General features: G+C 37.6%; 6 protein-coding genes and 3 long non-coding RNA genes across 13 annotated transcripts in view; 2 read left to right on the top strand and 7 right to left on the bottom strand.

The window, feature by feature from the left end:
* The window catches only part of dnah6 (dynein, axonemal, heavy chain 6), a 102,743-nt gene extending 35,716 nt beyond the window's left edge, over positions 1–67,027 (bottom strand). Inside the window, exons 1-50 of the mRNA XM_065254676.2 lie at positions 66,748–67,027; positions 66,285–66,458; positions 65,888–66,168; positions 64,863–65,130; positions 64,060–64,194; positions 63,830–63,944; positions 63,605–63,716; positions 59,349–59,517; positions 59,130–59,237; positions 58,940–59,050; positions 58,745–58,834; positions 58,536–58,656; positions 58,295–58,446; positions 56,625–56,777; positions 56,240–56,491; positions 55,766–55,894; positions 55,409–55,522; positions 54,679–54,822; positions 53,154–53,309; positions 52,853–52,903; positions 52,682–52,774; positions 52,416–52,535; positions 52,121–52,301; positions 51,858–51,954; positions 51,546–51,753; positions 51,217–51,381; positions 51,032–51,142; positions 48,920–49,045; positions 48,665–48,820; positions 48,413–48,574; positions 47,847–47,984; positions 47,597–47,764; positions 37,841–37,989; positions 35,335–35,442; positions 34,533–35,088; positions 34,305–34,427; positions 33,894–34,076; positions 31,395–31,538; positions 29,250–29,471; positions 28,476–28,623; positions 28,216–28,373; positions 26,732–26,863; positions 19,646–19,817; positions 19,004–19,150; positions 13,959–14,032; positions 10,400–10,554; positions 10,012–10,243; positions 6,642–6,794; positions 6,332–6,472; positions 230–472 (exon numbers count right to left, since the gene is read on the bottom strand). Of these exons, the coding sequence (XP_065110748.1) occupies positions 230–472; positions 6,332–6,472; positions 6,642–6,794; positions 10,012–10,243; positions 10,400–10,554; positions 13,959–14,032; positions 19,004–19,150; positions 19,646–19,817; positions 26,732–26,863; positions 28,216–28,373; positions 28,476–28,623; positions 29,250–29,471; positions 31,395–31,538; positions 33,894–34,076; positions 34,305–34,427; positions 34,533–35,088; positions 35,335–35,442; positions 37,841–37,989; positions 47,597–47,764; positions 47,847–47,984; positions 48,413–48,574; positions 48,665–48,820; positions 48,920–49,045; positions 51,032–51,142; positions 51,217–51,381; positions 51,546–51,753; positions 51,858–51,954; positions 52,121–52,301; positions 52,416–52,535; positions 52,682–52,774; positions 52,853–52,903; positions 53,154–53,309; positions 54,679–54,822; positions 55,409–55,522; positions 55,766–55,894; positions 56,240–56,491; positions 56,625–56,777; positions 58,295–58,446; positions 58,536–58,656; positions 58,745–58,834; positions 58,940–59,050; positions 59,130–59,237; positions 59,349–59,517; positions 63,605–63,716; positions 63,830–63,944; positions 64,060–64,194; positions 64,863–65,130; positions 65,888–66,168; positions 66,285–66,458; positions 66,748–67,020 (8,073 nt within the window). The 5' untranslated portion in view covers positions 67,021–67,027. The remainder of the gene's footprint in view (positions 1–229; positions 473–6,331; positions 6,473–6,641; positions 6,795–10,011; positions 10,244–10,399; positions 10,555–13,958; positions 14,033–19,003; positions 19,151–19,645; positions 19,818–26,731; positions 26,864–28,215; positions 28,374–28,475; positions 28,624–29,249; positions 29,472–31,394; positions 31,539–33,893; positions 34,077–34,304; positions 34,428–34,532; positions 35,089–35,334; positions 35,443–37,840; positions 37,990–47,596; positions 47,765–47,846; positions 47,985–48,412; positions 48,575–48,664; positions 48,821–48,919; positions 49,046–51,031; positions 51,143–51,216; positions 51,382–51,545; positions 51,754–51,857; positions 51,955–52,120; positions 52,302–52,415; positions 52,536–52,681; positions 52,775–52,852; positions 52,904–53,153; positions 53,310–54,678; positions 54,823–55,408; positions 55,523–55,765; positions 55,895–56,239; positions 56,492–56,624; positions 56,778–58,294; positions 58,447–58,535; positions 58,657–58,744; positions 58,835–58,939; positions 59,051–59,129; positions 59,238–59,348; positions 59,518–63,604; positions 63,717–63,829; positions 63,945–64,059; positions 64,195–64,862; positions 65,131–65,887; positions 66,169–66,284; positions 66,459–66,747) is intronic.
* Positions 11,550–13,733, bottom strand: LOC135735967 (uncharacterized). Its single transcript, XR_010527733.2, has 3 exons — positions 13,371–13,733; positions 12,428–12,532; positions 11,550–12,120 (listed from the first exon to the last, which is right to left on the bottom strand). It is a non-coding gene; the product is annotated as an uncharacterized lncRNA (long non-coding RNA).
* Positions 67,028–69,529: 2,502 nt separating the features above from the next.
* ncapd3 (non-SMC condensin II complex, subunit D3) lies at positions 69,530–92,467 on the bottom strand. 2 transcript variants are annotated; one of them, XM_065254677.2, is made up of 35 exons: positions 92,392–92,467; positions 91,880–92,034; positions 91,572–91,734; positions 91,279–91,454; positions 90,136–90,303; positions 89,900–89,961; positions 89,696–89,783; positions 89,431–89,564; positions 87,991–88,063; positions 87,778–87,903; positions 87,319–87,571; positions 87,135–87,173; positions 86,923–87,042; positions 86,775–86,848; positions 85,076–85,210; positions 84,592–84,812; positions 82,864–83,055; positions 80,325–80,422; positions 79,852–79,961; positions 79,641–79,748; positions 78,077–78,185; positions 77,828–77,929; positions 76,929–77,167; positions 75,990–76,069; positions 75,742–75,879; positions 75,461–75,594; positions 74,423–74,619; positions 74,207–74,317; positions 73,516–73,686; positions 73,321–73,430; positions 72,619–72,686; positions 72,308–72,349; positions 71,665–71,727; positions 70,147–70,204; positions 69,530–69,989 (listed from the first exon to the last, which is right to left on the bottom strand). In XM_065254677.2, the coding sequence occupies exons 1-35, from the start codon at positions 92,444–92,446 to the stop codon at positions 69,917–69,919; spliced, it is 4,245 nt and encodes a 1,414-aa protein (XP_065110749.1). In that variant the 5' UTR covers positions 92,447–92,467; the 3' UTR covers positions 69,530–69,916. The 2 variants fall into 2 exon arrangements, with proteins under 2 accessions (XP_065110749.1, XP_065110750.1); XM_065254678.2 differs by having other exon boundaries at positions 87,135–87,170.
* A 424-nt stretch (positions 92,468–92,891) lies between these two features.
* On the top strand, positions 92,892–99,058 carry primpol (primase and polymerase (DNA-directed)). The gene is made up of 14 exons (XM_065254674.1): positions 92,892–93,053; positions 93,342–93,609; positions 93,691–93,785; positions 94,011–94,149; positions 94,680–94,827; positions 95,013–95,064; positions 95,168–95,319; positions 96,697–96,859; positions 97,004–97,098; positions 97,241–97,327; positions 97,451–97,559; positions 97,788–97,870; positions 98,234–98,280; positions 98,692–99,058. Exons 2-14 carry the CDS (start codon positions 93,424–93,426, stop codon positions 98,953–98,955), a joined length of 1,620 nt encoding a protein of 539 aa, XP_065110746.1. The 5' UTR covers positions 92,892–93,053; positions 93,342–93,423; the 3' UTR covers positions 98,956–99,058.
* Positions 99,059–99,427: 369 nt separating this feature from the next.
* On the bottom strand, positions 99,428–102,806 carry LOC135735964 (uncharacterized). 2 transcript variants are annotated; one of them, XR_010527732.2, is made up of 6 exons: positions 101,806–102,806; positions 100,963–101,108; positions 100,543–100,640; positions 100,317–100,402; positions 100,115–100,236; positions 99,428–99,988 (listed from the first exon to the last, which is right to left on the bottom strand). It is a non-coding gene; the product is annotated as an uncharacterized lncRNA (long non-coding RNA). The 2 variants fall into 2 exon arrangements; XR_010527731.2 differs by having other exon boundaries at positions 100,963–102,806.
* A 542-nt stretch (positions 102,807–103,348) lies between these two features.
* On the bottom strand, positions 103,349–123,604 carry adamtsl7 (ADAMTS-like 7). Its single transcript, XM_065254673.2, has 12 exons — positions 123,334–123,604; positions 119,084–119,267; positions 117,818–117,993; positions 117,579–117,690; positions 114,549–114,713; positions 113,959–114,088; positions 112,769–112,982; positions 109,321–109,494; positions 108,957–109,133; positions 108,422–108,601; positions 108,198–108,342; positions 103,349–106,902 (listed from the first exon to the last, which is right to left on the bottom strand). The coding sequence occupies exons 1-12, from the start codon at positions 123,481–123,483 to the stop codon at positions 106,763–106,765; spliced, it is 1,947 nt and encodes a 648-aa protein (XP_065110745.1). The 5' UTR covers positions 123,484–123,604; the 3' UTR covers positions 103,349–106,762.
* A 12,633-nt stretch (positions 123,605–136,237) lies between these two features.
* On the bottom strand, positions 136,238–204,437 carry zcchc7 (zinc finger, CCHC domain containing 7). The gene is made up of 9 exons (XM_065254672.1): positions 204,331–204,437; positions 199,071–199,687; positions 162,811–162,869; positions 162,552–162,677; positions 160,662–160,832; positions 158,087–158,122; positions 144,546–144,641; positions 141,456–141,573; positions 136,238–137,564 (listed from the first exon to the last, which is right to left on the bottom strand). Exons 2-9 carry the CDS (start codon positions 199,672–199,674, stop codon positions 136,987–136,989), a joined length of 1,788 nt encoding a protein of 595 aa, XP_065110744.1. The 5' UTR covers positions 199,675–199,687; positions 204,331–204,437; the 3' UTR covers positions 136,238–136,986.
* A 5,022-nt stretch (positions 204,438–209,459) lies between these two features.
* Positions 209,460–270,547, top strand: pax5 (paired box 5). 3 transcript variants are annotated; one of them, XM_065254669.2, is made up of 11 exons: positions 209,460–209,726; positions 217,950–218,115; positions 222,418–222,615; positions 223,375–223,439; positions 227,694–227,819; positions 238,395–238,576; positions 246,450–246,579; positions 253,804–253,905; positions 258,821–258,907; positions 262,578–262,664; positions 267,924–270,547. In XM_065254669.2, exons 1-11 carry the CDS (start codon positions 209,681–209,683, stop codon positions 268,004–268,006), a joined length of 1,272 nt encoding a protein of 423 aa, XP_065110741.1. In that variant the 5' UTR covers positions 209,460–209,680; the 3' UTR covers positions 268,007–270,547. The 3 variants fall into 3 exon arrangements, with proteins under 3 accessions (XP_065110741.1, XP_065110743.1, XP_065110742.1); XM_065254671.2 differs by having other exon boundaries at positions 238,395–238,495; positions 267,924–270,543; XM_065254670.2 differs by lacking the exon at positions 209,460–209,726 and adding an exon at positions 212,775–213,986 and having other exon boundaries at positions 267,924–270,546.
* Positions 270,548–272,502: 1,955 nt separating this feature from the next.
* LOC135769835 (uncharacterized) lies at positions 272,503–277,512 on the bottom strand. Its single transcript, XR_010542518.2, has 3 exons — positions 276,669–277,512; positions 275,664–275,728; positions 272,503–275,293 (listed from the first exon to the last, which is right to left on the bottom strand). It is a non-coding gene; the product is annotated as an uncharacterized lncRNA (long non-coding RNA).
* Positions 277,513–288,358: the final 10,846 nt, after the last annotated feature.

Raw genomic sequence — 288,358 nt, 5'->3', positions numbered from 1 at the left:
CAAACATCAATGCTTATCTTTGTGTGTCTGCCTTAGATTGGTCAATGATATTTTTATGATATCTCTCCTTTAAAAAAAAAATTCTTATGACATAAAAAGGCTAACAACCTTTTTTCTTTAAAATTTTATAAAGTGATCTGAATCCCCAAAAATGATTTGAATCTTTACAAAAAATGTAACAATGTCAAAAGGACATGCAACATATAGCCCCAGCTACAGTAGTACTCACCGCCTGAAGCTGTTGTCTCTTTTCTCCCAGCATGCTCAGGTACAGGTTAATGAGCTCTAAGTATGAGGTGGGCGTGGTATAGTAGTATCTGCGCAGTTCAGAGTAAAATTGCTCAGCCATGTCAGTGACGCTGACATGGATCTCAACGCACATCTCTGAAAAACACTGCTTCATCTGCTCGTTGCCAAACTCAACATTCTGGAAGAATGTCTGGGACACCGAGAGCAGAGCTTCACGAGGCCACTGAAAAAATAAAAACAAGAATTTCAAGTTATTCATTTATAAACATTTGCTGTCTAGTTTAAAGAAAAAATGGTAACACTTTATTTTACGACCCGCAAAGTACCGCGTAATTAAACCGAATTTACAGCGTACCTATTTGTAACAACAGAGTACCTCTACAGTACGTACTTGTAGTTATAAGGGAATAATATTTTAAGTTTGGGGTAATAAGGGGGTAAGAATATATGGAAAATTATTCTCTAAGTATTTCATAACTACAGGGTACATATTGTAATATTACGTGGTATGTATGACTTACGTCTATGGGTAATATGGTCTATGTGTAATATGTTTTTTTTTTTTCATATTTGCTACTTACCTGATGAAGTGTTTTGTATAGCCTACAGTTGATGTCTACAAGCCACGTCGGCAAATAAAATATAACACACAATAAAAATAATAGCAACTTGTACCTCTTTGATCTGTATATGTATACAGGAGTTACCAGGTAACTCTTATATTTGCGGGCTGTAAATTGAAGTGGGGCTTATTCCCCGATTGTTCGGTGTATGTACCAGGTAACTCACATATTTGCGGGCTGTAAACTAAAGTGGGGCTTATTCCCCGATTGTTCTGTGTATGTACCAGGTAACTCTCATATTTGCGGGCTGTAAACTAAAGTGGTGCTTTGTTCACCTCTTGTTATAGGGTAAATACCATAAACATACAGAATATTGTTATTTTTATTTTAAAACAACTTATTTCAAAACATCTTTAAAACACTATAATTAAGCCAACACTTAATGTTTATTATCACATAACTTTTATTTAAAATAAAAAGTCATGACAATTTTTCATTGTTTTTGCGGCTTGGCTTCCTCTGTTGGTGTTCTTGTCCACTCGGATGATGAGTTGATGTCGTCTCACAAATGCTGTTCTGCATTACATATAAAAAACATAAATGAAAGCCTTCAGTAAATGTTTCTTCACTGTGCCTTGACAGAAACAGAGTTTTCTAAGCCAGTTACGTTTATAAATTTTAGGCTTACTTATGTGCTAGCTAACCAGCTACCGTTAGCTAGCAACTTTCTTGAAAAACATTGTTTGAAATGCGTGAGTCATGTATTAACAAAACCAGTCACCTTATCCAGCATGCGGAACCTGCTAACATCACTCGCAGCCGTACTCCACAGTGTAGAACGTTTTTAAAACCTCTTAAAGAAATTTCACCTCAGGATCGCGTTCCAGCAAACCTCCTGCAGACGGCCGCGCGCTCTACACCTGCGCACTAACTTACGCATGTAGTCGTCTTTTGCTTTAGCGGGAGCTGATATCTGCTGTTGTTTCATTCTGGTTTGCCATTTCATAAATTATATTTGGCTAAAATACTTGTGTTTACAGTAAATAAATTGCAAAGCACCACTTCAAATATGTCCGCAAATATAGGAGTTTCCTGGTAAATAGGGAATAAGTTGCTATTTGTATTGTACTTACCTTAAAAAAAAGATAACCACATTAAATCAGCTGGACTTTTGTTATTAAAAGCAAGTAATATAGGCTACTAAAATAAAAGTGATATGCTGTTATATTTATTTGCCGATGTGGCTCGTAGTCAATATGAAAAATTCACAATAAAAAATAAATAAAACATAATTTCCCCATAGACTTGACTAAGTCATACATACCACGTAATATTACAATAGGTACCCTGTTGTTATAAAATACTTAGAGTATAAATAATTTAGAATTCTTCATATTCTTACCCCCTTATTACCCCAAACTTAAAATATTATTCCCTTATACCTACAGGTTACCTACCCTGTTGTTACAAATAGGTACGCTGTAAATTCGGTTTAATTACGCGGTACTTTGCGGGTCGTAAAATAAAGTGTTACCGAAAAAATTACACTGAACCTCAACCACAACATTTGAGTTACTACAGGGCTCAACATAAAGGTCTGCCCGGTTGCCCGGAGCCAGTGGGAGAGACATTTGGGCCAGTAAACATTATTGTCACTTGCCCGAGCGGGCCAGTGCTTCGCTCTCAGTCACTAAAATATATTTTCTGTCTGTGGTCGTTTTTCTGTATGTATTCTTATGTAATGTTACCATCAAGACACATTTTAAGCGTTGTGAACGTTAACTTCTCAACAAAGTCATGAGGTTTCTCCTACCTTATTGGTTGTGGACAGTGGCGGCCTCTAATAAGGCCAAACGAAATCGTAATTTTTTCAACATCTTGAAAGCACACATTTACTTGGGTAAAACACAACGAAAGAAATTATGAAAATGTTTTCCAGTTTGCCGTCAGTTTCCAGGTAAAGCAGACAAGTCGGGAGCCTTTGTCGTTGGAACAAGCAACCATCGTGAACAAAACCTCGAAGCTCATGAGAAAAGCTGTATGGTACTAAAAGGGTTGCGGATAATCCTTTATCTGGTCCACTAAACTTTATTGCCAATTGTCTTAACAAATAATGAATAAAATGTATATGTATACAATTATATTCGACTTTTGAATTATTATTTTAAATTTGTGACACTGAAATCTTTTTTTGGTGGGGCCAGTAAAAATTTTGGCAGGGCAAGTGAAATCCTGAACCACTGGCCCGACTGGGCCAGTATTAAAAATGATTTGCTATGAGCCCTGTACAGTACTTACACGAAGCTCTATCATTTGAGCTACAGGATTATCTTTTCTACGCAATTACTGTACAACAAACAAGAAATTAGGTAATTCTTCAAAATATTCACTTTGGTTCTCCTTGGTGTGTTAATGAACGTTTATGATGATTGTAGTGAAGTTTGATTTGTAAATAAATCTTTTGATCTGTTAAATGGTCAGTTAACCAGTTGACCCAGTTAACAAAACTGGACTCAATGATTTGTGCATGAAACATCGCAAAAAATCATATGACTTTGAATAATGAAGCAAAAATAATTGAAAAAAAACAATCCTTTCAAATCTCTTATTTTGTGCTTCACAGAAAGTAAGTTAGGGACTAGAAAAACATGAGGGTAAGTACAGTTAATAATGGCACAAAATTACTATTATTATACTATTACTATATTACTAGTGTTTTTTTACATAAAGCAATGGTGTCCACAAACAAAACGCAAACATATCATACAGACTGCCCTGTAAAACATTGTAATAGGTAATTCCTTCATTTCATTCATGAGAACCACAACGGTCACCTTGAAATATCTGGCACAGGCTGATGAAAACAAATAAGCAAATAAAAGCGGGTTGAAAAGATGTTCAGCCTTGTTGCTTTAAGCTAATGAGCAGTGTGGTTGGTCAGCACAGTGTCATTTATCACACCCAAAACACAACACTACAACAGACACACCAGAACTGAACATGCTGACCAACACACAGTTTAGTTTATTTAGTCATTTGTTTATTCTAAAAAAAAAATAAACTGATTATCTTTCTACATGTATTTAATTATAAATTTCATGGAGACCTTTAGTGCGAAGCTAGTTTTTTGTTTAAATGGTCAATTAAGTGCCTTTACATTTTTTGTATTATTTTTTTGTCAATTTTTGTCTTTTTATTTAACAGAGGGTAAGGAGAGGATGGGAAAGTACAGATAGTAGAGAGGGGTATGGGATCGGTTAAATGACCACGACTCAAGCCAGGAATTGAACTTGGGTCACCGAAAGTGTGAAAGCACCACATATTGGAGCGCTGCCCACTACACACCATCGGGTCTAACATGTGCCTGTAAATTTTGACAATTATTCAAAAAATAAATAAACAAAATATAATTTAGAGTTCATAATATCAGTTTGGTAGTTATGCTTTTATTAGTCATTTTATTATACATTTATAACTATTTATTTAATCTATTTTCCTAAATGCCACTGCCAAGCTCACCCTAGCCAGTGTGTAAATTCTGACCCTGAAGCAAGTTAATTAAATGTTTGTTTACAACAAGATCACAAATTTACATTTACTTGACGCTGAGGCGTTGATTGCATATGATATGAAATGAAAGCAAAATGTATGTATTTAATTGTCTCCATTGTTGGGTTAAAAGTGCAATGTGTACATTTTTGTGTAATCTGACGGTAAGGTTGCAAATTGCAACCAATGGCTCAGTCCACCGCTCATCGCTTTTCCTTTGAAGCACACAGGGAAGCTACGGTGGTAGACACAGGAGAATGTTGTAGTCTGAGACAGCAGATAGTAGCCAGTCAAGCAATGAAGTTTATATAGTGACAAAACCTTTCATTTCTGAGCACAGATGCCAGCAATGTGGGTTTGGGGGCAGTCCAAACATTCAACAAAGCTGGATGCAGATAATACGTAACCAGCACCTTGTTGCAGTGCTCTATTCAGTTTGGCACTTTAAGTATTTCCTCTGTGGGCTTCCTTCCACGGTGTGCACCAATCATTCAGCTCTTCAGTGGCTCATGTCATTAAAGGGCCAGTTGGCATGCTGGATTAAGGAGCTACAGTCATATGACATGGAAGTGGTATACAGAGCAGAGTCAAGTAACGCAAATGCTGATACTCTCTCTAAACAGCCATGTTTAGCCAACAAGTGTCGCTACTGCGACAACAGGGAGGCCTGAGATAGAGAGCTGAAGAACCTGGATGCCTAAGGTGCTTCCCTGGCTTGCAGCCATGACTGTGTGTTTATCATTGGAGACTGTAGTAGAGTGGATGCGGCTCCAAGACCTGCAGCAAGTGATACTGTGGGATCAGGCCCAGCAGCGGCCTCCTTGGGAGGAAGTGGATATTCAATCACTGTCTACAAAAAGCTTATGGGTCAAGTTTAGGGACTTGTGCTTCTCAAATGGTGTGTTAGAGCAGAAGTGGAAAAAATTCTGCTGGGGAAGGGAGGTGGCAGGTGGTGGTGCCCAGATTTTTGTGCGAGGGGGTTATTGGGGCTACCCATAGGACAGTAGGACTTCAAAAACTTTTAAACGGGTCATACAGGGCTTGTATTGGGGAATTGTGAGCCTGGCAAATCCATTGCCTTTCTACAGCAGTTTCCAGTAGGGGGCCCGATGGAGAGATTGAGATGGATGTAATGGGTCCCTTTCCACAGTTTGAGAGGGGTAATAGGTTTGTGTTGATGGCTATGGATTATTTCCCTAAATGGCCAGAAGCTTATGCTTTGCAGACCAAGAGGCCGAGACAGTGGTAAATGCTCTATGATGGCATGTTTCGCCGGGTTGGGGTGCAGAGTCTTTACACAGTGACCAAGGTCAAATTTTTGAGCCCAGTGTTTTCTCTGTAATGTGTGAAAAGCTGCGGATCCACAAGAAGAAAACCACCAGGTTAGCCTCGTATGAAGGTTAAAAATCGGACACTGGCAGAGCAGCTGGCCTCCAAGCACCAACAAGACTGGAATAAGCACTTGCCATTAATCCTAATGCCAATCCGCTGTGCAAGATTCAACTTTTTACACACCTGCCCTTCTTATGTTCAGGTGGGAGATTAGAACAGCTGGAGAAATGGTTTTTGGTAGGCCACCTGATGTGCCATCAGTACCCCAGGCCTTAAGTATTAAAAAAACTCCAGGATAAGCCAATTTATTACCTAAAAGCCAGGGGCAGACATTTCACAGCCGGAGAGCTTATGTTGGTGTACAGCCCTCAGAGAAAAAAGAGGCGTTGCCCTAAACTTGAATTGGGCCTTGTTCTCAAAGCTTTTCAGGTGATAAAGGTATATAGCAATTTTTTTTAAACATGGTATTGTATGAAGACACAAGGTATACATAAAGTTAAAATAAATTTTGTTCCAATTTATGGGATTCAATGCTTAGGGTTTTCGCTCCAATCATTGGTTTGAAGTGACAGAATGTTTCTGACAGAAAGAAAAGGCTAAAAGCAAACAAATTAAGAGAGAAGTATTAGGAGTCTGACCTGTATAAACCAGTCGATGGTACAACAGTTAACCAGCGAGGGAAACATGCGGCAACGCGAACGGAAGGCGTCACCCACAGGACTCATGCACAGCACTATGTGCAGCTTCTCACGCACGCGTGAAATGAAGAACTGGAAGACCTGGAGAGGGAAAGATATATGCACAGAAACGTCACCAGAGTAGCTGACAATGTATAGTAAAGTTCTGCGCTTACAGTTTTGTTATTGAATTGTTGCAAGAATGCATAGACAAATGTGTGAATAAAAAGAATAATGATGCTTGGTCAATTATGATGTTGACAATATTTACCTCATCCCTGTTTCCTTCTGAGATGCCAGCCTCTTTAGCCTTAGGGGTTACGGCAGCCAGCACCTGTTTCAGTTCATCCTTCTCAAACAGGTTTGGTACTTCACCAGAGTTTAACATGTTATTAATGTCCTCCAGGAACTCCTCCACCACAATCTAAGAAACACGAGGAAGACCATGATCCAAACTGTTGTCAAACAATCATAGAAAATGCTCAACCAGGGGTTAACTTATGACATTGGAGGTATGATAACCATCAAACCAGGTGTGACATTTTGTGGCACTGTTACATTTAACAAAACCAGCCCCAGCGCAGAAAACACCAAAAACATGAACCGAGTAGCACAGACAGACCTCAGTACACATACACAGGTGGGTGTATTCTAGTATATGAACTGAAAGGTCACACAGCCACACAGGGAACATTTGAGAAACAATGAGTTTGACATTGAGTGTCAGTCTGTCAAAAACACTGAAATGTATCCACTCCCTTTGGTCTAGCAAAACAGACACAAAAACACTCAAATAAATGATTTTTAAAATGGCCAAATTAAATCGATTTCCATTAGCGAAAGGCTTTCAGATGAACAAGTGCATATAAGCAGGTTTAGTCTATGCTTTCATAAGACAGTATTACAATACTGGCCAATGGCCAAGAGTCATAACTGTGGGTAAACTTTTCCAGATTCATATCTGCATATAAATAAATCATACCATGGCATTTTGAGGATGTTTTAAGGGTGACCCAGGCAAACTTTACAATTTACACAAACTGATTTTGACTGGCATCCTTCAAACAAAACAAACTCAGATCATTAAAAGACATTTGTTAGATGCCTTGGAATTAAAGGAACAGTATGTAGGATTGTGGCCAAAACTGGTATTGCAATCACAAAACTTGTGGCTAAAACTGGTACTGCAATCGCACAACTGGTGGCCAATACACAACATGACAACATAAACATCAGTTGAGGGCTGCAACTCCACTTTTTAAATGACAATATCCTGGCCAGACCACTGTTGTCAGTGATTTAAGTGTTTGAAATGAAAATGATTTCTTAATGTCTAGTGACATTTCAGGGACATTTTATTATTAATTGATATACATTTCTTACATACTGTTCCTTTAAAGAGGCCCTTCCACATAAAACCGTTTTTACTTTAATTTTTTTATATGTGTTGGGTCCATATGTGTTTGTGTTGTGTCGTGAATGTGAAAATTAACTTCCACCTCCTCTGTCAGCTCTCGCCACTGAAAAGAAATAAGCGGAGAAATCAGGTCAGTTAGAAAAGCTTATCAGTGTGACGTGGAACTGATCGAGGTCATTACTATTCATGAGCTCTCCAACTTGAGACCGCGCCCACATATTACGTGTAGTTTAGTGAGTTTTCATAACAAGTTCAGCAAGGATGGCTAAAGTCAACCGTACCGTATTCGGGTCATTGTTTTTCGTCGAGAGACATCATTCTTTTTAAACGAGGGAATCATAACAGCTGCTACATGTTTGGATGTTCAGAAGAACGCTGGATTTTAAGAGAGACTGCGATTAAAAAGCAATGCTCCTCCATCAATAGTGGATCTTGACAGAATGGCACAGCTTATGTGAGTAAAACACTTTAGTACTATGTGTCACAGTGGCGGCCGATGACTTCTCTTCCGAGGGACGCGAATTCATGCTGCACATGCGTCAAAAGGTTTATGATAAAAGACACTCGCGCGTGTCTGTGTGAGTAAAAAACTTTAGAACTATGTGTCACTATCATTGGCGGCCGGGACTTCTCTTCAGAGGGACGCGATTCACGTGAATTCATGCTACACGCGCGTCGAAAGGGTTTATGTAAAAGACACGTATGTGTGTGTGTGTGTGTGTGCGCGCGTGCTGCTACACGCGCATCGAAAGGGCTTACGATCAAAGACATGCATGTGTGTGTGCGCGCGCGTGGGTTTACGATAAAAGACACGTGTGTGTGTGTGTTTTTGTGCATGGGTTTATGATACACGCGTGTGTGTCAAAAGGGTTTATGATAAAATATGCGTGTGTAAGAAAGACACTGTGTCTTAAGACACTCACTTAACATTAAACTGATTACACATGAGATTAAATAAGTATTGAAAGTTAGTTTGACTACGAAAAACTGTTATCCAATCATAGCAGTGGGCGTTTACTTCCAAGTCGTCAATGCGGCACGCCCATCAAAACGGATCATTTCTCTAACCAGCCTCAAAACCAGGGTACAAATGGCCTATTACTTATTGCTTTTGATGTTTTTGGATGTAAAAACCATGCAAACGTCATGAGTAGACCTCAGACAACGGTATAAAACAATAAAAACGACAGAGGAAGGGCACCTTTAAGTCTGAAGGAAGAAAAAATAGAGAAGAACTTTTCATGGTTTCCACTGTAAACTCTGCATTGTACACCACACACACATAGAGATAATTACTCACTTATTCATTTAGCTGACGCTTTCATCCAAAGCCCAGCGGCACTACTTCCTGAACTTCATCCAGATCCTTGTTTCCTGTCTTCCATTATTGGACAAACTGATTAATCCAGGTGTGTATGATTATTGTTATTGTGACTACTGAGGTCAGGGACACCTAGATTAATCAGTTTGTCCAATAATGGAAGACAGGAAACAAGGAGCTGGCTGAAGTTCAGGAAGTACTGCAGCTGGGCATAAAGCCTATTGCTATATATGTCAGAGGTCGCAAGCCTCTGGAGCAACTAGGGGTTGAGTGTCTTGCACAGTGGTGTGTCACAGTGGATTCGAACCCGGGTCTCTCACACCAAAGGCGAGTGTCTTATCCACTGTGCCATCACCACCCCATGCCTTGAGTGTTTTGGTCTGTTGCTGTAATACGTTATTGTGCTTTTGGCAAAGAAAGCGCATCTCCTCCTTTTACTTGTATCTGTTTATGGGATGCTCATGCCCAGACCAATGTGGGGGCACTGTTGACATTTACGCATATGCGTCGTTGTCAGTGCCACGCACATGTCGTGATGCTCTCTTGAGGACACAAAGCGAAGAAACTGAATAAAGTCATCTTATTTTTGCACACAGAATACAGTATATACTCATTGCTTCATGAAGACTGAACTACAGGCACATGGGCCTTTTAACCTTTTCTCCACTGCCCATCTAGGCCTTAAAAGTGTTGGTTGTATTACTGTCTATGGGGGGGTCAGAAAGCTCTTAGATTTCATCAAAAATATTTTAAAGAGCCCCAATTACGTTGCTTAAAAGACTGTGTATCTGGGTGTATCTGAACATCTGTAGGTAGACAGAATCTTTATGATCATTTTAACTTACACCTTTCCCTACAAAAAGGCAAACAGTTGATTTAAAGCAAATATCTCTTTGCCTGTACCTGAGTATCTGTAAAAAGGAAGACCATGTCCTGGCCTTCTACTCCTGCCATTCTGTACAGTTTGCGCAGGTCTTCGTGGAAGCTGTCATAATTATAACCGCGGCTCAGCTCGATCTGAAAGCAGCGGTAGCCGCACATGTGAGCAGCCAGACGTGTCAGAGATTGTTTGCCCGTTCCGCCGACACCAACCAAGAGGGCATTGCCACGTTCTTGTCGAATCATACGGGCAATTCTGCAAGAGGGGAGAAAATTAAATAGAAAAATAGTAGTGCAGGTCATTTTGGTGGACAAACAAGACATTTCATTAGTACCGTGACCCAGATGGCACAAGTATGTCATCAGAACGCCTGCTTTTGTAGTTATTGCACAGTACAAACTGCTTGATTACCTTGACACGTGTTCAATGGCATCCTGGAAGAACACAAGCTTGGTTTCCTTGGAGAAGGTGGTGTTATAGTCATCCAAGTAATCTTGCATTACCTGTCGGATTTTCTCCATGTCTGTTAGATCCTCATAGACTCGGTCAGCCTTGTCTGCACCAACCTGCATGGTGTTACCAATATGCAATTGAAACATGTAAGCTATAAACAATGCACCACCATCGGCAATATGTTAACTCTTTCCCCGCCATTGATAAGTTATTTCGCCAATTTAAGGCAGGGTCCATGATCTCTGAAAGCCAATGTTGATATTTGAAATCACCTAAACAAACACGCCCTACCCCAATAGAATCTGGACCTTCTTTTGATAGACCCACCCCACACATACGCAACCCAGGCAACGATGTCGTTAGTAGACAAGCCCCTTACTATTTATTGGCTACAAGTGTGTTTTGGTAGTTGGCCCGGAGTCGCTTTTTCAAAGCGTTTTTCAGATATCGTGCCCTCTGCCTTTAAGAGGAAACATTTGAATAAAAACGTGTTCCTGATTCATTTTTATGTTAATCTACAATACCGCGATTATCCACTAGACTATCCAATTTATAAAAAAACTGAAGCCAAAGCGTTATTTACCAATTTCGAACTCTGTGTATGTTTTGCTAATCTTTCTCAATCTGATCTCTGACAAATTTTCTTTACAAAAATGCAATTATTTTAGCTTTTTGCTAAAAATATTTTTTTTTAAGAAAAATTTACCATATTTAAGAGTTTATAAGCAGAAAATATAAGATAGGATGAAAACATTTTCCCCCCGTTTTGTTTGTTTGTTTAGTGTTTGTTTGAAAGCAGAGGGTCTGTTCTTTCTTTTGATATAGACCAGTTCAAATGATGTAAACAACACTGGTCCAGAAACACTTCCTGTTACAGTTTGTGACAATAATATATGTGAAATAAAAAAATTACTACCTTTAAGATGTTTGTTTAACTTCAGTTAATTCAGGTTTATATGTTCTGTTGGTTTATTTTATTCCAACGTTTATCTAGTGTTAAAAAACAGAAACAGGAAGTGCTTCTGGACCAGTGTTGTTTACATCTTTTGAAATGGTCTATATTTGTACACTGTAAAAAATTTCACTGTTAAATAACAGTAATATACTGGCAGCTAGATTTGCCAGCATATAGTTGTAATTTTACAGATTACCTACTGTAATTTACAACAACAGTTTTTTACTGTACAAATATTACGAGACAGTACTGTAAAAAAAGGGAGCTGCACAGTATAATACTGTCAGATGTTTGGATGCATTATACTGTTATTTTAGGGTTCCTGCTGTTATTTATACTGTAGAATGTGATTTTTCTAGCATTGTTAAAATGTAATTTTAAAATAAACACTTAAAATTGCTTGCAAAAAAATTCTCAAACAAAGGATGATGATAAAACACTGTTTTTATTAAATATAACAAAATTCAGTGCATTCTTAAATGTCAGTTTCTGCCTCACTAATGAGACTGGGCTGAATAAAACATAATGCTGTGATGTCACATAAATATCACAACACTGCAGAATACAATGTGAAAGCCACTCAAAGTCCATGAAGTTTTTGATGAGGGTGGTCACGTGGGGATTAACAGTTGCTGCGTTTTTCTGGACAAGCTTTCCTGTCTTCTCGGACACCTTCACCTGCCTGGCTTTTGTTCACCTCTTAGGGTTCACACCAATTAAGCATCTACAAAGTACAATGAGAGAAGTAAAGATTAATTGCAATGAAGACAGATAAAACCAACTGCATTCACAGTATAAATATTCTGGTTGTTGCCATTCTGGCAGTAATGAGAGAGAAATACTTTATTCAAAAACATGTAGCATGACAACAAATTTGGCCAAAACCCAGTGTTATGTCTATATGCACATGCTAGCTTAAACTTCGACTTACTATTTAAAAGACCTAATGCAATCAAAGTCAATTTACAAAAAAGAAAGAGACACTAATTTAACGCAATGTGACATTCTTGAACAGCTAGTAGAGGATTTACCTTTGAACAAACTCCAGTGTCCTCGCAGCTTCATCTTGCCTTCACAGATGATGATGTTTTCACTGCTGATCATCCAACCTCCAAATGTTACTTCATCACCAGCAACTGATGCAGACAACAATTATAGTTAATGTCCCAAAAAACTATCAGATATTATACTGCTACAAATCCATTACTTACAAAAGCTAATGATATTAATTTCAGAAAGATATTTTTTAGACAGACTGACAGACTTTTCTATAGGCCTACTGTTTTATTGTTTTATACTCCATACCTTAGTGTTACACTTACCCAGCAGTATCAGCCTTGGACTAGCCGTTTTCAATATTTTACTATATTCTTACCTCAACTTAGACGAATTAATACAGCCCTATCTTTTTTCAATGCGTGCACTTCATCTTTTACAGTGCCTCGTGAATGTAGCGTTTAGCCTAGCCCCAATCATTCCAATGGCTCCAAACAAAAGTTTTATTTTGTGCCAAACTTACTTGTGTAACTACTCATGTAACAGTCTTTAAATAGGGAAAACATGGAAGTGTTTGGTGGCTTCTAAATTCATCCCTGTTTGGAGCCATAGGATTGAATGGGACTAGCCTAAATGTTAACACATTCACGAGGCGCTGTACAAAGATTAAAAGTGCACACATTGAAAAAAGATACAAACAAATGGTGAAACAGAGCCCAATCCCTCATGTAGATTTAAAAAAAATATCAATAGATAATCGCACATCAGTCAGACATTTGATTAGATTGCAAATTAACATTAGCATCTTTATTTGTATTTAACCTATATAGCTAGTTGCCAATTCGTTTAACAATCTGCCCTAAATATGTCAAAATCAAATAAATCGTTTATAGAAATATTTCAAAAATAAGCAAATATATATAACATTTTGTCAATTATTTCACTTAGAAACACAGACTCTGTTCAGTTTGTGCTTACCTTGATATACAGGCGAGGAGTAAAAAACAAGTGAATTCGTCGTCCGTCTCAGTGCTGGTAGGGTCACAATCGGAGTGAAAATGGATAGACAGTCTTTAATTCTGCTTCCTTCTCGTATAATAAAATGCAGAAAAACAGTGTAGTTAAATCAGTTTTACTCATGGTTGCAGATGAGCTCGTCACATGTCTGACATGCCTGACCAAACCAAAAAATACTGTATTATCCCGTAAGACTGAACAGGAGCTTGCTGTTATTATTTTGTTTGTCATATTAATGTTTATTTACAGTATTCAACTGTATTTATGAGAAACGGTAAATTACTGTCCAAAATTCCCCGTTTTTTTACAGCAATTTTTTACAGTGTATGTTTATATATTTTTAGGAGAAAAGCTAGCGAGCAACTTTTTTAAAAATGGCTGGCGGGGAATGTGTTAATATATATTACTTTTTGTATTATTTATTTTATTTTATATTATTTTATTTGATTAAAATTTAGTAATATAAGTACTCTATTAGAATGTAAACACATTAAAATAATCTACACAACATTAAAATATATAACTAAAATATGAACAAAATAATATTACCTTGATGAAATCTCCAAAAATGATAGGCTGGTTGACAAAATACATAGGCTCTATGTTTATGTTGAAATATTTACCTGTTGAGTAAAGGAAACGTTTCAGGATTAGTCAGCCACTGATCTTTACTGTAGCAACTGAGTGATAGAAAGAGGGCAAATTGATAATAAATTGATTATTTTGATAATGTCATTCAGTGTATTGAGGAGGATAACATTGCTTTAACATGTGTCTAGTTAAAACTTTTAAATAAACCTTTAAAAGACTTGGATTAAAATAACTAAGGGTGGGTTGCACCAACAAGGATTAGGCCTAAATCTGGTTTAAATCAAAGCTTATTTAATCATTCTTTTGCACCAAACTTTAAACCTGTGTAAAAATAATCAGGTTTTCATTTAAACTGCCATTTTGATCCAAGTTTACATTTTACAGTAAACCTAGATTATCTTTAATCCTGTTGCTCCATTACTTTAAACTTTGTTTTAAATCTCAGTGAGGAATTAACATTAAACTTGCATATGAGGAGGTTTAAATATGTTTTTTTTTCAATTAAATGTCTGGTTAAATGATTAGAAACACATACTGCGAGCGTGGTGGCGCTATTCAAAGATGCGTTTAATATAACGTCTCAACAAACTGAGTTTGGCGGTTCAAAATGATTATTAACAGCACCGGTGACAGCTATGCTCGTATGTGCTTCTCCTCTGTCACACGCGCTCCAGTCAAACGAAGGACAGTGATAAACAGACACATGGTGGCGCTTCATGACAAATGCGTCGACACATCTTGTTCATTATATCACAATATCGGAGCTTTGCGCAATATCACAATATTTCCTTATCTGTTAATTGTTTTAAAACTTGTCAAATGTTTTTATTTGAATCAGACCTTTAGATTAGCCTACCGGTGTATGTAGGTGATTTATAATACAAAAATTACATTACCTTTGCTTGCATAAACTGTTTATTTCCTTTTTGAATGACAACGTCAACATAGTTGCTGTTTAATAACACCGGAAAATTCAACATGGCGGACAAAATAAATCGCAGATGAAGGGTTTAATACAGTTTAAAGTTAAATCTAAGATTTGTTAATCTGTGTTTAAATTTAAGTGGTGCAACATAATTCGAATTAAAATTAAACTGAGATCAACAAACCCTAGATTAGCTCTAAACTCTGCTAAATTTAATCCTTGTTGGTGCAACCCACCCTAAATACTTAGGTATAAACTAAGGATGCACCGATACAAAATTTCTGTCCCGATACCGATATTCAATTACTTGGAATGGCGTCTAACGATAATGATAGATAGATAAAGATTGTTTTTAACTTTTTGTGTAAGTTTTTTTTATGTGAAAATCTAGAAGAGCTGAACATCCAACTTGCAAATCTGTTGTCATTGTCACCAAATTCAAAATAATCATACAACTTGATTATATTGCATTTTGTCCCTTTTGATAGCCAGGATATATCGATACTGGAGCCCGATCGATTTATTGTTTTGCCAATTTAATGGGACGATATGAGCCTGTCGCAGAAATTGTGAGTAAAAAAGGAATGGAATAATTTACAAATCTCAAAAACTTATATTTTGTTTACAATATAATATAAATAACATATCAAATGTTGAAAGTGAGAGATTTTGAAATGTCATGCCAAATATTAGCTCATTTTGGATTTCATGAGAGCTACACATTCCAAAAAAGTTGGGACAGGTAGCAATAAGAGGCCAGAAAATGTAAATGTACATATAAGGAACAGCTTAAGGACTAATTTGCAACTTATTTGGTCAATTGGCAACATGATTGGGTATAAAAAAGCCTGTCAGAGTGGCAGTGTCTCTCAAAAGTCAAGATGGGCAGATAATCACCAATTCCCCCAATGCTGCGGCGAAAAATAGTTTTCTGAGTTTCTCAGAGAAAGATTGCAAAGAGTTTGAAGTTAACATCATCTACAGTGCATAATATCATCCAAAGATTCTGAGAATCTGGAAAAATCTCTGTGCGTAAGGGTCAAGGCTGGAAAACCATACTGGATGCCGGCAGAGGCGTCATGCCCATTCAAACTGAGGGGGCACCTGCCCCCTTGGTTTTTTTGAGCCAATGGATTTTGCATCCAACCTCTAAATCAAATAAGCGTCCATTAATCTGTTATTTGACTTTTAATCTGTTAATATGCACAATAATATACATTCTGTGCTGCATCCTTGTCACTTTTCGGAGATTTTCGCCGTTTTGATCGTGTTTTGATCATGTTACATTACTTTTATTCTGGCGGCAGCTGGCGCTGCAGTCAGAGCGCAGCCGCAGACGTCATCAGTGTCTGGGCGCGCTCACGAGCTCTCTGCTGTTGCTGGCTTGCTGCTGCATTTGGCTATCTGAGGAATTAAAACGTGTTAGAAACGCTCACAACATTTCCAAACCCCAGTACGGTAATGTGCAGTTAACCTTCTCTGTGTAGAAAATGTATGGTTTTAAATGTGACCGTCTCAACGTTATATTAGTAGAGATTCATCTTCTTGGCACAACGCCAAAGTTCGCCAAAGTTCACGCGGGCGCGGAATCTCACATGCTCACATGAGGTAAAATTTAATGCAAAAATCCGTTCCTCTAATAATTGTATCTAAACATATTTTTTAAAATCATTATTGAACATTAAAATCAATCACGTGGCTATAGCTGATGTCATTTTCGTTGTTTATATACTTTATGGATTTAAAATTACATAAATTTTATATGATAATGTAGTTGTTGTGCAAAATGCATTAATGACACAATTAAACAAGCCATTAAGACTTAAATAAAACATGCCGTTTCAGATGTGAATATGATGCAAATGTGTCATTATTCCGATTGAATAGTATTTGATATGAAAGTTAGTCATCACTTTTATTTTGGAGGTTTTTGCATGAAAGCAGGGGTTTTCAGATTGTTACAAATGTAAGTGCCATGGAAAAGACTGAAAGCTCTATCATATTTCGTTTGATGTCTGTGTATACACAAATTTCTGGGAGCTGTTGACACTGTGCCCCCTTAAAAAAAATTGGTGCATGACGCCCCTGGATGCCGGTGATCTTCGGGCCCTTAGACGGCACTGCATCACATACAGGAATGCTACTGTAATAGAAATCATAACATGGGCTCTGGAATACGTCCAGAAAACATTGTCGGTGAACACAATCCACCGTGCCATTCGCCGTTGCCGGCTAAAACTCTATAGGTCAAAAAAGAAGCCATATCTAAACATGACCCAGAAGCGCAGAGGTTTTCGCCAGGCCAAGCCTCATTTAAAATGGACTTTGGCAAAGTGGAAAACTGTTCTGTGGTCAGACGAATCAAAATTTGAAGTTCTTTTTGGAAAACTGGGACGCCATTCCATCCGGACTAAAGAGGACAAGGACATCCCAAGTTGTTATTAGCGCTCATTTCAGAAACCTGCATCTCTGATGGTTTGGGGTGGCATGAGTGCGTGTGGCATGGGCAGCTTACACATCTGGAAAGGCACCATCAATGCTAAAAGGTTTATCCAAGTTTTAGAGCAACAAATGCTCCCATTCAGACGTCGTCTCTTTCAGGGAAGACCTTGCATTTTCCAACATGACAATGTCAGACCACATACTGCATCAATTACAACGTCAGGACTGCGTAGAAGAAGGATCTGTCACCCACAGAAAACATTCGGCGCATCATAAAGAGGAAGATGCGACAAAGAAGACCTAAGACAGTTGAGCAACTAGAAGCCTGTTTTAGAGAAGAATGGGACAACATTCTCATTCCTAAACAAAGGTCCTCCTCCAGCTGTTCCTTATATGTACATTTAACTTTTTTTGGAATGTGTAGCCCTCATGAAATCCAAAATGAGCCAATATTTGGCATGACATTTTAAAATGTCTAACTTTCTACATTTGATATGTTATAGATATTCTATTGTGAATAAAATATAAGTTTATGAGATTAGTAAATTATTCCATTCCTTTTTTACTCACAATTTCTACAGTGTCCCAACTTTTTCTGATTTGGGATTGTAAAATGTGTTTATTAATATACAGAATATTTTGTCATGAACAGGAGGCAGATCCCAAGCGCAGATGTTTTCGAGGGGAACAGGACGTGGGGAAGGAGTTCAGACACGCTTGATCGGCTGCGCTGGCTCCATCAACAGCACTAACTGCCTAGGCTGTGCATGCTTCGTCAGCTGCGCAGGCTGCATCTTCCTCAACTCTGCAAGCAGCTCATCTATCAGGGCTTCCGATGCCCTTACTTCCTGGCTTGCGGCCGGGTGGCCCCACATGCTGCTCGGTGGAGAAGGTGCCTTCAGAAGTGGGTCGGCCTTCGCCAAAGCAGACATCGTCTGCTGGGTTCTATTGTGGCTCGTTCGTTTTGTATTTTTCTTGTGGGTAGTCAACTCTAGTCTAGTGTCAAGTCAAGTTTATTGTCTAGTCTGGTCTGTTTAGTGTCGGTAATATATTGTTCGATGTTGTTTGCCCCCTCGTGGGTTTTGTTTTCTTGTTTTGCCTTTGTAAAATAAAGTATTTCTGTTATCCCCGAAATCGCCTGCAATTGGGTTCTGCCTCTTGTTCCTGACAATATTCTGTTTATGTATTTACTTATATACAGTACCAGTCAAAATTTTTGACACACTTTCCATTTGTGTCCAAACTTTTGAGTTGTACTGTAAATAGAATACAGTACCTTAGTATAATATACTGTAGAATGTGTGTACTGCACTATAATATACACAGAGAATATCTATTTTCTATGCCCTAATATCTGTATCTGCCCCAAAAAACCCATATCAGTCGAGCTCTAATCTGTAAATCCCTATTTTAAACAGTACCGTAGGAAATCTTTGCCAGTCAACCTGTTTATTATGTTATTGTTTTGTTAATTGAAGTATATTAGTATTTTGATTCACTCCTTGTTTCCATCGTCTTTCTCCAGTCACGTTACATGACAGGAAATGTGCTGCAATGACTTACATTTACTTTCAGGACTTCCAAATATACTGTATGGGGACTAGCAGCAATAAAAATTTGACAGGCAGGTGCTTACTGGCCATCTCAGAGACGATAGTGTTAAAATAAGTCTTGTCCTCGTTGTTGATGAGTCGATCATGAAAGACACGCTGACATTCGTGACAGAACAAACGGAAAATCTGCGTCTGATCTCTCACCGTAGTCGGCTCACACTGCAACATACCTGCACATACATATGAATAAGCCAAACATAAAAACAAAGTCATCCATATAGAAACTGAAACTTTGGCAAAGATTCGATTTGTTTTTATGTAAAACTGCGGGCATAAACAAATGTCTATAGAATAATAACCAGTGATGGATGACCTTTAAAGACAAATAAACATCATTACAGTTGTGCCCTTCAGATTTAGTTTATACTGACAGTAAACCTACAGAGAAATACAGCCTACAATTCTTCACCTTGAAGAGTCTTAAACCATAGCAGAGGATTTTAACTGCCCTAAAGGGCCTTTAAATTATAAAGGAGTGTTTTTATTGGTCACTTGAGAGCTCTGAAACAAATTAAGCTCTTTTGTGTATTTAGGCACAACAGATGCTCTGGATAAAATACAACTGTGAGATGTCTTTTGTATATTCGCTAATTCTTTACAAACATCATTACCTTTGTAATGTTTATAGATGTGTACCCTAGTGTGTGTGTGTGCATTTCTCCTACCCTGCACGCATTTGGAGAGGTCTCTAAGATTGAAAACATAGTGAGATTTGGCGGGTGATGGCAGCAGATCTACACTCATACGCCGGTAGATCTCAAGAGCAGCATCCACGATGCTGTCAGCTGCTTGTTTTACTGCTGTTGGAAATTCAGTGAGAAAACCACCCAAAATAGCCTACATAAACAAGCATAAAAGTAAACAAGTCAAAGTTTAGGATACCAATACTTCAAAGCATGAAGATTTAAACTCTCTAGGACTGAAGCCAGGTTTACACTTGACTTGTGTACCTGATTATAAGGGCAAGCTTAAAAAAATAATGTCATATCTCCTTAATGTCATGTCTCCTCATCAAAGGATGAGGTTCTGTTTCATTCCTCCTGACCGCCAGAGGCAGTACTAAACACTAGTGGATTATCGCTGCCAAGCTAGATAGGTCGAGAAAACATAAAACAAAGTCACGTCGTGACGCAAACCAAGATGCAAGGATAAGTACCGTAGCAGCTCGGTGCCCAGCCTCTTTCGCTTTCTCGCTGTGATAGGTCATCATTGTGCTGTCTGGTGCAGCTCACCTGAGTTGCGAAAATTCGCCCTCCCGAGCTGTGACAGCGCTCTCAATATCATCACCTTGGAAGTTTGGATTATTTTCTGCAGACGTGAGTCTTTTATTACTTTATAATAGTGTTGGCGATACCTCGTGCCTCACGGTCCTAACCGGTGGCTGGTTCCGACCACACTCAGATTGCGTGCCCTCGCAACGTGATATATTTCTTGATATTTTATTTTGCCGTGTATTGTTGTCGTGTTAGCGATACCCTGTGCTTCACGGTACTATCCGGTGGCGGATCTCGGCTGCAATTTGGCTGCGTTCTATCGCAACCATACATAACTTAACGTGACTTGGTTGGTTTTGTTGTTTTTTTTTTGTTGTTCGATAATTTGCGCCTACGGTACTATCCGGTGGCCGTCATAGTGACGTTGTATTTCCACGTATTTTGAGCCTTGCGGTGCTATCCGAGGGCAGCTGACTCATACTCTTGTGATTTTTCTTGTTGGACGCGGTGCAACCGAGGACATATTCGAACTATGTCCCATAACGCTCTTCTCTCCGGTTTTCCGCCGACGTGCAAATTGTGTCCGAACATCCTTCTTCCCGACGACGGACACGATCGATGCCCATCGTGCCTTGGAACTCAACATTTAAAGGAGGCTCTAACTGATCCGTGTTTACACTGCAGCTTACTACCGCTATCAGAGAGACAGCTCCGGCTTGCTGAATTAGATCCGAAGTCTTCTGTTAGCCCCGTTCTGCAACACTCGGCACCGAAACGGGCTAAGAAGCGTGACGCTCCGGCCGCAGCTGGCGCTCCGCCAAAAAAGATTAAATCTGTACCACCTACCGATACAGCGGAGCAAACGCTGTCGAACACGGTTGCTTCTCTCTCGTCAGAATTGGCGGAGATGAAACGTTTTCTTCTGTCTTTACAACCCTCTATCTCGACAGCACCATCTGAGGATACATCCAAGTCAGGACAACATTTGGAGGTGTGTAAATCCAGCCTCCTCTTACTATGGATGTGGATGCTCTTTCTACAAGTGCCTCTAATTCACATTTTTGTGAGGATGAATTCGGGGAACTCGCCAAGCTTCCCCCTCATCAGGACGCTCTCTCCAACCTGTCCGCGGCAGATGAATCGAGCGGCGGGTCTGTACATTCATCTGGTACAAATCCATCTTCTCCAGATTACATTTTGTCCACACTGCGCATGGCGGTGGCTCGTTTGGGTCTTGACACATCACCTGCTCAGCCTGCACAAGCTAATGTGTTTTTCAGACAACCTGCTAATGAGACTGCCTTTATGATGCCACAGTGTAAGGACTTTGTAACGGAGTTCTCTAATGCACTAACGGGCTCCAACATACCTAAAAGGAGATCCAAAACCGCTCGCACTCTTGCATCTATGGCCGAGGCTGATTCTGTTGGAGTGGGACGCGCTCCTGAGATTGAACAGCCGGTAGCAGCGCTGGTTGTGTCGCCTGATGAGGCACTGAGAGGCAATGTACGCTGCCCTAGTGCTCAATGTGGACGTACTGACACCTTGTTAAAGAGAGCATATGAGTCGGTAGCTTATGTTACTAGAGCAGAGAACACTATCTGCCAGCTGCTTCTTGCTTGCAGTACAACCCTACAGTCATCTAAGGTTGATGACTCTGTGCTTCAATTTCTACAGACTGCCTTGCTAACTATGGGTCATGTAACTCGTGAGCTTGGCACACTTTCGGCTACACTTCTGACAGCCCGGCGCCAGATATGGCTAGCGCAGGCGAGGTTGCCGGAAGATTGTAAAAAGACATTGAGAGAACTACCAATCGTACCAGGTCATCTTTTTGGTCCGAATGTCTCTGAGGTCTTGGACAGGAGAATGAAGCTGTCGGAAGCCTCGCGTCAGCTCACTCAGGTCCCTCGGGCGCCTGTTTTTCGGATGTCAGCGCCAGCGTCCCCCCATTGCAACTAAAAGCAAAAACCAGAAACCCTGAAGCTCTTGGGCCGGCGGCCGGAGGTTTTACCGTGCAACATCTGGATTACTGGGAAAGTTCAGTGTCCGACCCCTGGGTTCTGGCAACAATAAACCGGGTTTACGCCTTGCAGTTCCGACGCCGGCCTCCCAGGTTTTCCGGGGTTTTTCAGACGGTTGTCAAAGATCCGGCCAGATCGATGGCTCTTTCCCAAGAAATCGGTTCACTGTTATTGAAGGGAGCCATAGAGCCAGTTCCTCCCCTCAGTCAGAGGGACGGTTTTTACTCCACGTACTTCCTTGTTCCTAAGAAGGACGGGGGTTTTCGGCCCATTCTGGACCTACGCCGGTTAAATGTGTTCCTAAAGAAGCTCTCTTTTCGTATGTTACGGACAAGCGACGTTCTGCGTTCCGTAATGGAAAGGGACTGGTTTGTGACTGTGGATCTGAGGGATGCATATTTTCATATTCCCATTGCCCCTCACCACAGGAAGTTCCTTTGGTTCAGCTTTCAAGGGCAGGCCTACCAGTTCAGAGTTCTTCCTTTTGGCCTGTCCCTGGCTCCTCGCGTCTTCACAAGATGCATGGGTGCAGTTCTGTCCCCTCTTTGGTCCAGGGCATGAGGATCCTGCCCTATTTAGACGACTGGTTACTCTGTGCCCCAACAAGACAACATGCTCTGCAGAACACCAAGATTTTACTGGAACATGTCCAGCGGCTGGGTCTGACTGTGAACGAGTCAAAGAGTCACTTGGTTCCAACGCAGTCTGTAACCTTCATTGGCGTGACTCTCGACTCTCTTGCAATGTCCGCCACACTGTCACTCGCTCGGTCGGACAGTATTCACCAGTTACTGGCGCGATTCCAGCTGGGAAAGGAGATTCCTTATTGTGTTCAACTACAACTAATGGGGATGTTAGCTGCCGCCACCCCTGTGGTTCCCCTGGGCCTGCTTCATCTCAGACCTCTCCAGAGGTAGAGCAACAGCCTGAGACTAGACCCTGTGAGACATCTTCATCAAATGATTGTTGTTTCAGCCGCTTGTGTCCGTGCACTAAAGCCTTGGAAACGATTGGGGTTTCTGAGAACAGGTGTTCGATTGGGTGTGGTGACTTCTCGTCGACAAGTGATCACAACCGATGCTTCACTGACAGGATGGGGTGCAACGTGGAACCAGAGGGGAATTGGCGGCCACTGGTCGCAACAGGAGACCTTGGAACATATAAATGTTCTGGAACTAAAAGCAGTGTTTTTAGCTCTACAACATTTTCTGCCAAACGTGATTGGCCACCATGTACTCATCCGATCCGACAATACATCTACGGTTTTCCATTTGAATCACCAGGGCGGCACCAGGTCTCTCGCGTCTTTACAACTAACGCATCGGATCCTCAAATGGTCTCAGCATCGATTGGCTTCTCTGAAAGCGGTTCATCTTCCAGGATCAGCAAATCAGGTGGCAGATGCTCTGTCCAGGGACTTGTTGCTCCAGGGGGAATGGAGGCTCCACCCGGATGTGGTGCAGGAAATTTGGCGACGGTTTGGCAAAGCAGTAGTCGATCTATTTGCGTCAGAGCTGACCACCCACTGCCGTCTGTGGTTTGCAAGGACAGAGACATCCAGCCCATTGGGACAGGATGCGTTGGCTCACGAGTGGCCGAACTGCCTGTTGTATGCGTTTCCTCCATTTCCACTACTGTGGGAAACATTACACAGGGTGCTCCTGTGCAATCACAGGGTGCTGTTAGTTGCACCTCGATGGCCGGCCAGGCCATGGTTTCCCCTTCTTCTGAGTCTGGTACGGGGCGAAGCATGGCAACTTCTTGTCAGGAGGGATCTCCTTTCCCAACTACAAGGCCGTGTTTGGCACCCAGATCCGGCTCGTCTTCAACTTTGGATTTGGCCGCTGGGTCCAGCTCACTCTTAATGGGTTGTGAACCGGCTGTTATCAATACAATTGAAAATGCTAGAGCTCCTTCAACACGACAGCTTTATGCCGCTCGTTGGAGACTGTTTTCTTCTTGGTGTGAGTATCAGGACGTTGACCCAGTTCACTGTACAGTACCAAAAGTTTTAAGTTTCTTGCAGCACTTGTTGGATGGGAATAAAGCAGCTTCCATCTTAAAAGTTTATGTTGCTGCTATATCTGCTTTTCATGCACCAGTTGAGGGTTCTTCTTTAGGGTCTCATAACCTTGTATGTAGTTTTCTGAAGGGTGCAAAACGGTTTAAGCCGGTTCGTCTTGCCCCTTTCCCTGTGTGGGATTTGCCTCTTGTTCTTGAGTTTCTTTGTTCGCAACCATTCGAACCGTTGGCTGTTGCGGATATCAAGTGGTTATCTTTGAAGGCATCTTTTTTGTTAGCTATTACATCAGCTAAGCGTGTTGGAGAAATGCATGCGCTATCAGTGAGTGAATCGTGCTTGCATTGGCTACCTGAAGTTTCTGGGGTCATTCTTCGACCGAATCCAGCTTTCTTACCTAAGGTTTTGTCACCACAATTTGTGAATCAGTCTATTCATCTGCAGGCTTTTCAACCGCCTTCACCTGACTCCAGCGTTGATGGGAGAGCTCGTATCCTATGCCCGGTGAGAGCCTTGAAATACTATGTTGACGCTACCACTGCTTTCAGGCAGACTGACCAATTATTTGTCTGTTACGGGGGTGTGCGCAAAGGTGCACCCTTATCCAAGCAGAGATTGTCTCACTGGATTGTGGAGGTGATTAAGTTGGCATATGCAAAATCTGGTCAACCCTTGCCAAATGATGTTACTTGTCATTCTACCAGGGCCGTCTCGACATCCTGGGCCGCTCTAAGAGGGATCTCTTTGATGGATATCTGCACTGCTGCTACCTGGTCTTCACCATGTACCTTTGCTCGATTTTACAAAGTGAATGTGGCTGCTTCTTGTCGCATGAGTTCTGCGGTCCTTCAAGATCAGCTGTGATTCAGGTGGGTGACATTCCTCGTGACTATGTTGGTATGTGTCATCCACTTGTGTTTAGCACTGCCTCTGGCGGTCAGGAGGAATGAAACAGAACGCTAGTTACGTATGTAACTGTGGTTCTGTGAATTCCGGATGACCGCCAGAGTTTTTCTGTCACTCGGAATGCGCGAGAAAGCATTTCGAGGCTGGGCACCGAGCTGCTACGGTACTTATCCTTGCGTCTCGGTTTGCGTCACGACGTGACTTTGTTTTATGTTTTCTCGACCTATCTAGCTTGGCAGCGATAATCCACTAGTGCTTAGCACTGCCTCTGGTGGTCATCCGGAATTCACAGAACCACAGTTACATACGTAACTAGCGTGCTGCACTGTACTCATTTTTGTAAGTTCCTTGGGATAAAAGCATCAACTAAATCCTTAAATGTAAAAGTCACACAGAGGCTACAGATCTCAAACTAGTAGAACTACACTTAAAGGCGGGGTGCATGATTTCAAAAACACTTTGAAAAAAGGAGTTGTGCCGAGTACCAAAACACACTTGTAACCAATCAGCAAGGTGCGTGTCTACCAATGGACATAGTTGCCTGGGTTTTATTTAAAAAAATCAATACCATGATTTTTTTAAATACTTTGGCTTAAATAGTGACATTTTTGCATTTAAAATATCTGCTAATGATGAGGCCATGTTGATTATTATGTACAAATAGAAAATCAGCCAAACAGATTGGCCAATAAAATCGGCATCATATATTGGCCATTGTCTGCCCTGATTTCTAAATAACGGAATCGGCCAGAGAAAAAAACCATATCGACCTCTAGTTGCATATGTGTGGGGCGGGTCTATCAAAAGAAGGTCCAGATTATATTGGGGTAGGTGCGTGTTTGCTTAAGTGATTTTAAATGTCAACATTGGCTTTCAGAGATCATGCACCCCGTCTTTAAACTACATTTATATATATGGCATATGTTTTTCGCCAAAGTGACTTACATAGCATTCAAAATTATATTTTTTCACAAATTATGTTGAAAAGTCTAAGAAAATTCCCTGTTGCAAATGCAATGCAGCAGGTTGAAAGTAAGCTGCACACGCAATTTGGTATGGATCAAGCAATAGTGCCAAGCGAAGTTGTATAAAATGATTTGGCTGTCCATTCAGAACCCTGGACAGCTCCATGTCTCTAGCTGCAAGTTCAGAACCATGGACAGCTCAAACTCTGACTCCATATTTAAAGGGATAGTTCACCCAAAAATGAAAATTCTGTCATTATTTACTCACCCTCATGTTGTTTTAAACCTGCATGAATTTCTTTATTCTGTATGTTTTGATAAATAATGGTAAGTACACAGTTGATGGTACCCATTTTATTGGCTTCTATACTAGGAAAAACAAATACTATGGAAGTCAATGGGTACCATCAACTGTATGCTTATCATTACTCATCAAAATAACTTGTTTTGTGTTCAACAGTATAAAGAAACTTTTTTTTAGGTTTTAGAAAAGCATGAGGGTGAGCAAATTGTGACAGAACTTTCTTTTTTGGGTTTACTATCCCTTTAACACAAGCTGAATCCATGAAACAGTTTTAAATGCAGAACATTTATTCAAAATAACTACAAAATTACATCTGACCTTAAAGATCTGTTTGAGGCTGTGCTCAGAGGGTGTCGGAAGACAAAGCATGCTAAAATGGCGAATGAAACGAGGAGTTACTGGGTTACGACCTCCACCAGGGGGTGCACAGGCTGCAGCTATGGTCATGTCCTTTGAGGATGAGAAAAAGAAAGGTGGAGTGGAATTAATGCAAATGAAACATATCCACAGGATATAAATTAGATTTTTTGACACTTTCACCATTCTCATCAATCCTTTGCTGGAAGAAATTAATGTATTATTGAATAATACCCAAATTAAAAGAGAGCATTCATGACAGCTGGAAAACGTAATTACCAATTACTCTTCCAACGACTGAAAAATCATTCAGGAAAAGTTGCTGCCTCAAAGTCAAAGCTGTGTCATATTCAGCCACCGAAGTGCTGTACTAAACCTGATTAATTTCCTCAAGGGCAAAACTCACTTCAGAACCACAAATCCCTCAGCGGATTCTGCTCGCTTGTCACATTTTGTTTTTTATTTAATCGCAAATCATATTTGAGATTGATAAGTATTGACTGCAGAGAGTCATTTCCCTGTAACCTTGGAAAATTGTGTAATTATCCTTGTTTACATTACATATTTTTGGTCGGTATTTTTACAAACAAACAAGGAGTAGTACTGCGTAGTAATACATCATTTGCATTATTCAAATGTAATGATTCTGAATCCGAATCCAAGATAATATTCAAGATAAAGTTATTTAATGACTGTTAAAGGTTAAAGGGATAGTTCACGCAAAAATACAAAAATTCTGTCATCATAGACTCACCTTCGTTTTGTTACAAACATGTATACATTAATTGGTTTTGCTGAACAAAAAGGAAGATATTTGCAATGAAGTAAGAAACTAAAGCACCTTTGACTTAAAAATAACTAAAAATACTACTATGGAAATAAATTGTGCTCAAAAAAAGTTTGGTTACAAACATTTCTCAAAATATCTTACTTTGTGTTCAGCTGGATAAAGAAATTAATACAGGTCTGTAACAACATGAGGGTGAGTAATTGATTTCAGAGAATTTTTGGCTGAACTATCCCTTTAAAGCAACACTAAAGAGTTTTTGCTCTTTGCTCCCCCTACAGGTTGGAAGCGGAATTGTCTTGTCTGATTGGATTGTAGGTCTGCCGTAAAGCAAGTTTTTGTAGTTTTCACTCGAACTACAGGACCGCGACCCGATGGTTTGAAACTTCTTTAGTGCGGTTTTGGCCGATAGAGGGCTGCAAAGCGAATGTGAAATTCTGAAATGTGAAATTCATGTGAATGTGAATGTTCACGCTGTTTCGAGTGGATTAACGACTGAAACTTTTTTGGAAACGTTATTTTAAGGTAAAAAAAACCCTCTTTGGTGTTGCTTTAATCAAATGAACTGTTACCATTCAAAACCTGGACAATTTCTCCCAGGCTGTGTTTTTGGCAAGGAAAATGACATATTATGCATGTGTATATCTGTGATCCTTACATGTATCTCCTTCCAGAAAAACTTTTCTCTGTCGTAAAAGCCACGAAAGTCCTGGAACTGTCTCAGGAGCTCTATGGGTGGCTGAGAGCCATAACTGTCCAGCTTTGGCATGTTCAGATCATCCACAAACACCAAAATCTTTTTATTAGCAGGAGCACCTGAGGCACATAAACATACAGGTAATGATTTTCAGCATTGCACTTTACACGCCTAGCCTAATAATATCAAAACATGTTGAGTACAATAGACTTGTCCCTCACCCAGTACATTTTTTCTTTTCTTCTCCAATTTTGATTCAATGATCTCCTGGGTTCTGGCTGATGAGGTTTGGGCTGAGAAGTTGATGTAGACGGGCACATAACCTGCCTTTTCCTGCACACTGTTCAACAATGCTCGTGCCACAACAGACTAAAACACACAATAAGGTTATTTAAAAGGGCACATATTATGCTGATTTTTACAAAATGTAAAATAAGTCTCATGTGTGCCTAGAATGTGTTTGTGAAGTTTTGGCTTAAAATACCCCTCAGATCATTTGTTATAGCATATCCAATATGCCCCTATTTGAGTGGAAGCAATAGAGCGCTGTTTCATGTTTGTACCTTTAAATGCAAATGAGCTACTGCTTCTCACTCCCTTACCAGTAGACAGTGAGCGCTTTGGATAAAAAATAGATCTGATTCCTGTGAATACAGTCTGAGACAATAGTAAATTTAGCCGTACTGGTGCTACAATGTGCTAAGAAAAAATTAAGAAAAGCTTTTGGGTAAAATTTACCAGTCTTTCAGTGGCTGTGGGCGGGGCTTTGTGTTACGTCACATTAACATGTCTCATGTTTAATGGGGTTTAAAAAGAAGTAAAGGGTGGATAGAGTGGTTGTGTTCACACACTGCCAACACACATTTATGTCCAAATAAAAAAAGACTTTGTAAAAGTGGATTTGCATAATATGTGCCCTTTAAGCTATTTCTAGAGCCTATATTAACTTAGCTGTTGCACAAACATTTTGTCCCAGTAAACGCTGTCCAACTTACCTTCCCCACTCCAGTGATGCCAGTAAAGAGAACGGAGTGATTGACAGACAGCAGTTTTTCCATTAAGTATCCGTATCTCACAGTGTCTGTGGTGGGTACCAACATTTCAAAGAAGGGGATCTCACTGTTATATTGAAAGAAGGGAATAATCTTCTCCCATGGCTCCAAGCAACCAATATCAAAGTTCATATATACACTCCACAAATCACCTCCACTGGGCAACTATTAAAGAGTCAGAAAGTATAAGAGAGAGAAAAAATATATTTTTAGAACTTTCCTTCGTCAGTTACTAGCCTGTATTATATTTTAACCCTTTGAAGGTCTGCATAACCATTTGTGTAACCATTAACTCAAACTTTTGAGTCATCTGCATTACTAATATGAACCATGAAATATCCCAAATGACAACTGGATAATGCAGTGATTGACAAATACTACCAAAATTCTACCATGATAAGATAACATAAAATCAAAGTAACTGGTGCGAGAAGGGATCTCCCCCACCCCCATGTAGGGACTATTCACTGTCACCAGCTGGAGGCCCCCAATTTGAGAACCAATGTATTATAGTTAATGTGTAACTACTTTAGGAAGTATTTTTACATTATATTTGTATTTTTCACATTCCTTTTTAACTGTATGTGTATGGTAGTGTGTTTACAATGTGTATTAAGATTGTATTTCAGATAAGCTGTGTGTTTTGTTGTCTGATGATGTCAAGGTCAGACTATAATAGGAAAGGGAAAAAACAGCACAAATATAAATTTTAAAGCAAATCAACCCTTATAGTGTTCGAGGCACATAAATGGAGCAGAACACTTATCTATGCCTGCAGTTTTTCAATGACAGTTTGACAACTATATAAATAAAACAATCATAACACAGTCTGTAGAAAATGTGAGAGGTGTACATACGTGCAAGCTATGGTGTTAGGGGTGTTTGCTAGAGCATTTTAGGAGAGCTTTTAAAATATGTGTATGTGGTCTCTACGCCAAATAAACCAAATGGTTAAGGTGGCCCAATAAAGTACAAGTAAGCTAAGAAACAAACTAATTTAAGGTTAATGAAACTGAGTTGCATCATTAAAATATCATCATTTAATTAGCAAATAGGGATGCTTGCCTTAAAGAAAAGACAGCTACAAAATCACACAGTATCACTTACCATGTATTAAACCTTACATATTTAAAAATAGAAGAGAAACACATTTTAATCCCCTGACAATCTGCATTATCTTGGCATTTTCTTGCACGTCTTTTCACACCTCTTTCCATCTTATTTCTTCCCTCCACTCCTCCCATCCCTGGTTCATTCGAAATCGTTTTGTGGAATACTAATAATGATCCGCTCGCTGCATTTTGACCTTCTAAAATAAATATCACTCCTCCATCCTTACACAAATGCCTGAAACATATTGTTTTCCTTCAGTCTCGCTTTCATGAAATATTCCAGAAGATAAGTTTATGAATTTTAGTGAGAGAGTAGGCACTCAGATCTGCTAAAGAATAATGAAAAATATAACTATATTTATATACTGTATACACTAAAATGACCTCTTCTGTAAGTTAGGTTAATGTGCTTTACCAGCGGGTCAAACCCGCCTACTGTAGAGGGATGCAGTGTCTCTAATGTTTCATGTCAGCTTGACTTAGCCTTTTGACAGTTGTTTAAGAACACTAAAAATACATTATAATAGGACTAGAGAAATTATTTATGATCTTCAGATTACATTACATTTATCAGAATGGACCTTCCATGGTCAAAAAATCTATAGAGAACTAAAGATTCCTCTAAATAGTGAGACTTTATATTGTTATGCTGTTTAATTTTCTAATAAAAAATGCAGCATGAAGTTAAAACAACTTGGTATGTTAAGTCAATTCAATATACTATTTTAAGTTTTGACTAGTTGACATAATAAGTTGAAATTGTTAAAGTAACAAGTTTTGATTGGACAAACATTCTGCATTTTTTACAGTGTATCTACTGGAACAATGTCAACATAAACAAGCAGGGAGTTTCTTTGTGATGTTCATCTAGAAATACATTTATGAAAGTAATTAATTTCATTTGGTTTCTTTGACATAATCTGAGGTTATTTCAGTTGTATGAGGTCAAGGCTCTTGTTGAGTAAAGATTATGTACCTTTGCATCGTTGTTGTCTTCAAACTGCTGTCTGATAAAGGTGTCAAATGTGTCCCAGTGGCTGTCAATCAAATTTCCGCCCACTGCCCACAGGTAGCAGAACACAAATGTCTGACAAATAACACTGTTCAACTTACTGGACTCCTGCAAATGCAAATGCAAAAAGGTCAAAAGACATTCAAATCAAAATCTCAAGTGAAACAATGGCTGTTTCTCAATATGCATTCTTCAGCGATCTTGCGTCCTTGTGTCCTCGCTCTACGTCATCATTGACAGTCGAAGTTCAATTCCAATTCTCAAGAACGCAAGTACAGAGGAACATGAAAATACCCGGATGTGTTCTTGATATCGAGGACGCATCAAGTGCAGACTTGCGTGCTGAAATCTGGGGAGGTCAGGTGACCAACAGGAAGATCGCACACATCTCAATTCTCACAAGTGCGTTCTGTGTTCTCGCGACCTTCTGAGTTCGTTCTTCCAAGGTCGCAAGACCAGTCTCCAAGAGAACGCAAGTCCGTTCTTTACGTTCATAGAATTGAGAAACAGTCAGTCTGTGTTTTGAAATCCCTTAACCCAGTAATATCCCATGTCCTTGAGGGCCTTGATAAAACTGCAGCAACAGCAATATTTTGAAGTTACGAATAAACAGATATAAGTAATAAGTAATATAACTTTATTACTATAGGATTATTACTATACTGTATGTACGATTGATGTGTGCATTAGTGTTGTAGTCAACACCACCTAAACCGAGACCAAGTCATGACCAAGACCAAGACAGGCCGAGGCCGAGACAAGACCAAGACTTTGAAGGGTCAAGACCGAGTCTAGACCAAGACCAAGACAGGCCGAGACCAAGTCAAGACCAAGACCAGTGCAAGTCACTGCATTAAAACACTTATGATAAAATGTGGAATATGCATATGATTAGGCAAAAACACTAAAGAGCTGAAATCAACTTAACCATTTATTCTGAACTGTCTTTCCATGGCTTGCCATCCACCTAACACAATGCAGGTGTTTTAAGTAATAAAATTTGAAAAACTGTCATTGGGAGAAACTTAAACAATGCCAACATCATATGCCAAACCTGAATAAACTGCATAAAATTAATGATAAAACAATACATTTGTGAAGTGCACTGCAAAAAAATGATTTTCAAGAATAAATGTTCTTAGTATTTTTGTCTTGTTTTCAGTAAAAATATAAAAAAATTCTTAAATTAAGATGCTTTTTCTTGATGAGCAAAACTACCCAAGAAAATAAATCTAGTTTTTAGAGCAAAAATATCAAATTTAAGTGATTTTGTGAATAAAACAAGCAAAAAAATCTGCCAATGGGGTAAGAACCTTTTTCTTAACCACTAAATTCAAGAAAAATACAAGAAAAATTTGCTTACCCCATTGGCAGATTTTTTGCTTGTTTTATTCACAAAATCACTTAAATATGATATTTTTGCTCTAAAAACTAGACTAGAGCGTAGAGGGTACTTATTAGGGCTGGGCGATTTGGCAAAAAATCTAGAACATTTGACCGAATCACGATTCTAATTTAGTTTTTTTACTAGTCAACGTAAACATAACTACAACACAGTAACATTCTCTTTCCAATAACATTCTTTTTATAAGATGCAAGAACATCTGGTTAAAGAAACTACATTTTTTATCCAAGTGCACTAAAGAATACATAGAACTTAAACCTATATTTAGGCATTTTTAATGTTTGTTGCATCTGATTGTAGTTTAAGTATTGCACACAGTCATAACCTCATAGTTAAACAAGTTAAACAAAACGAAAAAGAATCTGTTCAAATAAGATATCATTATTAGTTTGCGAATCATCAATTTCTAGTCACGCTGTTCACCTTGCCAAACGAGGACATGGCAACCATTTTGTATAGGCTGTTTACTGTATTGTTTGCTCATTTTATTCAGACGAGCACTCAATGTGCAGACACTGCACTGAAATAGATGCAGTCAGCGCAGACATATTTCATATGCAGCTATAATTTAGAGGTTTAGGTCATGCTTTCAGTCATCTGAACTTTTGTTTGTTGCTTTTGAAGAATAGAGCTGAGGGACAAACCTGATCAACCTGAACAATTTATAATATAAATGCCACAGGAGAACACTATTACATCCAAATGGTAATTTCTTAAATTCTAAACCCCTTAATGGTTGTCTAGCTTCAAATGGACATTTTGATGGTATACTTGTCACGGAGTGTGTGTTTTTTTAAAGGTGGGTAGTTAGTAACATTATTTTATGTTGCTTCAAAACACATACTGTATGGCAAAGGTCTTGTTTCCATATTAAACACATTTTCCGTGACCCACAGCAAAAATTGCTCCAAACTATGTTGCACATTTTAGACGTGTTAAACAACCCTAATAAATTACAGCTGATGCGCTTTCCATTCTTTATTAAATTCGTACTAGTAAACATATAGTATGAAATATGTTCAGTGTATTTTGGTGAGTCAAGCTACATTATACTGTACCATTTTGAGGTTAGGTGCTCCGTCACTGAACAGTAGGGCTTCCAGTAGGCAGCAAAGGGTCGTGACTTTACTGATGTCCACCTGTGCGATGGCCTGCACACAGCGCTTCGATACAAACTGCAAGCCTTTCTCCACATATCGTTCAAACAGCTCCATAAGATATACATGTATGGGCTCTGTAATCTAAACACACACCAACAAGCACTTTTGTTAAAAGTTAACAATCATTAATGTCTGTACGGTAAGGAATCCTACAGCTAATTTCACTTAGTGTACTGGTGGTGTTTCTTTTTAATGTCCACCTATAAAACTTTTGATTAAGACTTCTTATTGCTTCAAGGGCAATGGAGCAGTGTTAACACTCTGCTTTAGTGAGTCCTATGGGAGCCCCGAGAGGTTTAAAGGCTTCACCTTCCCAGCGAGTCCCGTCAGCCACGTCTGAACGTAAGGCATCCACTTCAGCTCCTCTGGGTCAATGTACACCATCCCACAACGGCTTACCGTGGCAGGAGATGCCACAGCCAGGTCTTGCACCTGATTAAGAAAGACATGCGCAAGTGTGCATGACCAGCATTTAATTAAACAGGAAGCGCATGCAGAATTTAATTAAGAGAGAAAGAGCGTGAATGTGCCTCTCACTTCAAACACCATGTGAATGGAAGATGTGAGTTTAATCCTTTCACTGTTGGCCAAGCATAGCATCTTATTATCATCCAGCACCGTATTCATGTTCTCGATCCACAGCGCGTCCACCGGGCCATCACTGATTACCCATTTGTGGTTGTCACTGAAGTCCTGAACCGCCGAACGAACGCACAGTGCCATCAGACCATCCCGCCATTCCAGGGTCAGCGGGTTCACCTCCCCGTAAAGCTCGCCCATGCTCACCGACTTTGGGTTGAGCACGTAGGTTTTAACAGGGCGGTAGAAGGGGTTTTGCTCTCCGGCTTGATGTAGGGTATCCAATGCTTCTGCCAGTGTGCGGTAGACGACTGTCTTGCCACCCCCCGTAGGCCCCACAAGCATTACCCCATGACGAACCAGCATGGTCTCATAGAGTTGAATGACCTTGCTGATGATGCTTGGGAGGGGCTGGAGGGACTGCTGGCACAGGGAAGAGTAAATGGTGGACTGAAGGACGCCATAGTCATGCTCTGGAATGGTGACGCCAGGGAAGAGATCTGATAGTATGCCACTAAGGGAAGAAAAGACAAAGGAAGACGAGGATGAGGATAACACTGCTTAAATACATCGTTTAAAGTTGCATTTTTCAGTTTTACACATGAATAAATGAACAGTACTTTTGGCATAATATGGAAAATTATAAAAATACAATGACTCAGTAGACTCATATAGCAGGGTTTACTGTGTATGTATGCATATTCACATTTTACATACTAAAAATAGTGTTTATAGTATTGTAAATATAATTTTTGGTCACCTGAAAAGCACAGCATCATCTTTGAGGAACTTTGGCAGGTTTGAGTCTCGCAGAGCTCTGATCAGCACCACATCTTCGCTCAAGTTAGGGTTTTCTCTTTTTAATGAACTGAAAATACATTAACAGTTTATTAACAGGCATTTTTGTGGTTCTCAAACATAAACTTTTAAGGCTTAAACTTGACTCTCTTGAGTATTTTCCTGTTCATACGCATGCGTGTACACAATTACTGTACATAAAAGAGCTTTCAAAGATCAGATACTGTAATGGCCGTTTCACACGGTACGCGGTAAGCGGCAAAATCGCCGCGCGGCTTCAGCTTTTCTCTTGTATTGGAAGCGTTTTGTGCAGCATTTAGTGCAAATATGTTTATCTTCAACGGCGCCTGTCATGAAGTACCATGTCCGGAGAAGGAATAGGATTTTGGGTGCACGAGCAAGGCGTGTGTACCAATTCCGCTTCACCTCTGTAACCGCCCCCGTTTTGCCGCTTTCCGGACGTCTCCTATTGAAAAAGAACTAAACACTCGCGGTTGCCGCGTACCGTGTGAAACGGCCTTAACACATCTTTCACAAATCTAGAACTTGATTTTCACATCTAAATTATTTCTGTATTTGTTTTGTATTTCACAAATTTACTAAAAGCTTGCACCAGGGCAAATGCCTCTTTTGCCATTAAAAAACTACTAATAGGATTCATTAGACATGTGGTGAAAATTAGTTCTGAAAAGGCTTGGATAGTAGTTGTCTGACTGACCTTATTGCATATGCATTTGTAGGGGTTTCCGTTTCAGACACAAAATGTATGGGAGGAGAGTATTTAAATGATTCATGTAATGTAAATTAACAAAGTTTGCTCTCGTCAGTTATTAATGGTATTTGCACCATTATTTAATGCCCAAAAAACGCATGTCTTACGGCCGATTCACACCGGCAGCGTGGCGTGTGCGTCTCAGCTGCGTGGCGTGTCCGTTTTTATTTAGGCTCCCATGTTAGCAGGTTTGATAGTTCACACCGCCTGCATGACACGCACGTCTCAGGCGCGGCTTGAGCCGCGCCGAAAACGCGTGCATGCTAGGAATATGACCGACGCCTATTTTTCACGCTACACGCAAGCGTCTTGGAAGCGTTTCCAGGCAAAATATACGTCACCTATAGCAACAGCAGCGCGTCAGCACTACGTCAGGCATGCTTCTGGTATGTACAGACACAGAAAACGCGACGCAGCCGCCACGCAACTGACATGCAATAGATACGCCACGCAGCCGGTGTGAATCGGCCCTTCAAGGGGTCATAGCATGAAAACCTGACTTTTTCCATGCGTAAGTGCTATAATTGGGTCCCCAGTGCTTCTATCAACCTAGAAAACGTGAAAAATATCGACCCAGTAAATTTGTTTGTGTAAGGCATTTTCTAGTTCAAGAAATTTCCACTCTTATCGACACTTTTTTGAAAAACCACGACCTTGGCTTTGCTAGTACCATGCTCAACCAGCTGAGGCACTGGACAGTAAACATTCCCCCCCCCCTTTTACCAATACACAAACCTACACTGTTTCATGTATTCTTGCAGTGGCAGCCGGGTAACTTCTTTTTTGAGGGCGAACAACATACACACGCCCCCTTAACTGTTTAAGTAAATACAAGCACAGTCCAGCTACTGATCTGAGACCAGTGCTAATGAAGACTTTGACTGTTTTTGTTTGTAATTCGCTTTGGATAAAAGCATCTGTTATGTGCCTTAGTGTAAATGTAATTGTTTACTGTTGGTCACGATGCTTGCTTGTGCCAAATAGGCATATATCATCTGCTCAGAGGTTTCTTGCTGTTTACGCCACAGGCATTTCTATCTGCCTCAATCAAGTAAATGAGCATACTGTAAGCAAATTAAATCATGATCAAAGGCTGAGACAATGAAAGCGAAGCTAGACAGTGGCCTAGAAAAACCTATGCAACCTAACAAATATCTGTTAGAGTGCTGAAGTAGGTTGCCTGTCAGCATATTTTGTACATATTGTAATTGATTTTAGGGTACAATTAGACAGAAAGGGGCCATATGACTGTAATCGACCTCTTAGGCAACGTCTCTTTCAAAGACATTTAGGTGCCGGTAAATCTGTCACTTTCTGCTATATTGGACATCTATTTTTTTGTCCAGCAGGTTGACTTAACTATGAATATTTACTTGCTTTCCTTACATATCCCTCCAAAACCAAATCACATGAAGCACACAAACAGAACTCACAAACCCTGACATGTCCAGCGGCTGTTTCTTCCTCTGAAGTGCTCATTGTAGCTGCCTGGTAATTTGTAAACAAAATTTGATTTCCTTGCGGACTGATAAAAAACCGGTCCACCCCTGTAGCGGCCAGGCAAACATCCGTGGATAGTTCCACTAGCTTTTTTACTGTAATGTATTAGTCGCTATCATATACGACCAGTGTGTGTGCCATCAGAGACGGAAAAAAAACGAACAGAACGAGCAGAAATGAACCGCGAGTGTCTCACCCTGCCATGACCAGCACGGATTTGACAGCTCTCATGCCAAAGTCATAGTGATCCTGCTGGGAGAGCTGTTCGCTGCACAGCTTGTACATCTGAGTCATCTTCCTCGCCAAAGTCTTACTGGACTCAAAGCCCTCTGAGTACAGGATCACCTACAGCGAAAAAGGAGAAAGAATCTGCTTTAAAGTTGCATGGTTGTCAGATCCAATATACAGGAGGCCTACTTTTATTTATTTTTTTTACAGTTACTGCAACAGTTAGCGTACATCTTGGTAAATGCATATACCCAAATTTTCCTGAAAGATATAAGCACAGGTATGTTTCTTTGCTGCAATAAGCCATATTTATAAATGTACATATATTGGCCTACAGCTTATAATTTCTGAAAATCTATAAAACCAACAAACACAACAAAAGCAGGTCATATGTTTTTGAGAAACTATTTAAAACCCAAAGGGTCATGAAAACTGTCCAGTAGTTTGAGGTCATCGTGAAGTCACTTATTGTTAGTGATGTAATACTCGAGTCCGGTCTCGGAACCGATTTCAGCTTTCTCTGACTCGTTCCTTCAAAGACTCGTGTCTTGACTCGATCTCGGACCACAGTGGGAGGAGAAGGACTTGTAATTTCAGACCGAGTCCTTGAGACAAGCGCATTTTTTATGGTCATATAAAAAACACACAAAACATAACAATAATAATAAAATGCAATGTTGATGGGCATTATTTGAAAATGACATCCCATGGTGCAATGCAAAGATACTGCCAGCAGAGCCGTTTATTTTTCTCTAGAAAATTAGGCAGAAGATGATGCATGTGTTAGGGATTTTTTTATGATAGTAAAAGCATAGTCCATATTAAGACGTTAAGACTGCTCCTCTAAACAATTCCCAATCTAGCTTAGTCTGTAGGCCTAACTGATGATTATTAACTGGGGTGATATTAAATCATGAATATAAAACTTGACTCGGACTTGCTTCCTCAAGGACTCGGCCTTGACTCGGACTTGACTCTATTTGAAAACCAACGGACTCGGTCTCGACTCTTCAAAGACTCTGTCTTGACTCGGACTTGGCATAGGCGGTCTCGTCCCCATCACTACTTAAAATAGCACTTTATACAAAAGATTGCTTTAATGCAGCTTTACAATAATAAACAAAATTATGCAAATTTTTAAAGTACAGCAGTATGCATGATATAAAAGATCAGTTCTGGTTAGGTTTGGTCAATAATAGGTTCTTATATACTTAAAACAATTAACTTACACAATAGCAAGGCTAATTTGGTCTACATATAAGGAGCTCTGATGCAAAACCCTCTAAGGGGGTGTGTACACCAAAGCGTTAAATTTGGTTGAAAATAACAGGCAGACACTTACTGTGGGCGTTTGCCAGAGTTTTTCAGCTAAGTGCTTTGGATGCTATGTTACTTCTGCTTTGTTTATAAGTCGTTTAACGATGCAACATCTGGTTGTTGTGAATGTTATATTTGTCCCAGCCCTCCTCCACTGTGATTAGATGGGCGAGTGAAAAGTGACATTGACGAGCTTAACATTTCACCTGAAGTTTAAAATTTTTCAACTCTGGGCTAGGGCTGAAAGATACATCGAATTTTCATTGTCATCGCGATATGAACTCACACGATGAATACATCACAACAGACAGCCTTGACACGATGAATGAAGGGAAAACGGTAAGCGCTTGTAATAAACGTTTGACCTCTCACGTTTAGTCCTGAAGACATGCCTTGCGTCCCAAACCCCATACTTCCATACTATATAGTAGGCAAAAAGCACTACTTCTCGTACTCTTTGCATACAATATAGTCTGGAAGTAGGCTGTTTGGGACGCACGGATGGTTTGCACGTTCATGCTATTAGGCCAATCAAGGCCCCCCAAGTCAGCTACGCTCAGATTGATTTGTGAGGTGTCAGTTGCGACGCTGTGCCTGTTAGCAAAAACAATGGCGGAGAAAGGAGAGAAGAGTGAGGAAAATGTGTTGTCAGATGAAGACCTTGTGGTGAAAAGGAACAGCACTTCAGCTATATCATAGAATTATTTTGGATTTAGGAGAGATGACGCTGCAAACACAGGTACTGTGGAAGTGGTGATTCACATATTAAGTCTATTGCACGCTTTAACTTTTCAGAATGACAGCGCAGCGTGCAGATCATGTGACAATAACCTACGTGTCTAGCGTTTTCCATGCGTTTTTAGGCGCGAAATGTGAATGACCCCTAAAACATGAAAAAATATAAATATTTATCGCAACTCACATCATCATCGCAACATTAAACAATGTCACCGCACATCGCAACTTTTCCTCACATCGTGCAGCCCTACTCTGGGCACTCAGCGAGGAAAAAAACGCTGCCGTTTTTTAAAAGCGCTGCACTTCCATTAGAAACAATTGAAAACATATGCCGACCGCTGGCGTAAACGCCTTGGTGTGCACTAGGCATGGGCCGGTTACCAGTTTCAAGATATACCAAGGGTTTTAAGCAGTCGAGGTTTCAAAACCACTAACATTTTCTGTAATACCGTTTGCAAGGTATGAGCTAGGTTAACACACAATTAATTAAATCATAAGTCATGTAATTTACATTTAATAAATATTACAAAAATATATATTTAAAAAATATATATAATTTAAATGCTTTATTTTCACCCAGCATACATGCTTAAAAATAAAATGTATTTTGTCCAGTTAAAAAGTTGTTTGTATACGTCTGAAAATAACACATTTTAGTGTTGCAATGGCAAAACCACAATACTGTAAAACTGTGGTATTTTTGCTTAAGGTTATCATACTGCCAACATCTAATATGTCAAGATCACATATATCCCAGCACATAGAGCCTTTTTTACCAGAGTACCAACACATCTCGACTGTGTCTGTTCCTCGAACAAATAAATACAGAGCACCGTTTCCCTCGTCTCGTACAAATCTTATTAACATAAAATTAGAACACAATACATTAACAGATGAAACTGAAATGTTAAAATTCGGCCTTCTTAACATTAGATCGCTTACCAATAAAGAACCAATTATCAATGAAATAATTACTGATCTAGATTACTGACTTAGATGCACTCTGTTTAACAGAGACCTGGCTTAAAGCAGACGATTACACCAGTTTAAACGAATTCACCCCACAAGACTATTATTATAAACACGTTCCTCGTCTAAAAGGGAGAGGGGGTGGTGTAGCTACAATATACAATAAAATATTCAAAGTAAACCATAAATCCAACCTAAAATTTAATTCGTTTGAAATAATACTGCTAAATATGGAAATAACTGATCGTAACAACAAACGGCTTTCGTTCATTTTAGCTACCATATATAGGCCTCCGGGCCACCACACAGATTTTCTTAAAGAAATAGCGGACTTCCTATCTGACCTTACAGTCACTGTAGATAAAGCTCTTATCGTTGGTGATTTTAACATCCATGTGGATAATCCAAAAGATGCATTAGGACGTGCGTTTATGGATGTTCTAAATTCTCTCGGCATTAAACAAAACGTGGCAGGGCCCACGCATACTCGTAATCACACATTAGACTTAATTCTGTCACTCGGACTCAATATTAATGACATCGAAATATCAACCCAGAGCGATGCCGTTTCAGACCATTGCCTTGTGTCATACACAATACTTCTAGATAGGACCGCTCAGTCTACAACATGCTACAGATTAGCCAGAACAATAATTTCCACCACTAAAGATAGCTTAATTAGCACTCTTCCAGACCTGTCTCAAATGAAACAAGTAGCAGATAATCGTGAAGATCTGGATATTATAATAGGAAAACTTAACAACGTCTGCTCTAGCACGTTGGATGCCGTTGCTCCCATTCGAAAAAAGAGAATCAAAGAAAAACCGCCCGCCCCATGGTATGACCATCATACTGCAGCCCTTAAAAAAGTAGCTAGAAAAATGGAAAGAAACTACCGAAACACAAAGTTAGAGGTATGGCGTTCAGCATGGAAAGAGAGTGTTCAACACTACAGACAGGCTATTAAAACTGCCAGATCTACCTATCTCAGTACACTTATTAAAGAAAATCATAATAACCCTCGTTTCCTATTTAGCACAGTTGCGAAACTGACTAGAAACAAAGAACAAACAGAAACCAATAGTAAACTCCAACACAATAGTGATGACTTCATGAACTTCTTTACTAACAAAATTATGTTTATTAGGGAAAACTTAGACTCTACGCAAGCAGCCACCACTCTACCCAATAGTACATTTTCCACTAGATTACCAAACGAACATCTTGAGTCATTTAAACCTACTACAATAGAAGAGCTCTCTAAATTAGTAACGTCATCAAAATCATCGTCCTGTATACTAGACCCCGTTCCCACAAAATTGCTAAAAGAGGTATTTCATGTAGTGTCAGACACGGTTCTAAATATCTTTAACTCATCTCTAGAATTAGGATACGTTCCAACAGCTTTCAAACTAGCAGTTATTAGACCGCTTATTAAAAAACCAAACTTTGACCAGGGAGATCTTAATAACTTTAGACCAATCTCAAATCTACCTTTTCTTTCTAAAATTTTAGAAAAAGTAGTGGCCAGCCAGCTACGCACATTCGTAGAGAATAATAATACATATGAAAAGTTCCAATCAGGTTTCAGGCCCCACCACAGCACAGAGACAGCGCTGCTTAGAGTTACAAATGACCTCCTATTTGTGAGGGTTAGCAGGACAAATGAACCCAAGAGCAGATGGTGTCAGGGAAGAAACAGAAAACACTTTTATTTAAAGTACACAAAAACAAAAACCCACGAGGGGGTACACAACATGAAGACATGAACTTGACAAATAACACTAAGACTTGATATCTTGACTAGATACAGACACGAAAACACGGCAACAGAACACAGCACATTGATCCTGCACAGAACTAAAGAAACACTGACATTAAATAGAATAAACCAAACAAGATAACGAGCGGGGAACAGGTGATGGGAATAAGTAATAATTAACAATAAGCAGGAGGACGAGGGGGCGGGGACAAATGACAAGACACCGGAGGCACATGCCCAAACACAAAAACAAGGCATGAACCTCCACACAAGGCCAGGGACTGCCAGAACTCTGCCACCATGACAAAACACAAATAAAACAAAACTTCAAGGCAGAGTCCTGACAGTAGCCCTCCCTCAAAGGGAAAAGGGAACACACACAAGACAAGAGAACATAACATTATAACATGACAAGACTAGAACACATCAGACTTAAACTTAACAAGAGGTGCCAAAAACAAGATAAAACAAAACTAAATCAAACACACATAAGTCCACCAGACACTAAAACAGGACAGTCCATGGGGGTTTGGGGCGAGGACGCAGCTGGGACTGCGCGGGCTGAATCGACCGCGCGGGATGCGCGGGACGGGTCGGCGGCACAGGCTCTGTCGCCGGCACCGGCAGTGGCTGCGCGGAAAGCGCGAGCTCAGTCTGTGGCTGCGCGGACTGCGCGGGCTCCGGCTCTGGCTGCGCGGACTGCGCGGGCTCCGGCTCTGGTTGCGCGGACTGCGCGGGCTCCGGCTCTGGCTGCGCGGACTGCGCGGGCTCCGGCTCTGGCTGCGCGGACTGCGCGGGCTCCGGCTCTGGCTGCGCGGACTGCGCGGGCTCCGGCTCTGGCTGCGAGGACTGCGCGGGCTCCGGCTCTGGCTGCGCGGACTCCGGCTGCGCGGGCTGGGTCGGTTGCGTGGACTCGGTGGGTGGCGCGGACTGCGCGGACTCGGTCATCCCGTAGGCCGAGGCAAACTGGACAGCGGCCAGTCCAAGGATCGGCCCAGACAAGCCAGCCAACCCCTCAAGGTCCGGATCGGACTCCACGGCGGCCTGCCATAGATCGGCAAAGAGCCGCACTCGAGCCCGCCTGGTCAGCCAATCCGAGACAGGGCGCACCGCGACGGGCAGCAGGACAAACATTGTAGCAGACCCCGACACCGTCGCTGGGTTCAATCTTGGCAGGTTCATCTGTGAGGAATTGTAGGACAAATGAACCCAAGAGCAGACGATGTCGGGGAAAAACAGTTCTGTCAGGATATGAGACGGGGAACAAGAGAACCCAAGCGCAGGCGATGTCAGGGAGTGAACAAAGAACATTTATTGACACGACAAGAAAACAAAAGCCCACGAGGGGGCAAAACTCAACATTAAACATGAAATATCAAATACATACACAACTTGATTAACAAGACTAGACTAAACTGAAGAACAACATGGCAAACAGCAACAAGGCACGAATGAACAATGATCCAGCACTAGACAAGAGACAAGAGGAGCTTAAATAGGGAAACTTAACGAGGGTAACACAGGTGCACAGGATGAACTAATAATGAATAATTAACAGGTAGAACAAGGGGGCGGGGACTAGAGACGAGACACCAGAGGCACATGCCACAATAAACAAGGCATGGCCTCCACATGAAACAAGAGACTGTCAGAACTCTGCCATCACAATAAAACATAAATATAAAACCAAACTCTCGTGGCAGAGTCCTGACACTATTAACATCCGATCGTGGTCAAATCTCAATCCTTATATTACTAGACCTTAGTGCAGCCTTTGACACAATAGATCACAAAATCTTACTCAATAGACTAGAAAACTATGTTGGCATCAGTGGTCAGGCGTTAGCCTGGTTTAGATCATATCTAACCAATCGATATCACTTTGTTTATGTAAATGAGGAAGAGTCATATCACTCCCCCGTTAAATATGGCGTACCTCAGGGATCAGTTCTAGGCCCTATCCTATTCTCGTTATATATGTTACCTCTAGGAGACATTATAAGGAAACATAACATAAGTTTTCACTGCTATGCGGATGATACCCAGCTTTACATCTCGTCGCATCCTAGCGAAACCCACCAGTTTTCTAAGCTAACAGACAGCATTAGTGATATTAGGGACTGGATGGCACATAACTTTCTTATGCTAAACTCCAATAAGACAGAGATACTTATTATTGAACCGAATCGCTACAAACATATTATGTCAGATTACAAGTTGCCCATAGATGGCTGCCCGGTTGTGCCATCTTCCACGGTTAAGAATTTAGGCGTGATGTTCGACAGCAATCTAGCTTTTGATAGTCATATCTCTAACGTCTGCCGCACAGCATTCTTCCATCTTAGAAATATCTCAAAAATACGCCATATGCTGTCTGCATCAGATGCAGAAAAGCTTATCCATGCTTTTAGGACCTCTAGAATAGACTATTGTAACTCGTTACTCGGGGGATGCCATGTAAATCAGGTAAACAAGCTACAGCTGGTTCAAAACGCCGCCGCAAGAGTGCTTACTCAATCTAAAAAGTATGACCACATCAGTCCAATTCTGGCATCTTTACACTGGCTACCAGTTAAATATCGCATACAATTTAAAATATTACTAATCACCTACAAAGCCTTAAATGGCCTAGCGCCCTCGTATATTAAAGAACTACTATCAGAATACAATCCATCACGTAAACTGCGCTCACAAAATTCTGGTCACTTAAAGCAACACTATGTAGTTTTTTTACCTTTTAATAATGTCTCTAAAATTATTTCAGTGATGGAACAACTTTTAACTGGACAAATTGTACTGTTGCTGCAACTCCTAGCTGCTACAAGCACACTCTGAAAGTCGAGGTGGAGGGTAGGAAACACAGCCCCGCCCCTCCCCCTGCCTGCAGAAGAGTGTCTGATACCAGGCACTGTTGCGCTTTTCAACCACATGGGGGAGCTGTAAGTCATTTTTACATGGAAACTACATAGTGTTGCTTTAATTATCCCTAGAATATCAAAAGTGTCTAAAGGTGGTAGATCCTTTTCCTACTTAGCCCCTAAGCTCTGGAATGATTTACCAAATAATGTTCGAGTATCAGACACAGCCGATCAATTTGAATCTAAACTTAAGACATTCTTCTTTAACAAAGCATTCACATAAAATGTCAAGTAAATGTACTTTTCCCGCAGTAGTTATTCTTGTCTAGAGCAAAGCACTCACATACCTCATATGGGTAATATGCTATTGCCGCAATAGTTAGCCTGTCTGGAACCGAGCTGAATTAAATCACTATAATGTATGACACTTGCATTACATGTGAACGGCCCCTACGCTAATAGAACTCTGTGTTTGTTTCCCTGTCTCGTCCTCGACCCGAGGACAATGAGACAAACAGACCCAGTTCCTGTTGCTGTGAAGGTCATCGCACCACTGATCTACTGGCTGTCCTTCAACATGACGACCAGCCGATGCCCGACCAACGACCACCGGCTAAACCAGTTTAATCCGCTTACCCGCCTCCTATCCCTACCGTATCTATATATATATATATAAATATATATTAATTCCTCCCAAGGGTTTTTGTCCTTCTAGGAGTTTTTCCAATTGGGTTTTTTCCTAGCGGGTTTTTTCGTCCCAGGAGAGTCAGCCAACTTTGGCTTAACTTAGCACTTTACTGTATACGTTACATTATTAATATGCACGCTTGTACGGTTTTAACCTTAGCCGCTATATTCTACTTCTTATACTATCTATTGATTTTCTGTGTTCTCCTCTACATCTTCTCATGTAAAGCTGCTTTGCAACAATTAACACTTGTGAAAAGCGCTATATAAATAAATAAATTTAATTTAAATTAATACCGGCCCATGCCTAGTGTGCACACCCCCTAAGTGCATCTGACAAACCGGTATTTCTGAATGGCCTGAGGTTAGGATTAAGCAAATTTGAAGTGAAAGTATTTGATGAACATTCTGTTAATATCATTATTTCATTTTTGACAGGGATGGCGTTTATCGTCTTTTGCATCTGAGCTCCTCCTTTGTGGCCCTGCCTGTGAAAACCCAGCTAAAGTCATTTTTATGATTTACAGTTGTCTACTTTAATATACAAAAACAAATCTGACATCATTTACTCACTCTCATGTTGTTTCAAACCTGTATAAATTTCTTTGTTCCGATGAACCTGAAGGAAGATATTTTGAGGAATGTTTGTAACCAAACCAATCATGAGCCCCATTCACTTCCATAGTAGGAAAAAAGAATACTATGGAAGTGAATGGGGCTCGTGAACCGTTTGTTTACAAACATTCCTCAAAATATCTTCCTTCAGGTTAATCAGAACAAGGACATTTTATACAGGTTCGTTACAACATAACCGTGAGTAAATGATGAGAGAATTTTATATCTTTGGGTGAACTATCCCTTTAAAGTCTCTTTTATTATCTAACCTTAAACTTTTTTATAGAAACACCGAGATAAACAATGCAAATTCTGAACATGGTTGAACATGTCCAAAATTCATTGATTATGAAATAAAGTCAAATATAAGTCAGCTATAAAGAAGCTCTGCAGAGAACACTGCTGTCCAGATTAGTTAATAAAAAGAAAAATGATGGCAACTTTAAAGCACAGTGGTCAGGAATCTGTTATAAATATAAATGTTTTACAAATAGACATTTCACATTCTTACTTTCTATACTGTATATGACTGTACAGGATTTCTCCAACAGTAAAAGATTCAAAACTCCTCTATTTCACCTAAAAAATAACACCGCGGTAGCACAGCAGGTTCTCACAGCAGAGCACTCTGGTGAACACAGGTGAACAGACAAAAGCTTTTAATGAGATAACACATCAGGTGGGCAGCACCATCCCTCTCTGTGCTGACCTCTCCACCTCTCACCTGCTGTGGTTTATCATGATTACCGGGATCAGACGGAGCAGTTTAATCACACACCTCTGCGATAAGAGCGTAGTTGGGGACCATCATTGCTATGGGTCGGAATAGAGCTTTCAGGTTGTCTGGGAGTTCAGTTCTGCCTGCGTATCCGGGATTCATGGTGATAAAAGCGGCGCACGTCATCACCAATTTTATCTCTCTCCCCTCAAACATGAATCGAGGCAACTGCAGCAGGCAAACACAATACAGATACTTTGCACACAATGCCTGTAATTTGGTTGAGTGAATTATTTGTGACTGTGTTTACCTTGGCTGCTTTAGCGTTTCTGATGGTGATGAGTTGTTGAGCAATGACGGACAGCACCTCGATGTTAATGCGATTGAACTCGTCAAAGCAGCACCAGGCACCTGACTGAGCCAAACCGCTGAAGAAGGTCCCCATCATCTGAAATACAAAATATATACTTATATTCGTACTCATATTTATTTCCTTAGAGTAAATAATTTAAAAAAAGTTTTACAATTTAAAAGTGAGGCATAAGTATAAAATGTGAGAGAGGTTATTTAAGACCAGGCCTGGGCCGGTACAGTGTCCCACACAGCATAAATAGAAGACAGACTGTGTGCCTAGACAGCGTTTAGGAATTTAGCATTGACTCTTCTATATGATATATCACTTCTCCAGCAAACGCTGTACTTTGGCCATAAATAAGCACAGCGTGGTGGTAAAGCTCTGAGATTGTTTATGCTAGGACTTAAAATGGCACTCTGCTGCCTCCTAGTGTCAAATATCAGGTATTTTGCATCCTTATGTAACTCCTATAGTAAACACTTGCAAAGTACAGAGAAAACTGATCAGATTAGGATGTGCACCTTATAGTCGAGTCCATCTGAGCAGTTAAAAACCACACACTGGATGGCTAGAGCTTTGGCCAGGTCTTTCGTGGTTTCAGTCTTGCCTGTGCCCGCTGGACCAGCAGGAGCTCCCCCTAGATCCAGTTGCAGTGCTCCCATCAAACAAAGGTAACAGCGATCCTGCACATGAAAGAAGCGATCAGATACACATGATAAGAGGAGAGGTGAATGTTTTGAGGTAATGTAAAGCAGTAAGCCTGTTGACTGCACCGTCAGTGGCGTAATGACCAGACGAGGACAGGCCCCCAGATATTCATATCCATAAATATACTGGGATAAAGCCATCCGAGCCACACAGTTATCCAAATCTGCATCCCAGTAATAACGCAACTGCCTCTGCCATTCAAAATTGTCACTGGAGTCCACCTACAAATACAGATATAACATGTAAAACATGTGTGGTAACCATATTTGTAACAGACAGGTTGTGATGAGAAGTAATGAAAAAGACAGAAATTTACAAACTTTCTCTTTGACAAGCTCTGTTACGATGTCCCTGGCATGCACATCTATGGTGATCAAAGCTGTGATGATGTTCCGATGAAGACCGGGCAAATTCCCACGGACAAGAGCAGCAAGAGCATTGAGTCTCTGTTTACACACAGACCGATATTATGCTTAAAAGATACGGCTGGGTCTCGTTGATTAGTATAGGTTTGATGCTGGTATAGCTGGTGGAATTGCATTGCCAACAAAACTTGATGAAGGTCATCTTCGACCAGGAGTTCCAACCACAGAAATGCTGGTTAAGCTAGTTCTCACTGTATCATATTAATATACAGTTGTTTGCAGCCACCACCAGTTTTGTTTTTTAATCAAGTTTTAATGACCCTTCATATTTGAAGAGTTTGGTTTTTTATTAGTTACCGTCAAAATCAGTATTGTATCTGGTCAGTATTAAAAAGTAAATTCTTAATTTTACGCAAAATCCGATATCCGGCGTGTCATTCTGTCATCTTTTCTCCCTTTTTTCCCAAAATGCGATAAACACTAATCCTCCTCCTCTGCAGAATGCAATAAATCCGCTTAACCAATCACAGCGCACCATTCCACGCATTGTAAACAATAAGGGTGGCGCTTTAAATACACACAGAATCCTAGGTTTCCTGATCTACTTTGTACTTTGTGATCAACAAACAAACAAAAACAAAATAATACTTTGATGGCATTGATAATCCTGTGGTGGTTTTCTGTGGCAGGGAGGAAACGTAAGCCATCAAAATCAAATAATTAAAAGGGGACAGAGAATGAAAAACCATTTTTACCTTGTCTTTGTTGAATAATGGTAGTCTAGCCGCATTCACGAACATACAAAAAGTGCTAGACATGCTAAACATCTCGGTTTCATAGAAATTCCTCTTTTAGAAATGTCAGCCAGAAAACGGCCCAATCTGAAAAACTGATGCTTATGACATCACATGCATCTTACTGCCCCCTCCACTTTAAAATAATTAGCTAAATATTTTGCATTTAGCAAAGTCAGCCAATCAGTAATGAGATTGCAAGTTAAACCAGTAGGGGGAGCCAAATAGGTGCAAAACCACTTGTTTAAAATCCCCCACCCTAATAGAGCTATCTGAGAGAGGTTTTTAGGAAGCTTCTAAGGCATTACAGACCCAAACAAAAAAAAATTTTGTCTACTTGTCACATCACAGAACAAGGATAAATACCCCGTTCAATCATTCTATGTCACCTTTAAAGGCGCTCTAAGCGAATAATGTGCGACGTCACTTCCTGTTGATGTTTGAACTGTTTTCAAACAGACAGAGCGTAGCTAACTCCTCCCCCTCCCCCTCCCTTCCGTGCTTTCATGAACGTGCCCAACCCCCACCCCCAAATCCTTCTTGTCGTTTATTGGCTGGAATACTTTGTTTTGTTTTCTGAAGCTAGGTTTGGCCATTTGTTGATATTGCCGTTTGTGAAGCCTGGGCTGTCTACAGAGATCGCGTTTTTTTACAGTTTGATCAGCGGACAGGCAGCAAGCAGATAGTGAGGAGATGTTTCCGGTATGTAACAAAAAATGTTTTATGGTCTAAAATGCTTCAATTCGCTTAGAGCACCTTTAAGTGAGAGGGGGCTGTTGCTTGTTCTCCCGACAGCATCAAGCTTTTGTCATGCTAACATATTGACCCCAGGGGATCTTATGAAAAACTTTCCATTATTTTACTCAAAGTCAACGAAAATCGAGCAGGACCAAAACATTTTACAGCCGATCGCTGTCAAAAAAGTTTACCAACAACGTCCCAAGGATGACAGCAGCAATGACAGTGTTCTTAATATGACAAAGTTAGTGTTTTGATTAATCCCATTAATGTTTTTTTTTATCAGTGTATACCACTAGTCAACTAAATGAATATAACATGGCAAAGATGAATGGACATTACAGTATTGATTCAATAGATTTATAGAAATATTATTGCATTTTGCGGAAAAAATAATCAGTTTTTATAATAAATCTTAAAAAATCTAATTATGGTTTATTGTATTGATTTTCATCTTGTCACTTTCTTGGTATAGAAAACTCAGAAATAAAGGAAATATATAAGCTTAATAAGCTATTTAGTTGAAAAATGTCACCTCAAAGTTGGTAAGCTCAAATTCTTGTAGCGCCTGATGGTGGTCATGATCTCCCTCCAGGCAGTTGTCCATGTCCCTGCACCACATCAGCTGAGAGATGGTCAACACCACCTACAGAAAGGACAAAGTGAAGTTTGAGCAGGGTGCACATTCACAAACACGGTCTCAACCTGGCAGAGACACACCTGTGAGGGATGACAGGCCACTACCCACTCCACCCTGGGTTTGCTTTGATAGTCAGCAATCGCAGCCTTACTAAGTCTTCTGAGAGAGGAGAACATGGACTCCTCCACCTTCCCCAGCCAGTCCTCTACATTTCCACGAGCCTTTAGCCCTTTCCCCAGCTCTACCTATAGTGCACACAAAGTTTAGATGCTATAGGATAGATACACTGACACCATGTATGGCCTATGGCTACACACAAAATAAAAGGTTTTAGGGATTTAAACTGTTTTGCCATCTTATCAATTATCACAATTCAATTTTAAAGACCTAAGATTGAAAAAATTCAGACCTTTTCACCCTCAGGTGACACCATAGCTAAAATGTCATTACTGTACTGTTTCCCCGTCTCGCCCCCTCCGGGCGTAACAGGGGGCAGCTGACCGAACTCCAGCTGGGATATAGCATCAAAACACTTCCTCAGATGAGGCTGCACAGCCTGAGGGTTCCGCGTCTGAGCCAATATCTCCAACAGTTCATCGTTTGACAGGAAGTAGAACCTAAGCCACCCAAAGAACATGAAAGAGTCAAGCCACGGCACACCATCAATATAAATAAGCATTCCGATGAAAACCTGTGTCCGCGTGTGAGAGATTATAGGCACCTTGGGAAGACCACTCTCTTGGACTCTAAGTAAGCCTCCAGGCATTTCTGAACCTGCTCCAGTAACGCATTATTCTTCTGGAAAATCTCCAGAAGCCCTGAGGACACAAAGCCTTTGGTAACTTTTATTGTTGCATTCTATCTATAGCTTTTCTTGTTTGTGGTGCCAATACTCTTTTGGGGACTAAAATGCATTTTTAAGATTTTAAAAGTTTAAATTTAACCAATCAGGGTTGATGGGATTTCTGATGTATTCTGTCAGACCTGCTTGTGTGGCAGCACGTAGGGCGTTGGGCAGACAGTTGACCTTCCTCATGATCTCTTTCCAGGACTTGTCCACCTGTAAGAAAATCTTAGACTCAGCAGGCAACTGTCTCTGGATGTCAGGAGCACTGAAGATACTTTCCAAGTAAAGCCAGTTTCTCTGGCATGCCAACCACTCATCCTAGAAACAGAATAGAGGGAGGAAAAGAGAGTATATGACATGTACATGACATTTATAATGAAAAGCATAATACCTGACACATTAACCTAAATTAAGATTAATAATGAGGATCACCAAGGTTTGGCTGAACAGGGAGAGCTGTCTCTGCCACTTATCCACTCTGGCCTTGATGGGACCGGCATAACGTGAAGATGCAACAGTGGCCACATTGACTATGCTGTCATCGAGAAGCACCTACAGTCAGATTCAGACATTTAAAATAGACATTACAATGTGTGAATATATCTTAAGTATTAAATGTAAACACGTAAGGGTATTTAAATGTGCAATAGGTATAGTAGGCTAGGCAACACTAATACAACGCTTTCCAAACACTTCACCTGAATATCATCAGTGCCTCCTAGGATAAATACATCCTTGGATTCCCGATGAGGCAGCACCACAAACTCTGTTGTGTTCCACGATTCCTCAGTCTATCGAGATAATGTGTGTGCATGAATATACAGAAATGTATGCATGCTGTAAAATGTTAACTAATTTAAAAGTTTCACCTTTTTCAGAATGTTCTCCAGAGATGCCTCTCCTGAAGCTTGTCCTGACACCTAAGCATTTGAAAGGATTATGGGTATGAAGGAAGAAATTCTAGCAAACAGTAATCAGTAATTTTTTTCTTTTAAAAGGAGGCAACTCAAAACTGTAAATTGTCTATGTAGACTCTCAAAAAAAAAGATACAAAAGCCGTCAACGGTGTATAACACTTTTTGTACCTACTGTATAATGTAGGGTGCCAAATTTTGCACCTATGTCTACATATCTGTACCTAGTTATTGAGAAACAGTCTATTTCTCGTACCTCCTGTATTTGTGGGCCAAAGTTAAAGATGTTAAGTTCTTGTAGGAAGGCAAGAGTCAGAGGTTCCTCCAACAGTTTGGCCTCCACAATGACCTCCAGCATCTCCCAATGACGCGCTTTCAGACATGGGTTACGCAAGTCTGTGATTACCGGCAACTACAAAAAATAAAAAAAATAAAAATTCTGTTACTTTGCAACAACGCACTATAAGAATACATTTGAAATTAATTGAAAATGCATAAACACGCTTTTACAAGGTCTACCACACAGTTCCACAAACCAAGTGCAAAATATATCAGAAACCAACTCAAAGGCGGGTTGCACGATCTCTGAAAGCCAATAGGTGTGTTCGACATCGGCTGCGGCTGGATGTAACCGATCGGCGAGATTAGCCGCATGCAGGCGGGGACGAGCTGAAAACGGAGACGTGAAGTCGGACGCGCTGTGGTTCCCGTAGTTTGCGGCATTTACGTCAAGCATGGCTGATCACGTGCCGTTTGCTTGCTTAATCGCATTAAACATAATTTGTAAGATGTAAACTACATAAAAAGTGAATTATACTGTCCGTGGAACAGTGGAACTGAAGAGGCTTACAGCATCTGTTTTTACAAGAATAAAGTTCAACATAAGCATATATTATTTAAATACCAATGTAGTGGGGTTTACGTTTTTTATCCATTTTATTTTGATGAATATGACACAATATAACGTCGCGACTACATGAAAATAGCTTTAACTGTTATAAAAATACAGATTTGTGAGAATTCGTGGAACTGAGGGCGTGAAAATTAATATGAAATACACGTGATTGTTGTCATGTGGTGAATCCGACCAGCATCTGTTTTTACAAGAATAAAGTTCAACATAACCATATATTATTTAAATAGCAATGTAGTGGGGTTTACGTTTTTTATCCATTTTATTTTGATGAATATGACACAATATAACGTCGCGACTACATGAAAATAGCTTTAACTGTTATAAAAATACAGATTTGTGAGAATTCGTGGAACTGAGGGCGTGAAAATTAATATGAAATACACGTGATTGTTGTCATGTGGTGAATCCGACCAATCGTGAAACAGCTGTGTCGTCATTACAGCCCGTGCAGCTCCTCTTCGCGAACTGCGCTGGCTAACTCTGGCAGGTGATCTCGAATCGCTCTCGCGGTACTTAAAAACCATATGACACAGTCACGTGCCTGCAGCGCCAGCTTAAGTCGGACAAAATTACTAACCGGAATGCACTGCTTCAAGTCAGCCGCCGATCGGTCTGCGCAGCGCCGCATGAAGTCGAACACACCTAATGTTGACGTTTGAAATCACCTAAATAAACACGCCCCTACCACAATAGAATCTGGACCTATTTTTGATAGACCCACCCCACACACACGCAACCCAGGCAACGATGTCAGTTAGTAGACACGCACCATTTCCAAAGTGTTTTTTATAAATTGCAAACCCCGCCTTTAAGTTTTCAACGTAATTCCAACTGTATATTTAGAGAATGATGATACAATCAGTACCTTTTCTCGCATGCCCTCCACTTTCTGTTTGAGGCAGGGCACCACGTTATTTGGCGGAATTCCTTTCTCCAGCTGGCTGACACATTTAGCAAACTTGTTCACCTGCCTGCTCAGCAATTCTGGGTCCAACTCATCAAACTTACTCTGCACAAAGAGATCAATGACTTTTAAAGGAAACTTTAATTTCGAAATGGCCTCAGGTAGACAATTTAAAGGACCAATTTACGCTGAAGCTATCAAGCTTAAAATGCCTTTGTTTAAAACTGTAATTATGATAAGCATGGTATCTTCAACACTGTGAGATTTGACCTCAACCTTTGGGTAACAAAATCTTTAAGCGCTAGCCAAACCCCTAGTTAGATTGATAAAGTGTGGTAACAAATAAATAAATAATATTTTAGAATATTAGTTTTGAAAAAAAAAAATTCACATACCTTTGACCAGACCTTTTGTATATAGTTTGTATATTTTGTTTGCTTTTTTATTTACTATTTTATAGGGCTGCTACTATAATTTGGTAATTAATCAAATTGTAACTATTTTCTTTATTTAATCAGATAAAATCTAGATTTTGTAAGCTTTCTATTAAAATCGCATTAGGTTATATTTAACGTTTAATAAGAGTATGAAGAATGGTCACATAATACAAATTTGTGACTTTTTATGTGTGTGTTATTTAGGAAAAAATATAACAATTAAAACATATAAAATATTGCCCTTTTAATATGACCTGCTCCCAGCTGTTCTCTAAATTATCCCACTCTTCCAAAGAGTCCCAGAGTAACTGCTTCAACTTCACTTCAGCGCTCAGTTCCTCCAGAGCTTCATATTTAGTCACCTCCACCTGCCAACAAAACAAACGTATATAACTTACAATTATATAACACTCAAACAAATTATATAATTTATGATGACCATAAGTAATTCTAAACTTAGGAGCAAGTTTGCTATGCACACTACATGCGTTCACCAAAGCTTAACAAAAAAAACAGCCTACATAAGATGACATTTACTGTAATCCATGACTTTTGGTCATCCTATTTAAACGATCAGATACGCCCTCTAGCGGACAGAGAGCCACACTGACCTTGAAGTGCTTCTGGTAGGTTTTGTATTGGAGGGATTGAGTGTGAAGCTCATCAGTGGTGATCTGAATATCTCCCAGCAGCCTGCGTACATTTGAGCGATCTGAACTTATGTCAAGGAGCTGATGGTTCTGGAGAAACATAATCCATAATTAAACCGAATCAAAGCGGCCAAGTTTAGAAAACATTGAACTACTAACTGTAAAAAAAATATTAATGAATAAAATACTTCATCTCAAACAAATAGGTTGTTTTCAATAATTCACATTAAAGTTAAGTTGCCATATAATAAGCTGGATAATGTATGATCTGCAATTGTTATTGCAAAATAAACCTTTGCAAAAATTGATCACCCTATTTGGGATTATTTTGCACTAACAACTGACATGCTGTATATTATTCCTATTCTTATCCTTAATGCAACACAGCATATTCTCATATGAAGCTATTGTAATTTCTTTTCTTATTTCTTTTACCTCTGCTTGTGACTTGACTTCTTGCACTTTGTTGTTAAGTTCGTTGATGTCTTGCTGGAGGTGTTGACAAAATTTCTCCACATTAGAGTCCCACTCTGCCGCCGCCTTGTCAATGCTGTTCCTTATGGCACTGACACACGGAGGCAATGTGGCGTACACGGCAACATCTTCAGGAGGGGTGGGGACAGAGTAACACTCAATCAACTTGTACATCTGACAGACAGTCTCAGTCTCCTCTTCCATCATCTCAATCTGAGTGAATAAGAAGAGTAATGTCTATGAACAAACAGCTTTTAAATATTTGATACCAATAAACAGTAAATTAGAGAAATAATTCACAAAAATATTTATTTATGCACAAATTTGACTCTAGACTGATTCCTACCCTCTTCTGAATCTCTTCCAGGAAGTTGAGAGAGTTGACATATTCATTGGTTGTTGTTGGAACTAAATCCAGTTTGAACTGGGCATCCTGAACCTCTGAAATGATGTCGTCCATCTTTTTCTTTGCCAGACAAGGCAGGATGTCATTAATGACCTGGAGGACAACAATGGCTCAACGTTTTGCCAGAAGTATTGCCAACACACCACAGTCTTCATTAATTATCTGAGCTGTGCTATTGTATTTATCTATACTCATACTGATAATAAAAGTGTATCTTATATGTGCCTTTTTATAAGAATTTTAAGAATAGAATCTGAGAAAGATAATGCCTAAATAAAGCATAACATAATGACATTGCTGTAAATTTCTGTAGGAGAACAACTGAACAACACATTAGCTAATCCATTGTTAAGATTAGTAAATGCATTAGCAAACATTAACTAACAATTAGCAATACAGTTTTTAGCATTTATTAATCTTTTTAATGTTAGTTAATGCTAAAACAATTGTTCATGTTGGTTCACTGTGCATTAACTAATGTTAAGTTACAATTTTGATTTTAAAAATGGATTAGTAAATGCTGATATAAGCATGAACTAACATTAATTAAAATGTATTTGGGTTGTATTCAGATCCAAGTGCTCACAAGGGACACAAGGGGTCGTTTGTTGGCGCTGTCCTTCATCCAATTCGTCTTCCATGCACTTAGAGGACTTTGCTGAAAATTTAGCATATTCTGCCAATAAAGCAGTATTTCCGTATGGACTGAGGCCGGGATTAAGCAGATGAAGGTACTTCATGATAATATAATACATGCCGAGAGCATTTGGTTAATATAATTATCTCATTTTGACGGGCTCATGTTAGCTGGCTTTCTTACTTAGAGTTTGTGTCGTGTTTTCAGTAAAAATATCTAAAAATTCCTAAATTAAGATGTTTCTTGATGAGCAAAATGACCTAGGGAAATAAGTCTAGTTTTTAGATAAAAAATATAAAACTTAAGCAAATTTGTGCTTAAAACAAGCAAAAATATCTGCCAATGGAATAAGAAAAATATTCCAGTATTAAGTTTTTTTTATGAAAAAAGTAAACTTATTTTGCTTGTTTTCAGAACTAATTTACTTAAAAGTTTATATTTTTTGTCTAAAAACTAGACCTATTTTATTAGGTCATTTTGCTCATCAAGAAAATACATCATAATTTAAGAATTTTTAGTTATTTTTACTGAAAACAAGAAAAGTCATTTTTTTGCAGTAATGTTGACAAATACAACCTTATGGAAACTGTGCCTGAGGATGACACAAATAAAATATTTTTTTTACGTATATGCATTTGACAAATGCTTTTATCCAAAGACTCATAGACCTATAGGTGGTGTGCACACCAAAGCTTTTAAACGTGGCTGAAAACGTGAGGCAGAAGCCGACTGCCAGATTTTTTCAGCTGAGGGCTTTGGTTGCTGTGATACTTCTGTTTTGTTTATCAGTCATTGTACAATGCGTTGTGATGTTTATCCCGCCCGGCTTTCAGCGCTGAAAAACGCCACGCTTTCATTGGAAACAATTGAAAACATACGCCAGCCGTCGGCATAAAAACTGTGGTGTGCACACCCCCATAGTGCATTACAAAGCATACATTTTAATCGTATTTTATTTCTGTAAGTGTGTGACCTCTAGGCAGCGTAGTGGGGATGGTATGAGTTTCTGCTTCAGTTGTGTAGTATCCACCAGCAGAATTCCCAAAGGTTTTTTTGGTTTAATGGCTAAACTTTCCTTATGCTCTCGATGATGTTTATCCAGACTGCTTGCAAAAAACGCAACACCTGCATAATACACACACACACACACACAGCATGAAAGGTGTTCAGCGATCATGATTTTGATAATGTTAATCTTTATGATGATGATCTACCATGATCCTGTTTTTTGAGAACCTCCAGGTCCAACTCTTCATTCTCTTTGTAAAACAGTCTGAATGGCTCAAATGTAGAAGCAAACACATTTGCAGCATCAAACGCAACCTGGATAGATTGCTATAAGGGGGGGGATCATCAGCTGTTTTAAACAATATAAAGCTATTTTTGTATTTGTTATAAACGTTCACTGTTTAGTTTTTCTAACCTTAATATTGAGAATGACGCTTTGCAGATAGGTGTCAACCTTCAGGATATCTGTAAGACTAGGGCCATCCCCACATGTCTTCTTCTCTACCTGAAACATCACACACAAGCATGCACAAACAGAAATAAAGTAACCGTCTTTTGACTCAGACGAGAGTTAGATTATAAGGACGTGTGTATGTTTAGGCAGTTTAACCTTTCTGTTGATAATGGGTTGAGTGAAAGCATCAAAGTAGCTGTCAGGCACCAGGGTATCGAGAGACAAAACGGTGTCCTGAAACTGAGCAGTTATTTCTGCAACACGCTCCTGATGTGCACACAAATACATGCATTTCGCAGATACACTCACAAAGGTCATGCAAAAAAATGCACACAGAAACACAAACCTGGAAGTCATCAATAGATGGCTGGTATGATAAGGAGTGTGTGTCCAGCATTAGCTCAGTTATGAACATTGGCTTGTGAACAGCATCCACATTATGCTCTGCAGTGACCTGTAACAACATACACACTGTGATAAACTTCAATGTTTTAATTTTAGCAACAAACACTTCACACAAAATAACCCAACTCAAATGGTATTACGCAGCATCATGCAAACTCACCTTCCCGTCAAGATCTTGGCCTGTCTCAGTCCCTGTCCAGCTCTGGATGAGGGCGTGTGAAGGTGTGTGTGTTATGTGCTCCTGAAACACACTCAGCAGCTTACTAACCGAGTTGACTACAAGCATGTGTGTGGTGTTCACGATCAGATAATCAGCCAGCCTGATGAAACTATGGAGAGCAAAGCAGATATTCAACCTATGTAGAGTACATTACATAATTTACTCACCTTCATGCCATCCCAGATGTATATTCTTTCATCAGATATAGTTTTAGTCATTTCCATATGTAGGACCCAACATGTTGAAGTTTCAAAAAGTGCATACGTCTATTATAAAGACCGTCATTCAAGTGATATTTCGTCACGAGACACATAAGAACCAATGAGAGTTACTGAGGTGCCACAATATTTAAATTTAACACTAGAATATGTTTTTGTTGTTGTTGTTTTGCTAAATAAGTTTAAAATGTTTATAGTTTTCTCACACACATAGATAATTTCCTTCAGAAGACATTTATTAACTGTTGTTTGGATTACTTTAATGATGGGTGGATGTGCTTTTTGGAGCTTCAGCATGTTTGGGATCCTACACATACTGTAGACAAAAAGTGGCGGATAACTTTATGCAAACAAACTTTGTGTTCAGCTTAAGTAAGTTATATATACAGTGCTCAGCATAAATAATTACACCCCCTTTGAAAATTACGATTTTTCTCCATTTGTTACTAAAGATGAGACCAATTTGCTTTCTTTTTACAAAACTTTTATTTTATTAACAAAAGAGTGAAAGACCATCTTTAGAATATGAAAAATAACACATTTAAATCAAATGAGGTGATGCAAAAATGAGTACATCCCGATGAATAAAAATCTAATAAAGTGTAATTAACAGGAATTCACCAGGAAATTAATCGAATCAATCATTAGACAGGTGGCCACATGATAACTGGCAATTGAGAGGGATATTTAAGAAAGAAAATCCACTCTCAATGTAAAAATGGTGAAAGTTTCAAGATAATTGGTTAAGCATTGCTAATAAGTTTGAATTCTGTCACAAAAGGGATCAAAAAATAAAAAAGGATGGACTTCTGGGAAGCTCTCTGTGATGTCCAGGAAGTCCACTGAAGTTAACACCTCGTCAAGAGCGTTTTGTGATAAAAAACATCTTGCTTAATCATTAGAAAATCAAGCTGGGGTGTTTCCTGTGACACCACACGACGGACGTACAGTGCAAAGGAGAGGCATGCATGGCTGTCATTCATAGAGGAAGCCACTGGTAAAGCCAATGCACAAAAAAGCCTTTTTCAAAGAAAGACTATTTGAGAAAGGTAAAGAGTGCGTTTACATGCACAGAATAAGCGGATAACTATTAAAAATCTGCTTATTATAGAAAACTGTTTTCATGCGGTTACATGCAAATCAATAAGCCGGCTATGCAGTCAACTGCGTTTACATGGGACTTGGAGAATTATCAGTTTTCTCGCAGCAGTGACGTCACCATCTATAGTACATAATAGTCAATCAAAAAGCCGACAGCATATCTGTCTTAAGCTATATTGTTGTATCTCTTCTTGTGTGTGCAGAACCTGTAAATGTAACATGAGCTTCTATTTTAACAGTTTCTCTGCCAACTGCTTTAGTCGAGCGGAGACTTTTATGCATTACTTTGCACTTACTTCCGCGTGTGACGTTTATCTTTCATACGCGGAGACATGCACACATGGACAAAACCGTGAGAAAGCCAGTTAAGGTGTTTACATGCCACGCGAAATCGACGTAATGAGCAAAAAACTACCTGTGCCGATTGGTTTTTGCTTACGCTGTTTATGGGCTTTCCCCGATTAAAGAAAACCGTTTTACGCGTTTACATGACCCCACCTGTTATCAGTTTATTAAGCATAATCGGTGTAAGACTGTGCATGTAAACGCACTCAAAGACTATTGGGTATCTAGCTCTCTATACTTTGGAGTAATGAGACAAAGATTAATCTTTGTGGCTCTAAGGTGTTCCGAACTTTATACTGTGGCAAGGGTGAGGAATGGTACAAACAATAAAGCATGGTGGTGGCAGTGTTCTTCGTGGGCTTGCATGAGTGCTGCAGGTGTTGGAAAGTTTAATTTTATAGACGGCATCATGAATACACATATGTACTGTGAAATACCCAACTGAAAATTTTAGGGGTGCAACCAGAAAATTTAGGGGCACACACAGTAAATCAACATGCTAACCAAATGTTCACATTTCTACTAAGAAATACACTGTATTACTAATAAATACTTTAATGATAGATGCAGAAAGTACAATGTGCTGTTTTAAATTCAGTGTAACATCACAAAAAAAAGGTCAAATTTACTGGTCGCACATGTGCAACTGGATAAAAAATTTAGTGGCACACTCTTACGGTACATTCACACGGGGCGTAAGCGTTAACGCTTAACGGAAGGCTTGTCTGAAGCGGGACCAACAGCCAATCACTGTGGCCGCAACACAAGCTCCGGTCTTCCATAAACGAAATTGGCTGGCTCTGCCTAAGTTATTTGCATAAGGCAATATGATTGGCTGACGCACGCGATGCGGCTCAAAAGTTGAGAAATGTTCAACTTCTGCCGCGAGCAACGGCACTGACGTTGAATTGTGGATCAACTGACGTTGATCCACAATTCAGTTCGCCAACGCTTGACGTCACCCATTAAAAGTGAATGGGAAGCGTCAACGCTGACGCCCCGTGTGAATGCGCTATTAAAGCAACACCAAAGAGTTTTTTTTACCTTAAAATAATGCTTCCAAAACAGTTTCAGTCGTTCATCCACTCGAAACAAGGTGAACAGCCCTTTCACATTCGCTTTGCAGCCCTCTATCAGCCAAATCCGCACTAAAGAAGTTTCCAACCGTCGGGTCGCGGTCCTGTAGTTCGAGTGAAAACTACAAAAACTTGCTTAACTGCAGACCTACAATCCAATCAGAGCCAGCTATGCCTCAGTATTTATGACAGTGAGTAATGGACAATTACGCTTCTAACCTGTAGGGGGAGCAAAGAGCAAAAACTCTTTGGTGTTGCTTTAAATTTTGGTGTCAAAATGCCACCATTTGGTGGCAGTCTGGAGCCCTAGAGGTCATTGTTCAAGAATGGAGAATAAAAGTAACTGTATGTTGTCAACTTGTTATTCAATGTCTAGAAGAATTAGTGCTGTTTAAAAAAAATAATACTGGAGGCCATACAAAATATTAGATCGTTTTTTAAAGTGTAACTAAACCCCTGGTCAGAGCCTGACTCCACCCACTGGCAATATTTGAAAAATGCAAGAAAGTGGGCAGATCCCAACGGAGATAGAGGGGACGAACTAGTGTGTGGTGAGATCGTAACAAGGGCGTGGTGAGCTTGAATCTGCTTACGTCACAAGTAATTTTTTGGACCCAACATCCAATAGGAAAATTCAACTGCAGTAGCCACCGTTTAATCTGAAGAGGGCAGCACTCAGACGTTTTTACACCATATATTGTAGTATTGAAACACTTTATACCCAAATGTCAAAAAACGTACTAAAATCAATGAACAGCACTAATAAAGCATCATTCTTACAGATCATTAACTAAAAAAAGTTGGTTTAGGGTTTAGTTACTCTTTAAAGAATTTTTGTAGGGTGTACAAATTTTTGCATCACCTCATTTGATTCAAATGTGTTATTTTTTCGTATCCTAAAGATAGTAAGTGACTTTGCACTCTTATGTTAAGAAACATAAATGTTTAATAAAACTGTTTTGTAAAAACACAGCAAATTGGTCTCATATTTATGTAATGTAATTTTTAAAGGGGGTGTACTCATTTATGCTGAACACTGTATATCTGGGATGGCATGAAGATGAGTAAATTGTTTCATCCTATTGTCATTTGTTCTCTTAATATTACTTTTCAAATATGGGTAAATTCAAAATTTTTAACAAAAAGCTGAGATAATTGCATTTTTGTAAAGGACTTGTGTTAATACAAAAACAGTAAATACAAAAACAGTATTTTCTGCTTTTGGATCCGTATATGCTGTTGTGTTTTATAAGGTTGGTAAGAGCGGCATCTAGTGCATAATAGCGAAAATATGGATTGCCGTTAAAACTTGTCTTTGTCAGGGAAGCGTTTTCTCTTAATTTACGAGATAACTCGTGACCAACTTGTAACCAACAAATGAATCGTAGTGCTAATTCCCAATCAGGGCCTGTTTATTTATATACTGTATTGTAATCAAAGTTGTTGTTTCACTAACCAAGTAAGGCGTTTGCAATGGTATCTCTTGTTGGCTTGCTGAGTGTAAGTCATCTTTTCAGGTGCGTCTTCAAAGAAAAATCCAAAACTAGATGACGGTAGTGCTTCATTATCTGCAATTCAATATATAAAAACACACATATAAACTACATACTATAACTCATATAATAATAATCCAGCTTGCACACAAAACATATTTGTATCAACTTATACAGTATGTGATCACCAGTTTCCACATCTCCATAATCAGGTGTGTGTCCAGACTCTTTCAAAGCATTTCGACAGGCACTTTTGGCCACTTCCATCACCAGCTCCCTGAACTTCTCTAGACGAGAGGACACCTAGAGCACAGAGACATACTGTACTATGAATACAGCCAATCATCCTAGGATTAAGTACCAGCTAAATGACCAAAATTATTTAATACACAAACACGCATGCAGGTATCTCTCTCACCTCCTCAAGTTGTTTCTGTTGTGCACTCTGAAACTCCCTGAGTGTGTATGTGTGGTCTTTCTCTAGACGGCACAGGGGCATGTCACTAATGTGATGGCACATCTCCTTTATGTCAATCAGTGCTGGTCGCAGAGACTGTAATAGAGACATACCTGTACTTTAAAACAGTCTGCACGGGTTTCAAAGATGAACTTTGCAAGTGTATTTAAAAAAGAATTGACATTTAGGCCTCGTACACAGGTACATGGGTATTTTTAAAACCATAGCTTTTTCATTCCTCCGCGGCAAATGCAGTATCAGGTGACTGAAAACAATTTTTATGAAAACTCCTGCTAGGGTGAAGAAACTTTGGTTGCAGCATTGTCGTGTAGCCGATAAAACCAGAGCTTTGGCCTGTGATGTTGTTGGTTGTGCTGAGGCAAGACTCTGCAATGGCTTCTGACTGGCCAACATGGCTTTATGGTTAGGGACATATCGGCATCTGTTGGTCTGGCATTCTCTTGACAGTGCCCCATACCAGGATTTGCATGTTCGTGTGGAGGCAGAGTTTTTTAAAGAAAGATGGGAAAGCTCAGTTTATAAAAATACCTGTGTACGTGTGGACTAGGCCTCAGTATCTCTCTGAATGTCAACATTATGAATTTGCACATGGTTTGTTTTAAAGCATATTATAAAGACCACATAGACATATAGGCAACAATACAAGCTTGATTTTCACAATAGGGGGACTTTAAAAGAGACATACAAAATGTGGATTTGAAAATCACTGTTCTGTATCATTTAAATATATAAACACAACAAACCTCATTGAGAATAAAGAGTTGCTCTTGCAGGGAACGCCTGCATTTTCTGATATTTTTGAAACGCACATTGCCACGCCACACACGGAAAGCCTTCCACTTGCGGAAGAGGGTGAACACAGGGATTTGCAGAAGCTGCTGGTGATATCTGTATTCCTGTTCCCAGCGGTCTAAGGCCAAACAGTCCACCTCAGATCCACAACAGTGCTTTACTGCATGTGCGCTAATTGTGTAGTAGTCTGACTTGTTGATATTGTCATATGTAACAATCCTGTTAAAAGAATATTTGAAGTTTAGAGACAATGATTTGGTCCAACACAATTTGTCAGTATGGAACAATAACACCAATAGGACATTTTGTTTGTGGATCTGATATTTGAACCATACTGCATGCACAGATATATGTCTTTAGGGCCCCAGACTAACTTTTTTACTAGGAGCACAGTGGCCCCCAACTGAAAATTTTAGGGGCGCAACCAAAAAATTTAGGGGCACACACCGTAAATTAACATGCTAATAAAATAATGGCATTTCCACAAATTTCCACAGTATTACTAATAAATACTTTGATGATAGATGCAGAAAGTACAATGTGCTGGTTCAAATTCAGTGTCACATCACAAAAAAGGTCAAATTTACTGGTCGCACATGTGCGACTGGATGTAAAATTCAGTGGCACACTCTCAAATTTTGGTGGCAAAGTGACATAGTAGCACATGCCTTGTTTGTTGTTAGTATTACATTGTTGGAATCTTTATCTAGTACATAACTATTATTAACACAACAAAAAAGTTAATGTTTGGTCGAGATATAACTATTTGAAAATTTGAAATCTGAAGATGCAAATTAAATCCAAATATTGAGAAAATCAGCTTTAAAGTTGTCCAGATTAAGTCCTTGGAATAAAAAATGGACCCATACAATGTATTGTATTGCTATAAATATGCCAGTGCTACCTATGACTGGTTTTGTGGTCCAGGGTCACATATGGTTTCAAATATATGGTGTGCAAATACTTTATCGCTTACTTAAGGTTATATGGGTCATAACTGATGGACGATTTAGGCACTGCTGACATCATGTACAGGAATCCCAAGTGAGGGTTATTTCGCATGGTCTTCGCGATGTCAGGTGGCGTGCAAATTTTGGCACGAATTACTTCCTCTGCAGAACTGAACAGCAATGGTGTAGACAGGGGTGGAGAGGGGGTGTGGGTCCGAGGTGGCGCTGTTACAAGGCAACTTTTGGGTGAGCTCTTTCTTCTTTTAGGAGGGGCTGGGACACTGAATGTGCCCTGAGTCAACTGCACCTGATACTATCGAATACATTACAGAATTTTGATTTAATAAACAGACTGATATACCCTTGCTGTGTAACCTCATCAGTACATTAATGTGAATTCATCAATCAAACGCGTGATAAGACCTGTCTGTCTTTGGCATGGTCAGGAATTCTGGGAAGCTGCAGTGGAGAGGGTCCTCTCTCGGAGGAGGAGTGTATGAACTGGAGTCCGTCAGAGGAAAATGGCATCTTAGGGCTGAGGTTGAATTTCTGGGTGTTATCGGTTGTCTTGGATTCACTGCGTCTCTTTAGAATAGGCTACAGTTCAACAAATTCAATAGTTAAAACTTGCTATGTTGTTAATGCTTTTTCAACTGCATGTTAGCCTTATGAATTCACAAAATATTTTGATTGTATATTTTTCAAATATTTAAATTTTTTATTGGTTGTCTTTCAAAATTTTTTACATATTAAATAATAAAACATTAAATATAAATACACAATGGATTACTGGTGAGTCCCCTGTCTTTAAGAGGATATTTCTAAATTGGTCAATGAATACATTATCTGATGACTAAAAGTACACATAAGGAGTCATCACCCTTACCAACAACTCAACTTGTGCTGATCTCTGTACTGCCCATTGTCTCTCCTGAGCTTTGGTCCTGTGTGGGAACACCAGAGCATCTGGGTTCGGCCGGGGCCGTCTTGGGACTGAGATAAGTCTAGACCTCAAATGGTCCACGTCAACAGGTTTCAGAGAACCTGGTAGATTGATAGGCACAGGTAGAGACATAGCTGTCTCAAATAACTTCTGTTTGCCATGATCTTGCTCCGCCCCTGCCTGACTCCTGGCAGTTCCTTTCTCAAAAGAGTACATGACCAAGCCTTTCTCCTTCCCTCCTGTTTTGAGTCGTCTTTCCCGCTTCAGTTACACCTCCTTTTCTGTGAGTTAATTATGACTGAAAAGCAAACTTTATTAAACAGTGATGAAAACAAAGTATTAGTGGCAGAGCATTACAGTTATTGCAGATGGTCACCAAGCAACGTGCAGGAAGTATCGCGATGTTTAGACTATTAAGTTAAACGGTTCGTAATCAAAACATCGCGAGACTTCTACACGTTGTTAGACTAAACTTATATAAAACCTAATGTCATATTACAGCAACAGTTACCAAAATATGTTCATAATATTATCATATATATTCGTCTATAAGCAGTTTAACAAACTTTAATAGTCCACCGCTCATAGGTAAAACTGTTAGCAACTTAAGCTGCGGATTAACTGTGTTACAACATCATATACATCAATCATATACCTAAAAAATGTTCTTGAAAGGCCCACAGAATGACATGCTAGTCAGGTGCAGACTAAATTAACTCATAAAATAACTTACATCGGCATGTTTTGTCTAAACCGGACATCTAAATGACGGTTAAACTCTTCTTCTGGGCTGTTTATGGTTGCGTAGCAACGAAGTGTAGGCTACTTCCGCTCAAGCTGACAGCAGTTCGCGCTGATGTCTCTGAACCTACGATTTCAGGAACATTAAAGGTCTAAGAAAAAGCGAGTAGGTTGCCGAGTCCTTTTAACACTCATATTTGCATTGATCTATGTTTGCAACTCGTTCTTATAAAAAAAAGAAGTGGAGTAAACAAAACCCAAATCATCACAAAATAATTGACCCATAATCAATTAAACGGACAAGCCTGCCGATGACAGTGTACCGCAATCTGAATTGAAAAAATGCTAAATACTGCTAAATAAAATAAAGTCTGCTCTACACTTTTAAAAGTTACAAAAAACGTACTAAAGTTGTCAATGGGGCGGTTCCTTACCCTTGTAAAAAGTACATTAGTACCGAAAGGGGTTCATATTAATTCTTGGCCACAAACACATTAATGTACTACATTTCTTGCAATGATCTGTTAAAATTATATTTGAACAATTGAAAAAAAATAAAGAATTTGTATCTTTTCTACAAAGTATATTTTCTGTACAGATTTATTCACCCGGTTTACTTTAAAACTGTGGTGTCATTTAAATAGCTCCTGTGATTAAAGTTTTTTCACTCTTACTGAGTGGTTTCCCAGACAGGGTTTAGGTTAATCCAGGACTAGGCCTTAATAATATTATGTCATTTAAGAAGTTTTTTCAAACATACCTTACAAAAATATCTTTAGAAAAAAGAAGGTCAAATGAAATATGTTTAAATTTAACAGGACAAGGTGTTTTTAAGTTAAAGCAGCTTAAACGTGCATTTTAGTCTGGGACTAGGATAAGCCCTGTCCGGGAAACCGCCCCTACATGGTTCAAAACAAAGAGCAGTCCTGGATAATGTGCACATTTATATTATACACAAACTATATATACAAGGCTAGGCATCTTCTTGGGCAGAACTCTCAGAACCCTGGTTTTAGGCATCAGAACTTTTGGGCAGCCTCTTTTTTTTAACTGGCCATTGCTTTTGACCCGACTGAATATGATCAGCTCCTGCATCCTTCCACCACTTTCCCTGGAGTGGTACAATTAAGGTCAGACATCATTGAGCAGATGGTTGAGTGGATGGCACCACCTGGCAAAAAACTCAGGTTGTTTCACAGCAAATATAAAATCTCAGTCACTTTGGAGCATTTCTCAGATCAGAAATACATGTTTGAAAACCCTCTGTTCAACCTCCACATTATCAAGTCAGTTGTGCACAACATAAAACAAATTCTCATTGTTTTTAATAAACTGCAAATGCTTGATACAATCATGCAGATGATCAGGTACAATTGTCTGCCGTTTCCAGCATTTTCAATTGTTTCTATCAAGGTCATCAAAATACATTATATTGGTTTTCAGTTAAATAGTCTTACACCTCCAAACATTTAGGAATTAGTTCATCGTACAAGTCATGTCATGCAAAAAGATTCACCTTTGTGCCATTATCTGTTGCTGTAGGCACTTTTTTGGGAACTGAATCGATACATTTCTGTAAAGTGAATCTTGATTTTTTTTTATTTGTTTGCAGAAAAATCAGAAAATACTGACATATATAATTTTAAATTCTTGATATACTGACAACATGGCTATACATTTTAACCGTCATGTTCATAATCAATGACTAAATATTTTGATGAGACTGACATGTTCACTGACGATAAATGTAATTTTGATAGATGAACTAAGGATTTTGAACCAGTTACAGGCTTTTGCATGAAATCCATGATGTGCAGTTTGTACGAATTGAACGAGAAATGCCCGCATTATTTTGCAAATAGAATGATACATTTGAGAAATGCTCTAAAGAGGAGAAACTGTAAACCATTTTATTGGAAAACCTTTTCAATAATGTTCAACTTATGTATGTTCAACATATTACATAGTTTATAAAGGTGTCAGTCAATTACATTTTTCTGTTATTGATGAAAAAACACAAAATAAAACAACTATATTTTTTTAATGTCAATAGCATCATGCTTTAATAGTACATTTTTAATAAGCAAAGCTTACTGAGATTGGTAAACCATAAAGCAAAGCTTAAAACGACACATTTTCATTTAATATTTATGTTTCACTTATCAGAGATTTACAGCACATCATTGCGGTTTAAAAATATAGAGCAGGTAAATCCTACAAAGTATTACCCTTCACTAATAGTTAAGGTAGATGCTTTCCGACAATATAACACACTTTAGAGGAGAATCTGATGAGACATAAAAGGCATTGAAAGTAGTGTCCAACAATACTTCCAAAAAGGAATAGTCATATTACAATATGTGCACGTTTATTACAACCTCTTTCTAGTTCGCGTTTTTTGGACAAGAGGAGATTCCACATTCCACTGCCTAGGCACTGGTTTTCTGGAAAAGAAACAAATAAATGAAAAGGTGCCAAATACCAAGGAAAGCACTTCTTATATGCTGCTTTCATTTCAAGTTTTTTCCACAGATTTTACATAGATTGTTGTAAGTGGAGTTTAAGTAATGGGACATGGTAGTTTAATAGATGTAAACTTACTGTTGCTCAGGTGACATCAGATGTAAAATGCTCTCTTCTTCCTCCACATCCTTATTGCCTGTAACCCAGAGACAAATTTCAATGTTTCAGCTAACCAGTGGTGCAGTCCATGTGACACAGAGGAACTCTATAGCTACAAAATAAATTGTATGTTTCCAACATTTAACTAAAATTCACAGCGATGCCATTTAGAAGAATCACTTTTGGTTCCGCAAAGTTAATCAGACAAAGGCTTTTTCAAATCATTTCATTCTTGCATTTTTATAGTCTAAACAAACCTTTTTCCACTATAAAGAAACTTTTGTGAAACAAAAAGGTTCTTTGGATCAGGGGTTCACATACTTTTCATTTTGCCTCCCACTCAAATAGATTACACCTATCCCAGGACCCACCAACATAATTTTAAAAGAAATAATGAGGAAACACATTTTTTTTCTCTCTTTTATAATCGAGCAGTGTTTATTTAAGTTGCTAGTCATGAATTGAACTAAAGAGTTGACTGCAACACCCATGACCCATCTTATCCCACTATGTGACCCAAAATTAGGTCCCGACACACAGTTTGAAAACCCCTGCTTTGGATGTTAAAGTTTCTTAAAGGACAAGTTCGGTATTTTAGACTTAAAGCCCTGTTTTCAGATTGTTTATGGTGAAATAGAATGGTTTTGACTGAAATTTCGACATTTTCGGCTGCCCTGAGAATTTTCGCGTGTTTGTGTTCCAGCTCAGACCTCTACAATGGGTTTAATGGTGCACTGGAACAATCCTTCCTAAAATGCATTAAACTTTCGTTTACAAAGACGTGAAACTCAACGAGTGGTCAGGGGTGTTCACTGATATGCTCACACAAAAATCGCTGCAAAAGATGCTTTCCAACAGCTGTTTTAGCATTCGTTGTTAACTTGTGGACCTATTTTTCCAAACGCCTCACACCCGTACATTCTTCCGCTTAGAGCTTGAATAATAGACACTCCAGCCCAGGTGGTGGCGCTAATCCGCCTTTGCCAATTGCAAGAATAGAAACAAAGTTCCCGGCGCGGAGTAATACCGTACCTCACAGCACAACTAATACAAGTCAATGGAGTTGGTAAAAACTACGATAAAACCTGTTGGAATGCGTCTTTTGGAGCGATTTTTGTGTGAGCATACCAGTGAACACCCCTGACCACTCGGTGAGTTTCACGTCTTTGTAAACGAAAGTTTAATGCATTTTAGGAAGGATTGTTCCAGTGCACCATTAAACCCATTGTAGAGGTCTGAGCTGAAACACAAACACGCGAAAATTCTCAGGGCAGCCGCAAATGTCGAAATTTCAGTCAAAACCGTTCTATTTCACCATAAACAATCTGAAAACAGGGCTTTAAGTCTAAAATACCGAACTTGTCCTTTAATAGATGGTTCTTCTATGGCATCATGCAGCACTTTTATTTTTAAGAAAACATGACAACTTTCACCGTCCCACTGTAATGAGATTAACTGTAATATGGGATCAATCTCATATTTTATATATTAACATACCTTTTCCAGATTCACTGCAGATAGCACTGACTTGCTCTCCAAATGTCACTTCATTGATGCTCACTAACAAACGCATATAAAAAAATAGAGAAATTAAAAACAGCTAGAGTTTGGCCACAAGCATTTCAGCACAGGCACCTTAATCAACAACCCATTTACTTCTGTGCAAAACAGGATATTAACACTGAAGAAACATATAAGGCATGGCCTAATTTAATTAGCTGGTTTTTAATTGCATCCAAAAAAAAGGCAAACCAAATGGCAGAGCCAGATCTTATGGTGAAAATCTAGGATGAAGCTTTTGTTAATACAGTTTCTGTTTTTAATTTATTTCATAATTTCAATATACGTGAAAGTGACGTGATTATCAAGTATGGTAACCTATACTCGCAATGTGACCTCTGTAGTGATCGGCACCTAGCGATCAACTGGGGAAATGGTGACTTGCTCGCAGGCACATTGTTAATTTTTTGCCGACAGTGAGAATTTAATTGAAGTCCGACTTTCTAATCATTAGGTCACATAATTTATTTGTAAAAAAAGAATAAACACAGAATTATGGAGTAAACTTCATCTGCTAGTCTGAAGATCTTTAAGTCTAAAATATGACACAAAATGAAGGCAAATGGTCAATGAATCTTACCCTGTGGAGTACTAATGGCTCTCCCAGCCTGTTTTGCTCGTCCTGTAAGCATAGAGAAATGTCTTATAAGTCAATCAACTGATAATACGGAGTATTTCATATTAAAATAATAAAACGGTAACAAACAATACAGATACTGGTATTAACTCCGATACAGTTAATGATACTGTCATCCAACAATGTCATTTTAAACAAGCCATTTATATTTAACAGGACATCATAAAAATTTGATACTAATCAGACATAACAGATATATTTAAAAAGAAAACTTCTTATGTAAGAATGATATTAAATAGCTTTTATTAGTTCACCTGTTGAAATCACTGTAAGGGAAGGATGTCTTCTGATAGGAGTCACCATGCCTGCAAAAGTACGTCGCCTACGAGATAAAATTGAAATACAATATTAATATACAATGTTGATATGCACATTAATTTGCTTTATGTTTACACATAGGGCAGGGATGATCAATCATAAAAATGTTTTTAAAAATATATTTATTTGTTGGTTGTAGCAGCATTTTGGGTGGTACCTTGAGAGGTCTGATTGGTTAGCTTTGTAAGTATGTGCGTTCCAGAGTCAAGACGAGAGGAATTAGAGCATTTGTGACCCAGTGTGTGAAAACCCAGCTAAACTAATTTCATCTCATATTTAAACATCAAATGTCAGCTAGACATCATAAAACATCAGTCATATTCTACTATCAGAAATGCTAATAGCTAATTAATGAATGGATGCTTATGATGATTTTTAATATGTGGCCTATTAATGTTCCCACAATGGGAGTTACACTTTCTTTCTTTTCTTTCAAACGCTCTAAAAACTTTTTTAAAAATATCAATTTAAAAAAGGTTTCTCAAAGGGGCAGCAGAGGTGGTAAAATCTGTTAATACAAAACACTTTCTGCCATGCACATAATCATTTCAGGTTCACTTGCATTTGTGCAGAAGCAGATAGAAGCATGTTATATTATTGCCATTACGGAAACACCCTGCCCCTGCTCAGTTCTTTACCTTAAAGCATCAGCAGATTTAGGGGTTTGTGCAGGTCCCTTTGTAGCTTGAGTACGGGTGTCAAAACCTGACTGATTTGCTGCCTGGGCAGGAGAAGCCACAGTGTTACCCTAAAGAGTGAGATAAGGACAGCAATCAAAAGATGCAGTATATAAACCAATGATTGCTGACGTTAGACTGTTGTGTTAGACTGACGTTTCTATTGGGAGATAATGTGAAGCTGGCCAGTTGCTTCTCCATCTGCTGTTCTTCTTGCTGTTGTTTCTGCTTTTCAAAGTGCTTCAGGTTATACTCCACCTCTGCAGCCAACTGTTCATCACCAGCAAACAGCTCCTTAACTTCTGAACGAAAGTCCTGCATGGTAACCTGTCTCGCACAGATTGACACCAGGTTAGTTCCACACAGTACAGCACTGCTACTTGGGCGAAGTGATTAGCGCAACACTGAGCCCAAGTAGCAGTGCTTCGCCTTTTGGGAATATAGTTCCCAGTATGTATACGGTTAAAAGATGGCTGTGTCTCATATGACCTTGTTATTTGTACACGCTGTGACTATACAAATCACAACATATAAATAAGAAAATGTTGGTGTTATTTTGTCACTTATTGGGAGCAGTATGCTAGCCAGAGCCATTTACTTCAAGTCTTTGTGCTAAGCTAGGCTAGCGGTGGGTAAGTCAGATTTGGTATGCACGGAGATGATAAGGGTATGTATGCACTGGGGGATACGGTGAACAAGGTAAAATCCCAAAAAGTCGGCGTGTTCCTTTAATACATAGAACACACATGGAACACAAATCACATTGTATCTGTGATACTAGAAGGTGAAGTAAGGGTGACAGTGCTTCATCAACAACTAAATAAAGTCCCACAGACTTTTGAGTTACCTGTAGGTAGGCCATGAGGTGTTTGATAACAGGTGAGTGATGCTCTTCCAGCATATTCTTCAGACTAATGACGATAGGAATAACATTCTCCACAAAGTTCCTCTTCTGGACCTGCACATGGAATGGACACCAAGTTCAGTGATTTCATTCTTGTTTAGTTTTCACCATTTAAAGAGCCACAACCTTCTAGAGTTCACCAGCATTATGTTTTCTCACCTGTGAGACCAGCTTTTTCTGGGCCACCTGTAAAACAGCTTTAGCCATGGCCATCTCATCCTCCTGAGGTTCCTCTCCTGCTGCTGGGCCACTCATGGCTGTCAGCTTCATCTCCTTCAGGGAGAGGACATCAAATGTGTCGGCAAGCAACTCAGAGCCATCCGAGTCCAGCGGGAGGTCAGAATCAACAAAACTGGCTGGGGAGAGGAACAAATCTGTGAGTGTCACCTGGAGATAATTATATGGCTGTTTCCCACTCTGCTCCTAATCCTATAGCCCTAATTTGAAAAATATTGATCTGTACTTGGAGAACAGATGAAAACACAAGAATCTTGAGATAAAAAATACAGTAACTTAACAATGATGTCCCTGACTGGTTTGTATTGCCATCTGATGTACACTCACCTAAAGGATTATTAGGAACACCATACTAATACTGTGTTTGACCCCCTTTCGCCTTCAGAATTTCCTTAATTCTGGATGGCATTGATTCAACAATGTGCTGAAAGCATTCTTTAGAAATGTTGGCCCATATTGATAAGATAGCATCTTGCAGTTGATGGAGATTATTTGTGGGATGCACATCCAGGGCACGAAGCTCCCGTTCCACCACATCCCAAAGATGCTCTATTGGGTTGAAATCTGGTGACTGTGGGGGCCATTTTAGTACAGTGAACTCAATGTCATGTTTAAGAAATCAATTTGAAATGATTTAAGCTTTGTGACATGGTGCATTATCCTGCTGGAAGTAGACATCAGAGGATGGGTAAATGGTGGTCATAAAGGCATGGACATGGTCAAAAACAATGCTCAGGTAGGCCGTGGCATTTAAACAATTCCCAATTGGCACTAAGGGGCCTAAAGTGTGCCAAGAAAACATCCCCCACACCATTACATCATTGCATTGAGAATTGAACAGGTGTTCCTAATAATCCTTTAGGTTAGTGTATAATGCAAATTGTGTGTACTCTGGCAGTTGTACAGCATTCTGTAACCCTAAATAATCAGGGTATTATAAACGATGTATAAAGCTCTCACCCAGGATATCCTGGCAGAGTTTAGTTGTTATATTGAAGCGTTGCTCATCAGTAAAGTTTTTCAACAGGAACTTGTAAATCCTGAAACGCTTGCCTTGGTTCTGAGGACCTTTCAGAGAAAACCTGCTTTTCTCACTGACAGGAAAAACACAAACAATCGCACACTTAAAGAAACCTAAACATCACAACAGACAACATCTGTAGATCTTTTAGGAATGGAATGACTTTGTCCAAATCTAATCTAAAATCAGAGATTCTATGATGTGGAACTGAAGTACGTACCTCTCACTTTGAGGGAATTTATTATATTTCTTGTGTTTCTCATAGGAGTTGAAGTGAAAAATGCACTCAATGAAGTGCTGGGAAAACATGAGTGGACTCTTTTTAAGCAGGAGATCTACCAGGCAGTACTCACAGAGACTAAAGAACAAAAACAAATGCATTAATCACAATGATGTTCATATTCAAGACAGATGAAATGTGTAAAACAAATTGTGATGAGCTTTAGTGTGTGCTGTTATGCTTTTTACTCTGCAATGGTAGGATCAGGGTCCACGAGAACAACAGCGAAGCGGAAAAACAGTGCACCTTTCCATTTCACATACTCCTCCTGTTAAAGAGCAAAACATTGGTTATGCCACAGTTCATAACAGTAATAGGTAAAAAATGCATTACTTTTATCAGATTACTTTTGCTTTAAAGGAGACATTTCACTTTTTTTAAGATGTAAAAAAAACTTTTTTGTGTCCCCATAGTATATATATATATATATATATATGTGCAGTTCTAGCTCAAAATACCCCACACATCATTTATTAAAGCATGTTAAAAATGCCACTTTGTAGATTTTTGGGTGTGTCCTTTAAAATGCAAATGAGCTGATCTCTGCACTAAATAGCAGTCACGTGGTTGGATAGTGTAGATTAAAGGGTGGTATACCCCATTCTGACATCACAAGGGGAGCCAGATTTCAACAACCTATTTTTTCACATGCTTGCAGAGAATGGTTTACCAAAACTAAGTTACTGGGTTGATTTTTTTCATGTTTTTTAGGTTGATAGAAGCGCTGGGGACCCAATTATAGCATTTAAACATGGAAAAAGTCTGATATGTCCCCTTTAATAATGTAACCAATGATTTCAAGAAAATGAATGCAAATACTGCATTTTGACACATTTTTTATGACTTACTCATGCACACGCTTAAGTTTACAAGCTTACAAGAATAGTTTATTCCCTGTAATGGTGTATTTCATAGTAAGTGTTAAATTACGGAGTACAGGCAATTTTGCAATATGGAACAACTCATTATTTTGAAAGCTGTTATTTTCCATTTTTCTCTATATGCAACTATATGAAAGCCATTCATTGGTTTGTCATTGCAGAAGTGCATTTCTGTGTTTTTGCTAGTATTTATTACAAAATGATGGTCTATCCCTCTATTGTCTGATCACAGATCTATATGTGTACCTGCAGTAAGTTGGTGAGCATAATAAGGGTCTGCTCTCTGACGATGGGCTCTTTGTCTCTCAGGCAGGCTGATATATTGGGGATATATCGAGACACTGTGTTGGTGTAACGCACGCAGAGATCGCACATGACCACCACCACGTTGCTGCGGACAGCTAGCTCTGTGCCCACCTCCAGTTCCCGCGCAAACACCGGCAGATACTTCAACATCAGCTCCTCGTGCTGCAGACATAACTTACCTATAAGACACAAACAGAACAAAATTAAACCAAATTATATGCATTATTACAGACAGAAGACCATGTTTATTTTGAACACACTTACTAGACCAGTTTAAACACAAGTTGTCAATGCAAAATGATTTAGTGTCATCAGGTTGCTGCCAAGATTTTGAATCAAGTCAACAGCTGAATTTCTATGGAAACCCAGCTAAAGTAATATTTGTGATGTACTGTTTTCTAAATAAAATCATCCTATGTAATGTAAAGAACATTCTGTGAAAAATAGCCTTGATATCTTTAATATTGACTGAGTAAGACCATGTCAAAAGTTAAAATCAATGAGTAAAATATGACTGATACCCCAAATCTCATAATTAGACTTTGGCCTGAATTTCAAGTTATACTTGAGCAAATTTACTCATTCATTACTGGGTGAAGTTTACTAAAAAAAAAAGATTCTGCAACATGATGCTACACAAAAACATATCCAAAGAAAGTAACAAATAGGTAAGCGTTTATCATTTGCCTTATAAGCCAATAATAAACTGTATATATAAACCCAAGATTAAAAACAGTAATGAATCTGAGGAAGGGATAGAAAGGTGTCCAAGAGTGTTACAATACATGGTTGTATTGTGGATGGACATAAAATGCGTGTCAGTCTGTAACGTTTCATACCTAATGCAATAACAGCATGTGCTCGGACCACTGTGGGCATGGAATTGGGTTTGAACTGTGACAGAGGCTGACTAGCGGGCAGCTCATCACCTTCAGCATGACCTGAAAAGAAAGCAAGGACACGTGCAGCCTATAAGACAAAAGATTTTACACTAAAGAAAGCAGCATTACTGTAAAACAGATGCAACACTGCATCTCAGTCTGTGCAGATGAAAATGGCCAGACAAAGCTGAAAAATATTTGTCTCACCTTGCTGCTCAGAAGGAGTGAGAATGGACTGAACCAGAAGAAAAATTCTCTTCCCCACTTTAGAAGGGCAATGGAGAGAAGCGACACCGAGTGTAAAAAGATGTTTTACCTGTAATAACAGAATGGATAAGGGTAAAGCCATGTATTTTGTGATGGGAATGGTAATGTGAAGGGCAAACATCCTTCACTGTAACTAAAGCTTTTAAAGGGAACATTTCACAAGAATTAAAAAAAAAAGAGAACAAATAAATCTTTGGTGTCCTCAGAGTACGTATGTGAAGTTTTAGCTCAAAATACCATACAGCTAATTTATTATAGCATGTTAAAATTTCCACTTTGTAGGTTTGAGCAAAAATGTGCAATTTTGGATGTGTCCTGTTCAAATGAGCTGATCTTAGCACTAAATATCAGTGCTGTGATTGGATGGTGCAGATTAAGGGGCGGTATTATCCCCTTCTGACATCACAAGAGGAGCCAAATTTCAATGACCTATTTTTTCTCATGCTTGCAAAGAATGGTTGACCAATACTAAGTTACTGGGTTGATCTTTTTCACATTTTCTAGGTTGATAGAAGCACTGGGGACCCAATTATAGCCCTTAAACATGGAAAAAGTCAGATTTTCATGATATGCCCCCTTTAATAAGTTGTAGTCTCTATAGATTTTATTTGAATGTGTAAATAAATAAGGGTTTTGAAGGGCTAGAAACTACACCAATGGCACTCAATGACTGATCAAATGCAAAAACGGCTATCCAAACAATGTCACTCATCTGCTTTTTTGCCATTTATCAGATAGGTATATGTGACCCTGCCTTTGAAATCCATTGTAAAGTTTTATAATCTAATTATGAGATAAGGAGCATCAAAGTTTGATTTTAATCATTAAAATCACATTACTTTCAATTTTGACATGGTCTTACTCAATATTAAAGACATCAAGGTTATATTTTCACAGAATGCTCTCTATATTATCTAAGTTGATTTTACGTAGAAAACAGTAAAACACAAAAATGACTTTAGCTGGATTTTCACAGGCAATTTCATTTTAAGTGCCTAAAGCCCGAGATACACTGCACGATTTTTGGCTGTCCCAGACGAAAGTTTGCCAATGTGAAACAATCGTCATGATTTCTGTAATCGTGGCTCTTCATCAGTGGTCCTACGTCGTACAGTGAGAGAGGTTCAAAGACGTCCGTTTTTCCGGTCTTATAGCCTACGATAGTTTTCTGACAGTGTCATAAATTCAGCATGAGGAACGCACAGTGTGTTTGGTACTACTACCTGCGTACCAGTATTTGTTTAGCACTAGCACATACTGATGTCGTCACACTAACGTGAGTTGCGGCTATCACAGCCTCCGATTCAATAGGTGTCATCATCGTACAGTCTACATGCTTGTCGTACTAAAGTTTAAATGATCCATGTCGCACAGTGTGATAATGTAATGATCGTATAGGAGTGAAAAAATCCTGCAGTGTATCCCGGGCTTAGAGAAGGTGAAAAATCATAATAAAAACTTTAATTATGACTTGAAGGACATAAAGTAAATATGAGCTGTGTACCAGGAGATCTACATTGATGTTCTCAGCTCCGTTCTCATTTAGAATGACACTGGACAGATATGCCTCACAAATTGAGACCAGCTCTCCACAGAAACGATCCAGAAACCTCTGAAACACACACACAGAGAGAGAGAGCAAGCATGAGAGAAATAATTAAAATAGTGTAACTGTGACACAGCATGTTAAGACATTCCTGCTTATGTGATCTTACCAGTGTGTCCTGTGCATTCTCTGATTTTCCAAATCTGAGCAGAGTATCCACACAGGAACTTATAACCTCCAAAGGCAGGCTAAAAGTCTTCAACCAGCCTATCAGATCATCTACATATAAACAAGTATATGAAAAATACACAGATGTGTTATTTTTACGGTTTATTAAACATTGTAAACTGACCAAGATCTGTTTGTCAGGGACCGATCGACCAAAACGCTTTTTAAAACATATGGGCGGTTGCATAAAACTTTAAGACTAGTCTAAAAAGTTAGTCATGAATTTTTTTCTTCAACACCAATCATAACTGTTTTAAGTATGTTACATAGAAAGGAAGATTGGTCTAATTTAAATCCAAATAATAAGACTGATTAGCCCTAACTAATTGCTAGTTAGTAAGAATCATTCTTAAGACGCAGTCACAGCTATGTTTATGCAACTGGCCACAGGTGTAAACAGGGCTTAACACTCACCCACTACTCTGCTCTTGGTGTCTTCGTTGAGATTAGAAGAAATGTCACCCATAACGCTCAAGATATGGCAGGTCATTGAAACTGAAGTAACTGGTGAGCTGAAAACAATTCATAAAAAAAAATTAAATACACCAAGAAGGTACAGTACAGACACACCTCCAAAACAAAACAAGGAAACTAAACATATGCAAAGCAAGACACACTGTGCACTGTCAAAAGTACATCAGTAAAACCCTAAATTATTTTACATAAAACAAACATTTTAACTTTTATTTGTAGGCTTGCAGCACAATACGCTTGTTTTATGCTAAGCAAACCTACAGCTAAACATTGTGCTTAAACAAAAACAGTGTTTCTGCAACACAGAAATTTCTATGGAGACATCATTTCTTTCAATAGCAAAAAAATTGACAAAAACAGAAATTAGCAAATGAGAATAAACTACTGTTGTGAAAATCACATTTGCATCCAAATGATGTTTAACATACACAGACCATAACCCACAGACCATAAACCACTTAAAATGTCTGAAATCAGTCAGATTCACTGCTTCTACACACAGGGTTCCTACAGGTTTCTTCAAGTTAAATTCAAGTCTTTTTAAGACCTTTTTAAGACCATTTCACGTCCCTACCAGCAAAGAAAAACTAAAATACTTAAACTTGTGTTCATTTATTTTTCCGATGTGAAATGGGTTAAAAGATGATAAGCCATGCAAGTGTGAAAAAATTTTTTCAGTAGGCCACAAGAAAGTTTGCCAAACAATGTTAAGTTGTTAAGGAATTTCTGAGATTTTCTTTGATTTTTCCCACTTCTCCTTTGCCTGTTGCTGTGTTGTGTTGCAGTCTATGATTGTGGTGATCTTCATTTACTGAAGGTATCACGTGTTTGCAGTATTTTGTACTGTGACCCGGGACTGTGTTGCGTTCTCAATTATTGGATCCGCCACTCTTTATTTATACTACTTTATTAAACAAACAGAGATGCAAACACATGTATGTTCAAAAAAGAGAAAGGTAATCTAAGCCCTCACACCCAGGCAAATATCCAGATACTTAGGCTACATTGCCACAGACCCCTGCCATCAACCTAGGTATATACTGTAGAGAAAAATGAAATTCGAAAATCAAAAGACGCCGACATTAATTTGGAATATTCAATTTCATTTTTTATGTTAAACCAAAACTCTTATTGAACTATCTAGCACTTCTTCTTGCTTTACTCCTTCTTTCTCTTCTTCCTGGCCACCTCCTGCAACGTATCCAGGGCCTTCCATCTGGCTGCATTCATTTATATTAATTTCACATTATATTTCATAAATCCAACCATAAATGAACAAAGCTGACAATGTTTGTCAAAGCATCACAAAACACTTTACTGTTTTTGCACTGACATATGAAGCAATACTTGTGTAGATGACCCCTTTTATCAAACTCTTTTGAATACAATAATATGTATAGTATATTAATGATAGAAAGTGCAGGTCTAGAGATTATAAATGTAATCGGTGTGTTATGGTTTATGTAGTTTTCTTTCCTTTTTTAGATGGAGCAGAAGCAGTAAAAGTGCCTCTTTTAATTCCTCTCTTGCAGATTAAAAGAGCTTAATCCACTTATTATTTTAGATTCAAAAGTCTACTTGCTGTCCCAGTGACTGGTGACTTTATATTAGAGTTTTGCGTTTTTTATATCTAGAGTCAGCTTGAGCTTTGCTCGTGCAATGGGCTTAATTAACATTCACATTGCTTTTTTGCTACCATCTTTGTGATCTTTGAGCAAACTTTTTAGATATAAAAAGATGGTTCATTAATAATTACATTATTAAACAAAGGGACGGAGAAAGAAAGTGCAGCGCGTGGTCGTGACTTTCAAACCAAGCCAGTTGTTATCGCAATAGAAACGGAGGCACGCAGCTTGAAACTGCACGTGAACATTATATTAGCGCTGACTGACTCTGATCACGGCCGTTTTCCTATCGCCTCGGGTTTTACACATAATGTTAATCGGACCCGGTCCTCCGTGAAAACCTCTATGCATACAACTCTGCTCAAGTTCAGAAACATGTTACGCTGAACTCGCTTCATGTCGCACCCAATTCATCGAGAAACAGAGAGCATGTGAACGTACAGCAGACTCATCGGGAGAGACACGATGTGCTCGCAACCAAAATGCCATTAATAATAAAAAGGCGCAGGCGCTGAAAAGCGATGTGTTTGCATCCCTGATTTAATCAAAATGTGGTTGACAAAGAAACTTTAAGGAAAAATACAATATGGAGAAGTTACATACAGCACAATTTTTAAGACCCAGACATCAAAATTTAAGACTTTTTTTAAGTCTTTTTAAGGTATTATTTCCAAATTCATAAATTCAATGCTTTTAAGGCTTTTTAAGACCCCGCGGGAACCCTGTACACAACAGTACCGGTCTGATTCCACAGACATTGTAAGCCATGTAACATTTTTTTTATATTGGCAGCCAAATAAAATGCAGTGCATTGTGCAACAGGCCATTCCATAAAGTTGCAATGTATAACAAACCTGACTGTCTTCTCCCAGGTCTCTAACACGGTGCTGTAATTGAGTTTAGGAGAGCAGCTTGCAATTTTGGCTAAGAGCAGCCAGGCGGCAGCAGCCCTCTCTCCCTCTGTGTGCGAGAGCAGACCGTTCACAAAGGCAGGAGTAAACTTCTGCTGGGGAGACCACACGCTGAAAGCCTTGCTGAAATACCGGCTACAGAAGAGTCAAGAGAAAATATGGAAAAAACAGAATGAACAAACTTGTTTGTAAGATATGATGAGAACAGATATGACTCACACTATAGAACATGGTGTTCTCTATTTCAGACTAAAAGATTCACGCAATGTCCTAACCCCGAGAAAAGCGACAAGTATCATCAATTTTTCTATTTTTAAAAGAATAAGCAACAATTCAAGTTCTCAAGGAACACATACACTGGTAAAATGTATAAATACAAATAGAGGAAATGAAAATTAAGAAGTAAGGAAGAATAGTGTGCTCAGTCTAACCATTTTTATTGTGTATTGCACGTGTTTATTCTTAGTTTTTTTTTTTTAATAATGGTGTTTTTTTAAATGTAGTATTCTAGGCTACAGTCTTTCTACATTACTTTACTACTGTTTTTGCATTTAATAGTGTTCCAAAACTTTCCATAATTTAGATAATAGCGTTAAAGTTAATTCTGTTGCATATCACTTAATAAAAAATGCTTATTTATAGTAAAAATTTGTTTCAAAAAAAGTTTCATTATTTATTGGTTTGTAGTCAAACTCAAAATCTTAAAGGGATAGTTCGGCCAAAAATGATATTAAACCCATGATTTACTCACCCCCAAGCTGTCCGAGTTGCATATGTCCATCGTTTTTCAGACAAACACATTTTCGGATATTTTAGAAAGTGTTTTAGATCTTTCAGTTGATTAAATGTAATGTTACGAGGTCCACCCATAGTCCACGACCTTCAAGTCCAAAAAAAGTGCGTCCATCCTTCACAAAATAAATCCAAACGGCTCCAGGATGATAAACAAAGGTCTTCTGAGGGTAATCCGCGCTGTGTTGTTGTAAAAATATCCAGATTTAAAACTTTATTAACGAAAATAAATACCTTCCGGTAGCGCTGCCATCTTTGTCGCGTCCGCATTCAGGATGAGAGCTTACGCAGCTTACGGAGGCTACTCTGCTGCTGCCCTGTGCCCACGCCCTCCCAATTTGTCATACGTCACTAGGAAAAGTGCGTACACTACGCTAATACTCTCTCCTGAATACAGAGGAGTCTAAGATGGCGGCGCTACCGGAAGGTAGTTATTTTCGTTAATAAAGTTTTAAATATGGATATTTCTACAACAACACCGCGTGGATTACGCACTTTTTTTTTACTTGAAGGTCGTGGACTATGGGTGAACCCCGTAACATTACATTTAATCAACTGAAAGATCTAAAATATTTTCTAAAATATCCGAAAATGTGTTTGTCTGAAAAACAATGGACATATGCAACTCGGACAGCTTGGGGGTGAGTAAATCATGGGTTTAATATCGTTTTTGGCCGAACTATCCCTTTAAATTAATGAAACTAAAAAGTCTAATATTAAAACAATTATACAAAACTTTTCCATTTTCAGTTTTCATTCAGAATGCATACAGAATTTTCAAGATGCATTTCGGTTCAAAATTTTCCTTTTGGTGAATCACTGGAAGAAATGAAACTGACCATGTCACTCCTGACCTTAAAAAAAATATGTGTTACTGACCTGAGGTCTTCACACTTTTCACACATTAGACCCAGCAAGTCCCAGGCAAGCCTCTGTGAGGTGTCGTTATGATGATATTTGCCTTGACTTTTAATGTGTGTAAGGATGACAAGGTCCAGGCACTCTAGAGCCTTTTCCTGCACAGAGCTCTCAGAGTCAATGACAGCTGGCAACACTCCTCTCAGCCACGCCTCCTGCACATCCACATTGTCAGACAGAGCCTAGTTATAAGATGATTGAAAGAAATAAGTTTATTATGGGATGCTGGGGGGCACACAATTGCATTTCATATTATAAAACCTAGGGTTTTAGGGATAAAGCAACCACAGGCTATGTTTTATATAAATTGGATTTCATTTGTGTATTTGCTGATCATGGTACGCAATGGAACTACTACTATTAATCTCAAAGGGATAGCTCACCCAAAATTAAAAATTAAGAATTAGAAGCAGCATCTAATGTGGAGTGATGAGAAGGCACTCACAGCGAGGAGATCCATAAGGCACTGCATGGCTTTCTTCTTTACTGAGACAGCAGGATCCCTGCAACGATCTGACAGGATACTTAGGTTCTCTGCACTGCATGAGATCACCCCATGCTTCAGCAGACTCATGACAGTCTACACAAACACACAAAAGACAGACAATGCATTTTCAGTGTCTGTAAATTATGGACAACACAAACAGTTTAAAAGTTTTGATTTTAGGACACCGTAGGGCTGTGTGGAATGTGACATAGGGATGCACCGATAGGATTTTTTTGGGCCGATACCGATTTAAACAGACAACTTCTGGCCGATACCGATATTAAACACTTGTATACAATACTATACAGTTGGTCTATTTGCTAGTTTATTTCTGCATCAAATTATTTTTACTGAACATGGATTTGATCTAATTAACATTCAACTGACCAACATAATAAGAGAGACACAAATTAAGCTAAAACAAATATAATAAGACAGCATGACAACCTTCAAAGGTGGTTTTTGCTGTTCAGCATTTATTTTATTAACAACATTAACTCGGTTTTTTACATATAATGGATTTCTTTATGCAGTTAATTAATAGGCCGATACCGATTGTTTTTCTCGTGCTATTGCCGATATGCCGATGGTTTCAAATTCATCAAAAATCGGCCGATAAATATCGGCGGCCGATACATCGGTGCATCACTATTATGTGACATAATCTCAGACAACCACATGTTTGTCCTGTGACAGCTGAGCCAGCTGGTTGCAATTCGCAATTTCACCACTAGATGCCGCTAAAATCTACAAACAGTTGAACCTTTAAAGGCAGGGTATCTGATTTGATCCAGAAACATTTTTAGTTATACTGGTTAAAAGGCTATTCAGCAGTCACTATGTTAAGTTGTTTAAATGTGTTTTATAAATATATGTCATCTGTGAAAGGTGTAGGACCAAAAAATGTTCAACAAATCATTGAACTTGGACCGAACGCAATAATTGGACGCATGCAATTTTTGCCCCCCATTTGTGAACGTGTTTTGCATATGCCACTGCTTAACAGGTTTACGCAGACACCATACGTTATCAGTGCGTTAGCGTGAGCTCGCCTCCCGTCTGTAAACAACTGAATGGCAACTTTCCTGCTGAATTGACAACCTGAACAGAAATAGTTTTTTGGAAACAACAAGAGAAAATGTCTGAATCAGCAAAGAGCAAAAACCCAAATTAACATCGGTAACTTTACTGCTTTACCACGATATGCAAACAGCTGCGGGAGGCAAAGGGTCTGAAAGGGTCGTTGCACCGTTTATTTTGGTAAGGTAGGTACGTGATATGATTGTATTTAAATGGATTCAGATATTACTATGATGAAACATTGTGTTGTTTATGAAGTTTATGTTCCTTTAAAATTAGCGTAACGACATACTACTATGTCTACAGCACCGAAAACGTGCTTTAACCAATTCCAATTAAATTTTGTGTGCATTTTTTTGGCAATGATTTTCACCTTGTACTGCAAAGTTTTCTCACTGGTAAAGGATACATGGGATGGGGCGTGGCTTTGTATGCCGATTTGAATTGAGGGTGGGATCGTGATTTCAGTGCTAGTGTGCTACTGTTAGCATTTTTCAAAATCAGATACCCTGCCTTTAACATAGAACTGCTCGTATTTTCTATTTCTATTTACAGATCTAAATAGTGAGATTTTTACCTCCAATGCACTTTTCCTTGCATTTGTTTTTGGGTCACTGACATGCTTTTTAAAAAGAGTCACAGTGTCATCATCTAAAAAAAAAAATGAAATAAAGAGTCATACAAAAATACAAAATACATTTAAAACTGTTTGAGTTAAACCTTACTCTGTAAGGATGCACTGATGTCACTCCTACGGGTCGTGGTGATGCTTTTGTGTTTTGTGAGTTCAATGGTTCTGAAGGTCATGGCCGTTTTCTGACCCGTCTCCCCTCTCTTCAGAGTGTCTGAGAAACACAACAACATACAACACATTATACAACCACTGCCTTTCATAACGCTCCTCACTAATTGCATTTTAGACACTGAAATGTCTTACGTTCAGATCGACCTGTCTCCAGCATAGTCTGAGAACCTGCTGAGAAAACAATTAGCTCCGTAAGTACTCAAAACATATTGATTGGAAATCTAAAAAATAAGTATTGTACAAAGGATCAGTCGAATACAAAGAATCAGTCATATACAAAACATGCCATAAGTAGCTGTATAGTCATGAAACATACTGTTGGAGAAGAGCTCATGGACACATTTCGTGGCATTCTGGGAGCGTAGCTCCAGACACTGGGCAAGGCAGTGCAGCGCGTGACCTCTGACCGAGGGCGAGACGTCGTTACGATGACCGTAAACTATGTTGTGCACTAGGAACCTGTGAGACAAATACACAGCCAACCCGGGGTCCACAGTGTCATCCACGTCCCTTTCGTCCTGCTCCAGAAGAACCATGGCCACATCCAGCGCAAACATTCGGAAGGCAACCTAATTGTAGAGATTAATATTTTAAGTAAGGAGGGTAGTCGTGCATATTATAAAAATCATGGTCATGATATGAATAAACTACAAAGTACAGTTTTACAACGTTTTCCATTTTGGCAACAATGTCGCTAATTGATTTGAGTGATGCCTCAGCCACCCCCTAGGTGTCAGAAAAGACTGACTATACGAGGGTCAGTCATACACCTCACCTTGTTGTTTCGAGAGTAGTTATGAATCCACTTAACAAGAGCTGCATAGTCCTGACACGGCATCTTAGCCATCAGCTTCCCGACAGCCTGTGCTCCACTGGTTCGATATTCAGACTTCTCGACCATCTTAAACACACAAAAATCCAACAATAAATAAAAAAAATTAAAAAAGAGTTAATACGAGTGTGTAAGAAGACATATATAATTCCATACCTGATGACAGATGTGTTGCACAAGAATTCGTAAAAGTGGCAATGTGGCTTCCCTCTGCTCATCAACGATATGACTACAATGCAGAACACACACCACTGATTCTTGAAACTTTGGCAAAAACATGTCCCACTAAGAAAAGTGCTAATTCTGTTGGAAATTAATAACATTTTCATGAAGAAAAAGAATCAATGTTATAATCAGGGGGTCCTTTGCACATATGTAAGGTTCTTTTATAGGTTTATTTTAATTTATTAATTTAATGATTATATGCTGGCCCATTGCCTAATCAGCTGTCCTCGGTTAAGAGATAATCATTTCAACTTGATTAAAAAACCCAAAAGTAATAATTTAATTGAATAATATATTTACCACATGAAAGAGTACATTGTAATATGCATTAAAAACTACAAACAGTAAAATCAGTGAGTTTTGAACAATATTTACTATTATTTTGTGATTGTTAAAAATGTGTCCCACATATTTGTCACCACCGTCAGATATTTATAAAAAGCAATAAAATTAGACAACTACAGGGTCAACTGCATTCCTGAGGACACCCTTTTCAAACCTTTAGCTCTACTGCATGCTTCAAGATCACTCAAGCTCTTTGCTTTTTTCTCTTAAACTTGTTTTGGACACTGCTACGGTGACAACCATAACATGTCAACACCGTCATCTTTGTAAAATAAATATTAGATTAGATTATGAAATAAATTTATCATTTTTAAAAAGAGGTCTGAAGTAGCTAGCAACAGAGGGGAAACAAGATGGCGAATGTGAACAACTCATCTATTTTTTTATCTATTTTAGGTTTTTGTCACCACCGTCAGATGTCACCACCGTCAGGTTTTCTGTCTTTTCTGTCAGGTTTTATGTATTTTAGGAAGTTATGATTTGATATTTGTTCACCACAGTGCTCAGGATTGTTATTTTTTGGACCAAATATTTACATAAAGTTTAAGCAAGAAGCCCTTGACTTGAGTGGTATACATTTTGGAATAATGAGGCCAATGTCAGCACCATCAGATTAATGTCGCCACCGTCAGATGGAGTGCTTAAAATATGATTCTTCAGTGCTGTTGAGTTATTAAATTAATAGTCTCTATTAATACAAAAATATGTTTATTAAATAAAAAAACATTACTTTTTCTATTTAGGCTTAAAGTAAATTTTGTATGAGTAATAACTGGGAAAACACCTATTTTATGAAAAAAAAAAAAAAAAATACAAACAGCGGTAGTTGCACCAGTAAATTGCTGAACAGCCAAGACCTTGGTCTATAATGATATACCTTCAGATTTTGTAATTTAACTAACTTTTTTTCAAAATTTAAACCTGTTTTATCCAAATTCCCAAGAATCACTGACACAATTCACAGACTTTAAAAAAAATCCTTAATTACAAATTAAGAGACTTAACATAGGGAAAACAGTTACTTACCTAATAAAACGGATAGCCTGGTCTCTGGCACTGTGAACTGCCTGAGATGAGGCAAGAAGACACGGCTTTGACCGCTCTTGTGTTTTCATCATCAAAATCACATACAGAAGCTTTCGAAACACTCGACGACGGCACTGTAAAACACAATAGCCACAACAATATATTTAAGTGATGTACCGTAATATACATGCAACCATGTTTAAAAGTGGTCATCATACCAACATTTTACTTAAAAAGCATCATCAAAGCTTTACATAACTCCCACCTCATCTCCTTCACCATGAATGGCTGAGCAGAGAATTCCCAGTCCATGATAGGCCAGCTCAGGTAAGCTCTCTAACTGGTCAACATTTCTTTAAACAAAGAAAAACAAAAGTGGCATTGTTGATTTAAGTCATGTAATTATGAGAAAGCCGAGTGATACAACCATTTATCTTTTCTTTGTTTTACACATTTTGTTTGTTTATACCTTTCCTGAGAGAATGACAGATCTCCGATGACCGGTTCAAAGTTTGTAAGTTCAGTGAAAAGCTGTAAGCAAATAGATAATACATAGATATATATAAATTAGGATGATCTTAAATGGAATGAAAAGGAAAAAAGCTGTATTTTCGATTTATTATTAAACTATTTCATAGCCCACGATAACCCCAAAACTATTAAAAGAGGTCTGCATGTTGAAAGTTGCTTATACAGTTGACTGACCTGAACACAGCTGTCAGTACTCTGAGGTTTGTCTTTAAGAGAAAACTTCTCTAAAAGTCTCAGGAGTGCACGAACCAGCATCACAATATCTTCTCTTATTTTTAGCAAGTCCTGTGCAGAAAAGTACATCGCCTCCTCTTCATCATCTTCATCACCGTCAATTTCCATCTGTTGGGAAACAAAAACCACAATATATTAGATAACGTTGTTGTTTATCATTTACATTTTGCACACATTAGGGACACTCCACTTTTTTTTTAAATAGGCTTATTACCCCTATTCAGCCAATCTCTGGGTCTGGTGGTACCACTTTTAGCATAGCTTAGCATAATTCCTTAAATCTGAATAGACCATTAGCATCGCGCTCAAAAATAACCAAAGTTTTGATATTTTTCCTAGTGACCAGCTACAGTGAACTTTGGCACTATTACTAGTATCTGCAACGGAGGTTGAAATACATTAAAACCTATTTACATCAATTTTGGTTCCTTGTGCTATGGATTTGCTAAAGGTTTAGGCCCATGGTAACTTTTAATAGCTGGAGACTATTTTAGGGCACTGCTTAATAGCATTGTTCCGAAGATCGGCTGAATGAATCGCAAAAACGGTAAAACTCAATTATTTAACTCTAGGGGAGTTGGAAAATAAGTATATTTTTACAAAAGTGGAGTGTCCCTTTAATGCGAAAAAATGAATATGAAATATATTTAGAGTGATCGTTCACCCAAAAATGAAAATTATCTCATTATTTTCTCAATCTCATGTTGTTACAAACCTATATAAATGTCTTTGTTCTGATGAACATGAAGGAAGATATTTAAAAAAAAAAAATGTAACCAAACCAATCAGAGACCCCATTGACTACCATAATAAAAAAGAATACCATGGAAATTATTGGTGCTCATGATTGGTAGAGTACAAAAATCCCTCAAAATACCTTCTCATGTTCATCAGAACAAAGACATTTATACATGCTTGTAACAGCATGAGGGTAAGTAAATGATTTGGGGTGAACTATCCCTTTAACATGTTTATTTTTGACACCAGTAACAAATATTTTTTATACAAATTTCCTATGAAATTCCAATGTTCCTATGTAACAAATACTTACAATGCCACATTATAAAAAAAAGGAAAATGTACCTCCTCTGACACTTTTTTGGGAGGTTTGGATCGTTTGCCACTTTTTGGATCACCCTGGGAGCTTTTTACTGAATCTTTTTTTCGTTTCTTGCCAGAGTCTTGTGGCCAGCATTTCAGTGGCATGTTTAGACAGGTGTCAAAGAGGATTTGATGATACACTTTATTCGCAACACTCCCTAAAGATAAACAAAAAAGCAATTAAACAAATAAAACAGGGTGTCTATTGCCCACCTTAATAACAATTTTTTTTAATAATTTGCAAATTTGGCCTAATGTGGGGTTTAGAATCTGACCTGGTATTTTCAGCAGCAACAAATACAGAGAAGCTGCCTGTAGACCACACTGTCTCTGCTCAAGACTGGGACTTTTGACTTTAGCACTAAGAATGAAATAGGAAAGAACAGCCACCAAAGCTTTTGGAGAGACACCATTCTCACCAAACACCACCCAGATGCTCTAAAGAGTAAAAACACAATTAAGAAATCATAAACAGGAAACATGATCATTAGGTCTCAAACTAAGTCAGTTTAATACAGTAAAACACTTAGGTAGAGGTAGGAACATAATTGTATCGCAACATCATAACATGTTATAGTTATACCTGTGTGTTGTCATCATTATCATCAGTGGAGAAGGGCAGCAGTTGCATGTAAACAGTTTTGAAAACATCAGGATTTTCCTTTATCTCCTCCTCAAGAACAGGGTCAAGAGGGTCTGTGTGGGTAAACTCAAAATCCCACACTGCATCCACCCAGGCTGAAACATGTCCACAAATTATAAGCTTTAAACAGTGTATAATGATGATGCTTTAAAACTTGCTATCTGTTCTTTTCGAAAAAAACAACACGATAAAACTTGATCGATGTTTTAAAAAAGTCTCCGTTCTCTGTTTTAGTCAAACATAAAGTTAAATTTTTCGTTTAAGGAAACACAATAAACGGCACGTTTAACAATCCATGGGCTGAGCTAAGCAAAACAAACCGACCCCCGGAATGACAGCGGCAGATTTAGTTCAAAATATTTAGGGTTTACTAAAGCAATACACTCTGTACATTTAAAAACCGTTTAACAAATGCTCTTAGACCATATTTTGATAATAAAGTAAAGCAATACCTTTAGACACGCTGTTTAATTTTAATAACTGAAACGCGCGTATTAGCTCCATCATTCGTTCAAAATAACGCGCCAACGCTGCTCGCTGGACAGAACATGTCCCAGTATGCACTGCGGCTCAACCCGGAAAATAACTTTACAAATCCTACTACGACTAAGGCTATTTACAATGAATAAGAGCACACTGTTTGTGCCTCATAAACCATGCTCGACTTTTAATAGGAAATCAATTAAAACATATTTGTTGCAAAAAAAAGATAATTTCATTAATACATTTTACAGATTTTATTGAAATTTACTGAAAATAGAATTTACTGATTTTAACTGTGGATTATTATTATTAATAATAATAATTGCAAAATTTTGTTGAATGCGTTGGTCTAAAATTGGTTCATTTTGATATTTTGGTCTGAATGCCCTTATTATAGTAGGATCTGCGTCGGGTAGCACATGCGCAACATCCGTTTCTATGACGCGCAAATTCGCGCGTTCCTCAAAAATAGCGACTAGTGAGGTAATGAATGTAATGTTTATACCTAGTGGTGCAAAACTACTTGAAACCGTTAACGCGCTAGATATCAAAGGGATGTAAAAGTAAGCGAGTAAAAATAATTTAAGGCATCAATTCGTGACTGTACATTTGTCCGGCGAGTGTTTTTAAGGTAATATTCTACACAGTGAATGTTTTATTGTTTCCTTTGACAGTTCACATCTGCTGTTGTCACTCCTTGAAAATGTCAGTCTGCCTGTTTGTCTCTGTATAAATATTTGTACAGTATGTTTTTATAACTTACTGCACCCGTACCCTTAAGAGAATACGCGATGATTTCACTATAGTAATCATAGTTTTAACTATGGTATTTGTAAAAAATAAAACAATAATAACCAAAAATGTACCATTGTTTTCACTGTATGAACCATAGTATGAGTTGTACTCTGTTTGCTTACAGGTGACTCTTCTCTTAAGCTGTATACTGTTCTCTGCTGATCACAGAACATGAGTGGGAATTAATCCAAGTACAGTTGTGTAGTATGGCTGGGGTGAAGTGGCAGGACAGACTGAAGTCTCTGGAGCAAAGAGCCTTATCCTTCCAGTCCGCCCCTCTGTGCTGTCCATATAAGCCACGTCTGTCCCGCCCATGGCAGCCATCCTCTGTGTGGAGACTCTTCCCTCGCCAAAGCGCAGCCATTGTTTTCCTTCAGCAGCACATTAAACAAGTACAGACAACAGTTGTTTATCTGTTTAACAAAGTATAACCGGAGCTGTTTGTAAAGTTTTTGGTTCTCTTTATGTGGCAGGATGTGCATATATTTTCACTGGAGAAGGAAGGCAGTGATGCTGGACAAAGAATTTTCCTAGTGACCAGCTACAGTGAACTTTGGCACTATTACAGGTATCTGAGGATGAGGTTGAAATACATTAAAACCTGTTTACATCAATATTGGTTGCATACTTTACATTACCTGTGCTATGGATTTGCTAAATGTTAAGCCTTGTTAATATTCTCAGAACAGTGAATTTGTGTTTAGATGCATTATTCTATGAGTAATGCACTCTAGTAAGTTTGGATAAAAACATCTGCCAAATGCATAAATGTAAATGTCATGTGTCTCCTCAGGACTCACAGACAGTCTCTGATGCACTGCTATGAGGTCATTCTCGATGGGGCCGTCTGCAAACTCTATTTTGACTTGGAGTTTCACAAAGCCTCCAACCTACACCTGGATGGCAAGATGATGGTGGCCAAATTAATTCAGGTAAACGGATGTTGTTAACAATGTTTAAAGTAGACTGATTTATGCTTGTGATTGCTTGACTTGGGTTTAAACTTAATGAATTCAGCAATACATTTATTATGTTACATATTTGTTTTATTTCTACAACCATATGTGAATTTTTATGCTGAGATGTTAAATGAGACTCATTGGTGTGGCTTACATGGTAACATAAAGATTTAATTAATGAAATCTAATCTAATAGACGCAGATTAAAGCAGGGAAAAAGGTCTGGTGGATAGTGCATGTATGTCACTATGTCATGCTTCCTATGACATTTACATGCACGGGATCTATGGTCATTAAATTCCCACCCTGTTCTTTGTAGTTCTGTTCAAAAACAAATGGCTACATAATAAATAATAGAAATAGAAGTTTAGTTTTCCGAGAATTGTTATTCCAGAAAATAGGGAAAAGTGGCAGTTCTAACCTTAAGATGGAATGTTATGGTCATCATAATGGCAAGTGCCAGGCTATGAATAAAACTTTAAGAAAATTTTCTCCTACAACAGTATGTGTGTGAGAAGCTAGAAGAGGTATATGGTCTAAACTGTTCTGCAAAAGACGTCCTTAATCTGGACTCCAGCACCTCTGAGAAGTTCAGCCGCCATCTCATCTTCATGCTCCCCAATGCTGCATTTAAAGACAACTCCCATGCAGGTAAGTTTGTAGCTTGCATTACAGGAGCTGCGTTTTAGATCAAGTTTTCTGCTAGCTTTTTTAACTATTTAAAATATGCATGTTGATTCAAAAACGCATATTTTTGGTACTAAGGTCTGCCAGGTTGGCTGCCAAGACGCTTGTCATGCTTTAAAACACTAATACATGTGTGTGCATGATTACAGGTCAATTTATTCATGCTATCCTACATCCTGCTTTGAACAGCCTTCAGAAAAGGTGAGATGACAATTATCAAGACAGCTGTCATAAGATTGAACCATACAGTCTTGTGTTTATACAGTCATTTTGGTTTTTATTGTCAAACAAATGTTTAAAACAGCAAAGAGGCACTCACAGTTGCAGTCGATTCAGGAGAGAGCAGAGATGATGTGGAATGTTCTGAGGCCAAGAGGAGAAAGTTTGAAAAGAAGGATCTCAGCTTTCTAATAGTGAAGAGTAAAAATGGACCAGAACAACTTTTTGTTGACCTTGGTAAGATTTTATAATCTAATCTTTTGGCAATACATGGTGGTACGCAGCCCATCTTAAAAGAATATTCCTTTTTCTTAAAAGAAAAATCCAGATAATTTACTCATCACCATGTCATCCAAAATGCTGATGTCTTTCTTTGTTCAGTCGAGAAGAAATTGTTTTTTGAGAAAAACATTGCAGGATTTTTCTCATTTTAATGGACTTTAATAGACACCAACAATTAACACTTAAATCAACACGTAACAGTTTTTTTCAACTGAGTTTCAAAGGACTATAAACGATCCCAAACGAGGCATAAGAGTCTTATCTAGCAAAACGATTGTCATTTTTGACAATAAAAATAACAAATATACACTTTTAAAGCACAACTTCTTGTTTAGATCAGGTCGTGGTGCGCCAACGTGACCCTACGCAATACGTCATGACGTCAAGAGGTCACAGAGGACGAACGTGAAACTCCGCCCCAGTGTTTACAAGTGTTGAGAAACAGGACCGTTCCTACGTTGTTGGATGTCAACTGATACTAATTAATGTATTTGTGTCAGTTTATTGTTTAAAATGGTCTGCAAATGTCCGTTTTATATATGTAACACGTGACCTCCCTACGTCACTACGCATTTACGTTAGGTCGCGCTGGACCTGATCTAGACGAGAAGTTGTGCTTTAAAAGTGTATATTTGTTTTTTTTATTGTTAAAAATGACAATCGTTTTGCTAGATAAGACCCTTATGCCTCGTTTGGGATCGTTTAGAGTCCTTTGAAACTCCGTTGAAAAAAACTGTTACGTGTTGAGTTAAGTGTTAATTGTTGGTGTCTATTAAAGTCCATTAAAATTAGAAAAATCCTGCAATGTTTTCCTCAAAAACATAATTTCTTCTCGACTGAACAAAGAAAGACATCAACATTTTGGATGACATGGTGGTGAGTAAATTATCTGGATTTTTCTTTAAAAAAAATGGAATATTCATTTAACAAACAATACATTAATGAAAAGCATATTTATTCGTTCAGATAATGTATACATCTCATTTTAAAAAAGGACCCCTATGACTGGTTTTGTTGTGGTCCAGTGTCATAAATAGGTTAAAATATGTTATGTTGTGTTGTTGAAGTGAAAGACTACGGTTATTGACAATAATGTACAATAATACAATATTTGTTAATGTAAATCATCAATGTAAAATCTGGCTTGGAACAAAATTTATATTTTTTTCTCTCGTTGTTTTAAAAAAAGAATTTGCTTTAAAATAGCTTTTTGTATAGAAACATAGTAAATATTTAATATAAGGTGGGTGAATGTATTAAAACATTTAAAATAAGCGAAATTTAAGATAAAAAAAATTAAGTCCTTGATGTTATGACCATACTCCATTGAAGGTGTCTACACCAAGAACAGGAACTTTCGCCTCTACAAGTCTTCCAAACTGGGGAAGAATGCTGCCTTCACTGTTGCAGAGGATAACGAATATATCACAAAGTCTTCCGGGCAAAACACAGAAGAAGAAAGCATATTTCTAGCTTCTTTGATCACCAACATCAGGTGATGATAACAGTGACTGTCCTACTATTTATTTACACCTAGAATAATGTGTAAACTAGTCACACTGTGATTGAATCTATTATTGTGTTTTTGATCATTCTCTCTGTCTCACACACACTAAAACACTGGCTTTTTTGTCACCAGTTACACAGGACAGAGGATTTTGACGTACAATATGCTTGAGAAGAGTACAGCAGAATCTCCCCATTTGACCCCGCAGAGACAGTCACACAATTCTGGTAATATGAACATCTGTAATACCAAGTTAACATACAGCTAGGCTAGTACAATGTTTAGCAGTGCTGCCATACTGAAATTGCATGAAACACATTTAGCATCTTGAATATGTTGTGCTACTGTATCATTTCGTCCTCCATGTAGACCTGGTGGGTGAACAGCAGCCGTCTCCATTTAAAGATGTGGATGATTTCGTGTTGACGGTCATTTGCAAGGATGGAATTCAAGGACGTAAGCAACAGTAACAAAGAATTTTGCTGATGTTTTTTTTATGCACTGTGCTTTATTTCAAAATATATTGAGACACTAAATGTAAAACATCTAACCTAACAGACGTGTTTTAATATTTAACAGACATTCGACGATGGAACTACTTTGCGTCTGAGCAGCTGCTAGTTTATGATATTGGGAAATTTCGCTGGTGCCAAAATGTGAATCGTTTCCACAAGAGCAACAATATCATGTGAGTGTCCATATTCATAAGTCATTTACACAGTACACAGTGTTTCCCGCATACTTGCAGTTTATTTGTGGTAGCACATCCACTAGGGGGTAAATAATGTGGGTTCAGGTCAGTCATTTTCGGATGCGGAGCTGCATTGCAAAGCTAAAATTTAACATTTCCATACAAAACCCTGTCCGGGAAACCATCCCATTGTGTGTGTGTGGTCTTTTTATTGTTTTTTGTTAGGATTGTGGTGGATCTCAAAGAGGAAGTGTGGTATCAGAGATGCCATGACCCTGATTGCCGGAAACAGAATTACAGATCCTCAAGTATGCCAAATAGAGATAAATAACACCGTATCATACCTTCTTTATCTAAAACCTCATGTTATTCCAGCATCCACAAAGCAATTTATTAAATAAAATTGTCATTTTTCATTCAACATTATTATTTTTGTTTAATGTGTTAAAATTCTAAAAGGTAATTGATGTCCATGTTTATCTTAGATTGTAATCACAGATTTTAAAGTAAACTCAGACGTTCAGACTCAACTTTAGTTTTGTTTGGCATTAGATATGAAAAGTTTGTGGATAATAATATAACATTTTAAAGGGTTCAGATTATATGAAATTACTAGCTGTCAAATCAGATGACTGTACATCTAACCTGATGCAATTTCTCTGCATTTCAAGGCTACTCACTGCCGAAGGAAATCTGCATGAGTCATATACTGATGGAGGTCAGTCAGTCCTCATCTCACATGTCTAATATAAACATATGTACTCCGCTAGAGACACTTGAAATTTACATTAAAGTAATAAATCCGACAAAAATGAAAATTTTGTCATTATTTACTTACCCTCATGCTGTTCAAACCCCCAATGGCTTTCTTAGTTTTTGGAAACCAAAGGACAGATTTTTGTTTTGCCATGTAGAATGCACACTTGTAATTTATATAGCACGTGTCCTGTGGAGTTATTTAAAGACGCTTTGGCGTCTTTTCAAGGCTTAAAGTGGTGGTCACAATGGGGGTTTGACTCACATGTGAGTGAGTAAATAATAATGATATACATTTTTGCATGAACTCACCCTTGAACACGTTATTTTGACTTGACATGTAATGTACAGGTATAATTTTCTTTATCATAAGGATGAAGAGGATCAGGCATACTTAACAGATGAACTGGGCAACATTGAGCTTGCACAGAGCTCTGTAACTGTGACTGCTTCAGCAGCGCAGGTGACGGTGCAGGAGTCATCCCCAGCTGCCTGGGGTAAGGACCTTGAGGATTGGGACGACTCGACCGATGACACGGCTTACCTGGATGCCCTGCAGAAGGTAGAAGAGGCCGCTGAGCAGGAGGTCTCTGATGAACTTCTGCTCCAGGCAGAGACTGACTGTGAATGGTGGTAGTACAGTCTAAAGCAGGGGTGGGGAACCCTGGTCCTGGAGGGCCACTGTCCTGCAGAGTTTTGTTCCAACCCTAATTAAACACTCCTGAAAAATTAGTCTTCAGGTGCACAGCAAAATCACTGGTGTTAAAATAACACCCAGGGTGTCAAATTTAACACTGGAAAAGTGTGTATATGTGTCCACACTACACTGTGTTAATTTAGTCAAAAGTGTAGTGTTAATTTAACAACACTCATTATATGTTAATTTAACACTCAATATTGTTAAATTTTACACTTTGTTCAACACTATTCATTGTTGTTTCCACACTACACTGGTGTTGGCACAGAAATACAGTGTTAAAAATTAACACTCCTAATTTAAGGTCAACACCGGTGTAATGTGAATTCAACAATGTTAAGTGTTAAAAAACTGATTAATAGCCACTTTTGTTGCTAATGGGTTGTTTCTATAAAAGACAAATGACAAGAAATATTGCAAAACCTCTTTTTATTAAAGTACATCACATTTAATATTTACATTGATACACACAACACTTTGCATTTAATACTGCTTATTTAAATACCTCAGCTACAATTAGAAACAGAATACAGTATGGAATAATGAAAGTTATCTTATACCACAGCGCAGTGACATGAAAACCACTTATAAGGTCTTTAATAAATCAAATGAGAGTTAAAAAAAATTAACCACCCTACTCAAAACTTGAACATTAAAATACACTGCAATTACCTTACTGGCAGGCAGAAATGCTTATCCTTCACAATACTAAAGATTTTTCCATAACAAAACAGACATTTCAATTCAAAAGACATTTCATTTTTCTTAAATACGTTCCAACCTGGTATTTAGTTCTGTAGTTGTTTTACTCATGATGTAGTGGAAGGCTGCATCAGTGGTCTTCATCATGGAGGGAATGGCTTTTTGGTCCAGAATGATGCAAAAATTCTGGATGCAACTTCTGTTCCCAACGCAGTGCAGGCAGGGCTGTGCTGATTCATCCCCCCTCAAAGCATGGATTGATGCTCATCACCTAAGTGTTTTAAAAGAGTGTATTTGATGTGTATTTATGAACTTGTATGCATTTACATGGGGTGAACAATGCAAGCAAACTAACTGCTGAATAAATAACTAGAACAAAATACTAAAAAAAACTTACATAGCACAATCAGTAGCTTCAGTTGCACATTGACCCTCTCCAGTCTTTCTTCTTTCTTCCTTTCACAAATGAAGGCAAGAGGTGAATGAGCCAGGGAAGAGCTGCCACATCACTGTCCCGTCCTAGCAAAACAGAATTTAAACACCATGAGTATACAGTTAAACTTTAAAACCGTAAAAGTAGCAAACCCATGTACACTTACCATATTTAAACTCCTGTTGACCAGACAGAGGGTCATCCATATTGTTGTATGTTGGCTATTTTGCAATACATCACCTCAGCATATTTCTGCAGATTTTCAAAGACAAAAAGAGTCAAGAAAATACCAAAAAGGGTGCAGTTTTAACCGTTATTTGAATCAAAATCATCTCAGTATAATAAATCATGTTAGAGACAGTGTACAGTACTAATGTACTGTGTGTACTCACATAACTAGTTGGTAAGCTCTTATCCTCCAAACTGGGTTAAGGAATAACAGTTCCAGAATTCATGGGTATGCCGTATTCAAATATAGTCAGGTAGGGTCCTATCACAAAAATGACAATAAAGACTCTGAAAACTCAACATTCTTTTTATATTAAAAACAGCACTCAAGACAATATGAATCTTCATTTATACATTTTCAAAATAGTAATCAATTTGATTGCTATTTAATATGACATCAATAGCAAAACGATGTATGAGAAGATAATATATTTTTATTAAAGTTGGCAGCAGGTCATGTGAGTTTCTTTCCAGATTAATAATAATAATAATAATATGTACAAAACTACATATACTAAAAAGATTGGTTAACTGTTCATTTATGTCAAATAAAATGATTTATATGTATAAATATATAAACTTACCTTCTGTAATGAATTTATATAAGTATTAGCAGTCGTTTCTCATTGGAAGTCATCCATGTCAGGTCTTCTTTAATAAACTGCCCTAAAAACAGCATCTCGTCTGAATGATTTGAAGCACTGAGTGTGAACTTTCACCAAACTAGCATCTATAATGACAGAAAAAAACAAATGTTTGCCATACACGTTTTACACTATCGTATGTATTTGCCATTTGCATCTGTCTGACATCTAGCGCCACGAAAAGCTTACAACACACAATGCATCCAATCTGTGCATACAAATGATGATATATTTTGAGGTTTTGGTCAAATTAATTGTTGGTTTGGCGATATTTCCCCTGTTTGCATACATCTTAGAAAAACACATGACGATGCGGTTGCGGTTTTCTCCGTGTTTTTCAGTCATTTGAATAATTAACCGATATCCGTGCACTCACGTGCATGTAAACGACCTCGTTAACTCATGGTATCTAGCCTATATGATTACCTTATAACGAGCATCATATGGTGAATAAACGAGCTTTCATTTAACTTAATTTCATACCTTCAATTTGTAGTGCATGTCGCGTTTTATCTTGGTACAATTCTTTCGTTCATATCTCTGTTAATATTATCCTTCTTGGTTTTAAACTTTTAGCTAGCAGTTTAACTTTATACTAAACTAACAAGGGAACAACGTAACACAAGGTAGCTCTGATTAAACGGAACCAAATAACGAACAAAGGGGAAATAAAATGGGAAAAATATCTTATTTAGGTTTTTTGGCATATGGCTGCGTAGAGTCAGACAGAGAAATAACAGTTTAATTTAGCTAAACCATGTGAATATTATGAGACTGATTTACCTGATCTCTTCAGTTCTCCTCTGAAAGAAAATGGCGGTAAAATCCCTGACAGGATATGTTTAGTGGAGGCGTGGCTTGATTTACACCGCTCAGAGTGAAATCTGATAACACCCTTGTTTAACACTGACACTGTTGTGAATATAACACTGGCCTAGCAATGGCAGTGTTATTTTATTACCAGATAGTGTTAAAACAGCATCAACACTGTGTATTTAACACCATCCCTGAAAATTTAACACTGGTGATTTTGCTGTGTGTGTTTGATTAGGGTTGGAACTAAACTCTGCAGGACAGTGCCCCTCCAGGACCCAGGGTTCCCCACTCCTGGTCTAAAGGATGCTGGATAGAGATTTTATGATGAATTGTCACTAGTGCAATATCTAAGGTTTTCTATGAATATATTCATTAAAATATCAATTTCTTTACAAATTGTATGATCAGATAGCTTAAAACTAACTTATTTCGATATATTCTTTTGCTATATAAATTTGCAAGTGTGTATAACTGAACGATTTATATTATTTGAAATTTTTTAGAAAAAATGCAAATTTTAACAATAGATGAGTGAATAAATACCAGTATGACAAATTTCCATTGTATTCTCAAAATGTTCAAGTTCAAATACTTTAATGTTACAACTTTATTCAGATAATTTTTGCTTTATTATTTCTCATAATCTTAGATTTGCACTAAGAAATACAGTGCAGAAGGTTAAAAATGTGTTTCCTCTGATATTCCTGGAGGGGGCAGCATAAGTTTATTCCTCAACAGAGATATTGTTTTTGTAGATTTATATGTTTCAAATGACTTGTCAGGAGTATTTAATGGCAACTGCCACCAAACACGATAATACACTCTTAAGAAAATGTAAATGTGATGATACTGTGTGAAACTTGTCCATAAATATATCCATATCTCTTTGTTAGACTGGAAACACTATTAAAATTAAATGTTAAACATTGCCAATAATAACAATAAAGAAAACATCCATGTCATAAGGAGGCCTGCAGGGAGATGTCATTATTTGTTACAGTGCCAGAATATACAATACTGAAGTGATGTTTAAATCTGACTGTATGGGGACTGTGTAACTATGATGCATGGGTTTTTCAGGGAAGTAAATCTCCTTTAGGGAGCTGGAAAAAGGCAACAGAATAAATCGATCTATAAAAAAAACTAAAACAGCTATTAAGTCAGTTTGACTAAGTACTGGGTGCTGGGACTTGGCTGGAAAGTAATATACATTACACATCTCTCTAAATCTATTTTAGGAAACGAACATTGGATGAAAATTTACAGAAATATAGACTAAAGAAATAACACTGCTTTTGTCACTCGTTTTTAAAATACATACAATTACTGTATAGGGGGATTCATTCAATACCATTAAAACAGACCACCTAAACTAGATTTCTTTTACGATCCAAAGGTACTTTTTTTTTTAAAGATCCCCCACAAAAGTAGTTCATATGACACATGCATCATAATTCAATTATATTTGTCAAGCACCAATACACACTGATCTCAGTTCGAAACACTATAAATCACAAAACCGAGTGCATGTTTTCTTCTCTTTATTGCTTCAATCATTTTAAAATTCACTTTCTAATGAAGGAAACCCAGATTATGTCACACAAAGAGCTGATGTGAAAAAAAATTAAACATGCTTGTTTTTCTTGAGGTATAAACATTTAAAACTCACAATAATATTATGGAGTCAAAGCATGGCTTTGATTTTAATGTATTCAACACTTCGTATGCTGTTTCATGGGTTTTGTGTTTCAGAACTTAACCGTAGTCAATATAGGAAGTGCTGATACAAGGTCAGGCTAGTCTGTTCTGTTGAGATTAATATGGCCTCCTAATGGTCCATATCATTAAAGGGATAGTTCGGCCAAAAATGACATTAAACCCATGATTTACTCACCCCCAAGCTGTCCGAGTTGCATATGTCCAGCGTTTTTCAGACAAACATGAAAATAACTACCTTCCGGTAGCGCAGCCATCTTAGACTCCTCTGTATTCAGGAGAGAGTATTAGCGTAGTGTACGCACTTTTCTTAGTGACGTATGACAAATTCGGAGGGCAGGGGCACAGAGCAGCAACAGAGTAGCCTCCGTATAGGCTGCGTAAGCTCTCATCCTGAATGCGGACACGACTAAGATGGCGGCGCTACCGGAAGGTAGTTCCTTTGTTTATTATCCTGGATCATTTGGATTTATTTTGTGAAGGATGGACGCACTTTTTTGGACTTGAAGGTCGTGGACCCCGTAACATTACATTTAATCAACTGAAAGATCTAAAACATTTTCTAAAATATCCGAAAATGTGTTTGTCTGAAAACGATGGACATATGCAACTCGTACAGCTTGGGGGTGAGTAAATCATGGGTTTAATATCATTTTTGGCCGAACTATCCCTTTAAAAAATATATAAAATTGATACAATTTGATGTAGCATGTACAGTAAATATATTTTGATTTTCTAACATTCTAAAGAAACAAGACCAAGTTGCAAAAAATTGTCTCATTCCAAACACCTGTAACTTTTTGACAACGAGATCCGTTACCACAGTCGACCACATTTACATCAATGACACCTGTTGAGTGTTCAGAAACTTGGCCCACTCAGTCATAAAGAGGTAATATAAGAAAGTAGCATATATCCTGTTATCTAGATTGAATATAATAAAGTTGATAAGATATGTAGAAATATTTACTAAATGTTAAGCTGTTTTGGGCTCCCATCATCATTAATTTTTAACCATATCCCTGATCATTTCAATTTGCCCTTACACATTATACATTCATTTATAACTCTATTATTTATAATGCATTTAAAAACATTTATTTTTACAACTCACAACAGTAGTAAAACTATTGCTGATATCCTAGGTGAGAAAAAGTGCACTAAAATACATTTTAAGTACACTATTCACACACACAATTTTGTTCTTATTATTTACAAAAAACAGTCTTTAGTACTTCTTAAGATAAACGTAGGGTGTTTTCACACTTAGTTTGTTTAAGCCCTCCAATGTGAACAAACCAAAACCCCATTCACACAGACCTTTGTTCCCAGAAAATACCCGTAAAATTGCCAGACAAGCGTCTGTGTGAACACAAACACGTCCTGTATATCTTCTGGGATCGTTGCCGAATCATGTCAGTGTGAATGAACAAAAAAAATCGAACGATCCCGGACAAATCCAGGATGCATTTTCTGTGTATTTTCCGGAATGTCTGTGTGAAAAGGGCTCAAGTGATCTCAGACCCACCCAATCCGGAGGTGGTCTGAGTATGGTTTGCTTTTAGGTTCTTTTGTGGTCCAATTTCCGTTTGACATGTGAAAGTAATGAGGTCCACTTTGCGTGTCGTTAAGACATGTATATTAAAATCAACCACTCTACAGAAAGCTGGGGTCTGAGTTCATATGAAGTTGTGATGTGAATGTGAATCGCGCAAAAAATAACCAAAGAGTTTATATATTTTTCCTATTTAAAACTTAACTCTTCTGTAGTTACATTGCGTGCTAAGACTGACAGAAAATAAAAAGTTTAGATTTTCTAGGCAGATATGGCTGCGGCAGGCACAATAATATATTTAGCAGCGCCTGAAAATAGTCCCCTGTTATTAAAAGTAACCAAGGGAACTATTTTCAGGCAGTGCGTAATATCACTACGCCTGCTGCAGCTATGTTACAGCAGCAAATTCCTTGCTTATTACACCAGAATGAGAGTATAGCTCCAGAAAAGTCAAGTTTTAAATAGGAAAAATATTGAAACTCTTTGGTCATTTTTGAGCACGATGCTAATGGTCTAATCAGATTCAATGGATTAGGGCGCGTGCACACCAAAACTTTTATGCCCACGGCCATTGCATGTTTTCAATTGTTTCCAATGGAAGCTCTGCGTTTTTCAAATAAGCCAGCAGCTAGGGGTTTTCTTCCACGCTGAAAACCGGCGCCCGGATGAAAAGCTCTGCTCGTCATTGTCAGTTCTCACGCGGCCGTCCAATCACAGTAGAGAAGGGGCGGGACAAGTATCACAGCAACTAACCGTCTCACAGCTAACGTATCAGAGCTACCAAAGCGCTTAGCTGAAGAAAGCTGGCAATCAGCTTAAAAACAGCTGGCATTAGGCGTTGTCCAGGCGTTTTCAGCCGTGTTTAAAAGTTTTGGTGTGCACATCCCCTTATGCTAAGCTATGCTTAAAGTGGTAGCGCCAGACCTGGAGATCGACTGAATGGATTCCAAAACGGTAAAAATCAAATGCTTAATTCTAGGGAAGCTGGAAAATGAGTATATTTTTTAAAAAATTGGAGTGTCCCTTTAAAAAAAACTATATGTGAAAACACCCTTATGTACATCTAAGTGTACTCAGGTGTGCTATTTTGAGACACCATTTATTTCAATACATTAAAACTCTATTTAGGTAATACTGGTATTTAGTATACTTTTTTGGTGTACTAGTAGAATATAACTGTTAATTAGCATATTTGTAGTGTAACATGTACATGCTGGTATTTAAGTATATTTTAAGTACATTCAAGTATACTTTATTTTTACCTGGTGGGTGTACTATCTTTACTTTCCTTGCTTTATACATTTCTATTTAAACGTGAAGGTTAACAAATTGAAAAAAGTTTTTGTTACTTTTAGAGATTAGGCAACATGATGAAAAGTAAAAAAAAAAGTGGCTCAGTATTTTTATTTGCAATAAATACTAAATTGCTCATGGAGCATTCTCTTTGTATTGTATAAAAAGGGCAGTCTCTGCATATTTTGAGTTTTTTTTTTTTTTTTCAAATGAAAGACAGAAAGTGATTGGTGATGTCATCTCAGTGTCAGATCCAGCTGAAGGGGTGAGAGATGATGTCATGACTTCAAAGACTCAAGGACATCATAGTTCATTGAGAGGAGAGCAGTGATGTTATATCCCAAGGGTAAGGTGACTTGATCACCTGATTCTGTGAGGTGTGTCTTTCTGGGCGACCCGAGAACATGATGCGCAACATGTGGTGCGGTAGTATGAGTACACACACAAGCGAGCCTGGACCACCACTACACAGTTATAGTACATATCTCTGCAGGAATCATCTAGAGAGAGAGACAAAGACACATCTTAAACATTTCATTCTATTTTAATTATGTTTTCATCCTGACAACATTTCAAACCTAGCAGAATGAACACTTTTATGGTGCCTTGTGATGTTTAAAGGGGCAATGAATCTGTCTATTTTATTGTTTTATACTGTTGTCTGAGGTCTACTTATGATTTTCGCGTTTTTTTACATTCAAAAACATCAAAAGCAATAAGTAATAGGCTATTTTGTAACATGGATTAGTGGCTCTCTGGAGAAATGGTTCGTTTGAAGGGGCGGGCCGCATTGAAGACCCACTGCTATGATTGGATAGCTTAATTCCCCGTCGTTACATGTGGGGAAATGTTTTAAAAACATTAATTTGTAAAAATAGCAGCCGAACACGAATATGTTTGAGCCACAAAAGATTCTGGGTGCTAAAGATGATACACATAAATGACAATACGTATAGTAAAGTAGAAACAAAGCTTTAAACTTGACGTGACTAAAGTACCGTATACAACACAGTAAGCGCGCATCAGAATCTAAACCGCGGCTGATAAGTCCTTATCAATAACTTTGTATACCACAGTTATATGATAAAAAAGCTTTGTTGAGTGTTGGACCTTACAAACGCAACTTGCCTAAATTACCGTATACAACACAGTAAGCGAAATGAATCCGCGGTACACAAAGTAAACAAACACTCCCCACGCGAGCTGGAACTTCTTCAAAAACAAACTTTAACCACCCATTCCTAATGTTATGTTCCGAGTATCCGAGTTAAGGTTATACAGCTTCTGTGTTGTTTTCCAGATGGTTCTTCCACAACCGAAGACTCTGTTTCCATGGTTACTCATAACAGATCACCGTCTCTCAGGAAAAATGTATTTAAAAGTCATTTTGGTTACATTTGGCAATCTTTAAAGACATGTTTACTGATTGTTGAGACACTTGCATGGTTTGCTTTGCCCCTGGCCCACACGTGTGTCACGCAAAGCTGTGGGCGGGGCTACAAAAGTGGTCGTTGTATTTGGGTTTGGGGAGTTGTTTCAATTCTACTCTGACGTCATATTTCGGCACATTCCTGAATCGAATATTTTCCTGGCTTGGTGCCAAAAACTGTTATATTTCAGTAGCACGGACGTTTTCAATTTTGAAACTTGCAGGATGTTCATTTAAGTACGATGACCTCTTATATAACAAATTATTCACCGCTCCTTTAACAGTCCCATTTCCCTTTAACTTTCATTGTATGGAAAAGAGCAACTTGGACAAAGAAGCTAATAGGTGAAACCTTGAAAATCATACCAATTTGTGGTGTGCAGGTCTGTGTATTACACTCCTCTTGTTTTGCGGGTTCAAGTAGAGGGTCGCAGTCCTGGCTAAAGGTCAAGTCTTCTTGCAAACAACGTACCTCCCTCACTCGAAAGCCACCATCGCATGAGCGAGAACACTGTGACAGAAAAGGCATATTTCATTTCAACTATATTTTATTTGTGTGTTCCCTTGTTTGTGTGTTTGGAAGAACTTACCGAGCTCCAATCTGTCATATACCACTGGGCACTACAGCTTTTCAAATTGCAGATCTGTGCACTTGGAGGGCGGGGCAAATGAGAACAGCTGTCATCTGAGGTGACTTCTAATTGGTCGTTGTTTTGGAGAACACAGACCACACCTCGATCTTGTGTACCGTTACCGCATTCAGATGAACACTGTGGAACATATAGATACATTGTAGTGTATTTATTAAAAGCACATTTATGCGTGTCCACAGCAACCTTGAGGTTAGTTACAGTAGTTTAAATATGGAGGCATGGCAATAACGTTGAATTTCATTGGTTCTCGCAAGTTGTCATATGCATGTATTGTATATTTTTGGAGCTTCACCATGTTTACCCTCATAAGAAAAGATATCATGATATAATTTTTATGAATGATTTTTAAGATGATTCAGTGTTCAACTAAAGAAAGGAAGTCATTTGCATCTAGAATGGCATGAGGGTGAATCAAACTGTCATATTTGGATGAATAAAACAGCAGTAATTGAAGTGGCACGCATCCACAGACCTGTCCCCACGGTCCTGTGTACCATTCCACCCGCTGTGTGCAGGGTCCCAGGTCACACGGCATGAGCTTGTCTGGTTTATCCTCTTCTTTGCAGTTGTCTAATGGCAGAGAGTTAGTCTGACTCATCATACACACTACTAACCGACTGCGACTTCCTTCTCCACAATCTGCAGAACACTGAAAATAGACACAAACAGATGTTATAAAGCCCTGCTGAACAAGCCTAAGATGGGTTACTGGTCTTGGATGGATTAAGCTAGTCTAGCTAGTGTCTGAAACCCCTTTTAAACCAGAAAATCAAACCAGTATATCTAAGCTGCTTTTTTAGTTCCTGATTAAAACTAAATGCACACAGATTTCTTACCCTGTCACTCCAAAGAGAGTAAAACCAGCTGCTGGCACACACTCCTTTGTCACAGTTCTGCAGGTCCTGCGGGCGAAGGGCCATGTTGCATTCCTCATCTAAAACTACGTCGCCCAGGTTATCCACACACACAACTTCTCTACTGCGCTGACCTACTCCACATGGCACCGAGCACTGAGAAAAGAGAGGCACAGAAAGGAATTTAACTGGAAGCAGAGCTTTTCCAAACCGCAATTTAAGGGACTTTTTATACTGTATGACTAAACACTTAGTATTCACGGGTGTCTGCAGAATCTCTAAACACAGAATAAACAAGTAAATCTGGAAGCAATATATTGCACGAGTCTATAAATAAACACAATAATTAAATAAATAAATACATAAATAATACAAAACATCCTTTCTTATACCTCTTCTAAAAAAGAACCACCTTAAAATGTTGGTGTTGGGACCCTTTGTGTGGCCACAAAATGTATTTGGGGCATCAAATGAATGAATTTTACCACATTTGATAAAAACATAGTGGAAATTACTTTTTGGTAACACTTTACAATAAGGTTTTATTTATTACAATTAGTTAATGCATTGTCTAACATGTATTATCAATGAACAATACAGCATTTAGTTAGTTCTTGTTAATTTCAGCATTTACTCATACTTTATTAAAATCAAATGTTGAAATGGTTAAAATTTGTTAATGCACCATGAACTAAAATGAACAATTGTATTGACATTAACTAACATTAAAAAAGATTTATAAATGCTGATAACTACATAGTTAATTGTTAGTTCATATTAGTTAATGCATTTATTAATGTTTACTAATACAAACCTTAATGTAAAATGTTACCTACCTTTTTTATTTATTGCATCTGTTTTACTTTAAAGCTACACAGGCTCACTGGAATTAAATGGTAGCCGTGATTTCACCAAGTAAGATGTGATCCTGGATCAACATTTTAATCAAAGATACTCCAAACTACCCTTAACTCAAACCCTAACCATTTTTAAACCCTCAAATTAGTGTGAAATAATAGTTTAAGGAGTATTTCTAATAAGCCCCTAACCCAATCCTAAACCTAAATCTAACATAAACACTATATATAATCCTGCAATCTGATTGGTTAAAGCTCCACTGTGTAGGATCTGCTCCCATCTAGCGGTGAAATTCTATATGACAACCAACTGAATATTACTTTCTAGCCCCCCCATTCGGAACGCGTATTAACTCGTACGGTGGCCGTGTCATGCCAAGGTTAACCTGGCTGCCAGTAGCTACAAAGCAAAAGCAATGAAAAAATTGAACAATTTGCAATGTCCTTTGCCTGTGATCCATCGAAGCACACAGATATATGTTAAACATGGAAAAAGTCATTTTCATGATATGTCCGCTTAAAATCACATACAAAAAGCAACCATAAACGTAGCTTAGACACTCCTTTTTCATCGACGCGAGGAAAAATATCCCAGGGGCTGTTAAACTTGGTATTAAGATGTGTTTTCGTCGGTATTGGTATTGATTCAATGTGAAAGTCTACTGGAAGTTGCGTTAAGTCCACAAAAGTAGTTTGTTTATGTTGTTGCTTCTGAAACGTCCATATTACTAAAATAGGAAATATCCCAAAATGTCTCTTGGTTCACAGCACTGCAATGTATTTGCAACATATTGCATCGCTAACCATGTATCATGATACATATCGTCAAAGAAATGTAATATTAACAAGATGTGTCACTTTAGCTATGATCTTGAAGATAATTTACTTGTTTTTTATTTTGCTTGTTATCAGAAATAATCGAGTCTAAAGGGACTCTGATGTTATTGATTGTTTGCGGAAAGTTAACTGGAAAATACCCAGATGTCACGGGTGCGTATTGAAACTTGGGATAGCCAAGGCTGTGAAGAATACATCTATGGTTCCCAGTTCCGGCCCGAGCCTAGGGGCCCTAAGCAGAATTTGTTTGGGGGCCCCCCTCTCACCAATTTGTTATATGAAAAATAAAGAAATTATAAACATTTATAAAAAGAACAAAGTTGCACATTAAGTAAGGATTAAAATTAGCATTAGGTACAGAAATTAAATCAAATGAATCATAACACTGTCTTTATTATATGAATTAAATATAATTATTATATTTCAGAGCTACAGAAGTAATTTTTTCTTTGTCTTGGATTGTTTGATTAAGATTAATGACACAGACTTAAGTAGGTTCATTGAGGTTACTAACTGTCTCTTTAAGAGAAGCAGAAGCCATAAACCTAAGACATAAACAAATGTTTATATTGGAAAAAGAGTACTGTGGAGATCATTTTGTTTGTATGTGCCCTGTCAAGAACAGAAAGATTTTATGTCCGCTTGCTTTCTGAAATGCGTCTCTCCATGTTTGCACTACTGAGTGCACTTAAACGCACGTGTGCACACACACACAGATGGAGGACGAATTACAAACAGTGCAGCATAAAAACTTTACATTGTTTTTCAGTGCTCTATTTCTCAAATGTATTTTAATGGACTACAGTATGACACACAGTAGCGTAACTCTTTCTAAAGTTTAAACATCAAGTGTTCTGATCTCTGAAGTGCATAGTGAGGATCTATCTGATGGGTGCTGGACCGGACATATTTAATCGCATGTGCGTCCAGAAACCTGCTCACTTTAGCGCCTTTTTGGGGGTCAAATGGTTTAAAATCACTTGAAATGTTAACATTTGCAAGCCTTTGAAACGTGAAATGATAAATTTTCCCTATATAAATTTGCGTATTAATCCGCAAATCACATGGGAGCCGAACCGTGGGTTGATCACGGATCAACTGTGATCTGTCACTCCACAAGTTCCTTCTGCACAACTTACTGCAACATACTGTAAATGTAAACATACCTTTATCTTGCTCTTTTTTCTCCTCCTCTATCTTTTTCTAATTTCTCTTTTCGGCACCAGAGGGATACATACTTTTATTTTTTTGTGACATCATTTATTACAGTTACGCGCACTTGCACACCTGCGCGTATTGTCAATGCACTCGAGGTGTCTGTATTGCGCATGACTCAAACAGTAGCACTGCAGACATACAGCAGTTGTCTGCAAATCAGATTTTTTTGTCTTGAATTATTTATTTATTCATTTGTATTAATTCATTTATATTACTTGTTTAAGTTATTTAATTGTAAAAAAAAAACCACGGGGCCCCAAGCAGCCGCTTAGTTCGCTTATGCCTCGGGCTGGCCCTGATGGTTCCTTAGTTTCAGGGAAAATTTTGTGTTCAAATACTGCCTTGAAAGGCCGCAGCCCCTGAATTGGTATTAGGCTATAGGCGTTTAGTATGCTTTCATCCCAAATCCATTTTATATTTTTTCAAATGCACTATTAGGAGTACTTATTGAAGGAAAACATTGCTTTTTAAATTAAACTGGCTTATTTTACCCCAATCTCCTGAACCTTTTTACACACCTCTGTCCATTCTGAGCGAATCTGCCATTCACTACAAATCTTCAGCTGGCACACCGTGGTTGTCTCTGGCATGTCTGTAACATCACAGAAGCTGGTCGGCACGACGACTGTGCTATTGCCACGGTGTCCCTGTGTCTGCCGGCAAATCACCTGACGATGCTGATAACCTGGACCGCAAGTCTTACTGCACTCGGACCACTCCCCGACATCCCAGCTGACATAACACACACAAAAACAAACACAAACACATACATATTGAAGGAATGCCGAGATGTGATTTTGCGTTTTACTGTTGGCTAAATGCTTGCTATAAATCCCATGTGCTCCTCATCTGCACGATTTGGAAACAACCATCCTAGAAGTATCCAAATCTCTTCACGGACCATATGGAGAGTTGTTAAAACTCCATAGCCGTTGGACAGTTTGTCCTTTGTGGTGCCCAATGCTCTTCTTGAACTAAGGGGATGTTTACACTTGGTATTAAGATGTGTTTTCATCGATCGGATCACAAGTGGACGAGAGAGACACATTACGTTTACACCTGGTATTTAAATCCGTCTCTTTTGTCCACTTTCGACCCCTTCTGTCCTGAATACTGTGAGGGGGTGGTCTGTGAGACGGTGGGCGAGTCTCTCTGCTGTCATTCAAACCCGAGCGGGAGTAATTATGAGTTTATATGGACGCAAACTAATATTATGTCGGAGTCCACTGCTTGTTTAGCAAGTAAACACGCTGCACAGAGTTTTGTACGTGTGTATGTAAGAGCTTTCTCTGAATTTTCAGCGCAATTGATGAAATAGGATCGCGCAACTTTCACACGCTTTCAAAACGAAACTACGGAGATCCTCCGCTTTAGTTTTATCAATGAAATGCTAAAAATAGCGCTGTTCACGTATGTTCACGCCAGAAGTCAAAAAAGACGTAAAACTTGTGTTTAATACCTGAGATTAGATAAATGGGCGGAGAGAAGGCGGTCGCGTGTGGCTGTTCGAACACATTCAACCACATATGCGTTCCGCAACTCCAAAGCGATCCGATCGAAAGTGGTTTCGACTACCTCTGAATGTGGTTGAAAGTGGTCGAAAGTCCACTTGTGATCTGATCGACAAAAACGCATGTTAATGCCAAGTGTAAACATCCTCTAATTGTAGTAGATGCAAGTGTATAAATAGTTGTGCATGTTAACTCACAAGGCTGGGCAAGGCTGCAATTGACAGCCTTCTATCCGGGGACCAGGATGATGGGCATGGGTGCAGAGGTCATCCGGTACAGTAGTTTGTGTGGCCTTTTCTTCGCATCTAAACAGAACCTGACGAATGCCTGAGATACACACAAAACGAACAGAGACATAACAATGTATTGTGATGTCTAAAGCCTATTGCTCCTGGGAAAATACACAGTTTTGGTTTTATTTGTAGGCACAAACCTCTGCTTACTGTAAAGTTACTCTGGTTTTGATTTAGAAGCTAAACAGTGAGGACAAACTCCTGCGATGATCTGGACAGCGAATGTGCGATTGTGTGTGCGCATGTCACAATCGGGTAATACACAACATCATTTATCAGACACGACCATGTGTTTATATGCTTGATAGCCAAAATCATTGAGAATCTGTTATTTTTTCTGTTTATTTGATCTATCTCAGATCCCACTGCTTCATTAATTAAATTGTAAATATTATCTTTAGGAAACCACTTTACGCAGACTAAATTAAATAGCGGGCAAAGAAAAACAAACAACCACACATTTTGTTTTTTGACTATATAACTAAACTTTGTACCTGTTCCACAAGAGACGCTGCAGGATGTTGTTGTCATGGCAACCCAGCTGTACAATGGAAGTGGTTTAGAGGTCACAGGGTCTAATGGAACCTGGTTAGGGTGAGGACTGCTCATTGAGTTTTCATCAGTGCTAATCTCAGGTCCAGGAAACAGCTCATGACTCTCTAGTGGAGAATAAGAGAGATAGACAGGAGGATAAGAAAGATAAAAGAGAATTGTCACCTCAAAAACTAAACTTTCAACTGATGTGTGCATTTCTTAAACAACCATGCTGAAAGACCTTTCTATGGTCATGTTTAGCAAAATGGACGAATTACTGACCTGCATCAAACAAAAAAGCAACTAAGAAGATTTTGGCCATAAAAAATCATGAGTTAACCATTATGTGTTGTTAGGGCCATTTTGGCAAATTTTTTTTTTGTAGTCTTAATTTGGCCACAACTTTCTGTGTTTCAGCAAATTGAATTATTTTTGGTGATAAATCTTATATTTACACATATTTAAAGAAAATACTTTGAAATTTTTCAAAAACTCAACAATATACTTTGGGCAAATTCAGGCCAGTCGCCATGGGGGGGTGCTTTAGGGGGCCACGCCCCCCCAAACTCATGGTCAAACTTATTATTGAAGGTAAAAAAAACTATGTGAACTTGCTCACTTTCATTACGTATGAATGTTCTCGCTCTGTCTTGGTGAATAGGCACCCTCTTCAGTAGTATTTAACCACAGAAAATGTACTACTGATTTCTACAACGGTGGCTTAAAAAAACATCTTTATAATTTAAATCATATAATTTAACGCATTGTTACATTAAACGAAATAATATAAAACATAATTATAAGAAACAAAATAAAATTTAGAATAAAACATCACCAAAATAGCCCCTGTAATCCTTTCTTAGACTCACCTAATTGTTTATTCAAATACAACAGCCAATGGCAAGTCTCCAGCAGCATACCTTCAATACGTTTATATTTTGAATTAGACGTTCTGTTTATTAAAATAAGAGTTTGGTTGTCGAATGGTACATAGTACATATAAATGATAGAAGATGGTTATACATACAGTTTTGTAAGTTTATATGTGACTTGTTATTCCTTCAGCGTTTTTTGTTTTTGTTTTAACTGTAGGCCATGGTTTTAATCATGGTTTATTTTCGTAACATTAAGGAGCAGCTGGTTATTGCTGGGTATATTGCTATCATTATCTCATGTCTAAGAAAAACTCATGTGCAAAAATCAACATGAGAGGAAAGATTGAGTTCTTATGAGATTTTACTCCTGTGACCCGCTGCGATTATTTTAGGGTGAGTACACTTTTAAATGCTACAGATCACGTTTGTTTTATTGCAACCTGGTTTGTATTGTTGTTATTGCGTTGTTGGTGGAACTGAAGACTCGTTACATCGTGTATATGTGTGAGGTAACTTATGTGTTTTGTTGTCCTTGACTTTGTCTATTTCAAATAAGTTTGTTCAGTCTGTGACCGTTTATTTTAATCCGAAGGCTGCACCCTCCAAAGGTGGCATTTGTAGGCTGTAAACATCATGAAGACGGTCTTATTTCAGAACAATTATAAATTTGACTATTATTCTTAATTATTCGTAAATTGTTGTAATATGCTTATGACTTGCGAATGTAATGCTCAGTTAACTTAAATAAACCAGGCTTGTTTACCTATGCAGCTTGCATATGCGATTCCAGAGGCTGCCTTCGGATTGAGAAACGGCCATTGACTTTATGAAGTGTGCCCCCCCATGAAAACATAATACCCCCCCATTCTGTATGTTCTGGCGACGGCCCTGGGCAAATTTACTACCCTTTTGTATTGTTAGTGGAAAATTCCATGATTTTAACTCTTTAATTGCCAAGTTCATAAGTGGTGTCACTGATTTGGGAAAAAAACAAACAAAATTACACATTTTCATAAGAAGTGATTGTGGACTGGATTTTTAAGTGGACTGGAGTTGTGCACACCAAAACTTTTAAACGCGGCTGAAAACGCCTGGAGGACGCCAAATGCCAGCTGTTTTTCAGCTGAGCGCTTTGGTAACTGTGATACTTGAGCTGTGAGCCGGTTGGTTGTTGTGATACTTGTCCCATCCCTCCTCCACTGTGATTGGATGGGCTTGTGAGAACTGACATTGACGAGCGGAGCTTTTCACTCAAAGTTGAATCTCTTTTAACTCTTGACGCTCAGAGCTGAGAGCGGAAAAAATACGCTAGCTGCTGGCTTATTTGAAAAACGCCGAGCTTCCACTGGAAACAATTTAAAACATGCGCCGGCCAGGGGCATAAAAACTTTGATGTGCATGCCCCCTTAGGCATGTCAAAGATTAGTAAAAACATTGGCTTTGATGCTTTTTTTGTTCAGCATTAGATTTTATTTTTTTCTCCCTCATTTATGGTTTGTGGCCGTTTTTGCCTTATTGACTTCCATTATAACGACATTTTTTTGATTGCAGAGCCATGACACCTTATTATGCATTCTTGATTATTGGAGGTTTTTACTTTTGCAAAGAGGTAGCATTTGTCATTTTAAAGGTTGATCAACTTGTGCCTCCATTAACCCATTAGTAGGCCTATGCAAAAAAACAGAGCTTAATTTCTGGCTTGTACATTAAGTTAATCACTTTTTATATTGAAAATCAATCATTTTGTGTTCCTCACAAATCAGCCCAAATCAGTGACATCACTTATTAAGTTTTCATCAGTACTGAGGTTGAAAAATGTATCTAAAAACATGTTTAACAACTTGAAAGGGTAGTAAATTTGAACAATGCACAAGAGTTAAACCCTGTTCAAAGTTTTTGGGATGTGCTAGAGAAGACTTGGGCCAAAAACAGTAGGCCTGGAAATAAATCTTGTGATGCACCATTAGGTTACTGAAGCAATGCCATAACAAATATGCTTAGCAATGAACACTAAAGGCAGTTCAACAAAAGTGTGTAACTTTTTACCAAGGAAGTGTTTGATTATATCATTGTCAAACTAAAACACTATAAAACAAATGGATGTGTAATACTTACCCAGAGGAAGTTCACTGGAGTAAGAATATGTATCTGAATATACATCAATGATATGGACTCTGGGTAAAATGTATTCATAATATACCGTTGGATTGGGCTGTTGATATATCACCTGAAAAGGCAAAAAAACATTTATATGTTAAGTCAGAAGCCCATGTTATTATGACTTTCTAAACCCAAAGCTTGTCATCTATTCTCAAGGCGATATGTGATGTCATACAGTAGGAGTGGTCTCTCACAAAGAGATGCAGCTCCTGATTTGTCGGGCCAGGAGCAGTGATGGATTCTCCTGCTCTGCTGCTTATCTCATTGGGTCGTTTGTATGTGAGTTTAGTACCCGCGGCATAGAAATCCCCTGGCCTGTCAATCACCCAGTTACCATTTATCACGAATTCACCATTTGCTGTCTTGAGAGCTTGAAGAAAGAAAGAGAGAGAGAGAGAAAGAAAAATGTTTCATGCAAGGTGGTGAAACATTGTGGTTTTCATGTACTGTATTAAGGGATCAAGGTTTGACCCACAAGAGCAAATTTCCTGGGACCTCAAAGTGATTAGTCACATGGGATTTATGGATCACGTCATTGGCCCCAAAAAATTTTGTATTGTCTTTTGGCAAATATGGAAGATTTCAAATCAAATACTTTCATTGGGTCATGCAGGTAGCCATCATTAAGATGAACAAAAATGCTAAGAGATATCTTTGTCCAGACCAAAACATGGCACCTGTTATTCTGCTGGTTCATGTTGGTTTTAAAGCACAGTTCATAAACATAAACGTACAGTCTTGGATCAGTTAAGAATCAATCACCACCTTATGGTTGTAGCTGGATTTTTCAGCAGTGTATGTTTTACACACTCAGCTCAAATAGTAGATCACATTAATATATATTAAACATATTAAAAACAACATGATCTCACGGCAAGTCGTGTTATAGTCACAAAAAATGTGATTAATTTATTTGTGTCCATGGCATGAAATTCAGCTTTCATGTCTTTATCGTGTCACTCAGTAGGAATTTCTATAAATAGTTTTCAAATCTGTGGCACAACTTTCTTTTTCGTGGCATTTTATGTATTGTTTTCTTATTGTCGCTTGGGGTTAGATTTAGGATGTACTTTTATGTATTGGTTTCTACATGTTTTTCTTCCGCTTTTAAAACTATTCTTGCCTGGAGTTGGGGTTGAAGTTGGGGTTTGGATTAGGATGTCTAAAAATGTAACAGAAAGTGATTTTAACCCAACCGCAAGCAACATTGGTAAGAAAATAGGAAAAACCTATGAGAAAACAATACATAAAAAATGAAACGCAAAAAGAAAGTTATGTCACGGACACAACAAACTATTTATAGAAATGATAAGTGACATGAAAAGACATTTGTGCTCAAGGCATGAAAAAAGATGAAATTCATGCCATGGATACAAATAAATTAATAAAATTTTTCGTGACTATTTTCACGCAACTTTCCTTGAGATCAGTCATGTGCTAAGGAATTGAGTTTCCATTACCCAAGTAGTTGCTGGTCTTTTGTGTTTCTCGTATTTTGATTCGTTGAGCTCCAGATGGGATGTCCAGGAACTTGTGGTAGCCAACTGAGAGCCCGGATAGAAAGCGCGTCCCGCTAAACAGCTCACACGAGCTCCCATCGCCTGCACACACGCCACAAACATCTGCCCGCAAACCCCCACAGTCCTGCGCGAATCCAACAGGGCATCCAAGTTTTCATATTGTCCTCAACAATATTTGAAGCCCCCCACCCAATATAATGTATTATTCTAGACTAGATTGTTATTAACTAAAAAAAATATATATGTTTATTATAAAACTTAATTCTAAGAAACAGATTGGGCATACTTGAATATAAAAGAGTCATCTACCCACATAATTTAAAGTAAATTGATAAAAAAATTCTTATTTTATAGAAAACTTTGTGCTCCACAACTTTTTAAAAATATTTTATTAATAATTTTTTTTAATTAATAAAAATTGTATTAAAGGGAAACCAGGCAAGTCTGCGTATTATTTCTCTACGAGCTCCCCCTAGTGTCTGGAAGTAAATGCTTTCAAACACACTGGCCCTGTCCCAAATGGCACACTCCGGACTTGTGGTCCTCCTCAGAGTCCGCACTTTGATGACATCACGTAGTCCAGACTTTAGGGACCCTTGATGCGAGTCCACGTGGGTGCACCGGAGTTGTATTTTGGGACAGACTCGAGCATCACACCGGAAAATAGGTAGAGAAGTTGCCCGTCAGTGTGAACTCCTCCCTTCCGTCGTCTGATTGGTTCGATTGCCCTTTCGCAAGGACTTCTGGGTTGGCAAAGTGCGCGAAGCCTGCTGCAATGCGGGCTTCGCTGAAGACCGCATCAAGGGGGCAAAGGAGGCGCTGATGAGCACACTTCAAAGCGTAAAAATGACAGATGGGACACCCTACGGACTCGTAGACTACGCGAGAACGCGCAATTTAAGGCCACGACACCGAAAGTCCACATGAAGTGCGCCATTTGGGACAGGGCCACTGTCGTAAAAAACGAACTGTTGTCCCTCCCCCCTCGCAACCAAGTTTATCAGCTTATTTCCAATCCAGTTGTCGATCTAAGTTAGGTAAGTAATATTTACTTTCCAACTGATTTTTTATTTTTATTGTGTTTTCATGCATAATAGTAGTTTTACCGTGACGACCGCAACATGACGAGGCAAACTACTGCTTTCGTGTTTTGTTTTTTATTGGGAGAGTGGGCATGAGAATAATATAATTATAAATAAATAAATAAATAAATATAGACACAGTTGTCATGTGTTTTTTACGTCAGTAAAGGCGGTAACCAGGGGCGTCATGCACCAATTTTTTTTAAGGGGGCAGAGTGTGCACAGTTCACAGAAATTTGTGCATACACATACATCAAACGAATTATATTATAGAGCTTTCAGTCTTTTCCATGGCACTTACATTTCTAACAATATGAGCGCCCCTGCCTTCATGCAAAAACTCCAAAATAAAAGTGTTGACTCACTTTCATATCAAATACTATTCAATCGGAATAATGACATGATATTGGTATCATATTTAAAACAGAAACGACATGTTTTATTTATTTAAGTTTTGTTTAATGACTTGTTTAATTGTGTCATTGATGCATTTTGCACAACAACTGCATTATGAAATTAATGTCTTTTTAAATCCATAAAGTATATAAACAACGTAAATGACATAAGCTATAGCAACGTGATTGATTTTAATGTTCAATAATGATTTAAAAAAAAATATGTTTAGATAAAATGATTGGAGGAACGGATTTTTGCATTAAATTTGACCTCATATGTGAGCATGTGTGATCCCACGCCCACGTGAACTCTGGCGAACTTTGGCATTGTGCCAAGAAGATGAATCTAGAAATTTCTACTAATATAACGTCGAGACGGTCACATTTTAAACTATACATTTTCTACACAGAGGAGGTTAACTGCACATTACCGTACTGGGGTTTGAAAATGTTGTGAGTGTTTCTAGCACGTTTTAATTCCTAAGATAGCCAAATGCAGACGCAACATGAAAGCTCGTGAGCGCGCTCACACTGATGACGTCTGCGGCTGCTCTGACTGCAGCGCCTGCCGCCAGAAAGTAATGTAACATGTTCAAAACACTATCAAAACGGCAAAAATCTCTGAAAAGTGACAAGGATGCAGCACAGAATTAATAATATTGTGCATATTAAACAGATTTAAAGACAAGTTACCGATTGATGGACGCTTGTTTGATTTTCAGGTTGCATGCAAAATCCATTTGGCTCAAAAAACCAAGGGGGCACGTTCCCCCATCAGTTTGAATGGGCATGACGCCTCTGGGGGTAACAAAGGGTAACGTAGATATTAACGTCATTTACAGGCGACTGCACTGCCCTGTGTCACTGTTAGGGCAGCAATTTTCTCATAATTTACAAGTAGTTGAAAACATTATAGATATTGTTAGTAATCAGCTGGACAAAATATATAACACCGGACTAGTGGTTTTTGGATATTTTACTGCAAATATCTTACAAATTGTACCTTTAATAAAAAATATTATTTTTTTAAAACATTTTAATGATGCAGTTTTTGATCAGCCAGCAGGTCCGCAGTTTAATAATTTTAAGTCATCTTGAGGCCCCCTAGTGGGTTCGGGAGCCCTGGTTGGGAAACACTGGTATAAAGGCCTGTTCACAGCAAGGACATTAACTATAAAGTTTTATACATTTTTCAAAATTTAAGAGAATAGTGGAGTCCACAGCACATACTGTAATGAAAAACATACTGTGATAGGATGTCATTAGAATAACTTCCAGCTGATGTCAAATAAAACTTTTTTTTAAATGATTTAGATTTTAAAGGGCTTGCACATGTGCGCAAGCATAGAATGAACATTTTTGTACTGTCAACCGGTTAGGGCACTAATATAGTTATTGTTCCCGGTGTGAATGAGTTTATGCAGAGCAGATCCACTGTGAAGCTATCTGGTGCATTTCCTGGCAAACCGGTAGATGTGTTTGCATGACATTTTATTAATAAAAAGATTAGAATCAAACTGAATGACCCAGATGAATATATTTTTCGAAAAGTTAATAAAAATTGGCTTATTGTCGTACTGTTTTATCTGGCAGGAGCTAATCATAAAAGCAAACAGAGGCTATGGGACACACAGACCCTGCTGATTTTCACTAAAAATAATACTTTGGCTCATTTGGTCAGTCTCTATTCTTGTTTGTTATTCTTGCACATTTTAATAAAATATTAAAAAGCAAATGTGCAGTTAAATAGACATGTTACGATTAAAGCATACACTGGGTTATTTTGAACCCAGCATTGGGTCAGAAAGGCACAAAGTCAACACTGTATTAAAAATAACCCAATGGCTCGGATTCATCTCATTTTGACCCAATGCTGGGTTGAAAATAGCCCAACATTTGATGTGCTTTCTTACAGCACAAGAAAACACAGATTAACAGACCACCCAAATTTTGAGCGAATAAAACAGAATGTTAAAGATTTGGAAACAGATCTTTCCATTATTCCTCACTTACACACACAGGCTGACAGATCACATATTAATTCAAGTGTAATACGTGAGCATAATGTATTACAACTGCAATGATGAAGACTGAACGCCTCCTATGCTGTGGTCACATTTTGTTTTACTTTCATGGTGGGGACTTTACTTCCCTTACCACTAAACTGAACCCTTACATAAAACCATATGATTTTCATAGAGACCTTGAATGATTTATCTATGCAGGGACATTTAATTCCCATGATGTTGGCAAAACTGGCCTCACACAAAAAAAGCAAACATTCCCAGTGGATGGTTATTCAATGTTTTCCCCTCCAGTTAATCCTAACAGTAGTCATCTGTATTTCCTGCAGCTGACTCAACACTTTTAATGCACATCTACTTCAGATTTTAGAGTAATAAACAATTTAATCTCTAAAAATAAGAACAAATAGTGATTTTAAACGGTTAAAATATGTGACCCTGTCTGGGAAATCCAGGCTAAAGTCTTATAATGTAACAATGTGAATAGGGCATCAAAGATTGTTTTAAGTCAATATTATTTAAAGATATCAAGGATATATTTACAAGATGTTTATGCAGAAAACAGTAAATCACAAAAAATAAGTTTGACTGTCCTCTATATAATATAAAGTTATACTTTAAGAGAAATACTGTTGCCTGCATAGTGAATGTTGCTTTATATTCTCTTCACATTTCTCCATAATGCTTACCTCCACAGGACTGCCGCTTGAGTCATTGTCCCAGGAAACAGGCTCTGTAGGTGGGCACAGGAGGGAGAGCAGCAGGGTCATCTGGATGAAAAGCTGGCAGAATCCCCAGTCGAGGCCTCTCCAGGTTAACTGCTGCATCCCACAAGCCATAATGAGAATAAAAAAGGATTTATGTGTCTGTATGTGTGGAGAAGTAATGCAATGTTGCTGATGAATGCAGATATGAGAGAATGTTTTAGTGAACAAGGTTTCTCTCTCTCACTCTTTGGCATTTAAGTATGTTGCTCAACCACAATTCTCTCTCTCTTACTCTCTCAAACAGAGAGTCATATACGCATTGGCAAACATCTCCCTTCTCTCCTCCCATTTTTACTTTCTCCTCTTTCCACTCTCCCCATTTTTTGTGCTTTCATAAGCTGTAAAATGCTTCGAATTACAATCGCTTTCTGACGGACGGACACAGTCTGTCTCCTACTAACATTAAGAGAGGATTATTTTGACCTAACCAAAACTAAATCCGGTATTAGAGTAAAAAAAAAACTCAGAGGTGACAAACAAATGTAAAACAGGACTGATCTGTAGTCTAGTCCCATGCAGCCTTCTCTTCACATATTTCAGTTTGTGGTGTGTAATTAGGAAGTAATGAGGGTGTACGGTACTTGTGTCCAGGTGGTGTAAGTATTTTTCTTTGACCTGAAGGTTAACGTTTGAGAGTGTAATGAAACGTAGTGAAGAGTTACTGAGGAAGATATCAAGACGTATTAGACCAGAGGGTGAAAAAATAACATTCAAGAATTCTTGCAAGGAACCAAGGTCAGGTTATATTTTCATGAATGGACATAAACTTAAGAATTAAGACAGACGTCACAGAGTATGTTCTGTTTTTTTTTTTCAGTTTTCTTTTTAATGCTAAGTCAATAATGCATAAGTGCTAGTTGCAACAGGCAAAACTACATTATAAAAGTGAAAGTTGGATCTACCTAAAAATGACTTCAATTGGTTCCATTTAAAAAAAATGCTTTGTCAACTTAAATTTTCTCACTTTAAGTGACAAATTAAAGGTAAAAAAGTTTTAAAAATATGTTAATTAATAACACCTCAAAATGTAAGCTTTTTAAATTTTTTTTAAGTGTAACACTTCACATATGTGACAATGCCTGTGAAAACCCACCTACACTGAAAAAAAGAAAGCTGGATTTACTTAAAAATCTTAATTTTGCATACATTTTAAAGTATGTTTCACATTTTAAGCAACTTTTGCAATTGCTTAAAATGTATTAAATTTTTTTACTGAAAAATATTTAAGTAAAACTTACTTAAAAAAGTGGATGCAAAAATTATGAACTATATTTTTAAGTAAATCCAGCATATTATTTGTAACATTATAAAGTAATTATTTGTGTTTTCTAAAAGCATTGTATACAGTGTTGGATAAGTTACTCAAAAAAGTAATTATTTACTAGTTACTAATTACATCTTCAATCATGTAATTAGATTACTTTACAAATTACCCTCTCCAAAAAGTATTTAATTACTTATTACTAATTACTTTTTAAATCCTATTTAGTACATGATATAAGGATAGGCTTGAAATGGTTCGAAGAAATAATATATAAAAGAACATCAATTATTCTGGTTCCACTTTAGGGTCCAATTCTCTCTATTAACTAACTATTAACTACTTTTGCCTCAATATACTCCAACTACTGCTTATTAATACTAAAGAAGTTGTTAATTTTAAGTATTGGTAGAAATGGGGAGGGCGAAGGATGTAGAATAAGGTTTTGCAGAATCAGGCATTAATATGTGCTATTAAGTATTAATAAACAGCCAGCATCTCATTAATATTAATGCTAAGAATCAACCAGTTAATAGTGAGAATTGTAAACTTAAACCATATTAAATCCACTATTGTATTAAACATTTTATACAATATGTATACTTTGTATACAATTGTTTTAGAGTCCATACACAGTATTTAGTTACATCAGAAGTAACTGTAATTAGCTTACAAGAAAAATAAGAGTAATCCCTTACTTTACTTTTTCAAGGGAAAAGTAATTTAATTACAGTAACTAATTACTTCGTAAGTAGTTACACCCAACACTGATTGTACATAATGTAAAGAACATTCTATGAAAATATAACCTTGATATCTTTAAAGTGCACCTATTTCATTGTTAAAAATGACGTTATTTTGTGTATCTGGTACAATACAATGTGTTCTCGTGGTTTTTGGTTAAAAAAAACACATTATTTTCCACATACCGTACATTTTTGTAGCTCCAGATCTCACTCTCTTCCTGAAACCCACAGATTTGAAAAGCTCTGTGTCCCTGATTGGCCAGCTAATTTGTACGTTGTGATTGGCCTGAATACCTCTGACGTCATCTGGAAATGTGACGCTCCTTACCATGTTTGAAAGATTCGCTCACAATAATATGCAAACAGGAGTTAACTTACAGGCTGTGAGACCGAAGCGGGAGGAGTTATGATAATGTCGGTCTTGTTTACATCACCAATCCCAGAAAGTAAACCGTTGCCTACAATCCGTGTGTTTGTTAGTCGAAGAAAAGAGATTTACGTTGGAGACGATAACCCGCATCATCGTTTACTTTGGGGTTCGTACCTTTTGCATATCGTTAACATACACACTTAAGGAAATTTTAAATCGTGAATCGGACCATTGGTGCCCTTTAATACTGACTAAAAGGCCATGTCAACGATTGAAATCAAAGTGAAATCCTAATCTCATCATTAAATTATAAGACTTTAGACTGGATTTCACAGAAAGTATAACATCAAAACGATTCAAACTTTTTTTTTCCAGATACAATAATAAAAAAATACCCAAACATGGATTGTCTAGGTGTCTGATTTCGAATAAAAAATGTCCAAAATTCATGAAACACACATGCATGCATAAAAATATTCATTTTTGCCTAAAAAGCATGTCAACAATGCATACACCTGTGGAAATAAAAAGTAGAAAACATCAAAGTGTATAAGTTCCACTTCCCGATAGAGAAAGTGACTCAGTTCCCCTTTTATAGATCTGTTTAGAAGTGATCTGTTTTTGTTCTGTTGTCAAAATATTATCATGTTCTAAAATAAGAGCACTGGATGTGGAGTCTGTCAGGAAACTCGAATAGAGCCACAATATAAAGTTTTGAAGGGAAAAGAAGGTGGGGGTATACAGACGCTTTGATTTACAACCATAAAATGGACACATTCCCAGTCGGATACACACCTGTTGCAGCCCAGTGATTTAGACGACACGCATTTGTGCATGTGTGTGCGTGTGGAGGGTGTGTTGGGTTGCCAATTGACAGAATTTGCTCTGATGAATTTTACCATGGAAAGCTGTTCAACCACTGCATGAAGGAAAGACTGGAACTTCGCAAGCATTAATATCTGAGTGATTTGAATTAATGCATTCAGGCATACGACAGACAGTCTCATCCAAAAATACAGGGATTTGTGGAGGAATGTCTGTACTAAGTATACTTAATAACCGCTCTAAGCCCTTGCATTCTACATGCCCGCTGTGGATTAGTATGGACGGTAAATAACATAATAACAGTGGATCGCTCCCAAGTGTACTAAATCAAACAGACCTAAAATGTTTTCCTGAAGTACTAAAGGCACCCTAGAGGTTATATGAGTGTCTGCTGATACAAACTACAACTGTGTTGTCAATAGGGGTCAGAGAGTGTATTGTGACAGTAGTAGGAATTAGTGCAATTTTTTAAAAGGGTTCCCACACATTTGGCCAATGAATTTCATGACTTCTCTACAGATCTAAAAAGGATTTTGAAATTTTGCTGCTGTAGATTTGTATGGCAGGTTTATTCAAGTTTTGAAATGTGAAATATTCACTGTAATAAAAATTAAGGTAAAAACCTGTTAGTTTATTAACTCTTAAACTATACAGTTATAAACTGTAATTAACGAAACATTGAAATTAACATTTTACGGCAAATTAAAGTAAAAGGTCTCTTTTTACTATACTGTATATTTTATGGTGAATCTCTGTAATATTCAACAGGATTTTACATGTACCTTTACAATAAAATCTTGTTACAATTATGGTTTCTACAACTCACCAAAAAATGTATGGTGAAAAACAGTAAAAGGAAATTCTCTGCTTGACTTTTGACACACATTTGATGATATTTCATATAAAACATTACACAACAATATTTTTTACCAGTTACATACATAAGGGTGTTTTGTGTTACAATTGGTGGCGTTTAATTAATGTTTAAAGCATTATTTTCATGTCACGTGTTACCATCATGGTGTTCTGTATTTGTGTAATGGCACTGTGCACATCTCTTGTTGACCATTTACATTTATTGGCAATGATCTAAGGCCTCTTGTGATAAACTTTTGGCATTTAGCAATACATTTTTCCATCTGTGTTATGGACCTAAGCTGTTTGTTATTAAGTTCAAAGCAGATTTGTATTAGCAGACATAAAACATATTATTTAATAAAAGTACACGGTTACGAATAGTAAAGTTTACAAAATTTTACCATAAAAAATACATTAACAAAACTTTGCAATAATTAAAAAAACGGACATTGTATTTTTGTACAGTTTTCAGCTGAAAAAGCACTTTTTTCTGTAATTTTTACGAAAGTTTTCTGGCAACCACAGCTGCCAGTTTTTTCAGTAAAAACTACAGTTTTTATACAGTGAGTGTATAAGTATAGAAATATAATGTCATGCTTGCAACTGTATTATTATTTCAATCCATTTTAAATGGTCAAGCATGCAGTTAATAATGTGTCATTATTTTGAAAGATTTGCTTTAAACTCTGACCTGCATCAATTATTTGATCTGTGATTTACTGATCTGAAATCACAGTGCCCACATCAGTACAATCTATGGGAATTTCCGTGCATCTCCATCATCTTTTTATTATCTCATTATTTTTAATTCACATCATATTCCATCTTTGATACACTCTTTATAAACCTGGCCATGCTTAGCACTGAGTGACATTTTCTGGCAAGCAGTCAGCACCACATACACAAGCGGCATAAAAAAATCAGTAAAAATGCCAGAAAAACATCCATTTTAACCACAACCCTTCCAATTTTTCATTATTTTATGACGTTAGGTTTCGGGCTATTTTTATGGAAAATTTATATGCTTTCTCAGCCTGTGTGTTATGTATTTTATAAACCCCTGTGTGGGGTGGACTAATGAAAAAGATATGCCACATACAACTGAAACGGACCGCAGTTGTGGTGTTCATAACAGATGGAGACAAGATTCTGATCTGCAGGCGAATTTAGTTTTAATAACTTGACAGAAAGCACCAGAAAACGTAACTTATTTTGTAACACCATTCCAGTGATGTTCTCACTTGGTTCTTGCCCTAGATATAATTATGTCAAGAACCAGCGCTGAGCAAATTTGTGGGCCCAAATCCTTAAAGGAAAACATCACCGTTTTTCAATATTTTACTATTTTCTTACCTCAACTTAATACATTAATACATACCTATCTTTATTCAATGTGTGGGGTAGTCTTTGTACAGTGCGTCATGAATGTGTTAGCATTTAGCCTAGCCCCAATCATAAAATGCGGTGATTTTTAAGCAGATAAAAAATATCGTATGGCGGAAGAGCACTTAGTTTGCAGCACTTCGACATCGGCATGCAGTAACATCATCACTCCTGACTACTCCCCCTCTTGCTCAATCGTCCGCCAATATTACTGCGCCCAAGATCGAAGAGCTGCACACTAAGTGCTCTTCTGCCATACAATATAGTTCACATTTTTTGTCTGCTTAAATATCGCTATATTTTCTTTTGTGCCACCATACTTACTTGTGTACCTACTCATGTAACAGTCTTTAAAGCTCCACTGTGTAGGATCTACTCCCATCTAGCGGTGAAAGTCTATATGACAACCAACTGAATATTACTTTCTAGCCCCCCCCATTTGGAACCCATTTTAACTCATACGGTGGCCCGGCCGTGTCATGCCAAGGTTAACATGGCTTCCAGTAGCTACAAAGCAAAAGCAATGAGAAAAAAATGAACAATTTGCAATGTCCTTTGCCTGTGATCCATCAAAGCACACAGATTTATGTTTAACATGAAAAAAGTCTGATTGTCATGATATGTCCGCTTAAAATCACATACAAAAAGCAACCATGACGGGTTTAAATGGACGCGAACTAATATTATGTCAAAGTACAATGCTTATGTTTTAAGTAAACGTTACATGTCCGTGTATATGTAAGAGCTTTCTCTCATATTGGTGAAAAAAGATCGCGCAACTTTCACACGCATGTAAAATGAAACGAAAGACGCGCAGATCAGACGCTTTTATCAGAGTATTATGTCAGACATTATATCAGAGTACAATGCTTATGTTTTAAGTAAACGTTACATGTCCGTGTATATGTAAGAGCTTTCTCTCATATTGGTGAAAAAAGATCGCGCAACTTTCACACGCTTGTAAAATGAAATGAAAGACGCGCAGATCAGACACTTTTATCAGAGTATTATGTCAGACATTATGTCAGAGTACAATGCTTATGTTTTAAGTAAACGTTACATGTCCGTGTATATGTAAGAGCTTTCTCTCATATTAGTGAAAAAATATCGCGCAACTTTCACACGCTTGTAAAATAAAAACGAAAGACGCGCAGATCAGACGCTTTTATCAATGAAAGGCTAAAAATAGGGCTGTCACCATGTGTTTGTGCTAGAGGTCAGAAAAGATGAAAAACATTTATCTCAGTACCTCAGATTACATAAATGGGCGTAGAGACGGTGTGTGGCTGTTCGAACACATTAAACCACATGCATGTTTACACTAACAAGTGTTATGCATAATCATGCTAAAGTTAGCCAAGGAACTATAAAACTTCAAGTTTACAACATGGACTGTATAGATGTAAACGAATATGCTGAATTACCTGTGGAGAATATAGAAAGTGCAACTTCAGTGTCCCTTGAGCCCCATCTTGGAAAACTAACTCCAATAGTGACTTTGGTCTTGATGTTTTTCCTGTCACGTTGTCGTTTAAAATCCCCGTTTCGCTTCCTTGGCGATTTGTTTTAATGTCCTCGAGAATATGTCTTCAACAGGCTTTCAAATCAAAGCATTAGATCGCAGGTTCATCACGGTGTGCGGCTGTTGTAAATTCAGCTACGCAGGTCACAGGCTGGATACGATACGTCATCAAGCCTGGTTTATTGAAATCAACTGAGCATTACATTCGCAAGTCATACGCATATTACATCAATTTACAATTAACTAAGAATAATTGTCAGCTTTATAATTGTTAATATTCTGAAATAAGACTGTCTTGATGACGTATACCGCCTACACATGCAACCTCCGGAGGCTTCAGCTAGCGCCCAGCGTGAGTGTAGAGTGAAAGCGCGAAAGGCAGAGCTTGAATTTCAGGAATGTCCCTCGTCGGCGAATGTATTTCAAAGATGGAGGCACAACATGGATTCAGCCAGAGAGCGCTTCGACGGTATGCATTTTAAATAGCAGATTCTACACTTACGAGAATACTTTGATTAGTGGGGTGGAAGTAATTACACATGAATGAGCACATACTTTTGAAAGAAAACATGGGTTTTTGTTAAGAATTAACTCAATAAAGTACACAGTAGAGCTTTAAATAGGGAAAACATGGAAGTGTTTGGTGTCTTCCTTGTTTGGATCCTAATGAATGAATGGGGCTAGGCTAAATGCTAACACATTCGCGCTGTACAAAAATTAAGTGCACACATTGATAAAAGATAGATATGTATTCATTTGTCTAAATTGAGGTAAGAACATAGTAAAATATTGAAAAATTGTGGTGTTTTCCTTTAAATCCCAGTGCTGTTATACTAAGCATCCAATGCAATCTTATTTCGTATGTTTTTTACGAGGGTCTAATTCATATTTATTCATACAACCACATTTTTACGTTCTTGTACGATTTGCTTTCGCTGCTATGACATTGGTGTTAGGGGTGGAGTTTCATAAATTTTTTGTAGGTTAGGTTATGGGAACTCTTATGTCTTCTATATGGAAGGTATGAAATCTGACAGAGTAGCGGAAATCGCCAGAACCTGTCAATGCTCAATCTTATTGCAATTCGTATGTATTTTATGAGGTGGCTAATTCATATTAATTCGAACTACCACTTCCTACATTTTGGTACGATTTATCCTTTATGACGTTGGGGGGTTAGGGATGGGGTTTCGTTATGCTGTGTTCACACTAAACGCGAATAGTCTCTGGCGCAAATTATTTCAATGTTAAATCAATGTAAAGACGTGTTTACGTGTATCTGGAGGTCTCGCAGCGCGAACGAGGTGTTTAGCGTCGCACAGTAGACGTGAATTGGCGTCTGACACCCAAGTAGAAAAATGTTAACTTCAATTCGCACCGCGTTAACCCATCAGGAGCCTGCTTGCTGCTGTGGCGGCAGTCCGCCCGGAATCACTCCTTGCCCCTCCCACAAGAAGCGGTTTTTGAGTTGGATGCGCATCATTTTAGCTTCAAGCGTCTAGTGCAAATGCATTCAAAATGTTTAAGCGGCAAACTAGATGCAGCAGACGCAAATTTGCTCTATTCGGGTTTGGTGTGAACGCAGCATTATTGTTTTTTTAGGATTATTGTACGTTTTTCGTACAAATTGATACAATATGTACGAATTCTTGTGAGATCAGGCTGAAATCGGTGTAACATGTAATTCTGTGACCATCAAATTACACATGACAATAGTAGACACTATAGTGATGGTTGAGTTTAGGACTGGATTGGGATTAGCAATAATATGGTCACATAATTTGATGGTCACAATATTCAGTGTAATCCTGGAACTACTGTACGTTTAAAAATTATTAAAGGGGACATATCATGAAAATTTGACTTTTTCCATGTTTAAGTGCTATAATTGGGATCCAAGTGCTTCAACCTAGAAAATGTGAAAAAGAATAACCCAGTAACTTAGTTTTGGTAAACCACTATTTGCAAGTATGTGAAAAATTGGTCATTGAAATTTGGCTCCCCTTGTGATGTCAGAAGGGGATAATACCTCCCCTTTAACTCATTTGCATTTTAAAGGACACACCTAAAAACCGCACATTTTTGCTCACACATACAAAGTGGCAATTTTAACATGCTATAATAAATTATCTATATGATATTTTGAGCTAAAACTCTACATATGTACTCTGGGGACACCAAATATGTATTTGACATCTTAAAAAAAGTATTGTGAAATGTCAGCTTTAAATAAATATTACATTTCATTTACAATGTTTACATCTGAATATTCTTGAAAGTAAAACACCGTTAATAAAATAAAACAGCATTGAAGCAGTCACCAGACAGCAACAGCAAGCACACCAAGTACATTCATTACACAAGTAGATGTGGATCTATTTTGAAAGCTCCATGTTGAGTCGAGGGTTATGACACATTGCTGGGAATGTGTTGTGGCAGCTATGCCAGTAAAAATTCAGGAATAATCATTTCTAAGGAGTTAGTCAGAGAAAATCAGTGTGAATCATGATAAGTAAGATTCTTGCTCGACTCACAACAGAGCTCAGTGTCACTCGTGGCAGTACGCTCTTTCATCTCGGCCAAGCTCTGGGAGACCCTTGAGTTTACACTCCGTCTGCAAATCTTTAGAAAAAAAGTGCCGAAGATTTTTCTTTCTCTGTTTAAGCCCGACTGCCATGTTTGGTGTTTGGGGATTTAGATTTGGCTTCAGAAATCGTCTCCCCATGTTTCCTTTTAAAAAATATTGTTAGTGAAAGCACGATAGCAAACAATTTCCTGTAAATGTCCACGAATTGAAAGTCCTGTGGAGCAGTAAAAGGTGTACGGGGATATAGAATTAAAAAAGTAATAATGGTCCTAAAAAGTGATTAATAGATTCAAGGAAGGAAATGGAAATGGTTCATGCACTAACCAGCTGTTTGACACTTATGTCTTTACAGATGAACAACCTTAAACAGAACACCTGGTACTCAAGAAGATAATAATGGGAATGAGAAAGTAAAGAGGGTGGGGTTTTTAAAACACATTTTTGTCCGAAAGGCCGTGAACAACTATTATGATGTAAACAAGACAGTTTTTATGCGGTTTCACGAGTTTGCATTGTAACATGTAATCAATAGGGAATGAGATAAAGCATATTTGGCATGCTGTCCGAGGTTAGGGCTCCTAGCATGGAATTTCAGCCCGAACTCAGAGCACTCCCCCCTCTTTTACTGGGATGGATGAAACTACCTAAGCGTGAGGTGATGGGGTGGAGGAGGAATGCTACAAAAAACTGTCACGGGACGGAGGTGAGGGATGGCTCTTCGTGCTGATTGGTTGGATCACATGACCATGCTCCTCCCAAACTTAGTTAAATTAACATCATTTGACTGTACGTTTAGATGACAGTGGTGTTTTGGGGACCTTAAAACCCACAATTTTGAGACTGAATTTAAAGTGCAAGTTTTTTGATAATGCCACCTTGTCGTCACTGTGTAAACTATTTTAGACGATTCTTAAAGATAGCTACAGAATCGGCAGACGAATGCATTTATTGGTTCAACTTAAAAACGTGTTTGTGCTGCCTTAAAGGGGCCATGTCACAAGAATTTTTTAAGATGTCAAATAAATCTTTGGTGTCCACAGTGCACATACATGAAGTTTTAGCTCAAAATACTATATAGATAATTTATTATAGCATGTTAAAATTGCCACTTTGTAGGTGTATGCAAAAATGTGCCAAAAAAAATTTGACCTTTAAAATGCAAATGAGTGGATGAAGTGCAAACACCGATAAACATGACTCAATTGTGCTAGGAATTATTTTTTCTCTCTCGTTCTCTCTGCACTAAATGGCAGTGCTATGGTTGGATAATGCAGAATAAGGGGCGGTATTATGATAATAAGATCTCCTTATGACATCATAAGGAGAGCCAAATTTAAATTACCTAATTTTTCACATGCTTGCAAATAATGGTTTACCAAAACTAAGTTACTGGTTTTTCTTTTTCACATTTTCTAGTTTGATAGAAGCACTGGGGACCCAATCGTAGCACTTAAACATGGATAAAGTCAGATTTTCGTGATATGTCCCCTTTAAAAAAATATTAGTTAACTAAAAAAAAATGTTGAGTCAACTAATATTTTAATTTGAAATAACTAAAAAAATGTAGGCAGCACAGTTACTTTTTAAAGCTTACTTTTCTGTTTTTACAGAGATATGTGTACAGCCCTAACGAAAATTAACCATGGTTTTATTGTGGTAAAAGTGAAGTAACTTGCTGCCTTAAAATTTTTTGTTAAATCAACTCAGATTTACAAGTCATGTCAACAAAGATGAGTTGTCACAACGTATAAAATATAGTTGAGAAAAGTCTACTTAATTTTATAAGTTATAACAACTGATCGCTAGTCAAGATAAATAAAAGTAAGTTGAAATGACTTGTAATTCCGAGTTGATTCAACAAAACATTTTAAGGCAGCAAAGTATTTTTTATAGTGGCATGTTTTTTTGATGTATTGATTACTATCAGCAAAACCATGGTTTTACTACACTAACGATGGTTTAACCCTGGTTTTGGAAAACCATGTTTGTCAAAACCATGGTTATTTTGTGGTTATCATGGTTTTACTATAGTAACCATGTTTTTTTATTTAACTGTAGTAAAACCATGGTTAATTTTCATAAGGGAGGCTTGTGGTGCTTCTTTACAAAGTATCATCTGCAAATACTGGCCTGGCATATTAAAGCACGTAAACACAAATCTTTTTGACAGCATTGTCATGTGTGTGTGAAATTTTTATAAATGCAAAGAAAAAACGTTACTGTTTTTCACTACAGCGTCATGTAAACATAGCGTTAGTTTTTTATGATCTTCTATATCTTTGTATGTGTTGTTTGGGACACCAAACAACAGTAACAGGTGTTTACTAGAGCTGTGTATCAACAAGAATCTTGCGATACGCTATAAAAGTCCTTTTAAGGAAGTCACGTCACTTCACCGACAAATTTGCACACCTCAAGGTCATGTTAGATTAAGACAAACAAGACCTTACGATTCTGCCTCGACTCAATCTCCCAGAGGATTCAGATTGACGATTGGCTCTCTTTACTGGGAGGTTAGACTAGAGCGCCCATTTTGACCAATGCGTTCTCCCACATTCATATCAATTCCAGTGACGGATCTTGATAAAATTAAATACATTAGACGATACGCATCACGATACATGAGTTGCGATTCATTATGTTACAAATACATTGCGCTGCTGTAAACCGAGGCTATATTTTGGGATATTTCCTATTTTAGAAATATGGTTTCAGCAGCAACAACATAAAAAACGGCTTTTGTGGACTAAACGCAACTTCCGGTAGACTTCCACACAGAATCAATAAAAACAGAGTCTGTTTCTGATAACAAGGAAAATAATGGAGATACATTTGTTCATATATCATATCTAATGAGCATCAACTATTATATTGAGCTAATGTTACAGTGTTAAATTAATGTATACAATGTTAGCTACATGACCTTAAATTCTGGCTGCCAAACCTCTGTGCACATATGTGATCCATGCTTGTCGTGTCCCCTTGTCTTTTGCAAACCAAAACATTTCATTTTTTGACAAGGTATTTGTTTCAGAGATCATTTTAGCCACTAGCCAGGCCGATAAATAAATACAGATCGGAAGTTCACTTCGGTTCAGGCATGAAACCGTCTATAATAGGATATTATTTTAGTTAAGCTGTCTTTGAGGACACACCACTATATGCAAACCTTTGGAAAAAAATGTGTGGCATGCCCCATGCTAGTACTTTCTGTTAAGAGATAAGAATGATATCTAGTGGTCAAGATCTTAACTTTAAAGAAACAACTGCCATGAATCTTGCATGATTTTTATTTTAAAAAATCTCGATATTGCATTTTTTGGTTGTTGAGAATTGATACAGTTCTTTTAATGAGAATCACAATTATTAAGACAGATTTTGTAAATGAGAACGTCAAACATGACATCAAAACAAACCGGCTTTATTCACAATGTCACAGAAATCAGTATGTACACAAAAAAATTGAAAATCCGTACTGTACTCTTCATGTAAAAGCCAAACTTCATCCGCTACTAAAATACGAGAAATTTGTTAAATATTCAATTAAATAGCTTCAAAATTATGTATTGTTTTAGTAAGTTTGGTATATGCACACCATCAAATAAATCAGCCAGCCATGACATTAGATATAATTGATTCCCTCTTATAATCTTTACTATCAGCACCAAACTTTCAGACAGAGTGAGTTAAAAATGTGAACATGCAATTATTTGCAAAATCTGTGAAGTGGGTTTGTGTGCGCGTGCCTTCAAATCCTTTCAAATCCTCTAAAATCAGGGGTGGTCTGTTGCAATATTTCATAGCAGCACCTTGACATCTGTTTTGTTACAGTGTTTTCCAGAATTCCTGCAACTATAAATAAACAGGCCCTTAAACATGTGGATAGAGGAAGACGGATCAAAACAGACCTAAAGTAGCCAGTAGGTGGTGACACACATTTGAAAAATTCACCTTCTCACTGACTCACGCCAACACCAGCATGTGTCACACATACGGCCCCCTTACGCACATTTACGAGCATATTTATCTGCTTCGCCTTTGTTTGATCCGAAAAAGGTCGTCGGGCAGATGCGTGGCGGCATCTTTCGCAGCTTTTTTCTGCCTTTTTCTCCACATCCTTTCCTTCTTTTTCGTTTGGCTCTCTGGATTCTTGTTATTGTTCTTTCTCATTCCAAAGGGCATACCTTGGTTTTTATTGGCTGCCCAAGGTGATGTGACCTCTCCTTTAGCGTAAGGGCTGTTTCTGCAACCTCTCGGAAAGTCCGCGTCTTCGTCTAGAACTATAACCGAAGAACTCCTTTTCTTTTTCTTGGCTTTCTTCTTGCTGAGTTTATGGGGTGTGAATGCACTGTGCGGGGTGTTTTGTCCTCCTTTCCCCGGTGTTTGTGGGTCCTGATTGAAATTCATGTGGGTGAACTGTTGCGGTTGATGTTTCGGCGTGTGCGCGATGCGTCTCTTCGGTGTGTGCGAGTTGTTTGTCTGAGCAGGGGTACTGTACGGGGACTGTTGGTGGTAGGTTTTCTGTTTTTTCTGTGGTGGCTGAGGGGTGGATGAAACAGCACCACCATCTGGCAAATAAATCAATCCAGCATCCTGCAGTTCTGTAAGAGACACATATGACATAAGATACAATATAACATTAAATCCTTGGACAACAAAATACAATAGAGATCACAAATGTCCTTAATATGCAGTCTATATAAATAAGTGTCAAGAGGTATTATAACAAAAACATTTCTCATGGTAACATTATATAAAGGCGTGGAAAAAGTTAAGAGACTAGTTTTTAAAAGATAATTTTTAGGTTTTACTATTAATAGGTTTGTGTTTAAGTAAAAGTTTTGTTTCATTCTGCTAACTACCAACATCATTTCTGTCAAGTTCCTAATAAAAAACAATGTTTTATTTGAATTTATTTACAAAGAAATGTAAATGGGGAAAACATGATCCAAATACCAAAAAAACACCCGCACGTGGACAAACAGTTTATAGTTACACTTTATTTCAAGCAAGAACCACAAACCCGTTCAAACAAATTCAAATAAATTTCTCAATAACAAAATGCTTATGTTTTTACATGTATTTCAGAAATTTAAATTTCATGGAATAAACCTGATTTTATATCACATCTTTCATGGGTCTTGCCATGCCCTCAGTCTTTAACATTTGCTATTGGGTGACTTTATGTCACTCCTAAGGTCTGCTTTGGTTGAAATTCAATAGACAATGAACTAAAATTATCACAATACATTTAGAAATAATGATTAAAGTCAAAACTGAAGTGGTCTCTTTTTTTTCTATGGCTGTATATACAGTCTTGTTCAAAATAATAGCAGAACAATGTGACTAACCAGAATAATCAAGGTTTTTAGTATATTTTTTATTGCTACGTGGCAAACAAGTTACCAGTAGGTTCAGTAGATTCTCAGAAAACAAACAAGACCCAGCACTCATGAAATGCACGCTCTTAAGGCTGTGCAATTGGGCAATTAGTTGAAAGGGGTGTGTTCAAAAAAATAGCAGTGTCTACCTTTGACTCTACAAACTCAAAACTATTTTGTACAAACATTTTTTTTTCTGAGATTTAGCAATCCTGTGAATCACTAAACTAATATTTAGTTGTATGACCACAGTTTTTTAAAACTGCTTGACATCTGTGTGGCATGGAGTCAACCAACTTGTGGCACCTCTCAGCTGTTATTCCACTCCATGATTCTTTAACAACATTCCACAATTCATTCACATTTCTTGGTTTTGCTTCAGAAACAGCATTTTTGATATCACCCCACAAGTTCTCAATTGGATTAAGGTCTGGAGATTGGGCTGGCCACTCCATAACATTAATTTTGTTGGTTTGGAACCAAGACTTTGCCCGTTTACTAGTGTGTTTTGGGTCATTGTCTTGTTGAAACAACCATTTCAAGGGCATGTCCTCTTCAGCATAGGGCAACATGACCTCTTCAAGTATTTTAACATATGCAAACTGATCCATGATCCCTGGTATGCGATAAATAGGCCCAACACCATAGTGCCCATATCATGCTCCATGCTTCACTGTCTTCAATGTGTACTGTGGCTTGAATTCAGAGTTTGGGGGTTGTCTCACAAACTGCCTGTGGCCCTTGGACCCAAAAAGAAAAATTTTACGCTCATCAGTCCACAAAATGTTCCTCCATTTCTCTTTATTTCTCATTTTTTCTCTTTGTGTTCTTTGGCAAATTGTAACCTCTTCTGCACATGCCTTTTTTTTAACAGAGGGACTTTGCGGGGGATTCTTGAAAATAGATTAGCTTCACACAGACGTCTTCTAACTGTCACAGTACTTACAGGTAACTCAAGACTGTCTTTGATCATCCTGGAGGTGATCATTGGCTGAGCCTTTGCCATTCTGGTTATTCTTCTATCCATTTTGATGGTTGTCTTCCGTTTTCTTCCACGTCTCTCTGGTTTTGCTCTCCATTTTAAGGCATTGGAGATCATTTTAGCTGAACAGCCTATCATTTTTTGCACCTCTTTATAGGTTTTCCCCTCTCCAATCAACTTTTTAATCAAAGTACGCTGTTCTTCTGAACAATGTCTTGAACGACCCATTTTCCTCAGCTTTCAAATGCATGTTCAACAAGTGTTGGCTTCATCCTTAAATAGGGGCCACCTGATTCACACCTGTTTCTTCACAAAATTGATGACCTCAGTGATTGAATGCCACACTGCTATTTTTTTGAACACACCCCTTTCAACTAATTCAACTAATTGCCCAATTGCACAGCCTTAAGAGCGTGCATATCATGAATGCTGGGTCTCATTTGTTTTCTGAGAATCTACTGAACCTACTGGTAACTTGTTTGCCACGTAGCAATAAAAAAATATACTAAAAACCTTGATTATTCTGGTTAGTCACATTGTACTGCTATTATTTTGAACAAGACTGTATGTATATATATATTCCCAAAATCACAAATTATTTTGCTGCAATTGATCAGTTTATCTATTAAATTATGAAGTTATTTTTGGAGAAATTTGAAGAATCAATTTGAAGAAAAACATTTATATATAAACTACTCATAATGAATGGCAGTAGAGCACTTGGATCTTCTGTAAAGCTGTTTTGAAGCAAAACTTTATAAAGGACTTGACCTGACTCTGAATTATAACTGGCTGAGATTCATTTGAAACTGTTATGATAGTCGATACATCAGCCTGGTCTCACTGTTAATATGTAGTATTTACACGTAACTTTAAAAAACAAAAAACACATTTTTTTGTATGTTTAAATAGATTCTTAAACGTACAATGTAGACGTATTTACAACATTTAAACGTAGCATTATTACGTTTTTACGGCTAAAAAACATTTACGTATCTTTCATTCCATAAAAATTGCTGTATAATTTCCCTTTAACCATTTTAGTGATATGTTACCACCCTACCCCAAACCTTACCCTAAACCCAAACCCTTTTTATACAAAATTTTTAAATACATAATGTATTCTTTTTATTTTATGCAACGTAATGGACAGATATGTTTAGGAATATTTTAGTAACAATAGTAACAATATAGCATTCAAAAGATATTTTAAGCCACTACAGTCCTACGCAAAACAGTTTATCATTTAACGTTACTGTTACAAAAAGCATAACAGACAGACAAGTGTAATCATAACAACTTACTTATTGCGAATATTAAAATCAGAACCAAAAGTAGTTAAAATGACGATGTAATTATTACTTAGTCAGTAGTAATAATAACGTATTGCATAGAAGACAGCATAGGAGAGAAACACGTTTTTGTGTGTCATGGCAAACAAACTAAATATAAAAAAAAGTTAAATAAATACAGAAATGTTATTCATTTTTAAGTTTTAAAATGTTAAATATTGTGAAATTCTCATAATCATTTCATTAGGTAAATGGGTAAACTGTCTTAAATAAATAAGTCCGAAAATATAACTGAAAACCTGTCATTAATATGAGTAAGAAACGCCAATGCCCGCGATTTTAATATTTATGAATAGGAATAACTTACGTACAAATTAGTACATTATTAAAGCTGTAAATACGTAAATAATTTACGTATTAGTCCTATCAAAACGTCGATATTATACTTTTTAGTGTGTTTTAAACGTAAGTAAATGTACGTATGGTACAACCACATTGAAACGTAAAAATACACACGCATTCTCATGACATCACGTTGGAGCTTTCATCGGCGCATTTTTTTTAATAATGTAGCAAGCTACACTTATTGTTCGATAACTGTAAATAACTGAACTTAAAATATTTGGGATTAACATTTCACTGTATTTCTGAACTTCCCATGTTTTGTATCGCTCCCATATAAAAATAATGTCATGTAATACAGTGATAGCCACAGCAAATATACAGTAGTACAGCAGTGTTTAACAAAATTCTGTCACATGGTTCATATCAAAGTACTTGTTTTCATAAGTCTTATCCATAATCAGCCTATAATCAATTCAAAAGAACTTAACAAACCTCTGGCTTTCTTTTTAAGTCGGTGTTCCCGGCAATTGATGTCTTGTGCATTGTCATAATAGGAAACAAAGGGCAGGGTGGGATATGTCCCTCTATACATTCTCCTATCAGAGCATTCCTGCAACATATACAGTAACATTAAACATAATTAACAGGTAATAACAATAATAAATTAAAAGAATAAAGATAAAAGATAGTATTTATTTTTTCATTTGGTCATTACAGAACATAAAAAAATCACTGTATGGGTAATATGGTTGACCAATGAAAGATTTAAAAAAATCTGTATTTTTTTAGCTTTTTATGCTAATATTTAATATTTAAGTTGATATAAGTGCTCTCAAGTGGTTTAAAAAGCAGACTTTTCCAATCCAAGGAACCGTCACATTCATTTAACCATTTGTGAAGATTTTAAATGTTTTATGAAAAGAGTAAACGTAGTGAAAATCTGATTAAGAATAAAGCATGTTTTCCACACAAGAATGGTACTTACCTTTTTAGTCACCACTGTAACAACACAATAATGAACAGCAATATTTATTTACAGTATTGTACTTTAGTCACTAAATAAAAATAAGTTAACTTTATTTTATTTTGCAAAATCTTATTTTTTGATTGTGCATTCCAGTTAATATCAAACTGCAGTTGGTTTGTTTTGATTCAAGCCTTCATAACTAAGTAGCAAAAAAAAACACACAAAATAAACATAATGGGGCAGTTTCCCGGAAAGTGATTAGTAGGGGTGTGACGAGATCTCGTGAGATTAAATGTGTTTCGCGAGATTACATGTGTCTCGCGAGATTTCTTGTGCAGGTGCTGGCTGTTTCTCAAATAAAAGACTGCATCCTATGGAGGTCGCATTTTTAAACTGCATTGAGTCTTATTAGAGACTATTAACAATTATAAAGTTTACTAATTATTTAGTTAATCGCAACTTGTTGTAATATGCTCATGACTTGCGAATGTAATGCTCAGTTAATGATCTGAAATAAACCTTGATGACGTATGCAGCCTGCATATGCGACCTCCGGAGGATGCAGCTTTCTGTTTGACCCTTTATATTTGTCTTTTACTGCGTTTGCTTTTTTGTTTAGGTTTCCAATAATGTTCGTTTGGGAGCTTGTGTGAAGTCTGAGACACGTTGTGTTTGTCTGTTGATCAGTGTCAGATGTGTCTCAGCAGATTAAGCCCTCACACAGAGTTTACATGATTTAAAGAAATTGTTTGACTAAAAATAAGCGTTTCTCTCCGTCTAAAGTGAAAGTGAAAGTGAAGACAGCGTCTGCGAGACGAGTCCTCTATCGCCCCCTGCAGGCATTTTTTATAATACATACATAACGCTTTTTATTTATAGGCCACAAAATGTTGTTTAATGTAACTTGGTTTTAATACTTTATTTGAACCAATTATTATTGCATCTTTGTTATTTTGTAATTTTAAATGCTACTGTCTATTTATATTACCCCAAAATAACAAATTACTTCATTATCAGTTAGCAAAATAATTGTTAGGGCCAGTCCTTGATTAGTTTAAACATTTAAAAATAATGTGATTTCAGTTTCTTATTCATTTATTTTATCATTGAGGGTTTCTTAAAAAGTGTAAAAAAATCTCGTCCCGTCTCGTTCTCGTGAACCCAATCTCGTGTTTCGTCTTGTCTCGTGGATTAAGTGTCTCATCACACCCCTAGTGATTAGACTAGTCCTAGACTGAAATGAATTTAAGAGCTGTCCAAACTGAAAACAACTTGCACTGACATATCTTAAAATACATCAGTGCCCTTTGTTTTCCCTCAAAATGCACACACGTAATGTTTTTAGTCAGGCATGTTTGTTAAAACTAGTTATATTTCCTAATTAAACTAAGGCCTAGTCCTGGCTTAAGCTAATCCCTGTCCGGGAAAGCACCCCAATAACATAATTAAAAACATGTTTTGAGCAAAAATGTAAAAACTGAGTTATCTGGTTTTGGAACCAAATTCTTCAGATGCACTCAAACCTATTAAAGTAGAGTTTACACGCACGCAACTTTTATTAACACACACTTCTCTGTTTGGAAATATTGCCAGTGCGAACCAAACCAAAATGAAATTGCTAAATTGTAACCATTTAACCTCCGGTTTTGGAACAAAGCAATCTATCTACAGGTCTGAATAAACCTTAGACATAGAAATAAACTATGGGAAAAAAAGAATGAGCTGCTTTTCGGCTCCTTAACTTTTATGATTCAATGTATCACCTGTGTTAATGCTCTTATACACAAGTTAAAGGATAAGAAAAGATCATGAAATGAGCATAAAAATAAAAATAACCACACTGTGGTATTCACAATGTTGCTGAACTTAAAGGGACAGTAAGTAGGATTTTCCCCCATCTAGTGGTGAAATTGTATTTTGCATTCAAACGAACAGTGCTCTCTAGCGCCTCGCTTTTCCAAATGCGTGTTGCAACTACGGTAGCCTTATGTTATCACTGATCTCCTTGTCCGTTTCAGCTGGTTCACGTTTTCTGAATGAAAACGCATTGTAGAAACGCGTTGGTAGGCTAGTACTTCTGTCTCTCTCTGCTATTATAGTTTATCAATACGGCGGAACGACATGGAAGCCTTCTAGAACTTACCCGTTCAATGTAAGTAAAGAGAAGAAATTCTAAGCTTACAAAGAAAAGTCAATCATTGACAGAGGTCATTTGACACCAATAAGAACATATTTATGAATAAGACTTTGATTTTGATTAATAAAATACTTAAAATCCTACTTACAGTCCCTTTAAAGGGATAGTTCACAAAAAATCTGTCATCATTTACTCACTCTCAAGTTATTTCAAACCTGTATACATTTCTTTTTTCTGCTGAACACAAAAGAAGATATTTGCATTCAAGCAGGAAGCAAGAGGAAATAAAATACTATGGGGTGCCCAAAACATTTTGGTTACAAACATTGCTCAAAATATCTTTGTGTATAGTAGTAAATGAGGGTGAGTTAATTAATTTTTAGATGAACTATCCCTTAAAGTAAGTAATATTAAGTAATGCTGTGTCAGTGGTATATTTTTGTGGAGAAGTTAGAAGTGGTCAAGCCAATAAACTCACAAAGCCAAAATGTCCTTTCTTAGAGCAGTTGTAACAATAGGCAGGTGTTTTGCAGGCCTCTGGATTACCGGACTGACGGATGGGTCCTGGTGTGGTCTAAAAAAAAAAAAAAACATACAGAACATACAGGTAATTAAATAATCATTAAATATATCATAAGCCCTTAGCGTTCCAATGTGCTGTAGGAGGAACACTGCATTATTTGACAAAAAATTTCATGACGTACAACAACTCAAAAACAAAAAGCTAAACATGTCACATATCTTTGAAAAGCTGAGATTCTTGTGATTCAAATAATGCAAACCTTTTTCAGATACATTCAACACAGCAGGTACAATTAGTGTCCTTTTTAGGCATTTTTTTGCCTTTTTCAAGAATGCTAAAGGGTTAATGAACTTAAATCCTATTCTGTATTCTGTCTTGAGGCCAACAGTCCATTTGTAACAAAAGTATCTAGTGTTTGACAAGCTAATGCAGTCAGGAGAGCCAAACAGGCCTTTGTATGCTTGTGTATGAAGGGCAACCGACTACCAGCGTTTATAACTCGACTTCACTCACTTTCTTTCAATCCGTTCTGTTATTACAAACCTCACATTTCCCATCTCGCTAGTGAATGATGACCCCCATTCTCTCTTTCTTTTTCCCATCATCCTCGCCGTCTCCTCCTCCCACTCTTTCTCGCAGACATTCATATAATCTGTATATTTTTCTTTTCTTTGAGGTGATATAAGAGAGTGATTACCGAGGGTATCAATAAATCCCAGTAATGCGCTGCTGATAAGGCCGCCTTTGGAGTGTGCGTATGTGTGTGCGTTTCCCCATCTGGTCCCGGGGAGCCCGAAGGCGTTTCACGCTCCATCGCCCACCGTAAATACGGCACGATAAAGAGGGTAAGCCGACTGGTGCGAGCGTGTTTGTGTGTGCGTGCGCCCGAAAACTACACACATATTGTCTTTTAATGTCTCCTCAAGGGGGCGTCGAGACATACACATACACGCGCATTTTCAATAAGCCGGGACACACCGCGTCATATTTTAGACATATCTTCCTTCATTCTGCACTCTCTCTCTCTCTTTCTTTTTCTGTCCGTTTTCCGCATGGGTGGTTAAAGGGTGGAGGGCTGAATGCTATTAGAAGCGTTGGTCATTATCAGCTCAGCGCTGGAGACTCCGCTCCATCTCCATCACAAAGACACCAACGGTTGCCCCCCAGACGCCCACCCTTCTTTCTCTCCATCACTCACTCACTCTCTCTCTCTCTCTAACCCCCCGAACCCAAAGCTCTCGCCCTACAACTGCTCTCACAGTTTCTTCTTCCTCTGTCTATTATTAGTGCTAAGACAAGCGTTGCTATTACAATTACTTAAGGGTAGTATGAGAAACACTAAGAGTTAAACGTCAGCAAGTGAAAGACTTCTCTAATTGAAAAGTCGTGTTTTTACCTCTTACCTCCAACAAGAGATGGGAATCAAAAAGAAATTTAATAAACTGGTTTTTCAGATTGCGAGGTTCTGGTTTTTTATTCCATTTACGATTGTAAAATACACAGATCTTGGTTTATTTACAGTTTCACTAATGACAAATGCGGCGGCCTATGAGTCGAGGTCTTTCCAGATCTTGTTATCATCTCATCCTCTATCTACTTCATTGTCCTGTCCAAAAAAGGCAAAAAAATTCCCAACCCTATTAAACCTTGCATTTTCCTCAACCAGCTCTGTTTCTCTGAGATTTTCTCAAAACCTCTACATCGTTTTTTAAAATCATAAAATAATCTCTGTATCATTTGACCTCTGTCTCTCTCTCCCTTAACCAGCCTAACTATCTATTTGACTTTACTTTTGCTCTTCACTTTCTTTCATCCTCGCTGATATCTCATGCAAATTGGTTTGTGGGAAGGCCCTCCCTTCATCGAGCACACGCCCGTGCCCCCTCTCCTGACCTTGAGCTCCTGTTATCGCATTTATGCTCGAATATGGCGTGCCATAGGGAGAAAACTGATGGGGAACAAAAAACGAAAGGCGGTGACATTACCCCCCCCCACCCGGTCCTCTGTGCATAAAAGCTGCTCTGTGGCCTTATTAATTACCTCTCTTTAATGTGTGTGTATCACCTCTATCTAAAAGGATTATCAGGGCAGAGGGTGGCCCCTGATATGTTTGTGTTACAGGGCCAAGAGTCAGACAGAATATTCACACACACACACGACCACAGGAATACTGCATTTGCAGAATAACAATGTGTAAATTGCACCACACTGACCTTTTCAGCGAAAGTGTTAACCTTTTACAACCTAAATATCAACATAATAATTTATCATCAGAATGAATTGAAACCAGATTTCAGCTTACGCTTTAATGTGAATTATGTTTGTAGTTTGAAATTTTTTTACGTGTATGCGAACATACTGCGAGGTCAAACACACAGCCTTGCAAAGTATAGTTCATTTAACTTGTTCATGTACAAAAGCAATGCATCTCCTGGGCTACATAATACATTCTCCTGTAGGTGCGTGCATGACCTACACGGACAATGTACGCAGGGTTTCAAAATCTTCTGGTGATGATAAATTTCGTCACACGCACTGTATGTGATGGAGTGTAACAATACATTGATATGGAGTGATACGTCGATTTTATTTCTATAGATCCAATGCATTGATGCCACACATAAAAAATAAATTTGAGGTACCTTTATTCTGACATTCTACATGTCCTCATTCCTTGACTTAACATCCATCTACGCATTTATGCCAAAGTGCGTATTTTGTTTATTTTCCTCTGCTAGCGTCAGCAAGTGAATGCGATGCCGAAACAAAGCAGTTGTAGCAACGAAAATACAGCGAAAGAGACAGAAGACGAGCGTGTGTTTAGCACTGCAGGTGATATTGTCCATGCAAAACGCAATATCCTCTCTCATCTTCTCTTTCACATGTTGATCTATTGATTTTTTTTAAAGAAAAATCTCTCAAAAGAGACCACTGCAGCACTTTTTTGACTTTTAGATGTGATGTTGTCTGGTAATTTTTTCTTTATTGAACTATCTCAGTGATTGTCACTATTGTACATTTTGTGAAAAAAAGACTGAACGACTTTGACTGTTGCCATCATAAGCTTCATTTTGTGTGACATTTTGATGTACACGGCATGTGTATTTTTTATGGGCAGAGCCCAACTGGTGGCAGAAAGTGGCAGTAGCGGTGTGAAGGGTTTTAGGGTTAAACTGTGATTTTTATGGATCCGGTGTTCTGTCAAGGTCTGTTTTCCCTATGTTTACCTTTAGTGTAATGTTTCTTATAGCGTTTTCATCACGTTATGTTTATTTTTTAGGTAAATTAATAGTTATATGACTTGGCTACTGATGTGTGTGCATGTATGTAATGTATAAGTATTGTTCTTTATTGGTAAATCAAAAAAATATATATTTTTACAGTATGAATTGTAAAAATACATATAAAAGCAATACTATCATGTATTTTATATAATACCATTTATTAAATATTTCATAATTTTCCTGTTTTCTATTATTTCTTCCTTATAGAGCCTAAACTAAACTTTTTTATTGTAAAACTATTATGCTAACATACAAATTAATATGAATAGGCCTGTTTATATATTATTAACACTTTACATCATGTGTGTGTTATGTAAGGGATAATGTAGAGGCAGCCGGTAGTTATTGGGAAATAAGCCCCGACAGTGTGATCAGGACCCGACGCGAAGCGGAGGCATTCCAGAGAGCCGTGTAATAAATTTATATATTTATTAAGTATAAACATCATAATTTTAGAACAAACAGGAAGAAGACATAGGCTAAGATATAAGGTAAAAAGAAGTAATAGAAAACGGAAAAATTATGAAATATTTAATAAATTGTGATATTATTGCTTTTTTAGTATAACCCATTCAAATCTTTAATCTTTCTTAATAAATTATAAACGCAACATGATGAAAACGCTATAAGAAACACAAAGAGCAAACAGACTTTAATAGAACACCGGACATCTTCTCTAATTATTTTCTATTCTAATTATTAAAAGATTTTCAGATGATTTCATTACTACAGTCTGCCCATTTAAGGGCTTTTTGCAACCATAAACACTTAAAGGAATAGTCTACTCATTTTCAATATTAAAATATGTTATTACCTTAACTAAGAAGAGTTGATACATCCCTCTATCATCTTAGTGCGTGAACGTAAGCGCTGGGGCGCGCTGCGACACTTCGATAGCATTTAGCTTAGCCCCATTCATTCAATGGTACCACTCAGAGATAAAGTTAGAAGTGACCAAACACATCAACGTTTTTCCTATTTAAGACGAGTAGTAATACGAGCAAGTTTGGTGGTACAAAATAAAACGTAGCGCTTTTCTAAGCGGATTTAAAAGAGGAACTATATTGTATGGCAGAACAGCACTTTTGGGAGAACTTCAACTCGCCTGAAAAATCCGCTCCCCTTCTCCCTCTCATAATGGGAGAGGGAGGGTGTTACTGCACCGAGTCGAAGTACTAAAGGTGCACCAATATGTTTGTTTTAAAGTTTTTCCAAATCCAAAAACATAAATTTTACGATTTTCAATAAATTACTTTCTCATTCATATTCTCTTAATACCACAATTAAAACCTTTATTTTCATTTTAATAAACAACTTCGTCCCAACTAGCAAAGGAGTGAGAGACGGTGTGTGCAAAAGAGAGAAAATTGAAGAAACAGACACCTATAAGTAGAAAAGTAGTTTTCACAGAAAGATACATACATCTATTTTATTAAAAGTAACATATAAGTTATTATGTTTAGGCATTTCTGCGAATTTTTGCATTGTTTAAAAATAACTACAATAATAGTGCAACAAGGATATTTAGTGTATTTTCATTTTATACTAAGTGTTGTTTGGCTGTCACCTTCTTTTCAGATCATTAATTCTCAAATCCTCTGGTAAACACTGCAAGTGTAATGAAGGTCACAGACACAGAGGTGCACCTCTAATTGAACTAATGGTTTGTGTTTCGAATCATTCAGATTCACGTGTGACTGAGTGTAAATTTATATATTTTTCCAGCAGTTTAACCCTTCTAGGAGAATTTTTGCAAACCGGTTGCAAATATGTTAGCTGACCATTATTCACATGGACAGAAAAATCAGCCAATCACAGTGCATTCTTGTTGTCATTACCTCCTCTCATGTGACTTTCACAGTATTACACATGAATAAATGGTTAAACTTGTATTTCATTAATATATATATATATATATATATATATATATATATATATATATATATATATATGTATGTATGTATGTATGTATGTATGTATGTATGTATGTATGTATGTATGTATGTATGTATGTATGTATGTATGTATGTATGTATGTATGTATGTATGTATGTATGTATATATATATATATATATATATATATATATATATTTATGTATTTATTTATATTTATTTACTGTTCAGTATTTTCTCAAAGTTTTGGAGAAGGCTCTTTTGCCTCTTTAGGAAGATCACGTATAAGCAAATAAAACTCACACACACGCATGCACGGATGTCCTGGCAACAGTATTTTGCACCTTGGCTACAGATGGACACAGCCTTAATCCTTAAACCCACATCAAATTCAAACTGTTTCCAGTGCAATCACAATTCAAACATGCACACACAGTGTAAACACTCTTTGTGTACTTGGTGGATTAGGGAGAGGTGGGAGATTTGAGGTCCATTTTGCATACGTTATAGAAAACTCTAGGGAACCCCTTCAGAAAAAAATTGAGAGCAGAGAACGAGAGCAAAAAAGGCCGGAAACTGGAACCTCTCAAACTAAACACAGAAACTACAAGGATCTGCCGTCTCATTTACCTTTACCTATTATCTGATATGTTTCAGCAACCCTGTTACGTTTAAATGTATTATGAATGTTAAATCTGTCATGGCATGTACACGTTCAATTACATTCCTAAGGAGTGTCCGTGTGTACAGCATGTATGCACATCGGGCAGACAGAAGCTTACAAATAAAAAATTTTCTATCTTCATGCCAGTTTTGCTTTTGTATTTTAAATGCAGAGACAGGAACTGCCAGCCGAGAGACACACACTTACAAGGATGTGTGGCCAATACATGCACACCTTAATGCTATCGACCCTGGTCTGTCATGCAGTGCCACACACCAGTCTCTTTCTGCCTGCCCTTCAAAAGATAACTGTGAACCTTCGTCCCAACTAGCAAAGGAGTGAGCGACGGTGTGTGCAAAAGAGAGAAAATTGAAGAAACAGACACCTATAAGTAGAAAAGTAGTTTTCACAGAAAGATACATACATCTATTTTCTTAAAGGGGACATTTAACATGACTTTTTTAAGATGTCAAATAAATCTTTGGTGTCCCCAAAGTACATATGTGAAGTTCTAGCTCAAAATATAATATAAATAATTTATTATAGCATGTTAAAATGGCCACTTTGTATGTGTGAGCAAAAATGTGCCATTTTTGGGGTTGTCCCTTTAAATGCAAATGAGCTGATCTCTGCACTAAATGGCAGTGCCGTGGTTGGATAGTGCAGATTAAGGGGCGGTATTATCCCTTTCTGACATCACAAGGGGAGCAAAATTTCAATGACCTTTTTTACATGCTTGCAGAGAATGGTTTACCAAAACTAAGTTACTGGGTTGTTCTTTTTCATATTTTCTAGGTTGATACAAGCACTGGAGACCCAATTATAGCACTTCAACATGGAAAAAGTCAGATGTTTATGATATGTCCCCTTTAAAGCATCATATCATGAAAAAACAATTGCCATATATCAAGATCATTTAGCTTTGATGTGGTATGGAAACATAAAGTAACTTTTTATGGTCTTAGTTGGCATGTCAGAAACCCATGTGTAGACCCTCAACTGGTAGAGCAAAACGCTAATAGTTACAAGTTCAAAGGTTTGTTTCCAAGAGAATGTGTGAACTGATAAAATGTATTTAAAAAAATGCAATGGAAATCGCTGGGGATAAAAGCGATCTGGCAAATCCATAAATGCAAGAGTTAAAATCTGACTTAGGCCATTTCTGATACCCCTAAAGTCCAAATAAGCAAAAGGTAACAAAAGAAGTATACAAGTTATGTCCACATTTTTGTTGTGAGACAGATACTGTTCAATTTCAAGATTGTTCCCCCAGGTGGTGCAATGAAACCACACAGCAATCCTGAGTTTTAAGAAGGTCCTTTCACACAAAAGAACAAAAGTCTTATTACATTTTAGTAATAGGTTTCAGACTTGCTCACGTTGCATATTAGGTTGCAAGTGATACAATAACCTGCACTGCACAAGGACAAAAATGGTAGAAATGGAAAACCAGGTAACTTGTTTTGAATTCCAAATGCAAATTTAAATACGTCTGGCAATAAATATTTATGGAAAATAAATCCTCACTTTTTAAATATTTGAATGTATATTTAATAAACAACCTACAACTGATTAAGCACTTTAAAAACAATACAAACTCCAAATATCCCTTTTTTTATTTTTAGACATTTAAACTCACAAAACTCAATTCATTCGAACATCTCTTTCAGACTATCCATCATGTCTTATACTGAGTGGACTGTCAGTTTTGCACAGGATTTACAGACTCTTATGAAACTCAGCAGACATAAATCATCTCGAGGAGAACAGAATTTATCCCAGCATTACACTTTGACATTTTCACTGAGCTGTTCCTATGGGATTTAAATCAATACACACAACATAAACTGTGTCTGATACTCTCTCTTGATTCACGGACAGATTTCCTCTTCACATATCTCGGCATATAGTGAACAAATCTATATATTTTCACAAATGTCAGCAAATAAAAAGCAAATTTGCACCTAATGTATAAATGTTGTACAAACATTATTTGTTTCTCGTGATCATAAATATTTGAATCTTTAGGATAATGGTTGAACTTATCAAAAACAGTTTGATGTATAACAGATTATTTCTGTGCCGAATGCACTTCGCCAAGGTTTGTACAAGTTTCAAAAAGTGTTTTTTGAACATGAAAAATTCATACGTAACACTCTTGCTCTATTAATGGATATAGTTTGTCTATCCGGGGTAGCAGCGGAGTTGTGCGTGTCTGTTGGATTTTGATGAAATGGGGTGGTCCCAACCAGGTCATGACTCGCAGGCAGAGCAAATGCATCAAATGTCTGTTTTGTTAGCAGTTGGCAAGTAAGTGCATATAATGTAAATGATACGAACATGTAGTTAATCATAAGTTATCCAGAGATAGTGAAATAATGTTTTGTGTGTTGTTTGCTCGTGACTCACCTCGCGGTATACCTCGGGTTAGGTTGGGTTTATTCGGAAAGGATCGGTAACGCTTATCTGTCTTTTATAAATCTGATAAAACTAAAGACTCTTTGGATATATGAAGGATGTAATACAACTCTTTAGGTACTCAAGATTAACACGAGATAAGCAGAAACAGTATGTGTTATGTGAGCTTTAACAAGTGCCCAGCATACACAGAATACTGAGAGTGCGAGTAAAGCGTTAATGTGCATGTAATGTGCATAGCAAATAGTGGCTACTTTTAAGAAACTGAAATATAAAAAATAACAAATTTGTTTGAAATTGTGTTTTAATTTGAAACAATGTCTGTATTGTTTTAAAATTTGTACAAATGCATATAGGTCCAAACAGGTGGCCAGATTTATAAATATTTATACATTTATAACTGTATACAAAACAATAAGATATATTACTTTCTCTTAAACATTTTTCCTCTGATAACACTAATGAAAGATGGCATTATGTGAAACAATTTGAGCCAATCAGGTATCTTGGGCATCTAAAAAAAGGGTTTTCAGCGCTGTAGTATCTATTAATTGTCAGTAGATGGTGCTGTATGTCTACCACACCAACATGCATACATCGGCAGTCTACAAGTAACATTTCTGCTTCCCATTTACATCATTTTACAAACTGAATCCAGATCTCCTGATGGCATAATGAATTATAAAACGTACACAATAATACAATTGTTTTGACGAATAAAGCAAATAAAACAATTATTTTCCAGTAATCTTTAAACGTATCATCAGACACTTGGACCACTTATCCTTCATAGTTAGAAATAACAGTGAAAAATATTTAAGTTAAATAAAAAAATCAACTCCTGTTTGATGTCTTTTCAATAATTTGCGATTTTAGTAATTTTCTCATCTGAAAGAAAGACTTGAGTTGATCACTTCGAACCCATAAACTGTTTGTTCCTTATACATTTCACTTATGCTAGTCAATTAAATTGAATAGCATTACTGTGTAACGGATTACTAGGCTGATCAGTTGGTGGAGAGGAGGGATTTTAAAAAGTAGTTTAAAAATGGTAATTGCTCACCAATATCCTCTTAAAATGCTTTGAATCTGCATTCCCTCCAGGCGTGTAATATCTGGACCAAAACATAAAAGCTCTGTAGCATTCAGCTATACACAACTAACCGCTTTAAAACCGTAGGGTTTGTTTATGTCCAGAGTGTGTACAAAACATCTTTTAAATCTGTATTTCCTGAATAAAAGACACTTTTTGATGGAATTTTATGTGTCAGTATGTTTGCCCAGACATAAGCCAGGCTCGGACCGTGCATGATGTGAACGTAGAGTTTGAGTTTAGGTTAAAAATGGCACTTAGCAGCAAATTTGGCCCAAAACGCACTTATCTGATCGAACCTTATCTCCAGTTCCTCTCTTTGCTATAATATACGACACATTTGCTTTGTAAAACTTTCACTTTTTGCAAAGCTTATGAGAACATTCACACTTCTTTCTCTCTATGTCTCCTCTGGGCTTTGTGGCAAACTCAGAGTTGAGTGGTTGTTTGTTAGTGAAGACAGGTGCAGACCTTACACACACACACACACACACACAATAGACAGACCCAGTAGAAAGAGACTGGTCTGACAGAATGCCTTTTCACACCTGACTGGGCCTAGCATAGGGCGACAGGCCAGAGCTCCAAAAGCACACACACTCATACGCACAAACACACACACACACACACACACACACACACACACACACACACACACACACACACACACACACACACACACACACACGGTATATCTGTACTGTATTTAACTTTGAGCCCTCCAGACTCCAGGATAGTTTAAAGGCCTTAAAGACCGTCTGTTGAGGGTGACTCAATTTAAGTACCTACACTACAAACAGAACCAGGGCAGGACCCAGAGGATGAGGTGTAAATACACTAGCAGATGGACTCAGCCCAGCAGAACCAAATGGGACCATCACGCACTAGTTTATACTTTTAAAAACCCCACAGAATCAAACATCAAGAGTTCACAAATGTCAACAACAGAGAGACAGGATGGAGGAGACCAAACCACAGCTACATTGAAACTTTAACAGTTAACTATATAATAATTTCCAGCAAAACAACATGGATTTTTTTAGAGGTTTTCAATGATCACATAATAAATTTGTCTTAAATTTTTATGAGAAAAAAAGTTAAAGATTAAAATCACAAAGAGTATTATGTACTTTATTTATACTATAATATTTTAGAGCTTGGGTTCATTACTTTCCCTGCTTGTAAATACAGTTTGTGTATTATGCTTATTGTTGGCTATAGACCCTTTTACAGCTCACGTGATCAAATAGCCTGCGCGCGCATTTGGGCAACGGAAGTGGTGTTATTCCCCATTGGTTCTAACGTGGTAGCAACTCAGAAAGTTTATTAAAACGGTTTCCCAGCATCAAATTGTCTGGTTGTTGCGTTTGGTTGCACAAATATAATATACTAATATACGTATATATGTATCTGGCAACTTTATTTTTGGCCATCTGCTAACGTATTCTATCCACTCCCCTATAGTACACGGATCTGGTAGCTGTGTTGAAAATGTTCATAAAGTCAACTTTTTTAAAATAACTTACTGTTTGTGTTGCTTCACTTTTGATTCTTACGATACTTCCGTTGCCTAAATGCGCGTGCATACGCTGCCACGTCATCATTGTGTACAAACAGTAAAAGGGTCTATTAAGACAAAATGTTGAATGATCTTTAAATAAATGCATCTATTAATGTATCAAATGTTAACACCTATTATATTTATTTAAAAATTTCATTTTTTATTTGTTGTTTTAATAATTGTCTTATATTTCCTGATATCTCCATTAGCTGTACAGTTGTATTATGATCAGTACTATATATTCAAAATAAATTAATATCAGTTCTCCTACACACAACCTATATAAAGCTTTCAGAATTTATATTTTGCGTCAAGTTTTTCATTTTTGTGAAAAAAAATATTTTGCTAGAAACAATGGTTAGTCTGGTAAAACCCAGGAAGGATAGTGACAGTTTTTGCTTGCTCTCCAATCAGTATACATTCAATAAACAAGTTTTTATTTGACAAAAAATAATGCTGGTTTACACTGAGAGCAAAAAATATTTTTGTAACTACTTTTACCCCTCCACCTCGCTCTTTTAATAGCCCGCGAGAGGAGCATCTTCTTTATGGCGCGTTTCATTCTCTCTCGCCTCACTCCGCCGCGCGCACGCTAGGCTAGCGCTAACGATCTGGCCTTTTCATTAGGCAGGCTAGCTAATTAGACTGTGTGTGCGTGTGACGGGTCGAGTGACTGCTCGGCGCAGCGCGATGCTGGCAGGCCATTTCATGCTTTATCACGTCTTTTAATTGACAAACAACCTGCTCTTTTCTCTTAGGCTGAGATCTATATTCCACAAGACTGTGCGAGTGTGTGTGTGTATGTGCGCGCGTGCAGATGTTCTCGCGCGCCCCTTGACGTTTAGCCGCGCGTGTGACTGTCACATGCCTTCTCACCCTGCTAGATCTTTGGGGAGAAATTGCTCACCGAGTTTGCCAATTAACCACTTTCAGATTGTTCTGTGACAAAACACACACACAAATACTTTGAAACTCGAGACAATTTACATACAAACAAATCACATCGGCCACCTTTTTTTGTAGGACAATGTCCCGGAGACTTTTAAAACTAAGTGTAGTCAATTTCTTTCTAAAATGAGGCTATAGCTACCAGAGCAGCTCGAAAACTTATCTCTTGTTGTCTCAGACACAAGCTGGCAGGAGTCCATCAATTATACACTTTCACACAAAGGCAAAACCAGTGGGACGCTGCTAGGCTTTTCTCTGCAAGTCACAATTGTGGCTAATAATGCTCATGATGAATGTGTGTTACATGTGAGTGCACAAAGATGAACATTATACACAAAATAAATACAAACATTTGCATATAACTGTAATGCACATACGAAAAAGGGTTCTCCACGGTGATGCCATGCCGCGTTTGATTCACAAAGAACCTTTCAGTCAGAGGTTCTTAAAAGAACCATTTATAATAAACATTATTATAGTCTGCAGAACATTTAACCATAACAAATAACGTGTGCAACCGTAATGTCAGAGTTTCTTCATGAAACCATACAGCCGGACAAAAAACCTTAAACGCTTTTGCCACCAGTGTTTTTTTTTTAAATGTTGCCAGCCAGCGGCAGCATTTTTCATGATTTTCACAAAAGTTTAATGCCTTCCATAAAAATGTTTTTTAAAATATATAAACATACAATATATCAAATTAAAAAACAGACCCTCTGCTTCCAAATTAAAAATGGTTACATCCTAACTTCATGTGTTTTCTTTTTATCACCTCTCAAATTCAAATATGGGTAGGTTTCTTCAAAAACCTACTTTTGATATATTTTTGTGAAGGACTTTTGTTAGAGATCAGATTCAAAGCAATCCTCAAAACATAAATGGACATGCTAGCCCTACGGCGATACTTCCAGGTTTTTTAAGTTGTGGAAGTGCCACCTTGTGGATAATAGCGGTACTGCGGAAAGCCGGAAATATTCATCATTGGCAGAGAAGCATTTTCTCTTAAATGACGAGATAACTCGTCAATGGCAGTGAAAGAGTTAAGGAACCTTTAGGGGGCGTGCACACCAAAGCTTTTGCGCCCTTGGCCGGCGCATGTTTTCAAATGTTTCCAATGGAAGCTCTGCGTTTTTTAAATAAGCCAGCAGCTATTGTTTTTTCCGCGCTGAAAGCCGGCGCTTAATGGTTTTTCCGCGTTCAGTGCTGAGCGTCGAGAGTTGAAAGAAATTCAACTTTTGGGTGAAAAGCTCCAATCGTCAAAGTCAGTTCATACACGGCCTCCCAATCCCAGTGGAGGAGAGGCGGGACATTATCACAGCAACCAACCAGCTCACAGCTAAAGTATCAGAGCTGCCAAAGTGCTCAGCTGAAGAACAGCTGGCATTCAGCATCCTCCAGGCGTTTTCAGCCGCGTTTAAAAGTTTTGGTGTGCACGCCCCCTTAGTTTTAAAGTGTACTGATCACCCATGTTACCCTGTAGAAATACTACTACTGTTATTTTGTCCTGTCAATTGTCTTTACACCTTTCACGAATCCAACGTTTATGCGTTTGTCAGACATTTTCTTGTTTAACACAGTTGGCCACCCAGAATTCATTACTTTTAAGCACACAGACTGACAGACAAGAAGCTTACCGTGAGATGGTACTGCCTCCAGACTTCTGGGCAGTCCTGTCAAAAGAAAAAACATTTGAAGTGAAAACACTGCCAACATTATCATACTCTTATTAATCCGGGAGCACAGAAACATTGCTCATGTGCTTGCTAGACTTTTAAAACATTAAGGTCGGCCTCTTAAAAATTTACTGGCAAAAATACAGTCACATACTCGGATCAAACATGGAATAACATGGCAGTTGCTCGTAAACAAAGAGAGAAAAAGTATAAGGTGATTGTGAACATCCCACTTGACCCAAAACCTTACTTACCATTTGTTCCAATTCGTAAACGGTAAAAAAATTTGTACAAGGATAAGGTGGAAAAACTTTTGAATTAGGAAAGGACGGAATGAGAATTAAAAAGACGAGAGATGAGACAGATCTCAACAGATACTGAACGAGTGTGGTTAAGGCATTTGGCCTACATCTCATTGGAAATTGAAACTGCTGAGGGCACAGCAGCCAGACTCATTTACACAGTTAGCTTTTCATTTAACCCCACCTGAGAGCTGAGCAGTAAGGAAGAAAGAGGCTTTACCACCCCCTGTAGGCTTCTCTTGCTGAGTGTATTGAAGGAAACATTAAAGAACCCTTTAGGAATCTGCTTGCCTTTCCCGCACTCGCTGTGATAAGTTGTTACAGCACTGAAGCTATTAAAGCAGATCTTCATATTGCCTAACACTAAAACAGTTTGATTTTCGGTGACTTTGATCAATGCATTAGCGCTAGAAATGTTGAAGAATAAAGGGAGCATGTCTTATTTGGTTCATCTTTAGCGCTGTTCTGATTAACAGGATGGTTTATTTACTATGGGTGGTTTAAAACCCAACAGAACACAAACAATATGCCTTTGAGATTTTACATTAAACCCTTATGTTTCGGTAAATTCCTCTAGCAAATGTCTAGTGAACACTGCCACATGTTTTCCACATGCAAATGAGCTTTGTGGCAAACTGTTTGAAATCTGCCACAAACTGAATGCAAATAAATACTTTTTTCAAAGGAACATGTGTTCAGTCTATTTATTGTCTGACTGTTATTGTCTGTTTTATTTTTTAGTTGTTACAAAGCCTCCAAATAAAAAGTTACATATTAATGTTTGATTAGAGAAAATAAATCCCTTAAAATGAAAGAAAAATGTAATTGTCCTCTTTAAAAAAAAAAGACTTCATCAATCTTACATGGTTAGTCACTTGACTGAAATGTTTCTTAAGATCTTATGACAATTCTCTCTGATCTGAAAGCTTATGCTTTTAAGTTTTGAATATGTTTTGTAGGCAAAAATATAATTAAATTTTTTGTTAATAACTAAAAACAACTTACAAGTTACTTTAGCATGGACGAAAAACCATCCTGGGGTCAAAAAGTTGGTTGATAAAAATGTGCATTTTTACAAATTCTAGGTGAAGGGTAATTACTCTAAAATATATCAAATAAGGTTTTATTTATTTTGATTTTTTTTAATCTTCATAACATAATTTCCATAAATATATTTGTGTTATTCTATGTTTTTTAGTTTACTACTATTCGAAAACGTAAAAAAAGTATAAATTAGTCAAGAGTAAGTGATCCTAAACATTTGACAATTCGGTAGTGGAATTATGAACCAAAATTCAAACTCTAAATTTTTCACATAATTTTGAAATGGACTTTTAAACAGTTTATACCTCATAATATTGAAATCATTATTTCGACTTTATGCTTAACATTGACAACCTAATAATGCAACGTGTATGTAAATGTTATAATATAATTAAGTACATTTACAGCAAGCCAGACACTGAAAAGCCAACTTCTTCCAAATATTTGCTAACTCTCAGAGTTCATTACCAAATCCCATATTGCAGGAATTATAGTTGAACATAATTATAGATTAAAAGCATAATTAAAAATTGTGCTGTGTCGAATAATATTTTTAAGTTTACCCAGTTGCAAAGTTTAACTTTTATTTACTTAATTTAGATGAACAAATATGATAATAGGCATTATGATTACACTTATTGTGACCAGAAGTTACAGAATTAACATAATCAGAAAGACTTCTTATATCATATAACCGGATGCACTGGAATATCGTGCAGACTAAATGTGTTTGTTTGTCAGCACGTTATGCATGAACAAAGCCAATTTAATTTCAATTAAAACTATGCAAAAATTATACCGAAACTGTTCCCAAATCACAAGATACCAGAAGATGAGGATTCTAGAAACTTCAACCAGCTTTTGGGGTGAGTATACTTTGCTGACTTTAACTATTGCTTTAACAAGCTCTCTCTCTCCTACTGTTTCTGAAAGTCACATTTTGACTTCCAACATTTCCACTTTCTCTCCTCCAACCCCCATTTCTGTGTCTCTCTCTGTGGGGTTGTTGTTGAGGGGTGACGAGTGGAGCGTGTGTCCCACTCACAGCCTGTGAAGCGTCTGTCTTAATGAGAGATGGAATGGCCCAGGAGATACACACACACACTCACAGTCACACAATGAAGCACTATACACGCTTTAGATCATACCAATGCCACAACACAACCCAACACACACATGGCACTACTCACATCGTTGAAGTGGCCAGTCATTCCACAGCGATGGCAGCGCTTGTGCCAGTAAGCTCTCTCCAGACAGTCATCGTAGGTGTGGCCGGGCAGCGAGCAGTTTGAACAGTGACGCTTCGGACAGGTCCGCGCCCAGTGTCCCCGAACTCCACATAATGAGCAGCACGGCAACTTCTATTCACAGACACACACACAACCTGACAGTCACAACCAGCATAAATCTGACACTTTTGTGTGCTGATGATTCTGTGATTTAAAGCAATATACACCATTGCTTAAGTCAGTCTATATAACATTGCACTAGCTAGATTTGCTTAGAAACATTCAAGATGTGTTATCTATTTGCAAGGATTAAAATTATAATTTTGATTTAAAACATTACATTTTACAAATAGCAACATAAGTGATGGGAAAAAGTACAAACACATTCAAATGGAGAAAGCCTGCAATATATATTATATTGACCAGTGGTAAACAATGGGTCTCATTCACTAAGCATGCGTACATACAGACGTTTTAACTTACAAATCATGATTCAACAAAAACTTTCATACTAAAATTTATTTTAAATGTATGCCAAAACGTAAGAACAACTTAGACCACATGTGCGCAACAATCATGAACAAGGAAAAAGAACCCTATAACATATATATCTGTGTTTTTTATATTTTTTTTCCTTGTTCATGATTATTGCGTATGAGTGGTCTAAGTTGTTTTTGCATACATTTAAAATAAATTTTAGTACGAAAGTTTTTGTTGAATCATGATTTGTAAGTTAAAACGTCCATACGAACAAATTAGTGAGTACGCATGCTTAGTGAATAAGACTCAATGTTCTTTGGTTTTGTTCTCAACCAATGAGTATTTGAGTAAATCATTTCAGTTTTTCACTTATAAAACAAAGTTACTTTACATGTAGACCATTTTTTAAATCCAACATGGAGAATCTTGTAAATTTCTCCCAATATAAACATAGAGAATGGAGGAAAAACTGTTATGGGCCTAGTAATGACTGAAGAGGGGTCTGTTTTATGTTTTTGATTATAGCTGTGTCCCAATTTCAGGGCTGGAATCTTATAAGCACCTTAAAAGCTGAGCACTCGGTCTTTCAAGGTGGAAGCCTCAGAAGTTTGCAAAAAGAACTGAAATGAGACGATCTAACATTCGGAGGACCCATAATTGGCGTCACCTGCTGCACGCGCCCACTGCGCCTGTCAGCAGGACACAGCGGAGACGTTTCTGACTTATTAAAATAAATATGAAATCAGAGAAATATTAATTTATTTTAGAAAATATGACACATTGATGTAGATTAAACTATTCAACATTATATCAAATGAATCAAGTTCAGAAATATACGCAACATAAAAAGAATAATATTAACACAAAACATAACTTATAATACTAAAACAGTAACCAGAAAAAAATGTTTTCTGATAAATACACTTTTATTTAATAAATTTTTATTTTAGAATATCCAGCTATTATATGCAGCCGTTGCAGACGCGCAATGAATCTTGGGATCTCCTCGGCTGTTAAGGATCTATTCGTTGTATCCTTAACAGCGTGGAGAATTGAGGACGCATTTTGAGGCTTCATTCCAATCATCCTTTGAATTGGGACGGCTTTACTAGCCTCAAGTCGCGCTGCTGTGACGCAATCGGTCTTAAAATTTGTCCTTAGAAGGTTGCAGCCTTTGAATTGGGACACAGCCATAGTTACCATGTATCCAGGTTGAAATACATGCTGACTACAGGTGAGATCAATTTCATGTCTTTGTTGTTTATGTTTCATTTCAAACTACCAATCTCTTTATCTATGGGATAGCTTTACATTTTCTGCTGCTTGGTCAGGTGGCTGTAATGTTGTTAGTGACAATGGATAATAAAATACCTTTGGTGTGGGGCAGTTTTTGGAGAGGTGGCCAACCTTGTTGCAGTTGTGACACGTGACAGAATTTTCATTGTAGTAACGGTTTGACAGACGCCTCGGGCCAACCCCTTTATTATAGATCTGAGCCTACACACATACACACACAATGGAAACACCTCTGGACAATTAATAAGTCATATAAAAACATAATTAAAATACAAAATGGTAAAGTTTCACAGTATGATCTATTTTTTATTTAGCAAGAACAGGGCTACATTACCCGTTTATCCCTTTCTGAAACAATCCAGTTTGCAACCTTCACTCCATCATTTACATGTTCTACAAAAACAAAGATAAGTTCATGAGAAAAATATACAGAAGTAAACATGGAATCAGATAAACTTTGTGTAAACACTGTGTGTGTATGTACGTGTGTGTGTGTGTGTGTGTGTGTGTGTGTTTGCATAGAATAAGAGTCCCACTCCCCTAATTTGACCTTTTTTAGCTTATTCTCAAGAGACATACAGACAGTTACGACAGCTATACACAGCTGCACACCAACACACACATTATTAAAATGCACCACACACACACACACACACAAACACACACACACACACACACACACACACACACACACACACACACACACACACACACACACACACACACACACACACACACAGCTAGTGATGAAAGTCCCAAGTGATGAGAAAGACACAACTCGCATCTTAGGAAGCAAGTGCCGACTAGAGTCACCTATTCAGTGTGATACTGCGATTACTGATCCTAGATCAGTGATATACTCACAGGTTATAATGTACTTAGTTACTAAAAAACTCATATTTGATATTCTCATAGACACAAAGACACAGATGTACATTCACATGTGTGGATATATACGAGTCACGACACAATACTGCTCCAAAATCCCATTCTAACCGTACATTAGGAGATTTATCATTAAAAATAAAGCCTAGGTCAGTATTGTGTTTTGACCCATATACAAATTAATAACAATAGACATTAAGAATACAAAGCACGAAAGTTCATGCATTTGTGTGTGTGTGTGTGCTTTTAAATCTACACATTGCAACAATGGCCCCCAAACATCCCTGAGGACCCCCAAGTACAATAAACAGGAAACATTGCTTTTAATCCTGACACCCCCCTTTTCTCTCTGTCTCACACACACACACACACCTCTGTGTCTCTACGTGGGGGAAATGCCCCGTCAGTCACGGGCCAGCAATCACACAAAGCCAGAGAAAGGAGGACCTCACTATGGTAATCCTGCCAGGCCTATTCACAATGACTCGCACACGCACATCAAAGATACTTTAATGTACTTAAACGTCTAATATGAATATTAGGAATGTTTAATAAATCTACCAGGTGTTCAAGTTAAAATCCCACTCGTAAACTTTATATAAACAGCATGGAGTTTTTCCAAATGCACCAAATACGGCTTAAGGTTTATAAAAATACAAACCACTGCCAGAGAGGGCACTAAAGAGTAAGCCACAGTCAACAGCACAAAACCTTCCACTTACCATAAACAGTGAGAGAGATGGAGGGATGAAAGTAAAGGGGGAGAGGAAAAGCGACAGATGCTACTTGCACGTCTCATAGGTATGCTAATTAACATAGAACCAACAAATACAAATAAGAGGTGTGTGTGCATGGTGCAACTTTATCAGTTTGTGTGAATGTTTTAATGAATTCCAGCTGACTAATAGTCTGAGAGAGAAGAAAGCTGGCCACCATTGCTGGGTCCATGGAGAACAAAGCGAAAGTGTAGGAGAAACTAATTAACCATGAACGCAAGCTCCCATTAGAGAGACTTAAACACTATTCTGACTTTTAAAGTACTCTGTGCATTAGGAACAGGACACTGTATGACTGCATGTAGAGTATCTTAAAACACAAACTCTGTTGGACCTATTAGGTCAGGGGTGACTCAATTGTATTTGTTGTATTTGTAAGACTTTATAAATGTATCAACTCTTTTATTGCAATGCAAAATTAAGTCTGCATTCGATTACTACTGGTTTGTTATTAACTAAATTAAAGGCCCTAAATTAAAGGGTGCGCGCTCTCTGAAAGCCAATGTCGACATTTGAAATCACCTAAACAAACACTCCAAATCTGGACCTTCTTTTGATAGACCCGCCCCACACATACACAACCCAGGCAATGATGTTGGTTAGTAGACATGCCCATTACTGCCAGGGCCGCTGTCAAGGGGGGCATTCGCGGGCAGTGCCCCCCCAAACAGGTTGTTGTGCCCCCCCCTAAATTTTTTTTATTAATTTAATATATATCAAGAATAATTAAAATAAATTAAACATTGAATGTTTCATGACTTGTAATGTAATCAAACGAGGAAAGTATAGTTGATATATGTTTTCTTTAATTAAAATAGACCAGTTTCTCTGATTGGATGTATTGCCACGTCTCACCCGTCTTACGTCTTAAGCATATTTGTGACTTGATACTAGCAACGTGTTTTTTTGCGGCATTTTATGGATCGTGTAAAATATGGATTTTAGAACATTTAGAACGAACCAGCACCGCCTCCTTCATCTGACTTCATGCAAACACAGACTGGCTCAAACTCAGAGATTAGAGGTCGAGGTGGAATTTACAAATCTACAGGACACTGTTTTAAGGAAGTTTAATGTTCGTACACGCCGTCTTCAGCTATTTTAAAGGTAAGTTAGCGTTGTTTTAAATTCATAAGCTTAAATGTGAAGTGTGGCTATAGACCGTTAACAGCATTACGACGTGATTATGGTAAAGCGGCTTTTTTAAAGCTAGGACGCGGTGTGCGCTGCGCTATGAAACCAATTCATTTCAATGGCTTGCGCCGCGCAAGGGCGGTTTGTTGTTGCGTCGATCAAAGCGCGAGCGCAGCGGAGATCAGCTTGCGCTCACGCCACGGTCGAAGTTCAATGGTTTTGCGCATAGTTTGTGCTCTTTTGCACTTTATATCGGAAATGATCTGACAGTCTTTACCAGTTGCATGAGTGTGTGCTTGCACTGTATTTGTTATTTTAATGTCTTGTTTTTGCAAGTTATTGTTGCTATTGCGTGCCCCCCTTTGGAAGCCAAGTGCCCCCCCCGTTAGTTATGGTCTGGCGCCGGCTGTGATTACTGCTGATTGGCTACAAGTTTGGTACGCGACCCGATTCCCTCTTCCAAAGCGTTTTTCAAACATCTGGCACCCGCCTTTAATACCTAGCTTTGAAAGTAGACGCGCAGGACAATTAATGACAAAGTGTATTTAAGTGTGCAACTATTTTACAGATAAATGTGTTAACAAAAGTGAGCACACTCTCCAATTTCTCTGCTATCCTTTATTGTGCAGGTAATAAAATCAGACACCCCTTGTTAGGTGACACCCCTGTATTAGGTGATTCACAGTATTCAGAAAAACTGCATTGCTATTCCATGTGAACAGGTGGCCAAAATGCAGAATATGCAGTAACTTCTTATAAATATTAAATAAAACTTCATAATCCACAAAATAAGACATTTTCACAGAAAATACACTGATAATGTGTCTCAGGATTTGTCCCAAGATTGTTTTATTTTGGTTCATTTACATGGCCGGTGATTTTCTAGAATCTGTGTGTGCGTTCACACGTGCCATGAAGACACATGACATCAGGGTGTGATGTGTAATGTAACTGTAATCATGGAATTTATCCGAAGCGTCTTTAGGTTTGGTAGACTCAAAATATATAAGCAGGTCGTAGTAGGCAATTCTATGGCAATTTTCTGGGATCAACTATCTGTGAAAGGGGTTATAAAGAGGACCATGACCCATTCAAATGTTTATATGGTGGAGGCTTTTTTGTATCTAGACTGGTAAAAAAAAATCCGTCGCTGCGTCGCACTGTTTACATTTTGAAACGATGCCGGCTTCAGCTCCGGGTGATTACTGACAATCATTCGTTATACCAAACAGCCAGAACGCGATCAAAATTGAGGGAATACTTTAAGCAAACACTTAATGAAATTGTGCTCTGCACACTGTGTAAAACTGAAATGGAATAACGTTACCACAGCCGCACAACATATGTGCATGAACATCTCAAGAGAAAACATCCTGGGACTCTCCGACCTCAAAATAATGAGAATGCAGCGTAAGTATTTGAACTAGCACAGAAAGTTTTTACCTTACACTAGAATGCAGGCCATAGATTGTGCTTAATACAGCTGTGTTAATATCTTTGTTTAAAGCAATACCAAAGAGTTTTGGCTCTTTGCTCCCCCTACAGGTTAGAAGCGTAATTGTCCATTACCCACTGTCATAAATACTGAGGCATAGCTGGCTCTGATTGGATTGTAGGTCTGCCGTAAAGCAAGTTTTTGTAGTATTCACTCAGACTACAGGACCACTACCCGACGTTTGGAAACTTCTTTAGTGCGCCTTTGGCCGATAGAGGGCTGCAAAGCGAATGTGAAAGTGCTGTTCACCCTGTTTAGAGTGGATGAACGACTGAAACTGTTTTGGAAGCGTTATTTTAAGGTCAAAAAAACTCTTTGGTGTTGCTTTAATACGAGCTGCGAGACGCCCGACTGATGCGACATTGCAGCGTCTGGGCAGAAACAGTAAATAAAGAGCGGGAAATGTTTTCATATTAAGAAGTTATGAAATAATAAGTCACTGTCAAACTGAGAGCTGATTGGCATGTGCCCGCGTACACGCAAAGCCAGCTGGCAGTGCGGAGTTCCCATAGCTTATTTTTTGCGAATATGTGAGCAAATATTACAGAAGCTCGTCTCGTTAGGTATTCCTGGTATGCATTTATTTAAAGTAACAGCAGCGTAAACGCCGTTTATAAAATATTATAAGATCATACTAACTAAAATTTAGAAAAGTTAAATGTTAAAGTTGATGCTAAATGAGACTGCTGTACTAATAATATTAGCAGTAATAATACAATGGTTACATTTTATAATACGGGTTCATGAATCATAATTAACTTATTTTTACTTCAGCCTGAACTAATGCTGAGTTAAGGCATGTACTAATCATAAACTAATGAAGAGTCATCATTAAGTACAACATGTTTTTTAGTTGTTAGTTAATGTATTAATATACAATGTTGAGCCTATAGTTATGACTACTTTTTATTAATAAGTTATCAGTTTAATTTATTTTTATTTTTTCATTTAAATTATTAATATATTTTTAAGGAGAATAATGCCCCTTTTGCACTGTTAATGTTAGGCTGGCACTTTATTTTTCCATGTTGAACATTTTTGTTTGTGTATTTTTTTTTGAGAAAATGCTTAAATAAATGTTGGCATTAATGGCAGATGTTACATTTATGGTGAATTATATGTCAAAAAAATCCTTAGACTATTCGATTAATCGAAAAAATAATTGATAGATTAATCGGTTGAAAAAATAGTCGATAGTTGCAGCTCTAAATTATACATAAATATACAAATGTATATACACATGGAAACATTTCTTAAATATAAATGCATGTGTGTGTATTAATCTATACAAAGTTATTATACACAGTTCACACACATATATGATGTAAACAAAAACTTTTATTCTGCTATAGAATAATCGCGATTAATCATTAAGCATCCCTAATATGTATAGCCTTACTAGCAAAAATTTAGCTAGCAACAGCAATATCATGGGTCTGAGGCTTAGAGAATGCATGTACTGATAACATGTATAACCTGAATGCAAAAATTGCATCTGCCAATTGCAGAAATACACAAAAGAAAATGGTGGTTGGGAAAAACAATTTTACGTGAACTTAAAACGTCATTCACAACCAATTGTACTACCGTAATGTGAAAATAGTAGTGTTATTTCCCAGTGAAACATTAAACCTAAACAATTAATACTAAAGTTTTTGGGCAATTGTGCAGAACTACCCCTCTTCTAACAAAAAAAATGCACACACCCACTTTTGAACACGCTTTTGGGTTGTATGTGGAGGTTGAAGGTCAAGTTCACCCTAAAGAGCATCTTTACATTTCTCAACAGTTTCAAATCTGCTGTTCTTCACATTTATTTATGTAATGTATTCATGTTAATGTTCAATGCCATTTACAAACGTTACTTAACAACTAGCTTTTAGACCACAGTATTTGATATTATTTCCTCACCCACCAGTCTAAGTGATGTCTACCAAAAAGGGATTTGGTTGATTCTCATGAAATCCAGATGTAGGTGTCCAGCATCAGAATTTTTGCCCTTGAAGCCAATATTTTTTTTTTTTTGCACATATAAGATTAATGTCTAAACATGAAAATGTTTCGTGACACCTTATAAGTCTATTTTCGTGAGAAACACACCCATTTGTGTCTAATGTGGAGTAAACTGTTATTATAATGTCAGTAATTTAAGATTATGACGACAGTGATTTTTCTGCACTGATAAATTGTGCACCATTGCAAAAAGAAAAAAGAAAAGTGGATTATATACGATAGTATTTACTTAAACCTCACATTGCTCCTCAGGAATACAGAAAGTGTCCTGTCAGTCAGACTGCATAAAAGCATCAGCTAAATGCCTACATGAAGCCTTTATAAGCATTTTTATAATACTTAGACAGGTCTCTTGTCTTCCCAGAAAACAAAGGAAGAGGGGATTAAAATCATCCTCCCGCATTTGTATAGAAAGAGCGTGATGTACCTTACCAAACCAGTAAAATGAACATCTTAAACACCTTTCTCTTGTCTCCCTTAACAACCTCCATCAAGTGTAACCATTCAGCCTCCTCCAGCGCAGAGAGAGGCAACATGGACCTGAACCCTAAAAAAGCTGATCAAAGCCTGAAGCAGTCCCCGCCGTTAACCAGTTTTGGGGGTTGCCAGACCTTTGTGCAGTGCTGTTGACTTCTACCACTGGGCTGTCGGGTGGGACAAAGAGAGCGGAAGAGAGGCCAGCAGTCAGATTAACACAACCATACATAACAATAGAGCCTGAGTGTGTGCGACCCCGTGTACCTTTGTGTGCGAAGATGTACGTTTGAGAGAAAGTGTCGGAAGAAGAAATAAACAGCAGTTGCTTGTTTAGCCCCACTTTTGGTTTACTTGTAGACTAATCGGTTGTACACAGGCTTGTTATACTTATGCTGGGTTTACCCAAACCTAATTTGGGTGCGCTTCTTAGGTGGAATTTACACAGGACCCATTCGGCTAGACAGGATCCAACAGTATGGAACAGAAGGAGGTCTAGAAATACATTTACAAAGATTTAGATTTTTGGTTTTGAAAGTCCATTTAACTGAAAACGACATCTGGTACAGAAAATAAGTGTGTGTGCATGGCTGATCATGATGAAACTTTTAGAAAACCAATTGTCAGTCAGCCCATATTTGAAAACAAACATTTCATTAGCTGAAATAAATAACTACATAAAAGCCATTAAATCATATTTACTTTAACAACATATATTAAAGCTTTAATACATCTACATTGTAAATAGAGTTAAATATATTCAAAAAAAATGTAAAAGTGCACACATTTATATGTTTTTTAGGAGTATAGAAGATGGTTGGTGATATTGAGGAGTGTTGGTTAGGTGGGTGCCCCACTCAGAGGCAGACATGGGGGGTCAGTGGCCTTCACAGACCCTCTGACAAATACTTGACATGGACCACAGAGCAAATGTATTACGTCCCTATTCACCCTGCCCTGAACAGACCTTAATCCAATCAAAGAGTGATCAAACACACACACACACACACACACACACACACACACACACACACACACACACACACACACACCCTTCGTGCCTTCCTGACCAAAGGCATCTCTTTCTCTGCCGTTGGCATGCCATTTTTCTGTTCCTTTACCAGCTAAATAATCTCTTCTCTCATTTCCTGTTGGTATCAATCCCTCTACATGTCTTTCATACCTTCTGCTCGTCCCTTTCACTCTCTTCATTATTTTTTGGCCCCTTTGACTATGATTATGGAAATGGTGGATGGAGAAAAAGGAAGTGGAAGGAGGGCAGGAAATGATGGAGGGAGATTGTTAAAATAGGAAATGTTGCAAGCCGGATTCAAACGTACATCATCTAGCTAAATTTAAAGGTCCAAAATAAACAAACACCACTTATAATAAAGTCGGGTAATGGTGAGTAAATAAGAATGAACTTTAAGTAACTGTCACATTATACGTTTTCTGAAATATAAAAATTATTTTGTGCAACTTAACCTAGTGATGCAATAAGCTGGGCTGTTTGTCTCGACTCAAACATGCATGTAAAAAGTAGCTTAGGGGGCACTCACATTATCCAAACCAAACCCCTTAAGCTTGGTTCGTTTAACTATTGTGAGAATTGCACCCTGGCCGGCTTGCAGAGGTGGGCTCGAGCGCAGTTTACTTGGGCTCAGGTGCAGAATGCGCAATGCCATAGCAAATCATGCCAGAGCGCGATTCAAAAGGAGAGACGTCAATTGCACAACAATTCATCTTCATCTGCCTTTGTGAAAACCTTCTGATGCGCACAGCAGGGTTACGTGAATGTCTGAGCTGCACACGTGACCGATCAACTAAGCAATATGATTGCATGTGAGAGGGCTGTGTGTCATCGCGCACCAAACGACTCAGAACAAAAAACACAGACTTAACATTACAATGGGTTCCAGTGTTAAGAGAGCGCTTTACTTCCTGCTTTTTTTTCAAAATAATCGCATCCTAATAACGAAAGCACGCCTGGGCTCAGATCGATAAAAGTACAGTGTGAGTGCGTGCTTCCGAAGGGAGTAGGGAGGGGGGACAATCGCGCTGGGTCACGGTTTGGTTTGGATAGTGTGAGTGCACCCTTAAAGGTCACATAACACGCTTATGTGATTGGCTATATACAACTGCTGTAAAGGCTTATTGCACTATTACAGTTAACGATTATTTGATTGATATATCGTTAATTTAAACGATCATCCAATATGGGAAATTGCTTAATTGACATCCCTACTCAAGACCTTTGCCTTTATTGATGGGACCGCTTCATCTTTCAGTTTTAAATTATCTTTAGTTCTATCGTCAAACTTGCCATTGTTTATAAAAGATTTGGCACTGAACAAACCACTTGCACAACTCCATTGCTGAAACAATGGGTTTTTTGGGAAGCTGAACAAGGTTATATTTTCCCTCATGACCAAAAACACACTTGACTTTGTGAGACTTGCCCATGTATAGCATGAGAATCCAACTATTTAATAGTGTTAATAAGTCAAAATGCATGAAATGGCAGTAGACATCCTATTTAAACAATCTCTCACAAGTTCAAAATACAGCATAGATTCTCCAATAACAAACCGTCCAGTATAACATATTTACAGCTAGTATAAGCTTTCTCAAGGCAGGTATGGCCACATGTCAATATTAAACCATGACTTCACGCGTTTAAGCATGAGCGCTAACCGCTGAGCCACGGCTCCAAGCGCTCTGTTCATTCTTACCACTCTTCAGCTTTGTATCAGATACGCCAGGTCGAAAGGTTCATATCCACATGGGCAATTAAACTCTACTTGACGGAGAAGTCGGAAGGCAGAATTCAAATGAGCGGTGCAGTGAAATGCATCATGGTCCGTGAACATACCACAGTGAGTTAGGTGAGCAGTGGTGAGTGAGAAACCAAACGGCGTGTAACAAAGGCACACTTCAAAGACAAACAAGCACGTGAAGGTTTCTTACTATGAGAGACCAGAGATATGTGTGCTTACAAACACGCTCACTATCGTTTCACACTCGACTAAATTCAAGCATCCGTTCGGAAACAGAACATGTTGGAAGAAAGGACCAGGACATGAAATCAAGCAGAAAGAGACAGCCATGTTGAGACACAGATGAAATCAGAAAGAGAGAGAGATCGCCTTGCTTTCGGTCAATACGTGTACAGGTCGATCATGGATTACTGTGGCACATTTCTTATTTCATTTCATTTCATGCTCGGTCTTCATGTCTGCAGGACTGCTGTGGAGCCCTGCTACATGGATTACTCTGATATCTCTATTGCACACAAACACCTTCAGCGAACACAAACATTTTTATCATACTGTATGTTTTATAACATAGTAATGTAAAAGACAAGTGTTAATATTAAATAATATTGAATTAATCTTGCATTGTTCAGTTTTATAAATATATATGGGTGCCAGTCAGTTAAACAGGTATATATAATATTTCACAATTTTCATCCCATCAAATGTTTCAGCCAATCAAACCAAATCGAAAGGATTGGGAAATGCTGGTATTTGTCACCAGAAGGAGTTTTGTTTCTCAAATTGAGACTGAAATCAGCATTATTACAAAACTTTTATTTTTGAAACGTACAGGAATATCTGGACCACGGCCAATCAAAGGAAGGGGTCCGTCCTTCACGATCGCTGATTGGGTTATACCACGACATGGACCTAATGTGTGCTTGTTGTCGAACCAACCAAAGGGAGACTTTCAGACTCAGAGACAGAGTTGTAGAGAGTTTAAATCTGTCGAAAGGCTGGTCGAACTAGTGCAAACTAATATTTTTAAGGTGCACCATTGAGAAATTAGGGTGCATGTGCAACCAAATTGGCCAAATCGAGCCAAATCGACCGATATGGATTTTTCAGTGCCGATGCCGATTTTTGTTTCATCAGCCTTAGCCGATGACCAATACAGGCTGGCGATTTTCTTGAGCCAATATTTGGAGCCGATACTGCTTTTGCTCACTCAATTTACATCATAAAATTGACACAATGATGATGCCAAATGTAACAAGTCTCAATTTTAAAAAAGTAACATGTATAGAACTTAAAAAAACTATATTTAACAAATAGTAAAAACAGGTGAGGGTGCTATGGAAACATCTATTGATGTTGTCATGGAAAGGTTGGTTGTTTTTAGTCACATGACCTGCAATCGCTTGCGGCTTTCAGCACTCTGTTTGTAAATAATGCTGGAAAAAAATCGGCGAACACGGCAGATATATCGGTCTATCACTAAAATCCAGTTCTAGCCCTTCCGTTTTTATTCACAGGATTGTGAATGGAGAAATGAAAAACTAGATTGGGACATGATCCTGTCTGCACTTAAACCTGGATCCCAGTGAACTACAAGCTTCTAACACATTGCCCCCACAGCTATCTAGCTAAACTTTGGGAAGAATTTAAGATAAAAAATATTTTGGAGTTAGCTTGAACGTCCCCCAAAGATAAAAGAAAGGGTATACACAATAATAATTAAGATTCCTAAAAAGGTTCTTTGTTGCACTGTATGGTTCCATAAAGAACCTTTAACAACCTAGGGACCTCTATATCCCAAAAGCTTTTTTATAGTGGATAAAGATTCTACAGAGTATAAAAGGTAAGAAAGAAATTAAGATAAACATAAAAAATTGAAAATTTGGTCTTAATGCATAAATCTAACTGTAATGTAAATGTAAATGAAAGGTGCTATGGGTCAAAACTGATTATAATGGCATTACTGGAAAGAACCCTTTAAAACCTTATTTTTAAGAGTGTACTTTCACTTATGCTTTTGCTGGCATTTTTATCTCATACAGAATTGAGGACATTAATGGCCAAGGAATACTCGGGCCATCCACGTACGTGCATCTTTTGCATGACGTAATTATTATTATCATCAGGAGCGGCTGCGGTCATCCCCACACCCCCATTCGCATGCAGCCCACGTTTTGAGACCAAAACGACAGAACAACAGCACATGCACAAGAAAATATTGGCAATAGTTTGTACAGACCATCTTTTCTTCTATTTTCTCTTTCTTCCAAGAACAAAAAGGTATGGGGCATTTCCGTCACCATAACGTTTGATTCCTGCTTTTGGTTTTCTTGTTTTTTGTTCTGAACTTTGTTTGCAGTGGTGGATCCACTACTTTTTTTCATCTATCCTAAATGTTTTAATGTCTTGTAAATGACATGAATCAGTGCTGCCCTGTCGTCCGCACCAACAGGGCAACGTGGTTGAGTATTAGTGATGGGCAATATGCCCCATTTTGAGATCGTCCGATTGTCAGCCTGTGAGATCGCCGACACACGATAGTATCAAGAGGCGGGGCAGTAGTTTTCTCCTTTATTTATTTGTTCTTTTTTGACTCATTTATGACTAATCACTTGATTGGTGGACAAAAAAGAAGATGACTTACTCTAAAGGTAACACAATCATGACCGCAACCACCTTAAAACTGATGCTGTTAATCCGAGCGCTTCATTAAAGCTCGCTGGTTTTAACCCTCTGCGCGCTAACAACCTCTTTAGTGCAAGAAATGTCAGAGTCATGCGTATTACAAGCTCATGTACGAGGATGAGTGCGAATCACGCGCATTACAAGTTCAGGTGCCAGAAGAAGTCCAAGATGCGCGCATTAAGTCCAGGTGCGTGCGAGAAGGAATCTGTGTGTGCTACAAGCTCTCTCCAACAAAATGAAGCCCACAAACCCTCTCAATGTCTCAAGGAATGTTAATGTGAAACTATAATGATAATAATAATAGCCATCACAGTGTACTTTGATAATGACGATATTAGCATACTTTGGTCTTAAAGGCATTTCAGTAAAGACCGACAGGTGTCTTGGTCTAATTTCTTCTTGTAAGGGCAAGGTAAAAGGTAAGGCTTGTTCAAATAGGTAAGTCTATAGTAATAACAGTATATTTGCCATTATATTAAGACAATAGAAGTCAATGTCCTCGTTTAGATAATTTAGGAAGGTAAACGTGCATGATGAAGATGTACAGTGAGGCCAACCAACCCCCAACCCTGCCAAACCATTCTCTCACAATCAGTCCACTACACAAAAATCTGAAGGCACAACACCATACTGGGCAAGTTCGGCATGGCACACAGTATGCGCTGCCATGGTCCTGGCATTTCTGACTCCCTGTTTAAAGGGGGAGGTGGGGCAGGTGGCCAAACCTGTCTGTCAACGTGCCGTTGCCTCTTGCAACCCAGAGGGGGCCCAATTACCGCCCAGCGGGGCATGGTATGGCAACAGCACGGCAAGCACACGGCAACCATACGCTCCAATCAGAACGGCAGACGGGTAAGTGACAGGAGATAAGAGGAGAGAGTCACATGGGATTGTCAAAAGCTCACGCAAACATGCATGTGCACACACACGCCCCGACACAACTCTTTGTACTTGGTAATCTGATGTCAAGTTAATGAAAAACAAAGCCACCAACCCAAAAAAAAAAAAACAAGAGTCCATAGAGGGGCATAAAGGTTTAGCAACTACTTCTGGCTAAGACTTTAAATAAGCATACACAATTAAAATTGCCAGTAATTGTTGTGTTGTTACAAACCTCTGTGACCTTTAATTTTGTAAAGTATGAAAGAAGAAATAAAAAATGCTTTAAAACACTGCTCTTTTCCATTTAACAAAAGCATACAGTGATCAAAGCCTGTGAAAAACTTGCGTATCCATAACAACAAAGAGTTCAGTGGGGAAAGGGCATGTCACTAAGGGCGCACTCACATTATCCAAACTAAACCAAACCATGCCCCAGCGCGATTGTCACCCCTCCCTACTCCCCCAGATGCACGCACTCACACTGTACTTTGTATCGATCAGAGTCCGGGCGCGCTTTCGTCATAAAGATGCGATTGTTTTGAAAAAAGCAGGAAGTAAAGCGCTCTCTTAACACTGGAACCCACCGTAATGATAAGTCTGTGTTTTTTATTCGGAGTCGTTTGGTGCGCGATTACAGACAGCCCTCTCACATGTCATCATGTTGCATAGTTGATTTGTCACGTGTGCAGCTCGGACATTCACGTAAACCCGCTGCTCGCATCAAAAGGTTTTTACGGAGGCAGATGAACGTGAGTGGTCGCGCAACTGACGTATTCACCTTTTGAATCGCGCTCAGGCGCGATTGCGCTCACACCACAGCCTTCCACTAATGAGCCCAAGTGAACCGCACTCCGGCCCACCTCTGCAACCCGCCCGCGGCGCGATTAACCAATCCGCACCCGGGCACGGAACAGAGCGATCACACTAGTCAAACAAACCAGGCTTTGGGGTCAAACGCGCCCGAGCGCGGTTTGGTTTGGATAGTGTGAGTGCGCCCTAAGGTCTAATCTTATTGGCTCCTGCATGTCTTATGATGAAATGCATTCAACTAGTCACGAGCATCACGTGAACGTAGTCACAACCAGGTGGGTAGAGTACCCAAAATCGTTACACAGGGACAATTTTGTACTTATACAAAATTTAATCAAGTAAAAGTATCAATCTAATTATTAGAGTAAGAGTAAAAAAAGTATTAGAAGAAAAAACTACTCAAGTAGTTAGTTATTCGTTACTTCTGACCTGATAGAGAAGAATGAATTTCAGAGTACTTGGAGGAAGTAAAGCAGCCTATCTCAGTCCTGCATTGGGAACATTAACATCACATAACGTGTCGTTTGAGAAAAAATCTCAAACACACACACAGATGTTTTTCTGACATTAACTCTGTGTTTTTATTTCAATGTATTTTCTACACGTTAGTGAGGTATCCGGATTTGTGTAAAAATGCAAGACGTTGTAACATTATGCTGTTTAGTTTGTTTAATTTTGTGAGGAAATTATATGGAAATGTGCAGATGTGAACGTGTGTTGTTTGTAAGGTTAACAGGATTTGTCATTGCTTGCACAAGACTGCATATGACAAAAACACTCTGACAGTGTTGACCATTAATAGTGTTCAAATAGACATTACTGTGACATTTACCGCTACGTGTTGTTTCAGGTTGGAGCTTGAATTCCTGTACGCTGAGATGTCAGTTCTTTTTGGTGCACACAGTATGCATCGCATTAGAGTTCTCAACGGTTCGGGCCGGCCGGACAAACCCAAAAAATATAAGCAAATGAGTCGGGTCGGGTCGGACCTCGGGCTTAATTTTTTATGCTTCGTGAAAAAAAATTATGAATCATTACTGCTGTTCACCGTAAAGAAAGTCTGGTCTGGCTGCTGCGTGCATCACAGAGAGGGGCAGGGGATAGCAATAAGCTCCGGCGCGGATCAGCAATGGATCCAGACCGGAGCTGCCGGCTTCAGAGCGGATCCGTTGCGAATCCGCCCCGGAGCTTATTGCTATCACTGCGTGCACGCCTGTTGTCTGGAGAAGAAGAGATGGAGAAAAGTAAACTTGCCGCAGGTGAATTCACCATTGCTTGCTACTACAGGAGGAAAAGCCGCTGGTTGGGTACATGTTTGAGTTCTTTTTATTTATTATTGTCTCATTTTTATTTAAGGCATATTTATATAGCCTATATTTGAAGTTTATTGTTTCAGTTGTTTGTATTATTAAAAGGCGTGAACATTAAAGCTTGATTTGAATTCTCGTCTGCTGGTCATAATAATAGCCTACGTGTATGAGAAAAAAAAGGCAGGGGGGCTGGGGGGGTCGGGCCGCGGGTCGGGTTCGGACAGATAATTCACGTTGATATGTCGGGTTATATCGGGTCCGGGCTTTAAAAGCCACGGGCCGGGTCGGGTTGTAATTTTCAGGCCCGTTGAGAACTCTACATTGCATTATGAAACTTTTCTTTTTGATCTCTTGGAGTGAAAACATAGACCGAACTTGAAGCCTAAAGGGTGATGCGTAGCCACCTCTCGCAACGCACGCAGTCTCTCTAACATCTCGCGAGACTTTCGAACAAGCCCTATAAACTTGAGGAAAACTAGGACTCTGTGTACTCAACGCGCCACCATTGTTTGTTTACATTATGTGGAATGATGCACTGTAATATGTTGAGCGGATTTATTGCATTCTGTAGAAAAGGAGGAGTGGCGTTTATTGCGTTTTGGGAAAAAGGGAGAAAAGATGACAGAATAACACAGCGGATATTGGATTTTAAAATTAAGAATTTACTTTTAAATACTGACCTGATATAATACTGATTTTGGCAGTAACTCATTTTTTTCAAAAATGGCCTTTACTGCGTTTTGGAACCAAACTCTTCATATACTCAGTGAAAAAAATATATATATATTTATATATTTTTATATATATATATATATATATATATATATATATATATATATATATATATATATATATATATATATATATATATATATATATATATATATATATATATATATATATATATATATATATATATATATATATATATATAAAACAGCGCTAAATGTAGCAAAGTAAATTTTTTCACTAGAAATGTACTTGAGTAAGAGTAAAAGTACCCATCCTTAAATTTACTCTAAAAGTACTAGTTAATATTTACTCAAGTAAATGCAACGAAGTAAATATAATTCGTTAGTACCACCTCTGGTCACAACCAATTAGATTAGATGATGTTTCTAATGTGCTGCCATATTTAAACTTGTATTGTACGCAATAAGGTACACTCTAAAAAATGATGGCTTATTTTATACCCAAACCCTGGGTTGAGCCTTTTGGGTCATTTAATTGGGTTATTTTCTCAGTCTTGTTGAGTTTTTGGACAGTTGTGTGTAACCCAATCATTGGATTTATATTTGGGTTGTTTTCACTGAGTAGTTAAATGAATGAATGGTGCTGTTTGAATTCACTTCAGGTGTGGAGAGTTGCTTCAGGTGTGGAGAGGGCTGGGCTATATGTTGGGTGGGATTGTCATGTGCATCTTATTAGTAAAGCTGGTTCCATGATCAGAAGTAAACTAAGATTGTGTGAAACGTGCAGTGTGAAAGGGATACTACACTCTAACGAATGCTGCTGGGTTGTGTAACATTAGTCTAACAAATTCATGGTTGGGTAAAATACTGTCAAACCCAAAAGTTGGGTTAAATAAACTAAAAATGTCCATGTTTGAACCAAACATGGGTTGCAACAATCCAGTAAAGCTTAATTTAAAAAAGGGGTTGGGTTTTCCTACATTTGACCTAGGCAAACATTTTAGTGTACGTAATTACATTCACTATAAAAACTTAACTACCAGGATGTGCTGCCAACACAGGTACCATTACAAGTCTTTTAAAATTTCTTAACCAAAAAGGAAATGTGTAGGGTGTGTAAAGGTCATCCTGTGAGGTGGGTCAAATGTTTGGTACACCAACACTTTTCTGCTCACAACTATCTCCTCCAAATGACCAAAAGAATAAAGCACAAACTCTAAACACTGACTCTGACTTCTAAAGTTTCTGTAGTTGTTTTTACAGAACATTTTTAAGGCAGCCTATCATGGATATATCCCCATCATAGACACAACAACATAATATTCCAGACCTTTAGCCTTTCTTCCACATACGCAAAAATACATGAGAAAGAAAAATTAAATACTTAATAAAATCAGCGGCTTGCGACTTCAATTTCATTCTGATGAAAATTCTCCACTGGGAGTGTTTTTCTATCAGGCTGAGGGGCAGATCGACTTTTCATGATTGTTATTATATGAAAAGAGATAAACACCATCATTAATCGGCTACATTCCCCTTCCTTATCGCTGTGATAGGAGGAGAGGAGGGCTTTTCTTCCTCCCATCCGACCCACACTGTAATTAGGCCTCCCTTTCATTCATTCACTCACTAAAACGTGAACACACACACACACACACACACACACAGACACACACACAAACACACACAAGGGATGCAGGAGACAGTCGTGTTCAGCAAATTAAAAATTTGTCATTAAGTGGAATTTACCATAATGCTGTTTTATCTTCCAGCGGTTGGGGGGCTGATGTAGTGTGTGTGTGTGTGTGTGTGTGTGTGTGTGTGTGTGTGTGTGTGTGTGTGTGTTGGGACTGAGGTGTTAAGGGGTGTGTGTGGACAGTGGGGCTTCAGTAAATTGAAAAAGCTGAATAATCCTGCCCTTTCTATCACCCTCTTCGGTCACACACACACACAGCAAATCCATAGCCATTGGGGTAATTAAATAATAGCGCTTTAAGATTCTAATTTGTGTTTTTTCTTCTTTGCCTGTAACCCATCACTGGACTTTTGGAAGGGTGGTAACAATATAAGATGGATATGAAACAGGTGGAAACAGAAGAGTCACACAGACGCTAAAAATAACCTTACCACACAAAATTTGATTAGAAAACATAAAGTTGCCATTATTAAAAATGATATCTCTCATTTTTGAATTATAGTGAAGGACAATAGGAATTATTCCTGCTGTTCCCACAAGAGAACTGGCATTTCGGGAGGGGGGACAGGGATCTGGAGGACGAACCCTGCACTGTTCAGCTCGGACAACCTGGAATAAAATATGAGTTTGGGTGGGGCTTTAGTTCCACCAGACTGACAGCGGGCAGAATGCGTAAAAATAACCATTGCATTGAAACAAACACTACAAATGTGGCCTTTCCACAAAGGGAGTATAAAAATAATGTGTTGATAAACAGCTGCTGTAAAACACAACAAAAGATAAAAAAACTAAATTTATGTACCTTTGGTTTTTCCTTCATACAAAGAAAGAAAGAAAATATTTATATTGTGTTTACGCTTGTAGTTCAGTTCTTTTGATACTTTAGGTAAACCAAAAAGAAAATTATACATTACAGTTCTGTTCATTTAGCATTCACACCTACGGTTGTCACGATTATGAAATTTGGCTGACGGTCGATTGCCTAATAAATTGTGACTATTATGATGATTAATTGCCTGTTTTTGGGCTTTGACGTTTAATTGTCATATTTGTTTGTTTGTTAATTAAATAATTTTCACATATTGTGATTAGTAAAAATTAAATATTTTTCAAGGTTTACCTGGCAGTAAATATTAATACACATAATACATATTTAAAAGTAATTATTTAAAAAATATATCTTTAAAAACCTGAAAATTCTAGGAAATAAACACAATAAAGTGACTATAGCAAAACAAACCTTAAATAGTAGCCAATCCTACTAAGGCTATATTAGTACTGGACCACATGTCTGTAGTGGCTGCAAAAATTTTTTATTCCTTACAGATCCTTAAGAATAGCATCTTCACTTCCCCAAATTTGGAATTGCTTTTTGGAAATGTATGTTTTACCTTGCAGTTCATACTGCTTTTCAAAAATTTTCAGCATTTCTTTAAATGCTGTTTTAGAATTGGATTGAATGGCTTTGCAATGTTATCGCGTTACACTGTACGTTAAGGAGCGCCATCTGATACTGTCTTGTTGATAAAGGTGCCGCAGCTCCCCCTTGTGTTTTTTAGAGAGATGTGCAATAATTGCAGTGATCTGAAATCATCATGATTGATGAGACTGTTATTTAATCATTGTGACAGCCTCATTCACACCAGCATTTTTAACAAAGAACATAAAAATACAGTTCCGAAAAGCATAACGAAAACATTACAACCCGATTGATCAAATTTGATTAAGTTTATTTTGCAACAAAATTTGCTGAACATTCAAAACTATGCTGTGTGCTAGGTTAAACACGCATATTGTTTGCTGCGCACCAAGTTTTGGATGGAAGAATTCACATTTATTTAAAAGCACAGACTGTAAAAAAAAGATTGACGACGCCTGTTCGCTCTCTTCCATTGGTGAAAAGTGAAGCCGCCAGTGTCCCGATATGGCGCTGACATCTTGGGTCTTGAGTCTGCGCAGTAGCGATTTCGGGACCAGTCGTGTGCAGTAGTGAGCAGGAAGTAAAGACGCAAAATCAAGACCCCACCCACACTCTCGCAGAATGCGCATATCACACGATATCACAGCTTTCAATCATGACGTGACACCACCATTTTTATATCATAAAATAACTAACTAAACACAAACTTATTTTAAAAACAAACATTTGAATTTACATCAGCGTGATAAAAACTACAGTAAATGACAGAAACCAGCTTCGGAAAAAAAGATAATTGAAGTGTAATTAAATTTTTTAGTTGGTCTCAAGTCCCATTGAATAACATGGGGGGGGGGGGGGGTTATGACCTATACTGGGACCAGTGACTGGGGGGCGATCGAGACGTTTTGGCTTCACTTTTCAGGGCTTGTGCGTCACGTTTGTTTAAAAGAACCGCATAAATGGAGCCATCGGACTAGAGTTAGTTTTAATATAAACAAACATGTGTTAAGTAGTAGGCCTTTAGTCACCGTGTAAGTCAAACTTGAAAATTGTGAAATGCACTTAACTCTTTAGAATTCAAAAGCAATGCAATTTTCTAAACATCTTTTGGTTTGCTTTTATAAATTATGAGACAAATTTAAAAAAAAAAAAACTTATATAGATGCTATTGACAGCACACAATCTGTATAAAACCCAGCAAATTATTTTAGCTATACCTTGCTTAAACAAACGATGGTGTTTGTTTTACTATGAAAATGAATCCCTCACTCACCTAATAGATTACAGAAATAATTTACTACTATGAACACTGCCGTCAAAGTCCTAAAGTTATTACAGTTAGTGTGATAAACACTCTTTCAGTTTGATTACCACCTAATTTACTATAGCTTACCATCTGTAATAAACACAAATTGATAGGATGTCTAATTTTTAAAGGGTCCCATTAAATTCCATCAAACAAAAAGAGATTAAAACGGGGCTGAGAGACGTCAGGCGCAGAGGCGTAAGACGGGGCAAAGACAGATGGTGAGGCTATGGCTCGGTGAAAGAGGGGAAAGGGGGGGCAAAAGAAGCGACAGAGAAAAAGAGAGAGAGAGAAAGTGTAACGAGAGTGTTTGCCTGTCCATCTTCACTCTCTTCCCCAGGGCTTTTCTTCCCATTCCCTGTTTCTCATCTCCTGGTCGTAATTCTCATTTATCGGGTCTTCCCTTGTTATTTCGGGCTCTTGTTTATTCATTATGCTGGCTTGCTTGTTTCAGCTTCTTTTCATCTATTACAGTCAGGCTTTGCAGATGGGAAAACCTTTTTGGTGATTTTTTTTAAATTAGCATCATTAATGTTTAGTTAAATTGTACAGTATCAATTTGGAGTGATAATTAATGCATATTTAAATTGGAGGATAAAATGACAGACAGGGGAAAGGGGCCAATTTTTCCCCATAGAAATTATTCTGCAATACATCTCTCCACCCACCCATTCATCCTAAACTCACCCCTCCATCTGACTTTTTCGTTTTCGGTCTTTGACAGGTAATAACAACCAGAAGAGAATCCTACTGACAAGCCTATTTGAATGTGTGTTTAATATGGTAACGATAGACTGTGTCAGGTCAATCCTGAGACAATCCACCTCTGTTATTCCAGCATCCTTTGCTTTTTCTCATCCATCCAATTTTTTTTGTTTAACCACCCTATTTGAGGGTTTTCACAACAATTAGTGATTCTAAGTTTATTTCGCATCTTATTAAAGTGCAATACAAAAAAGCTTAACCTCTAGTGTGGGGGATGAGGTTGAACCCAAATTATTATTCGATATTCAAGTTACATTGCTTGCAAGGCAGCATGTCGGCTATTGATTTTTTTTATTCCTCTTCGTCAATTTATTCTTTTTCCAGATTTTACCACCGAGCATGCACTGTGTTCTGAATTTGTGTTTTTAAAAATGCTATCAGTTCTATTACTTAGGAATGCACGGCCCATAGAAACAAAATGCATATGATATGTCATGAAAAAAAACCCGCAAAGTTTTGAATTAATCTGATCTGGCACCTAATTCACACAGAATGTCAACAACATGAGCCTACTTAAAATATCAACGATAATTTATTCTTTCATCCTTATGAAAATATAATTATTTAGATTTAAATTTATGCACTTATTCCTTATAAACTAGATGATACCGTTAAGATATTTTATCATGCAAAACAGGAATTCAGTCCACTTACAGGCCAGCATCTCTGTATGAGCAACTAAACAAGCCTATGTGCATTTTCTAATTTAAAAGCAGGCAGGTTGAATATAACCCTTAGGTGCTTTTACTTCATACCTAAGAAAATCCCATTACACTCGAAAGCATCTGCAAATTGAATTGAACGTATTTATATGAACAGCAAGAGGTTTCTTTAATACACCTTAACGTATGCCTAATGCTTTAACTAATACCACTCTATTTGAATGTAGTCATTTATGGCAAAGCTTTTATGGGAAAAATCTATTAAATGTGGCATCAGCGAGTACCAGTGGTTTAGTCTCTAAAAGGATTACATTCCAGAACTTTCTCATTTTGGCGCATGACAGGACAGAGAGGGAGGACAGTGAGGTAAAAAAAAAACTCTCTTAATAGATGCATATATAGAGAGATGAAGAAAGAAATGGAAAGAGTATGAAAGATTTTTAGATTAGGCCTAATGCTAAATAAATATTGAGAGATTTGTGGAGAAAAGTCAGTCACGCTCAGTACCTCGTAAACACTCTCCATTTCTCCTCCTGCTGGTCCACCGGGCCACTAAGCTGGTCAGCAGCAGCAACCCAATTACTATTGATCACCGCACTTCAGGAAACGAGAGAGAGGAGAAAGGAGATAGGCAGATAGACAGAAAAAGTGGAGAGTGAGCATCACTATGCGGTACTCACTCTGAAGGGCACAGTGGATACTGTGAAGGGTGCAGTCCATTACTGAGTCAATTGTGCCATCTAGGAACACCTTAAAAAACCATGTGTGCCGCTCCTGTTTTAATTTTTATCAAAAAGGTATAAAAATGTCTTAATTACCAAAGGCTCTTTCAGCATCATGCGATTACAAAGAGCAAATTATTTTCTTGAAGTGATCATTAACTATTCACACTGCTAACTGCTTTAAGTTCCTTTATGAGGGGTTAAAACATGCCAAAAGAAAAAATGGTAAGGGGTTTCGCCCCATCTTAATCATTATGCCAAGTTCCACTCTCACAATGTGTAAAATTTCCACAAACATATTCACTTGTTTGTAGCTTCCTCTAAAACTAAAGAGATTTTAACTTTTTACTGGTTAACTATACCAAGTTTTAGGTATATTATGTATCTTGCATACCTAATAAATACCCCCTCCCAATGTTGATATGAAAACAAAATGCACTTTGGGATGGTGTTAATGTGCGGTAAAAACCTGATTGCGCATACCATATTTTTGTAATGGGAGCTCGTACATGCGCGAGTACTTCCAAAAAAACATCTCGCAATGTGTCAAGAACTCCATTTGGCCACAGTCAGGAGCCCTTGGTGCCCCTCTATTGCACGGAGAATAGAAAGAGGAGAAAAGAACTGAGGACTTGAGAACCAAAATGTTGAAAAAATATCAATAATCTTAGGGTTACAAGTCCATCTCCAGAGATCTAGATGTTCCTTTGTCCACAGTGCGCAACATGATCATAAATAATTTTTAAAGGTTGGCCACGCAGGATAGTCCGGATGGTAGATAAGCAGTCCCAAACAAGTTACAAAGAAATTGAAGCTGTCCTCCAGGCTCATGGTGCATCAGTGTCAGTTGAACCATCCTTCGACATTTTAATGAAATGAAACGCTATGGCAGGAGACCCAGGAGTACCCCACTGCTGACACAGAGACATAAAAAAGCAAGGCTACAGTTTGCCAAAATGTAGGTGAGTAAGCCAGAATCCTTCTGGTTAAACGTCTTGTGGACAGATGAGACCAAGATAGAGCTTGTTGGTAAAGCACATCATTCTACTGTTTACCGAAAACGGAATGAGGCCTACAAAGAAAAGTAGTAGGCCTACACAGTACCTACTAGGGGTGTCACAATTATCCAAATCCTCGATTCGATTACATTTTCGATTCTAAGGTCACGGTTCGATTCGATTCTCGGTTTTTACTTTTTTTTGAAAGAAAAGGTTGCTATGCCATTTTTAAACTAGACTTTTAAGAAATATAATATCTGACCTTGAACCCGGAGATGCCCTGACATGTTAGTCGTGCTGCAAGTGGAAAAATATGGTACACGCAAATAGCTGATAAAACAAAACTTCCTGTCAGAAGAACATCTGTCAGTACTTTGCACCTTAAAAACGCGCTTTATTACCATCAGACGAGACTGTGAGACTATACCACAATAAGTCATGTTTAAAAGCAGTTTTCATAACTCTTAAGCAACTGAAATAAGTTGTTCTAAAACTTAAACAGATCTCAGTTCAGAGAAAGGACCGGTCCTGTCACAGATGCCACTCTGCTGTGCTGTTTTGTGTTTCCCATGTAAAGATCAGCTAGCGTGGTGTCTCCTGTATCTGCCATCGATGTATCGACGATTGCATTTTTTTATTGGAACTTAACTTCAATCAATTTTGTGACACCCTTAGTACCTACAGTCAAATATGGTGGAGGTTTAAATATGTTTTGAGGGTTGTTTTGCTGCCTCTGGCACTCGGTGCCTTGACTGCATGCAAGGCATCATGAAAACTGAAAATTACCAAAGGATTTTGGGTTGCAATGTAGGACCGCAAAGCACCCATAACCTTTTATACAGGTATGCAGGTCTTTAACATAAACCACATGAAGTTTATGTAACACCCCATAGCAAAGCTCTTTATGTATCACTCAAAGTTTCACTTTCTTAGCATTGGTTGGATAAAGATTTTGGAAATGCCAGGCATGTGATCTTCACTTGTATCTTCATGAACTCTACACAAAGATGTCTTCTGAAACGTATGTGTACAAAAATGTACATTTGATACTTCTTATTTAGATTTTATTGTTCACTTCTTTGTTTTTAAACTACAAGTCTCCTCCTCCTCAAATTCATTCTGGCTCAACATTCCTCATTGAGGCATTAGGGGGTTGGGTCTTTATCTGCTCAGGTGTGAATCACATCAACATTCATGACCATTGACCCTTTTTTTTTAATAACCATGCATAAACATAAATTTACTTAAAATAAAAACATGTTAAAAACATGTTACTTAAATATTATCGTAGCACAGTTTGTACCCGTAGGGCTGATGTTCATATAGTCAGGTGTCCTTACAATTTAATGCTTTTAGGTTAAGATATAAAAATAGTCATTAGTGGCAGCCCTAAATTGTATTGATAAAAGAGTGTGTTGTTTAATTAGCATGTTTTTGTTCTGGTACTGAAATTGGTACAGAGAACCGTGAAATTTTACTGATTTTAGGGATGCACCGAATTTTTGGCAAACAAAATTATTACGTACAAGTGAAAAGGCTGATTCAATTTTACAAAATAAAGAGGTCTTTGATGACACGATCAAATAGCAACCAGCGCAAAGTGAAAGACGCGCAAATGCAGCAAACATGATGGTGAAACCATTTTTAAGTGTCCAAAAAAGACGCGAAAACATACAGCGCTACAAGTTTCTTTTATCATTTAAAATCAAGACATCCTGAACACCATGCAGCGTATGAGAAAGTCACGGTGGCAACGATCCTGGGTATTTGTCTGCTGAATCCACAAGCACAGAGAACGAGAGACTTTAGCTCTCTACTACAGCAACGGCAGAATGAAATAAAAACTGCCTAGAACCAGTAAAGTGCCACACAAACACACAAATGACAAACATGCTTATATTAAACAAGAAATATCCACTTAATCAATCATTTCAGCTACTACCATCAGGTCGACGTTATAGGGTCCCACTTGCAAGAAAAAATGAATACAAAAAATCTTTTATTCCTACGGCCATTACTATATTAAATAATTATTTATAGATCAAAACATATTTTTTTTGTATTTTGCACATGTATGTTGTTGAGTGAAATTGTTAACTGTCTATTTGTCTTTGTTTTTCACTGTTTTAATGTTATTGTACAGACAATAAAGTTTACCTTTTCCTTATCCTTAAATAAAATGTTTATTAACAATAAGCTTTTTTTAGACCGCTTTGTTGAGCACTTTTTCCTCTGTCATACTGTCTGTCCACATGTTAATCTTGCCGCCGTCTCACACTCTCTCCCTTTGCTCATGCTTGACCGTGCACGCAGGCGCGCTCGCTGCTCAACATACAGTACAGTGCTGCATAAGCGTCATTGCAAGTTTCTTAAGGCAAAGTAATAAATTATTTATTTGCATTTTGCACAGGAATAAAAGATTGGATTAATATCCGTTTAGCAAAGACTCTATCTATAGCTATCTGATCAGAGAAGTGACCAGGTGTAAAAAGGCCCTATAATGAATGCTGGAATGTTAAAACAATTTCGTTGTTAAATAATGTAAAATAAATCTAGTAAAAAGGACATGAATGTAACTTGTGCAATGGTGAAAAAATTGGCAAAAAATTAGGAAAATGAAAAAAAAAAAATTTGGTTGTTCAGTATTCGGCCTTTGGCTGAGTTTTTCATTTTATTCGGCTTCGGACAAGAATTTTCCTTTCGGTGCATCCCTAACTGGTATTGATACCGACTATTGAATTTTTGGTAGATAGACAACACTAGGACGAACAAACAGAAAATATAAGTTTTCTGTAACAGGTTGAAACCTAGAGTTAAATTGAGGTTGTGAACCAAAGATGCATTCTTTAAAGGTGCAGTGTGTAAATTTTAGTGGCATCTAGTGGTGAGGTTGCGAATTGCAACCAACTGCTTAGTCCACTGCTCACCCCTCACTTGATACACATAAAAAAGCTACGGTAGCCGCCACCAGACAAACATGTCATCGTCGAAAACAACTTAGTAAATAAATGTGTCCGTTAAGGGCTTCTGTAGAAAATGGAGGCACAAAATGGCGACTTCCATGTAAGGGAACCCTCGGTGTATGTAGATAAAAAGGTCTCGTTCTAAGGTAATAAAACACATAACGGTTCATTATGAAAGGTCTTTATACACCCCTGATAATATAGTTTTGAATATTATTTTGCATTTTTGTCAACAGATCCTTTTAAAAATTACACACTGCACCTTTAAACACGTTGAGCGTTCCCCAAAATCGCCATGCCTCTCTTAATAAATGAGAGCAAAAAAGGACTATGCAAAATCTTTATTTCTAACTTTACCGCTTTTTCACTGGTAGATTTTTTTACAGCTTAAAAAGACTTTTCAATAAGAAAACCAAATTCACTGTTATTATATACTTTAGAAAGTATTTAGGCTTACTACATTACACAAACCCTACTTGTGCGATAATGAAGATAGCTAGCGGAAACATTATTGGATGTTAGCAGAAAGATAAACAGCCAATGCGTCCGGCATATGCAGTAATCACAGTAACAGTAAATGGCAGAAGAGGTGGAATGATATGAGGGAAATGGCTTCCCGACAGTCGGCCCGCTGACATATCAGCCTCATTTCACCAACATGCCCAAAATCTACACAAGCGGGTTCGCGGCACCACTGACAGCTATCTGAGCTCGCAGCTAAACCAACTGTATGCTTCAGCCATATTAGATAGCAGACAAAACTGCTATGAGTTGATGGTGAGTTGCGACTGGAAAATCTGAGCTTTAATCCAAGTGATGAAAGCTGGTTTCGTTATTTCTGCATGTTGGAGGATTATTGGATACGTTTTATAAATGAAGGAAACTTTCAAAGAAACAAGAATTCAAAAGCCTCCTCTGACTGAATAACAATGAAACACAAAAATGATTAAAAATGTGCATTCTGTCCACTGTTGCTTTAGGCCATTTTAGCAAACATCTGAATCGAGTGGTTCCTCACCTAGTCAACTGCATCAACAGGAAGCAGGTTTTATTTATTTACTAGAATGAGGAAAGACCTTTTTGTTATGAACATATCAGGCCAAAATTGATTTATGGACTCTGATCTGTATGCTATTAGACCCCACTTGAATCAAAGTGTTAAAAACAAGGTTTCATCTATAACCATTATATTTTTACAATAGTAACAAATGCATTTTGTACAAGTTCTGTAGATTTATACAAAACAAATTAGAAGTTAAGGTATCCTCATACTATAAAAGCCAAGTCATAATTTTAAAATGTGTTTAAGATGCTTGTTTTCATAATTTCATTAGAAACCAAGATTGCATTGATGTGACAATAATATTGAGTTACCTGTTTTCCTAAGGAACTGTTTATTATTTATCTCTATCTTCCCATTATCTCCTACTAGACAAGCAAATATGGTCAAGATTTCTTTTGATCTCAAGTTCAGTTCAAAAGCTGGTGACAAAAAGGAATTTTTTTGTTGTAAACACCGGCCGAGTCTTAGTCAACTCTTACCCTCAGACACACAAACGCACACGTGAAAAACACACACATATGCACGCATCACATTTGAAAGTAGCTCCCTCGATATGCAAAAGAAGTACTAATAATAGCGAGGTGGCGTTTTCCGGAAGGTCCCTGAGGGAGGTAAGAAACCTCGAGAGATTATTAACAGTAAGAGACAGACCGGCTCGCATACAAATCTACACACAAACACCTCTTATGAGTGGAGAGATATATCAGTACAGACTTAATAAAATTAAATAATAGAAAAATAAAGCAATATGTCTTTAAATGCAATTATATAACTATGACATCCCAGAACTTTATAATGGCTACACAAATGGGCCAGGAATCCTCAGTGTATAAAAATTAATGGTATTGAATATCTTAATCTGTCGTTTTTTGTGAACTAAATGAAAAATAATAGGGTAAGGTTTTTGGAAAAAGAAACAGAATGCGACTCATCCAAATGTCAAGAGAGCAATTTTGTATTGTAGGTTTTTTTTATATATGTAAAGCATAAGTGAAAGGGGTTTTTCACTTTTAAACACATACAATTTTATTAAAGAGTTGGACAAATGATCAAATTTTCTTTACAGCGATCTATGTAGCTCAGTTGTCTTAGGGAGGAGCAACCTTTCAATACGGTGTATCCACAAGACCCACTTAAAGGAATAGTTCACCCAAAAAATAAAGTTATGTCATCATTTGACATTTACCCATTTGTATGTAACTCAAAACGGTATGTATGTCTTCCTTTCTTTGACAGAACATTTTGTGAGATATAATGGGTTAATTGTTGAGACAAATTTTAAATGATGTTACTTTGTGTTCTACACAAGACACAAATCCATACAGAATTGGAACGACGTGACGTTGATACCATCATTTTCATTTTGGGGTAAACAATTACTTTGCCACAAAAACTAAGCGTGCCACAAAATTAACAACTGAGCCGAAATATCCATTTAGTATTACTCTGTACTAATAAAAGTACATTAATAATCTAGTCTAAGAGTCTACCCAAACAGCAAAGTAATCATCATCTTGGCTTAGTGGTTAATAAATTCGTTTAACCTAAAAACCCCCAAAAAAAGAAAGACTGATTGATTTAAAAGGTAAAGTTGCTAAAAGACAGACCAAGGAAAAAATATATATATAATCAGGTCTCAATGGGAAACCTCAGTCTTTTGTCTCTAAGGCAATAATTTGTTTTATATTAAATGGCTGTTTAATTATAATGGATTTTATTGGTAATTGCAATTGCCTTTCCTCACTGAAGTTTTCTCCTTGTGCAGAGACGCACTTATCATGCCAGACTAAAGCAATGAATATCCATTATATTTGGTCTTGGATAAAAATTAAACAAGACTTAACATATTATTCTTAATATGATTGAATATCATCCTTTAAATGTATACTACATCCCCTTTACAGAACTAATTTCTCCATTTGTTGTCAACATTAGTCTAAATGTATTGACACAGTATGCATAATTCAATTCCAAAGGATAGACTTTTAAAACCTGCTCTTCTGCCCTATGCTTCAAGCTACACAAAGCCATAAATTACCATATTTGCATATCTTCTTCTTTAAAATAACAAAATATATACACATTCTTTTTTTGTCATCTTGCCATCGCATTTAAATAATTCTGTGAAAAACGAATGAATTTATGACAAAAAGGTAGCGGGGGACTTTTTCCACTACACTTTATCAGAAAACAGCCCACACAAATATTCTATATTGAAAAAACGTTCGCATCAAACCAAATGAGCACCTGCGAAAACAAACACAGATGTTGGACCTGAGGTTTTCCGGGAGAACGTTGCATCTTTGCGCGTTGAAGATAATCACAGAGGAACAGATAAAACATTCAGATTTAACCCACAATGGGAGAATACTCTCCTGAGTCATAACTATTTAAAAAAAAAACATATATTGTGATGGCTTTATTAAGTCACGTTAATACCAGACCAAAAGCTGAAAGTAATAAATAGATAAATTTCTATACAACCAAAACATGCCAATATTTAAATATGTTTTTTAATGAGCAAAAACATTTAAGTATTGTAAGTGTTTTAGTGGGTCCAAGTAAGCATGTGATTCGTAAAACTAAATATTCCCCAATAGAAAAACTACGGTAAGAAAGCCCGCAAACGTACAACGCTGCCATGTTTAAATGCACAGATCTGTCACTCTGCCCCAACGGCAGAAACTGTGACAATGGAGCAAGCGGTGTTCCTCCACCCTGCCTTCTCTAATCAAACCTGGTGTGTGACCATTTAGTATGAAATTGGGATGGGAGCTTGCCAGCTAACCCCTTCTCAAAAATACACCCCACACCCCATAACGTGATTAAGGATACCTGCTGTCCCATGCAGAGCCCACCCAAAACGCCAGACATACAACCAGGAACACACGCAGACCTTTCAAACAGGATTACGCTGCCCACACTTGTGGCGTAGATCACTGGCCATTCGTGAAAATGGAGCTGATGGAAATGCTCCTTTCTTAAGAAAAGCCGTGTGTAGAGCTGATGAAAAATTACAATCTTCTGGAAAAGTCCGAGGAGATTTTCTCGATTTAAGGCCAATGCTCAACCAGTCGTTGTCAATATTTCTTTCAACATTGGCTATGATCAATAGTACTGTCACTTTGTTGTCAAAATTGGTTATAAATCGGAACTAGTCAATATTTATGTAATCAATTAAAATAAAATTAAAATAAATAAACGATTGGGGGGAACGGTTTCCAATGATGCTGATAAATTATAAGTATAAAGCATATCCTATTTTGCCAATGAGTGGGAATCAGCAAACACAAACAAGACAATATTATAATTTTATCAGGGGCTTAACAGGATATTATTTGGTGTACAGTTGTTTTAAACTGTAAAATATTGCAAATATTCACTCGTTTCTCTTTTATCCGGATTTTGGTGCTTTGCCCAATTACAAGTTTAATCAGTTCAATCAGTTTTCTGGTTGATATTAAATTTTAGTTTAATAAAAATCTATGAACTATAAAATTTACATTTCTCACAAATATATGTAAAAATGTAACTAGTGATATTCTTACACAAAAAAAATCTATGTATACAGTGACGTAAAGTAAATAACAATTAAGATATTTAAGTTAGATATTGAAGAAAAAAAATTCTCCACCCCATCTTTTTTCAAAAATTTGCTATATTTGCGAAAACATGAAATGACGACACATTCCCCTGGATTTTAACTTTATTTTCTTACAAATTTAAAGTAAAAAATAAGAAAACAAAACTAAAAAATGTCTAACACCACAAAATACTTAAATAAAAAGTATACACCGCCTCACACTGTGATTTTGTAACAAATCTGTGTTGTGTGTTTGTGTAAGGTCATGGCGTCTGTTCAAACAGACCGCATGGAGAAATGGCTGAGGTGTTTCAGATGATGTGGCACTGCTGTGCCCAGATAAGAGCTGATGCCTATCCCTACCCACACACACTCAACTTATAGACACAAACTTCCACGCAAAAAGCCCTCCAATCTCACACACACAGACCTACAGACACGTATCACCTCACACAGCCGCCACGCCTTACCCCAGCGACCCACACACACTGTTCGAATCATGCAGTTATATGCGGCCTTCACAAATCCTGCAGATAACACAATCACCTTATCCAGCATTCGGCAACACGAGTTGCACAACCTGCACACTTTTTAGAGACCTGATCGCCAAAGTCTTGAGTTACAATATCATGACCCACTCCCAATGATGCACTTCCTCTTTATGCCCATATAAAAAAACATGTTTATTTACTTACACCTTCCAGTCTTCCTGATACAGACTGTATTGTTAATTATAATATAAATATTAGAGATTTCACAGATTACACACTCAAAACTCAACAACTTTACCTTGAGCAGAATATAGCAAGAATAAAAGTACCACACAAAGCAACAAAAGTGACTGACAGCTGTCAGTTCATGGAAGTATAGGTGTGGCCTTATTAAAGAGAAGAGATATATCAAAGTGAAAAGAGAGAGAGAGAGAGAAAATACATCCAATAGGATTTAACAGGTGTCGAGGCCATGTTCACGAAAAGTAATCATACACTAAATTAGAAACACTTCAAACAACTACAAAACAATTTACTGAACTTTTGAAAAAAAAAGTGAGAGAGACAGCTAAAATCTTACCTTTGCATATGGCCTGCGGTGTATCAAACAAACTCTAAGACAATTCAGAATAAACTATACAGACAAAACTAATGGCCATCTGCTGCCAGTGCTATAGTCCAACCTAATGACAAACTTTGGTTTTCACATGGCGAGAAACCAGACAGAACCAAAAAAGGGGAGGGAAAAACACTGAGAAAAAAGAGGGAAAGGGAAATTAAAAAGGCACAAAGGAGGTAGAAAAAGAAAGTGTGACCACTGAGGAAGGCTCTACAACTAATTCAAGTTCATAGCCCCCCTTTCACCCGTTTTTTTTAGAGACTCTCATTTTTCCTGTCTGTTCCGTTTCAGTGGGGTCTGAGGGGCCCCTTCATCCCAAAATCAGATATTTTCAGAGACACACTCTGTGTGTGTGTGGGGGGGGGGGATAGGACGACAGGACAGGGGTCAAGACAAACAGTATTTGTGGAAAGGATTTCTAGACTTTCACCCACCTGTCTGCCTTTCAAAGCACCATCAATGACAAATGAAACACTTTAATTTTAATTTTGTCAAAGAAGATTTTAAAATATTCCTAAATTGGATTGACAGTAATGATTGTGCACATAAAAACATCACAATTCTGATTGCGTTATCCTGTCTAAATGTCTTAAGCCCTTTTCGCAAAATAAGGAAAATACATGAAATGCGGGATTGTTTGATTTTTGATTCATTCACACTGCCAATGATTTTCCAGAATCTGTGCGTGCATTTACACGCATACTGTAAAGATCACGTGAAAACACGTGACGTATTTAAAGTCGTGCACTTATTAGGTTTTTTCCACAGCGTCTGAAATTAGCAAATTATCCATGATATCTCTTTTGAGAAACCACGCACGTGCATTTTTGTTTATGAAAAGATCAAAAGGAGAACGTGTGATGCGCTGTTTCCTCATGCTGGTGAATGATCTCAGCTTCAGGGCGGATAGTGACGAGCTCCCTGATCTCCAGTTTGCTGACATTTCTCGTCGTGAAAGTTGATCTGCATTTAAATCCCATTTTATTTCAAACAGCTGAAGCATGATGCGGCTTTCACATAGGATGCGGTGTGCGCTGTGCTCGCCGCTGGGTTCCGCGCAGCCAAGCGATTTGTGCTCTGATGGCCAGACCAGTGTAGGCGGGGTTTTCAATAAATTACGACAGTGCTTATATTTGTGTTAAATAGTCGATGAGGAATACAGAGACCGATGTTCCCCGTTTCCATTTCACGTAACTTTAAGCTGCCTACCTCCAACAAGCTACTTGACATAAAACACACCTGACATTCCAACTTGAATTGCTACGTGTTTCCATGACACAGCTTTCCTTCCGATGTCTCTGTAGGAGCATAAACTTGTATTATAAAGCTCTGAGAATTCCGAGTATAAGATTTCGTCCATTTTGCTTGTTTGGATGCCGCGTTTCTATTGGCCGCGCGGGTAATCGTCACATAGTGCAGCGGAAAAGTTAAACTATTTTGAACTTTGACCGCGGCTTGAGCGAAGATGCGCTAACGCTTTGCTCGACGCAACAATAAACCGCCCTTGCGCGGCGCAAACCATTGAAATGAATGCGTTTTGCAGCGCACACCGCATCCTATGTGAAAGCCGCATAACTCTTTGTTGCAATGACAAACGCGTCCTCATTACAGCACTACTCTACCTTGTTCACACAGAATGCTTTCCGTGAATGTTACGGAAAGTTACTAGGCCTTCTTTACGGGTGCACTCCCAGAACATTTATGGGAGGTGTTTGTGTTGACACAGAAGCCTCTCGGTCAATTTTCTGGAAATTTTCTTGGACCAAAGTGCTGTGTGAATGGGGTATTACTGTTCTTAAAATCAGCCTCTGTTGACCGTTTTGTGTGTGTGTGCGCGTGTGTTACCTTATAGTTACAGTAACGCCCATCGACTGAAGAGAATTGGATTTGAGGGTATGCGTGTTGTGGGATGAATGTAGGTTGTTCGGCAGGCGTACATCACAGAGTTACCAGACTTAGGAACTGGAGAGAATTGGATTTGTGCGACTATAGTGTGTGTGCTGAAATGAAATTAGTCACTGCTGTCTAAAGCTTTTGGCTAGTGCATCACAAACACAATCACACTTAACAAATTTAGTCCCTCATATCATAAGGAGTGCATACTACAATCACTGGAGTATATGTTTATGTCTTGTAGGACAAGTTAACAGACAAAAATGTGTTTATTTACCCCCTATGAACATAATATTGTGTTTCAACACTGAGAAATTAAAAATGTTATAGGTATATTTCCAACCCCAACCAAATTTAGCACAATTATTACATAATTATAATAGGTTGTTAATTGTTATCTGTAAAAAAAAAACAGTAAAAAAACACATTTATCCAAAATATTGCAAATGTTTTAGTTGTTATTTGGAAATAACAAGCATTTCTGTTAATAGGGTAATAAGTGTGGTTGGCCAAATAGTGACCAATTAAATAACACATAGCTGATATATCAGTATCACTAAAGTCAATATAAAAAAATGCCCTTATTGTTGTCGCTTAAATTGGTTGACGAAATGAATAGGTGTGACGTCCCTCCACACTTAGCAGGAAAAACGTGCATTTATTGGGTCAGGCTTCTTCACAGCCATTGTTGGCCATGGGTAAAATTTAAAAGCAGGAAGGTTAAGAAATATAATTTTTTTCGAAAAATAAAATACAGATTAAAATATAATATACGTTAGGGCTGGCGGGTATATCTAGTTTTGATAATACATCTGTATTTTTTCACAGCGGGATACGGGATAAGATGATACGTCTATATCAGGATGGTCCGATATGATATGACCTCATTTTTGCAACAAAAGCTCTGCCAGATATGTACACTGAGGTCAAACGTAAGCTTTCCAACCAGTTGTGAAGCTGTATATTTTTTAAAAACAACTTTGACGTGTCTTGCATGTAAACATTTATTCCACTTATAAATAAATACCAAGATATTTATTTTATACACCGCCATTCATCCCAAAATTACAGAGATATGAATTTTGGTCAGTATCACCCAGCCCTAATATACGGTATATGATCTCAACCCTCAAATCTTAACAATCCTTTGTTCCCTCTTTATCACAGTTAACCCGGCAGAGAAAACCTCTCACGTTTGGACACAAACATACACAAATACAGGGCAACCTCTTCAGTCACTTCCTCACAGCTCCCCTCCCTTATATGGCCCACATGTTTTGGAGTGCAGGGTCAAGCCCCAGAGATCAGAGACATGGAGGAGAAAAAGAGAGACAGAGAGCTGGGCCTTTCCTCCCTCTGAACCCCTCCTTTACTCTCTCTCTTCTCATCCTCCACTGAATCACTCTCTCTGGGTAACAAAAGCGGGCCAGGGCAGTAGAAGGCCCCCTCTGCACATAAGTGTGAGAAGCATGATCGACCGAGCAGAAATACCACCCCAAAGACTCCTTCGTAGACACCATTTAAATGAGCCAGAGAGCGAGAGAGAGAGATGAGTAGATGAAGGGAAAAGAGATGGGAAAAAGAATGAAATGGTCCGTATAAGTAGTATAGATTTAAAAAACAAAAGAAGAAAGAGTCTAAAATAAATAAAAGCAAAAGAAAGGAATTAAAAAAAGGAAATTAGTACATTGCATCCAAGATTTGGGAAAAGAAAGGAGGTTTGCTGCTTTGCTGAGCTTTCCAGGTTAACCTAATGTGTAGATCTAGAGAGATTTGCAAGTACATTTTTATTCATCTACGATTAAAGTCTCCTATGCTCTCACTCGCTCTCTGACAGGAGGTTTGTTATGTTTTGTTTGTTTCTACTCTACATACACAGAAATATTCCCTCGTCGCTTTCCCCGCGCGTTCTCACGTGCATGCAAATGAACTTTACATGCGTAAAGCCTGATGCATGCGCAAAGCCTGCACACAAACACACTCTTGTTCAGTCGGTTAAACACACACACATTAACTTTACAGCAAATGCATATGAATAGGAGATTTACAGATTCAGTGATTAGGATGTACATACAGCCTTTAAAGCAGAGGAATGCAGAAAGCTTTGGGGATATACACAAATTTGTACTTGTGTGTTCACACGTGCAGCATCAGCCCAACCATACAAAGACTAACTAACATAATTCAAATCAGAGCAACACTACAGTCAAAATGAAGGTTACAGGTTTAAAGAAATAAAGAAATGATGCAACGTGAATAATATTTTGGATACATTTTGATTTGGATGTCATGCATGCATTGGCCAGTTAAGAAAAGATGCCAGGCACTACATTCAATGTGTGATTTTGTTGCCTTAAAAAGTGTGAAGATTCTAGGAGGAGGACCACATCACAAACCATTCACTTTTATTGCATGGTCAGCATCAACACTTGTCAAACTTTCTCCTCAATTACTTTAACTCATGAAAAACACAAAACACATACCTTGTTTCTCATAGTTCTCCGATATGGAAAGGTTCAGCTGGATGCTCTGATCTTCCTCATGTTTGTCCCGACCCAGAATCATCCAGTTCTCCAGTTCATCCGAATCGGAATCCGAACCCAGATCCTCCACAAAAGGGGGTTCCGAATGGGAATCCGAGCTCTCATCTGACTCTGAATCCAACACCACAATATCATCCGGAGAGTTTCTTCCTGTTTGACCACGTGATGGATTGAGCGAATGGGCGCTATAGGGCTCGCACCTCTTGCGTGCCAGGCTACAGTGGTTTGATGTTTGGCCTTTCTTTGCACACACGCTGTCATCTTCCTCTGTGTTATCTGATACCGTGATAGCATCTGGACCAGAGTCTATCACTATGACATCTACAGGTGCAGCAGGAGGAGGGGGAGGCACAGATTTCTGCTGAGGTATTGATGACTGGACCTCTGTCAAGTTCTCATGGGAATCCTGGTTCTCAGTGCTATAGTGCAGCTGGGAATAAAGTCGGAACTGCAACTCGCTTTCGGCATCCGACAAACTCGAGTCTTCTTCATCCTGGTACAGCTCATCCTCAAGGTCCACACGCTCATGGTACCCTGAGAACATCTTCAGGAGAGCCCTAAAGAGACAACAGCTATAATCATTAATATAATCATTGCTCCCAAGAATAGATGCAAGAGGCCATGTGTTTGGTAATCGCTATCATCCTATTATTCTCTGGCTCTATGGAATATAAGAAAATGTATAATGGTTAACATACTGCGATAAGTGTTTTGTTTAGTACTTCTTTGTTTTATTTCCGGTGGGAGTTTCGACATCTTCATCAGACCTGATGAAGAGGCACATGACTTGAAAGGTCATTTGAGGTGAGAAGATGCAGTAAATAATCTTACTAGCTAAGAAGTCCAGGTGTGTTTCAGCTGTTTTCAAACCCATGACCTTGCCGTTTTTTTTTTTACAGTTTTTTTACTGAATTACTGTTTTCTACATGTAGGCTTGGTTTCACAGACAAGGCTTAGCTAAATCCAGGACTAGGCCTTAGTTAAGGTTTTTAAGCATCTTTTTATAAAAATGCCTTAGAAAAAGACGTTACTGGTGTGTATCTTTAGACAAATCAATGGCCCTGGCATAATTTAAGATTAGGGATGCACCGAAAGAAAACATTTTGTCTGAAACAGAAAAAATGAAAAACTCAACCAAAGGCCAAATACCGAACAACCAAAAAAAAAAAAAATCTTTATTTTTCCTAATTATTTTGACAATTTTCTCACAATTGCACGTTGCAAGTTACATTTTCAGAATGTTCTTTTTACTTTATTTATTTCACATTATTTAACAATGACTTTTTTTAACATTACAGCAGTCATTATAGTGCTTTTTTACACCTGGTCACATCTCTGATTAGATAGATAGGCTTGTTAAAACTGTTCCATTTACATTCAACCACATAATTGAGTCTTGGCTAAACTAGATATTAATCAGATTCCGATATTCTATTCCCAAAATGCAAATAACCTTTTAATTTCTATGACTTAAGAAACTTGCAACAACGCTTATATAGCACTGTATGTTGAGCAGCGGATGCATGCCTGTGTGTACTGTCAAGCACATGCAGAGGGAGAGGGAGAGAGAGACGATGGAAAGATTGACAGATGACGACAGAGGGAAAAGCACTCAACAAAGCAATCTAACAAAAAGCTTATTGTTAACAAACGTTTCATTTTTTGTTTAATATAAGCGTGTTTGTCATTTACTGGTTCTAGGAAGTTTTTATTACATACTGCTGATGCTCTTAGTTGTTCTATGACACGAGATGAAGAGTTAAAAAAAAAGTTTTTTAGTTTGTTGTGCTTGTGCATTCAGCAGAATGGTTTGTTTGACTAGTGTGATGCGGTGCCGGGACACAGTTTGGTTAATTTCGCCCTGGCAGAGGTGGGCTAGGTTCACTTGGGCTCAGGCGCGGAACATGCAGTTTGATCGCAAATCGCCCCAGAGTGCGTTTCAAAAGAATAGACGTCAATTGATGAATTTCCCTTCATCTAGCTCTGTAAAAAAAATTCTGATGCGCGCAGCAGGGTAACGCGAATGTCTGAGTTGCACACGCGACAGATTCATTAAGCTTGTTCAAAACAAGCGAATCTTAATGACGAAAGTGTGCCCACTTCAAAGTACAGTAAAATTACAGTGTGAGTGCATGCTTCTAGGGCAGTGTTTCTCAATCCTGGTCCTCAAGGACCCCATTCCAGAAAGTTTTAGATGTCTCCCAATTTAAAACACCTGAACTAACTCATCAGCCTCCTTCCAGGATGTCTCCCTAACAAGCTAATAATTTAAATCAGGTGTGTTAATTAACTCTTTCACCACCAGCATTTTAAAAAAAAGTTGCCAGCCAGCGCCAGCGTTTTTCATGATTTTCACCAAAGTTTAATGCCTTCCAGAAAATGTTCTTCTTTAAATATATAAACATACAATATACCAAATGAAAGAACAGACCCTCTGCTTTCAAACAAAAAACACCGTTTCCTCCTACCTTTAGTGGTTCTTTTGCAATCAGCTTTTGAATATGGGTAGGTTTTTGCAAAAACACCATATTTTGAGCAAAAAGTAGAGATAATTCCATTTTTATGACGGACTTTTCATAGAGATCATATTCAGAGCGATCTTTAAAACAGACACGGACATGCAGCAGCTTGCCATAGGGCAATACTTCCGGTTTTAAAAAGTAATAGCGGTATTGCGAAAAGACGGAAAATCTCGTCATTGGCGGGGAAGCGTTTTCTCTTAATTGACGAGATATCTTGAGTCAGACAGTCAGACTTGAAGGAGTGGAAGATGAGGCAAGTTATTTATTTATTAGTAGAGACCTATGATTTTCGCGATGCGGATAACGCGGACGGAATCACGGAATCCAAATGCGCGGAAACATTTTCTTGTGTGTAATGTTGGACGCGCAAACAGGGTTCGTCAAACACAGCAGACACAGGTGCGTGCAGTATACTTTACTTTCATTCAGCGTCCGCCTTGCGCACGCACACGTCCGCCCAGCTTTAAAAGTATATTTACAGGACATTCACAAATTCAGGAAACTGAGGAAAAGCAGCAGATCCACCACTGCAGTGAATATAGTGTTTGAGTATGTGCGCTCCCACAGCAAAGTGACACCCTTGACATCCATTTATCAGCGTGTATAGCTTGTATATGTATAACACACGCGTGATCACTGAACTAAGTTTTCTTTCTTGTTTAAGTGAACATAAACAGCTGTTACTCAGTATATTGAAACTTAAAATAGTCTGTCTTGGGTCTTAAAGGGACAGTAGTCTGCTGCTTTTGTGTCAGAAATGTGTTGATTTCATAACAAATAGATTTACATTTAATACAGATGCATTAAAACAAGATTTTAGTTTTTGTATTTGTCATGTTCTGAATAAAAAGTAGTTTAAAACCATTATTAACTGTCTGGTTTTTACAATTTTCATTCAGGAGCAAAAATCTGCCTTTAAATTTGACAGGAGTAAAGATTTGTTATTTATCATGATAATTATCGATATCGACTGATATGGAAAACATTTTCTCGATAATTTTTTGAGTCATATCGCCCAGCCCTATTTCCACTTGAAAAAATCGCCATGTTTTATTTTGTGCCACCATATTTACTCGTGTAACAGTCTTTAAGTAGGAAAAACATGGAAGTGTTTGGTGGCTTCTAAATTCATCCCTGTTTGGATCCTAAGGAATGAATGGGGCTAGGCTAAATGCTAACACATTCAAGATGCGCCATGCAAGGATGAAGTGCATGCATTAAAAAAAAATAGGGAAGTATTAATTTATCTAAGTTGAGGTAAGAACATAGTAAAATATTGAAAAATGGTGGTGTTTTCCTTTAATGTTGTTATTGTATGTGCGGCAGGGGAATTAAAAATGTACACAGAGAAGTAGTCTTTGAAAAACTTGGTCAACCACTATAAAATTACTACAATCAGTCCATTGCAGCAGCTTCATTATTACTGGGGTCAGATGGTGGTTTCTACGGGACAAAGTTATACTACAAATTTACTCATTACCGCTATTCAATGTACACCTTATTTCCATACGCTCTCCAATGTAGAAAACCAAAACTAAATATTCCCAGAAGGATCAACTGCTTAACATGTCCACAATCTCTATTTTAGTGTTGCTTAATTAAACAAACTGGAACTTCATTTTATCAATCAGTGCCTTATTGCATACCTATTTACATGCATGCAAAAAAACATGACATATGGAATGATATCTGCTTTTCACGTTTACATTTATTCATTTGGTAAATGCTTTTATTGAAAGCAATTAAGAGTGCATTTAAGTTGTACAATTTTTGTATATCTGTATACATGTTCCTGGTAATCAAACCCACAGTCTTTGCTCTGTCTACTGAGTTACAGGAACACCTTCAGCCTGTATGGTGAAACCCAATCCTGATCAGTCAAGGCAGTGCTCTATTATTGATGTAAAAAAAAAAAATGAAATCTCAAACTGTTTCAATGCCAGTGTGTGGACTGTGCGAGGGGGAAAGAGAGGACAAGTCCTGCTATATACCCATAAAATACAAATAATAAAACACTAACGTACGGTGTAATCTAAAGTCAGCTCACAATTTTGTGTTTGTGAAAATGGCAGTGGGACTACATCAATTCAGTAATATTTTAATGACAGTTTGATCAGTTAATGCTAACATTTTGCCAGTTTTCTCCGTTTCATCTGATAATGCTAAGCTGACAAGTGGCACAGATCACGTTGAGACTTTAACTCTGGCATGTTTCACTACAAAAATACAGTCATAATGTCAATTATTTTAGTTGAAATAACAAAAAGAGTACAATGATCACAACATAACAAACTTCAAAAATCAACAACACTAAAACGACACTAGTGACTGACAGTTAGCTGGTTGGCTAAGCTAAATGAAAGATACCATAAGGGGCAAATTAAAATTATTATTTTAATAAACTCAACAAAAACTATTTAATTCTTGCCATCTAAATGTCTCTAAGCAACAATGACTTAATCAATTTGAAATCACATGTTTGGGTAAACGTGTTAGCTTCAGTGCTATCAAGTACATGCCCCACGTGTGTTTACGTACACATGGAAACCGGCTGTGTACATTGGTACCAATAAACAGACACGATTGTGTATAAAAAACAATTGTCATCGTTCAGACGCTCGACCACACCACAGGGCACAGTATTACACGATTGATACAAAAGCGATTAAAATTCTAACCTGTTTATACGTTTCCGAATTGGAAGTGTAACACGGCGAGACTCGCTTCCGGTTGGACTCCACAGGAAAACAAAATGGTTGGCCAACCAATCTTCGTTCCTGGGAAAGCTGGCGAACATTTACCCCACACACCGAATGTTAGTGACCCCTAGGTTTGTTTAAACAAAAAATATTAATAATTTTAGTGTCATTGATTAAGGATTTGGATATCTAGGACAGGAGGGTTTTTTTACTTGAAACCTCTGCATATAAATATTAAGCATAGAAAGCAATGCACAAGAGTAGGCTATTTACTTGAGAATGAATGCGTTTTTTTTTTTTTAAAGAAGATATTCAAAGGGTGTCATTGATGAGGGCTTGCAAATAATTTCACAATTACACGTGATTAATCTAAATGTATTTATTTATTAGCCTTTTCTTCTGACCATGGACATAGTAATTGCAAAATTTAAATTATTCATATTGGATATGAGGAGGTTATCGAGTGCTTTTAAACAAGCACTAATAAATAATAACATCGTGAAAAAATATATTTTTTTCAAAGAAATGTCTACATTCATTTGTACTTAAGTGTTTTTCTAAACTTACTGACTGAAATTTAAAGATTTTGACCTTTAAAATTTTATTATGTAAAAGCAATAAAATGACAAAGGTTCCCTGTTGCCCTGTCCTGCCTTTTCTGAGGCCCATATTTACATATCTTAACACACAACATATCTTTTACATATCTAAATATGAATTAAATGTCCCAATTTCTCTCTGTCTGTTCTTTCTTTCCTTCTTTTCTGTTTTTTTACCTTCCACAGGGTATATGGCATGGGTGAAACATGATGGCTGATGTAGGAATCACGGTATGAATGCCATCTGATTCTGAAGATGTCTCCATGCGTGTCAGCGGCAGAAAAGGCCATCAAAGCAGTGGATTGTTTTCTTTCAAAAGGTTACATTTCCTAAATGAGGCCAAAAGCCTGACACATATACCGCTTTTTTGTTAAAAAAAAAGCTGCATAAATTGTGATTGAAGCTGGAGAATGGAATGCCTGGCTGCTCTGCAGAAATTGCCACATGATAAGTCTGATTTTGGCCTTATTTGTTGATCGCTATTACTATTATTGTTTTAAAAGGAAAAGGGAAGCACTTGTTCATCGGTTAATCTGCACAAATTCAAACCAGTCGGGTGTTGAATATGGAGTCACAAGCAAGGATCCAGCCCTTTCCTTTCCAATATCTGATTCCACATGGCTGTTCTGCATGAGAAAGATTTTCATTTGGGAAAAGAAGCCAAATGGCCACCTTCTCCAACTCCTGCATTTATATTGCTGATGTCTCCACAGTCTGCACATTCAGTGTGTTATTCAAGTGTAACATTGACCCATACTGTGCCGTGATCAATATTTGAGCATACAATTATCATGCCGTTGAAAGTTATAAGTCTATTTGAGTTCTGTATACAAACATAATAGCTTTGTAAGAGTCTAGCAATAGAAAGGAGATACACAATACATTTTTCAAGAGTAGGGAGAAAACAACATCAAGGGGCGGTTTCTCAAACAGGGCTTATCCTAGTTCCAGACTAAAATGCTTGGTTAAGCTGCCTTCATTTTAAAACATCTTGCACTGACATATCTTAAGATATATAGTCTCAAGATGCTCACCAGTATTGTTTTTTGTAAGCTATGTTTGTAAAAATTCCTTAAATGTCCTAATATAACTAAGACCTAGTCCTGGATTAACCAAAACCCAGTCTGGGAAACTCCCAAAGAGTGTATCAGACATGTACAACACATCTATGTGGAAATTTCTTCATAATGGGCTAATAAACGTGATAATAATAAATAAGTTTTAAATAAATATGTTTGAATTATGTGTTGTGCATAAGGAACATTTGGTTTTAACAATGTTTTGTTTGCCAGATATTGTTTTTATTTTGAAGGTCCACATAGGCACAGTTTGACCCCAGCATGTCACTACACATGTCACAGAATCTGGAACAAAACACTCACTAAAGAAACCCATGTCCTCTTTGTGTGGTCTGGTGTTGTGCCAAATGTTGACAGAACTGCAACTAGCACTGTATTGAGGTGTAGGGTTAACTTCTTAAGTAGACATTTTCACAAATCTTATTTGGCTAACACAAAAAATCAATTCCTAATTTGATATACATTTTGACACATCAAAGTGGGCTTATAACTTTAGAGAAAAACAGATTTATTTTCGTGTAAAATGTTGATAACTGCTATTGAAAGTAAAGTCCCATGCTTTGGATAAGTCCCACAAATTGCAAAAAATAACAAGCTGCATTGATACCTTTGCATCAGATTGTTATTATTACTCAGCTTAAAATGCGAAATATTTTTTATACGTTTGAGATGTTAAGCCCGATTGTGTTTTTTATCAGATTTACCCAATATTTTAAATCTTTGGTCTTATTTCACATTGGATATACTATATGTGTAAATAATGTATTATTATGTACATTTACGCAACATCCTTTGTTTTACGCAAAAATCATGGTTACTATTTTGGTACTATAAAACTGTAATATGGTATTTCATAGTATTTTTAGTGGTGGCTGACAACAGCATATAACCGCAGTTTTAAAAGCAGGATAAATTAATGTATTTACTATATTTAGCGGAAACAATTAGGCTATTGCATGAAACTCCACGGTCCATTTCTAAAAACAAACAAAGTATAATCTTGAAGCCATATTTAAAAGATTGAGAACAGTCTGAATATCCAATTTCGCGTTTGATTTATTTAAGTTGTTGACAACGTTTGATTATTGTTTGTTAAAATTTTAAAGACTGTAGATTAAACTGTGGAGGTTAAAGAAAGAGTATTCGTTCACAGTGCTACTCACAACACCACTCAGAAACAAAATCAGTTGAATAATAAAATAAATTCGCCAATAATATTGTGTTATTTGTGTGTTTGTTTACTTTTTGTTTTAATTGTCCGCTTTCACTCTCATGTTTCGGTCAAAAGCGATTATTTCCGCTTCCAGCAGGGAAACAGACTAAATATCCTCTTATACTCTCTGAGCTTTAATTACTTTATTAATTAAATAAAGAAGTGAGACTAAAGCACCACATTTTGTAACCGTATCACGTAAAAACTGAGAAGAGAAAAGATGCCAAGCAGAAGTTGGTGGCCTTTGCATGAATTTCACACAAGAAAAGCTCCTAAACAAATGGATGTTTTTCAGTAAAATTTGTTTCTTAAATAATTGTATGCACTTGCTTTTATTTACTTGTTAGTATAGTCATTCATTTTTAATTACATTTTTGTTTTAGAAGTTTTTAATGACAATATAGTTTCTGCCAAAATATAATGTTGCAGCTATGTTAAACAAAAAATAATAATATGGTATATTTATAAGCAAACAATATAATATACTTTTCATTACTTTTGACATTTATTTAACTTTTTTTATTTTGGATTTATCTGCTATTTGTTTGAACTTATTTTTATTTATTTATTTATTGAAAAATCAAATGACAATTTAAAACAAAGGACATGTAAAGGTAATTTTAGCGCAATACATTACTATCAATAATCTATTATAAAAGAACATGTTATGATACTTTTTTATATTAATTAGTCTGTTAATCTTTAATATCGTTATAATTATTATATTTATAAAAGATTATTGTTATTGCAACGATATAATGTTGTATATTTGCTACTTATACGAAAGTGTAATAAACATGTAAACATTACACATATATAAGCACTTATATAAATGTATCCTGTTTATTTGCAGGACTATGGTGGTTTTTATACGGATAGGGGGAATTCTTCTAAATCGATCAAAAAAACATATGCAGAAGTATTTTGCAGCATTTCTGCATCCTAAAACTTTTTCAGGTGTTTTGGGTTTCGTGTGTGAAAACTGTGGTAATAAATTGTCAATTGGTGTAAGTATTACAGGAGGTGATACGGAGGAAGAAAGAGGAAGAAAGTGTGGACGTTGATGTACGTTCATGTAATACAAGTTTGGCCTTTGATCTTGGAGCGGAGAGGCGTGTGTAGCGAAGCGGTTACATTGCCTCAGGTCACTGTGACAACAGCCACCTGCACAGCAACATCCCTCATCAGACCTTCAGGAGCGCCTCTGAACAGAACCGGAATGGGATTCATCCTCAAAACAGCTTCATTTTATTTATTTAATTTATTTACATTTTTGCAAATGAATACAGACTTCCTCTCATGCGCGGAAATTGTTGTAATTAAATAACTGACCTCTGGGCCAAAATGATCCGAAATAACCCACGGGCCACTCCGTATTAAATTAATAAGGTCTAAGCTTCATTCATTATTCTGCCTTCAGTCCTCCATCAAATGAACATAGCTTTATGAGGCGCGATTAAATGAGGTACATTTGTTGTTTTCGGAGCAGAGGTCAGAGAGTGCTGATTCACATTGTTCAGCGGACAATTGTCTCTGTGTAGCCCATGAACCTCGAGACCCCGTATCATCGGCTGCCATCGTGCCTTCACGTGTGCTGTTTGGTCTAATAAAAATGCTGAAGCATTTTGACGCGGAGATCTTTATAGGTCGATCGGATAAAGTGCAATAAGGGCCTACATAAAAACTGTTAAAACTGTGGTAACACTTAATAATAAGGACCATTGGCAACAATAAAAAACATTATAATAGTCAACATATTGTTCATTTATGTAACCTGTAGGTTATAAAAAAAGTTTAAAATGTCGTGAAACTTTAGTTTATATATTTAGATTTGAGTGGGTGTTGAACTGGTATTCTGTCTTAACGAATCGAATCTGTCTTTCCCCCCTTAAATCTAAACGTACATCGGTGATAAGTTTATTATTAAGCTAAATATCATGTTCTATTTTTCACTTAATTCCTGACAGAAGTAAACTTGTCAGCACAACTTTTGGTAACTAGGTTTGTGTCTGCATGTCAGGTTATGCTCTCTCTGTGTGCGTGCGTGTTTGTGTGTGTGTGTGTGTGTGTGTGTGTGTGTGTGTGTGTGTGTGTGAGAGAGAGAGAGAGAGAGAGAGAGAGAGAGAGAGAGAGAGAGAGAGAGAGAGAGAGAGAGAGGAAGAAATGGTACATGAGCGCGCGGCTCTTTCTTGACTTTGCCCCATAATCGTTTCACGCTTCCTTCAGAGTCTCTTTTCCACCTAAAACGTTTAGTTTCACTTCAGTGAACAATTGCAACGGCGCAACAGGGAGCGGAAGAGTCACATTATTTCAAACGACTATTCGTCAAAACCACTGTTACAAAAAAGAGCAGAGAGAACAGGAACAGAGGATATAGGAGAGGGAACTTTTTTGTTCTCGCCCCCCGCCATCCCTCTGTCCAACCTCTAGCCACGGCATGGACTTGGACCAAAAGGGTCCATCTCTGCGCATCGGACGGTCGGGTAGGGCCATGTCTGTTTTTCCATTTCACTTGAACGGCTTCTTCAAAATACTAATAAACCCGTGTTTTTCTTTTATTAAGCAGAACTAACAAATAACTATTGTCATAACAAATTCTACCTGCATTTTTAAACTGTCTACAAAGGCTTCAGCTGTGACTTTATCTGTATCTTACATTATATATCTGATGGTGGGAATCTTCTGGCATACTCTGATATTACTTTTTCAACGATGCTATAAATGGGTCTTCCAATGCACTCAAAGCTTAAACTGCTTGTTGTGATGATGGGCCTTGGATTTTAGGGCCAAGCCTTTGCTAAAGTTATGATTATGACATGTATTTTGAGGTTTAAGTGTGCTTTGGGCCTGATGGATTGTGTATGGGACAACATTTAAAAGGAACAACAATAATATTTTAAACCATTATGTTAAACCATGTTGGTTTTAAGAATGGTGTTAAGGACAAACATTAGATAATTATAACTAGAACCAAGAAAAGGTATCAAATGGCAAGGCTGTTTCTCCCTATTTCTCATTTTCTTTATAACATATTAAGAGAAAAACTCTTTTTTATGGTCTTATGGGTCCTTCCCTCCAAAAAATGTGTCTAAAGGGTTAAATGAATTAGCTCAAAGCTGCTTTGTATAAGTTAATTTAGTTTAGTTTATCTCACCTGAGGCTTACCAGAATCCTTATTCTTTATGTTTACTTAACATTGATTCCCGCATTTTAATTTGTTGTGTGGTAAAGATTTACCGATATAATAAAAGGTTTTAATATTATTTGTTGTGAAAGCCTTGAATAATATGTCTCAGCATTGTCATTCATTGGCTAAACGTTTAATAGGTTATACACAGTATCCTCCTTCTTCCAACGATGACACATTGGAAATTAATTATAAAATTGTTTCATGTTTCGAATTTATGAACTATAACGAAGTTATGACACAATTTCAATTTCACACGAACATTTCTCAGTTTCTGTCAATGATGACATTCATTGACACAGGCCTTTTTCTTTGACTATAACTTTAGCTCAGTTCAGTCATGATTTTGGCCTTCTGAAAACTCAGTATGCTCACATTTATTATTTCTTTAGCTTTTTTTTTTAGATTTCCTTCATAAGTACGTTTTTATTAACAGAATGAAAAAAATTGAATAAAATAGTTTTTTTTTTTTGCAGTGTATTAGGCTATGTCTCTCCACATCTTGGAGTTAAAATATTTAACGTATACGGTTTTTTACACTTATTTTGTTTTTAATTCTTCTATCGAACGTAGTAGCCTATTCATGAAGAAATATTATTTTTGGGGAAATATTAAAATCAGAATAGTGTTAAATCATATGATATACTCAAAACATTTACATTTTTAAATCTATAGGCCTACATATTTTATACAATACCCTAAATAGTTTTAGCGGCCTCTCTCATAGAAATCCAGGCTAATGAACTGCATTAAAGTCCTATTGAAAAGTTGATCCTAATCGTAAAAATTACTTACAAAAATATTTAAATGTTTTAATCGAAATGACTTGAATAAAAACAAATAGCCATTGGTTGTTTTAAAAAGTCTATTATTGTTTGATTGTAAAAACAAGTGCAGTTGAGTGCGCGTGTGTGGTGCAGTGACGTGACCGACCGTGAACCTGTTCTTCACACGAGACAAAAGGTTCGCCCCCTCGTGGCACTGATGGCGCATACGGAATTCCACAGAATATGTCGGCTGAAGCTTTTTAGTATTTCAGTCACTTAAAGTTTTCATTATTCTCACCACACAAAATAGCCCATGTTTGTATTTCATCTGTAAACGTAGAATAACAGAAATAGAATGTCCGTAAACAAAGTAAAACATTTGAAGAGATATATATATTTTTAAAGCATTGTTCTTTTTTAGTTTAAAGCGTCCAATTAAAAATGTGCAGTTTAGATAATGTAATATCGTGGTTCGGTAGAATGTAACACAGAGATTATTATTTATTTATTTTACTTCAAGAAACCTAAAGTGTTTGAAAACAACACACCTTTATTGATTATGGATATAAATAAATAAAAAAATCAATATAGTAATAACCGAGAGGTGTGCAAATAGGCAGTGTAGCCTATAAATTGTTTTATTCCATCAATTATTAAGAACCAATTTAATTCAAGAGTTTATAATTCAAGTCTATTGAATAAATAAACAAAATTAATTTTTATGTTCAGAACAACAAACCCCTAAGCAGGATTATCATTCTTAAAATGTCAAATTTAATGCTTGTTTTTTTCTATTACCACAACAGCTATTTCAATAACCATTTTCTAAATACCCACCAGCTACTAAATCAACATTTTATCAGATGCTTAATAATCCATAGTTGGTGTGGGTGGTAGAAAATGAAATGGCATATGCTGATATTCAAGTTTGCGTTCGTGCAGTATTCGTAATATGTCAGTCAATGTTACAAACAGTAAATATGACTGATTATTTATCGAAATCATATAGTACACTTATAAAAACAAATAATAATGTACATTTTTATTATTAATTATTACATTTATTTCGTAGTATTACAGAGATTAGTAGTATTACAGAGATTCTTCGCCGTTTTATAAAAATACATTTATTACATTAAATGAAAAAAAAAGTATTTAGTTTTTATAACCTACACTTAAATAAGTAAAATCAACAACGTATCAATGTTTTATAAAGCCTCCATTACAATGATTTTCCAATACTTTATGCATTCATAACATCAAAAACCCATTTTGAGGGAATGCATTAACTATTTATTAGATAGACGACTGAAGTGAGTACAAACGGATATTAAAAAAATATTCCACCCTTAATTGAAATTAAGCATGGGAACGGCGACGCAAGAGAACCGAATACTATGCAAGACTCCCTATTTGTCAATGCACAATTGGGACAGCGCGTCACTTTCAGTGTTGGCCAATCGGTGTCGTCGTTGTCTGAGCGCGACTCTGGACGAATGTGACGGCAGAGGTGCAGTGCACGGATAGGTAGACCTCAGTTGATTGACAGTCACTCCTCGGCGCTGTAGTAGATTCAGAGCGCTGAGGCTTTGGCGCTGTCCACAAGAGAGCAGGTTCTGAAACGCGCCGTGCGCTCGTTCTGTGTTGCGCGGTAAAGACCGAGGCTCGCCGCACATCCACCACTTCTCACCAGCGGGGCATTCACACTGGACGAACATTGTTCGGCGGACATTATCGTTTTTGACCCTCTCAGTGACCGAGACCAATTACACTACCCTTTGAGCCATCTGAGACTTTCCGTGGATTTTTACTCAAGTGCAAAAGTTGCCTGTTTTTCTTCACGAGTTGTCTTGGACATTCCACAAGAAAAAATGATCATCGCAAAGGCTGTTTTGTATTTTCTATTTAACTCTGGCAAACATTTTGATTCCGGTTCCATATGATGCACTTTTTAATTTCATTCGTCCCTGGTCATATGTCTATTGTTTGGGGACATTTTTCCTGTTGGAGTTATCTGTGTATTTTTCAAAAAAGAGAATCCGGAGGAGTTCTGAGGTATTAGATGATCAAGATGCAAGGAAATCACATTCATAAGCCTTTGAAGTTGCGGTGAAAATCAATTGAATCTTTTGGGTTCTCGTAACCGAACCAGGATTTTACAAATCACCAGAAGAGACTGTTAACGGCGCTCTGACAGTGCGAACCTCAGTCACAGTTCACGGGTCACGGTCAGTGAAGCGAGGATGTCAAGATAAATCTGCTAAGAAACAAGACTTCTACATTTTATTTTAACTTTAACTTAAGGACACCTTTCGGACTTAAAGCAGTTTATTTTACCAGGGTTTTCTTTAAAAGTACTGTTTTGTGAACCCTCTCGCCCAGTGATGTCCATCTGAATCAGTTCACTCTGGATGTTGGGCCGCAAAATATCCTGACCCTTCAGGGTTGTGTCCTGACTATTTGAACTTCGTCTTATTGATGATGGATGAGAAAAAATATTATTTATGAATGATCTTTTTCTATTTCTCCCCCATATCCAGTAAGCTGTTACCACACTTCTACTTCAGGTTAAATGATCTATTTTTAAACCAAAGTTTCTTTTGACTTCTAAACAGTTTAAACGGAGTTTAAAAGAAACTATTTCGAACAGAACGGACTGACTACATTCGCACAAACCTTTAAAAGACCAACAACGGGACAATACAGTTTGTTTGGTTTTAAACAGAAAGGCCATTTCTACTTACCGATGGAAATCCACTGCAAACACGACCCGTTCGCCGCAATGCACAGTAAGTGCAGACTTTTATTTATAATTAATTGCTATCTAAAGTTTGATTTTATTCTACGTTGCACAAAATTGTTTTATTCTGTGTACTGGCAAAATTACAAAGATACCTAACGTTCAAAGTAAGCTATTTATTTGATTGCTGATATCTTAAATAAGACGAATTTTAAAAATCACAAAAATAACCTAAATAAGCAACAAATAGTCAGTTTTATTTATAAACTGGTACAGTTTTTGCAGCTTTATCGGTTAATTAGAGATTTTCTTTTTTTAACCAGTCAGGTTGCTTTGTTAGAGCTTTAGCCTTCTGTTAGACAATCCCTGGGGGAAAGAGAGGGGGAAAGAAATCGCGGCCAAGACCAGCAACCAGCGGACATTAACTGAACTTGAACCGCAGCTGAGATTATAAACAGGCTCAATAACCTTTTAACATGTTGCTTGAGGGAAACTGTAAACAGCCACTTATGAGGTAAAACGAAAGCTAAAGTTGCTTACTGTGGCGGAGAGATGTGTGGTCACTCATTCGTGACATGGCCGACACTTGTGCACCCCCAAAATACTCGCATCAAGGGCTCCCTTTCTCTTTCGATCTGTTCAGTTTTTCTGTCTTCAACTCACAATTACAGCCGCAAACAACATCTAGACATTTAAATAGTCTGCAACACAAGAAAAGTGTAGCCTAAGGCACATTAAAACTTGCAAAATGTGTACAATAATTTGCATCTTTAATTCGTATATTAATAGGCTAATATAAATATATATTTATTAATGAAGAGAGCGAGATTCAGCGTATTTCCGAATTTTTGCAAAAATATTTTCGTTTTGTCATCCAAATAAAGAGCTGGAAATAACATATAATGCACTCCAAAAATGTATAAAAATGTATTAGTGATTTTCCATCTGTCCCTATCCAGCCTCTTATTTATCTCATCTTTATCCTCGCTGAATAAACCTAATACACTGCAATACTTAAATATGCACGCATGCCACAAACACCCACGCACGCACATCTATGTGAAATGACATAGATCTATTGGCACGGTGAATGAAACGGTGGATTAGATGTATAGGCTACACATTTCTGAAGCTAGAACGAATCACGTTTTCTCTCCGCCACATCTCAACACAATCCGCGGGGTAAAACGATTACAAGTAAATGTCAAACGGTGCAAGCAGTGAGAATTGCAACTATTTTAGGAAACTTCACTGAATTTGTGCGTGCAAGAGAGATCCGTGACTTTAGGGTCATAATGTTGTAAACTCACCGAATAATCATGAATATTGATGAGCAGTCGCTGTCTAACAAAAAGTGGACATAAAAAGTTTAAACACTTTTACTGGTCTATATCTAACATTCCATCTGCAGAAAATAAAATGTTATAGGCTACGACTGTTTTTATAGTACCAGTTTGTCTGCAATGGTAAAAACCAAGTTTTGTATATATGTATCTTTATGTATAAAATATTAGGCTATTATTTTAATTTTGCGAGTGGGTTCATAACAATGCTTATCAAAGGTTGAAAACTAGGTCTTTGTAGGAGTGAGATGTTGACGTTTCAGAAGAATAAAAAAGAGAAATATATATATATATATATATATATATATATATATATATATATATATATATATATATATATATATATATATATATATATATTGCATTTCTGAAAAGTCTCAGCTTGTTCAAAATGTTCTGCTGTAGGCTATCTGTGTTTTTGGTTGTTGGAATTGTTGTGAAAGGTTTACATAACATACTTATTTTTTATATTTTACATAAACTAAATACGTAATAATAATAATAATAATAATACATAGGCCTATTATCAAGGTGTTAATACAAGTTTATAATTATCATTTAGATTAATTAGGTTGAAAAATACGTAGGCTAAATACGTAAACTATTTAAAAACGTAAACTATCAAAAATAAATTAATTAATACGTTTAAAATGAATACGAAATATTCCCAAATAGAAATATACGTATAAATGGTTTATAAATGCAGATGAATAATAATAAAACGTTTATTTTGAACTTTTTTAATTTATCAGCACAATATTAATTTTTGTGATGTGTATGTGGGGGGGTCAAGACTTAGGGTTTACTTTAAAGGTTTGATAATCATATTTCCATTTGCATTCCTCTTTGAAAACACATTCAGTTGCCTTAATTCTCAAACAGTCCCTTGCTTGTTTTTTTTCTTTGGCCTGTTTGTTAAAGCACGCCTGATGCTTGTGGTTTGGTTTGCTCTGTTTAGAGCAGTTTAATCGGAGCCGATAGCGGATCGTAATGGAGCAGCGTCTCTAATCGGGTTTATTTTCTGGATGGGGGAGCATGAATGTCTTTCAGCCGCTCTCGCTATTTCTAAACGGAACCTGCCTTGAAATCAATCAAAGCTCCAGGAACACTTCGATTTATAAGCCAACCGTATTTGCAGAAGAAACGGGGAAAAGTCTGGGTCAGATCACATCTGAATAGCTTGTTTCGTTTAATCCTTACTTCAACCTTTTCTGTCTCCCTCTCTCGCTCTTTGACACAGGCACTTATATTAAACACATACGCATTCTCACACACACGCGCGCACGCGCACACACACACACCTTACTGCAGCTCTCTCTTTCTGTCTCTCTCTCTCTCTCACACACACACACACACAAACACACACACGCACGCACGCACGCACGCACACACACACAATTTTTGCTTGCTTATGCATAATGTGTATAGTTTGCGCATAACTGTACTTTGCATAACTGTGCATAACTGTTAAGCCTGTCTTACAAAAATTGAACTCTGAATGTATTTGTAAATAATTGTAGATAAACAGTTTGTTATGAGTTATGATTCAATGCGTAATAAAAATTGATCACAGGGAACCAACAGTCAAACTGGTTAAACCAACTTTAACAGCTTGCTCAGGAATGTTTAAATAATAAACCAAACAAAACAAATAATAAAGTTATAAAGTTAAAGCTGAAACATACAAGAGATTATAAAAATACGTTAGCAACAAAAACAAATAAAGAGAGAAAAAATAATGATATAAAAAAGGATCCCTTTAAAAAAATAAAAGACTTCCAAAAAGACCTCTTAAAAACCTTAAGGGTTAAATCACTAAGTGAAGAATTTTCATATGCAAAACACTGCCAAAGTAGACAGCCTTAAGAAAATGACAAATAGCAGTTTTTTAATTTTCTGTCAGCTAAACTTATGTATTTACTCATGGGGACGCAAAGCCCAGTTTAATATTGCCTGCTCGGCTCTATTTAAGATCCATTACCCTGTAGCTGGGATTAACAGATACCCCCAGTTCTTTTGTGTGTGTGTTTGTGTGTTTCTGTCTAAAGCAATCAGTATGTTAATATGACAGATTGACTGGATTACCACATAGACTTTTGCACTAAACACAGACAGAGACACACATATACAGACACATCCTTTTTATTATGCTACAAATGAATGTTCAAATTCTTATGAATATATACAAAAATGTACCTTTTTGTCACTGTGATGGTACCTTTTAAAAAGGTCCTAATATGTACCATTTACAGATATGTACCTTTGAGGTACCAGTATGTGCTTTTTAGGTGCGTGTACCCTAGAGGTACCAATATGTAATGTTTAGATGCAAAAGTGTACTTTAGGAAAAGGTACTGCCCCAGTAACAAATTTTGTGCCTTCATGTACATTTTATTCTGAGAGTGTAGAAGAACATAAAACATTTGGGCCAATGTGTTTAAAACCAAAATAGATACACAAACATACAAACTTCAAAGTGCAGGGCATCTGTCATTCTCTCAATGACCACTAGGGACAAATAAGTTAAAGTGGAGACTGCATATTTCAAACCTGCAGGACACACAGCAAAATGTTTTTACTGTCATGTGTACAAAAAAGCTACAGTGTATAAGGCAGACATTTATGATTTGCTAATATGAGTTTCCTCATATTGCTGTTTGTGTTCACAGGGCATGGAGGGGTGAATCAGCTGGGTGGGGTGTTTGTGAATGGGAGACCTTTGCCTGATGTGGTCAGGCAGAGGATTGTGGAGTTAGCCCATCAGGGCGTACGCCCATGTGACATCTCCCGCCAGCTCCGGGTCAGCCATGGCTGCGTCAGCAAGATACTGGGCAGGTGAGTTCTGCTTATTATAAAGAAATGCGATGGAAAAGCCTGCTGACACAGAACAGTTTGCAGGGACTTTCAAAAGGATAACAAAAAGCAACACAATATTACTTGTACATTTTGACACATGCTTAATGCCATTATAGAGTACCATCATCACTGTACCATAGTGCTGGCACAGTACTTTTTTGTAAGTGGAAATACATTTTACATTAGAGCTTTGTGTCTGGAAATGATTTGGTATGCCACTAAGCAACTTTGCTATAGAGATCATTATTGGTAAACACTACTGACTTGTCTTGTGTCAATACACAGAAGACAAATAGTATGAGTTTCATGAATTTTGTGACATAATGCATTGGTATTTTATGTATTGGTTAGTAATACAAGACAAATGTGTTTATAGTCAGTGCTTTCAAACACCAAGGATTAGGTTCCCACACACAAAGTTCGCTATAGTCTCAGGAAGAAAAAAAGATTTGAATGGAGAATCTCTGTTGCTATTTTATCCAGAACTAGGTTTAATCTTTGCTTGGGAAACGGGCTTAATGTCTTCTTATGCATTTAAACATGGGCCTGTATTTGTTTTGGAGTCCTGCCTTTAAACACTTTCCAACCTTTCTTGTATTTTGTCATCGATTTAAATTGAACAATGCATATTAGAAATCACTTTCTAAAATTCTTGAATATACATACACTGATAAATGTTATTGGACTGATATTCCCTCCGCCAGTCTGACTCAGCATTTCCTTTCACAGATAACGTGTTAAAATTCAAAAATTCTGAAGTCAAAGCTCGGTCTTTTCTTTCGGTGACAAAAAAGAAAAGATTCATCACATTTTTCATTTGCATCAAAATGACACCGGCACCATACGTCTCCTGAGGTGGGAGGGATGGTTGGAGGGACAGAGAAAAAGAGAGAGAGAGAAGGAGAGAGAAAGAGGCAGGAAGGGTTAAGGGGGAGGACAGAATTTGAATGGATAAAGGTGTGGATTAGTGCTAGAGCCTTTAGCTATATCAAAAAATGTGTTTCCCATTGTTCTCTTCTCCCTCAACCCTCTTCCCTCAGCCCTAGTCCAACTCACTCAACCGTTACTGTGGCGCTCCGTCTGTGTGTGCGTGCGGTAATATCTTCCCTCCCTCTCTCACTGCTCGGGCAGAAAACACACTAATATGTGGGCTGCGAGTGAGGTTTGAGTAAATAAGGCGTATGACTAACTCTGCTGTCTTCTTAATGAGGGAATTTCCTGCGTGCTCTTTTCAAGTTGCTTTTCGTTGGTGATCTGTGGGGACTTTGCTCTTGGTTTATTTTTGTGTGTGATGGGCCAAAAGCAATAAACCACCCGAGGCAGTGCATCACAGGGGATTTTACAAGAGGTAAAGAAGGGTAATCTGCACAATGTGAAATTAAGGTAAAATAATATTGGTAAGAATCACAGAATGCATGGCCTTGGATTGCTCATTGTATTTATAAAACTGCAGCAACAGCAATATAAGATTTTCAATAAATTATAATCAACTGGTAAAATTGTATTAGCCCATATCTACACTCTCAGTAATAAAAGTACAGAAGCTGGGGTGGTACCCTTTGTACCTAATGGGTGCATATTAGTACTTTAAAAATACATATCTGTGCCTAAAATGTACATATTAGCCTACTGTCCCACTGACAGCTTATGAACACTGTAAAAAGTGAAAACTTACTTAAATAACTTGCTTCAATTGGTAACAACTACAAAAATTTTGTTTTATAAACTTACATTTTCAAATTTTTAGTGAAAACTTTAAGGTGAAAAAAAAATTCAGTTAATAACACCTGAAATATCTTAACATTTTCAGCTTACATATTTCACTGAAAGTGAGAACATTTAGGTTGAAAAAACTTTTTTAGGAGATACCAATTGAAGTAATTTTTAAGTTGATCCAATTTTTACTTACATTTAAGCATTTAGCAGACACTTTTATCAAAATTGATGTGTCATTTGTTATACCAAGTTACAAGTTTTCCAAATTCTGAAACAGTACTTGTTAAGACAGTCGTGTAGCAAGTCAGTCGCGGGCCCATATGCAAAAAAAAAATGTACGGGCCCCCTTAAGCCAAAGCCCCCCCAACCTTGCCCGTTGGCACTGTTAACTGTGGAGTGCAGGTCTTTTAACAACATATACTTTTAATAAGGTAGCCAAATATTTTTACTTTACTTTTTTACTTTAAAGGGTAGATTTAAATAAAGAAAAACTAAATGTTTTGGGTAGTTTTTGAATCGTGACTAACTTCTCCGCATTCTTTTTTCTCTTTAAGGCCCCACTTTTATGTTTATATTTGTCCATCCTTAATGTTCATGTAGATAGCCACTATAGTAACCTCTCACACTGTGTTTTCTATTTTTTTTTGGGGGGGGGGGGCGGCAATGCGTCATGTAAAAAAAATAAGGGCGTAGTTGTCTACGGCAGCTGCAGAGTGCAAAAAATAAATAACCGCAAACAAGAAATAACGGGGAAATTAGACATTAGGGAGAAATAAGAAATCACTACACATGATATGCATACAAAAATATATTTATTGCAGCCACAAATAAAAATTAAATTGAAACATTTTTTTTTATTAAAAGCTGGGGCCCGGGCCCATTTGCACGTGCATACCCTGCATGCCCAGACGCTACGCCACTGTGTTAAGAGAAAAAGAGAGTTAGTAATTTATTTTCTAAATAAATAAAAAAATTTAAGGTAGAAGAGGTGGAAATGCAGTCAATATCAAATTGTCAAGTATTTTTTGGAAGAGATGAGTTTTTAGTTGTTTTTTGAATGTTACAAGAGATGTGGCTGAGTGGACTCCTATAGGAAGATCATGCCACCACAGGGAGAAGTGTAGGAAAATGAGCAAGAATGTGATTTAGTGCCCTTCTGTAAAGGTATGACAAGGTGCCGCTCATTTGCTGAACGTAAGTTCTGAATGGGGTGTAGGAATGCAGAAAAGTGTGAAAGTATGCTGGTGCAGTGCCAGTAAAAGTTCGGTAAGAGAGTAGTATTAGTGACTGACTTATATCTGACACGCGTTTCAATCGGTAGCCAGTGGAGAGAGATGAAGAGCGGCATTACATGAGCCCTTTTGGGCTCCTGAAAGCCGAGCTTCTGAGTTCTGAACCAGTTGGAGTGGTTTGATAGACTTTGCAGGAAGGCCAGCAAGGAGAGCATTGCAATAGTCCAGCCTACAGATTACCAGGGCATGGATCAGGAGTTGTGCAGCATGCTCTGTAAGGAATGGCCGTATCTTCCTGATATTGTATAATGCAAATCGACATGATCGCGCTGCCTTTGCAATGTAATTAGTGAATGACAATTTGTAATCAAAGATTAAACCAAGGTTTCTGGCAGTTTTGGAAGAAGTGATGGTTGTGTTGCCAAGTTGATTGGATAGGTTGTGCAGGATCCAGGGTTGTGTGCTGCTATGGGGGTAGGATTGTCTGGGTGAAATGAGAAGAAGATCTGGGTGTCATCAGCATAGCAGTGGTAGGAGAAACTGAGATGTCTGTATGTGCCTATCCTAAAGATGTGGTATGTAGTTGAAGAAAAGGAGTGGACCAAGCACTAATCCCTGAGGGACCCCAGTGACCATCTGTTGAGCTGTGGACAGCGTGCCTTTCCACGACACTCTGAAGGATCTTTTTGAGAGATAATATTTGAACCACTGGAGTATCTGTGATCCCTTGCGATGATAGGGTGGCTAGTAGAATCTGATGGTTGACTGTGTCAAAGACTGCCGACAGTTCTATCAGAATCAGAATCACACAATATACCTTTATTTCTGACAGTTTAGGCAGACTTAGGTTGCATTTGCAGCTTGGCAGAATTTGTCAGATGTATGTTCATCATCATTTTTTTAATGATGTGACCAATCAAACTTTAAAATCAGTATTCTTTTTCATTCCTTTAATTTGGCTGTGATGCAGTCATTTAAAGTCATTGTGTATATTCCTGCAGTTCAGTTGGTAGAGCATTACATTAGTATCGCAAATATTCTGGGTTTGAAAACCTTGAAACACACATTCTGTTAAAATGTGTACACCTTGAATGCATAAGTCGCTTTGGATAAAAGTGTCTGCTAAATTTGCCTATTGGGTAAGAGATTCATAAGTTAATATGTTTAATGCAGGTTAAAAAAATAGGTGTTTTTTTAATGTTTTTCTGTTTGTTATTCTGTATTGGCTGTAGACACTACAAACCTACATTCTGATGTAATATCCTTTCTACCTGTATGTTTAGGCTACTCTGGCCATGTGATATAAACTTCTCAATATAACTGCTCTATACAGGTACTATGAGACCGGCAGCATCAGACCAGGGGTGATCGGAGGCTCCAAACCAAAGGTTGCTACACCCAAAGTAGTTGACAAAATCGCTGATTACAAACGCCAAAACCCCACCATGTTTGCCTGGGAGATAAGAGACAGACTGCTGGCAGAAAGAGTGTGTGACAATGACAGCGTTCCTAGCGTCAGCTCAATCAACAGGTGTGTGTTTGCTTTTCCTAAATTTGTGTATATGTGCATGTCATTGTGACACTTTATAAGGTGTGAGTGCATATGTGTGTGGAAACCCTTATGAATTTGAAAACAAACTGATCAGTACATTACAGCAACGCATGGAGGAGAGAGAGAGAGAAAGAAAGAAAGAGAAAGAGAGGAAAACAAAGGGACTGAGTCGGTAGAGTAAAATGAAACACATATTCATGAGGAGTGTCCAGCTCACTGGTTCAACAGCATGTGTACAATGACAACCCCTCTTAGAGAGAGAGCGAGAGAGAGAGAGAGAGAGAAAGAGAAAGAAAAAGAGAGAGAGAGAGAGAAAAGGAGAGGGAAAGTGCTTTGCTTGAGCACCCATGCAGGAAGTGTGGGACTCTGCTGCCATGTCAGGCTGCATAAGCCACTAACACACACACATGCATGCACACGCACGCACGCACGCACACACACACACACACACACACACACACACACACACACACACACACACACACACACATTGCCATATGTGACATTCTATGGTCGTAATGGTTTTTTAACTGAGTTAATCATATTTATCTAACCCTAATCCAATCCCTAAACCTAACCCTCGCAAAACACCTTGAGCATTTTTAATAAAAACATATTTTTTTGTCCCTTATGCTAATTTTTGTCTACTTAAAGCACATATTGAAGCCCCCTTCACAAACCCTACAATTCCCACACAGCCTAATGGTCTAATGGTCCTCTAACACTTGTTTTTTGCAGGATCATTCGCACTAAAGTTCAGCAGCCACCCGGTCAATCAGGAGTTGTCTCCACCCATAACTTAGGTAAGAGTTATACTGCTTTTTCAATACACTTATTTACTTCACCAACTTTCATTGCTTAAAGGGACACTTTTATGAAAATAGGCTCATTTTCCAGCTCCCCTAGAGTTAAACATTTGATTCTTATCATTTTGGAATCCATTCAGCTGATTCAGCACTTTTAGCATATCTTAAGATAATCCATTGAATCTGTTTAGACCATTAGCATCGTGCTAAAAAATGACCAAAAGATTTCAATATTTTTTTTTGTTTAAAACTTCTGTAGTTACATCATGTACTAAGATTAAGACGATTTTCTAGGCAGATATGGAACTATACTCTCAAACTATAATCAAGGACTTTGCTGCTGTAACATGGCTGCAGGAGGCGTAGTGATATTACGCACTGCCTGATAATAGTCCCCTTGGTTACTTTTTAATAGCAGAGGACTATTTTCGGGCACTGTGTAATATCACTACGCCTGCTGCAGCCATGTTACAGCACCAAAGTCCTTTATTATTACACCAGTTGGAGAGTATAGTCCTAACCATATCTACCAAGAAAATCGCAACATTTAATTTTCCTTTCGGCATGGATTATGCTAAGCTATGCTAAAAGTGCTAGAGCCAGACCTGGAGATCAGCTGAATCGATTTCAAAACAGTAAGAATCAAATGTTTAACTCTAGGGGAGCTGAAAGATGAGCATATTTTCAAAAAACTTGGAATGTCCCTTTAATATTGAGGTTGCTATGAAGAGACAATCACTTACATTGAGTAAATAATTTGTTTTAAAAATATGTTAATTTTCAAGTCTTGATTTTTGAGTGGTTCAGACTTTGGTATCTTGGCCATTATGAGCACAGTCTATGACATTGTCAATATCTCTTTTGAAACAGAGATGAAGAGACCCAGTATAAGAAAAATCCTTAAACCTGAACACTTTTTTTGCTCTCCATTTATTGCTGTCTATAGGGTTGAAATTTTGAACTTTTCCTGTATGTCTATTTAAAAGTCACTCATCTAGTGAAACTAAACCACTGAAGGAGAATCTTTAAAAATGGTGTGAGCTCAGTTCCAAAAGAAAACTCCTGTCAACAGTTAATAAAGTAGTGGATTGCGTTTGTCTCTCTTCCAGTAATCTTTATAATCACACACCAGCGCTTAATCTAAATTAATTTTGCACGCACAACGCTCACCAGTTCTCCGTCTCCCTCAGATTATGATGATAAATACTTCTCATAGTCAGGCGGAAAATTGAAATTTAGGGATTTTGAATATATAAGGTTTTCAGTTCGGGTTTCCATTCCTTGACGCGAGGGGAAGAAAGCAGGAAAGAATAAGAGAATCAGATAATTGAAACGATAAATCAAGAGTAAAAAATGGAGGGATATGCATTCATTACATTTTCCACCTGGTTAGCAAACGAGAGCGACAGGCGAGAGGCGGCATTTATCTTTTCTGTGAGCGATTTGTTTTCCTTTTTTTCCCTCCTTCATCATTTTAGCACAGTCTGTTGGGATGTGGGATTAGCCTCATCTCTACACCTTAGTGTCCCCTTGGGGCCACTGTACTGTCACTCAGGCTGTACATCAGCTGACAGGAAGTGAGATAAAGAGCGGCGAGAGGAAATGAAGGGTTGACAGAGAGAAGACTTTGTGCCCTCGTCCCCTACTGCGAAGACCTCACAGACAGCCAGACATGTTGAAAAGCTGTTAGCTTGTTAGCGTCTTATCCTTGGGCGGAAGCACGTTGCCAAAATAGAGTGGCAGCTTGTTTTGGTGAAAGGTTATTGGAAGAAAAAATGCTGGGCCAAGAACCACAAAAGGAAAACACTGACACAAGAACAATCTTTACATACTTAACAAATGTCAACGTGCTGGGGTCTTTAACTGGTTTAACTGGAGTCACATAATAATAGTAACAAATTCCTTTTCTGCAGCACTCAAAACGCTTAAGGATATGAAAGGTGGATTCTTCCCAACCACTACCAAAGTCATATTGCGCCAGAACGCCCACCATACACCAACTTATTAGTGGAGAGGAGACAGAGAGCAGTGATACAGTATAGCTAATTTGTATTTATGGTGATTAATAGTAGGCCAATGCAGTAGTTTGGCCAGGATCCAGAGGCACACCCCTACTCTTTTTCGAAAGACATCCTGGGATTTTTAACGACCACATAGAGTCAGGAGGACCACAGTTTTTTTTACGTCTCATCCGAAGGACGGTGCTTTTTGATATTATAGTGTCCCCATGACTATACTGGGGTGTAAAGGGCCGGGTATACTTTTTTTCCGCGTCCGCGTCCGGCTCGCGCGCGCACGCGTCCGCGCAGCTCTCCGGGTATAGTCCCCGCGGCTACACGCGGATGGCCGCGTTCGACACTATACGCAATACTAATGATTTCTTATTCAAATTATTAGTCTAACAGGCTGTCAGGGCAGCACTGATTTGGTGACATTTAGAGTACATTAAAACATTAGGATAGGTGAAGAAAAGTAACTGATCCACCATTGCAAACACAGTTTAGAACAAACAACAAGACAACAAAGAACAGGAATCAAACAAACATGCTCCACAGCTTTCTGTTCTTGGAAGAAGTAAAAGTTAAAGAAGGAAAACGATAGTGTGTGTGCAAATGCTGTCTATTTCCTTTGTATAACTGTTTATAGTGAAGTGTCCTGTCTAAATATTTTCACGCGCATGCGCTGTCGTACGCGGACTGTACGCGCACTGTCCGCGCGGTCTCAAATTTTGGGCTGCACGCGGACGGTCCACGCGGCCGTCTGCGCACCCTCCTGATGACGAAAATGACGAAAATGACGTCATGCGGACGGCGCGCATACGCGGACGTCCCGAGTATACTTTCGGCTTTAGGACCCACACAGACCACAAGGTGAGCACCTCCTGCTGGTCTCACTAACACCTCTAACAGCAGCAACCTAATTTTCCCAGGAGGTCTCCAATCCAAGCACTGACCAAGCTCAACCCTACATAAAATGTAGTCTCACTTAGCCAAACCTTCAGACTGACAGCAGAAGGTCTGGACCCCAAAGTAGCTTTCAATGGCGAAGGTGACATACAAAGCAACCAATCACAGTCCAGTTATTTTCTGACAGATCGTTAAAGAATGCAACACACATGTCTCCTGGAAGTCCTGTAGAGTTTAACCAATCAGATGATGACTTTAAAGTATTTCCAATTTTGTGTGCCTCATATGTTCAGTGAACAGGCTGAGACTGCTTTAAACCCAGTGCAGTCAATATCAAAAAACATTTACATTTTACGCATTTGGCAAATGTGTTATCCCACACAACTTACAGTGCATTTCTTATATTCCTTGGGACACTCCACTTTTTTTGAAAATATGCTTATTTTTCAGCTCCACTAGAGTTAAAAACATTTGATTTTTACCTTTTTGGAATCCATTTAGCTGATCTCCCGGTCTGGCGTTCCCACTTTTAGCATTGCTTAGCATAATCCATTGATTCTGATTAGACCAAGCATCGCACTAAAAATAACCAAATAGTTTGGATATTTTTTCCTATTTAAAACTTGACTCTTCTGTAGTTTCACTGTGTACTAAGACCAACAGAAAATTAAAAGTTGCCATTTTCTATGCAGATATGGCTCTCATTCTGGGGTAATGATCAAGGACTTTACTGCTGTAACATGGCTGCAGCAGGCATAGTGATATTATTTCCGGCTGCTGCGTAATATCATTGCGCCTCCTGCAGCCATGTTACAGCAGCAAAGTCCTTGATCATTACCCCAGAATGATAGTGTAGTACTAGCCATATCTGCCTAAAAAAATCATAACTTTTAATTTTCTGTCGGTCTTAGTACACGATGCAACTACAGAAGTTTTAAATAGGAAAAATATTGAAACTCTTTGGTTATTTTTTAGCGCGATGCTAATGGTCTAATCAGATTCAAGGGATTGTGCTAAGCTATGCTAAAAGTGGTACCGCCAGACCCGTAGATCAGCTGAATGTATGGCCTACAAAAGAAACAAATGAAAAAGGCAAATCAGGGCATTTGTGGCCTAATAGTTAGAAAATCCCTAATTGCTCCCTGGGTGCTGGAGGGATAGCTGCTTTGGGTGTGTGTTTACGCCTTGCCAATCACAACACTTTCACTTTAAAAACAAAAGGTTTCTCAACTTTAACATGAAATGTAGATAACAGTTCCCAAAGTGTTTTGCTTGTAAGTGCAGAAGTTGTTGAACATATACCCCACAATGTTCTTGTATGTCTAACCTCTCTGTAACTTTGTAGCCTCTACAGTAGCAGTGACTCAAGTGTCGGCAGTAACCAGTGATGCCGCAGGCTCCTCCTATTCCATCAGTGGAATTCTGGGAATTAGCTCACCTGCTGATGCAAGCAAGCGGAAAAGAGACGAAAGTAAGTCCATCTGTATTTGTTTGTGTATTGGAAAAGAGTAGGTTCTGATTATTTTGTTCAAATCTCCAAACTTGTCCATTTAATCTTAAGTACATTCCTAGGTGTATCATAGCCCCAGTGCTCAGATGCATTTACACGCATGCGCACACAGTACACAGATAGAAGTTGCTGAACACTGACAGATGCATCAGAGTAGAAGGGGGATTGGATACCACTGACACATCTTAGATAAACATCTTTATCCAGTGGAAGCACAGCGTGTGCATGCGGATGTGCACATGTGTGGGTTTGCACACATGAGTCTATTAAAAAGCCATTGCTTGGCAGACCCCTACAGAACATGAGGGAACTCCAGATGTCACATACCCATAGACTTACACTCACACACACACAATAAGAGTTAAAAAATGACAGACGTTAACAAAAGGAGGTATCTCTGTTTGTTGTTGACATTTAAATTTTGCTATACAGAAATAATACTCTAATAACATATCCTCCTCTAATACATACAACAGTACTGGTCGCTTCTCACTTTCTTCAAATATGACCCATAGAAGCATTTACTAAATTACACAGGCAGCAGGCAATACCACATAAATGTTAACCTCAGTGCAGTGTGTGGTATAATCTGGATGAGATTTAGGCATTTCTGTAGCTCAATTGGTAGAGCGCTGTATTAAAGATATGATCATAGGTTTGATCCCAATGAACACACATGTATTACTGTATGCTACTACGTTTATCCAAGGAATCTGTCTGTTACATGTAAAAGCAAATTTTGCTAATTTAATAAGTGGTAAGGAACCATGTAAAAAGTTCACATATTACGTATATATGTTATGTAAACGTGACTATGATTCGTAATAAGCTGTTTGCAAACTACCTATGGCATGGGTCTTCAACCGGGGGTTCGCGGACGCCCAGGGGGTCTGCCAAATGATGTTTGACCACAAGCTATCTTTTGCTAAAAACGTAAAATATATGTACAAAAAACCGTTACATGTCCCCTTTAAGTTGTGCACGTGCGTGGCCGCGAAGGCGCGCGTTCAGTTTAGCCAGCGGACCAAAATAAAATATCTGAAGATTATAAATGTCCACTCCGGAAGCAGCAGTAGTGACAAAAAAGGCATCATAAAACAGGTAAATCTTATAGGCATGTGTGTCTTTCTTTCCAGTAGCGCCTCACTGCAGTACGTGACATCCAGGGGGCGGGGTTGGATTTAGATCCAGGGGCGGAGCTGGATCCCGATCCAGAGATCCCATTGGTCGGCAGTTTTACCACAAGACACGTCATACACGTGTTTCTGCGTTACCATTTCCGCATTAAGTCGTAACTAAATTAAGTTATTATTTTGACATAAAAACTAACTTTACTTATGACTACAATAAAAGTGCCTTTAGGGTGAAATGTAAGTTTTTTGCTATAATGTTTTGGAGTAAAACATTTCGGGTAAGCCTACTATGAGTAATCTTACCACATGCAGTTTAAGACCTATTAATGGATACAGTATAAATTTGCATAATTATTAAAATATATATGGACTTTGAACTTGTTTTAACGCGTCTTTGCTTACAGCCATTAGGAAACAGGTTTCCCTCGTAGATGGTTTACTTTTTTTTTAATTTGCTAATAAAAGATATCAAATAAATTTGTTTTTATATTTACTCGTATAGGAATAGCTGTGTGGGATAATGTACAAATAAATCCCTTCAGTGATATCAAACTGTCGGGAACGTGTCCGTACCTCTCCTTACACCTAACTGTGATACTTTCTAAATTATGAATCTTTCTCAACTATATTATTAATCAAACGTACACTTAAACTGATAAGAGCAAACGTTGGCGACCACAAGTTGCAACTAATTGCGGGCTGCAACAACGCAAATATACTGGTTCATTTGGCGGAACAAAGTATATAAAGTGGTAGGAGTTGGATCTAGATCCAACCCCGCCCCCTGGATGTTGTGTTCCGCAGTGAGGACCATCTCTTTCTTTCAGAATGTTATTTTAGAATCAGTGCGACATTGTCTCATCGTTATATTTCTGGACGGCTGTTTCGCGCGGTTCAGATTTAAAGCGCTAATTCAACATACAAATGACACCACAGCGTCTGCATTATAAACTTTGACAAAACTATCGCTCGCATGAGAAAAAAAAAATGTATGAAACGCGCACCGTGATGGTGCTTTGTGTAAGATTCATAGCCAGGTTGAAATCCGCCTCTCAAAAACTTCCCCCAAAGAGTTGCGCGCGGACTGAATGTTGTTCCCCTGAGTCAATATTATGAAGCAATGCAGAAAATTAACCTGCCTTACTCAACCTTATGACAATGATGATACACGAGAAAGGCAACAAACCTCTGAATTATAAGAAGCACAACCTCTATCCCCAAGAGAGAGTCTTTGTGCCATTCACCATGATCAGTCATACTGAAAGCCCAGGTTTAGGTAAATTCACAGTAAAATGAAAATCTATTACACTGCAAATACCTTAAAATAATATAATATTATTATTAGATTCATATTATTATTATTATTATTATATTAATATAAAAACTAAATCTACTATAACAAAAAATTATGCATGTACAACAACAGCATAATAGTGCCAATGTACTGTCTTAATATAGTATGGCTGTGTGACAATATGTTTTGTTTCTACTTATAAAACAGTTCCAGTCCTTGATTCTGATTGGTCAATAGTTGTACTTTACTACATTTTGCATTGTACCTTATAGAAAAGGCCTTACTGATTACTTAAATATCTGTTTTACACATTTAGAATCAGGGGGTCCCTGCTCCATGCCTCTCCATTCTAGGGGTCCCCGACCCAAAAAACGTTGAAGACCCCTGAACTATGGGGTCGTTTTATGGAGCTGGACAGACTAAAAATTAGTTTTAAAAGTCACTCTGCAAACCCGTGTAGTAAGTTTAAAGGAAAACGCCACTGCTTTTCAATATCTTACTTTGTTCTTACCTCAACTTAAATTAATTAATACACACCCATCTTTTTTCAATCCGTGCACTTAATTTTTGTTCAGCGAGTCGTGAATGTGTTAGCATTTAGCCTAGCCCCATTCATTCCTTAGGATCCAATCAGGGATGCATTTAAGAGCCACCAAACACTTACATTTTTTCCCTATTTAAAGACTCTAATATTAGTATTTACACGAGTAAGTATGGTGGCACAAAATAAACATGCCGATGTTTAAGTGGATAAGATTTAAGTGCTGCAAATTAAGTGCTCCTTCAACATACAATATAGTTATAATTTTTTATCCGCTTGGTGGCTTCTAAATTCATCCCTGTTTGGATCCTAAGGAATGAATGGGGCTAAGCTAAATGCTAACACATTCACGATGCGTTGTACAAAGATTAGTGCACACATTGAAAAAAGGTATTAATTTGTCTAAGTTGAGGTAAGAACATAGTAAAATATTGAAAAACGGTGGTGTTTTTCTTTAACCGTGCCCTGCTCTGGTACAGTTCAGTGATGGGGTGCAATAGTGCTACTCGGGTAGTCTAAAGACCTTTTCCTATTACAAAGAACCTTTTGTGAAACAAAAAGGTTCTGCAGATGTTAAAGATTCTTTATGGAACCATAAACCAAAAACATCTCTTCTATGGCATCATGTAGCAACTTTACTTGGAGTGTAAAGCACTTCTCAAAGCTATATATACACAATAAAATCCTCAAAACAAAAGGAAAACATGTTATAAACTTTAGATAAAATAAAACATGGTATAACTTTGTAACCCACACACACCAACACACACATCAACGTTCATCCAAGAACCAATTAGGCAGACGTCTGCCACTTTAATTAATGCAACACATCGCATCCAGCAGAGAGGGAGGGGCTGCTAAATGAATTTGTGTGTTTAATTGACAGGGTAAAACTGCGGGTGGTCAGCGCTACGATGTTTTGTGGCGTGTGAGTGGATGGGCTCACACCAAGAGGCGTCCTCACGGGTTTGCTAGAGGCATAAAGTAACATGACGGATAGTTCGGCAGCTAGCGCACTGCTTGTAAATGTAACGCGCATATGTTAAAGAGCGTGGTGAAGATGGAAAGGGCAAGTGAGAAATTAAATAAAGAGGTTTTCATGAGCTTCACTAAGCTGTGTCTATGTAATACCATAAATTTCGGTGCTGAATGGCGACGTTTCAGAAAAGTGAGAGTGAGAAAGAAAATGCGTGTTTAGTGAAGCAGGGCGCTCTGACTCGCAGCTGCACGCAGTCAGGAAAAAGCTACAGAGGGTCTGGATGGCTTAGTGTGGGTGTCTGGTGTGTATATGTGTTTTGGGAAAGCCCAGTGATGACCTTTGACCCAGGGGAAGTGATCTGAAAGAAAGAACTTGACTTGTGGGGCCTCCAGAACAGAAGCCTTGTGTCTGCCCATTCTCTTTGAATGGAGGAGGAAAGGAAGAACAGAATAAAGACAGACAGAAGGCCTGTGGTACGGGGCAGAGAGGTTGGGACAATGTTCTCTTTGCCCCATAAAAGAATAAAGAAAACCTTATTTTAATGTAGAAGCTGCTAAAAAGGAAAAAAATTCAAGTGTGACGATTCGGATGGGCCAGTCATATAATACACAACTTCCGCTGCTGTGTATTATTTTCAGTTTCATTTCAGTCAGTTTTATCTCTGTTCATTTGGTTGAATATTCTGACATTTTTAATAAGTTGAGGGGGTGGCAGGTGGTAATAGGGGTAGTTGATAACAATGGGATTTGTTTAAAGTTGGTATCCTTATTTTTTTTCAGAAACACATACTTTGATCTGTCAAGGTTGATGTGCAGACATAGGCACAAGTACACCAAGTGTATCAAGTCCGAAAGGAATCCACCGGGCAGTTTTCTCTGCCCCCCAAAAATTCTTCAACCTCACCCGAGAGAGAGAGAGAGTGAGAGAGAGAGAGAGAGAGAGTGAGAAGGTGTGTGAAAGAGAAGGCACAACGGTGATCTCATTGTTGCTATTGTCTCTGCCTTTGAAGCGAGAAGGAGAAGATGCCTTCCGCCCATCTTTTTCTCTGCGTGCTTGTGTGCGGGTGAATAGTGGGGTTAACCCAGAATGCAGCTGGGTTGCATTGTGTCTGTTACAGAGAGTGCTTTCCTATAGCAGGTTCAGAGGATGAAAGACAAAGGGATAGGGAATCACTGGCAAACATCTGAATACCTTAGGCCTCAGTGTGTGTGTGTGCGTCCTGAAACGTAATGTGAGGAAGGTTGGTTACCCGTGATGCCGGCATGATGCGTTTGTTTAAATTTGGTGAAAAAATAGCTTTATTGGTAACCACTCGCTTTCTGTCTCTTTTGCTCTGATATGGCTGAGTGGGCTTTCAGATCTGTCAAAAATTGCATTTCACACACGGAGGCTGGCACTGTGAAACACTATCACTTACACACATCACAGATACTCACGGATATATACACATCTGTGTAATGATAACAACCACAAAACTCCAGAACATTATATTTTGACACTTTATGGCTATGTTTTCGAGGGTGTGCATAGTGTACCTACTTTCTGCACGTGTATTGTATACACATGCATTTATGCTGTAATGGTAACAGTCAGTGCTCATAAGTTATTCCTGAGAGATGTGGATGCACATGGCTGTAGGAATGCCAACAGCCCATTGACAGACCATTTGGAAATCTGGGATATTTTTAAGAATGATGAGTAAAATGAAATATTTTGGATTTTGCAATATTGCAAATGTAGACAGGTTCGCTCTAAAAAATACTGGGTGGTTTCAGTCCATAGGTAAAATATGGGAGAATCGAAGCCAGAAATGCCACATTTGACCACACCATGGGTTAAAACCATAGACTGTAAAAAAGATGGACGTCGTCACCTATAGGTTTCTGAAGATTGTTTTTGGAGCTTAAAGTAGGCAGTGCCTGTCGTCGCCATCTTGGCCGCGCGTCACTGCGCGTTTACATTTTCTCTGGACCCAATGCTTAATACATGTCTGACCATTGAAACGAACAAAAAAAGAAACTAGAAAATCGCATTCATAACAATTTATGGTGATTTTATTTCCATTACACCTTTGCCTTCAATGACGCTGATGCAGGGCTCCCCTGTTTCAAGATGGCGGCTCAACTTGACGCATTCGTTCCAATGAACTGCCGTAGTCAAGGCGACATCTAGTGTACATATCTATGCATCAGAGAGATCGGAAGCTTGCCCCTTGGTAAAACAATACAAGATTGGTTAATTTAAAGGGGTCATATCATGTGCTATAATTGGGTCCTCAGTGCCCTTATCAACCTAGAAAATGTGAAAAAGATCAACCCAGTAACTTAGTTAGGTGAAAAAATAGGTAATTCAAAAATTTGGCTCCTCGTGTGATGTCAGAAGGATATAATACCACCTCTTAATCTGCACTATCCATCCATGCCACAGCTCATTTGCATTTTAAAGGACGCACCCAAAAACAACATTTTGCTCACACCTACAAAGTGTCAATTTTAACATGCTATAATAAATTATCTATATGGTATTTTGAGCCAGAACTTTACATACATACCTTGGGGACACCAAAGATTTATTTTAAATCTTAAAAAAAGTAAAATGTCCCCTTTAAGCATAAAGTTTGATTTCTCATGTCCTTACTCAGTCAAAATTGAAGATATCAATATTATATTTTCACAGAACATCCTTTACATTATTTAGGATGACTTTATGTAGAAAACTGTAAATCACAAAAATATCAGTTTTTACAGAATGGGTAACATATGAGAACACAAGCACCCCAAAGAGTGACAGTTTACAAGCTGCACTTTTGTGTGTGCCGAAAGTCTTTTGTATGTGTGCGTTTGTATGTGTGTGTGCTGTCAGTGACAGTCTTTGAGAAGAGTGGAAAGCAATAAACCTGCTGAAATGGTGCCATCTCACAGACATGATTGATCAATTGAATTCTATCAGACACACTGACCGCTGGGATTAAAAGGGTCAAAACACTGGAGATCATACACTCAGTCGCTGTGTGTTCTGTCTCTGTGTGAGTGTGAGCATTTAAGCTTTGCTGAGGTAAGTCCCAGCGTCGAGGTGTATTAGAGAGACGTGGGACCCGCGGGCCATCACGCAGTCAACGACTAGCTGATCTTTCTTTTAAGTAACCACAGATTGAGTTTAAATTCACATTCAAATGGATCGATTTCTGTGTTCAAATGAAGGAGGAAAAGGGAATCTTTGGATAGCTGCTTTGTCTGTCTGTCATTTTATCCTCATACCCCTTCGCATCTCTCTCTCCATCTATCTATCTATCTCTCTCTCTCTCTCTCTCTCTCTCTCTCTCTCTCTCTTCTCGCTCTCTCGTTTTGTGGGGATTGCTCTGCCCTCTGACTCAAACTCCCAAGAATAACCTTTCAGAGGTATTTTGAAGAAATGAATTGGCTCTATATCAGGGATTTTCGTTTCTATTCTTCTTTTTACATCCCTCTCTCTCTCTTTCTCTCTCTCTCTCTGTAATCATTTGAGGGCTGTAGCTTTCTCAGCTCTTATACACTGTAAAAAACAACCTATAGAATTTACTCAAAAAAATTGTTGTAACAATTTGCACTCACTTTGTTTGAGTAAATTATATCCTATATATTTGATTAAAAAGTACCTAAATTTAATTACTATGATAAAGTAAAAAAAATTAGGTAAGGTCTACCTATTTTTTCATAACTAATTACTTATAAAAAAATGAATAACATTAACCCTATTGGTATTAAGGCACAGATCTATTAAATTATTATTAATAATGATAAGCCATTAAGAAACATTACATATTACTTATTCAGAGAGGGTTGAATAAGAAAATAGTCATGCACAAGATTGCATAAATTGCTTGCTTTATTGACCAAATAACATTCTGTAAACATTTAAAACTAATTATTGGACGTATAATAACCCCAATACATTTCAAGTGAAATACAACATATCATAGTTTTACATAAAGCTTCTTGAACATATTATTTCATAAAACAAAATAAACCAAGGCTTCATGAGATGTTAAAAAAACCATTAAAAGCAAGATTCCTAAATACTGTTCTTCACGTTATCATTAGAAAATTAAAGAAGACAATAATATGAGAGGAAAAACTGATCTCATTTACCTCAGTAGACTAGCATGCTATATCGATACAAACAAACATTTCAACTTCATTTAAAACTTATTAAGTGCAAAAATACAACTTCATATTATGCTATAACTCACAGTACACGTGCATAAAACATTGAACACTAACAAGAAGTACTTACATTCAATTTTAAGTGATTCAACTTCATATACAAGTCTCATATATAACATATGAACTCCGAAATACTTTTTTGAACAGACATTAAAAAGCGAAAGGCAACGTTAAGTATATATCCGTAAATGATAATAATAATAATAATAATAAAATGGCTTCATAAATGGATCCCTTCTAAAACAAAACTCAATATATTAACAGATAAATGCAAGAAAACTTTTACAGTAATTATCTAGCATCGACAGCTTTACCGTTGTTTGTTTGTCTGCTCGACGCCCTCCCGTCTGTATCGTACATCAACCGTCCGCTGCTCTCTCTCGTCACGTGGCTTGCTCAAGTTCAACCACTCATATTGAGCAGCTCCGCTGTTCACGAGATTCAGACATGTAAATAATAATAATGGAAGTTAATATTTTAATCATAAATATGGATATTTATTCGTATTCGCAGGTGCAAGAACTGGGCGATGTTTCATTCAAAGCTAACCTGACTGACATATTCTAATCTATCAATCTGTCAACAACAGAGACAGAGAAGCACGCAAATGACTAAACTTCTAGTAGATTTTACAGTTAACCAACTTAACATTTCCATTCATGATGATATCAACAAGTTAAATAAAAACTTACCTGTCAACAAACCGCAGTTCTCCCGCCGATATGATATGAAAAAAATGGTGACTCGAGTCCCGCCTGGATGTTGATTCATGCGCACTTTGCGGTGCTAAGGCCAATATTTTGGGGTATATGTTACTTATTTTTTTAGTATTGCAGTTATTACTGTTAAAAATTGGATAGTGAAGGTAGAATATACCCATTATTTTTTATTTTACTTGCTAGCTTATATACTTAATTAAATTATAACTAATTTTCATGGGTTAAATTTAACACCCTCCAGAGTAATTTTTTACAGTGTAATTGTCTCTTCAGAAACTCAACAGCACAGTAATAACTGACTCACGCTGCCTTAACACTCACTCAGAGAGGACCGGGAATCTATGTTTGGGTGCTTATGTGTGTGTGTGTGTTATCATACGTTCAAGTTCATTATGTTAATGCTACCGATTGTTTTGTGTGTACGTACAGTTAGAACATTAGTCATTTCAGATTTATTGTTAATTCAGAATGTCTGAAATCTAAATTTTTTTTTAAAGGAATAGGCAAAGTTCAATTAGAAATGAAAATGTGTTCATTAATTCACCATTATACCACACTGTTGAATGCTGTATTCTGATTGGCTGAGAAATGTTCCATGGGTGTTGATTATTTTTCAATAACTTGTCAAATGTCTTAAAAATAGGCACCGGAGCCATGTTTGTGGCAACTGTGGTATAATTTGAATAATTTGAAAATAATGCACACCCGCGGTTTTACCACCTTGGGTGTGCATTATTTTCTTATAATTCAATGGCCCGTCGTCAATTATTCCTTATGCCGACCCCACAGGACATGCACTGTCAGAATGTAAAAATGTAAAAATATGTACCCCAGCTGTCACTGGGTCAGTACCCTTCTTAAAATGTACAGCTTTGCACGTAAAGAGTTAATATTAGTATCTCAAAGGTACATTTTGGTGTATATCCGTACCTAAATGGTACATATTAGGACCTTCATAAGGAGACTGCCCCAGTGACAGCTAGGGTACATATTTTTAACAATTTTTTCCTAACAGTGTGAGAATAAAACCAATCATCTTTGTGTGTTGCTAATGCATGCTCCACCAATTGATGGATTGAAGATAAAAATCTTGGCCGCCCTATGCGGTCCTTGGAATGTTTATAAGGCCGGAAGTGTGAACAAAACGTTTATGAGTTAAATTATTTAATTTCCTGATCTAGTTTCAAAATAAATCATTTGTGAATGAATAAAGCAAACTTATGTTCTTTGGCTTTAAAGGCCGGGGTGCATGATCTCTTAAAGCCAATGTTGACATTTGAATTCAACTAAACACGCCCCTACCCCAATAGAATATGGACCTTCTTTTGATAGACCCGCCCCACACATACACAACCCAGGCAACGATGTCGATTAGTAGACACGCCTCTTACTGCTGATTGGCTACAAGTCTGTTTTGGTACTAGGCCGACTCACTTTTCCAAAGTGTTGTTCAAAAATCATGCACCCCGCCTTTTACCAAATAAAAAATAATTAGTAAATAGGTGAAGAAAATCTGTGGTTTGGTGGTTATTGTGCTTTAGCATCATTATAGGAGTTTTAAACCTTACTACCTGTATTTTTAATACGACCACCTTTTGTAAAAAAAAATAACATTATACCATAGTTATCGATTTTTTTTAGTCTAAAGGTGTGTGAATATCTTTCCAGCTCTACAGGACTCTCCTTTGGCGAATGGCCATGGTCACTCGGGGCGGGACTTTCTGCGCAAGCAGATGCGAGGAGACCTCTTCACACCGCAACAGCTCGAGGTATTGGACCATGTGTTTGATCGACAGCACTTTCCTGAAATGCACTTCACCCCTGACAACAGCAGCATCAAGCCCGCCCAGGTAATAGCTGGGGGATAGGGGCGCGTACCCTGCCTGCCAGGGCTCCTACTAAGCTCATGCTTGCCCCTGTCCGGCTGCCAGCATCGCTTGACCCCGTCCCAACCCTCCTGTTGACCTATGCACCCTCACTGAACCTAACGCTGACCTTTCACCTCTCTGAGCTTATGCTGGGGCCTTGACCTCACTGGTGCGACGTGTCCTCTTTAGAGTTTTTAGCTGAGGTTAAGTCTCAAGACTGCATAGAGGTTTAGGGTTAAGTAGCAAACACTTGTTCATTACTTTGTAAAGTTACCCAAACATATGGCTTATGCATCATGCAATTGGGTGCATTAGATACATTTAGCTATTATTGTTTCCAAAAGCATATTTAATGTTCAGAATTTCCATAACTGCATACAAATTGTTTCTGTTTATGTTCTGTAATCTGCATATATTCCAACTGTATATATTTTTTATCCTTTGAACTATTCTTTGTGCATTGCAAGCTTTGCGTTAATCTACTTGATGATTTTACTCGGAAAATATCGCTACCACTAGCGCATGCCAACAAACAACAGACACTATGCATTAAAACTACAGCTATACACACATACAGGTGGTCATATGTCCCATAACTGATCAGAAGAATAGAAAGTCAAAGTTGTCAGTCAAAAGTCAAAGGCAATCATCCCCACATTCATTCATTCACTCGCACAAACAAGGCCAGTGTCAGAGATCTATAGACTTGTTTGAAAGACCCCACAATTCCTCTGTCCATTTCACCACTGAGCCCTGAGGCTGGCAAGGTCAAAGGCTACTGAGCAGGGCATTAACCTAAGGGTCAATACGTCTCCCCTGGGTATGTGTGTGTGTGATCTAGGTTTACTGTGGCACAACTGACCAGACAAATTGGGAATTTTGAGCTGTCTCTTTTTCTTTGTTAAAAGCAAGTATGCTAACTGGTCTTGTGTGATTGACTGACAGGTTGTTTCCCCTGCACTGACAGTTTAACCTGGGAATGCTACTCAAGGAGAGAGAAATGATGTAGCGGTTGAGTGTTATTTTGTCTCCCAGGGGTAGAAAATGAACTTGGGACTTGATTTTGCCCTGAAGACTGCAGCTGCACAGTAGATTTAGTTAAGGTCAAGGGCTTCATTACATACAGTTGATGTTGGGATTATGTAATTGTATCAGTCATCTGAAATTTATGACAAAAGATGATTAGGATGACAAGCACACTTATGAAAAAAATATCATATAATATACTATATATATATATATTGTATCTCATGTGAGCAAATAGTAGACAGTCTGGGCTTCATTCCCAAGCCCAGCCTGTCTACTATTTGCTCATATGAGATACAACCTTTACTCACATTACTATAAAATTACTATAAAATGAACTACACAAACTAATTCATTAGCAAGAAATCTAGTGAAACACACAGCTCTGTAAAAACTACATTTCATAAGTCACCCTCATAATGTACATACTAGACACACATTTATCTGTACAAAACCCACTGGGCATAGGCTGAAAAGCCTTAATTTTTCTTCCTTTGCATGAAACCTGAGCAAAATTATACCTTAATGCAAAAATTATTTATAAACCATTCACTTTTCTTTGGAATATATTTGTAATGAGAACAGTCATTTAAAAAACGAAAATGCTAGATGGGGCAGTGGCCCAAACCAAAAAGGGCACTAAGGGGGTTGTTCTATTATTATGGTTTTAATAAAGTATTATAAATATGATGTGTTATATATTACTAGCATCAACTTAGACAAGTGATTATAATGGGAAATAACACGAATTAAAGTGCGACAATCTGCTAAATATTCAATATTATTTACCTGCTGGCTTGATGGAGCTTTGAATCCATGTTTGTAATGTTGAACTGCCTTTAGCAGCCTCCCTTTCCGTTCTCTGTCTATATTTTCTGAAGGCATTGGTGTTTTTGTATATTTTGTCTACAAACTGTGCCGGCAACAACAGCAAATTTAGTGTTTATATTAACTTAGATCTGATCGGGAACATTAATTCAACTAGACAAGCATTGTAACCTTTTGTTATTTGTTGTTGTTTGCTTGCTAAGTTGTTAGCACTTTTAGAACACCCACAGCAAATCATTACCAGAAGAAATACATACCGTAAACAAACTTCCAAATGACTAATTCTTAACAACTGATATAATGTATAGAATCTACATGTTAATGCAACGAACTTCGGAAACTGTCGTCTTCGCTCTCCAGGCAGAGAGTGGACACAGAGATGCTGCAGAGCGGGCGGGAAAACACGAAGTGGATTACCGAAATCAGTGGATCTTTAGCGGAGCAGTAACATAAAACAGCAAGATTTTTGGGCACCGTGTTTAGTCTATGTTCCGCGTTTTGCTGCTTTCTGCAAGTCTCTCATATTAAAAACGAACTAGACATCCGCCTGAAAGAGTTTTTAAAATATGTATTTAATATTTAATAATACTGTATAAATCATCACGCGGACTGGACACCTTTGCGGGCCGTATTTGGCCCGTGGGCCGTATGTTTGACACCCCTGCCATAGACTTTAAAAAATATGGACGTAGTGTCCGTGATGTCACCCATAGGTTAGTAAAGAGCTTTTTTGAAGCCAATAGTGCATCAAGCTGAGGTGGCTGGTTGCTGAAATCACGCCCACCTAGTTTGACGGTAATGACCATAGACATTATATACGAAGACCCTTCGTAGACTGGCGCAGCCTATTGGAGCTGACATATCAGCACGGGCGCCATCTTGGATGGGTCCCCAATGACGAGATATCTCGTCAAGTAAGAGAAAACGCTTCCCCGCCAATGACGAGATTTTCCGTCTTTCCGCGATACCGCTATTATCCACCAGGTGGCGCCCTTCCGCAACTTTTTAAACCCGGAAGTATTGCCCTATGGCAAGCTGCTGCATGTCCGTGTCTGTTTTAAAGGTCGCTCTGAATGGGATCTCTATGAAGGGTCCGTCACAAAAATGGAATTATCTCTGCTTTTTGCTCAAAATGTGGTGTTTTTGCAGAAACCTACCCATATTCAAAAGCTGATTACAAAAGAACCACTAAAGGTAGGATGAAACGGTTTTTTTTGTTTGAAAGCAGAGGGTCTGTTCTTTCATTTGGTATATTGTATGTTTATTTATTTAAACAAGAAAATTTTCTGGAAGGCATTAAACTGTGGTGAAAATCATGAAAAACGCTGGCGCTTGCTGGCAACTTTTTTTAAAAATGCTGGCGGTGAAAGAGGTAACAGCAGTGGCAGTGCCATGAGCGGAAGTAGCGATTGTCTTATTTTCCCTGTAATGAAAAAAGATGGGACTTGAATTCATCCATCAAGAATTGATTGGATAGTTTAAAGTTGGGTCATGTTGCTAATTGCTAATCCCTGCAGTCTTTTACCGGACCCCGCCCACCTGCCATACCATATGACTGGAAGTAAGGAGAGATAGTTTCGAGGAGGGAAGGAGATTCGCGTTTAGATTAAAGATTATGAGAGCACGTGTATTAAAAAAATTGATGAGTCATTTGTAAAAAATACCACAACATTCCTAAAAAAATTTCATTTCGACTTTAATTATGCAGAACTTTAAGGCTTAATATAATTTAAACGGAGTTACAAAAAATTCACCCCCTAACAGTTGTCATGAAGGGCAGAATTAGCTATATAGACCAAAAATACTTTTTATACCAGGCTGTAAAGACATTTATTTCTGCTGTAAAATTGGGCATTTCAACATGGGGGTGTATAGGAATTGACCCCTTTTGGAGCTAGCCTCTAGTGTTCATTCGATGAATTCCAGTTTAAGTCATTTCCCTATTGGCTTCATCAGTGTTTAGTTTAGTTTAGTTTAGTTTATTTATTTATAAAGCACACAAATTACAGCATGGCGCCGCTGTCCAAGGTGGTGCACAAAAGCAATTTTAAGAATTTCATCATTAATACATTTTAAGAAAAGAAAAACGATAACAAATATGAATAAATAAAAATAAATAAATGTATAATTTAAGATTATGATATGTTAAACATAATGTTAAAAAATATAACACTGCACTAAAAAAGGTTTCAAGAGGAAGTAAAGGCTTTAATAAATAGGATTTTAACTACTTTTTAAAAACAGACACTGACTTTACAGCCCTAGTTTGGTAAGGTAAAGAGTTCCACAATTTCGGACCAATGACCGAAAAAGCCGGTCCCCTCTAAGTTTTAGTCGAGACCTGGGGACAGAGTGAAGCAGCTTATCAGAGGATAAGTGAGATCGTAAGGTTGCCCCTCGGATAAACCCCTGACCTTTGCGATGGTTTGCTTTACCAATACTCTACTCGTTGATCTGCCACCTATTTATACCTAATGTTAATAAGCAGCACTGCATTTATGGTTTAGGTTACTGGTGGATATGCAATTTTTTTATTTTATTAGCATTATATGTCGAAATGATTCAGCTTATTGGCGGTTATATGCAGAAATAAGCACACATTAGCAAAGATGGCAGAATATACTCAAGAAATATAATTTCAGTGGGTATGTACTTGAATATTCTCACTACATCTAGTGCTGCACTGGTGTATTTACAGTTATATAAATATCCTGGCTGGAACATGAGGCTTGTATCTGCTTATATGAAGTATACTACTGTCCTGAGAGTTGCTTTGGTAAGAAAGCATCAGTCAAGAATATTAAACATATCTGTAAATGTATTTCTCTGATTCTACTCCCATGAATGTAGCTTCATGGTATATCTATAACATAGTGGTGAAATTCTTTTTATCTTTTGTCATTCTCTCTACCCCGTCTCTTTTACATTTCTAGCCGCATTATCCTTCTTTCCACTTCTGTTCTCATTTGCTCCCTCCATCTCTCAGTTTGCGGTGCAGGAAGGACCATTAGGCACTGGCAGATCTATTAATTAGTGTCCTGCACTTCAAGGGGGAGCATATAAAACAGCGCTCGCTCGTAAGAGTCATTTCATTTGAATTTCCTCTTTCCATCTCCTTACATTAAGCCAGAGATACATCAACAGCCCAACAAGCCTTACTCTGAACTAATTATCTAACCACACCAAGATACAGGCAGAGAGAAAAACTTAAAGGAATTGAAGAAAATACAAATATTTCAGTCATTGGAATATTATCCATTCATGTAGACCAGTAAAGATAAATGCTTGCATTTGTAAAACACATTATGGTTGTTGGAGCTGTTGCTTACTGGTTTGCCAAACATTGAGCCAATTGGTTCTGGCTTGCACCATCATGCACCTGTTCTCCCTTTCATTTCCAATCCTAAATTTTCTGTCCGAAATATACATTTAAAATCTTAACGTTTACTGCCAGATAAACACAGTGTGTGCGCGTTTGTGTGTGTTATGCACGCTGAGAGCCACAGTTCCCTGCTTCAGAGGAGCACACCAATAAATGCCTCCCTGCCAGTCAAACTCATTTAATACTGCATGCACTGCTAAATATCCCCCCATCACTCTTTCTCAGTATACCACACATACACACACACGGTGCAGTTTACATGCTCTTTCAGGAGACAATACATACATGCAGAGGGAAAAGGAGAGAAAGAGAGATAGATGGAATTGGAGAAAGAAAAAGCCTCTGAGAGGAAATACTATTATGTAAATGTGGCTGCGGGTCGGGGTGAAATTATTTTGGTGTCGTGCGATTAGGGGCCTCATCTGTTATTGATGTGTGCAGACAGGAGAGCTATTACAGAGGGGTTGTGTCAAGAAGCGGCCCCCATGAAAACTGTGACCTCAATAAGAATAAATATGGTATTTTAGTAAGTTTTGGATAAAGTCAGATGATTGTCCGAATTGAGTCAAATTTAATAAAAAGTAGATCTTAACATTTTGTTTGAACTACCACTACTACTACCTCTACCACTACTACTAATACCACTACCAGTACTACTTCTCAATTTTTTATCTGTCTTTTACAAACCCCATTCCTTCATCTTTCTCTCTCTCTCTCTCTCTCTCTCTCTCTCTCTCTCTCTCTCTCTCTCTCTCTCTCTCTCTCTCTCTTCACTCTCGCTCTCTGTTTCATCCATGGTCTCTCTTAGCATCTGGCCTTTCTCCAGTCTTTACCCCAGCTGCGGTGTGTGTGCCAGGTGTGTCTATATGTGAAATGTATGTGTGTGCATCATGGTCACTGATGGGTTGCGTATCTTCAGAATTGACAACATTTACAGGCTAAAATGAGAATCATCCATCTTCACTAGGCTGCTGTCAGAGGCAGGGCCAAACTTCATAATCCCCAATTACTACAGCTAACCTCCCCATCTACATACCCACATGATGAGGGGGTGGGTGCGTGTTGCATAAATATTACTGAAATACTGAGAAATACACATGGTGGCAAGAAGTCAGTGATGAGAAGGGAGAGAGAGAGAGAGAGAGAGAGAGAGATATGGCATGAGCTGTGATTGGTAAGGTCACAGTCTACTGCCCTCACTCTGGTGATGAGCACAGAGGTGTTTAAGGGGTCACTGCGATACACACATACACAAACAAACATCTTGCTACTGTATTTATTAGATAGGGATGAAAAACATGAGGAATGTAACAATTCCAGTTCAGGTTCTGATTCAACTAAGCAATTCTGATTCCTGAATGATTTGATTAATGATTCATTTTCTTTAGTACTTTTGAGGAAGCAAATCACATCTTACGAATACAGGAAATACAGGAAATGTGTATGTAGTATTAAAAACAGTATAAAAGTATAAGCTGAAGTGTCAAGTATTTAGGGGAAACTCCCCTTCCTCTTGAGCAATAGCCGGAAACTGCAGGATTTCTTAAACCTAAATGAAATTAAAGGGGCCATGGCATGAAAATCTGACTTTTTCCATGTTTAAGTGCTATGATTGGGTCCCCAGTGCTTCTATCAACCTAGAAAATGTGAAAAAGATCAACCCAGTAACTTAGTTTTGGTAAACCATTCTCTACAAGCACATAAAAAATAGGTTGTTGAAATTTGGCTCTCCTTATGATGTCATAAGGAGCTCCTATTATAATAATACCACCCCTTAATCTGCACTATCCAATCACAACTCTGCCATTTAGTGCAGAGAGAGAGAGAGAGAGAGAGAGAGTCTCCTAAAAAAACTCAAGATGTGTTTCGTGCCAAGAGAGTTCACTTTAAATACTTACTGATGCCTGAAGAACAAATTAAGTTCTGAATTTTTTTTTTTTTTTCAATTTTGTGTACATATTTCCTGTATTTTCTGTTTGTATCTTAAAAAAGAGAAATAAATATGGATGGACATTAAAACTTTGCTGAAACAACAAAGCTGGTGATGGTGGCTGGTGATGGTGGCCTTAGACTTGTTTTGACTTGTGTTTATATATATATATATATATATATGTATATGTCTGTGTTATAATCAATAGAAAATAAATGCTTGATTAGTATTAGAGGACAAGCTTACAATTTCCAGCTTGACAGGATGATAAAAGTGGTTGGTAATAGTCTGTGATAATATCAGTAAGTAAAAACAGGGCAGGTGTGGATTTTGTTGAGAGTTTAATCTACTTGTAATCAGGGTGATTAATAAACCTCATTCAACACTAAAACAGAAGTGACATCCACTTCCTAAAATCTGCCATCCAACCACATCCACACCTGAGTGACAAACCCCATTACCACCAATGGAGATGAATCACTGTGGCTGTGTATTGGGGGTATCATTGTAAGTAATTGATCGTGAAAGCACACAAGCAGGGTCAGTCTGAGGTCAGCCACATGCATCACCTGGCCACCACTATTCACAAGAAAACATATAGTCAAGATGTGATGTAATGTATATCAAAAATGATGCCATGGTGTTGATTCGCTTCCATTATAGCCATCTAATGAAATCTCTCTCTATAGACGCCTGATTACTCCGCTATGGCATCTCTGGCTGGTGGATTGGAAGAGATGAAGAACAGCTTGGGCAATCAGACAGGAGCAGAGTTGGTTTCCAGCGTTGCCGGACCTCAATCATATCCACTAGTGTCCGGTAAGCAAAGCGATATGACGATACATATAAGATGATGATATACTGCTTTGCTTTTTATAATGTTTGTATATTTATCTATACATTTTTGTTGACATTCAAAATAGTTTGGTTTGTTTTAGTAAACACCAAATGCACATTAAAACTGACATGAACCAATTAATCGGTTAGCGATGCTAATGGTCTAACCAGATCCAATGAATTATGCTAAGTTATGCTAAAAGTGGTACTGCCAGACCTGGAGATCGGCTGAATGGATTCCAAAATGGTAAAAATCAAGTGTTTAACTCTAGGGAAGCTGGAAAATGAGCCTATTTTCAAAAAAGTGGATTGTCCCCAACCTTTAAAAAAAAAAGTTGTAACTGTTATGCTGTTTTTATATCATATAATTAAAAAAGTGGGTATGTTATTTGCTAAATGCCTGAATAGTGTAATGTGTATTATAAATACAACTAATCATGGCAGATTAAATTGAAAATCATATCCCTAATGCATGTCATCATAACAAAATGATACCCCAAAATTTCACCTGCTGCCAGTAGAGGTGCTAATTTAATAAATGCGTCTGTTGGTCACATTGGGGGGAATAGACAAACGACCAAAACAATCGAATGGGTTGAAGGATATGTTTATAAAATTATATACTCTAATATCAAGTCATAACACCCACCCATGTAGATATTGCGTGGTTATGAAAACTTATTTTTATATGAAAATTATATTATGATATATGCAATATGAAATGACATACTGTAATATCATGATAACAACCACTATATTGCTGATCTGAGATCAGCTTGTCCTTCAGGAAGCTAAAATGGTCCATTTGGGGACCCACAGCTGACTGCATATAGGAGGCCTAAATGACTAGCGGTTGTGTTAAAAATAAAGTTGAATCATCTAATTGTGAATTAGCTTGCTGCAGGTTGCTCAGTGGTGAGGTGGGAGTGTTATCAGACCTGTTAAACAGTGCTCAGTGATTCAGATTCAGACTCTATATCCTATGGGACATTGAAAGTGGATGGAGAGATGTAATTACTATATACACGTCTCCTCTTCTCCCTCACTCTCTCACTGCATTGGGGAGTAAGGGAACGCTAATTAAGAGCTGCTTGGACAGGAGCCCTAACGAGGGAATCATGGGATTGGGATTTGTGCACCATCTGACAAGGTAGAGCGAAACCTGTACATCCGCACAATGTGTGTGTGTGTGTGTGTACCTGGTAATTATCACGTAAGATAGAAATACCAGTATTTTTGTGACCTTGTGGGGACATTTTGAGGTCCCCATGAGGAAACAAGCTTATAAATCAAATAACAAAATGACTGTTTCTTGAAAATGTGAAGAAGCAGAATGGTTTCTGTGATGGTTGGGGTTAGGGAATGGGGTAGGTAAGGGGAATAGAATATACAGTTTGTATGGTATAAAATGCATTACGTCTATGGAATGTCCCCACAAAACATGGAAACCAGAATGTGTGTGTGTGTGTGTGTGTGCGTGCGTGCGTGCATAAATGTATAGAAGTACTGAATGGGAGAATGAATGAAAAAGAGGGGGGTTACTCATGTTTGCATAAAATCTTAAAAGTCAGGCTGTATATGGCTCCATAAACCTTCTGTCACACAAAAGATTTTGCAGTGAAAAAGGATATACAGACTATAAAAAGTAAGAAACAAAAAATGGTTGTTTTAAGAACCCTTTAAGAACATTTTTAAAGAGTGTAGTGTCGCCCCCTATTGTCAGATCATACATTTTATACTCTCCATTTTTAATTTCTACCCTTTAAATTTGACTGATTTCTGAATATTTATATAGACACATTTAGACAAATAGAGGCTTTTAGACAATTAATTCATAAGCTACGATTAAAGGATTTTTTTTCCTGTATATGCCATATCTGTTTAGACTGATCCACCTTGTATATTAATAACTTAAAGATGTGTTTATATAAGCCCATTTATCTATCCTGCACACGTTTTTTGTTTGTGTGTTGTCTATGAACAAATAAGCCTTTTGTAAACATTACAAACAGGACATGATAGGGGTTGTAAAGCCAGACTCAAACTTGTGTCGACCGCATGTGCACTGATCACTGAGCAGTATGTTGGATACCTGCAGGTCTTGTTTCTGACACATATTTTACCAGTTTTATCTTCTTTGAAAACACAGACAGGAAAAGTTTTACGTCTGTTCTCATTCATTCTTCAGTCTGCTGACAACGTCTCTCAGAGGACCAGTCCTTGTCTGCTCTTCTTCTGTAGAGTCCATCTCTCTGTCTGTCCCCCTCTGTCTTTCTCATTTTTGCCCTGTCCACTGACCCGGAGTGGATAAGTATCCAGTCTTTACTAATGTCTTACTGTCTCCTAACACAGACGACTCTCTAACATGGCAACCTAGGAGAACAGAGAGAGAGAGAAAGTGAGAGAGAAAAAAAAGCGAGAGTTTGTACATGCCTTTGTTCCTAACCCTTTCCTTCTGGTAAGGGTGTTTAACTATCGATACGTTTGATCTTGTAGACTTTATCGTTTTAGAAGTTATCGTGCATCCAAGCACCAATATGTGCATTCTCTAAAAATCAAATCTCATAACCGTGGTGCTAGCAAACTATTTGTTTGGCATTACCTGACAGTTGTCCCCCCACACACACTTAAAATGGCTGCTAAGCCCCTGGACTGATATTTGACATCGGTGTTCCTAAACAAAGATTCAACTGAAACATAATGTATTAATAATAATATATTAATTTACTACCAAAGTATAGACGTTAACACTTTACTTGATGGGCTTTGCATAAGACTGACATGACACCTTCATAATCATGACATGACACGTGTCATGAACATTAAGGAGATTTTATGACAACTGTCATTAAGTTTCATTTGTTCAATTATGTCAACAGTTATCAAACTTAAGAAACTACCTAGCTTTATAAGTTAACATTACATTAAACTGTCATTTAAATTAAGTGTTAATACTCTGTGAAATAGTTTTATAACAGCATCATAAATATTTTTCTTGACCTCAACTACAGTGGTACGAATTGAACTTTGAGTTAAAATGTCAATACTAGTGTTAATACTATGTTAAATAATTTTAAATACCTTAACAAAATGTAACAGACACGTCAAAAGATTATACTCAACTTTACATTTATGTGCATAATAAATAAAAAAACCAACAGAACTTGTTCTTCCTCACACAGAGAGTTCTGAAATTCTCTGACATAGAGGAAATACAACAAAACATTTAATTAATTTAATTAATTAATTTAATGTAAACAACCGTTTTCCTAGCTATTTGGACCCAACACATGGCTTAACCCATTACTGTATTGTTTCATTTAATTTTAGGTGAATCAGTCTCCAAATGCAATCAAATTTAATTTTATCAATTTAAATTATTATTATTGGATTATTGGATTTTATTGGAGGAAACTAAAAAAAGCATTATGAACTGAAGAATATTCATGACGTTGTTATAAAACTATTTGACAGAGTAATAACACTTAATGACATTTTAATGACATATAATTGTGCCACTTAGTTGAGGTCAAGAAAAATATTCATGACGCTGTTATATAACACTTCATGAGATTTTTATGACAACTTTAATTTGTATCACTGGTAAAAAGTGGTCAGTTATGTTGTCTTGGTAATGTCAAGTTGGCATGACAAGTTATGATGTATTGATTAATGTCAAGTTGTCATAACAAAGACATCTCAAACAATGTCATCTTTGCATTAAAAATGACATAATTTAACAAATGACACTTAATAACAATTGTCTTAAACATGCATAAAATCTCCTGCATATTCATGAAACGTGTCATGTCATGATTATGAAGGTGTCATGTCAGTCTTATGAACACCCCTTCAAGTCAAGTTTTACCTTATAGACTCTTAAAAATAAAGGTAATGCCAAAGGTTCTTAATAGAAGAACCATGTTTGGTTCACCAAAGAACCATTTATTTCTTAACCTTTTTATTGTCTATAGAGCCTTTATCTATACAAAAACACTTTTTTGGAGCAGAAAGGTACTTCAAAGGTTCTTTAAGGTACCATACAGCCAAAAATTGTTATTCTATGGCATCGTGTAGCACCTTTATTTTCAATAGTGCTGTGAAACAGCTGTAGATTGTTTATTTACAAAGTATAGTTTCCTTATAATAAATATTAAAATGGGTTATGTATATTTCCTTTTTTTAAGGGTCTGGACACACCAAAACTTTTAAACGCGGCTGAAAACGCCTTAAGGACGCCGAATGCCAGCTGTTTTTCAGCCGAGTGCTTTGGTAGCTGTGACACTTCAGCTGTGAGACGGTTGGGTGCTGTGGTAATGTCCCGCCCCTCCTCCACTGTAATTGGACGGCCGTCTGAGAACTGATATTGATATTGACGAGCGGAGCTTTTCACTCAAAGTTGAATATTTTTGAATGCTCAGCGTTAAAAAACCACGAGCGCCGGTTTTCAGCGCGGAAAAAAACTCGCTAGCTGCTTGCTTATTTGAAAAACGCTGAGTTTCCATTGGAATCAATTGAAAACATGTGCCGGCCGCGGGCGTAAAAGCTTGGTGTGTCCAGCCCCTAAATGTAGTAAAAAAAAAATAAGATATTGATATTTAATGAATGGAAGTATGTCAGGACAAAACTGTAAAACCCATTTATAAAATAAATTTTTAAAAGAATCAAAAATAAATAGACGTTAAAAAGTTTCTAGGACAGTGTTAACATGATCTTTGTTAACAAAAAGTTTTGATACTTAAAATAAAATCTGATACTATGAATAAAAACCAACCACTTGGATATAAGTGTGCTTGTATAAAGAATTTTATACAAAATTCTTTATAATTCTTTATAATGTATAAAGTTTTCCACTCTCCATAATACATCATCTCTGAAAACAACATCCCTCTTTAATCTGTGATAAAGAGTTAGTCTTCCTCGGATTCAGTTGTTACCCCCCAACCACTTGGGTAGCCTACAGGCCCTATGCGCTTTAAGTGGTGGCTGTGTTGAAGGGGATGGATGAACTGACGGTGATAGTGTTTATTATGATGAATGGGCTGCAGTCTACAGATCAGCACCATGTGTAGACTGAGAGATGATTTAGTCTGACAGCCATGTCATGTAGCCTAATACAGTTATACAACCACACAACAGAGAGAGAGAGAGAGAGAGAGAGAGAGAGAGAGAGAGAGAGAGAGAGAAATAAAGTGAGAGAGAATTAAATTTAGGAACTGCACAGTGATCATAGTGAAATGGACAACAAGTTAAATCTTCTATTAAATCATTCATCAGTCCAGTTTTATCTGTTTTTTAATGAACACTAATGGACAATCTCAATTGCCACCCTCAGCAAAGGACCTGTGGAGCCCTGGAGCTCTATGAATGTATCAAACTAAACTCTTTTCACTTGCACTTTCTCTGATCTGATCACTTATTTGGAGAGAGTACTGTTTTAAATTACTGTGCTTTTTTACAGAAACATTTGTTTTTCTGAATGTGCCATGACATCCATTATCGAGACAGATCATATGTCTGGTGTACATAACAGTGCTGTCATACATGAATGCATAATTATACCAGAAACCTTATTATCAGGGCAAAGCCATATCTGACAGTATAGTGAGATGGCTGATTGTTAAACTGGGTGTTTCTACTAAGCTCATAAGGTGTCATCTTTCTGATTTTATAAGATCCAGCATAGTTTATTGCTTCATTTGCTTTGTTATGTGAACTCTATATTGATAGTAAAACTGTATTAATAATGTAATGCAAACACTTAAATGCTGAGTTGTTTCAAACATAGTTGAATACAGATAGTTAATATGTTACAAACAAGTTTTTAAGGTATTATAAGGCAACAATTTTACAAAATCGCTTTTCAACTAAGCAGAAATGTAAAATTAATTAAACACTCCTATTAAATCAGATTTAATATATGTAGAATTGATTTTTCGTTGCTTAAAATATTTTTGTGTTGTTTCAACCCATGTTTAGGTCAAATATTGACATTTTCTAGGTTAGTTAAAACCACCAGATTTTATTTACATTTATGCATTTTATACAAAACGAGTTACAGTGCATTGAAAGGTATACTTTTATATTTTTATCAGTATTTGTGTTCTCTGGGTTCAACTCATAGACTGTAAAAAAGATATGGACGTAGTGTCCATGACGTCACCCATTGGTTTGTGAAGAGCATTTTTGAAGCTTAAAGTAGGTGGCTGGTTGCTGAAACAATGCCCACCTAGCTTGACAGTCACCCATCACTCAAGTCGCCACGCCCTTAATTATGCAGATCATTAAGGCTTAATATAATTTAAAAGGATGAGTTACAAAAAAATTCACCCCCCAGTTGTAATGAAGGGCAAATTAGCTATAGACCATAAACACTTTTTGTACCAGGCTGTAAACACATATTTTCTACTGTAAAGTTGGGCATTTACAGTAACATGGGGGTCTATAGGAATTGACTCCCTTTTGGAGCCAGCCTCAAGCGGCCAGTCAATAAATTGCAGTTTAAGTCACTTCCATATTGGCTTCATCAGAGAGATCGGAAGGTTGCCCCTCGGTTCAAACTCATGACCTTTTGTGTTACTAACGCTTTGCTCCACCGCTGAGCTGTACAGGAGTTGGGTTTGTTCATATTTTACCCAACCATAGGTTAAAGTAATCCAGCTTTTTTCAAAGTGAAGGAAAATCAACTTGTGTACATTAATCAAATCAAAAAGTTTTAGTTTAGAATTTGTAAAATACACATTGTTGTCTTATTACACCATAATAACATGTTTATTACTTGTTTATTATCCGTTTATAAGTCCTTTTCAAAATTCATAAAGTTCAAAAGATCATTGTAACAATTAATATTTGTTGCATGTTGAAATTTCCAAGGATCCCATATACATAGAAAAGTACAAAAGCTTTTGAAAGGTCCGTATTTATACCATTTAGGTACAGATATGTGTATACATTTGTTACCAATATGTACCTTATATTAATGTGCACTCTTAAGGTACACCGGTGTACTTTGTAAAAAGCTGCCACCCCAGTGACAGTTTTTGTACCTTTTTCTGGAGTGAATAAAAGGGTTAAAAGCAATTTAACGGCATAAATAAAATTGCTTTATAAAGGGTTATAGTGACCGAAACTGAGACGTCCGATCAATAATAATATCCCTGAAGAGTTGATGCTGTTCATTCTAGAAATTGTCTTTTATCTTCACAGGTCGTGACCTGGCCAGCACCACGCTCCCTGGTTATCCCCCTCATGTTCCTCCGACTGGGCAGGGGAGTTACTCCACACCCTCCCTCACAGGAATGGTACCCGGTGAGTCTCACCTGCATACACTCCAAAGCTACATATCCAATATCGGATCATGGGGGGATGCACCCGACCCGTCCATCAGTTTTACATTATTGCATTAAAAGGCAATCCCAGTTTTTTTATTTGGAGCTTTTTTTAAGTTGGGACATGACCCAGAAGGGATTCAAACCCAACAGTTCATACGTTTATTGTAATAGTTAGGCTCCATATTATAAAGTGCCAATCAGATGTAAAAGATTTTTTAAACAAGGTACATAATGATAAAAATAAATGAAGTGAGTGACAACATGACCAGTTGTCATACATGTGACACCCTCACTCTTTATCTTCCTTCCGGCTGTAACCACCCTCCCGAACCCCATCTTTTCACCTCTGCTTTATTTCAGTTAAGGTCCCAGTGGGAGGGGGTCTTGTCTTTGCCACTTCCTGTCTCCCCCCATCTGCCAGGCTGACAGCACTCCCAGGGGGTTATGGGATGGAGGAGGGTGGGAAGGGTGGTTGGGTGGTTGGCAGAGTGTAGGGCGGGTGGGCTGGATTTGAGTCTTCAGCAAGTAGCTGGACTATTAGACCCCAGTCACACAGCTGTCCCTTCTCAACATCAGTAATTTGTTTTTAATGAGAATCATCGCTGACCCTTGACTAATTCATTCATTCTCCTGCGGTCTCTCTCAGCCTCCTTTCTCTTAGATATTTTTTAATCCACAAGCGACTTCAGAGCACAAAAATACATGTGGAATTTCTAACCAGCAAATTCACATTTACAAACAGGCACGTTCTTACTCCCAAATCGTCACATATTGACGTTTGGTCAGCGCCTGCAGCGTTACTTTTTAACAAACAGGATACCCCTCTGGCATTGTTTTTCGATGTGCAGGCTACTTCATTGAATTTGTTTGTCTTATGCGTCAGATCAACACGCATTTGTAAAAGTCAAAATGATTTGTGTCCGTTCATATTTGCTTTTTTTTAATAAATTGTGTCTTTATAGTCAGTTTCAGCAGTAACATAAACAAACAGCTTTTTTAGACTAAACGCAACTTCTGGTAGACTTCCACATAGAATCAAAAACAACAATAAATATGTTTCTGATAACAAGATAAATAAATGACAAGTAAATTAGCTTCGTATATATATCATATCTAATGCGTATCAACTGTTACACAAAGCTAACATTACTGTGTAAAATTAATGTATATAATTTTAGCTACAGGTCCTTCAGTTCTTGCATGGCTGCCATCCTCTCCGCACAGTTGTGATCCATGTTCGTTGTCTCCCTTCGTCTTTAGCAAACCAAAACATTTTATTTTCCTTAAGGTTTTTGTTTCAGAGATCAGTTTAGCCACTAGCCAGACCAATAAATAAATGCAAAACTGGAAGTTCACATCAGTTCAAGAACGTTCCACGACAATGCGTGTGCATCCAAAACCGTCTATACAGAAGTGGCCAAAAACTATTAATTTTCACAAAATCTGCTGCTTCAGTGTTTTTAAATATTTTTGTCAGATGTTACTATGGCGTTTTTCATCGTACGGTATAATATCCTTATTGTAGCTTAGTTTTACTATATAATTATTGCAACATGATCTCACAAACTTCCATGGCATAGTCACGGAATTTAGTGCTCATTTTTCCGTGGCATTCTCACGGATCTCCGCATTTTTTTCGTGGCCCTGCTACGGACCGTCTTTTTCCGTGGCATTCTCACGGATTGGTTACTCAACTGCTTTTTTCTATTTTCAAACCATTTTCGCTTCAGTTTAGAGTTAGATTTGGTGTTTGCGTTAGTATGTCACTTTAACTATTGGTTTATACAATTTTTTCTGATTTATTCTTTTATATTTTCTAAACTTTAAACAATTGTCGCCTGGCGTTGGGGTTAGAGTTGGGTTTGGGTAGGGATGTCATTTCATGTAAATCTAACCCTAAACCAAAGCGAAAATGGTAAGAAAATAGGACAAAACGGTTGAGTAACCAATCCGTGAGAATGCCACGGAAAAAGACAGTCCGTAGCAGGGCCACAGAAAAATGCGGAGATCCGTGAGAATGCCACGGAAAAATGAGCACAAAATTCTGTGACTATGCCATGGAAGTTTGTGAGATCCGGTTGAATTATTAACTTACAATAGTGCGGCTGTGTATTGGCAAGAATCTCACGATATGATACGTACAGTATCACAATCCATGGGTTGCAGTGCAATATGTTGCAATACAACAAAGCAAGGTGATAAATTGGGATATTTTTTATTTTAAGACTATAATAGGATAGAATTTTAGGAAAGCTAAAAGTGAAGCGAATCTTTTCAAAATTGGCAAAAAAAAGAAAAACAAACAAATACGAATTAGGTGCATTTCCATCTAGTTGTTTGAGCGAATGACTTTGGTATTGGTAGTAACTAACAGTAAACAAAACAAGGTATCATATACTGTATGGTATAGACAACAACAGCGGAAACAGCTAAACTTTCAGTCCCGTGGGTTTAATGTTCTGCAAATGCATTTTCCATCTCCCATTATTTGCATTTACTCTTTTTTTAATAACTCAAAAACCACCTCAAGCGAGCGTAAAAACCTTTTGGTGAATTAAGATTGTTTTTAATCGAAATCGGGCATTTTAAAATGCGCATAAAATTATGGTGATGGAAAGATGGCTATTGAGAACACCATATGCAAACCTTAGCAAAAACATCACCAGCCCTCGCATCAACTCTCTGAACACAGCAAAACAAGCTCAAAGCAAAACAACACAACACAACAACAACATGTCTCCTGTCGTGTCTTCAGTCTGTCAGACCGGTGTCTCCATCTATGCACTCCCTGTTGCCACAGTGACTCGGAGGGTCTTGTTGGAGTCCTTTATCTGTGCGAAATCCGTAACCTTGTCTTGTATCGGGCTCCAACTGACTATCCCATGTTTCCCCCACTTTTGACAAGCATTTACGACCTTGCAACCCATCTCTCTCACTGGGGACACCCCATTTCTCTTTTCCTCTTCATTTCTAAGTCAACCCCCTTGCTTTCATGAGCACCCTCTGTAAGTAACCTGACACTAGAGGTCTTCACGGGTCCACTTAGATCCGAAAACCCGAGGTCCGACCCGAGACCCGATCGGGTTCGGGTCTAAAAGTTTCACATGTGCCTCGGACACGGGTCGGGTACAATAATAGCGGCATCGGGTCTCGGGTAATTTAAAAATTAATGTGTTTTTTCTGAACGGACCCGAGAAGACCCGAACTCTCTCGCCTGTGTGCGTTAATGTCCTTTTCAAACCTCTCATCTGTTTGCCAAGAGCGCTTGCGACATTGTGTGGTTGTCGGAAGGTTCATTTTCGTTGAGACAAACATGTCAGTCAATTATAAATGTACATTTTAGCGGTTACGTGGGTGTCGTCGTCAGATAACAAAGTAAAACGAATGAAGCAGCTCGCCAAATTGGTTGCAAGGCCACCGGAGTTTCTTTCTGTCTGACTGCTGCGCGTGGGTCTGCAGAATGCACACACGTCAGTGCCGTTTGCATTCGGTTCCAGTCGGGTTCAAAAAAAAATTTCACTAGTTCGGGTCGGACTCGGGTCTAATTTTCTCGGGTTTGTCTCGGGTCGGGTCTTTCTTTAAAAATTTTTTATTTATGCACGTCGGGTTCGGGTATGAAGTGATTCGGGTCATTTCGGGTCGGGTACATTTCTTTGGACCCGAGAAGACCTCTACCTGACACGCGATAGTCACAAAGCGCAGGGTTGGCGGAGGCGAGGTAACCATGCCAACGATCCCATCTAAAAGCACAGTGAAGGTTAAGAGTATAACTTTAGAAATGCATCCAATGTTGTTTACCTCCTTCTGTTTTTCTACTTTTGTAACTTAAACAAGTATAAGACTTCAAAATGTACAATACACTTAATGTTCTCATGCAACTGAAATGTACAAATATGATAAGTACAGATATTTATTTAGTGTCTCTTTTGTTTTCATTCTAGTGATTAGCATAAGTTTATTGTTATTTTCTGTATAATCTTACATTCTCTTGACAAAGATACATTTTTATTGTTTTAAAGAAAATTAGATCATTTTTGAGTTGGTGGTTATGTATATAAAGTAATAAAAAGTAATGATGTATTTCCGTTTTATTGATTTGCTTCTGTTAGTTTACTATCAATTTGGTGTCTACCATCTGACACTGTAACAACACTTTAAATAACCATTTAACAGACACTTAAAGTAACAAAGTAAAGTTTCCTCATTACAGGGATATCTGGAGTAGGCACATATTTTAATTATAACCTAAATTAACATAACATGTACATTTATCATAAAAATAAAAAGCCCATCCACATAGTCATAATAAAAAGTTAAGCTTCAATGTTCCTTATTTAAAGCATTGAGATATGATGGCTTTATATATTTCCGTTCTAAATTTGTGAGAAATTGATTAGCGGTGCTTTTCCTTCCTCCCATGGACCCTCTTCGTTCACCTTATCCCACGGTGTCTTGCTCATTTCTCCTCACCTTCTCTTTCGTTCTGTTGCTCTCTCTCTCTTTCAGCAGGGGGGCTGACACACAGGGGAGGGGGGCACAAAACCAGCCAGGCAGAACCGACAGACCGAGAGATGGAGAGAGAAAGAGAGAGAGGGAGAGAGACGGGGCCTCTGAGTTTGTGACAGCCAGAAAAGGGAAAGAGTTCCCCAGGGAAAGAGAGAACGAGGAAGATGGGAAAAGGAGAGAGATAGAAAAAGAGAGATAAGGGAAAACTACACTGAGGCAATGGAGGAGAAAAACTGTCACAAATCGACACTTCCATCTAACCAATTGGACCTTTTAGATGTGCGCGCGCCACGCGCAGTGTGGGACGTAAAATTCACTTGGTGTAAGGGTTTGAACGATTTTAGATGGATATCTAACTTTTTCTATTGTCTTTTGATTTATTTCAGGGGGAGATTTCTCCACCAGCCCTTATTCCCATCCTCAGTATTCTACATACAATGAGTCTTGGAGATTCGCAAACCCCAGCTTACTAGGTAAAACCTTGAACTGAAGGCATAAGTATCTGCAATAAAAATAAAGTATTTTTTGAAAGATGTAAAAAAAAAATTGATGCAGAAAACCTAGGTATTTTAAAGGAAAACACCACTGTTTTTCAATATTTTACTATGTTCTTACATCAACTTAGACACATTAATACATACCTATTTTTTTCAATGGATGCACTTGTGAATGTGTTAGCATTTAGCCTAGCCCCATTCATTCCTTAGGAACCAAACAGGGATGAATTTAGAAGCCAACAAACACTTCCATGTTTTCCCTATTTAAAGACTGTTACATAAGTAGTTAGACAAGTAACTCAAGTAAAACGTAGCAATTTTTAAGCAGATAAATAATGAGAACTATATTGTATGGCGGAAGAGCACTTAGTTTGCAGCACTTCGACCTTGGCATGCAGTAACATCATCACTCCTGACTGCTCCGCCCTACAGCACTCCACTGAGGTAAAAGTATTGCAAACTAAGTGCTCTTTCGCTTGGAAATATTGTTCTCATTTTTTATCCGCATAAAAAATTGCCAGGTTTTATTTTGTGCCACAATATTTACTGTGCATCTAAATTCATCCCTGTTTGGATCCTAAGGAATGAATGGGGCTAGTCTAAATGCTAACACATTCACGATGCGCTGTACAAAGATTAAGTCTACGCATTGAATATAGATAGGTATGTATTAATTAATCTAAGTTGAGGTAAGAACATAGTAAAATATTAAAAAACACTGGTGTTGTTCTTTAAGATTCTGTCAAGACATAAACATAAGACAAAAATCCCAATTTTTGTGTTCCAAAGATAAAAAAAACAAAACATGTAGAGAATGACATGGAAATTAATAAATGAGAACAAATAATTGTTTATTATTTTTTGGTTAATGTGCTGAAGTGTGAAAAGTGAAAATGTTTTTAAACTAATTACAGGGGATTTTACTTGGGGATTCCAGCTCATAACATTTTTAAGTGGGTACACCTTAAAAATCAAGGATCTACTAATGGTTCTTTACAGTGATGCCATAGAAGAACCATTTTTGGTTCCTCAAAGAACCATTTAGTCAAAAAACCATGTTATTCTTATATTTTTATAAAATGTTTTTCTATTACAAAGAACCTTTTGTGAAAAAGAACGATGTTAAAGGTTCCTTATGGAACCATTTATTCCGACAAAGAACCCTTTAAAGAGCCCCTATTATGTTGCTAAAAAGAAGGTTATTTTGTGCATTTGAGGTAATACAATGTATTTGCTCAGTTTCTGTGTTCAAAAACACATTATTTTCCACATTCCGTACATTATTGTTGCTCCTCAATGCCCTGGCTTTCTGAAATGCGTTGATTTGTAAAAAAGCTCAGATTGTGCTCCGATTGGCCAACTATCCAGTCTGTTGTGATTGGCCGAATGTGGCGCTCCTTAGCATATTTGGAAAATCAGCACCTAACAGGAGATAATATTGTCTTTAGAGTCAAATCTGATCCAGAAAATGCAGATGACCCAGCTGATCGATCAACTTTGTTGGTGCAGCTTCAGCAGAAAGTAACAGATTGGAAACGTACTAAAAGGTTTTATGTACTAAAACATAAAACCATGTCTGCATTTGTTATCGTAGAAACGACAAACAACGAGCACTACTCTACACTGCTAAAAACTCACGTTTGAATCATGGTTTGAATAGTCAATAGCAAATACTTTAAATATAAGAACATAGGCTACTTACAGGCTCTGAATCAGAAATGGGCAAAGTAAGGAATAATTGACAACGGGCCATTAAAATAATAAGAAAATAATGCACACCCAAGGTGGTAATGCGACACGATGCAAAGCGGGTTACACCTGCCGGTGTGCATTATTTTCAAATAATTCAAAGGACTGGAGTCAATTATTCTGCTTATATCACGCTTTACCACAAACAAGCCTATTTTTAAGACATTTCACAAGTTAAAGGTATAGCGGAAGATTTTCCCGAATTATTTAAAAGAACCGCCCCTCTATATTTTTTAAAAAATGCTCCCGAGAGGGAACGCCTGTTAAACGCGTGCACGAGACAGAGAGAGAGCATGCAGGAGCTCAGTTCTTCTCTTCGCTCTGTTTACAAGTTTCTGTCGGCATGTTTACCGTGTCTGTGTGGTTCGTGACTTGTGCCAGGGCTAGCATCGCAAATCATAGCTTACATCAACTTTTACTAGCAGTGATTTTAAATAGATTTCTCCAAATAGCATGACAAAATGTACCTTTCCAATAGAAACTTCGCGTGGGAAGCCCAACCTGTCCTGTTAGCTCACGCCAGCGTGTGAAATAGTCTCCCATAAACATTCTGGTCTTGTTTCTTTATTTATAGTCCTTTCTCTTCTTGTCATACAATTCGTAGACACTTTTTCTCTTGCGACCCTCAGACATTTTGAAAAAAACACAGTGAGAACGCGACCTTCAATGAATGGTTGAAACCGTAGCACAACACACATACACGTGAAAGTGCGCATGTGCAGAAAGCGAACGTAGAGGCGAGCACGTACGACGGTTATACGTCAACATATAATCCGAATGATTGACATCTGGGATGACCAATAACAGTGGTGATCCACCCGGAAAACGAAAATCTTCTGCTATACCTTTAAGTGTGCGGTTATCGAAAAATAATGCATACCCGTGGAACATTTCTCAACCAATCAGAATACAGCATTTAACAGACCCGTGGTATAAGTAAGGGATAATGTAGAGGCAGCCGGTAGTTATCGGGAAATAAGCCCCGACAGTGTAATCAGGACCCGACGCGAAGCGGAGGGTCTTGTATCACACTGAAGGGGCTTATTTCCCGATAACTACCGGCTGACTCTACATTATCCCGCTTATTACACGGCTACTTGTCACATAAGAAAAAAAACTGGACATGAATATGAATTTGAAACATTTTATTGGCATATTTGTTTTAAATTAACATTTTTTATCCTTCCGCGAAACTTTGCACAGATGCATAAAATGATCGTAATACCTTATTAAGATCCTCTGCTTCATACTTGTCTGTCTCCATTTTTTTCTCTTTAACCAGTCTTTGAGAAGTTTTAATGCCCATTCTGTATTTTTGTGTGTGTTGGCTTCGTAGCTGTCATGCTCTATTTTGTCAAGTTCAGTCTCAGTAAGCTCTCTGTGTCTTGTCGTGGTTGTCCAGTGTTTGTCACAAGATGGCGCCAAACAAACAGTAATCTTTTTTGGCGCGGAGCGATCTTACTCGTAAAAGTAGTACCGGCTATGCGTTATTATTTTGGAGCGGTTATTATTCGAAAAGAACGAACCTGCAAATGTCTCAACTGACCAATCAGAATCAAGCATTATAGAGAGCCGTGTAATAAATTATGATAATGTACATTGAGTCCATTTTTATCGGCTGCAGAAGTTAACTGTTGCCTACAATCCTTGTGTTAATTGTAGTCCAAGAAAAGAGATTTCAGTTGGAGGCGATAACTGGCGTCATCGTAGACTTTGGGATTTGTAACTTTGCAGATCATTCAAATGAAATATAAAATCATCAAACAGAAAATATGGGCTCTTTAAAAACCCTGTTTCTTAAGAGTGTAGTGTTTCTATGACTTTGTGTTGCACTATTATTTTTAAGAGTGTGTTTGACATTACAACTTAAATATTTTTTTGTATGTGTTATCCTCAGTGTTCCAGCAGGAGTATGGTTCTTTACTGGGTTCAGAGAGAGCAGCTTCATCGGGTCTGTTCCCTGGCCAAACCCCACAACCTACAGGTACCAAAACCCTAACACACCTTGCTTCAGAGGATTCCACTTACTACGTGTGCGGTCTGATATTTCAAAGAATTGTCAGGCTAACACTGTGTATTTCAACTTGAGGCAACTGAATGAAATGGTTTAAAGAAAACCTGCCCCTATCAGCTAAACCCCAGACTGACATGTCAGTCAAGAACAAGGTGAAGGGCCATTGGCTTCAAAACAGTTATGTGTGTCAAAGAAAAGCACAGAACTGACCTTAATCTCTCCCATTGGAGAATGCTTTCCTTGGAGACCTCATGAAGTTTGCGTTGTCTGTCAAAAAAGAGCCCCTGATTTGACAGATGCCACAGAAGAACCATTTCCAATTTCTCTAAAAAATCTGTGAAACATTCCTCAACCATGTTTTTTTATCAGTTAAATACAAACCAGTTTACACTACAAAGAACAAAGAGCTGCTGGCACATACACTGTAAAAAAATTATTCAAATAGTTTAGGCAAATCAATTGAACTTACTATTTAAAATATTTGACTAGTAGTTGGCATAACTTATAAACAAGTTGAAATTATTTAACTTAATTTGTAAGGTAAAACAAAAAAGTATCTTCAATGTAGTACATTCAATGGAACCACCGTTAAGAAAGATCCATTTACAGTATATAAAAGTCATTTATTTTCAAATGTAAAGGCATCAATTAGTGTTTATAATATCATATTATAGTACAAATAATAAATCCAGTCCAACAGTCACCTCAAAGCATAATCTTTCTTTCCAGTGAAGACAAACACACACATCTGCCTCATTTCTCACAATCTCAAACTCTTTACCTTTGACAACTAAGACTAAGCAGTGCGCCTGTACCTTTAATTTTTATCTTCCGCTCCGTTACACTTCTGTTTTCCCCCACTTATGCCTCTTGTCACTGTGTAATAAAGAGCTATAATTCCTGCTAAAACTCCCCTTTGAAGGGTCCATCAGCACTTAATGCCAACACGGACTGATGGAGATGGATCAGTGTCTTATAGACCAGAAGAGGGTTTTTGTCACCAGCTGATAATGGTGGTGTCATTTTAAGTAATAGGAAAGGTAACATGATTCATGCGAGATACTAATCGATCCGAAATATATTGGTCAATTTATCTAACTTTCTCTGTTAATGTTTACTGTTTGTGAATGCATTTTGGAGATATTTAAAGATGTTTATTTTTAATATTTAAATATGCTTCCTATTTTAAAATGATTCTTCACAGTAATATTTCTGGTTCTACAATCTTCCCTTAATGCCAAAGATTTCTTTAAAGAAAATATTTTTTACTACCCTTTTATAGTCATCCAAAGGTGTATGTAGGACTTTGTTGTTTGTTTAAATAACCAGCCAACCTGATACAGCAACTTGGCTCATGTTGTGGGATTGTCTAACCCAGGGGTCTCCAACCTTTTTGTGAGCAACGGCTAACACAATGGATAAAACAACCTGGAGGGCTACATTTTTTATATAGTCTACTCAAAACATTTTTCTTTTACTTGATGATTTTATTTTATTTTACTTGTCAATATGTTTTATAATTGTTTAAAATGTTAACTTACACAAAAGAAGCCAGGCTAATATAAAAATATGTAATAAATAGACATTAAAATTGAGTCTAATAATAGAATGTGCGTTGGCGGGAAACTCACAGACTCTGTCCAGGCAACCAGGTGCCTGCTGGCACCATGTTGGAGACCACTGGTCTAACCAATAGCCGATACACTTTTAAAGGTACTAAAAGGTTATTCACAGCAATGCCATAAGAACCATTTTTGGTTCCTCGAAGAACTATTTCTGTCTTACCTTTTAATAATATGAAGAACCTTTTTGTCCACAAACAGCCTTTTGTTAAACAAAAAGGTTTTTTGGATGTTAAAGGTTCTTTATGGAACAGTTTAGGTAAAAATGGTTCTTCTATGGCATCGTTAAGGACCTTTATTTTTTAGTGTAAGGTGCCAATCATTCCAAATGCGTTTAAAACACTTGGAAATGCATGGCGTGCCGCACTGCCTTTTTTGGTCACTTTAACGGTACATTATCACTAGGCGAAAGCGTTATGGCGCATTCACACGGGGCGTCAGCGTTGACGCTTCCCATTCACTTTAAATGGGTGACGTCAAGCGTTGGCGAACTGAATTGTGGATCAATTCAGTTCTGCAACGCATGACATCACCCATTAAAAGTAAATGAGAAGCGCTAACGCTTACACCTCATGTGAATGTACTAGGGGTGGGCGGAATGACCAAAAATCTATTTCATGGAATGAGTCATTTTATTTCACGGAACGGAATATTTGACGGTATACATGTTTTTCAGTTTATATTGTTTTTTAAAGATAAAAATGTACATAAATACACCACTCACTATAGCTTTTAACTAAATGCTCACTGCAGTTTTAAACTATGAGCAATTTAAAGTTAATAATGTTAAAAGTGAAAATGCCCAGAAGATAACAACAGATAAGTCTTGATTAGACAGAATCTTGTTTTTAATTGAGTTATTAATTTTATAGACTATTGAAGCTATAGTATGGCTTTATTGTATTTTGTATTTATGCATACATTACATTAAACATGTGCAATATATGTAAAATGAACAGGTATAAATATATGCAAAAACCTACAGACAGGAAAAATACCTAAAGTATAGCCTATATGAGAGACTCATATAGAGACTCAAGCTCTAGATATTATAAATGTGACAGGTGCTATGATGTGATGATCATAAAGTTTGTTTTAAGGTCTTGACGCCCTTTTCTTTCTATTAGACCTAAACATTTGCATCTCTTTCTCATCTTTCCGAACAAAAATGTTTGTATAAGCAAATGGCGCGTCAAACTACGTCGCTCCAGCAGCGCACGCATCACTGATATAAACGCGAGTTTTGTCTTAGCTTGCTTAAAGTTCAGAAAACTTTACAACTTTTAGCATTATGTGCGAGAAGAACTCTTTATTTGGCGTCGCAGCTCCTTGCACTTGCCTAGAGAGACCTCTGCACACGAGAGACCGGCCGGCTGCTGCATGAGGAGAGAGAGAGCGCGCGCGAGAGAGAGAGAGAGCGCGAGAGCGAGCAAGACAAGTCTCGCTGCGTGACCCGCGGTGGATTCACTGGCACTTATTATAATATTACACAAATAACTCGTTCATTTTTTATAAGTGAACTATTTTACATGTTTCTCCGTCACACTCAGTCTAACATGCTGAAGGGCAAAGTTAGCCACGCCCACTTATTTGCATTCCGCGGAATAGACGGAATAGAAAAATCTGTTACGTCTGACATTTTATTCCGCGTTAACGGAATATACCGTCATACTGCCCAGCCCTAGAATGTACCGTAAAAAAGTGCCTTGCGACGCTGCTTTTTATATTGCTAGGTAACCACCGAGTCAGCTGTCTTGTCAATCAAACATTGAAGCGTGAGTGCTCTTTTGCCGTTGACTGTCATATAAGCAGAAACTTTAAAAAGAGGACGCTTGCTCTTGACATCAGGCGCTTTTCCGCTCTCTGCGTTTCTTCAAAAGCGCATGCTGCAGCAGGCGGCAAAAAATGTAAGGCGTTTGGTGTGCAGGGCGCATAACGTTTACTGCCCATAGAAAATCATTCAAAAAGGCGCCTGCAACTGCCATAAACGCGTTTGGTAATCAGCCCCTAAGAGAAGCATTTTGCAACTAACAGGGTTCCCACGGGTCCTTGAAATCCTTGAAAGTTTGTGAATCTGGGGGAAAAAATTCAAGGCCCTGTGAAGTTTTTGAAAATATACATATATAGATACAGGGCATTGAAAGTGCTTGAATCTATTTTATGCCTAAAGTTTCCTGGGGAAAAATCATTATTCCCTGTGTAGTGTAGGATAATATCATACAAATTCTAGACTTTTTAAGCACACATGCTAAACTGTTCGCTTTAAATGCTTATATCTTCTGTATGTGAATGTTGATTCATACCAAAATGCTTTTTTGCATAGTTGTGTTTGACACATGAAAACGTCTCGGGTTACGTATGTAACTGTTGTTCCCTGAGAAGGGAACGAGACGCTGTGTCTCCCTTGCCATACTTCCTGCGCCGCTGTAACGCCGTCTTTGGCAATATCTAGATAGCGATAAACTTTCTGGCTCCCGTGTCACCCTGTCTTTGTCGAGTTCCCTCGATAGGGAACTGTAACAATGTATCTTTAAAGGTAACACAATGTAATTGTGCCCCACCCCCATTTAGTCCTTTAATTTGAAGGTATTGGACCTGGAAAGTCCTTGAAAGGTCATTGAATTTGGAGTTAAAGGAATATTCCATTTTCTAAAAAGAAAAATCCAGATAATTTACTCACCACCATGTCATCCAAAATGTTGATGTCTTTCTTTGTTCAGTCGAGAAGAAATGTTTTTTGAGGAAAACATTGCAGGATTTTTCTAATTTTAATGGACTTTAACAGAGCCCAACATTTAATACTTAACTCAACACTTAACGTTTTTTTTTCAACGGAGTTTCAAAGGACTATAAACGATCCCAAACGAGGCATAAGGGTCTTATCTAGCAAAACGATTGTCATTTTTGACAATAAAAATAACAAATATACACTTTTAAACCACAACTTCTCGTCTAGATCCGGTCGTGATGCGCCAGCGTGACCCCACGCAATACGTCATGACGTCAAGAGGTCACAGAGGACGAACGCGAAACTCCGCCCCAGTGTTTACAAGCGTCTTGAAAGAGGACCGTTCCTACGTTGTTGTATGTCAGTCAACTGATACTAATTAATGTCTTTGTGTCAGTTTATTGTTTAAAATGTTCCGCAAATGTGCGTTTTATATATGTAACACGTGACCTCCCTACGTCACTACACATTTACGTTAGGTCGCGCTGGACCGGACCTACACGAAAAGTTGTGGTTTAAAAGTACATATTTTTTATTTTTCTTGTCAAAAATGACAATCGTTTTGCTAGATAAGACCCTTATGCCTCGTTTGGGATCATTTATAGTCCTTTGAAACTTCGTTGAAAAAAACTGTTACGTGTTGAGTTAAGTATTAAATGTTGGGCTCTATTAAAGTCCATTAAAATGAAAAAAATCCTGCAATGTTTTCCTCAAAAAACATAATTTCTTCTGGACTGAACAAAGAAAGACATCAACATTTTGGATGACATGGTGGTAAGTAAATTATCTGGATTTTTCTTTTAAGAAAATTGACTATTCCTTTAACTAAGGTGTGGGAGTCTGATGACTGACATTTTTCTTCTCTCATATCCCTTTAAGGATCTCCATACTACTATAGCCCAGCCACACGAGGGACAGGAACGGCTGGCACAGCAACTGCCACTGCCTACGATCGCCACTGACCAGCCAGGCAGAATAGACGAGAAATCAAAGTGGGAGAAATGCAAAGAGAGCACTGATAATGGATTTACATTACATCACCCACATTAAACTGCCTATACATGGAAGAGGAGTAAAGGAGCAGCAGGAAGGAACAATGAGAAAGAATGAAGAGGTGACAATGTTTCCTGCCAGTTACAATCAATGTTCAAATCAGTAGCTTCAGCTTACTTCTGTCTCATTCACGTGAATTAGTGCAAAGTTCCACCCATACACCCTGACTTATGTGGTCTCAGCTTGGTTTGATTTATCTCATTAAAGCTTTTCTTGTCCTATCGTCTTTGCATCCTTATGGATTCTGCTTTTATAAAGATGATCAGGTGATGGGAGTTGGTACCAGACAATCTACTACAGTGGCAGCTTGAGATGATCTGCATTATTTGAGTTCTTATTGTTTTATGGTGTTAATCTGGACTGTTTGAATGTGGCGACATAATCAAACCAGAGCAGTGAATTGTTTTCTGGAGAAAAACATTTAACATAGCAAATACAAAAGAGTTGGACAGATAACTCAGGTAGGAATATTTGCATTTTTACATTTAAAGTAGCCAGTATGAAAGACACGGGACTTGAAATTCTAGGAAAATGATGGTAGTGTAAGTACAGTAAGGGGAGATTTTACCAAAAGGCCCTGATGAGTAAGCACAAGTATATTTAATCCAAAATGTTTTTTTAAGCACCATTTAATCATAATGGACTTTTTGTTTTCTTGATTTTAGTTATAATGAACTGAATAAGGAGGGGGTTTAGCATTCCCAGCTTGGCTAAAAACGGAAGACTCAATATAATGTTTGTGGTTCAGTCATTACTTGTGATATGTTGGGAAAACAGCAGCATATGTTACATATGAGAGCATCAGCATTTTAAATACTTCTCTCCTCGCTCTGTGTAGATAAATACTATTTACATATGTACAGAATACCCTTATTCAACTGTACATTGGTAAGATTTATAGCTATTTATGATGGAGAGTAATATATATAAACCTGTGTAAAAGTTTACTGCAAACAAATGCTCCAATGCTAGCTAAAGGTGTTGCTGCGAAAGATGTGGCTGGTTATGTTATATAGTTCACTCCTATTAGTTTTACGTGCAAGGGTCGAATCACAGACAAACTCTTTTTGTGTAGATAGGGGGAAACTGTTAGCTAGGCTCATTTCCCCATCAAGAAATGATGTCATAGTGTCTGTCTCTAAAGGTGACCTCCCCAAAGACTTTAATCGCTTTTGCAAATAGACACTCTTAAAGCACAAAAAGACAGATTTCCTTAACTAAAACTGACTTTATGTTCACAATATCTCAGTTCATTCATTTGTTTTTAAGTATTCCCTTCTGCGCCAAGACAATGCATGAGACCAAGGTGGAGGCCTTACCAAACTCTCTATGTAGCAACATCGTGCTGTACAGCCTTTCTGTCTGTCCGTCTGAATATCCTGTGCATATATCACCTACGATGACAAGAATTTTTGATATCATTATTGAATGATATACTGATATCTAACTTTAGATTCTAGTGGATGAGAAAAGACAAAAAGTGTGCTTTATTTAGCTATCGTATGTGACACGTGTTTCCAATTATTGGTTTTATTGATTTTTTTTCAATACACTGTGCATTGCTAACTAAGTAGCAAAAGGAAAACACTGTAGTTTCAGTAGTGAGTCACAAGCACCAAAACTTGATGTGAAATAAGAAAAAAATTACAAACCTATGAATATACAGTATATATCTATACAGTACATATATATATATACACAGAAGTTGATAGTTTTTATGATTTTATGTTGTTGCTCTGGACTGTAATATAGTAATAGTATTACATTTGTTTGTAGAATACAAGTTGCGCGTTATGCAACTCTAAAGAAACCCTTGATGCCGTTCACCACTAATGACTACTGGTGAACTTTGACCTTTTAAACTTTTAGTCAGAGGCATTATGAACCTGAAATACACCAGCTGAAGTCAAGGACAGTGCCTTTATTTTTCTACCGAGTCATTCAGAATGACCAACGCGTCTCTAAATTACGAAACTGTCGGCGTGACGTAATGAGATTAGAACTTGACAAACCAATCAAAAAAACAATGCCACTGATCACAGTTTTTTAACAATGTTGTTTATTTATATATGTTAAAAACCCTGATAACTTATTGTTTTATTGTAGTTGTATGACTAGTTGACTAATCTGAGCAAATAACAACTGGAAAAGGCGAAAATATGTTACATATAACAAAATCTTTTTTATTGAACATGCACGTTAGTTAATAATCTGTGAAATGCAATATTATTTTCTATACCCAGCAAGCAATTTTGCATGTCTAATTGATGTCCAAACATCTTGACTAAAACAAGGCCAAATTTGGGAATTTTGGGTCTAATCTCAAAAATAAATGATAGAAAATAAATAAATACTAATCACTGTTGACTTTGCGGTACCACTTTACTTGAAGGGTGTTCATAAGACTGACATGCCCACCTTCATAAACATGAAGTTACCGTGCCATGAAAATGAAGGAGATTTTATGCACATTTATGACAACTGTCATTAAGTGCAATTCGTTCAATTATGTTATTTTTTAATGCAAAGATGATATTGTTTGAAATGTATTTGTTATGACAACTTGACATTAAGCAATACATCATAACTTGTCATGTCAACTTGACATTATCAAGACAACATAACTGACCACTTTTTACCAGTGATACAAATTGATTTTGTCATTAAAATGTTAATACTCTGTCATATAGTTTTATAACAGCGTCATTAATTTTTTTCTTGACCTCAACTACAGTGGTACAAATGAAGAGTTTGGTTTCAAAACGCAATAAACGCCATTTTTGAAAAAAAATTGTTACTGCCAAAATCAGTATTATATCAGGTCAGTATTTTAAAGTAAATTCTTAATTTTATGCTAAATCCAATTTCCGCTGTGTTATTCTGTCATCTTTTCTCCATTTTTTTCCCAAAATGCAATAAACGCCACTCCTCCTTTTCTACAGAATGCAATAAATCCGCTCCACAAATTACAGCGCACCATTCTACGCAATGTAAACAAACAACGGCGGCGCGTTGAATACACAGAGTCCTAGTTTTCCTCATCTACTTTGTACTTCGTGATCAACAAACAAACAAAACCAAACTAATACTTTAATAGCATTGATAAACCTGTGGTGGTTTTCTGTGACGGGAAAGAAACGTAAGCCATCAACATCTAATAATTTACGCGAGAGGCACTCGGGAGACGATCGCTTGTTCTCCCGACAGCATCTAGCTTCTCTCGTGCTAACACATTGACCGCAGGGGATCTTATGAAAAACTTTTCATAATTTTACTCAAAGTCAACGAGAATCACAGCTGATCGCTGTGAAAAATGTTAAGCGACGACGTCAAGTATAACCGCGCAGCAATGACAGTGTTCCTTATATGACAAAGTTTTGATTAATGCCATTAATGTTTATTTTTTTAATCAGTGTGTACAACTAGTCAACTAAATGAATATAAAATGGCAAAAATTTATGCACATTTATACATTGATTGAATAGATTTATAGAATTTTGAAAAAAAACTTTATGGATTTATTGCATTTTGTGGAAAAAAATATTAGTTTTTATAATAAATCTTTGAAAATTAAGTTATGGATTTGAATTTTTTATGTTTTTATAACCAAAAGATGCTATGTGAAAGTTTGTAACAGAAAATAGTAGTTTTCATCTTGTCACTTTCTTGGTATAGAAAACACGTTTTTACCGGAATTTGTCAAAATGGATTTATTGCGTTTTGGAACCAAACTCTTCAAATATAATTTGTCATTAAAATGTCATTAAGTGTTAATACTCTGTCAAATAGTTTTACAACAACATCATGTCAACATATTTTTTTAAGTTTCCTCCATGTGTTTAACAAATAAAATCAGATAATAATAATAATAATTAAAATGTATAATTATATTTAATTGCATTTGGAGACTAAAATTAAATGAAAACAGTACAATAATGGGTTAAGCCATGCAGCATTGGGTCCATATAACTTGGAAAACACTTAATTACATAAAATTAATTAATTGAATATTTTGTTTGTTTCAGAACCCTCTGTGTGAGGAAGAACAAGACTGTTAGTTTTTTTATGTATTGTATATTATACATGAAGTTAAGTGTAATTTTTTGACGTGTCTGTTGCATTTTGTTAAGGTATTTAAAATTATTTGACAGAGTATTAACACTTAATGACATTTAAATGGCAGTTTAATGTTTACCCATAAAGCTAGGTAGTTTCCTAAGTTTGTTAATTATTCTGCTATGTCATTTTTATGACAGATTTATAACAAGTTATAATTTATGGGTTTATGTTAAGTTGTCATAACAAAGACATTTCAAACAATGTCATCTTTGCATTAAAAATGACATAATTGAACAAATGACACTTAAGTTACAGTTGTCATAAATGTGCATAAAATCTCCTTCATGTTCAAGGCAAGTGTCATGTCTTGATTATGAAGGTGTCATGTCAGTCTTATGAACACCTCTTTAGGTAAAGTGTTACCGACTTTGCTTACATGGTGGAATGGGATAGTTATTTAGTCAAAAATGACATTAAACCAAATTCAAGTTTATTTGGCTAGAAATTAGGTACTCATAGCCGGACTATCCTAAAGATGTAAAAAGTGAAAGTTGGATCTACTTAAAAAAATTATTTCAATTGGTAGTACAAAAAATAAGTTTTGTCGACCAAAATGTTTTACTCAAAGTGAGAAAATTACATTTAAAAGAATTTTTTTACCATTTGAAGTACTTTTTTAAGTTAATCTAACTGTCCCTTTTCACAGTGTATATCAGGTCTATAGTTAACCTAGAAAGTGAAATGCCAGCTATTGCTTGCTGGGTACCCTCCATTACCCATACAAAGGTAGCTGACAAGAAATTTAAACTCAAAACAAATTATAAAAATGTGTAGCCAAGAAAATCACAAATTATTTAGCAGGAAAAAAACATATTTTGAGAACCAAAAGGCACATTTTTTATGCTGTAATTTTATAATGAAAGTGAATTTTAAAATGAAGTCCCTTTACTTAACATTTGAATATATTATGAGTTTAATACTTGCATAAATATGTCAGTCATACCTTCTCGCTTCATTACTCTGCAACTGATTCAGACCATGTTTGCTCAAATCGAAAATTCCTGTTAGCCCAAAGTATACACACGGACAGTCCCCCTTTGTCAGGGCATGAATATGCCAAGCCTCCCCATCAGCATGATCAAAACCAGATGTACCATGAGAGTCGAACACCCCTTATTCTCATCTCTTCTTATTTCGATTCCTTATTTCCACCCCCTACTCCATCTGACTTTCTTTGTCTCGCTGGTGCACCTATTATCTTATCAGATCTGCCCAACCTCATTTCCAATGCCATCAGGATTAGGAACTCTACAAGTTGGCTATATATCACCCCGCTTTACCATTTAGAAAATCGTCCATTTTCATTTGAAAGATTATGGTTGTGTAATTAAAAATAATTATGTTAACTTTAATGGAAATGAAATGTCTTGAAAGTAACATAATAAATATCACCATATGAGCATATATTTTTTTTTATTAATTTAGACCTGTATTGCACATATGTTTACTTTGGTACATTATTTGAAACACATGCCTTTTAAAATGTTTAAACTATTTTAGGGTCATTTATTGTGTTATTTTTCATTCAGGGTCATTTACAAAATGTGGCAAAATTAATTAGATCATAAATACCTTAACAAAGTTTACCATCTGAATGGTTTAAACTTTTCCTCAATTAAAAATTAATTTGATAAAATGGTAATAATGTCTTTCAAAAGAGGGCTTCATTTTCCAAATAGGGAAACAAATTTTGCCTATAATCCTACCACAGGAATCCACTCTATGATGTATTGATTCTTAAATCAGAGAGCCTACATCTTGTCAACATGAAACCTTTCCCAGTAAAAAAAACAGACTTGAAACGACTTGGTTATCACCTTATTGTGGCCTTCTGTGTACAATCGGAAGCTCCTTCTGTATTTACTTGCTAATTGTTTCTTTCCCAAGGGGATCATAAGTATTTTTTACAACGTTTTTAAAAATAAAAGATTTTGAGAAAGTTTAACAAATTTTGACGAATTTGATAATACTCAGTTGATTTCAAAGAAAAAAGACAAACATTTAGACCAATATCACAACTGTGGCATCAGCAACACTCTAAAAATGGTTGGGTTAAAAACAACCCAATTGGCAACCCAGCGCTGGGTAAATATTGGACAGAACACATGCTGGGTTAAAGTAACCCAACACGTTGGGTAACACATTTTAACCCAGCAGGTTGGGTTGTTGAAAAAACCCAACGTGTAGTCATTTTAACCACTTATGAGATTAATATTCTGGGTTTGGGTTATTCTTGCTGGGTTATTTTTATCATGTGCTTTATTGTAAATCAAGACCATTGTGAACACCAAATAAATGTTTATTTGACTTCAAAATAACTACAAACTCTTAAATTTTTACAGTTGGCAGTTGCAGAATCATTTAAAGGACTGCTGCTTACTGACATCAAGTATAAATATATTTATTAAATATCAGAAATGATGCACATTGAAGTAACAATGTAACAGGTTAAATCAACTTGTTTAAATTTAAGACAGAATTTGTATATAAGTATATACAATATATAAATGAAATACTGAAATGTACATAAATAAAACTGCAGCAGTGTAAGAAAATAAACAATGTAATTGTTAAATTAAAAGTAAAATCATTTACAGATGTGTAAAGTTTTTTACAGAACAGATGTTCCAAGTTTCAGAGTATGGAATGTATTTGACTAAAAATACTTCATTTATTAAAGTTACTCCTCACGAACAAAGATGTACAAAGGAACCGAACAGCAGAGGATTCATCCATTTGGAAAATGACAGACTACAGTAGATGCACATTGCCTGGGGTATTTATTTTCAAGCACGTAAAATGCCTTTAAACCATAGACTGTAAAAAAATATGAAAGTAGTGTCCGTGATGTCACCCATTGGTTGTGAAGAGCATTTTTGAAGCCTAAAGTAGGCGGTGCGTGCCGTCGCCATCTTGGCCGAATTGCAGTTTAAGTCACTTCCGTATTGGCTCCATCAGAGAGACTGATAGACAAAAAAGATTGAGAGATCTGTTGCATGTTTCCCATGGCCAGGAAATAAAGGAAAGGATTTCGAGGATTCTGTCCAGAGAAGAACTTCCACCACATTTGTTGCAATCTACAAAAGAGGAAAAAACTTTTAGTGGTCTGAACTAAATGATCAGATTTAAGTGTTCAGAAAACCATGTGGGCCAAGTGAATTATACATTTTATAAAAATTATAAGACTTTCTTTTGCATCCCTGGCCGCATTACCACCACGTGTGAGATTTTTTTCCCCAAAAATGCAATGGCCTGTCGTCGGTTTGCATAAGACTTTGGTGTTACACTCCTTTAACTGTTGTGCCAACAACAAAGGCTGCAAACCACACAGACTGACAAATAGGATGATCTGACTATAAAGAATAAAGTGCTGCAGAATAAAATGCAGCAGATAATTAAGACATTCCCAATACATTTTAAATAGGAGTTATTAAATGTTATACTTACTGGCTGAAGTTGTATGAAGGCCTTGCTAGCCTCATTAATGGATGGACATAAAAACTCTGCACTCTCTAGAAAAAAAGAATGGGAAAACAACATCACATCTGATCTCTGCTAAAAACATAACATCTTTGATACAGTATCAGCCACAGATCAGAGGGTTGGTCAATATAAACTTGAAATCACAGGAGACAACCCAAGAATATTATAAAATTAATATAAAATAGTAACTAAATACGACTCAAAAACACATCTTCATTCATATAACACATATAAATGTTTGTTAAACTGTACACGCAGTGACACGCAGTGTCTTGGTGACAAATGCGTTTATGTATTCAAGTTCATGTCCAAACACTTAAATTATTGTTTCATTTTAAAAGAGAGGACCAAGCAATATACATATAAGACACCGGTTCTTGGAAACGCTGTTTCGTTTTCATTTATCGACGCGTTACCCGCCGTACCGACTGTGAATTGAATGTGCTGCTTGTCCCTGCCTCTCAGTGACAGAGTAGACGCCGGCTCCGCAATTCTCCGCCGCCGGTTAAGTTAACCCAAGTGCTCGCGCCTCACGGTCTGTCTTTCCATATCGAATGACAAGAAAGCAACTCGTTTGTCATCAACTTTAATTTAATAGTGTCGCTATTGCTAAGCTGGGAAAACTATGCGCGTGTGTGACACAAAAAGCCGAAACGTTGCGGAGGTCGGCTCGGTACCGGTTTTGACTCGCTTTGTTAAAGGCTTACAGAAATTGTCAGGAGTTAACGTAATCAACCGTATGATGGGGATTTTGTAACATCGATTTTATTAATTTTATTAATATGCCATATTAAACATCTTAGAACGATTATCCGAGTCAATTTGTGTAAATGGCGATCTGAGGTAACAGTCGTCATTCCTCTAAATTACACCCGTCGTCAGTCTGTATAAATTAACACGTTGCTGTCTCGCAAAATGTTATAATCTTGTTTATATTCATGAAATGTTTACAAAAACATATAAACTTACCTTGAAACAACTGCTTCCAGTGACTCTGTCCTTTCACGACGACCGTTGCTGAGCACATTCAAACATCAAAGGCGCGAAGCACGTGAGCCTCTTCAAACAACCCAGTATAATAACCCAGCAGTTTTAACCCAACAACCAGAAAACTGAAACTACCCAAAAAGTGTTTAAAATGTTAAAAATTAACCCAGCAAAACAACCCAACAGACTCAACCCAGCATTTTGGGTTAAAAAATAACCCAGCCATTTTTAGAGTGAAGGTTAGAGATGCCCGGTTTGAAAAGTATTCTTTGGTAAAAACATAATAAAACAAGATATGAAATAACCTACATAATAGAAAGGTGAAGGAAATAGTTATTTGCAACAAGACTGAACTGCTTCTTTAAGGAATGTGTATGTTTTTTATTGAATTTTCTAGTAGTAAAAAAATCTTGGTGTTTTTCTCTTCGTGTCGTGTGTTGTCTTAATATTTGAATGTATTTACTGCGAAACCAAATTTGCCAAAGATGTCATCCCACTTGATTTCACTCTGTTTGGTTTTCATTTTATTAAGATCTGTCGACAAACTGGAAATAAATGTGATTTGATATTGATTTTCTAATGGAATTATATTGTTAATATTATATTACTACTTTTGTTTGTTGGTTTGTTTTAATGTTGTTCAGGGTTATTTTAAGTGAAATGTTCAATTGTCTGGCATTCATCAAACCCTAATACAGGGTCATAGGTTACTCTGTGTATGTGCATATGAGTGAATGTTGTTTGTGAATTATCAATTTACGTATGTTGTAATGTGAAACTAAGAAGTAATTATTTGTAAATATTGGCCATAATTTTATTGGTTCATCAGAATAAAAGTAATTTTTTAAGTTCACACGTTGTATTAGTGTTGTTTAAAGAGGCTTGATTTAAAATGAATCTAAAAGCATGTTTTGTACACTGGTAATGTTTGATGGACCAAATGCACCAGCAAGATTGGTTCAAGATGACCAAAGCAATTCACACTTGTATAGTGTGCAAAACAATGTGTAGCGAATTATATCACTATAAGTACATTATGGAAGTGTACTTCTTTTTTACCTGGGCATCCATAACAAATGCCTTGCCTTTTCTAAAAATATGTTTTAGAAAAACATATTTTGTCTGTCAATTCCCCAGATTGTGTGCTCTGAAAATATGCATTACAATTTCAAATATTAACTTTAAAGGAAAACACCACTGTTTTTCAATATTTTACTATGTTCTTACCTCAAATTAGACAAATTCATACATCCCTATCTTTTTTTAATGCGTGCACTTAATCTTTTTACAGTGCATCGTATATGTGTTAGCATTTACAGTCTTTAAATAGGAAAACATGGAAGTGTTTAGTGGCTTCTAAATTCATCCCTGTTTGGATCCTAAGGAATGAATGAGGCTAGGCTAAATACTAACACATTCACGGCGCGCTGCACAAAGATTAAGTGCACACATTAAAAAAAGATAGGTATGTATTAATTTGTCTAAATTGAGGTAATAACATAGTAAAATATTGAAAAACGGTGGTGTTTTCCTTTAAAATTTGTATATTGTTTGAAACCTATGCTGGGTAAACACTAGTGGGTTAAAAATGCAGCTTTGGGACATTTTTAACCCAATGGTTAATGTATTAATTTATTTAATTTCTTTACCCAGCATGGGACAAAACAACCTAGCGATTTTAGACTGTTGTAAAAAGTTTATTTTTTTATGCGTGTTACCCAGCACAACCTCCCTAAACTGTGAGAATGGAGTTTACCAGTGTTGCTCTTTTGGCTATTGGCCTAGTCCACAGGAGGTCTTAACAGGGGGTGATAATGGACCACAAGCAGCAATACACCGACAACACACCAAGCACACACGAAAAACAGCTTCGACCCAGCTGGATACGCACTACACCAGCTGGGATTTGGTTGTGTGCCAGTTTACCACGCCACGCACACACACCGTGTAACAGTTTTGGGTCACTGCCCAAATACCTAGTTCGCCAGGTTGGCACTTGTGATATTTCGGTGTTTGGGTGCATGCCCAGATTAGAAGCAGAGTGGTAAACTGTGATCGCTCCGGACCTTGGGCTTCGGCCAGATAACATGATGAATGAGCACTTCAAAGTGGAGTAGTTCCTCAGGTGTCAGGATTTGTTCCCTGACACTCTGGATACAGCGTATCACTCTCCTTTACAGAGACCTTTCTAAAGCCCATCAGAGCATCCAGGTATGAGTTATCTAAATATGCAGTCATGTCCCCTAAAACCTATTGCATGACTCCCTATTCAACTGCCTTGCATGGGGTTGAAATTGTTTCTGCCAAGCCTGCCAGCAATCTTTTCTTACTTCTTATTAATATTCATGCAGGGAGTGTTTAAAATGTCATAACTATAATTCCCAAAGCAATGTATTACCAACCACTGAAAGTCCAATTTTAACCAGTTTTATTTGGTCAACCAGCTCAACATATAACGGCTATATTATAGAAATAATACTTAAATTAAAAAAATCTCTGGTCAGTTTATCTTGTGCATGTTTACTTTACAGTAGAAGATTTACAGCAGTGAGTATTTAATGTATTATACATTAAAGGTCACATTCTTTCTGATCCCATTTTTTAAACTCTAGTTAGTGTGTAATGTTGCTATAATAGCATAAATAATACCTGTAAAATGATAAAGCTCAAAGTTTACTGCCAGGCGATATATTTTCTTTAACAGAATTCCCCTTTCAAAGCCTACAGCGAACGGACGGTCAGCCCTTTACTTCCTGCATTAATGACGTCACTAGAACAGTTTGTTGACTAAACTCCGCCCACAGGAATACGTCAGTCGCCAGGTAAGCTAACGGCAAGCTAAGCTGCTATCAAATAACAACACACTAAACAAACTACACTATCAGAACTCGTTACGTATTTCTAAAGGAGGCCTGTTTTGAGGACAGTGAAAACAGCAGTGTACAGATAAGTCAATTGTGTGAAACATACCGCATTTTTTTACACGTGAAACATGAACACATTATATTGCGCACTGTAAACACAATCAAAGCTACAAAAACACAGAAAGAACGGGAGCTTCAAAATAAATTCCCAGTTAATATAAATGTATTAAAAGATAGTTTTGTCTTAAATGTTTTATACAAATCTTTTGGAGATTAGAAAATAGACACAAATTGTATAATACACAAAATGTATTATACATTAAAAACAACACAATCTCATAGCAACTCATAGGTGGTAACTGCATATAAATTCATACAATCTCATTTGTACATTTTTGTACAATCTGGTTTCTTCCAGTAATGTTGGTTTTATGAGTGGGGTTAGGGGTGAGGTTTCAAATATTTTTGTACATTTTACTTCGTACAAATTAATACGAATTAGCCATTTCATAAAATGTGTACAAATTCCTGTCAGATCAGTTTGTAAAATACTGTTCAGATTACAAAAATCAGTTACAGGGTATTGTTGTCCATAATATAGGCCATCACCGAATCTGAACAAACTTGCATAAAGAGGAAAGTCTCATCCTTGCTTATGACACTTAATTAAATTCCCAGTTAATATAAATGTATTAAAAGTTAGTTTTGTCTTAAATGTTTTATACAAATCTTTTGGAGATTAGAAAATAGGCACAAATTGTTGACATAGTATAAAATAGAGAATAGAGCTTTAAAGCGGACACTTCGTGAAAATCTGACATTTTTTGCTATAATTGTGTGTCCCCAGTGCTTCTATCAACATAGAAAATATGATAAAGATCAACCCAGTAACTTAGTTTTGGTAAACCATTCTCTGCGAGCATGTAAAAAAAGGAAATTTGGCCCCCCTTGTGATGTCAAAGGGGGATAATCCTGCCCCTTAATCTGCACTAATCAACCACGGCACTGCCATTTAGTGCACAGATCAGCTTCTTTAAATTTTTAACATGCTATAATAAATTATCCATATGATTTTTGAGCTAAAACTTAACATACATGCTCTGGGGACACCAGAGATTTATTTGACATCTTAAAAGTCTTGTTAAATGTCCCTTTTAAAAAAGTGGTTAGCATAGCTTAGACAATTTCTCTTTAGAAAACAAAATAGTAAAAAATGGTCCCTAGCTGTCACTGGGGCAGTAGCCTTTAAAAATGTCAGAATATGTTACATTTAGGTAGAGATATGTGTACATTTGGGCTGGTTCAACTTAAAAAAAGTAAGTTACCTTGCCTTAACATTTTGAGTTCATTCAACTTAAAAATATTAGTTGACATAAAAAAGGTTGTATAAAAATCATTGTGTCCACTATATAAATATTTTTTATTTAAATTTTTATAATACATTTTTTTTTTATAAAAATTTTACGGCAACCAGGTAACTTTTCAACCAAGTTCAACCAACTATTATTCACAGTGTAAAAAGTACCTTTGAGGTACTAACATGCACTCTTTGGTACCAATGTAGCTTTTGGGTACTAGGTTGTAACGTTATGCCGGTATGGGGGTATACCATGATATTAACATGTACGATTATCATACCGTAAACATTTGCTTATTACCGGTTTTGGGAAAAATTATAATAAAGGAGATCTCACCTGCGCTACTGCAACTTCATTACAACAGAGAAAATGTCAGAGCCAGAGATTACAAATTCTAACCTCTATACCTGCTTGGAAAAAGTTAAAATCTGCAGTATGGGAATAGTTTGGGTATCCCAAAAATGAGCGCGGGTTGTCCTTAAAGATGGATATCCAGTTTGCAAGAAATGTGGACGAAGAGTGGCTGCAAAAGGAGGAAATACGTCAAACCTGTGCTACCATATTCACAAACACATCCCTCTGTGCAGACAAAGGTGTGTTTTGTTTATAATTTAAAGCAGTAGTATTTCCGTGATGCAGAGGGAATCCCGAAATCCAGTCATGAAAATCGGCCATAAATCGGAAACGGATGTGTGTTTAATTTTCGGCTGATCTGTTTTCGGAAACAAAGCTGTTATATAAATGCACCTCTGAAGTGAACTTTCTTGAGAAAAGTCTTGATGGCATTTTCTTGTCGTTTAATCTCAGGAAACTGTTTATAAGCGCACGTCTGCTTTGTTTACATGTGAACGCTGGTAACCTCTGTCTCTCGTGCGCGCGCGCTCTCCATCTCGTACTCTCAAAACACTAAAGCACATTTAAGTGATTTATATTACAAGTCAATTTTAAGTTGATAATACGTGGGCAATCTCTAAAGAGAAATAACTTATTCCTTATTTTGTTTTAATGAGTGATGCAGCTTTATTTTGTCTTTTTTTCAAAAGTTTTTTTTCTAAAAAAAGTTTGATATAATAAACCAAATGTTCAACCAAAAAACATATCTGTTTTCATTCATTTAAGGGTCATTATAGCTGATGATTATAATAATAATAATTTAATACCATATACCGTGAAACTATGAACACCGTGATAGTTTCTGAGACGATTATCATACCGTGAAAATTTCATACCGTTACACCGTTGCACTTGACTTTACTACTTGACTGATGAATAATTTGCCTGGTTGTGTACAGTAGAATTCTGATGCATCGCAATGCATTGTAGAATCGAATTGAATTGAATCGTTACCTGGTGAATCGTAATTGAATCGAATTGTGAGGGCAGTGCCAATGCACACCCCTAACTAACATGAACTATTTAGGTGCAAAGATGTCTTTTTTATACCACCCCAGGGGCAGATAGGGACCATTTTTTTCTGACAGTGTAAGAATAGTTTGAATTCATATTGAAATCACGTTTGCCTTGGCAAATCTCAGCATAAGTGACATGAGATCTTTTCTGCGGGGAGACACTTCTTTTACGTAGAAAAAACATCTGAACTTAAGTAAAAGTTTCAATTTGCTCTCCTTTTAATCTTTTTGTTCTCTTAAAGTCAAGGCCTAAACTATAAAGAATTATATCGTGGGGCGGTTTCCCAGACAGGGTTTAGATTAATCCAGGACTAGCCCTTAGTTATATTAGGTAGTGTAAGTAGTTTTTACAAACAAACCTTAAAAAACAATACTGGTGTGTGTCTTGAGACAAAACAATGGCACTAATATCCGTCAAGATAGTTCGGTATAAAGGATGTTTTTAAATTAAGCCAGCTCAAACATGAATTTTAATCTGGGACTAGGATAAGACCTGTTTGGGAAACCACCCCTTCGTGTCCACAACACAGACAGTAACATTATGTTTCTTAAGCTTGCACGCCGAAGCTGTAAATGCTGGGGCAAGCTGGGGTGCGCTGCGACACTTTGATAGCATTTAGCTTAGCCCCATTCATTCAATGGTACCAAACAGAGATAAAGTTAGAAGTGACCAAACACATCAACGTTTTTCCTATTTAAGACGAGTAGTTATACGAGCAAGTATGGTGGCACAAAATAAAATGTAGCGCTTTTCTAAGCGAATTTAAAAGGGTAACTATATTGTATGGCAGAATAGCACTTTTGGGAGTACTTCGAATCGGCGCAGTAAAGGGCGATTTATAGTCGTGCGTAGGTCCTACGGCGTAGCAGCGACGGCGTAGGTTCCGCGTCGGTTTTCATTTATACTTGTGCGTCGCCGTCCGCGTCGACGTGCAAAGACACGCGAAACCGCTGGTTGGCAGTAATCACGCGTGTAACCACAGTAGCAGCAGAAGTTGTCACAGAAGAAGAAGCTAAGCAAGTTAACCCACAAACGAAGAAGAAATAGCAACTTGTTGTGTATAATTTGAGAAGACCAGCAATGATGGAAGTAAATAAACAGCGACTTATGTTTCAGTTTGAGTTAAATCACTCCTCAACTTGGCTCATCTTTGTTTTCACCGTCTCAAACGGAAATACCTATGACGCAGTTTTTTTACCTGACGGGAGGGGTTTTGGTGGACCAATCACAGCGCTTACGGTCCGCGTAGAGCCGACGAGCTGTTAGAAATTTTGTGAGGTGCGCGTCAGGCTACGCAGAGCTACGCACAGGCTACGGATAGCCTACGCCGTAGCTACGCCGTAGGACCTACGCACGACTATAAATCGCCCTTAACACTCTCCCTCTCCCATTATGAGAGGGAGAAGGGGAGCGGATTTTTCAGGCGAGTCGAAGTACTCCCAAAAGTGCTGTTCCGCCATAAAATATAGTTCCTTTTTTAAATCCGCTTAGAAAAGCACTACATTTTATTTTGTACCACCATACTTGCTCGTATAACTACTCGTCATAAAAAGGAAAAACGTTGATGTGTTTGGTCACTTCTAACTTTATCTCTGTTTGGTACCATTGAATGAATGGGGCTAAGCTAAATGCTATCGAAGTGTCGCAGCGTGCCCCAGCGCTTACGTGCACGCACTAAGATGATAGAGGGCTGTATCAACTCTTCTTAGTTAAGGTAATAACATAGTTTAATATGGAAAATGGATAGACTATTCCTTTAAATTTAGAACAATTTTAAAACGTTATAGTTAGTTAGCATTATCCTCCTTGGAGTGAACGGGCGTTATTTCCGCTTTCCTACATTTCATGCTGCTATAAGCTAGTCTCAGTAGCAAATTATATTAAAGAACAAGTTCGGTATTTTACACTTAAAGCCCTGTTTTCAGATTGTTTATGATGAAATAGAACAGTTTTGACTAATTTGAGATTTTAACGGGTGTCCGAGAATTTTTCGGGTGTTTGTTGTATCACCCCACCACCTCTACAAGGGCTGCATAGGTGCACTGGAACAATCCTTCCTAAAATGCATTAAACTTTCGTTTACAAAGACGTGTAACTCACCGAGTGGTCAGGGGTGTTCACTAATATGCTCACACAAAAATCGCTGCAAAAAATCCAGCCATTGTAGAGGTGGGGGGTGATACAAACCGAAAATTCTCGGGCCAGCATCATATGTCCAAATATCTGTCAAAACCGTTCTATTTTATCATAAACAATCTGAAAACAGGGCTTTAAGTGTAAAATACTGAATGTGTCCTTTAAAAGTCAAAAAAGAAATTTCTTCATAAGGTTAATAATTAGTTTAAGTGACAGGTGTACGCAAGTGTACGGCATGCTTAAGCAAATACAGAGGAAAACTGCATATACAGTAGTTATGTCCCTATTTACTAATTACATGCAGGCCTTAATAAGACACATGGTGTTATAATTGAGAGCATACAGCAATATGAAGATAAATGTAATTCAGAAGTGAGCTTTAGTCTGCAGACCAAAATGAATTATCTGTGTTGGACAAATTTTCCAACTTTATTAGACCGGCTCCTTCAAGCCTGATTAAATAAATAATCATGACATTTTTATTTTTCCTGTCTATTTTATTTGCTCTTGCTCTGTACGAGAGAGAGAGAGTGGGAGAGAAAGCCATTAAAAGGCCAAGAAGCCATGCAAATTAACGTCACTCACAGAACAGCTACTTCTGCATGTGTGCGAGTGGAAATGGAGGGTGCTGGGTGGACGTGCTGAGGTAATTGCAAGTGTCTTATTAAGACAGAAGTGAATAAAGCTCATGTGTAGTTGGAGACACTCTTACAAGAAGCTGGGCTTGTTCTTTTCCACTCATACACATGCAAACACACACATGCAGAACTGGTGGCACTTGATTAAGAGTCGCCGTGTCTTTTTTACATTCATACGCAGCTCTTCTATGCGTCGTGAGTGGGCTGGGTGTGGGGGGATGAAAGGTGAACAGTCAGTTTCAGGAAGGAGAACTCCTTACAGTAATTAGTTTAGAGAATTACTGTCTTAAAACTTTATATGTGGAGTTTGACTGGCTTGGACACTTAAATCTTTTGCATTTGTTCTGAAATGTAGGATAAGTAAAACATTTTTGGGACAGGACACCAAAAACAGAATTCTACCGTCTTTTACTATTTAAAATCTGTCAACTATAATCAGTTAAACCATGTTGTCTGAACCATTCCACTATAGATATCAGTGTATTATTCTTTAAGCCCATATGTCCAAAATTGCATACTTCTTATATAAGTGATAATCAGTATGTGTAGTATGTGTCCAAAACTTCAGTAGATAAAACCATTTATTTGTGAAATACCTGTTTGGTTTACTGCTTTTGCTGAGATTTTTCGGTTATGCATTGAATGGACACTTTTCTATTCGATCCGAATTGAAAAAGTTAGAGTTGGGTCCGAGTCCACCTTTGTCGAGTACGAGTCAAGACCAAGTCCTTAAACATCAAGTCCGAGTCCAAAAGGGTCCGAGTTGGACTCAAGTCCGAGTTCTTAAAGGCCGAGTCCAAGTCGAGTCCGCCCGAGTCCAGAAAGTAATTAAATTGAAAAAAGATACAAAATTTGTATTATAAATGGTTACTTTCTATTAATACTTTAACCTTTCAACCCATTTAACCAATGGCAATATAAAAATGTAATAAAAATACCTCTATTGCATCTTGTCATTGCCATTGAAAATTTTTATTCTATGTCTAGTTTCCTATCAAAACTGATTTCAAAGAAAAGAAAGGGATATAGAGGTATCTTCTTTTTACCAGATGTCTTGCAAATAAATTCTCTATGATTTTCGTAAGCAAAACAAATTATTGCTGACTTTGAGGACATCGTGCTAGCCACGCATTGATGTGTGTGATGTGTTTGTCTGCAAGTATGATGCGACTGGCTGCTGCCTGCCAGTGTGTTGCAGTAAAATAACAGGAGAGGAGACACTGGTCCCGTACACACTGCATATTAATTTGGTTGTCACTTCACCTTTCAATGCTTAATCCTGTTCTGTACACACACACACTTCAGTAATTTACGCTATTTACGTACAAAAAAGCAGAGGACCTGGCAACACTGCAAGACCGCGCGCTACCAATTTAGAGTAGACGTCACAGTTACGTCACTGCAAGCTGCGCGCGCAATGCGGTTGCAGAAAAACAGTGGAAATGAATTAGACACGAGTGAAAAGAGCAAGATAACTCACTAGAAAATGTCCTGTTGTGCTGTTAAGTGTCAGAATAAGAATGCCAAAAAAGATGGCTTTCATTTTTATAGAATACCATCGTCGAAGACATCATTTGAAGATAAACGTAGGTGTTTTTTGATTACAATAAGCCCTTAAACGGACAGAATGGAGCGAGGAAATCATCTGGAAATCTTTTAATAATTAGAATAGAAAATAAGCAGAGAAGATGTCCGGTGTTCTGTTGAAGTCTGTTCCCTCCATGTGTTTCTTATAGCGTTTTTATCACGTTACAATTATAATTTATTAAGGAAGAAATAATAGAAAACAGGAAAATTATGAAATATTTAATAAACGCTATTATATATAATACATGATAGTATTGCTTTTACATGTACTTTAGCGATTCAGACTGTAAAAATAATTGATTTAGCAAAAAAGAACAATACATATACATTACATACATGCATATCAGTAGCCAAGCCATTTAAACTTTTTATCTATCTAAAAAATAAACGTAACGTGATTAAAACGCTATAAGAAACATTGCACTAAAGGGAAACATAGGGGAATCAGACTTCGACAGAACACCGGATCCATAAAAATCACGGTTTAATGCTAAAACACTTCACAACCCTACTGCGGAGCAGTCACTTTCTGCAACCAGTTTGGCTCCGCCCACAAAAAACGTCATCTCTGTTTGCAAACACGAAATTGGTCTATAGAGACAGAGCGCCGATATGCAAATTTGAAAACCACGCCCACCGGGGGGGAAAACAATCCAACCTTCTCCATTGACTTTGTATTGCGAGAGGCTGCCTCCTTGTCATTTCTGGCTTATAACAAAAAACAGAATAATGCCTAAAAGCTGCTGTGTGACAATATGTACAGCTAACAAACCAAAGAACCCAGAAATAAGTTTTTATAAGCTGTCGAGCCGTAAAACCCAGCTTTTAAGGAGAATAAAGTGGATCGCCGACTACGTTTCCCCCTAGTGGACGCAGTTCTACTAATAGAAGTACTATGAAAAGTTGCCTGTTTCCACTTTTGTTTCTTTAAACGCTCGTTTTATGAGGTCGACAGCTTAAAAAAAACTTATTTCTGGGTTTTTTGGCTTTTTAGCTGTACACCTTGTCACACAGCAGCTTTTATGTATTATTCTGTTTTTAATTTTAATCTGTAAATAAGTTTTTATAAGCTGTCGACCCCAAAAACGAGCGTTTAAAGACACAAAAATGGAAACAGGCAACTTTTCATAGTAATACTATTAGTAGAACTGCGTCCAATAGGGGGAAACGTAGTCGGCGATCCACTTTATTCTCCTTAAAGACAGGGTTTTACGGCTCGACAGCTTATAAAAACTTATTTCTGGGTTCTTTGGCTTGTTAGCTGTAGATATTGTCACACAGCAGTTTTTAGGCATTATTCTGTTTTTTGTTATAAGCCAGAAATGACAAGGAGGCAGCCTCTCGCAATACAAAGTCAATGGAGACGGTTGGATTGTTTTCCCCCCCGGTGGGCGTGGTTTTCAGGTTATGACGCGCGGCGCTCTGTCTCTATACATGGATATCAGCTGACGTCACTCACTTGTCTTCCGCCATTTTAAGGACTTGAAGTGGTCGCAAAAGAACTAGAAGCTATGCCTTCAATATGCTGTGAGCATCAAAATCGCTATTTTAACAACACTAAGAAGGCTCAACACAACATGATATTTTGCTCGAAGTATCGCCTATGTCTCTACACGTGAACTCGAGCATTGAGAACATTCATTGTGAACAGAGAGTTAACTAAAAAGACGGTTTTGGAC

The sequence above is a fragment of the Paramisgurnus dabryanus genome, chromosome 4, assembly GCF_030506205.2.
Source record: "Paramisgurnus dabryanus chromosome 4, PD_genome_1.1, whole genome shotgun sequence".
Lineage (NCBI taxonomy): Eukaryota > Metazoa > Chordata > Actinopteri > Cypriniformes > Cobitidae > Paramisgurnus > Paramisgurnus dabryanus.
Note: the sequence above shows the minus strand (reverse complement) of the source record. Positions and strands in the feature narration are given on the sequence as shown.

What these genes read in the sequence shown, in the direction of transcription:
- primpol (XM_065254674.1), top strand. Translation starts at nt 93,424, where the DNA reads ATGGCTGGGGTGAAGTGGCAGGACAGACTGAAGTCTCTGGAGCAAAGA. An exon ending in GAACTTTGGCACTATTACAG is followed by an intron (nt 93,786 to 94,010) that starts GTATCTGAGGAT and finishes GTGTCTCCTCAG; the next exon opens with GACTCACAGACAGTCTCTGA. An exon ending in ACAGAATTACAGATCCTCAA is followed by an intron (nt 97,871 to 98,233) that starts GTATGCCAAATA and finishes CTGCATTTCAAG; the next exon opens with GCTACTCACTGCCGAAGGAA.
- adamtsl7 (XM_065254673.2), bottom strand. Translation starts at nt 123,483, where the DNA reads ATGGCTTGTGGGATGCAGCAGTTAACCTGGAGAGGCCTCGACTGGGGA. An exon ending in AAAGACCAGCAACTACTTGG is followed by an intron (nt 117,994 to 119,083) that starts GTAATGGAAACT and finishes TCTTTCTTCAAG; the next exon opens with CTCTCAAGACAGCAAATGGT. An exon ending in TTGCAGCCTTGCCCAGCCTT is followed by an intron (nt 112,983 to 113,958) that starts GTGAGTTAACAT and finishes GTGTTATGTCAG; the next exon opens with CTGGGATGTCGGGGAGTGGT.
- zcchc7 (XM_065254672.1), bottom strand. Translation starts at nt 199,674, where the DNA reads ATGTTCTCAGGGTACCATGAGCGTGTGGACCTTGAGGATGAGCTGTAC. An exon ending in GGAGGCAGTACCATCTCACG is followed by an intron (nt 144,642 to 158,086) that starts GTAAGCTTCTTG and finishes TTTTTTTTTTAG; the next exon opens with ACCACACCAGGACCCATCCG. An exon ending in ACTTAAAAAGAAAGCCAGAG is followed by an intron (nt 137,565 to 141,455) that starts GTTTGTTAAGTT and finishes TGTCTCTTACAG; the next exon opens with AACTGCAGGATGCTGGATTG.
- pax5 (XM_065254669.2), top strand. Translation starts at nt 209,681, where the DNA reads ATGGACTTGGACCAAAAGGGTCCATCTCTGCGCATCGGACGGTCGG. An exon ending in AGCGTCAGCTCAATCAACAG is followed by an intron (nt 222,616 to 223,374) that starts GTGTGTGTTTGC and finishes TGTTTTTTGCAG; the next exon opens with GATCATTCGCACTAAAGTTC. An exon ending in GCAGCATCAAGCCCGCCCAG is followed by an intron (nt 238,577 to 246,449) that starts GTAATAGCTGGG and finishes CTCTCTCTATAG; the next exon opens with ACGCCTGATTACTCCGCTAT.
- ncapd3 (XM_065254677.2), bottom strand. Translation starts at nt 92,446, where the DNA reads ATGATGGAGCTAATACGCGCGTTTCAGTTATTAAAATTAAACAGCGTG. An exon ending in CAGGCTATCCGTTTTATTAG is followed by an intron (nt 88,064 to 89,430) that starts GTAAGTAACTGT and finishes TCTGCATTGTAG; the next exon opens with TCATATCGTTGATGAGCAGA. An exon ending in AGAAAAAGCTGGTCTCACAG is followed by an intron (nt 74,318 to 74,422) that starts GTGAGAAAACAT and finishes TTCCATGTGCAG; the next exon opens with GTCCAGAAGAGGAACTTTGT.